The following is a 263,292-nucleotide window of genomic DNA, read 5'->3' as shown; positions in this document are numbered from 1 at the left end:
ACCGCTTCTCTGGTTAGTATTCTACCAAATCGTTTTTTGATAACGGAAAAGTAACTTGGGCGTCCTAATAATTCAGGGATCGTGAAAACCCCATTTGTATATGAGCGGTAATACTAATGGTTGTAAACGTCTGATCTTGATGAAAAGGTGTGGACGTATCCAGCAACTACTTTGTTATTTTTATGGCTTTAACCAATGCTGTTGGTAAGTTTGTAGATTTGTACATATTCGAGTTTTCCTTTCTTTAAACCACTTAAAGGGCATCCACCGATCCCTAGTGTTGCTCCTGCCCAGCGGCGGTCCTGGCCACCCGCAATGCACAAAACTGCAGCATTCACTTCAATGGAGCGGTGTTTCGCTTCTTTGCACGGTGCGTGGCCGGATGCAGGGGAAAATCCAAATGGAATCGGACGTTAGCGGGAAAAAGAAGCTTGTTGCTCGATCTTTGGGCGGATTCTGCCCGAACCTCCCATTGATGTCAATGTGAGGAGGAATCTTCCTGCCATTTGCAGAAATAGTTCCACGGCGGATTTTGCGATGGGACCTGCCATGCAAATCCCGCCGTGTGAACGGACGTGTCCCCACATAGCGTAAATGCTACGGAATTCTGTGCAGAAATTCCGCAGAATTTACAGTAGCAGCAAATCCCATGCCCACGCTGTGGAAAAAAAACAACGCAGCGTAAATGCTGATTAATTGACCTGCGGTGCATAAATTAAAACCGCAGCATGTCAGTTTATGCTGCGTATAAGTTGCTCTTCTATTGCAGATTTTTCCCATCTAATTCAATGGGGACTCAAAACCCACAGCAGAGTCAAGTGTTGCAACTTTTGCGACAGAATCGCAGCGATTCCGCTGTAAAAATCACAAGAAGAAAAAAAAGAAAACCCAGGTTTCCCTGCTTCTTCTCCAGTCCGGCCTCCCAGGAAAACGTTTCATCCCATGTGACCACTGCGGCCAATCATAGGCTGCAGTGGTCACATGGCCTGCAACGTCATCTCAGGAGGCCTGACTACGCACAAAAGAGAGGGAGGGGTAAGTATAAACTTAGTTTAAGGTTTTTTTTCCAGCGCTGCTTTCCGCAGCGGATATTCTGCCCGAAAAAAAGCACCACATTACGGACGGAATATGCTGCGGTTTCCAGGTCGGATACGCTGCGTAGTTTTTACGCAGCATATCAGACTTGTGGGAGCCCGGCCTTAGTGTGCCATCACGCAGCAGATTTTGTTGCAGAACTTTTCAGCGACTGAATATCCATTCCATTTAGAATTTGGCACGTGTGACTACACACAAAATATCTTATTCTGCCCTTTCTGCATTATCTTGGTCTCTGAAGCTGATTTTCCAACGGTGACAAGCCCTATGGGCACTGTACGACTCCATTACCAACTTTCCCACAAGCCTGAATGATCTTTAAATGTCAAATTTATGCGATGTAATGCTATATAACAATGCTGATGTATATGCCCTTCAGGGTTTACAAAGTGACAACGCTATAGCATGGGGTCCATTAATGGTTGTAAACTTCCAAAATCCTGCATCTGAGACTAAGAGGACTCTCAAAGGGCCGAATAGAATATTAAGACTTCACACAACATAGGGACTTATCTTTCCGATTAACTTTTGGATTGTACGGGGAAATGATCCTTAAAGGGCCACTGTCATGATTGGCTGTAATTCCCACAGCATCAAACTTAAAAAGACATGAGGGAGGAGCATTGTGAAGACAGTCCAGCCAGCCAGCCAATCAGCATTGCTGGGATTGTTCTCAACATTCTGAGTGGCTGAGAAGTGCTGATTGGCAGGGCTGTCCTCACAATGCTCCGCCCTCATGTCCTTTTTAGTAGGATGCTGGCACGGTATACAGTCTCTCCTGACGGTGACACTTAAAATTCCTGAAACCAATGAATATCAAAACAGTGTTTGGTAATTATACAATGTTATAAACTGAAAGAAAAGAAGACGGCCGAACAACAAAAGTCCAGAAATTCTATCATTGAAATATTTATACGATGTTCTATATAGACATAAAATATTCAACATGTGCAGTTATACTAATATGGTAGATTATATACAATGCAAAAAGTAAACCGGCTGCCTTTTCCTATGTTGTACGAAAGTGATAAACCAATGCAAGTACTGTGCGTGTAAAATGTACAGATCGCCGTGTAGAATTGTTTAATTTGGGGACGATGGTGTAATAATAAAACTACTTTTTGAAGTGTAAATATGGTTTTAGTAAATAAATTTATGTAAAATTAAGCCGTTTTTTTGTAAACTCATTTTATTTGAACTTTAGAAACTTCTAATGGCGTCCGAGTCCCGTCCGTAATCCGAAGAAAGATTGGACATGTTCTATCTTTCCTTGGATCGGAGACTCGGACCGTTTTTCACGGAAAGTGAATGGGTCAGTGTAGACTATCGGGTGCCACTTGGATACTGTCAATAACCGCCCGAGTGGCACAACGGTCGTGTGCAAGAGACCGAAGGATGGACCAAAAATGACTCCATGACCATGCAGTTCTGGGACTGACCACTGGATGGCAACACCTGAAAGAAACCTCACAAATCCATCTAGAAAAGTGTGCAAAAAAATCTAAAAGGGGTATTCACATCACTGAGTGTTATGGCGTAATTCTAGTTATTCCTTTGCTTCCTTTTAATACTTGACACATTTAGTCATTCACACTATGCATACATTACATAGAAGGCTGAACGAATACTTAATATGGATTGGAAATTATATGGGAACACCAGAATTTAGCAACTTTCTCAGAGACTTATTTAATGGTTTTAAAGTTTTTTTCAAGAAGTGATATTCATGATGTTGTGTTAATCGTGTGCAGGACCAAAAGCATTTGGGTGATCACCCCTCCCCCTTGCGGGTGGGGACATTTTCTCAAGCTTCACATGGCCAGAATACAACCACTTTTTAAGGTCTGTATAACCACAACAACTTCCCCGGAACCACTGTGGTTCTGAACAGAATATAAATCCGGATAGAACCCAATGGTGAACTTAGTTTAGTTCAGAAGGACTGTGGGGCGTACCAGGGGAAAATGCAGGATTTTTCAAGGGGGTTTCCGAATTCATAATTTAAACAAAATTATTTTCACCATGCTCCCGCTACCCTCTGATTTTTAAGCTAAGATTATTGGTCTGCTATTCACCAGCTTAGCCTTTTATATTACAAGATTTAATGTAAGGGCTAGGATAGTGGATATGTGCTGACCACTACTTGTAGCATAAAAACTAGCTCCCGTAGATAGTGCCGCACTCGGTGCCTCCCGTAGATAGCGCCGCACTCGGTGCCTCCCGTAGATAGCGCCGCACTCGGTGCCTCCCGTAGGTAGCGCCGCACTCGGTGCCTCCCGTAGGTAGCGCCGCACTCGGTGCCTCCCGTAGGTAGCGCCGCACTCGGTGCCTCCCGTAGGTAGCGCCGCACTCGGTGCCTCCCGTAGGTAGCGCCGCACTCGGTGCCTCCCGTAGGTAGCGCCGCACTCGGTGCCTCCCGTAGGTAGCGCCGCACTCGGTGCCCTATATAGTACCACAGTGCCCATGCAGATAGTGCCATACGCTTTATCAAGTACTTATCTGTTCCCGTTCAGTCCTTTCCCCCAGTGATGCAGTCTCTTTTGACCAGGAGTGCTCCAGCAGAAGGATTCAGGCAGCGCGATGGCGACATTGCGCTGCCTGCATCACAAGAAAAGCGTTGAATAGCAGGGAAGGTAATTGATAGTTCCCCTGCCTCCCCAGCACTGTCAATTGTATCCACATCCTAAGGCCTTATTCACACGAACGTGTGATTTTAGTGAATGGGGCCTTTCAGACTGTCAGTGATTTTCATGCAGCGTATGTGCGCTGCGTAAAACTCACATGTCCTATACTTGCCCGTGTTTCACGCAGCACGCACCCATTGAGGTCAACAGGGTGCATGCAAATCGCACATGGAAGCACTTCCGGGTGACGCGCGTGATTCGCGCTACAGCTGGTAAAGAAGAGAAGGGAAACCTAAAATCCCCTCTTTCTTTACTGTCGTCACATAAAAAGTGCGTGTCCTAATTATGCCGGCTGCGAAAAAATTATGCAGCCGCGCACCGTATACATATGTCATAATGAACTTTTGCGTGCGCAAAACGGACACGTTCGTGTGAATAAGGCCTAAGGCTGCGGATAAAATTCAGTACAATAATATGTAAGGGCCTCCTGGCACAGGTATCTAAATTGGTTCAACATTCTGTGCGGATTTATTTCTTACTTTACATTATTAGTGGCCAGAGATCTAAGTAAAAGATAACATGCTGACTATCTGCAGCTGCCACTAGAGGGAGCTTACTGGATAATGTTGTACATAGGACTCAATAATATCACAGTATACAGTCCGCTTTCCCTAGTGGTGGCTGCAGGAGGTTGGAATGTTATTAAATGTATGTGAATATAGATAATACATGGGTTTTGGAGTTCTGACCGCTATAATTGTATGTTCAGAAATGAAGCCGCACAGAAAGTTGGACCTTAAAACGACCTGATAATATCAGGTGAACGTTCGGAACGATTATTAATTAACCAAATTATTTTCTGATGTCTATGGTACTAAAAATGACCGTTTCCAACCGATAATCTTCTCCACTGGTGGGGCCACACTTCATTCGTCATAAGTAATCTTCACGTTTACTTTACTTCATAAATACATATGGGACAATCCAATTGATATTCTGTGGAAAAAAAATAGATTTTTTCACTGATGAGCGGTCAACTTTGGAAAAAGAAATCTGAATTCTTGTCGTTTTATAACTAAACCTCTATGGCCAGCTATACATACAGCCCCCCCCCACATAGACCCAATACACTGTACATACTGCCCCCCCCCCCCCCACTGGCTTCCAGTCTCCGCTATAATTCAGCTTTCATCCAGCACAGCACCCCCCTTAGAGATGCTCAGTGCCTGCTGGAGAGAACCAGAGCTTTGCCAACACATACCCATTCAGGTCCACCAATTAACCAGCTAGGGTCCATTTTATGGGTGCAATAAAGGTCCGCTATTTCTACTCTTCAACAAAATCAAGAAGTTGCCCAAGTTCATAGCTGCCATCCAGATCTGTCCTAAGGAGAGGTCAGTAAACGGTAAATCACTCCAAAATATATGACCACCGTCCTGATTCCCCTTGTTTTTTCAATGATACATCGTCACTGTTGGCCTCTGTTCCATCAGGATACCATTGCCCCCGATGGGCAAAAATAACCCAATAGTCTGCCGTTCTATTCTGTATAGTAATAAAAAAAAAATTAAAACCTGATATAAGTGAATGTATATAACGGAGTGTAGAATTCTATACTATTCAATACCTTCATAAATACATATGTTAAGGAGCACCGCCGTGTCTCATGATCTGCCCTTATATCCTATTTGTGACAAACAAAACTCTGCATTACGTCTTTCCTCTGTTATTCCTACTGGAAATGTATGAATACATTGATCACTGTGTCCCTACACAGTCTGAAACTGTCAGCACTTGTTGGACGTCGGACAGCACCCAGATGTTAATTTATTCATACATTTCCAGGAGGAATAACAGAGGAACGACTATGCTGAGTTCTAAGAAAAGATGCTTCAGAATTGCTATTCCAAGAGGAAAATAAGCATTTACTAAAACAGACATGTCAGAAGGGCTGACAAGTCCTCTTTAAGTCATTCAATAGAAACCTATGGGAATGTTATACTCTGTTTTTTGGCAACATGAAGTGTGAACCTAAAGTAATCTTGCGCTGCCTGCCAATAGAAGTCTAAGGAGAGGGGGTAGCAGAAGGACTGAGCAGGGAGACACATACGCTGGCAATACAAGTCTATGAAGAGAGGGAGCAGGGAGAGGAAGACATGCTGCCCATAGAAGTCTAAAGCCCCATACACACGACCGTAAAAATCCTCTGTAATTGTGGACCATAATTATGGTCCGCAATTACGGACCCATTCACTTCTATTGTCCACGGACACCGTCCAATTTATTTACGGGGAAGGTGTCCGGGCCGTAGAAGTGTTCTGCAAAAGATAGAACATGTCCTATCTTTTGCATTTTACGGGCCATACTCCTATATTTTGTCAGCGGCCATTCCCGTAATCGCGGCCCGTGATTACGGGGACAGCCGTGTGCATGGGGCCTAAGGATTGAACGAAATGCAGTTTTTCCCATTTAAATCAATGGGCAGATGTTTGGAGGTGTTCAGCTTCCGGTTTTCAGGCATTTACGCCCTGAAAAAAAATTGTGAAAACACTGTCTGAACATAGCCTTAGTGTTCCTGTCTCATCCAAGTTCTGGATTCTCGGCTACACTGCTGAATACTGCTGTAAAATCTCCATGCTGCTGCAGCAGTATATATATATATATATATATATATATATATTAGAGATCGGAGAGCAGGGTTCTCCCCTTCTCTGTGTGCAGAATATAGAAGACATGATAGCCGTTAGGCTCCACCCACTAGCCCAGAGACAACTGAGAATTAGAGATAAAGCCTGCAGAGGGGAAAACTGCTAAGCAATGCCACATACAAGTCATATAATGGCCAGAAATAGTGTGATTCCTCATGTACACACATACGATAGCTTATTCTGAACTACATTTTAAATCCCTTCTAACTCTGATATTAAGAGTCCAGTGGGTGGTCCTACTCCGTGACTGGCAGCTAATTTTGTATTCATTCATACAGGAATGGCTGACACCACCCACTGGACTCTTTACCCACAGTAAGCAGGGATTTAAATGAATAAATTACACATTATCCTGAATCTTTTCTTACAAAACAATATATTTCCTGATCCCAGAAAATCACTCAAACCATAAAAATAAACCATTTCCTTCCAGGTTTTTTTTTAGGACCCTTTTAAATGGACCCACCAGAATACAGGAGCAGCTAGAGGGGAAAAACAGGTGATTATTTTACCATTACTTTTGACCATTTTGGGAATGATCACATTTAACCATCATCCAAAGACTTCCATATAAAGCTGGCCGCGCACTACAGATTTCACACGACGGTTTTCCGAATGACTTGTCGATCACGGTTGGCCTGTGAAAGTTGATGTTCTGTACAATATAAGTTGGAACGACAAATCGTTAATTGCTCTCGATTTCAGGCCTCATTCAGACGGCTGTAATGGGCCCGCATTTTATCTACAGTATTATAACTGCAGGTCTAATGATCCCTATGTTGCTGTTGGTTCGGTCCATTAGACCGGCCGGTAGGGAAATGCGTCTGTATTATGGACGTCTGAATGAGGCCTGAAACTGTAACGGGGGTTGGGCCTCTGCCTTGATGAGTAACCTGGACTGGGCTACTGATGGGGCGCACATCTGGCATAATGGTGACGCATCTCCAGCGATCTCGTACCCGCCACCGTTCTATAACACGTAACCAGGAGACTTGCATCTCAACTTGTTTTATTTTTTTCCCAAGACACAGAGGTCAATGGTGTACACAAAATGCCATGACATTACCAATGAATGTATATTTGGGAGACCTCAACCGTCCATGACCAGCTTCGCCTCGTTGATTTTCTTCATTAACCCTTTACTGGACAGAGTTAGCTCCGCATGACGACGTTTCAGGTTCTCCAGGGTCTGACTAAGTTCTTCGGTGGCATCTACGTTGTCTTCAAAGTCTCTGAGAAGAACTTTGTTACCGAGCAGCCCACATTTTTGTTTTAGTTTCAGGTTATCCCTCCTCAAACTATCTCTGGCCTGCTTGGTCTTGGTCAATATGTCCCTTTTGTTGCCCACCGTGGCCTCTAACTTCATGAGTTTCTCTTTTTGTTCTTGGTTTTCAGCCTGAACAAACTGCAGCTTCTCCTTGACGTGAGTGAGCACTTGCACCGTGTTAGTGATTTTCTTCCGGAGCTTGAGCAGCTCCTCGTTCCTCTCTTCGATCTTCTCATTGTAGGTCTGATTTTCAATTTTTAGTTGCTCGAAGTCGATGAGATGCAAACCTTCCGCCAACTCGTCTTTGGATCGCAGGGTGGATTCATAGCGATTTATCTGATTTTTCAGCTTGATGTTCTCAAGGCGAACTTGGCTGACGTCCTTCTCCTTGCGCTCTTCCCTGGATTGTAATAATTCTATTTGTTGGGTGAAGGAGGCGGCGGCGTGCTTCCCAGCCCCGCAGTTACCGATGCTGCATAAGGAAATCTTCTTCTTCAGATCTTGGAGAGAAGTCCACTCCTTGTCCACTTTACTTACAATGTCCTGACACTGGGCCCTGAGCTCTTCTATCTGCAGCTGATGTAAAGCCGCTTCTTCCTTGTACTTCCTTCTCATCTCCTCCAGGGTGGTCACGTACTTGAGGTAGCGTCGCTCCTGATCGCTCGCGTGCTTTGAAGTCTCGGTCCGGGTCTCCTCTCCTTTCTTTTTCCGTAAATACTCATAGAGCTTGTGCTGGAGCTGAGCATTTTGCTGCTGGACTTTATCGCGTTCCTGAACCAGGACATGATACTGTTGGAGAAGTTCTTCTCGGATTTGCTCCTCTTCAATGTTCTCCTGCAGTTCGGAGTCTTGGCACGGCTCCGCTTCCTCCTGACCGCCTTCCTGTACTTCTAGAAGAGGTTCAGTATTTTCCTTTAGGTCTAGTGCGGGTTCCTGGTCGGTCTCCTCGGCCATCTCCTGGACATGTTCTTTTGGGGTCACAGCATATTCTTCAGTGTCATGATGGGGTTCTGATAAGTCATCACTTGATGAGTGTCCTGGTTCTTTCCCGTGCTGCTGTGCTGAGCCATTCTCTGTTATAGCAATTTTGTCATCTTCTTCCATTAAACTCCTTGGCTCAATGTCCTCCAATAGCGCAGCACTAGGATCTCCCGCACTCTCCTGACTGACAGAAGTGTCAAGCTCTCTGGTGCCCTCCTGGCTGTTTCCCGCCTCTGTTGCACCATCCTGGCTGGTACCCGGCTCTCTGGCGCCCTCTTGGCTGGTACCCGGCTCTCTGGCGCCCTCTTGGCTGGTACCCGGCTCTCTGGCGCCCTCTTGGCTGGTACCCGGCTCTCTGGCGCCCTCTTGGCTGGTACCCGGCTCTCTGGCGCCCTCCTGGCTGGTACCCGGCTCTCTGGCGCCCTCCTGGCTGCTACCCGGCTGTCTGGCGCCCTCCTGGCTGGTACCCGGCTCTCTGGCGCCCTCCTGGCTGGTACCCGGCTCTCTGGAGCCCTCCTGGTTGGTACCCGGCTCTCTGGCGCCCTCCTGGCTGGTACCTGGCTCTCTGGCGCCCTCTTGGCTGGTACCCGGCTCTCTGGCGCCCTCTTGGCTGGTACCCGGCTCTCTGGCGCCCTCTTGGCTGGTACCCGGCTCTCTGGCGCCCTCTTGGCTGGTACCCGGCTCTCTGGCGCCCTCCTGGCTGGTACCCGGCTCTCTGGCGCCCTCCTGGCTGCTACCCGGCTGTCTGGCGCCCTCCTGGCTGGTACCCGGCTCTCTGGCGCCCTCCTGGCTGGTACCCGGCTCTCTGGAGCCCTCCTGGTTGGTACCCGGCTCTCTGGCGCCCTCCTGGCTGGTACCCGGCTCTCTGGCGCCCTCTTGGCTGGTACCCGGCTCTCTGGCGCCCTCTTGGCTGGTACCCGGCTCTCTGGCGCCCTCTTGGCTGGTACCCGGCTCTCTGGCGCCCTCTTGGCTGGTACCCGGCTCTCTGGCGCCCTCCTGGCTGGTACCCGGCTCTCTGGCGCCCTCCTGGCTGCTACCCGGCTGTCTGGCGCCCTCCTGGCTGGTACCCGGCTCTCTGGCGCCCTCCTGGCTGGTACCCGGCTCTCTGGAGCCCTCCTGGTTGGTACCCGGCTCTCTGGCGCCCTCCTGGCTGGTACCTGGCTCTCTGGCGCCCTCTTGGCTGGTACCTGGTTCTCTGGTGCCCTCTTGGCTGGTAAGTGGCTTTCTGGTGCCATCCTGGCTGGTACCTGACTCTTTGGTGCCCTCTTGACTAGCGCCAGGCTCTCTTATAGGTTCTTGAATGGTAGATGGTTCTGTATCAGCTTTATCTTCGGTACCAGGTAGTCTTTCGCCTCCTTCTCCCATTGACTCACCGCTCTCACTCACGTCTCCCATGTTGGCAGAGCTCATCCTCACTGAACCGCCAGCCTTTCCCCCCGGAGATAGCAGACAGGGTAGCGATGGCTCTGTGAATTCACTGTGTATTTACCTTTCTGCAGGTTTCTATGGAGACGCGTTATGAAAGGCGGAGCCACGGTACAACGCTCTCTTTATTATCAAACGTTCATAGGCTGAGGGTCAGTGACGCCACGAACTCGTAATCCGGCGTCCAATCCCCGGAGCGATGTGAGACCTGAGCCTATTAGAGGCTAAAGGTTTCCAGGCGCATGCGCAGAGTAGTGTGTGCATCGGTGGGCGGTGCCTTAGCGGTTGAACCCAACAACAGCTCGGCGGCCAAGATGGCGGACCTGGGCAAGAAGTACTGCGTCTACTGCCTGGCCGATGTGACAAGCCTGCGTATCCGCTGCACCGAGTGCCAAGACATTGAAATGTGCACGGAGTGTTTCTCGGCGGGGGCAGAGATCGGTAATCACCGTCGGTGGCATGGATACCAGCTGGTGGACGGGGGTCGCTTTACTCTGTGGGGGCCCGAGGCGGAGGGAGGCTGGACGAGCAGGGAAGAGCAGCTGCTGCTCGATGCTATCGAGCAGTTCGGCTTTGGGAATTGGGTAAGTTGTATATACATTGCAGCCTGTAGGGGGAGGTAGGTGTCCAGATACACTACAACTCCCAGCATTCCCTGCTGGATATACAGGTGACTTCCTGCAGCCACCGTTGCCCTGTATAGTCCTGTTTTATGTGCAGCACTATATATTTAAAAAAAAATGTAATTTTAAATTCTTTTGTATTTAACTTTTTATTTATTCTACTTTTCTTTTTATTTCATTGGATACTTTTTTTTTTATATCTTTGTGTTATTATCTGATCAACATTGAAAAACAAACACAAACTAGAATAAGATACAGAAAAGTTGTATTGCCCTTTTATTATACAAATACAATAAGAATTGCAACGAACTATAATGCAAAACGTATCTTTATATCATTACTTTTTTTTACGGTCCATTTTTATTTACTTTATGAATTATAAAGATCAAGCAAGAAAATAGTCATGTGCTTCTATGTGAGAGCTCTGGTTGGTCTTTGATTCGGAGGAGATATCTAAGAAATATTAATTATTAACAAAAAGGGGTAGAAAAATGTTGGCGGTTCTGCAGTCACACCAGAATTTTATACACCCCCCCCCCCCCCACACACACACAATCTTCATAACACCCATTCATTTCAGTGGGGTAGTCCATGCATGATCGCCCCGGTTTTTTTTCCTGCTGAATGTGGCTATTCCCTAGGTCATGATACATTGCAGATAGATCTGATGTCACCATTACAGGTCCCTTTAAGGGATGTCATTCAGTTTTCCCAAGCTTTTCATTGGCAAACCAGCAGTGATACGTCAGACTTGCCTAAGATGACAACCCCCTCCCTCTCCCCGCGGAGCTGTCATGGTGGACATATAGGTTGTTGCTCAGCTTTTTCAGAAAAAAAAAACTATATCTAGCAAGTGGCTGTATAGGATTTAACAACTTTTTGGAAAAGGAGCAGAGCTGCAGTAACCCAGCGCTGCTGCTATAGTGTGACTGGAGCCATCTGCTACCGGCACAACCGCTGCGTATCTTCTGGTGCCCGGGACGGAGTTAGTGATCCTTCTATGTACCATTATATATTCCGGTTTACATGTGAGGAATTCTTAGATTTGCCAAACAGGAGCGGATTATATCACAAGAAACGGAAAAGTTGAACCGTTTTCTTTGTTGGGATCTGCTCATGATTTTGGCGAGAAGTATATGGATCCTACGCTAAAGTATGGCTATGCAATCTTAAAGGGGTTGTCCAAGACCAGACAACTGATGGCATATCCACTGGAAAGATCATCAGTATTTGATTGGTGGGGGTACGACACCCAGACCCCGCACTGATCATCTGCTCCGGCTGCCTCTGGGCACTGGACGTCCATGCCGGAAGCAGTTGGCTCTGGTCACGGAATAGCGGCCGAGCAGAGCTGGAGTTCTGCAACACGGCCGCTATGCTATGTACGGAGCCAACTGCTTCCGGCTCAGGACACTGCATACTGTGCAATGACATCCGGTGCCCGCAGGCAGCCGGTGCAGCTGATCGGTCCGGGTGTCGGACACGCACCGATCTTATACCGATGTCCTATCCGGTGGATATGTCGTCAGTTGTCCGGTAGTGGAAAACCCCTTTAAAGGGGAATGTTCCCTTTAATTAGATCACGTGTCCTAGAGATAGTTGGGATCCTCATCGTGTACAGAACATGAATTGGCCGTGAAAGCCCCGGAAATATCTAACCACTTCCTTCGTGTGGTTGGATATTTCTCCAACTCAGGATCGTCTTCACTGCTTTTCTTCGGAAGCATTAGCAATTCCTACGATACTGTATCATTCCAGCATAAAAAAGTATTGAAATCAAGAAGACCTTCAAAGATTGGTAGAAGGTGACTGTTCCGGGGTGACAGAGGTTGACCTTTATAAGGTGATGTGGTAGAAAAGAACACTCTTGGACACTTTAAAGGGGGTTTTCCGGGAGTTTAGGAAATTGGCCTGACAGTAGGAAATGTGATCAAATAAAAAAAACAATACTACCCTGTTAAATCCGCTGCCACTGCGGTGGTTCCCACCGGTTTGTTTACTTGTACTGCAGTGATAATTTCACGTACATTCACGTAACCCCTGCAGCCAATCACTGGCCTCAGCAGTGATGCTTGCATGTTTAGCACAAGACCAGTGATTGGCTGCATCTGTCACGTGGATGTATGTGACGTCATCACTGCAGGAGAAATAAACAAAGACCAGGAGCGGCGGCGGACTTAAAGAGGCTCTGTCACCAGATTTTGCAAGCCCTATCTGCTATTGCAGCAGATAGGCGCTGCAATGTAGATTACAGTAACGTTTTTATTTTTAAAAAACGAGCATTTTTGGCCAAGTTATGACCATTTTCGTATTTATGCAAATGAGGCTTGCAAAAGTACAACTGGGCGTGTTGAAAAGTAAAAGTCCAAGTGGGCGTGTATTATGTGCGTACATCGGGGCGTGTTTACAACTTTTACTAGCTGGGCTTTCTGATGAGAAGTATCATCCACTTCTCTTCAGAACGCCCAGCTTCTGGCAGTGCAGACACAGCCGTGTTCTCGAGAGATCACGCTGTGACGTCACTCACAGGTCCTGCATCGTGTCGGCACCAGAGGCTACACTTGATTCTGCAGCAGCATCGGCGTTTGCAGGTAAGTAGCTACATCGACTTACCTGCAAACGCCGATGCTGCTGCAGAATCATCTGTAGCCTCTGGTGCCGATGTGTCCCCGCTCGTCTGACACGATGCAGGACCTGTGAGTGACGTCACAGATCTGCACTGCCAGAAGCTGGGCGTTCTGAAGAGAAGTGGATGATACTTCTCATCAGAACGCCCAGCTAGTAAAAGTATTAAACGCCCCGATGTACGCACATAATACACGCCCAGTTGTACTTTTGCAAGCCTCATTTGCATAAATACGAAAATGGTCATAACTTGGCCAAAAATGCTCGTTTTTTAAAAATAAAAACGTTACTGTAATCTACATTGCAGCGCCGATCTGCTGCAATAGCAGATAGGGGTTGCAAAATCTGGTGACAGAGCCTCTTTAACCAATGAGCGTTGTGATTATATTGAAAAAAAACAAAACATTTCTTACCGTCAAGCTAAAAACCTCCTTTAGTGAAACTGCAGAAGAAAATGTAAGTTGCTGCTGGTTACAACCAGTCTGGACTATGGGTTTATTTTTACAAAAAGTCTATGGGGCATACTAAGGTGGCACCATATTGGTGGGCATGCTGCAAATCCACTATGGCACCAAGAATTTTGCTATGTTTTATCTAACTGAAGATAAGGACAATGGCCTGTAGAAGCGAACTCTGTTTTTACATGCGTGGGTTAGGACCTTTTAAAATCTTCCAGCAAGGATGGAGGAAAAAAAAAACACAGACAAAAAGAAAAAATTCAAGTAGTGTGATTTACGATGATTTATCGTATCGGTTGATGTTGCCGTTACCTGTAAAGTGCGTTGTATCAATCAGTCATAGTGGTAGATTTAGAGAGAAAATATTCCACCAAACCACCAGCATGTCGTTCTGGGGTTTGGTGTTCCAAATCTGCCCAGGTAGAAACTGGCCGTTTAGGCAATAGTTAGTAAAAGAACTTCGAAGTTACTGATCTCAGTCCAGGAGCGGCATCCGGTGCATGCGCATTGTGCACCTTAAGCCGAGGACCGTACATTGCACATGTGCCCGATGCGGCTGGACTCACTTCGGTTAGTTGTAAGCTATTTTTACTGACCATTGCCTAAACGGATGATTTAGAGCTTGGCAGGTTTGGAGCGCTATACCCCAGAACTACATGCAGGTGGTTTGGTGGCTTAAAACTTAGTGATAGGTTCCCTTTTAACACCATAGACTTCTTCGTAGCTAGATATGCCATAAAAGTGCCATAAGTGGGGGTGTAGCCACAGGGGCCCCTACTGATTCTGAGAACAGCGATCTTCTTTTTTTTTGAGAATTGGACGCATGAACTTTCCCTCTCTATTAACGTCAATAGGAACTATGGAAATAGCGGAGTGTTCACATTTTTATGGTATAGAAATCTACTCAAAAAGTTAGGTGCTAGTTACAGCACGACCTGAAGACAAAATTATCTCTGTGGTCCTAGCATAGGACATCTCATTTATTGGCTCCTGGCTTGATTCAGTAGTCCGTGTAAAGATGCACATATACTCCATGGCCGAAAGTATGTGGACACCACTTCCTGTTAGCGAAGGCCATTTCAGCAACACCCATTGATATCCGGTGCACGCGTACAACCATATAATGTCCATAGAACAATGTAAATTGTGTAAACCTCTTTTGGTAGGATCCTAAAATGTCCATCTGACTAGTTCCATCATCCACATTATGTTTGTCATCTTCTAAATCACCATTGACGGTCGGACTCTGTTGGTCGGACTCTGTTGGTCGGACTCTGTTGGTCGGACTCTGTTGGTCGGACTCTGTTGGTCGGACTCTGTTGGTCGGACTCTGTTGGTCGGACTCTGTTGGTCGGACTCTGTTGGTCGGACTCTGTTGGTTAGCTATGTATGGTATATGTTATGTGACTTTTTACTTTTGTGTTTTTCAGGAGGATATGGCTGCCCATGTGGGTGCATCCCGGACTCCCCAGGAAGTGATGGAACACTACGTCAGCATGTATATCCATGGAAACCTTGGCAAGGCATGCATACCAGACAGTATTCCCAACAGAGTAACGGACCACACTTGTCCTACAGGTGGTCCTTTGTCTCCCAGCATCACAACCCCATTGCCACCTTTAGACATCACCGTGCAGGAGCAGCAGCAGCTTGGGTACATGCCTCTTCGAGACGACTACGAGATCGAATACGATCAGGATGCTGAAACGCTAATCAGCGGCCTGTCTGTCAATTATGATGATGATGACGTTGAAGTAGAACTTAAAGAATCTTGTGTGGACATGTACGTCCGGAAACTGAAGGAACGGCAACGGAGGAAGAGCATAGCTCGGGACTATAACTTGGTACCTGCATTTTTGGGAAAAGAGAAAAAGGATAAAGAGAAGCCTGCCAAAAGGAAAATCTCGAAAGAGGAGAAGGAATTGCGGTTAAAACTAAGGCCGCTCTATCAGTTTATGTCCAGTAAGGAAATTGAGGACTTTTTTGAGAATATGCACAAAGAACGGATGTTGAGGACGAAGCTTCGAGAACTGCAGCGGTACCGGCGTAATGGCATCACCAAGATGGAAGAGTCGGCAGAGTACGAAGCTGCCCGTCACAAGCGGGAAAAAAGGAAAGAGAATAAAAACACTGCGGGCTCCAAGAGGGGAAGGGAGGATGGTAAAGAGGGAGAATTCGCTGCCATCGAAAACCTCCAAGGTTTTGAGTTGTTATCGGACAGGGAGAAGGTTCTGTGCAGTTCCTTGAACTTAAGCCCCACTCGGTACTTAACTGTCAAAACCATTATCATTAAGGACCACCTCCAGAAAAGACAGGGAATCCCATCAAAGAGCCGTCTTCCCAGTTACTTAGATAAAGTCCTAAAGAAAAGGATTTTAAATTTCTTGACCGAGAGTGGCTGGATATCCCGGGACGCCTCGTGATGGTGTTTTTCCAAGTGTTTTTTTTTATAAAAATATCTATAATATATATAAAAAGACTTATACAGAACTGAGACTGAAGCTTTACTATACTTGTATATATTTTTTAAATACACATTGTTTTATTTGTATGGTGATCTATTTTTCACATAGTGCATTAGAACGAAGGCTGCCATTCTCTTCCCATTTCTAATGAGGCGCCACCTATTAAATTACCTTAATAAGGCATTTAAGGAAAATTAATGTTCTGATAAACATGCCAAGAACTACTTATAGTAGGGTTTAGGTATTTATTACATCATTTCCTTTAAAGGGACCGTCATCGCGGAGTAATAGGGGATGGCAACCAATGGATGGGTATATAGCGGAGGGTTGTGAGGTTCATTCTACGTGGTTACTCACTGGAGCCAAACTCAATATTGCTGCCTAGGTGGCACGCAAGCATGCCGCACAGGGGGGGGGGGGGGCAGCTTGCCTCACCTTTGGGTTGTCCTCATTATGATGTCGCCGTCAATGCTGCATCACGTCCACATTGGTGAGTGGCCTGTGCGTATGTATGTGGCTTTTTCTTCGGAGCGCTTCACAGTCCAGGCCTATATTCCTTGATATATAATAAGATGTCACTGGAAGTGCGGAGAAGAATTAGGTATTGCTGTGTGGTAAATATACGTAAAGAATTCTACACATGATGAATTGTGACTGTTAAAGACCAACTGAAACTTCAGTGTCAATTGTTTTTAGATAAGATTCCGTGATAAGCGTTTCATCAGGTTGGATTTAGTTTTTCATGTAAATTCTGTTCGTAATATTTCCCATACAAGTCTTTTAGCAAGAAGTTATTTGCCACATGGGTGGTTGGTGAAATCTGACTGTTCAGTCCCTAGGCCATGTTCACACACACAAGTAAAAACGGCTGAAATTTACAGATCTGTTTTCAAGGTCTTTGCAGCTGTTTTTCAATTGACCCTACGAAAAACCTCTCCCAAAACGGCTCAAGAAGTGACATGCTTCTTCTTTTTACGTGGCCGATTTTTAAAAAGGCAGCGTAAAAAAATAAATGCCCCATGTGAACTAAACTCTGTTTTTTTTCTATTGATTTCAATGAGCAGGTGTTTGCGTTTTGCAAGGTGTATTTGAGCCATTTATGCCCTGCAGTATGCCTGAAAACACTGCGTGTGAACATACCCTTAAAGTGGTTTTCCCACAAAACACGTTTCCCCTTATCCGACCGCTTGATCCCTAGCAATGAGGAGAATGGGGGACCGAAAGTCCCCCGAAGTGCTCTATGAGAATGGAGTGCTGGTGCGCATGCTCGGCCAGTGTTCTATTAATTTCAGACACTTCCTGGACCGCTGTCTCCGGCAACTCCCCAGAAATTAATGGAGCCCTGGTCGAGCATGCGCACCAGTACTCCATTCTCATGGAGCACTTCGGGGGACTTTCGGTCACCCGTTCTCCTCATCGCCAGTAGTCAGACCCCCAACGATCACACGTGTCCCCTATCCTGTGGATAGGAGATACATGTTTGTGGGAAATTCAACATCTCCTAATAGAGTTCGATGACAACTTAACCGAGAGTTTTTCTTGCCCAGTGGTTGTACGCACATGGTCTTACGATTTTCTTTTCCTATTGGCATTAATATGAGCCACTAAAGAAGCCCTCTGCTAAGTGAAATACGTTATTTTTTATTTTAAGTGGAGGACTAAATGAGCAAAACAGCACAAATTACACCTGATTTATACACAGTCAGTGATGCTCCTTCTTGTGAATACACTTAGTTGATGAACAATTTGTCTTGGGTTGTTGGCAGCAGCACTTTTCCACCATCTTCCAAAAAAGTCTATAGCTGTCATCTAAATATTTGGCCGAACGCGCAAGTTTGTCAATGGGGAGAGGGGAATAAGCAGATCCCAGACTCCTCTGGCAGTGGCATATCTCCCCCAGGACCAAAACATGGCGCATGCTGATATCCAATGTGCCTGATCCTTGTTTGCCCAACATCTGCCATCTGTGGATAGTCCGGAAGCCACCATACACATTGGCGGTCCATCCAGCAAAAAATCATCAAGTTTGACTTTTGTGAATGGCTTTATGCTGGACATGCACTGGCATATTCTATGCCCAGTCTTAAGACTGGTACTGGCATGGGATGGGTATATGGTCCTAAAGACCTGTCATATTGCAGATGAAGACTGGTATACGGTTTCCTTGTTTGTTATTTTCTCCTACCCGTTTAAATACATTTTTCTCTCCCTCCCCAAACTGATGGAATACTAGGGATATGTAAAGTGTGTATGTGTGTGTGTGTGTGTATATATATATATATATATATATACACACAGTGTGCAAGTCATATTTATTTGATTCATTTGTAATTATATGTACGGATTATTTTTTATGTTTTTAGTATGAGTATAGTATTGTTAAATGTCACAAAAAGCTTCAAAGGAAGAGATGATGATCCCATGCTATGCAATGCTCGGTTAGACTGGAATCTTTTTGGATTTCCATTGCCCACAATAGACGACCCGTGTACATCGATAATAAATATCTTAAATGAATATCTATTGAAATGATTGTTGAAGAGTGAATTGTAGCCGGTTTCTACGGCCTTTCTTACACTCTGGAGTCTATTTGAAGGCCGCGGATTTCATGTGTAGAGGACTATGGGTAATTCTGGAGGTAGGACTATTGTCACTGAAGATTTCCGAGATCCTGAAAGATTTGCTGCTGCTAGTACTAGTTGTCCATGTATTTGTAGCTTTCGCTTTGTACCATGATTGCTGAAGGACCAGTTTTTGAGACTGTACTATGCAGACAAGTTGATGAATTATATGGTGCATGTAGATCTATCCAAAAGGTTATAGAGCCAATTTTACCCCTTGAGAAATGACCCCACACAGAAAAAAGTTTTGAGGTCCCCAGTGACCAACTGACATCCCAGGTTTCTGAAACGTTAAACTTGGTGGCCGTGCTTACATTGAAAATGGGTCTCCGGACCCATTCATTCAGGCAGGATATTGATGGGGTTCCCAGTTTTCGGACTACTTATTGTCAATAGGATAACACTTTGGCAGCTTTCAGAGCCGTGTAATACGGGTGTTTTTATGCTCCCGTGTTACCGATGCAACACCCAGGTATCCCGCAGTTTATCAGAACCAGTGTTCGAGCATCATAGGCTTCTAACTTAGGTTCTGATGAACTGCGGGCCATGATACTGGTGCAAAAAAGCGCCCATATTCTACTTGTCTGAAAGCCGCGCTATCACATCTAAAGTGTCATTTTCCTGGGATGGGACCTTTCAAATTAGATTGTTGCTTCGTTAGCTAATTTGATGGCTCGGCTCTCGTGCTCCACCAACCTGGCTTTCAACAAACCCAAGTTATCCTTGTGCTTTTCTACAGTGACGGACTTTGTGTGTGAATTCCACCAAAAACTACAGCCAGGTTTTTATTGGAAGTTTTGCATATTGCCGAAACGCATCTTAATTCCATCAGTTGTACCTTATTGTGTTTTTATCCTATTGTAAGGTATAAGGAGAGGTCAATGTATTCTCTTTGTATAATTCCTCATTTATTTTATTTTTTGAGTATTGCTTATACTGAACTTTTCAGTGCCATTTGGTGAACTATCTAGAGCGTTGTGTTCTGGGCTGTGTCAGGTTCCTCATCTCTTGGCCAGAGTGTAGTGCGGTTACAAAGAGCGTCATTTGCCCTGGAGGACCTGTCCTGCATTACACAGACAACCCATTTCTATGAATGAGCACTGTGTAATGCCTAATGTTCCCTGTGGTGGCGCTGCTGGAAAATTTAACACTTACTGCCAGGTTTCCCCCATAGATTACAGGTGATCGCTGGGAACGCTTTGATTTTCTTATTGTCTGGAGATCCTTTTAATAAGTAAGGGATTGTCCAAAGCTGATGACCCCTTTAAGTTGACCTAGCACCCCCAGTGAGCTTTGAAAGTTAGTCATAATGTAGTGGACATTTATATTCCTACTGGCATGATGCTGATGGAGGATTTTTGCAGTGGGTGAGATAGGACTTCTTTAGTTACTTGGGTAGTTAATAAATGGAATAGACTTGCAATAATCAGATATTTCATACTTATTATATGTATAGTGTTTTTGCTTAATCTAGTAAACGTCTGAAAAATAACCAGGTTTCCATGTTTGTTATCGTTGGGCCCAATGGCGCTGTGAGGGTTATTTCAATCTCTCTTTCCTGGTTGGTTGATTCAGACGTTCTTCTCTTGATGTACATGTATGGCTTACTTTTAAGATGTAAATAGTTTAATGTATTTTGTAAGATAAGGGTTGCGTTTTCAATATTTTTATACTGGGGGTTATAGAAGAGCTGGAGAAAACCACCAATATACAATGCTGTGTCCTTTTTTATATTCATTTTATACATTATCTCACCACTAGGGAACTTGGGAAAGCGCCCTAATGTCTATTTTCATATTTATCGTCTTAAGTAATATATGATCTCGTCTGCCATTGGTTTTCCGGAAGAATAGAAGACTTCTATTTTAAAGGGGTTTGGGGAAATAAAATTTGATCCCCAGGATAGGCCATCAATATCTCATTGGTGGGAATCCAGTATGGAGTTGTGTAAGAAATAAAGGGGAAGCTGCGGCCCCTTAAACAGCCAAGTGTCGGATGCCAACCGATCAGATATTGAGGATAGCCCGTCAATTTTATTTTACCAGCCATTCCAGGCCCCTTCCATAACTATGCACACTTGGCAAGCTAGCCCAGATCTAGCACTGGGTCTTGGCCGTCCTCTTTATCCATATGAATAAACACCAGCCCGCCCTTCGACTGAATCTCCACAAATCCATCTCGTCAAGCTGGTAGATATTTTCGTGTTTCACTTTTTTATGTTCATTGCAGACCGTGAATTACATGTGTCTGAGGTTACGGTTGAGTTTCTCTCATTGTAGCACGTCTCTCTTTTCTAAAATTTTGTGTACATTGGAACGTAAGCCATTTGATTTTCTTGTGCCCCTGTTGGGGTCATTCACATTTCAATGCAACACAAAGAAAATATGGTCTCGTATAGAAGGACTAGTATAGCATTTGTCCATAGCAACCAATCCGATTCCACCTGATTGGTTGCTATAGGCAACTGCTCCACCCCGTTTGCACTATTTTTAATACACAAGGCATTTTTTTTTTATCCTAGACTTACATGGAAGTGACCGTTATTTATCATGTGATGTGTGAGCGCTATTTTTTTTTATCATGCAGGCAGCCAGTATGTGGAATAATATACAACAAGGTGCGTGCCATCCATTTTCTTAACACTGTTGTCAGGGCATCTGGATATTGCTGGGGCTGTGAGAGCAATGCTGCTTGCTTGAAGGATACTCCACTTTTTGAACCACATTTATTTCATTAAATCTACGTTGGAAATTACTTATATTGTACTGATAATGATTTTTCGTCTCCTTTCTTACCTAAATTTACAACTTTACCCACCCGAGAGCAGTGCATGGTGGGAGCTCAGCTGTTAGGTCACATGTCTGAAAACAAGGTGGAGCTAAACCGCTGTCTGTTTCCAAGAGCAACCAGCAGAACCCTGAAAGCAGATTTGTAAACGGGCGGAGAAAGACCTACAATAACGCCATATTGGTGCAAAAATAATACCGCAGATTAGTAGTAAATTTGCTCACCACTTCCTCTAGAGTTTCATTTTAAATAGTATTACAATCTGGTTTGGTCTTTCTGAATAGATTTAGGCCTACCTGGGCTATTCTTACTCACTGCTAAGTCCCTTTCTCCGTTGTAAATGGGCTTTCGGTGGGGACATTAGGACACGGATAATCAGGACTATAAGTATGGCTAAAAAAAACTGACGCTCACCTTGCTACAAGTCACGCGTGTGTTTTGGGCCATAAGGTGGCAGTGTTACTTCAAATGTGAAATGGATACAAGTCTAGTTTGTGATTTGCACATGGGCCACCATCGTATTGGTGGGGTGACCAACACGATTCATTTCTGATCCTGCGCGTTAAAGCAATTTAGGTGTCGTTACAGCCAACGTTTTCCGTTGGCCAATGGCACGGCACATAACGATGGTTCTCTTGGCTACAATGTCACCGTGTGCACCTCCTGATATACTGAAGTTGATTTATCTCCTACATTCTTGCTGTCATTAACTCTTTAGTGAAAGCCCCTTTCCTATGAAGCGAACCTGAAGTCAAACCCCTCACCTAGATCAGATCTTCTCCGGCACGTCTTGCCATCGATGGTTTGTGTGCACATTTCATTATTGTGCTGGTTTTGTATCACTTTGTGCAAACATTAGAATGTTTATCCTTACAATCGGTTTAAGCTGTTTTTGATATTGATCCGTTCTATAGCGAGGATTGTGAAACCTTTCCGTGTGCTGAGCGTCTCCTGTATTGGCTGGACCGCAGAGGTCTAGTGCAGTTCGTCCTCTTCTCTGACACATGATCCTAAGTTATTGTTTTGCAGCGGATATGAATCCCGTGTCTATACACAGTACATTTCCATTTTGTATGATATATTAAATATGTTTCTGTGAAACTTCCTTCTGTGTCATTGCATTTCTGTCTTATATGCTCTGCTTTGTCTCCTAATCATACTTGGAGATTCTTTGGGATTAATTGGATTTCAATACCATTTGACTTAGAGGATCTGTCACTAGTTTATTAATTCCCTATCTCCTAACTAATTTAATAGGCGCTATGATGCTGATAACTACAGTGATTTTGTTTTTCAAAAACATTTATTATTTGAAAAGTTATGGAAATTTTTCTAAATATGCTAATTTGGCTATACTTGCCAAATGGGAGGTTACTCTTTTTCTTATCAATCAATTTCTGTCCAATCAGCGCCATACAGTTCTCCTCAGCCCAGCAACACAGTGTGATCATATACAGTGCATTCGGAAAGTCTTTGAACTCTTACACTTTTTTCATATTTTGCGATGTTGTAGCCTTGTTCTAAAATAAAAAAAGTTTTTCCCCATCATTCTGCATCCAATACCCCATAATAACAAAGCGATAACAGAATTTTTTTAATTTTTGCAAATTTATTAAAAATGAAAAACTCAAATTTCACATGGACATAAGTATTCTGACCCTTTGCTATGACACCTGAAATTTAGCTCTGGGGGCCTCCGATTTCTCTAGATTATCTTTGAAATGTTTATATACATTGATTTGGAGTTTACCTGTGGTAAATTCATTTGATTTGATTGGATGTGATTTGGAAAGGTACACCCCTGTTTATATAAGTTCTCACAGCTGACAATGTAGATCAGAGCAAAAATTAAGCCATGAGGAGGAAAGAACTGCCTGTAGAGCTCAGAGACAGGATTGCGTGGAGGCACAGATCTGGAGAAGGGAACAAAAAACATTGCTGCACTGAAAGTTCCTGTGAGCACAGCGGCCTCCATAATTCTTAAATAAATGAAGTTTGGAACAACCGGGACCAGGACTCTTCCTAGAGTTGGCTGCCCTACCACACTAAGTAATGGGGGGGAGAAGAGCCTTGGTAAGAGCAGTGACCAAGAACCCAATGGTCACTCTGGCTGAGCTCCAAAGATCCTGTGTGCAGATGGAAGAAACTTCCAGAGGGTCAACCATCACTGCAGCACCCCACCAATCGGTTGCTGGAAAGAATCCTCTCGTCCGTAAAAGAGACATGATTGGGGGAAAAAACACTTAAAGGACCCCAGACTGTGAAAAACAAAATTCTGTGGTCTGATGAAACCAAGATTGAACTTTTTGGCCTTAATTCTAAGCATCATGTCTGGAGGAAACCAGGCACTGCTCATCACCTGCCCAATACCATCCCTAATGTGAAGCATGGTGGTGGCAGCATCATGCTGGTTTTTTTTAGCGGTTGGGACAGTGAGACTGTTTAGGGTTGAGGGAAAGATGAATGGAGCAAAGTACAGAGATATTCTTAATGAAAACCTGATCCAGAGTGGTCTAGACCACAGACTGGGCCGAAGGTTCACCTTCCAACAAGACAATGACCCTAAGCACACAGCCAAGACAACACAGGAGCGGCTTAGGGTCAACTCTGTGAATGTCCTTGATTGGCCCAGCCAGAGCCCTGACTTGAACCCAATTGAACATCTCTGGAGAGACCTGAAAATGGCTGTCACCATCCAACCTGTGCAAAACTTGTGGCATCACACCCAAGAAGACCGGAGACTTATCGATGCCAAAGATGCTTCAACCAAGTCCTGAGTAAAGGGTCTGAATACTTACGTCAATGCAAGATTGTTTTTCATTTTCAATAAATTTGCAAAGATTTCTAACATTCTGTTTTCACTTGGTCCTTATGGGGTATTGAGTGCAGAATGATGAGGAAAAATTAGATTTTTTATTTTAGCACAAGGCCTCAATAAAACAAAATGTGAAAAATTGAAAGGGTCTGAAGACTTTCTGAATGTACTGTAGTATACATCTTCCATTCCTGACTGTTTTCAACTGGAGAGACCTCTGGTTGTTTCACAGCTAGAACTGCGATCTTGGTGCCATACGAAAGATTAGAATCTCATTTTTCATATGCCACCAGAATCCACAGCCCGAGATATGGCTATTTGAAGTGATCCCTCTTCCCTCCAGCCTCAATCTCACGCTGTGTGAAGCAGCTGCATGTTGATCGGACAGAGGCTGTGCGGTAAATCCACCTCAGGAGAATCGCTGGTGTTGACACCCACTTGGCTAGTATAGCCTAATTTGCATAATTAGAAAAAAAAAGCTCATAACTTTTAAAATAATAAACTTTTTGGGACACATTTTTCATTAGCATTAATAGTGTGACAGCGTCTATTAGATTAGCTAGGAGCAGGGGCGTTACTAAACTAGTGACCGATCCTGTTTAAGGGTTAACAATCACCTGGCCAACCGCTCTCCCCATCTAAAGACCCTTTTACAAGGGCCAACGATCGAGAAAACTAGCGTTCAGACGAATGCTCGTTCTCGATTATCGACCTGTGTAAACAGGACAACGATCAGCCGATAAACGGGGAAACGCTCGTTCATTGACTGATCGCATCTTTTATGCAGCGATACATTTTATCGTTCTCAGCAGCACATCTCGCTGTGTAAACACGGAGATGTGCTGCTAACATGATGGAAATGTATGGGGACGAACGGTCGTGGTACCGATCACTCGTCTCCATACACAACCAATCGTTGCTCCTTGTGAAAGGAACAAACGAGCGCCGATCAACGAGCTGTGTCATTGAGTGGTGCTCATTTTCACAGCACATATTGGTTGGCGTAAAAGGACCTTTAGGCTATGTTCACACGGAGTATTTTGGGGGAGGAATATCTGCCTCAAAATTCCGTTTGGAACTTTGAGGCAGATTTTCCTCTCCCTGCACGCCGATTTTTGCGCCGTTTTTCGCCCGCGGCCATTGAGCGCCGCGGGCATAAAACAGCGTGAAATACGCTTTCTCTGCCTCCCATTGAAGTCAATGGGAGGTCAGCGGCGGAAGCGCCCGAAGATAGGGCATGTCGCTTCTTTTTCCCGCGAGGCAGTTTTACTGCTCGCGGGAAAAAGACGCCGATGCCTCCCATTGAAATCAATGGGAGGCGTTCTCGGGCCGTTTTTGCCGAGTTTTGCTCTGTGTGAACATCATTAAACATATTAGTTCATGTTGCCCATTTTGTTATCTTGAGCAGGATAAGCATCAAACCAGCACTTGATACCGCTTATCCCAGGGAGCAATAGGATTGGATGAGTTCAAATCTGACCTGTCAGTTTCCCAATAGCAGATGTTGGCTGCTCACCATGAGATTGTTGGAGGATCCCACTAACAAAAATCTTATGTCTATAGCAAGCTTTAAAGAGGAACCCCAGCATATACTGAGGAATTCCCAGTGTAATACATTTTGTAATACATCAATGGGGGTGACTTCGTCATTTTTTTTGGCGCTGATTCCGACGCGGTTTTCCACAACAAAAAACTCTGCGTACATGCTGCATTTCTACAGCAAAATGTGCATGTGCTACATGCGGAATTTGCAGCAGATTTCACCCTTTGTACATTGAAAAGGGTGAAATCCGGAAACAGAATGTGGAATATTTGATAATCCGCTGCATGCTCAGCATTTCCACCATTGTTTTTTGCATTCTGTTTTCACAGCATTCACCGCGCAGTAAAAACGACACATTAACTTTACTCTGCAGGTCATTACGGTTGCGGCGATACCAAATTAGTACAGTTGTTTTTTTTACTGTTTTACTACTTTTGCAAAATAAAAACCCATTTTAAAAATAGATCATTTGCTTTTGTGTCGCCGCATTCCAAGAACTATAACATTGGTTTTTTTCCGTTTACGTAGCGGTTACGAGGGCTTGTTTTTTGCGTGATAACATGTCATTTTCATTGGTACCATTTTGGGCTACATTATACCTTTTTATAGTTTTATTTATTTCGTTTTCGTTTTTTAGGCAGAATAAACCGAAAACAGCAATTCTGGTATTGTTTTTTTTTTAATGTAATGTGATTATTTTATACTTGTGTTGTTTCAAAAGCAGGCATGCCCGTTATGTGTAGTTTTGTTTTTACTTTTTTATAACAAAGCCTTATGTAAGGGAATTTTTTTTTTTATAAACTGTTTTTTTTTTTTTATTCCCAATGTTTTTTAGTTCCACTATGGGACTTCACTATGCGATCATTGCATCACTTTTATAATACACTGCAATACTTCAATAGACTTGGGGGTCTTTGTTAGGCCCTCTGCTGGCACAGAAACCTTTTTGGTACAGCGAGCCTCCTGCCTCTGACACTGTTTAGATGCTGTGGTCAATAGTGACCGTGGCATCTAAGGGGTTAAATAGCCAGGATTGGAGGTTCCTCTGATCCTGGTCTTTAGAGCAGGAGCTCTGCCCGGCACAGGACACTCGTGAAGGGCTAATTTCACAGCACTGTAAAATGGTGGCACTGAGGAATAAGGCCCCTTAGGCTGGGTTCACACGACCTATTTTCAGGCGTATTATGCCTCGATTTACGCCTGAAAATACGGCTCCAATACGTCGGCAAACATCTGCCCATTCATTTGAATGGGTTTGCCGACGACCTGTAATTTACGCATCGTCGTTTGACAGCTGTCAAAAGACGATGCGTAAAATTACAGCCTCGTCAAAAGAAGTGCTGGACACTTCTTGGGACGTTTTTTGAACTGTTTTCTCATAGACTCTATTGAAAACAGCTCCAAAAACGGCGCGAAAAACGCTGCGAAATACGTGAGTTGCTCAAAAAACATCTGAAAATCAGGTGCTGTTTTCCCTTGAAAACAGCTCCGTATTTTCAGAAGTTTTTGGCTCAGCGTGTGAACATACCCTTAGTGATCGCTGTAAATAGGCGTATCGGTGGTCACTAATCGGTTAAGGAATGGTTTAAAAATAACATCCACATAATTTATTATTAACTTTAAGATTTCTAGTGCATAGTATTAACCCCTTCCCGACATTTGTCGTAAGTATACATCATGGAAAGCCAGTGCTTCCCGCAAATTGTTGTATACTTATGACAAATGGATGGCAGCGGCGTCGGTGCCATCATCCCCGGATGTTAGCTGTATGTTACAGCTGACACCCTGCTGTAATGGTGGGGACCGAAGTTAGCGTCGATCCCTGCCATTAACCCCTTGAAGGGAAGGTGTCACGAAAAAAAAAAAATTTTATACAGTATGTTTTTGCTTTTAGTGTGTTATTAAAATACATTTTATTTATGTGTTTTTACTTTTTTCTTTTTTCTGTCTTTTACTTCTCTATGGGCGCTGCCATTTTTTTTCATCTCTGTATGTGTCGATTAACGACACATACAGACATGGAATATGGCACATACATCCCCATAGTGAATGCGAACGGGAGCCGTTCCATTCACTATAGCGTACGCCGTCTGTGTGGGAATGCCACATGCGCCGCTTCCGCACAGTCCAAAAGGAAGGTCTTCGGCCGAGCGACATCCGGCGCCATTTTCATGTGGACTGGAAGCCGCGGCCGGACAGTAAAATTACTACTTCCGGTCGCGGCTTCCGTCCATATGTTCAGAAGCGAGGACTAGGAATGGAGGGAGCGGCGGCGGCAGGAGCAGGTAAGTTATGTTTGTGTATGTTCGTGTTATACTGTGTGATTACCACTGTATCTAAGCCTCCTACACTGTGCATTCGCTCAAAAAATGGCAGCACACAGTGTAGGAGGTTTGAACATTCAACCCCCTCCTTTCTCCTGGCACTAGCCAGGAGAAAGGAGGGGGGATTGTTTGAGCACACTAGAGCGAGTGTGTCTCCTCCAATTTTGCAGCATAAAGCAATGAGGTTGCTTTACCACATGCCAATGCTGCAATTGTGGGAATTGATCCCTCTAGTGACCAGCACATGGAAATGTTATAAATTAGAATCTAATTTATAATATTTTCTGACTTGTAAAAAAATTAGAACAATGTGTAATCCTGTATATACTGTAACAAAAAAAATTTAAAAAAATTCTAGCGACACATTCCCTTTAAATGCAGCAGTCAAAAGCGATCGCTGCACATAAGGTGCTGGCAGCTCATCGGCACCCCAGCAAGGAAATTGCTGGGGTGACGGTGGCTGCAATGGCAACTGGAGGCCTAATAGGAGGGCTGCCGACTGCTGCTATGGCAACCGCAGGCCTAACAACGGCATCCTGCTCTGCCATTACGGAAGCTGATTAGGCGTCCGATATGTAAATAAGCCCCTGAACTGTCAATGGGGCGTTTCTATCTAACTAAATTGAAATTTGGCGTGATGTCTTTGCTCTGACACTGTCCAATCAGCTACGGACAGTATCAGGGCGGCTTGCGCTGTGTTCCCTCCTGCGAGAACACACACTGGCTGGTGGTTCTGCAGAGGGCGCGCTCTCAGTCTATGTGTGTTCTCGCGGGAGGGAACACAGCGCAAGCTGCCCTGACACTCTCTGTAGCTGATTGGACAGTGTCAGAGCAAAGACATCACGCCCCCTTTAAATTTAGACAGAAACGCCCCATTAACAGTTCAGGGGCTTATTTACATATCGGGCACCAAATATAACGGCACCGATATGTAAATAACAGAGGAAGATAGGAACATTATTTCAAGTGAGACAGTGTTTGTGAAGCCCTGACCATTACATGCTGCACATGTATGGGCAGGTGAAAGGTTCTCATGTAATTTATAACGCATGGTGAATGCTGTATAAAAAATAAAAAAAAATAAACTGTGCCCCTGATGTACTCTGCCTGGCCTACATGTACCCCCACATTATAAACTAAAATACCAGTAATACCCCAAACAAAACTACTACCAAGCAAAATCTACGCGCCAAAAGCCAAATGGCGCTGCCTCCCTGAGCCCTACACTGTGCCCGAACAGCTGTTTACTTCCACATATATGGCACCGCCATACCCTGGAGAACCCTTTTAACAATTTTTGTATTGCCGTACTCCAGAGAAGTTGCTTTACATATGTTGGGGGGCTTTTTTTTTTTTTTTTCTTTATTACTTGTGGACATTGTTGTTTTTTTTTTTAGCTACAACTACATCTTATTGGAAAAAATTAAAATTTTTCATTTTTACATCCAATTATAATAAAAATCTATGAAACACCTGTGTGGTCAAAATACTCACTACACCAATAGATGAATTCCTTGTGGGTGTAGTTTCCAAAATTGGTTCTTTTTTGGTGTGTTTCCATCACAAGACCTCTTCAAGCCTCACAAGGTGCCTAAAATATATTCTAATAAAAAGGCCCCAAAATCCACTAGGTGCTCCTTTGCTTCGGAGGCCGGTGCTTCAGTCCATTACCAAACTAGAGCCACATGTGGGATATTTCTAAAAACTGCAGAATCTGGGCAATAGATATGGAGTTGCGTTTCTCGGGTAAAACTTTGTGTTAAAGAAAAATATGGATTAAATATAAATTTCTGCAAAAAAAATAAAAATTTGTACATTTCACCTCCACTTTGCCTTAATTCTTATGAAAGGGTTAAGAAACTTTCTTAAAGCTGTCTTGAATACTTTAAGGGGTGCAGTTTTTAAAATGGGGCAACTTGTGGGGGTTTGTATTGTATGGGCCCCTCAAAGCCACTACACAACTGCACTGGTGCCTAAAAAAAATAGCTTTTTGACATTTCCTTGATAACGTGAGAAATCTCTGTAAAAGTTCTAAGCCTTGTAACGTCCTAGAAAAATAAAAGAATGTTCAAAAAAACGAGTAGACATATGGGAAATGTGAAATAGGAACTATCGTGTGATGTATTACTATTTTTTTTTACAAGCAGATACATTTAAAATTTAGAAAAAGGCTTACTTAATAATAATAAACCGAACCACAATCACAATTCTTTGGTCACTTCACCTCCCAAAAAATGGAATAAAAAGAGATCAAAAGGTCGCATGTACCTAAAAATGGTACTGATCTAAACTACAGTTCGTTACGCAAAAAATAAGTCCTCGCACGGCTTTATTGATTGAAAAATAAAAACGTTCTGGCTCTTAGAATAAGGCAACACAAAAAGTGAATGATTGTTTACAAAACTTATTTTATTGTGCAAACGCCATAAGACATAAAAAAAAAACTATAAACATCTGGTATCGGCGTAATCGTATCGCCCCGCAGAGTAAAGTGAATATGTCATTTATGGCGCACGGTGAACGCTGTAAAAAAAAACGAAAAAAAAAACAATCGTACAATTGCTGTTTTTTAGTCACCACGCCACCTAAAAATAGAATAAAAACTGATCAAAAAGCCGCATGCACCCCAAGAAAACTACAATGGATTCCTCAAGGGGTCTAGTTTCCAAAATGGGGTCACTTTTGGGTGGTTCCCAATGTTTTGGCACCACAAGACCTCTTCAAACCGGACATGGTGCCTAATAAAAAGGAGGGCTCAAAATCCACTAGGTGCTCCTTTGCTTCGGAGGCCGGTGCTTCAGTCCATTACCGCACTAGGGCCACATGTGGGATATTTCTCAAAATTGCAGAATATGGGCAATAAATATTAAGTTGCGTTTCTCTGATAAATCCTTTTGTGTTATAAAAAAATGGTATAAAGTGGATTTTCTGACAAAAAAAAATGTAAATTTCACCTCTACTTTGCTCTAAATTTCTGTGAAACACCTAAAGGGTTCATAAACATTCTACATGCTGTTGTGAATACTTTGAGGGGTCTAGTTTCTAAAATGGGGTATTTGATAGGGGTTTCTAATATATGGGCCCCTCAAAGCAACTTCAGAACTGAACTGGAACCTAAAAAAATAAATAAATGAGGCAATACGTCGCTTCTTACATTATACTGATAATGAGCCGTGCCCACCCCGAGATGACCCCAGTTTTGACCGTTTGTATAAACGGAGACCCCTATTAGACCGTTCCAGTGCCCGGTTTTGCCAAGCATACACCCCGAGAAGTGTATTTCTATTGATGAGTCCCTGGTACATTTTAAAGGGAGGGTTCAATTCCGCGAGTACCTGCCGGGTAAGAGGGCAAGTTATGGCGTGAAGATGTATAAGCTGTGAGAGTGCATCAGGGTATACCTACAGGTTTAGGATATATGAAGGAAAGGCCACCCCCAAACCAGACTGCATCCTGGACTACAATAGGTACATGGGAGGGATGGACTTGTCAGATCAAGTCCTGAAGCCCTACAGCGCCATGCGGTGTGGTATAAGAAGCTGGACGTGCACATCATACAGATGTCATTGTACAATGTGTACGTGCTACGTCGATGTACAGGCCAGACGGGAACTTTCCTGGAATTTCAAGAGGTGATTATCAAGAACCTAATCTTTAGGGACCAAGAAGGGGGACACCCAGTACTTCTGGAAGCGGGGCCACACGCATCGTACCAAGGCAGCAACACTTTCCAGAAGTTCCCCAAACTGGCAAGAAGGGAAAAAGTCAAGAGGTGCAAAGTCTGCTATAAGAGGGCGATAAGGGATGACACAATATATCAATGTGACACGTGTCCCGAATAACCAGAGCTCTGTATGAAAGAGTGTTTTAAAATTTATCATACATCCCTTGGTTTATAATTTACCCCAATTTTACTTACCCTGATGCACTCCACACAGCTTATCCCCCCTCGTCTTTCCCCTCTGAGCCCTGCTGTGTGTCCAGGCACCTGATAACAGCCACATGTAGGGTATTGCCATACCCGGGAGAACCCACATTACAGTTTATGGGGTGTAGGTCTCTGGTCAAAATGCTCACTACACCTCTAGATGAATGCCTTAAGGGTGTAGTTATTAAAACGGGGTCACTTCTTGCGGGTTTCAACTGTACTGGTACCTCAGGGGCTTCTGCATACATGACTTCGCACTAGAAAATCCCCAGTAGGCCAAATGGTGGTCCTTCCCTTCTGAGGCCTCCCATGGGCCCAAACGGCAGTTTATTGCCACAAATGGGGTATTGCTGCACTCAGGAGAAATTGGGCAACAAAATGGAGTATTTTGTTCCCTGTGAAAATAAGAAATTTTGATTAAAAAAAATTACATCTTATTGGAAAAAATTTCATTTTTTTAATGTCACAGCCCAATTGAAATAGGTGCTGTGAAAAAACTGTGTGGTCAAAATGCTAACAACAACCATAAATGAATTCCTTGAGGGGTGTAGTTTCCAAAATGGGGTCACTTTTGGTGGGTTTCCATTGCTTTGATACCTCTGAGGCTCTGCAAATGCGACATGGCACCCGAAAACCAATCCAGCAAAATCTGGACTCCAACAAACATATAGCGCTCCTTTCCTTCTGAGCCCTCCCATGAGCCCAAACAGCAGTTTATCACCACAAATGGGGTATTGCCGCACTAAGGACAAATTGGGAAACAAAATGGGGTATTTTGTTCCCTGTGAAAATAAGAAATTTTGATCACAAATGACATTTTATTGGAAAAAATGACATTTGTTTCATTTCACAGCCCAATTCAAATAGGTCCTGTGAAAAAACTGTGCGGTCAAAATGATAACAAAAACCATAAATGAATTCCTTGAGGGGTGTAGTTTCCAAAATAGGGTCACTATTGGGGGATTCCTACTGTTTTGGCACCTCAACACCTCTTCAAACCTGGCATGCTGCCTAAAATATATTCTAATAAAAAAGAGGCCTCAAAATGCACTAGGTGCTTCTTTGCTTCTAGGGCTTGTGTTTTAGTCCACGAGCGCAGTAGGGCCACATGTGGGACATTTCTAAAAACTGCAGAATCTGGACAATACATATTTAGTAGTGTTTCTCTGGTAAAACCTTCTGTGTTACAGAAAAAAAAAATGAATAAAATTGAAATTCAGCAAGAAAAATGAAATTTGCAAATTTCACCTCCACTTTGCTTTAATTCCTGTGAAATGCCTGAAGGGTTAAAAAACTTTCTAAATGCGGTTTTGAATACTTTGAGGGGTCTAGTTTTTAAAATGGGGTGTTTTATCAGGGTTTCTTATACATAGGCCCCTCAAAGCCACTTCAGAACTCAAGAGGTACCTTAAAAAAAAGGCTTTTGAAATTTTCTTAAAAATATGAGAAATTGCTGTTTATTTTCTAAGCCTTGTAACGTCCAAGAAAAATAAAAGAATGTTCAAAATACGATGCCAATCTAAAGTAGACATATGGGAAATGTGAACTAGTAACTATTTTGGGTGGTATAACCATCTGTTTTACAAGCAGATGCATTTCAATTCTGAAAAATGCAATTTTTTCAACATTTTCTCTAAATTTTGCAATTTTTCACCAATAAACACTGAATATATCGACCAAATTTTACCACGAACATGAAGCCCAATGTGTCACAAGAAAACAATCTCAGAATCGCTTGGGTAGGTTTAAGCATTCCGACGTTATTACCACATAAAGTGAAATATGTCAGATTTGAAAAATGGGCTCTGAGCCTTAAAGAGGCTCTGTCACCAGATTTTGCAACCCCTATCTGCTATTGCATGTGATCGGCGCTGCAATGTAGATTATAGTAAAGTTTTTATTTTTAAAAAACGAGCATTTTTGGCCCAGTTATGACCATTTTTGTATTTATGCAAATGAGGCTTGCAAAAGTACAACTGGGCGTGTTTAAAGTAAAAGTACAACTGGGCGTGTATTATGTGCGTACATCGGGGCGTTTTTACTACTTTTACTAGCTGGGCGTTCTGACGAGAAGTATCATCCACTTCTCTTCACAACGCCCAGCTTCTGGCAGATCACGCTGTGACGTCACTTCCCCAGGTCCTGCATCGTGTTAGACGAGCGAGGACACATCGGCACCAGAGGCTACAGTTGATTCTGCAGCAGCATCAGCGTTCGCAGGTAAGTAGCTACATCGACTTACCTGCAAACGCCGATGCTGCTGCAGAATCATCTGTAGCCTCTGGTGCCGACACGATGCAGGACCTGTGAGTGACGTCACAGCGTGATCTGGCAGAAGCTGGGCGTTCTGAAGAGAAGTGGATGATACTTCTCATCAGAACGCCCAGCTAGTAAAAGAAGTAAACACGCCCCGATGTACGCACATAATACACGCCCAGTTGGACTTTTACTTTTCAACACGCCCAGTTGTACTTTTGCAAGCCTCATTTGCATAAATACAAAAATGGTCATAACTTGGCCAAAAATGCTCGTTTTTTAAAAATAAAAACGTTACTGTAATCTACATTGCAGCGCCGATCTGCTGCAATAGCAGATAGGGGCTGCAAAATCTGGTGACAGAGCCTCTTTAAGGTCAAAACTAGGCTGCGCCCTTAAGGGGTTAAAAAGAAAAAATTCAGAATTGTGAAAAATATTTATTCAGGGTAATCTAGCCCAGAAATAAATGCTGTAAGAGAACACCCCAGCCGGCGTGCAGACCGGACATTATAATAAAATGAAATATTCAGCGAGTGACAATCACCTCTACAGTCCATCAATATCATCCGCTGTCCGATAATAGGAACATGAGATCGGAATGAAATTCTCAGTAATAGAAGCTGTTGGCATCGTCCAGTTCTATTATCTTCTGTGCCATGGATGGGGCATGTGTATATGATAATCTTGAGCTTTACTTCTGAGACATTAACCCATTCCTGTTTAGTTTAAGGGGCTTTAATATTGAAAATAAACAATGGGATTTCTGGAATGAAATAATAAAATCCTCATTCACTAAGTAAATGTACAACATGTATTTAAAACAGACTTATGTCCCTTTAACAACTCCGACTAGAGCAGGCCTCAATGTGCGTTCATGCAGTTTGTACCCTACTTTAGTGACCAAGGCTACTGTGCCAGGCTCCTTGCCCTCCACTGGGGCATGGAATAAGGCTTCATGCTCGTATGGATCGAACTTTGCGCCCGCTGGATTAAGCTTGACTATTCCGTGCTTCTTGAAAACTTTTTGCATCTGGACTTCGGTCATCACTAGACCCTCGTAGAGGCTCTTCAGATGAGGGTTCTCATCCTTGATTTCCTCTTTGGGGACGCTCTGCGTTGCTTTTTCCAAGACGTCTGCCACTTCCAGCAAGTCCTTGCAGAATCCTTGTATTCCTTCAAATATAAGTAAACATAATTACTCTCCACGGCCTGTAACTTAAAGATGTATGACCTGTATTATTTTTTTCTGTACAGGATTATGGCGGCAGCCGTCTTACTTTATAGCAGAGACATGAACAGAAAAATCTCAGTCAACACAAATTATGCATTTTATGGGAGTGTTGTAGGCATGCTCTGTGACCTGTGCAGAGGTCAGTGTGGAAGGAGGGAGAGGAGCGGTATATACATACATACATATATATACCCTGTCATTGTAATCCTGCCTGTGATGATAACGAGATGGCTAACCCTTCCTGTTCTGTAGTGATCACTCTACTATAGTAGCAGTAAGCAGCCTATTATAAATAGTGGTTCCTGTGTTATCTATATATAGAGGTGTTACCTGTCAGTGTAATCCTGCTTGTGAGGATAATGAGATGACTGCGGAGAAGTGATCTCTATAGAACAGGAAGTCTATTGCGGGTTTAGTGGTCAGTGTGAAAACTGCAAGATGTATTATTATATTTTTTTTTTATGAAACTCCATTCACAAGGAGCAACGATTGTTAATGTATAGGGACAAACAATCGTTAAGTCTCATAGTGGGGCTAAAAAATTATTAAGAAAGGTGAAATAAACTAACAACCCAAGAAATAAAGTTAACATTCCTTGCGCGCTTTAAGCAGCGTGCATTTGGATTGTATGTTCATTGGTGAAGGGCAGGCGTCTTGCCCCACTCCTGCAATGAATACGGTGTATCGCATGCACTGAGCAATTTGTATTAGCAGGGGAAGGACTGGTGCATATTAAGAATCTGGCCGGGACTGCACATGCGCGTTCCCCTGATGGGGGGGGGGGGGGGAATCCAACCCCCAGAAACAAAACATCACTAGTAACGTGCTGTATGCTAGGCCAGGACTATTGGCTCCTAGCCTTTGTGATTGGTGTACGGCATGTCACTAGAAGGAGCAGGAAACATGACGTCAGTCAGAGGTCACGTGATGCGCGGCAAGACTGGAGAAACGGCACTTTGGAATAAGTATGTAAATTAAGTTATTGTGGGTGGGGTTAGAGAACCACAGATAAAAGTTTAACTTGGAAAAACCCCCTGAAAGAGGTTTTCCCATGAGAGACATTTAGGACATATCCACAGACTATGTCATAAATTTCCGATAGATGCGGGTCCCACCTCTGGCGCCACTGCCTATCTCTAGAACGGGGCCCCCTAAACCCCGTTGTAGCTTTGTCTGATCTCGGACTCTCTGCCACTTCCTGGTTACATGGTCGGGAGTTACGAAAACAGCCGTTTCCATGACTCTCATAGTAGTGAATGGCAGTTACGGAAACAGCATAGCATGCGAGTTGCGCTGTTTCCGTAACTTGCATTCAGTTCTATGGACCTACGGAAAACAGCGTAGCTCAGCGACCTACTCTGTTTACGTAACTCACGACCATATAACCTTTTTCATGAGAAAACTCCTTCAATCAATAAGTCCCAAGTACTTCAAAAATGGTACCAAAAACATCTCGTCCCGTAAAATACAAAACCCCATATATCTATACATCAATGAAAGAATACAAAAACGATGGCTCCTGAAATGTGGCGATGCAATAACAAATTATTTTTGTTTAAAAGACTTTTCATTGTGCAAAAGCAGTAAAACATAAAAAAAACACCATGGTATCGTTAATGACCCATAGAATTAAGGTAACGTTATTTACGCCGCACGGTGAGCAATGGTGGAACAGCGGATTTTATTTTCAATTTCCCCTACAAAAAAAGAGTCAATAAATTATATGAACTCCAGAATAGCCTAATCGAAAAATACAACTCATCTGAGGGCTTGTTTTTTGCCGGATGTCAAGAGAACATAAAGAGGTAATGGCTCTAATTCCACCATGAAAAAACTAAAAAATATATTTGGTTCTTCAGGCCAAAATAGGACTGGTCATTGAGGGGTTAAAGGCATGACATAATAAATATGTCCTTGGCAGTTAAAGGGGTTTTCTCATCATAGACATTAATGGCGAGTAGACAGAACACGTCAAAACTATCTGATAGGTAAGGGTTGCAGAGGTGGGACCCCCACCAATCAGAAGAGCAGGAATCTCCACTAGGTGGGGCAGCCGCTGGCCCTTGCGTCACGGTGGAGACATAAACGTCTATAGTAGGAAAAAGACTTATTGGCGCTGTTCGCAGAGTTTTTTGCAGGCAGAAGAATCTGCCTAAAAACTCTGTCTGGAATTTTGAGGCAGATTTTGACCTGCCTGCACACGGTTTGCCGCGTTTTTCGGCCATTGAGCGCCACGGGGAAAAAATACAGCGAAAAACGCTTTCTCTGCCTGTCATTGATGTCAAGGGAGGTGAGACGGAAACGCTCGAAAGGCATGTTGATTCTTTTCCTTGCCAGCGTTTATTTCAGCGCATGGGGAAAAAAAACGCCTCCGCCTCCAATTGAAATCAATGGGAGGCGATTTCGGCCGTTTTTTGCCGCGGTTTCCGCCGGAAAAAACTTAGTGCAAATAGGGCCTAATTAGGATGCAGAGAAAAAATAAAAAAAATTAAAAAAAAAGACCAGCAAAACTTTGCAAGACATCTGAATGTAGTTTGTAAACACCCGTGCATATGCTGCAGAAACAACGGCATTCAGATGCATGGTTTTATGGAACAAATCTGCCAGATGTAAACATATCGCTAGGCTGCGTTCACACGTAGCAGAATTGTTGTGGATTTTCCAACCGGATTTGGAGGCGGAAAATCCCCAGCGTATGACAGTAGCAGCAAAGAAGATGAGATTTAAAAACGGTCGGCCACAGATTGTGGAACATTTCCGTTCCTACGGTGAGATCGTGGCTGTGAATTTATGCTGCGGAAGAGTTGCAGGTTTTTGCAGATTTTCTCTATTGAGTTCAATGGGGGGGGGGGTGAAAACAAATGCAGCAGAAATCGTTTGGTCTTGCTCCACCTACGCTGCACGTTCGGGATGTCCTGCTGCCTGTGTATGACGGGCAATGCCAGCACTCACCGTACAATTTTGCATCTTCCATCATTTTCTGACTCCTCTGTCTCAGGTTCTCGGTGTCTGCCAAGGCACGCTTGTATTTATCCTGGAGGGACAGAAAAGCAACCGGATTATTGGATAACTCCACCCTTGATGTCAGAAACGGGGGCAAAAGGGTCAGCAGGACAAAAGCGCCCATACACCACCCACGCTGCTTGCCAATGAGGCAATCTCTAGGCTCGTATGCCAACAGTGATCTGACCTCCCCCTCTAACGTCATCCTGGTCACATGGCAGAATTTACCAATCGTACATCGTCAGTCCTCCAACCAGGAGGCGATAACGGGGAACCCCAATGATCTGCTCTACAATCATGAAGCACCGACACCTGCTGCTCCTGCCACATGTAAATGGATGTGCCATCACAGACATTTGGGGCATAACGCTAAGATGTGCCACCAATGTTGGATTGGCGTGGGTCTGACTGCGGTGACCCCCTGGCAGTGGCTAGAAAAAGAGTGGTAGTGGAGCTAGAAAAGTGCCGTAGCCCTTTGTCTCGTGTTGGCTTTGTTTCGCTCTCTTTGAGCAGACGCATGGTCATCCTTTATGGTCCATGGCATGCTGATTGGTAGTCATACAGATCAGAAAGGCTGAGTTCATACAATGTAGGGGTAGTGCAGCCGCTCTACAGGGCTGGGCAATTAATCCACAAAAAAAAAAAAGGCCAAATTTTAGCACAAATAACCAACGTCGTCTTGCGCATTTTGTTTTTTCCCCCCTGTTTTAACTATCTGCAATGTCAGGACGCAGATACAGTTGAATCCAATGGTAGAGCAGGGAGCGGTAAGGTCCCTGCTCTCCCATTCACTATGTATCGCCAGATGCTTACGACTAGGCAAAGATAGGCGCGAGGCAGTGATGTCACCGCGCCTGTCTGCGCCGAGCCACATAGACCGGAAGAGCAGAGGGGTCTCCTCCACTCGTCGTTGGAACGGGGTTAGGGGATTATGTATTTTATTAGGCACTATTGAGGCTGTGTGGAGGGCAGTTGTGGGGGCATTATACGGTGTGGAGGGCAGTTGTGGGGGCATTATACGGTGTGGAGGGCAGTTGTGGGGGCATTATAACGCGTGGAGGCAGTTGTGGGGGCATTGCACTATGCGGGGGCAATACACTGTGCGGGGGCAATACACTGTGCGGGGGCAATACACTGTGCGGGGGCAGTGTCAGGGGGTATATTATATACAATAGACTCATGGGATAAACAATAATTCAATGCGTAGCAAAAAGGTGCGCGGCCTGAATAATCGTTCATTAATCGTAATCGAGGTCACATGTTCGATTAATCATGATTTTGATTCAGGTTTTAAATTGCCCAGGCCTGCGATGTAACCAGCATAGTGAACATGTTACTGCCATAGAGGGAGAGAGATGAGCAGCTGCCACACACTTGACGCTTATCTCCTTGAAAACTTAGGATCGTTCAGGTTCAAATCCAACATGTCCCCCAACAACGATAACCTCAAGGGTCTTACAGAGCGGTGACTTAGTAACGACACCAGAGATACAGTTTTCTTTATGTTGGGAATAGAGTTATTCTGGATCATCGACATTGATGTAGCGCAGGGGTCAGCAACATTTGGATGTTATTCTAAAGCCTTTGGCAGTCAGGGCATGCTGGGAGTTGTAGTTTCCCCGCAGGTGGAGTGTGGAAGGTTGTTGACCCCGGCTCTAGTGGGTCTATAGTGGTCGGCTTTAGGGCTGGTGACGCTCCTCTCACTCACCGTCACATCTTTCACTTGATCTTCTAACCTCGCCTTCTCTGCAGCCAGCAGTTCTGCGCTCTCTTCTCCCGGCTTCTTGCTCTTCTCCTCCTCACTCTCCTGCCCGGGTTTATTCGGCTGCTGAGCCGCTGTGCACATCAGCTGTGGACATTTCCTAACGTAGAAATTGGAGAATATTAATCATTGCGTGAGCCTTCCACAAACATGGGAGCTTTCAAGTAAACCCGTCGGGTTGTATTAGCCCCCCTAAACCGTCACTGCCGGCTTCCTCCAACTCTGGCGGAGGCGCCGCTACCATAATACCCCCAGGGCACGCGGGGTGCAGCAATGAAGCCTGGCAGAGTACACTGCACTGCACATGCCCGGGTAGCACAAAGCAACGGCACATCCACCAGAGATGGAGGAAGCCGGTAGGGTCGTAGAGCCGCTCGGGGATGTCAATTCGGCCTGGACTGGGTGACTCTTCAGGACAGCGTCACCACCCCCAGGACTCCTCATTGGTAATGATCATACAGCGGGCTGGGTTATACATCGGTTTTCTACATTTTGCGGCATCAGTATATACATAAAGGGGCGTGTTTGGAAACAACGTCAGGTCACGTATTACTGGCGGTTTAGGGGGCTAGAACGACCTGACAGGTGCCCTGTAACATGTATACTTTGTATATATAGCGCACTTACATTGAAGCCCTCTAAACCTCCACAGGACAATGACAGCACACTGTATGATAATAAGGTGGCACTCCGCTCTCAAGATTAAAGGGGCTCTCCCACGAAAATAATCACCTACCTAACCACAGTATAGGTGATAAATGTGCGATCGCTGCGGATCCAGCCTCTAGGACCCCCCCCAGCCATCACGAGAACCAGGGTCCCGTAGTCCCCGTATAAATGGAGCCGTGGACACGCGTGTGGACTACCGGTCTATTAAATCTATATGGGCCTGAGATAGACGAGCCGGACTCTGATAATTGGCGCGCATGCGTCTGCATCGCTACATTCAAACAAGGGCTTAGTTCTGGTGACGGTTGGGGGTCCGGCGGTAGGAATCATACATTTATCCTTTCCTCATACACTACAAGCAGTGATGTCTTTCTTGATGACCGGGATATTACACCATTATTTGTATGGCTAGAGTGAAGGAATGCGCTGCACCGGCCAATGCTGAGCAATGACGCAACGCTGGATAATCACACACAGCAACGTCCAAGGACGAGGGGATCACATGATGGACGGAGGCGGCAGCGAATGACAATAAAGAGGTGACTCGGGACTCCGAATGACAATCAGCGCAGCAGCAAGTCAAAAGTCACATTTCTGCACGACAGCCTGATCTTATGGACATGGACAACTCAGCTCAACATCCGTGCCCGCAGCTCCTGAATAACAAAAAAATTCAAATATATTTTACTAAAAAAAATGATGCGGATGTAGCAGAGCTGAGTTTGTCGTTGACCTTTTTCTTGGATACATCGGGATAACTTACTGACAATCCGGTTGGTTGACCTGCAGTCCTATGTAAGACTAGAGACAACAAATTGCAATGTATGGATGAGCTGTGCCAAATGACAATCAGTTCTGCTACATCGGCATCGGACTTACACGTCTCTATCTTCTGGAGAACTACAATTCCCAGCATGCCTTGGTGCAGGTAAAGCATGCTGTTACCATGACTACCCTGAACTCACTACACTCATGTTTCATCCTTCTTACCGGAGCGGTGCCCTGTGTGTCCGCAGCAATGTGCTCAGGTTATGCCCAAGTATCCGCAGGCCCCCGCACGCCATGTCTGTCCCCTATCAGCACTCACACGTACAAGACAAGCCGTGCTTCAACCTAACCTACTACTTCGTACTCCAGCCAATCAAACGCTCGGATGAGAAGTGAGCGCATGCGCAGTAGAAACAAGGTCATGCAGCCAAACTAGTCAAGGGAGGTTGTAGAGGAGTTGAAATGTCAAATATAAAGTTGAGACTGAGTTGAGTCCGCAGTGATTGGCTTGTGGGGACCGTGGGTGGAGTCTGAGGTGACAACTTGTGTAATACCTTGTAATGTCTGCGCATTGTCGGCTTTTTTATGTTTAGTAGTCATTAGAAATCTGATTCATGGCTTTATGTATCCTACATATATAAGTTGCAGTCCTGTAATCCGGCAACTGATAATCCGAACAATCTGATAATCAGGGACTCACAAAACAGTATGAAAATCTTGAATTTCACCAGACCAGAAGCATAGCTCCCAACTTTCAAGTATCGCAAACAGGGACAAGCCATGCAGCAATTTTTTCCCCTTTTAAGCCGCGCCTCTAACCCCGCCCAACCCCCACACATATACCCACACAGATACCCCCATACAGTATAATGCCCCATAGCTGTCCCCATACAGCATAGTGCCACTATCTCCAGCCAGAGCATCCGCCACGCTGTGGCCGGGGACTCCGCCCGAGTTGGAGCCCCTGAAGTCACTGTCCATATATGGACAGTGATGTTAGGCGCCTTAAGATGTCAGAATCCCGTGCAGGAGCATCGGCAACACTCCTGGAGGAGCCACTGACGTCACTGTCTATTTATGGACAGTGACGTCAAGGGCTTTCCCATGACAGGAGTCCCCGGCCAGAGAGCTTGTGCTGCTCTGACCAGGGACTTCATAATTGAATGCTGGAGCAGGGAGCTGACGGTTCTCTGCTTCAACATTGGATTCAACTGTATCTGAATCCTGAGGACGCAGATACAGTTGAAACCCAGACATACCACCAGTTGCCCAGGACAGCGTGACGTCACCCGGAATCCAGGACAGTCCCGCTGAATCCAGGACGATTGGGAGGTATACAGAATACAAAGGTCTCTTTCATACGTTCTACATCTTGAAATGCCGGCAGTTTAAAATTGTTTCTGCTTTGTTTTTTAGGCCAGGATCGGTCTTTGGTGCAGTTTGTGTTCAGTCTTTTGAGCCAAAGCCAGAAGTGAATCCAAAATGAAGAAAAGTCATTGACTAACGCATCTCCTTTAATTTGTGTCCGCTCCTATTTTTGACCAAAAAAAAAAACTGCACAAAAAGTTTTTGTGATCCATACTATGCGGTCAAATCAAATTTTTTGCTAAGATTTTTTGAAAATCGCAAACAAACCTCTGTGGTTTTGCATTAATCACAGCAAAAACTGCAATATGATTGCACTGTGTGAATAAACTCTTGACCAAAAAAAGTCAAGATGAACGCCAATTATATTTTATAGGAGTTTTCTGGCTTATTCATTGTATAATGAGAAGTTGTGCAAATATACTTTGTACATCAGTACCTCACCATTTTCAAAATCTGTGCTTACAGTCATTGAATGGGAACCTTCAATGTTTACTTTCTGAGGAACTGTACTGGTCATATGATGATCACACTGGTGCGACAAAACTCCTGCGCTCGGGACTGGCAGTTATATTCTCTTACAAAGTGCAGAAGTTATAATGGTACTCCACTAGTACGGCTCCACCTGTGGCTGTTGCTTGTCTAGTGCCCAGTTTTGTTCAGGGTCTACTAAATTTGTTGTGTAATTGGGTAGAATATTTATTAGGGAGTGTGACACTTTTAGGCTGTGTTCACACTTTGTGGTAAGTTTGCGGTTTTTTCTCCACAATTCAAAAGGGAAATTGAGAAGAGGAGACCCCTTCTGATTGCTTCAAAGGAAATCCCTGTGAAGCGATCGAGGGACATACCTTTTATGGAAAGACAGCCCAGGGTCCATTGAAGGACCCCAGGGCTGTCTGACCATATTCCCTGTTAGTGGACTGTCAGTACACAGGCTAATGTACTGGCATATAGATATATGACGGTACATTAAAGGGGTTATCCGGGTCTTTAAAATCGATTGCCTATCATTAGGATAGGCCATCAATAATAGATCGGTAGGGGTCCGACTCAGTGAGGAGAAAACCATGTAAACAATGAAGAGGCAGCGCCACTAGTATGAGCGCTGTAGTCCCTTTAAACAGCTGGTCGGTGGGGGTTCCAAGAGTCAGACCCCCCATGAACTAATATTGATGCTGTATCCTAAGTGTAATGTCTATGGCCGGGGGTCGTCGTTTAGACTTACCCCTTGACGATACCAGCCATGGACATCTCTTTTCATGGCGTCAGCTCCCTCCAGGGAGACGCCGGCACTGTCTTCCGGGTCCTCGGATTGATTCCCGCAGGGCGCCCGCGCACGCGCGTGCACGGCCTTAAAGGGCCAGTACTCGTCCAGCTGTCACCCATCAATTATCAGCCCAAATGGATGCTGGACTATAATAAGGGGCTCTGCCCACTGGTTCCTTGCCTGAGCGTTGTTGTATACCTAAGTTTGTCTTGCAAATTTCTCCCAGTGTTTTCCAGTTCCCAGTATTACCCGTTCCTGCTGCCTTTACCCTGTATCCCGTGCGATCTTATATACAAGTGAAAGTCAAGTCGTGCCTCCCGCTGCATCCGCGGTGACACCTGCTGTGAAAGTCAAGTCCTGCTTCCGCTACTGTCTACATTGCCTCAGGTACCCGTTCCGAACTATAGACATTGTTTTGTACCTTGTTGGCCAGCTGCTACCCCGCTACGCGGTACGGACCAGTGGGTCCACACCCCCCTCCGTGACACTAAGGATAGGCCATCAATTTTAAAAACCTGGATAACCCCTTTAAAGTAAAAAAATTAAAAATCCCCTCCATGGGATCAAAAAAAAGAGAAATTAATATGAAAAAAATAAAAGTTAAATCAGAAAAAACAATATACGCCAATGCACATTTTTTTTAAATTAAATATATCTCCCAAAACATGAAATAATATACACATATTTGATATCTTCACGACCATAACAACCTGAACAATAAGTTTATAGCATCATTTATGATGATTGGTGTATGCTGTAAAAAAAAAAAGAAGCAAAAAAAGAACTTCAGCAGAACCTCTTTTTTTCAGCAATTTTGCCAAAATAATGATTAATGTCAATTAAACGATAATGTAAATGTACCAAAAAAATGACACCTACATAAAGTACAACTTGTCCTGCTACAAACAAAGTCTCATACAGCGATGTAATAAATAAATAAAAACGTCATGAGCAACAGCGTGCAAAGAGGAAAAATCAAGAAATTGTTCTGGTCCGAAAGGCCAAAATTAGCCCGGTCTTTAAGGGGTTAAATGATACATTTAAGGGGAAATTAGTTGTACTTGTTTGTAAACATTATTAAACATATTCTTCTATTTCGGAGTCAATGGCCCTTTAAGTTGTAGACGTGGAGCTGATGTCATATAAGCGTCATGGTGAGGATATTGTATTAGAATGTTGCTCGCTCAGTGTTCTGTACATTGCTTGACTTTCCTTATAGAGAGTGGCAGTGATATTGGTGAGCGCATCAAGTGTTTAGTGATATTGGTGAACGCATGGAGTGTTTTAGACAATTTTTGGGAAGATGAGGGAGGCAGACTTATTTGTCTGTAGCTCAGTAACATCCAGCTCAGATTCTGAAACCTCAGACGTATCTTCCATCTGGAATAGCATGAAGAAGAAGTACAGCCTAGGTGACAACTTCTCTGACTACAGGGACATGGTGGCTAAGAGAGTGCTGGACAGGCTGAACCGCAAACTTCAATTGGGAAACCCTGAAAAACATCCGGCATCTGGTGACTGTGGAAGAAAACTGGGTTGTCCCATCCCTATCACCCCGGAACCCCCTAAATGGCCAAAATAAGTCACAGCACAAGAGGTCACCAAGAATATTTACCGAAGAGATAAGTGTGTGACGGCAGCGGCAAAGACCGTGGACTACCTCAGGAATAAGTCCTATAAGGATAATTCTCTCCAGGTATATCCAGCAAGAACTTTGCCAAAAATAAGGCCTGTGAGTACGGTGCAGTATAAGAATTCCCAGTTACATCCATGGGACCAGCATGATGAGACTCCTGCACCCGAGAAGACATCAGTATTACCACCTATAGGACCACCATCGAGTCATCATGAAATACAAAACCACAAGGCAACCAACAATAAACAACTAAAGGAACTGTCCCAGCCCAAGATGGCGGTTGCTGAGGCCCTGAGCCTACTGGAAGATGCGGACTGGAAAAAATAGATCAGAGGGATTGACACCATCTTGTCCCTGATGTCCTTCCATCGTGAAGCTGCTCTACTAATAATAAGACAACTGAGGACTGCAGTAATGAAGGAAGTGACCAACCTGAGATCTGCAGTGTCCCTAGCAGCTATCAAGTGCCTGGACATGATGTTCTCAACATTGCAGACACACATGGACTGCGACCTCCACCAGACTGTCCGGGTGTTGCTGCAAAAGGCCGGAGAATCCAACACCTTCATCCGAGAAGCAGCGGACAGCGCTCTGTCATCCATGGTGGATAATGTCAGCCCAGGCCACGCTCTGACAGCCCTAATAGAGGGAGGACTCTGCCATAAGAACAGCACAGTGAGATCCACCACAGTCAAACATCTCGCAGGTTTGGTGGACAGAATGGGCCCAGAGTTTTTCCTGTCTGGAAGAAAAGGCATCACAGACAGGGCAATACCAGCTGTAGCCAAATCTGTGCAGGATCGATGCCCAGAAGCCAGGATGTATGGCAGGGAAATCCTGAGCAGTCTAGCTCCACACCCTAGACTGGGCACAATGCTGGCAAAGTATGTGCCCCCTAAAAACTTACCAGCCATAATGCTTCTGCTGAAGAAATGTCCCAACTAATCCCGGACATTATTACATAGAGGAGGACTATTACCAATATAAATCAGAACTTCATGACCAAGAAGAATTCTTCAGTGTTTGGTGGACATATCTACATGTGGAGAAGGGACGCAACCTACAGTGTCCTGTGTCATAACCCAAGGACAGCCCTGGTATTACTGGCGGATCCAGCTGGCAAGGTATGTTGAATACGGGAAGGATTTATGTCTCGTTACATTGTCTTACATCCATTTATATACAGTAATAGTTGTAGTTTTGGAAGAACCCATGTTGGTCACTTTGGCCAGACGTCTATTCAATAAAGATTGGTAATAAAATATAAAACATTGTCTAAATGCTAGTGTACCTGTCTGATCTATGTAACCTGCTCCTCCATCCACAGGTCCAGAAGTATCGTATTCAAAAGGCTTTGAAGCCACACACTGCACCTCCCTTCACAGCCGGAGTCTTCTAGATAACCTGGAGGATATAACAGACGATTGTTCCCTTTGATCTGTCGCTGCCTCTGGGTTAGGGACTGTCCACATCTCGTTTTTTTTCTTCTGTCGGAAATATACGTCGGATATTTATCCTACTGCTTAAAAGGGTTGTCCAGGAATAAATTTTATTTATAATTTTTACTTCATTCTAGATATATAAATAACTTTCTAATATAATATCGATTTACCTCTGGCTTCGTTACTCGGTTCTGATTAGCGGTCACGTGACCGCACCCAGAGTGAATTTTTAATTTCCTGTGACGTTCCGTGTTTTTGCTCAGCCAGCATTTCCGGCACGTCATCAACTACATATACAGGCAGTGGGCCACGCGGATGTTTCATGAGTTCTTCAGAGCTCCGCTTCCTCTGGTCCCGCTGACTGTAAACATAGTTGATGACACGCCGTGTCTCTACACAGCAGGAAGTGCAGGCTGAGCAGAGACTCGGAACATCGTCTCTGCTTGTACACGTCCCCTCCTCCTCCTATTTTGGAGTTCCCGAACTGCCTGCCCGTCTCCTCTCATCGCCCACACCCGGCGGCACCCCCCCCCCCCGATGGTATATATAGTTATTACAGGTGCTATATAAATACTAGGATGATGAGGGTTATATACTGTACTGGAATGATGGGGCCATCATCCCTGAATATAACTCCCTTTGTCCCTGTGTATTACCTCCATCAACACTGTATATAACCCCCATCATCACTGTGTATAACCGCCTTCATCCCTGTATTGAATGTTGGGGGTAATGCACAGGGATAATGGAGTATAAGGACGATGGGTGTTATATACATGGATGATGAGGTAAAACACATATAATGAGGGTTATATAATGGGGTTATACACAGGGATGATGGGGTGATATTCAGGGATGATGAGGTAATACACAGGGTTGATGGGGGTTATATACAGGGATGATGGGGTTATACACAGGGATAATGAGGTAATACACAGGGATGATGGGGGTTACATATAAGTTGTATACAGGTATGATGGAGTTATATCATCCCCGTGTATTACATAATCATGTTTATAACCCCATCATCCGTGTGTATAACCCCAACATCCCTGTGTATTACCCTCATCATCCCTGTATATAACCTCCATCCTCCCTGTGTGATAATTACTGGGTGTGTGTGACTGTGCAGGGAGCCGGGTGACTGTAATTAGAGCAGGGAATGACCTGTGAACATAGTGGGGTGTGGTAGTATACAAACAGCTGAGATGCTGTGGAGGAAGGGGGGATGTAAGCTGTCTCCTCAGATGCAGCAAGGGATCATGGGTATGGTGGGTTACAAGACAGGAAACAGGCAGGACCAGAAGCAAGGGATGTAAACAAACAGAAAGAGGAGCAGTGATGATGGAGATCAAACAGAAACTGGTTAGAAAGTATGTGGGGGGTTTTAGGGAAGGCAAAGCAAGGCTGGGGTACACTTTTTAGAAAATATTTTTTTCCTGGCCAACCCCTTTAACCCCTTCCTTCTTTAGCCACTTTTGACCTTCCTGACAGAGCCTCATTTTTCAAATCTGACATGTTTCAATTTTTGTGGTAATAACTTCGGAAATGCTTTCACCTATCCAAGCAATTCTGAGATTGTTTACTCGTGACACATTGGACTTTATGTTACTGGCAAAATTTGCTCGATACATTCAGTATTTAAATGCGAAAAACACCAAAATTTAGCGAAAAATTGCAAAAATTTGCATTTTTCTAAATTTAAATATATCTGCTTGTAAGACAGGTAGTTATACCACACAATATAGTCACTAATTAACATCCCCCACATGTCTACCTTAGATTGGCATCATTTTTTGAACATCCTTTTATTTTTCTAGGATGTTACGAGGCTTAGAATTTTAGCAGCAATTTCTCAAATTTTCAAGAAAATTTAAAAAGGCTATTTTTACAGGGGCCAGTTCAGTTGTGAAGTGGCTTTTAGGGCCTTATATATTAGAAAACCCCAATAAGTCACCACATTTTAAAAACTCCACCCCTCAAATTATTCAAAACAGCATTTAGAAAGTTTCTTAACTCTTTAGATGTTTCGCAGGAATTAAACCAAACTAGAGGTGAAATTTACAAATTTAATTTTTTGTTGTTGCAGAAATTCATTTTTAATCCATTTTTTTTGTAACACAAAGTTATACCAGAGAAACGCAACTCACTATTTATTGCCAAGATTCTGCAGTTTTAGGAAATATCCCACATGTGGCTCTAGTGTGCTTATGGACTGAAACACAGGCCTCAGAAGTAAAAGAGCACCTAGTGGATTTTGGTTTCAACTGTATTTTTATTGAAAATTTTTCAAAATATACACATGACATTAGGACGCATGGGCAGGCCATACAATCCATTTGACATAGCAGTAAATTCAAACAGACAAAACAAGACACCGGGGAAAAAAACAAAAGGGGAGGGGGGGGGGATAATCAGAGATCAATCTACGGCCTAACCCTGAGATATCGGTAGCCAATACTTATCCCACGGATCCCACACCACTTTAAACCTGTCCAGCGTATTGTCAATAGAGGCCGTCATATTCTCCATAGTGCGAATTTCCCTAATTCTAGTCATTAAGTCGATGTGAGAGGGAGGGGTGATCTGTCTCCATTTCCAAGCTATCAACGTCTTAGCGGCGGTGAGAAAGTGTCGAAAGAGTCGGGCTAGTGGCTTCTCCAAGGACCTAGGAGGGACATTCATGAGATAATGAAGAGGGTCTAGAGGAATATACTGCTGTAACACCGCAAACGCCAAATTCCTCACCTCCAACCAAAACTGTTGGACCAGTGAGCAGCTCCAAAAAATATGGAACAGGTCCCCTCTCTGATCTCTACATCGCCAACAATCCGAAGGAATACCCGGATTGAAGCTATGCAGAAAGGCAGGGGTATGGTACCAAAACATAAGAATTTTGTATTGATTTTCTTTGTATGCAGTGCAGATGGAGGTTTTAGCTGCTTGTGACCAGATAATCTGCCACAATGAGAGAGGGATAGATTTATTCAGCAGGGTCTCCCACTTCAACATATATCTATGCCCAGGCGGAGGGGAATCATCCGGGGACAGCAGTATTGTGTAAATAGCGGCTATAAGCCCCTTAGTGGTGGTGGCATACCGACACAACCTTTCGAAGCTTGTAGGTGTAGTGACCCGCGTGGATCTGAAAGTTTGTTGCATGCAATGTCTGATCTGAAGATAGTGGAAAAATGCAGAAGAGGGGACGTTATGATGTCATTGAAAATATGAGAAGGGGTGAAGCTCTAGCGTGTGGGGATCAACCATGTCGGCCAAATGAAATACTTCAATTCCCGTCCACAATCGGACTATTCGGGAGGTAGTACCGCCTGGAATAGTGGGAGTGTAGAGTACTAAAGTCAAGGGCGGGCAACCAGACGCCAAATGGAAGCGTTTTTTACAGGTTTCCCACACTTCCCTCTGAAATCTCATGGGACCCAGCAGAGATGAAGACGGCATTACCAGCGGGTCGCCCCATAACAAGGAGTTTGGGTGAACCGGAGCCATCCATAGCTTCTCTATTTCGGTCCACTTGTATGCCCGTAGGGACACCCAACAAGGTATGCGGCGGAGATGGGTCGCCCAGTAGTATTTCACCACATCAGGAACTGATAACCCTCCCGCAGATCGACCGGACAATAAAACTGATTTCGGGATTCGATGTCTGCCGGAGTGCCATATGAACCTGAGGATGGAAGACTGCATAGCCCGCAATTCCCTCATAGGTACCGCCACTGGCAGGGTCTCGAAGAAATACAATAATTTAGGGAGCAAGGTCATTTTGACCGCAGCTATGCGCCCAAAAAATGACATGGGAAGAGGATCCCACCTGGCCATTAGTCGACGTAATTCCACAAACAGAGAGGGGAAATTAGCCTTGTAGACCGACGTATAGCAGGGAGTGAGCTGGACTCCCAGGTAAGTCAGGGAGGTTTCCTTTCAGTTGTAGGTGTAGTTTTGTTTGAGGAGCATGAGCTCCCGGTGTGGGACATTGAGAGGGAGCGCTTCTGTTTTAGATGTATTAGTTTTATACCCTGAGAGCTGCCCATAGCTACGGAGAACAGTAGTAAGGGTAGGAAGGGAGGTATGGGGTTTAGTGATAGTCAAGAGGACGTCATCCGCAAACAGGGAGACCTTAAACTCTTTATCTTGTATCTTGACCCCCGCTATATCAATAGATTTCCGTATTTGAGCTGCTAGGGGTTCGATGCAGAGCACAAACAGGAGAGGGGACAGGGGGCACCCCTGACGCGTACCATTCCAGATTTGAAATGGGGGAGAGGTGGAGTGCGGGAGTTTAATTGCCGCTGTTGGGGTGGAGTAAAGACCACGCAGCGCCGTCAAGAAAGGACCCGAGGTTCCGGCGCTGACATGTGAGGAGGGTGCAGAGAACGCTCCGTGCTAGACTGACCAAAAAGAAATCGACTAACACAGCATCCACGACCGAAATCCGGTATTAATTCTTACCTCAGCTCCTGCATCAGTTTGAGGGGAAGAACGGAGCAGCCAGGTGATCAATAAGTCCGGTGATCGGAAGAAACAGACGGAAGCGCAGCATCAGCCCGGCGCTCCCGCGTGACCACTCCCGACATTGCCTGACGGAACAAGACAAAGTCGGAGGCATCTTCCTCGCCATATGTAAAGGTACGGCATCAGGGAACGAACACAAAGAAAAATCCACGCCACACAAGCCAGTGCATAACGGCTTTGTGGAAAGAGGAGGAGACGAGGCACTCACTGGAAAAAAGCCGGGCGCCATTTTGCAGCATGGCCGGGGGCACGATGCAGCGGTCTTAGAGAATAAGGCAGACGGCTGAACAATCGATCAGTGTCGGGGGGAGACAGAAGGAATAGTTGTGACAGCCCCAGTGAAAACACTCTCAACACGGTCAGACAGAGGCAAGCGAGAAGCAGATTATAGCAGGAGCTAAAAGAAGGGAAATCAGTGACCAGCAACAGAAAATAATCATACTGCATATAGACAGTTACGCATAAGCGCTGCTGAAAGAAGCATAGAGAGTGACTGGGGGGAGACAGAAGCCATTTTAGGATACAATCCCGCCTCCCACGAAGCCTCTTTTTGTTATTGTGACCAGGTCAAGAGTTAAAGTGCGCGCAAGTACCTCGGGGAACAAGATGCCGCCAGTAACCCGCAAGGAGAAACAGCCCGCAGGTCATTCCTCCTCAGAGCACGAGGATCAATTATCGGATGATGATGGAATGGGACCAGCTTCTGGCGCGGCAATGACACCAGTGATCGATTATAAAAAGTTGGCCAGGGAAGTGGCTAAGCGTATAACGCCAGATATACAGGACACGCTAGCAAATACGATAGCGGCCTCATTGCAGCAATTTCAAAGTGAGCTCACTCAGCATGGGGCACGGTTGGATGAAGTGGAACAACGTATCTCAATGCTTGAAGACGAAGCCGCAGACACGCACGGGACACTTCAGGAGCTAATGGAGGAGAAGCAGAGGATGGCCCTCAAAATAGACGACTTGGAGAACAGGTCACGGAGAAACAATTTACGCATAGTAGGTCTTCCAGAAAACATACCGGTTGTACATCTGAAACGAATATGCGAGTATGACTTGCCCAAAATGCTGAACATGAGCGGGCCGTGCAAAGTTGAAAGAGCACATCGAGTGGGGCCAGAACGACAACAGCAGCAGCCACAAGTAGGAGCTGGAAAGAGAGCCAGACAAGTCATAGTAAGGTATCTGGACTATTCGGACAAAGAAGCCCTACTACGAGCCTATAAAATGCGGCAGGGACCGGCGAAGCTAAATGGAGTACCAATCATGATATTTGGGGATTATTCAGCTGAGGTGTCCAAAAAGCGCAAACAATTCAGCAAGATATGCACCGCTTTTTATAACAAGGGATTGAAATTCCAGCTCCAATACCCGGCGATATTAAAAGTTACAACACCAAGCGGAACCTTGCAGATCTACACTGATCATCGAGAAGCTGAGGAAGTTTTCAAGGATTTGCTGCAGGAGGACCTATCGCTGAAGGGGACAAGATCAACGTCAGAGAAGGAGACGCCAGCGCAAGCCCAAACCCCGTCAATGAAAAGTCAACCACCAAGGGAAAAAAGAATGGCGCAGACTCCACGAATAGTGAAATAAAACACCTGGACTATAATTTGATGGGACTTTGGAGATTGGCCTGTTTAAGTGAAACGGGTAGAAGATGGGTGAGCATGACAGATGGCCCATCTGAATATTCACAAATATGAAGGATGTCGGGGGTGGGATTGACTCCTGGGGGATGTGATATGTAATTTTGTTATTTGGTCGGAGGATAGGATCTATTTGGTTAGGAAAGCGGGAGAAAGCACTATGTTAGAAAAAAGTGAAGTTTTGAAAGTCATGGGTGCGGGAAGGCAAGGGACCCTTGGGGATAGAAGGGAAAGTTATGGGATTGTTAAAAGTTTTGGTTTTACATCAAAGGACAGAAGATTAATAATAAACAAAGCAGCCACAAGGGAGCTAATTAGTAGTAAAATTACCTACTCAATTTGCTGGTTTTGGTCGATTTTAGGAGTGGGATTAAGAGATTTGCCTGGTCAACATAGCTCAATGTTGTTAATTGTTTTATGAGAATAATAACATGGAACGTTAAAGGATTGCTGTCCCCCCACAAGAGAGCCATGGTATTGAGACATTTGCACTCACTAAAGGTTGATATAGCTCTGCTTCAGGAGACGCATCTGGAAGATAAGGATTTTTTCCGTATGAGAAAGTGGTGGGTAGGAGAAGTCTATGGGTCAGCTGCAGTTAAAAAAAAAAATGGAGTGATGATCCTAATACATAAAAATTTAACATCCACAACACGCTCACAGTATGCAGACACGGAGGGACGCATGATACAGCTCTTATTAGACACACCGGCGGGGGAAATAAGCATATATGACATATACGCTCCCAATTCAAGCAACCGTGCGTTCTTTCAAGAACTGCAAGATAAAATTCTGGCGGACACAAATGTACTGAAAATAGTGGGGGGAGATTTTAACTCGGTAATGGATCCGGCTGAAGACAGGCAACGAAATCCCCTCGCACAATCTCTTGCAACAGACGACATCCTGCCGAACTTTACACAGGCCACAATGCTGGGGGATAGCTGGAGGCATATGAATCCAGATGGTAGAGAGTACACTTACTTTTCGTCACAACATAAATCATGGTCCAGATTGGACTATATTTTTTTGAGCTCACATTTGATACAGAGATTGGAGCAGGTTGACATAAAAAATATGGTCATCTCAGATCATGCTCCAATGAGCATAATGCTGACTGACGCATACCCTAAAGGGGGAGATTTCATTTGGAGATTTCCGACAGTGCTAGCAAATGAGGAAGGATTCCAAGAGCTATTGAGAGGTTGGTGGTTAGAATACGACGGGGACAATGCGGCACACAGAACAGAATATGCATTATACTGGGAAACAGCGAAGGCGGTACTGAGAGGGAGGATCATTGCTTATGCTACATTCAAAAAGAAGCAAACGTTTCAGAAATATAAGGAATACAGTGATGGTCTAAGGGGGGCATATTCCAGCTTTCAGGCAGACCCGAAGCCAGACAAACAGAGACAGTGGGTAGAAGCCAAGAGATTGTTCGAGGAGTGGTTAGACAAAAAAGAGAAATATGGCAGATCAATTTACGAAGCGGAACTTTTTCGGTTTGGAAATAAGGCGGGGAGGCTGCTAGCAGGATTATCAAGGGGTTTTCGGCCTCGCTCACATATCACAAAGTTAAAAGATCATACTGATCAGATGTACACGGATCCTAGGAAAATTAATGACATTTTGAAATCCTATTATCAGACATTATATAAAGAAGGACAGACGACAAACACTACACAAGGAGATCAGTTGCTTGATAGATTAGATATGCCAACTTTGACCACAGATCAATTAGACAGTCTTAATACGCCAATTACTATGGAAGAGCTACAAATGGCAATTAAGGGATTACCAAGAGGTAAAGCTCCAGGACCAGATGGATATCCGGCAGAGTTCTACAAAATAATGATGGAACAAATAACACCAACATTATTATCCTATTTTAACTCGTTGATGCAGGGAACCCACATACCAGCAGCGGCAAATATGGCGTACATAAAGGTATTACCCAAACCAGGAAAAGATCTTTCGCAACCGGGTTCTTACAGACCCATATCACTAATAAACCAGGACCTTAAATTAATATCGAAGATAATGGCAAATAGATTGGCGGTCTTGATGCCTCAGTTGGTGGGACCATCACAAGTGGGTTTTATCAAGGGTAGAGCTGCAGTCACTTACATCAGAAAGGTCCTGGGGGTGATGGATGAGATTAAGACTAGGCCATTGTCAGGCGACCAACCAGCTCTGGTGGTCATAGATGCAGAAAAAGCCTTTGACAATGTTGAATGGCGATGGCTAAACATGGTCCTGGACAAGTTTAATGTACAAGGGAACTTTAGACAGTATCTGAGAGCGCTATATACGGAACCTACTGCAGCAGTCTGTACGCCGGGATTCAGGTCGTCGACATTCGCATTACAGAAGGGTACGCGGCAGGGATGCCCCTTATCGCCGTTGCTATTTGATCTGGCGCTGGAACCCCTTATCAAGATCTTAGAAAGTGATGAGTTATACTCGGGTATACACATAGGGGATAAGGAAGTGAAGTCAGCAGTATTTGCAGATGATATTCTCCTGTTTATGTCAAAACCCGCTCTGCACTTACAGAAGGTCTTTGACCTGATTAGGCACTATGGTTCTTTTGCGGGGCTTAGGATTAATCCGACAAAGTGTGAATTGCTGAGATTATCACAACATAATCATAGGGACAGCATAGAAATTCAAAAAACAGGTATTAAGGTAGCGACATCACACATAACATACCTAGGGATTAAGATAGGGCAAACGGCAGAAACTCTGTATAAACTCAATTACAAACCGCTCTTCCAGAAAATAACTACTGAACTTATTAGATGGGCAAATTTGCCCCTTTCGCTATTTGGTAGATGTCATCTGGTTAAGATGATATCGTTTGCAAGAATGCTGTATCCACTCCAGACATTGCCCATTTTATTGAAACATAAGGATGTGAAGGACTTTAATACTAAAATATCGAAGTTTATTTGGGCAAATAAAAGACCCAGAATCGCAATGGCTAAATTACAAGGCTATCACTGGCAAGGCGGGATAAATATACCACACTTAAGGGGATACAATATAGCCAGCTTGTTTAGACATGTGGCGGACTGGCTGCAGCGTTCTAGTCACTATTCAAATTACGAATTGGATGAGGCACTGGCGGGACCTCATGACCTCGTCTCGTTACTACATACTAGACTAACATCGCTTCCTAGACATGTAAAGGGATCAGTGCTACTGAGAGATACTATAATGTGCTGGAAGGAGGTGAGGAAGAAGATGGGGCTGTAATTTCAGTTATCCAAATACCTACCACTATGGTCACACATAGAATTTCCAGCGGGGCAATCGAGTTCTTTATTCACAGCATGGAAACAAAGGGGAATTGAGACAGTAGGCAGTATACTCCATGCTACGGAGGCCAGATTATATACATTACCGGAATTAGTAGAGAAATTTGGAATTTCCTCGAGCCATTTCCTCCAGTATTTACAAGTTAAATCGTTCTGCACAAAACTGGTAAGGAATTTGGAATCAGAAATTATAGACAATGTATTTGATGAGGTGATTGGAGATGAGACACATAGGACGTCACTGACGATGCTTTACAAAACAATAAGAGATCTGTACATCCGAGTAGCTCCGAGAGACCAGTTTGCATACTGGAGACGCACCCTGAACATGCAAGACATTAAAAGTCCTATTTTGGAGGGCTGGAAGGTAGTGAGGAAATGTGTGGTGAATGAGGTGTGGAGAGAATCACACTTTAAACTAATGCATGCGGCAATATATGCTTTCAATATTCCAGCAACGATAGCTAATACCAGCAGAATACATGCTTGTCCAAAATGTAGTCAATTGAATACTGATTTATACCATGGCATATGGTCATGCCCAGAGATACAAAAATTTTGGAGGAGAGTTTTAGATTATGTACAGCTACTATGGAACAGAGAGATACCAGCAGACCCTATGTTGTTGCTCTTTCACTACAAGGCTGCAGCTAGTGCAGAAGTAACAGAGATTCAGGTGCATATTCCCCCTTTGATGCATATAATATTTCTTGTAGCCAAAAGATGCCTGCTAAAAGGATGGATTGAAAGCAATATCCCCTCACTACACCAGGTAACTCAGCAAATGAGAGTCTGTATGTATTCAGATAAAGTAGAAACGACAAAACATAAGAAACAAAGAACCTCAGGTTTTTTCAAACGGTGGAGGCCATTTATAGAACAGTTGCCTGCAAGAGAGATAGGGGATCTGATGGAGAATTTCAGATATACTTCTTGGTATCTTACAGAAGATATTAAGGGCACTCTGGGAAGTTTGAAAGTGCATTGATGGAAGGAAAGGAATAGAGGAAAGGAGAGGATGAAAGATCAGGGGAAGATAGTGGACAAGGAAGGGGATTAAGTGAGGGCCAAGACAGTAGGGCTATGAGTTCAAAGAGACAGGGATATAATGAAGGTTAAGCTTACCAAGGTACAAGGTCTTTGATGTTCTCAAGAAAGAGAGACAGAGTATAATAAAATGATGTTAACCCAAGGAACGACAAGATCTCAAGTATTGCACTGTGTACGCTCCTGTGTGAGTTGAAGAAGATATCTGTCTGAATGTAAATATAATGTTATGTTTGAATTGTATTATGATTGTTTGAAAACCAATAAAAAATGTTTTTCAAAAAAAAAAAAAAAAAGAAAGGACCCGACATCCCAAATGATTTTAGAGTTTAAAACATAAATGGCCATCCCAAGCGATCAAACGCCTTCTCTGCATCCAGGCTTAGAAGGATCGCTGATTCCTTTTGCTTGTGGAGGGCATCAATGAGATCAAGGGTCCTTCATGTGTTATCTCCCCCTTGTCTAAGAGGCACAAAGCCCACTTGATCTTTATGGATCAAAGATGGGAGCCAAACATTGAGTCTATTTGCAAGAAGAGGAGTGAAAATTTTGAGATCAGAGTTCAAAAGAGCTATGGGTCTGTAATTGGAGCAATCTGCGTGGTCCTTACCCGGTTTAGGGATCAGCGTAATGTGGGAATGCAGAAACGTTTGAGGAATGGGAGAACTCTGCAGGAAGTCGTTAAACAACGAAGCCATCTTTGGAGCCAGGATCTCCGCAAATGTTTTATAATACTCATACATGAAGCCGTCTGGCCCAGGGGCTTTACCACCAGGGAGGTCCTTCAGTATATCAGACAATTCATCTGCAGAGATCGGGGCATTCAAAGAGGAAAGCTCCTCGTCTTTTCAGTCTAGGGAGAGCACAGGAAGAAAGATAGGCTTGAAGCGTTTCCCGCCGGCGGGGTGGGTCGGGTGGTAAGGTAGTCTGTAAATGATATAGGGATTTATAATAGTCGTGGAAGAGTGCGGCAATCGTGTCTGGATGATGCTGGAGGATGCCCGCGTTATCTCTAACCGCCTGTGGAGTACGAGCAGTCGCCTGATCCCGCAATAGCTTGGCCAGAAGCGAATGCGCCTTATTGCCTTTGTCATAATATTTTGTTTTGTGTACAAAAGTGATTTTTCTACCCCCTTCATAGCTAAATCCTTAAGTTGTTCTCTAGCCTCTATCAATTTCCGTAATGTCGGCACCGCCGCTTTAGTCCCCATTTCCCTCTCCAGTTTAGCAATTGTCCAAAGGAGAACCACCCGTTTGGCCCTAGAGTCTCTTTTCAGTCTAGAACCCATAACGATGCATTGCCCCCTCATCACAGCCTTATGCGTCTCCCAGAGAGTGGATATAGAGGGAACCGAACCCTCATTAAGTGCATAAAATTCACGCATGTGCCCGGCCAGGCTATCCCTAAGAGCAGGAGACTTAATCAAGGTTTCGTTTAGGCGCCAATGACATATTCTCGTGGATGGTTTCCCTATTTGCAAAGTCACAGAGACTGGCGCATGATCTGACCAGGAGATGGGGTCTATAACCGCCATTTGAAGCAAACGGAGGGCAGGGACATTACCAAAGAAGTAATCTAAGCGCGTGTGAGTGCTATGCGTATGGGAGAAAAAAGTATAGGACCTATCACTCGGATGATCCACCCGCCACAGGTCATAGAGGTAGTGTTCCCTAATCAGTTGCCTGAAGCGAGTAGAAAGTCCTGCAAGGGTGGGGGACGGAGTAGTGTGTGTAAGAGAAGCCCTGTCCATGGTCGTGGAGAACAGGATATTAAAATCTCCCCCCACCAGCCATGCACCCCTAGGAAGCTTTTGGAGCTTGGAGAGGAGTCTGCGTAGGAATGGAATCTGCGCAGTATTAGGGGAGTAGACGTTACATAAAACAATGGGCTGGCCCAACAAAGTCCCCTCCAAGATAACATACCTGCCCCTCGGATCTAAATGTGAGGTGTGAACCTGTATGGGACAGGCTGCGGCTATCAGAATGGCCACCCCCTCCCTCTTACGACCTGACGAGTCAGAATACACAGCAGGATACTCCCCCCGAGCAAATTGGAAAGATCCGGAGGAATCTAAGTGTGTTTCCTGCAGAAAAGCGACCTCTGCTCCAAGCGATTTCAGCTCCCTGAGAAGCAAGTGTCTCTTCACATTGGAGTTGAGGCCCTTGATATTGAGAGTTACAAATTTAACCATGATCAAATAAGAGCAAAGAAGGATGTGGAAAGTGCGGATGTGTACAGCTCACAGTTACGTCGGGGCCGGTCCCAGTCCGGCCTCAGAGCAAGCAGTGTTCTGTGGTGCCCTTCTACCGTGGAGGTTCGTGGAGGACGCAATGTCATCTCAGTTGTTATCTCGGACGAAAGTAGGAGGGAAAGGAGAGACATTGGGATAGAGACGTACCAGGGAGACAAAACACATATCTGCAGTAAGAAGAAAAATGCATGAGATCAGTGTACTTCAAACAAAAACAGAAAGTACTACCAGGGAGAATACTATACCCTGGGGCGGGTGATATTAAAGCAAGTAAAAGCTGGTAATACAATATTACCCTTTGCAACTCTCTCTAAAAAACAGAGGGAGAACTGCAAAAATATTAGCCCTATCAAAAGAGGAGGTCGGGTCTCAGCAGTCAAAGAACCTGGTACAAAAGTACATATAAATACATAAAGGCCAAAAACAAAAAGGGGGTGATTGAGCCACCCTGCCACAATTTACTTTAACAAAATAAAGGAAAGCAATGTAAAACAAGAAATATATTCCTAAATGCATTTTAGCCTAAAATAGTAAAAAAGACAAAAGTATAATAGGTATGATACCTTTATTGGCTAACCATAAAAGTTCTATATGCGGCTTTCAGAGCACAGAGGCCCCTTCTTCAGGCAGTTTACAAATGAATGACTTAGAAAAAAGCACAACATTTAGATGTTACACAAAGACAATTAGTACATGAGGTGATACATCATTAAGATAAGCCGGGGCAATAAAACTGAGGTTATAGGGGTGATGACTTAGGAGCTAAGGCATCTGGAGTCAGTCTGATGGGGGACGTGACGTGTGTCCATGTAGTGGCTCATAAATCCTGGTGTTAGATTGAGGCCTTGTGTCAATGACTGGAATTTTATCATCATCTTGAATTCCCAAATTTTTCTTTCTCTGTTGTTTTTAAAATGACCCTTCAGAATGAGTACCTTTAAATCTGCCAAACTGTGGTCTGGTCCAGAGAAGTGTTTTCCCACGGGTGTATCCACCTCCTGTTTTATTGTATGTCTGTGAAGATTCATCCTGGTTTGTAGTTTTTGTATTGTTTCTCCAATGTAGATTCCTTTATTGATGCACCTTGTACACAGGATCATGTACACTACATTGGAGGATGTACAGGAGAACGTGCCAGTGATTTTATAGTCCTGCTGCGTGTTTGGTATCTGGATGGTGTTTGATGACCAGATGTTGGTACAGGTCTTGCATTTTCTACTGTTGCAAGGAAAAGTGCCAGTCTCTGTTGGTGGTGAGAGGGCACTTCTGACCAGGAGATTCCTTAGGTTTGGTGGCTGTTTGTAGGCAAGGAGTGGTGACCAGACTCCTTCACATATATCACAGAAGTGCCGTGTAACAGCGCAGCGTCCATCAATTCTGATCAGGTCTCGAGGAACTTCGGCTTGGCGGTCGTCTTGGGGAGAGCCTGCGCTTGTTTCTGACGGATTGCCAAACTGGGGGTGGAGACGAAGGCGGCAAAGGAGTCTCTCAACTCTGCATCTTGGGCGTTGGTATACCAAGGGAGTCACAAAAATGAGGCAAATCCCCCGGGTATCTCATGGTGGCAGAGACGCCATCTCTTCGAGCTGTAAGGGAGAACGGGAACCCCCATCGGTAAATAATATTGTGATCCCGCAAGGTGGCGAGCAGCGGACGAAGCAGGCGCCGTTTCTGCAGCGTAATCCAGGAGAGATCCGGAAATAGCTGAATCGGAACACCATCATACACCAAACTTTTGCGCTTTCTGGCCTTAAGCATAATGTCCTCTTTAGTACGGAAATCTTGGACGCAGCAGATGATATCTCTAGGGTGAGATGTGATAGATTTCGGTTTCAGCGCCCGATGCACTCTGTCAATCGGTATCCAATTAGACGGGGGTGCACCCAAAAGGTCGTTAAAGATAGTCTCTAATACAATGGGAAGGTCTTCTGACCCCGAGGGCTCCGGTATACCCCTTATCCGTATATTGTGGCGGCGTCCCCAGTTATCCAAATCCTCCAGATGCAGTTGCATATCTCTAATGGACGCCAGTAGAGAGGACACCGAGGCTTGTATCACAGAAACATGGCGTCTAGTGGCATCGTTGTCATCTTCCAGGGCCTCCACCCTAGTAGCAATTTGCTGTATATGTTGAGAAACCACCGCCAATTCTGAGTGAAAAGTTGCCTTCATCTCTTGCATCATACTCTTAAAGTCCTCTTTAGTGGGAATTGTGAAAAACATTTCCTCCACATAGGAGGCACATCTGAGGGTAGTGAAGCAGAGTCCTCCAGGTCTGAATATGAGGCATACACAGGGGCCTGAGCATATGGGGTCAAGGATGGTGTGTCCCCCAGGTCATCTCCCCTCCCCGGCTGCTGGATTGTGGACCGTTGAGGCTTAGGTGCTGGCCAAACTTGAAGGGCTGTTTGTGTGGAGGGCTGTGACATTGGTGGGTGAAGCGGCAGAAGTACTGGGTCCCATGGCTGTGAGTGTGCACCACGTGGCATGGCCGCCGTCGTCCCATTCAAAGAGGGACCAGCTCTCTGCTGTTCACAGGACTGGGCAGAGGGCAGTAAGGGGGAGCTGGGAGGGTGTATTCTAGCCGTCTGGCTATTCTGCTTACCCTGCGAGTGGGGAGCTGCACATTCCGCCTGCAAGGAAATCTCTCCTGTCTACCGGCACGAGGCTGATTAAGATGGCCGCCGCTGGAGCTGAGGGAGCGGTGTGGTCTGCCGCCGAAGAAAATAGCCGTCCAACGTTGGTGGAGCAGGAGCGACCTGATGCGACGCTGCAGGGGTAAGTCCAGACCCTTGGGGTCTTCTTTTCCCCATATGTGGGCACCTATTATTGCTGTAGGCTGCGGGTGATGTGTGGCAGGGCACGGTGCTCTGTCCTTATGCGACCGGCGCCATCGACTGCTGGCCACGCCCCCCCCCCCCTAGTGGATTTTGGACACTCCTTTCTATTAGAATATATTTTAGGCACCATGTCAGCATTGAGGAGCTCTTGTGGTCCCAAAACAGTGGAAACCCCACAAAAGTGACCCCATTTGGGAAACTACACCCCTCGAGGAATTTATTTAGGGGTATAGTGAGCATTTTGACCAGGCAGTTTTTTTGCAGAAATTTAAGTAGGCCATGAAAATGAAAATCTACATTCTTTCAAAGAAAATGTAGGTTCAGCTCATTTTTTCTCATTTCCATAAAGACTAAAGGAGAAAAAGCACCACAAAATTTGTAAAGCAATTTCTCACAAGTAAAATAGTACCCCACATGTGGTATTAAGCGGCTGTTTGGCTTTTGGAGCTCAAATTTAGCAGGAATGGTTTGCGGAGGCCATGTCACATTTGCAGAGCCCCTGAGGAGACAAAACAATGAAAATGCCCAAAAAGTTACCCCATTTTGGAAACTACACCCCTTGAAAAATTCATCTACGGGTGTAGTGATCATTTTGCCCCCACAGGTGTTTCATAGAATTTATTAGAATTGGACAGTGAAAATAAAAACAATCCCTTTTCTTCAATAAGATGTAGCTTTAGCTCAAATTTTTTTATTTTCTCAACAAATAAAGGAAAAAAGAACCCAACATTTGTAAAGCATCTTCTCTGGAGTACGGCAATACCCCATATGTGGTCATAAACTGCTGCTTGGGCACACGGCAGGGCTCAGAAGAGAAGGAGCGGCATTTGGCTTTTGGAGCACAGATTTTGCTGGATTGGTTTCTTGACTCCATGTCGCTTTTGCAAAGCCCCTAAGGTACCAGTACAGTGAAAACTACCCAAAAGGGACTCCATTTGTGATACTACACCCTTTGAGGAAATAATCTAGGGGTGTAGTGAGCATTTTGACCCCACAGCTGTTTCATATATTTTATTTGAATTGGGCAGTGAAAATAAAAATTACATTTTTTTACCAATAAGACGTAGCTTTAGTGCAAAATTTTTCATTTTCTCAAAAAATAAAGCAGAAAAAGAACTCCAACATTTGTTAAGAAATTTCTCCTGAGTATGGCAATACCCTATATGTGGTTAGAAACTAATTTTTTGGCACACGGCAGGGCTCAGAAGGGAAGGAGTGCCATTTGGCTTTAGGACTACAGATTTTGCTGGATTGGTTTCTGGTCGTTATGTAGCATTTGCAAAACCCCTGTGGGACCAAAACAGTGGAAACCCCCCAAAAGTGACCCCATTTTGGAAACTACACCCCTCAAGGTATTCACCTAGGGGTGTAGTGAGCATGTTAACCCAGCAGGTGTTTTGCATAAATTAGTGTGCACTCGATATTGCAGAGTAAAAATTTGATTTTTCAATAGATATGCCAATATGTGGTGCCCAGCTTGTGCCACCATAACAAGACCACCCTCTAATTATTATGCTGTGTTTCCCGGTTTTAGGATCACCCTACATGTGACCCTAATCTTTTGCCGCCTGGACATTCGACCAGGCTCAGGAGTGAAAGCGTACCATGTAAAATTGAGGCATAATTTGGCGATTTACAAAGTATTGGTTCACAATTGCAGGGGCTCTGATGTAAAATTATAAAAGAAACCCCTGAGAAGTGACCCCATTTTGGAAACTACACCCCTCAATGCATTTATTAAGGGGTGTAGTGAGCATTTTCACCCTACAGGACTTTTCCATAAATGATTGCGCTGCGGATGGTGCAAAGTAAAAATTTAAATTTTTCCCCAGATATGCTATTTCAGTGGCAAGTATGTCATGCCCAGCTTATGCCACTGGAGACACACATCCCAAAAATTGTTAAAAGGGTTCTCCCTGGCAGTGGCGGATTAAGAAGACCATGGGCTCTGGGCTGTTACCCAAAGAGAAGACCATGGGCCCTTGGGCCCCCCTTCACCACCGCCAACCTGCAAAGCCGTAACTATTGCTAACACTACCTTTTTGCACAAGCATTAACAAATGGGAGTTACGATTCCCCTTTCACAGGGCTGTGTCCCTACATACTGACAGTATCACAATGTGCAGGGACACATCCTCCTGACAAGGGGAATGGTAACACCAATTTTTCTATCAGTCCTGGACTGCACAAAGACGTTATGTGGAATACAAGGATTTCCTATACTAAACATGTCAGGAGAGGGGACAGATTCTCTACAAATGACTCACAGGTGACGACGTCTCAGATGCTAGTAGTTTTTTTTCCTCTTTTCTTCTCCATCCGGTCCAGAACTCATGACGACTTCTCCTGGCCATGACCCATTTCTGCAGCCCTTAAATATAATATCACCATGCACTGCGCCCCTGAATATAATTGTGTCACACACTGTAAAGTAAAGCACCACATACACAGTGCTCCCTGTAGATAGCGCTAACCCCCCCATGTAGACAGCGACACACCCCCCCCTGTAGATAGTGCCACACACACACACACACACACACACACACACCTGTAGAGAGCGCCACAAACACAACACCCTGTAGAGAGCATCACACAGCCCCCTATAGATAGATCCACACAGCACCCTATAGATAGCATCATACAGCCCCCTATAGATAGAGCCACACAGCCCCCTATAGATAGCATCACACAGCCCCCTATAGATTGAGCCACAAAACACTCCCCCTTGTATATAGCGCCACACAATGCTCCCTTCCTTATATAGTGCCACACAGCGCTCCCTTCCTTATATATAGTGCCACACAGCGCTCCCCCCCTTGTATATAGTGCTACACAGCATCGCTACAGTGCAGCCCTGGGATGTCATTTTATCCAATATAACTGCTGCAGTCTGTCACATGGGGTGAAACATCATCCCAGGAGGCCGGCCCGGACGAAGAAACGAATTCTGGGCAAGTATAAGATTTTTATTTTTCCTAAATTGCGTTTTTACATAACATCTGTTATTTGTTGCGGGTTTTACCTCCCCATTGAATTAAATGGGGAAAACCCGAAACAAATGAGCAGCGTTTACGCAAATACAATTGACATGCTGCGGAATAAAAAACCGCACCGCAGGTGTAATGGTGGGGGGGGTAGGGAAACGGACAAGTGAGCCCTAATCTACCCGCCACTCTGTCCCTGCCTACTTGCAACGACCCGCCCTAGGCGACGGGGTACAACTGGGCGGCGGTCCCTGCGCTCAGTAAGTGCATGACAAACACGACAAACAAACAAGGGAATACAAGCAAGGGAAATGGGCAGTTGCTCGCGGAAACACCGTGAGCAACAGAGTAGTGAACGAGCCGAGTCAAGCCAGGAGAGTGCGAGGTACAAAGCGAAAAGCAGAAGAGTAGTCGGTAAGCCGGGGTCTGTATGGAGCAGGATCAAAAAGTAGCAGGAGCTGTAGCTGGGCCAGGAAACCTCAAGGAAAGAATTCACAAGCACAGATGGACAGGAAGAGCAGGCTTAAATAGACCGAGGGCGGGAGCTAGCTGAGTCTGGCCAGGTTGCGATAGGCTCTCCCACTCCTAAGCCTGCCAGCCTGAGTGGAGGAAGCTGGTGTCTGTCTCAGGGATGTACACTCAGGTGTTGACTGATTAATTCTGGGAGTTAACCCCGAAGCAGTGCCTGGCAGATCCTTTACAGTACCCCCCCTTTTATGAGGGGCCACCGGACCCTTTCTAAGTGGACCTGGCTTACTGGGGAAACGCAGGTGGAACCTCCTGACCAATACCCCAGCGTGAACATCCCGGGCGGGTACCCAAGTCCTCTCCTCGGGCCCGTATCCTCTCCAATGGACCAGGTACTGGAGGGAGCCTTGGACCATCTTGCTGTCCACGATCCTGGCCACCTCAAATTCCACCCCCTCAGGGGTGAGGACGGGAACAGGAGGTTTCCTCGAGGGGGCCAAGGACGGGGAGCAGCGTTTCAGGAGGGAGGCATGAAACACGTTGTGTATACGAAAAGACGGGGGTAACTCCAGCCGGAAAGAGACAGGACTGAGGACCTCAATGACCTTATACGGCCCAATAAACCGGGGAGCAAACTTTTTGGACGGAACCTTGAGACGCAAGTTCCTGGATGACAACCACACCAGATCCCCGACCACAAACAGGGGGTTAGCAGAACGTCTTCTATCGGCCTGAGCCTTCTGTATGCTCTGGGACGCCTCTAGGTTCTTCTGAACCTGGGCCCAGACTGTGCACAGATCCCGATGAACGACCTCCACCTCGGGATTGTTGGAACAACCAGGTGAAACGGAGGAGAACCGTGGATTAAACCCAAAATTACAGAAAAAGGGAGAGACCCCTGACGAGTTACTGACCCGGTTATTAAGGGAAAATTCGGCGAGGGGAATGAAAGAAACCCAATCAAATTGACAGTCAGAGACAAAACATCTTAAGTATTGTTCTAGAGACTGATTAGTCCTCTCCGTTTGGCCATTGGTTTCGGGATGGAAAGCAGAGGAGAAGGACAGATCAATCCCCAACTTATTACAGAAGGCTCTCCAAAACAATGAAACAAATTGTACCCCTCTGTCAGAAACAATATTGACGGGGACCCCATGGAGACGCAGGATGTGTTTGATAAACAAGGTAGCCAACGTCTTGGCGTTGGGTAGTTTCTTGAGGGGCACAAAGTGGCACATTTTACTGAAGCGGTCTACCACCACCCACACCACCGACTTGCCTTGGGATGGAGGCAAATCGGTGATAAAATCCATGGAGATATGTGTCCAAGGTCTCTGGGGAATGGGCAACGAACGCAGTAAGCCCGCTGGTCGGGACCTGGGAGTCTTGGACCTGGCACAAACCTCACAGGCGGCGACGTAGGCCTTAACGTCTTTAGGCAAACCAGGCCACCAATAATTTCTGGTAATGAGGTGTTTGGTACCCAGGATGCCTGGATGGCCAGATAGTGCGGAGTCGTGATTTTCCCTAAGTACCCTTAGCCGGAATTGCAGGGGAACAAACAGCTTGTTCTCAGGAAGGTTCCCAGGAGCTGAACCTTGATCAGCAGCAATTTCAGAGACTAAATCGGACTCGATAGAGGAAATGACTATACCTGGAGGCAAAATACAAACAGGATCTTCCTCCGAAGGAGGGCTGGCCATGAAGCTACGCGACAGTGCATCCGCCTTAATATTTTTAGACCCGGCCCTATAGGTAACCAAAAAATTGAATCTGGTAAAAAACAACGCCCATCGAGCTTGTCTCGGGTTTAGCCTCCGGGCAGATTCTAGGAAAACCAGATTCTTGTGGTCGGTAAGGACCGTTACCTGGTGCCTAGCCCCCTCCAGGAAGTGGCGCCACTCTTCAAATGCCCATTTAATGGCTAAAAGTTCGCGGTTGCCAATATCATAGTTACACTCCGTGGGCGAAAACTTCCTAGAAAAGTAAGCACAGGGGCGGAGATGGGTGAGGGAGCTGGTACCCTGGGACAAGACGGCCCCCACTCCCACCTCGGACGCGTCAACCTCCACAATAAATGGCTCCCTTTGGTTGGGCTGAACCAGCACGGGGGCCGAGATAAAGCACTTCTTGAGGGTCTCAAAAGCCTGGACGGCCTCAGGGGGCCAATGGAGGACATCAGCACCCTTGCGAGTGAGGTCCGTAAGAGGCTTAGCGACGACCGAGAAGTTAGCAATAAATCTCCTGTAATAGTTAGCGAACCCCAAAAAACACTGTAGCGCTTTCAGGGAGGCAGGTTGGACCCATTCAGCCACAGCCTGAACCTTGGCAGGGTCCATGCGGAAATCATGAGGAGTGAGGATTTGACCTAAAAATGGTATCTCCTGTACCCCAAATACACATTTTTCGATTTTGGCAAACAGTTTGTTTTCTCGAAGGACCTGGAGCACTTTCCTGACATGCTCTATGTGGGAGGACCAGTCCCTAGAAAACACCAATATGTCATCAAGGTACACTACAAGAAATATCCCCAGGTAATTTCTCAAAATCTCATTTATGAAGTTCTGGAAGACCGCAGGGGCATTGCACAACCCAAAGGGCATGACGAGGTATTCGAAATGGCCTTCGGGCGTGTTAAACGCAGTCTTCCACTCATCCCCCTCTTTGATGCGAATAAGGTTATACGCCCCCCGTAGGTCCAATTTAGAGAACCATTGGGCCCCCTGAACCTGATTAAAGAGATCAGGAATCAAAGGAAGGGGATACTGGTTCCTTACCGTGACCTTATTCAGGCCACGGTAGTCAATGCATGGCCTAAGACCCCCATCCTTCTTCCCTACGAAGAAGAAGCCAGCACCTACCGGAGAAGAAGAGGGACGAATGTAACCCTTGGCCAGGGATTCCTGGATATACTCCCTCATGGCTTCACGTTCGGGACAAGAAAGGTTAAATATCCTACCCTTAGGAAGCTTAGCTCCTGGTACCAATTCGATAGCGCAATCGTATTCTCTATGAGGCGGTAATACTTCGGAGGCCTCTTTAGAGAAAACATCAGCGAAGTCCTGAACAAACTCGGGTAGCGTATTCACCTCCTTAGGGGGAGAAATATAATTAACAGAAAAACATGACGTACAACATTCATTACCCCATTTGGTTAGCTCCCCAGTATTCCAGTCAAACGTAGGATTATGCAACTGCAACCAGGGAAGACCTAGAACCAAATCGTACGATAATCCCTGCATCAATAGTACAGAGCATTGCTCCAAATGCATGGAGCCAACAAGGAGTTCAAAAACAGGGGTATGCTGTGTAAAATAACCATTAGCAAGAGGAGTGGAGTCGATACCCACTACCGGAACAGGTTTAGGCAAATCAATCAGAGGCATAGCGAGAGACATAGCAAATTCCACAGACATGATATTAGTAGAGGACCCTGAATCCACGAAGGCACTGCCGGTAGCAGACCTACCACCAAAAGAGACCTGAAAGGGAAGCAATATCTTAGTACGTTTCATATTTACGGGAAATACCTGTGCGCCCAAGTGACCTCCCCGATGATCACTTAGACGCGGGAGCTCTCTGACAGCATTCTTACGCTTGGGACAGTTGTTTACTTGATGCTTGACATCCCCACAGTAGAAGCAGAGACCATTCTTCCTGCGGAATTCTCTACGTTGTTGAGGGGACACGGAGGCCCCGAGTTGCATAGGTATTTCTGAGTCTTTAGGGGAGAAACGAAGCAACGGGACTTCGGGAGGCATCATGGGGGAGTCGGAGGAAAAAACACATAAACGTTCACGTTGTCGTTCCCTGAGACGTCGGTCAAGTCGTACCACTAAAGCCATAACCTGGTCTAAGGAGTCAGAAGAGGGATAACTAACTAGCAGGTCTTTCAGGGCATTCGACAGACCCAACCTAAACTGGCACCTTAAGGCAGGGTCATTCCACCGAGAAGCTACGCACCACTTCCTAAAGTCAGAGCAATACTCCTCAACAGGTCTCTTACCCTGACGTAAGGTCACCAGCTGACTCTCGGCAAAGGCAGTTCTGTCAGTCTCGTCATAAATAAGTCCGAGGGCAGAAAAGAAACAATCAACGGAGGAAAGTTCAGGGGAGCCAGGAGCCAAGGAGAAGGCCCACTCTTGGGGCCCTTCCTGGAGCCGGGACATAATTATACCCACCCGCTGGCTCTCAGAACCTGAGGAGTGAGGCTTTAAGCGAAAGTAAAGCCTACAACTCTCCCGAAAGGAGAGAAAAGCCCTCCGGTCACCTGAGAACCGGTCGGGCAACTTGAGGTGGGGTTCAAGGGGTGCGGTGAGGGGAACTACCAAGGTAGCATCAGGCTGGTTGACCCTCTGAGCCAGGGCCTGGACCTGTAGGGAGAGACCCTGCATTTGCTGAGCCAGGGTTTCACGGGGTTCCATAATGGTGTCAGGGACCAGGGTAGACTAGGTATACGGCTTGTGAATTTGTAATGGTGGGGGGGGTAGGGAAACGGACAAGTGAGCCCTAATCTACCCGCCACTCTGTCCCTGCCTACTTGCAACGACCCGCCCTAGGCGACGGGGTACAACTGGGCGGCGGTCCCTGCGCTCAGTAAGTGCATGACAAACACGACAAACAAACAAGGGAATACAAGCAAGGGAAATGGGCAGTTGCTCGCGGAAACACCGTGAGCAACAGAGTAGTGAACGAGCCGAGTCAAGCCAGGAGAGTGCGAGGTACAAAGCGAAAAGCAGAAGAGTAGTCGGTAAGCCGGGGTCTGTATGGAGCAGGATCAAAAAGTAGCAGGAGCTGTAGCTGGGCCAGGAAACCTCAAGGAAAGAATTCACAAGCACAGATGGACAGGAAGAGCAGGCTTAAATAGACCGAGGGCGGGAGCTAGCTGAGTCTGGCCAGGTTGCGATAGGCTCTCCCACTCCTAAGCCTGCCAGCCTGAGTGGAGGAAGCTGGTGTCTGTCTCAGGGATGTACACTCAGGTGTTGACTGATTAGTTCTGGGAGTTAACCCCGAAGCAGTGCCTGGCAGATCCTTTACAGCAGGTCAATTTCTGAGCTTTTTTTCCCCACTTATCATTTACGCAGCGTGTGGATGAGAATTGTTCACATCAGAGACATAGTATGCACATTATACACATATAAAGTACACATTGTAAACACATTATACACATATAAAGTACACATTGTAAACACATTATACACATATAAAGTACACATTGTAAACACACATGCACTTACCTTTTATGTAGGATATTTGTGAAGGGCGTTCAGCAGGTTGATGTGGTGGGAGCCTTCACTGCAGCTCTTCTCCTGCTCACAGCACGACACAGAACCCGCCGACAGTTTCCCCTCCCCATGTCCCGACTGCTAGCAGCAGAAGGAGAGGTGTGTAGTGCAGGGAAGGGGGGCTGGAGGGGGAGCTTCTAAAGCAGCACAGGGAGAGATCGCAGCACAGACCACGGCTGCTAAGTAAGAGCGAAGCTCACCTCGCCTCATGACAGGTGCGGTCCTGGCACAGGGGCTGCCTCCGGTGCTAGTGACGCCACAGGGCATGAGGGGGTTCGGGTGGCCATTGGTCCCCTGGGAGCCTTGGGCCCCGGGCGGCCGGCCGAACCGCCCTAATGATGATCCGCCACTGCTCCCTGGTATAGCGATGCCATATATGTGGAAGTAAACTGCTGTTTGGGCATGCTGTAGGGTTCAGAGGGGAGGGAGTGCCATTTGGCTTTTGAAGCGTAAATTTTCCTTGGTAGTAGTTTTGTTTGAGTATTGCTGGTGTTTCCGTTTATAATGTGGGGGTGCATGTAAGCTGGGCAGAGTACATCAGGGGCATAGTCAGGGGGTAAACAATAAAATAATCCATAGATGTGTGTTACGCTGTGAAGCAATCATTTCTGCACAGGCCGGTGTCGCACTGATAAACGGTCTTTACTTATCTCCCTGTTTGGTCCACACTCCGCAGTTTGGGGAATTTTGCTAGGAAGTGTTGTCCTGGTATAATACGGGCACCCTCGCTTCTAACAGATATGTTTGGGCTCCCCCCTTCCTGGTTCCCGAATTTTAGGGTCCCGATAAATCGCCTCTTGGATCTGCACAACTGCATATTTTTTATTTCCTGAATTATTGGAGCCTTAACTATTTTTATTTTTTCATAGACGTAGTGGTATGAGGGCTGTTTTTTTGCGGGACGAGCTGTAGTTATTATTGGTACTATTTTGGGGTACATGCGACTTTTTTATCACTTTTTATGCTACTTTTTGAGAGGCAAGGTGACCAAAAACTGCAATTCTGCCATAGTTTTTTAGGGGGTTTTTATACAGCGTTCACCATGTGTTATAAATTACATGTTACCTTTATTCTGCGGGTCAGTCCAATTCCGGCGATACCTAATTTATAGAACTTTTTTTATGTTTTACAACTTTCTGCACAATAAAATAACTTTTGTAAAAAGAATGTATTTTTTCTGTCGCCAAGTTGTGAGAACCATAACTTTTTAATTTTTTAGTCGATGGAGCTGTATGAGGGCTTGTTTTTTGCAAGACGAGCTATAGTTTTTTATAGGCACCATTTTTGGATACATCCGACTTTTTGATCACTTTTTATTTCAATTTTTGTAGGGCAAAGTGACCAAAAAACAGAAATTCTTGCATTATTTTTTATCTTTTTTTTACGCCGTTCACCACGTGGAATAAATAACATAATATTTTTATAGTTTAGGCCGTTATGGTCGCGGCGATACCAAATATGTATGGTTTATTATTATTTTTCAATAATAAAGGACTTGATAAGGGAAAAAGGGCGATTGTGTTTTATTTTATTACTTAAAACTTTTAGTATATTTTTGAAAACTTTTTTTTTCACTTTTTTTTTTACACTTTACTTTAGTCCCACTAGGGAACTTGAAGGTCCAACTGTCAGATTTTTTTTTTTAATACATTGCACTACCTACGTACTGCAATGTATTAGCTCTGTCAGTCATTCACTGACAGCAAGCCGATTAGGCTTCACCTCCGAGCGGGGCCTAATCGGATTCCGTAATGGCAAACAGGAGGCTATTGTTCGGTCTCCTGGTGTCATAATAGCAGTCGGCAGTCGTGCGATTGCAGGGCACAGCTGCCGATCTGCTAGCAACCACAAAGATGCAGCGATCACATCCAATCGCTGCATCTGAGGGGATAATGGCAGGGATCGGAGCGAGCTCCAGTTCCTGATGTTACAGGAGGATGTCAGCTGTAAGATAAAGCTGATACCCGCCGCTGATGACGCCAGCTCATCTCCTGTGCCGGCGCCAACTTGCCAGCGGCTACGGAAGTTTTCCGTGCTAGGCACACCGGGAGGCCAGTATTAGGCCTCCGGTTGCCATTGCAGCCACCGACACCCCGGCGATTTCATTGCTGGGGTGTCGATGAGCTGCAAACACCTTAAATGTAGCGATCGGTTTTGACGGCTGCATTTAAGGGGTTAATGGCGGGGATCGAAGCTAACTTCGGTCCCCGCCGTTACAGCAGGATGTCAGCTGTCAGATACAGCTGACATCCGGGGATGATGGCACCGACTCAGCTTCTGAGCTGGTGCCAAGCATTTGGCGTAAGTATACAACATTTTTGCGGGAAGCACTGGCTTTCCATGTCGTATACTTACGACAAATGTCGGGAAGAGGTTAAAGCGGCTCTGTCACCACATTATAAGTGCCCTATCTCCTACATAATGGGATCGGCGCTGTAATATGTTTGAACAAGTTATGAACAATTTTAGATTTATGCTAATTAGTTTCTTAATGCCCAACTGGGTGTTTTTTTAAACTTTTGACCAAGTGGGCGTTGTAAAGAGGAGTGTATGACGCTGACCAATCAGCATCATACACTTCTCTCCATTCATGTCCATTTGTACTCGGCCCAGCATGATCACACAAGATCACGATCTGCTGTCCCTTACTCACAAATTAACTTTACTGATGGGTCTTGAGAGTGAATAGACATTGCCTCCAGCCAGGACGCGATGTCTATTCACAATCCCGACACTTTGGTAAAGTTTGTGTGGGACTTAATGACAGCAAGCGTGATCTCGATGTGCTGTGTGAGTAAGTCTTTACCGAAGTGTCGGAAGTGTGAATAGACATCGCGTCCTGGCTGGAGGCGATGTCTATTCACTCTCAAGACACTTCAGTAAAGTTAATGTGGGTGTATGTGACAGCACAGCATGGTCTCGCAAGATCACGCTGTGCTGAGTACAAATGGACATGAATGGAGAGAAGTGTATGACGCGGATTGCGTCAGCGCCCTCATTAGCGGTTAACCGCTCTTCTTTGCGCCGTCACGCCGACTCACCAGTATATAGAAGGTAAGTACATCTAGATTAGAGACATTTTATATGTAAAATTACTTGATGGGTACCTAATCTTCATTTAAACTTGGATGCCTCCTTCAGACTATACCCCACATTGTATTACAACATACTGACTGCATTGACTAATATGACGTTGCTCCAGTACACCTTATAGGTGTTTATACCTCACTCAGACCATGCCTTCTACCATATTGAACTGAAATACCTCAGTAGGATTATTTTGAGATTGCCCCAGACATACAGCATATACCTTAACTCAATATATCCAGAGTTGCTGGCGGACTTTACTCATGTATAGGGAGACTTTGCATTATACCAGATACCTATGTTGAAGATTGCACAGCATATGCAGCAGCGGCAGCTTCCCTTTCCCCATTTCACTCACATATGCACCATACAGGACAGCATTGACTGAGACTTGTGACCGCATAGATCCGTTTCTTCCTGCATTATATGACTATGTCCACCTTGTATATTTGTGTATATATGTATATACTTTACGTCTTGTAATGTTATTTGATCTTTCACATACTCTGCAATTATATGGTAATAACATGTCTATTTATCATGAATTTCTAATTCTTGAGAAAGGTCTGTGCTAGGACAGAAACGTTGCACCCTGTTATGAGAAATTAAAATTTTTATCTGCAAATTTACCCCTATTGGTGTGCGTAATATTTTCTACAATTGATAGTGGGTCATGCACCCTTCTACTTAATCCCCTGGTGCTATCTAAACCTACCTCGTCATACACTTCTCTCCACAACGCCCACCTGGTCAAAAGTTAAAAAACACCCAGTTGGGTATTAAAACTAATTAGCATAAATCTAAAATTGCTCATAACTTGCTTAAAAATGATTGTTTTTCAAAATAAAAACCACTGTTATCTACATTACAGCGCCAATCACATTATGTAGGAGATAGGGCACTTATAATCTGGTGACAGCAATGGGTGGAATTGGGCTGCGCCATCATTTCAAAGAAAGTGACACGGCGGATCTATTGGCCCTTTACGGTGTTCATCTAAACGAGATAGGGATGGACATTTTTCTACTGGATTTGCTCGGCGGGGCTGAGCGTGCTTGGGCACTTTTGAGTGGGAGTGGTCGGGGAACCGATTAGGTATATCGGTCACCCTCCTTGGCAGGGTTTGTAGCTAAGAAGGCAAAACAGCAACCTACATGCCCGCGGTAACAGCGGTTCTTTGCATATCAGGTATGGAAAACAGATAAGCCTTCAAGCAAGTTTAAAATGATGTTGTTAAATAATAAAGCTGTGGCCACTTCCACTTTACCACACAAGGTGTCTTTGGTTTTTATTTACAGATAAGATAAAAGGGTAATAGGCACATGGCTAGTTGGTTTTAAGTTGGTGAAAGTCCTTGCAGTCCAGGTCATCTGATGTGATATGAAGTTCCTTGATGTGGAAGCGAGTGGTGTCATATTTGCTTTTGTGAATATGTCGAGAACGGTAGGTCCTAGAGTGCTGAAACCTTCGGAAACGTGTGATTTACTGATGTGCCAAATTTGTTGCAGATTGGTCCAGTCGTTGGGCTGCGCATAAAGAACATGCAACAGACATCAGAAATTAATATATAGATATAAATATATATTAACCCCCAGAGACATATCCAGGAAGTGGGTAAGTGAGGATTGTGAGTAGCGCCGACCTGTTGAGTTCTACGGAGATATAGATATATATATATATATATCTCTATATCTCCTCTGACGTCATATCATATACCTGTATTAGATCTCTAACATTCTAAATAAAAATCTAAGAAAAACATGAAAAATTAAAACATATCACAGCAGTCAGATGACCAGTACACGGCCGATATGTTGCAATAAAGTGTTTTTTTCAGGTGCCCCTCACTGAGTGTCGCCACACTAACTTCAAAGCTTTGCCAATCACACTATCTCAACAAGTGCCAGCCAAACTGAAAATACAGGGACAGCCACCCAAAGATTTCTGGGTACCTAGAGAAAACGAAACTTTGGGTTACTGCAGCTAGGTTGCTACCCATAGTAGATTTTCTGCCCAGATTTGCGGATGGAAAATCTGCAATGGAATACAGTAGCAGCAAAGTGGATGAGATTTAAAGGAATCCAAATTCTCCTAGCAGAAATTGACCTGCAGAGCAGATTTTTTTAAGTCCGTAGCATGTAAATTTCTGCTGCGTAAACTGCCCGGATTTAGTGTGGATTTTCCCAATGGAATTAAATAGAGAAGAAAAAAAATCTACACCGTGTTTCAAATTATTATGCACATTGGATTTAAGTGTCAAACATTTAATTATTAGTTTTTCAATTAACCCCTTCCCGACATTTGTCGTAAGCATACGTCATGGAAAGCCAGTGCTTCCCGCAAAATGTTGTATACTTGCGACAAATGTTTGCCACCGGCTCAGAAGCGGCGTCGGTGCCATAATCGCCGGATCTCAGCTGTATCCGACAGCTGACATCCGGCTGTAATGGCGGGGACCGAAATTAGCTTCGATCCCCGCCATTAACCCCTTCAATGCATCGTTCAAACGTGATCACTACATTGAAGCTGTTTGCAGCTCATCGGAACCCCAGCAATGAAATTGCCGAGGTTCTGGTGGCTGCAATGGCAACCGGAGGCCTAATACCGGCCTCCCGGTCTGCCTAATACCGGCCTCCCGGTCTGCCTAGCACGGAAGCCGCTCAAGATCTGCCCGGCGGCGGAGCCTGATCGGCTTCCGTAGCCGCCAGCAAGATGGCGCCGGCTCAGGAGCTGATCCGGCGTCATCAGCGGTGGAAGTCAGCTGTATGTTACAGAAGACATCAACCTGTAACTACGTAGATAGTGCAATGTATTAGAATAAAAACAAACTGACAGTTGGACCTTTAACCCCTTGCGTACCTTTGACGTAATAGTACGTCGCTGGCCACTTATGCCAGCGTACCTTCGACGTACTATTACGGCGCAGGAATAAACTGTCACTATGTGAAATCACATAGTGACAGAACAGCGGCGGCAGCTGTCATTGACAGCTAACCGTCTCTGCTACCGGCCTGGGGACCAATTAGCAGTCCCCAATGCCGGCGATTGCTGTGATTGGTCAGTCTCTGAAGACTGACCAATCACAGCCGTCTGTGACGTCGTCTGCAGGAGAAAGCTCCTGTCACTTTCTCTGATCTCCTCATTTCTGTGAGATCCGTGAGGAGATCAGAGAAAGCAGTGTAAAAAAAAAACAAACACTTTTTATTAACCCCTTCCCGAAAATGGGCGTATAGTAACGCCCTGAGAATGAAGCGGGCACAGGAGCTGTGCTCGCTCCATCTTCATCGGATGTCGGCTGTAATATACAGCCGACATCCCACTGCAACTACAGCGATCACTGTCCTCTCCGATCGCTGTAGTTTAACCCCTTAAATGCCGCTGTCAATAGCGACAGCGGCATTTAAGTGATTGATACAGAGGGAGGGGGCTCCCTCTGCACCCCATTGCCCCCCCCGCGAAAAATCGCGGGGTTCTGATGGTTGCAATGGCAACCAGGAAGCCTAGCAACGGCTTCCTGGTTGCCAGGTACGGGACCCTATTAGGTCCTGCCCAAGGCAGGACGTAATAGGCTCAACTGTCAGTTGTAAAGTGACAGTTACAATACACTGCACTACATCAGTACATACAGAAGTAGTGCAGTGTATTGTGCAGGGGATCAGAAGATCAGATCTTCCAGTCCCCTAGTATGTGTAAAATAAAAAGTGAAAAAAAAGTAAAAAAAAAGTTTTCGATAAATAAATAAATACAAGTTTTACGTAATAAAAACAATAATCGCCTTGTTTCCCTGATCAAGCCCTTTATAATTAGAAAAAAAATGAAAAAAAAGACAAAAACTAGACATAATAGGTATCGCCGCGTTCGCATCGGCCTGACCTAAAAAAATATCATATTATTTATCCCGCACGGTGAACACCGTAAAAAAAATACCATAAAAAACAATGGCAGAATTTCCTTTTTTGGTCACGTTGTTTCCAAAAAAATGGAATAAAAAGTGATCAAAAAGTCGCGCGTAGCCAAACATGGTACCAATAAAAACGACAGTGTGTCACGCAAAAAATGTATGTACTCCGCACAGATTACATATGCCCCCACATTATAAACTGAAACACCAGTAAAACACTAAACAAAACTACTACCAAGCAAAATCTGCGCTCCAAAAGCCAAATGGCGCTCCTTCTGGGCCTGGCAGTGTGCCCAAACAGCGGTTTATGACCACATATGGGGTATTACCGTACTCTGGAGAAACGCTTAACAATTTATGGGGCGTATGTCTCCAGTGGTACAAGCTGGGCCCAACGCATTGGGCACTGAAATAGCATATATGTGGAAAATGTCAATTTTCAATCTGCAACATCCACTGTGCACTAATTTCTGCAAAACCTTTGGGGGTCAAAATGCTCACTACACTTCTAGATGAATTCCTTGAGGGGTGTAGTTTCCTAAATGGGGTCACTTCTCGGGAGTTTTCACTGTACTGGTACCTCAGCGCAATGCAACATGGCGTCAAAAACAAATTTTGTAAAATCTCCACTCCAAAAACGAAATTTCACTTTTTCCGTTTAGACTCTTGCCGTATGTCCAAATAGCCGTTTACAACCACATATGGGGTATTTCCGTAATCAGGAGAAATTGTGTAACAAATTTTGGGGTGTCTTTTCTCCTGTATTCCTTGTGGAAATGAAAAATTCTGAGCTAAAGCTACAGGTTATATTTCACGGACCAATTCTAATAAAATCTATAAAACACCTGAGGGCTCAAAATGCTCACTACACCTCTAATTTAATTCTTTCAGGGGTATAGTCTCCAAATTGGGATCACATCTGGGGAATTTCTACTGTACTGGTACTTCAGGGACTCGCGACATGGCCCCCAGAAACCAATTCAGCAAAATCTGAGCTGCAAAATCCAAATGGTGCTCCGTCCCTTCTGAGCCCTGCCATGGGTCCAAACAGCAGTTTATTACCACATATGGGGTATTTCCGTAATCAGGAGAAATTGCTTTACAAATGTTGAGGTGCTTTTTCTCCTTTATTCCTTATAAAAATTAGAAAATTCTGTGTTTTTTCCAAAAAAAAGTCTCTTTTCATCTTCACAGACTAATTCCAATAAATTCAGCAAAAAACCTGTGGGGTCAAAATGATAACTATACCACTAGAAAAATTCCTTGAGGGGTATAGTTTCCAAAATGGGGTCACTTTTGGGGGGATTCCACTGTTTAGGTCCCTCCAGGGCGTTGCAAACGTGACACGGCACTGAAAACCATTCCAGTAAAATCAGAGCTCCAAAATCCAAATGGCGCTCCCTCCCTTCTGAGCCCTGCTGTGGGTCCAAACAGCAGTTTATTACCACATATGGGGTATTTCCGTAATCGCGAGAAATTGCTTTACAAATGTTGGGGTGCTTTCTCTCCTTTATTTCTTGCAAAAATTAGAAATTTTTACGTTTTTCCAGAAAAAAAGTAGATTTTCATTTTCACAGACTAACTCCAGAAAATATAGCAAAATACCTGTGGGGTCAAAATGCTAACTATACCCCTAGATAAATTCCCTGAGGTGTGTAGTTTAAAAAATGGGGGTCACTTTCGGGGGTTTCCACTGTTTTGGCACCACAAGACCTCTTCAAACCTGACATGGTGCCTAAAATATATTCTGAAAAAAGGAGGCCCCAAAATCCAAGAGGTGCTCCTTTGCTTCTGAGGCCTGTGTTTCAGTCCATTAGCGCACTAGGGCCACATGTGGGATATTTCTAAAAACTGCAGAATCTGGGCAATAAATATTGAGTTGCGTTTCTCAGGTAAAACCTTCTGTGGTACAGAAGAAAATGTATTACATATGAATTTTGTAAAAAAAAATGAAATTTGAAAATTTCAGCTCTACTTTCCTTCAATTCCTGTAAAACGCCTAAAGAGTTGAAACACTTTCTGAATGCTGTTTTAGATACTTTGAGGGGTGCAGTTTTCAAAATGGGGTGTTTTATGGGGGTTTCTAATATATAGGGCACTCAAAACCACTTCAGAACTGAACTCGTCCCTGAAAAAAATCGCTTTTTGAAATTTTCTTAAAAATATGAGAAATTGCTGCTAAAGTTCTAAGCCTTGTGAGGTCATAGAAAAATAAAAGAATGTTCAAAAAACGATGCAAACATAAAGTAGACATATGGGATATGTTAATTGGTAACTATTTTGTGTGGTATTACCATCTGTTTTACAAGCAGATACATTTAAAATGGGAAAAATCATAATTTCTTCATATTTTCGCTAAATGTTGGTGTTTTTCACAAATAAGGAATGAATTTATCGACCAAATTTTTGCACTAAACTAAAGTCCAATGTGTCACGAGAAAACAATCTCAGAATCAATTGGATAGGTAAAAGCATTCCGGAGTTATTACCACATAAAGTGATACATGTCAGATTTGAAAAAATGGGTCTGGTCCTCAAGGCCAAAATGAGCTGGGTACTCAAGGGGTTAAGTCCACTAGTGGGACTTGAGAAAAAGTGTAAAAAAAGTATAAAAAAAGTGTAAAAAAAAAAAAAAGTGAAACAAATACGTTTCAAGTAATAAAATAAAACACAATCCCCCTTTTACTCTTATCAAGTCCTTTATTATTGAAAAAATAATAAACCATACGTATTTGGTATCGCCGCGACCGTAACGACCTGAAGTATCAAAATATTGTATTATTTATTGCACGCGGTGAACAGCGTAAAAATAACCCGTAAAAAACGTTACCAGAGTTTCTGTATTTTGGTCACTTTGCCCTACAAATATTGGAATAAAAAGTGATCAAAAAGTCGCTCATATCCAAAAAGTGTACCTATAAAAACTATTGGCTGTGTCCTCCTCTCCAGCGCCTGTTATGTCCTGCTTCGCCCCATTGGTTGTCTGCTCTCACTCCCACCTCCCATCCACGTCACTTCACACTCCTTTAAGAGGAGTAGTTTATTGCCGCGCCGCCATTAGCCCAGTGTACCCCTGAGGACGCTACAAGTTAGCGAAACATGTCGGGGGGGGGGGCTCTAAGTGTTTTTAATTCCTGCCTAACCGAATTTATTGCCCTACTTGAAGTGTGGCTTGCTGCCTCCTGACTGACTGTCAGCCGGCATTTACTCTTGGTTGTTAATACCTTGCTGGCTCCTCCAGCTGGTTACCCTTATTATAACTTCGGTCTTTGGCAGTGATAATTTTAAACTGTTATATGTGGTCTGTTCCTTGCTATACGTAGCTTAATAAAATTTGAAAATAAAAATTTACTCTCTACTAACTTTTGGGTGGTCAGGAAAAAGGGTTCTGTCTGCCTGCAGGCATTCCTTCTATTGACTTTATGTAATGTACCTGCTGACTACCCAGGGTCAAAATTTTTTTTTTTATAAAAACTATAGCTCGTCCCGCAAAGAACAAGCCCTCATAAAGCTCTGTCGACAAAAATTTTTTTTTAAAAGTTATGGTTCTCACAACTTGGCGACAGAAAAACTATTCTTTTTACAAAAGTAATTTTATTGTGAAAAAAGTTGTAAAACATAAAAAAGTTCTATAAATGAGGTATCGTCGGAATTGTACTGACCCGCAGAATAAAGTTAACATGTAATTTATAACGCATGGTGAACGCTGCATAAAAAAAAAAAAAAAAAAAAAAAACTGTGCCAGAATTGCGTTTTTTTGTTTACCTGGCATCCCAAAAAATAGGATAAAAGGTGATCAAAAAGTTGCATGTACCCCAAAATTGTACCGATGATAACTACAGCTCGTCCCGCAACAAACCAGCCCTCATACCACTACGTCTATGAAAAAATAAAATTAGTTAAGGCTCCAATAAGTCAGGAAATATAAAAATATGCAGTTGTGCAGGTCCGAGGGGAACATTTCTTCTGTTTCAAGAGGCGATTTATCAAGGACCTAAAATTAGGGAACCAGGAAGGGGAGAGCCGAAACATACCCGCTGGAAGCGAGGGTGCCCGTATTATACCAGGACAACGCTTTCCCAGCAAAACTTCCACAAACTGCAAATGTGCGGAGTGTGTATCAAAAGGGGGATAATAAAGGACGCCATATATCAGTGCGACACCGGCCTGTGCAGAAAGGATTGCTTCACAGCGTAATACACATCTATGGATTATTTTATTATTTTTTTAATATACCACCTGACTATGCCCCTTATATACATACTCCGCCCGACTTACATCTACCCCCACATTATAAATGAAAACACCAGCAATACTCAAACAAATCTACTACCAAGCAAAATCCGCTCTCCAAAAGCCAAATGGTGCTCCCTCCGCTTTGAACCCTACAGCGTGCCAAAACAGCAGTTTCCTTCCACATATATGGCATCGTCATACCCGGGAGAACCCTTTTAACAATTTTTGGGGTGTGTGTCTCCAGCGTCATAAGCTGGGCATGACATATTTGCCACTGAAATGGCATATCTAGGGAAAAATATACATTTTTAATTTGCACCATCCGCAGTGCAATCATTTATGGAAAAGACCTGTGGGGTGAAAATGCTCACTACACCCCTTAATAAATGCCTTGAGGGGTGCAGTTTCCATAATGGGGTCACCTCTCAGGGGTTTCTATTTATTATTGGACATCTGAGCCTCTGCAGTTGTGAACCAATACTTTGTAAATCGCCAAATTAGGCCTCAATTTGACATGGTACGCTTTCACTCCTGAACCTGGTCGAATGCCCAGGCAAAAGATTAGTGCCCCATGTAGGGTGTTTCTAAAACCAGGAAACCCAGCATAATAATTAGAGAGCTGTCTTGTTATGGTGGCACAAGCCGGGCACCACATATTGGCATATCTATGGAAAAAATCCCATTTTCACTCTGCAACATCGAGTGCACACTAACTTCTACAAACCACCTGCAGGGTTAAAATGCTTACTACACCCCTAGGTAAATGCATTGAGGGGTGTCGTTTCCAAAATGGGGTCACTTCTGGGGGGTTTCCACTGTTTTGGGCCCACAGGCACCCATAAACCAATCCAGCAACATCTGAACTTCAAATGGCGGTCCTTCCCTTCCGAGCCCTGCCGTTTGCCCAAACAGCAGTTTATGACCACATATGGGGTATTGCCGTACTCGGGAGAAATTGCTTTACAAATGTTGGGTTCTTTTTTTCCTTTATTTGTTGAGAAAATGAAAAAAAAATTGCGCTAAAGCTACGTCTTATTGAAGAAAAAGGATTGTTTTTATTTTCACTGCCCAATTCTAATAAATTCTATGAAACATCTGTGGGGTCAAAATGCTTACTGCACCCCTAGATGAATTCCTCAATGGGTGTAGTTTCCAAAATGGGGCCACTTGTGGGGGGTTTCCACTGTTTTGTCCCCTCAGGGGCTTTGTAAATGTGACATGGCCTCCGCATACCATTCCTGCTAAATTTGAGCTCCAAACAGCCGTTTATTACCACATGTGGGGTATTGTTTTACTCGGGACAAATTGCTTTACAGATTTTGCAGTGATTTTTCTCCTTTAGTCCTTGTGGAAATGAGAAAAATAAATTAAATTTAAAAATCGCTAAACCTACATTTTCTTTGAAAAAATGGCGATTTTAATTTTCACGGCCTACTTCCAATAATTTCTGTAAAAAACCTGTGCGGTCAAAATGCTCATTATACCCCTAGAAAATTTCCTTGAGGTGTGTAGTTTCCCAGATGGGGTCACTTTTGGGGGATTTTCACTGTTTTGGCACCGTAAGAGCCCTTCAAACCTGACATGGTGTCTAAAATATATTCTAACAAAAATAAGGGTGAAGGTTTTAAAATGGGGTGACTTTTTGGGGGTTTCTAATATACAAGGCCCGCAAAGCCACTTCACAACTGAACTGGCCCCTGTAAAAATAGTCTTGAAATTTTCTTGAATATGTGAGAAATTGCTCTAAGCCTTGTGATGTCATAGAAAAATAAAAGGATGTTCAAAAAACGATGCCAATCTAAAATAGACATATGGGGGATGTTAGTTAGCAACAATTTTGTGTGGTATAACTGCTTGTCTTACAAGAAGATACCTTTAAATTGAGAAAAATGCAAATTTTTCGCTAAATTTTAGTGTTTTTCACAATTAAATACTTAACATATCGAGCAAATTTTGCCAGTAACTTAAAGTGCAATGTGTCACGAGAAAACAAGCTCAGAATCGCTTGGATAGGTGAAAGCATTCCGACGTTATTACCACATAAAGTGAAACATGTCAGATTTGAAAAATGAGGCTCTGTCAGGAGAGTCAAAAGTAGCTAAAGAGGGAAGGGGTTAAACTCATGGATGGTATTGTGTCTTAGGGCTCTTTGGATCATTGTAATCAATCTCAGACACCTGTGATAATTAGTTTGCCAGGTGTGCCCAATCAAAAGGAAAACTACTTAAGAACGATGTTCCACATTATTAAGCAGGCCACAGGTTTCAAGCAATATGGGAAAGAAAAAGGATCTTTCTGCTGCCGAAAAGCATGAAATAGTGCAATACCTTGGAGAAGGTATGAAAACATTGGATATTTCAAGAAAACTTAAAGCGTGATCATCGTACTGTGAAAAGATTTGTGGCTGATGCAGAGCACAGACGGGTTCGTTCAGATAAAGGCATAATGAGGAAGGTTTCTGCCAGACAAATTAATAGGATTAGGAGAGCAGCTGATAAAATGCCATTGCAAAGCAGCAAACAGGTATTTGAAGCCGCTGGTGCCTCTGGAGTCCTGCAAACCTCAAGGTGTAGGATCCTCCAGAGGTTTGCAAGTGTGCATAAAGCTATTATTCGTCCACCCCTAAACAATGCTCACAAGCAGAAACGGTTGCAGTGGACTCAGAAATACATGAAGACTAATTTTCAAACCGTGTTGTTTACTGATGAGTGCCGTGCAACCCTGGATGGTCCAGATGGGTGGAGTAGTGGATGGTTGGTGAATGGCCACCATGTCCCAACAAGGCTGCAACGTCAGCAAGGAGGTGGTGGAGTCATGTTTTGGGCTGGAATCATGGGGAGAGAGCTGGTAGGCCCCTTTAGGGTCCCGGACGGTGTGAAAATGACCTCTGCAAAGTACGTAGAGTTTATGACTGACCACTTTCTTCCGTGGTACAAAAAGAAGAACCGTGCCTTCCGTAGCAAAATAATCTTCATGCATGACAATGCACCATCTCATGCTGCAAAGAATACCTCTGTGTCATTGGCTGCTATGGGCATAAAAGGAGAGAAACTCATGATGTGGCCCCCATGTTCCCCTGACCTCAACCCTATTTAGAACCTTTTGAGCATCCTCAAGCAAAATATCTATGAGGGTGGGAGGCAGTTCACATCAAAACAGAAGCTCTGGGAGGTTATTCTGACATCCTGCAAAGATATTCAAGCAGAAACTGTCCAAATACTCACAAATTCAATGGATGCAAGAATTGTGAAGGTGATATCAAAGAAGGGGTCCTATGTTAACATGTAAGTTGGCCTGCTAAGTTTTTTTTATTGAAAACTTTTGATTTCCGTAAATATGACCTCCTGATGCTGCAAATTCAACAAATTACCATTTTAGTTCTCTTTACAACCTTTAAAATGTTTTGATCTCTGTTGTGCATAATAATTTGAAACCGTGCATTTTGAGTTTTTTACTTCTAAAAAAATCTGTTATCATTAGGAGATTTGTTCAATAAAATTTGCATTACACTCCAACAGTTGATGGCTTGAAGATTATACCGACTGTCATTTGCATCGACTATTTAGGAAAATCAGCGAAAAATAACATTTGCATAATAATTTGGAACGCGGTGTACAAGCAAATCGTAGTGTTGTGGATTTGGCTGTGGTTTTCCTCTGGTTTTCACAGCAAAAGCCACAAGTCCAAAAAGTTATAATAAGTTTTAAATTAAAACAAATATTTACTCACCTCCCCTTGTCCTCCCATGGCAATGCTCCTCCGGTCTCCAGCAATGACAAGTCGTGCAGCGGACACACATAATGACACGCCATCACAGGAGGCGGGATGTACAGATAACAGCGGGGGACCACGAAAGTGTTGCCACGGGAGGGGGAGTATAGTGGTTTTTTTAAACACACTCGCTGCATAAAACATCCCATCAAAATCCACATGATTTGGCCACTGCAGATGTCAGCGGGCTACGTGTGAACTTAGCCTTAGAATAGCACTCTCATACATCTAACCTACAGGACACAGATGCGAAGAGGAGGAAAGAGATCGCACGCACACACGCGCACACACACACACACGTCAGGAGGTAAACAGTCGCACAGTTGTCTCTATGATCAGGCAGGACGCTTGATGAACGCTCTGCCCAATCACTAAGGAAAATGTCTGAGGGGCCAGGTCCGGTCATTTGGACGGAATGGGTGGCACTAACCAGAAATGTTACCTACACTGCCCCATAAGCATTACCCTTTAAGGGTATATTCAGATGGTGGAGTCCAATCACGTTTTTTGTCAGCGATTACCACAAAGTCAGAGCAAAGTTTTGCAGAAGACGCAGTGTTTTGCCACAACGCTAAAAAAAATACAGCCCAGTATACGTTTTCTTTAACATGGGAGCCTTCGGGTATGTGCACACGATGAGAGATTTTTACGTCTGGACAGACTGTTTTCAGGAGAAAACAGCTGCGTCGTTTCAGACGTAAAAGCTCCTCCTCGCATTATGCGAGGCGTCTTTGACGTTTGTAATCTTGAGCTGTGCTTCATTGACTTCAATGAAGAACGTCTCAAATTTCGTTGCAAAGAAGTGCCCTGCATATAATGTATATAAGTGTCCTGCACTTCTTTGCCGAGGCAGTCCATTTACGCGTCGTCGTTTGACAGCTGTCAAACTACGACGCGTAAATGACAGGTCGTCTGCACAGTACGTCGGCAAACCCATTCAAATGAATGGGCAGATGTTTGCCGACGCATTGTAGCCCTATTTTCAGACGTAAAACGAGGCATAATACGCCTCGTTTACGTCTGAACATAGGTCGTGTGAACCCAGCCTAAGGGTGATTGATCCTACTGTATGACTTCACAGGCCTCTGTCACACATACGTCTGGAGCTTTCCCAACTTGTACCTATGATGGCTCCATGCGGAGGGATCGTGCTGCGAGTTGATATCCAGTGGAAAAAAAACCCAAAAAAAACAAAAAACAATACTCAGCTCCCCCTGGCTCTCTCATGGAAATGCCTCCATGGTCCCCTTCCGATCACTGTACACCTGGCCTCCAGCAATGACGTGTCAACATGGCTGGAGGCCAGGTGTACAGGGACCGGTAGGGAACCATGAAAGGGATGCCATGAAAGCGCCAGAGGAGAGTACGTTTTAAAATAAGTTCAAAATAAAAAACATCTGGACTTGCAGAATTTCCTGCAGATACACAGGTAATCTGCAGCAAATTCCACAGAATTTAGATTTTTTTTTTGTCTTCTCCATTGAATTCAATAGGGAAAATCCACAATGGATCCGTGCAATTTGCGCAGCAGAAATCGTTCAAATCTGATCCATACTGCTGCTACTGGATTCCGCTGCAGATATTCCATCTGCAAATCCAGACTGAAAACCTGCAGCAAATCCACTGTGTGTGAACATAGCCTAAGGGTCCACATTCATTGTCAACACTGGATTTTCCGTAACAGATTTAATTGCGGAAAATCTGCAGCGTAATATAGTAGCAGCAGAATGGATGAGATTTGAACAAATCTCATCCACACGCTGCGTAAAAAATATTCATAAATTTACCTGCGTTGCGGTTTTTTAATCCACAGCATTTCAATTTATACTTCGGAATCGCTGCTTTTCTGTTGCAGGTTTTTCCCATTGAATTCAAGGGGAAGGAAAACCCTGCAAGAAATAGCGGATGGTCACATGGGATGAAACGTCATCCCAGGAGGCCGGACTGCAGAACATCAGGAGGACGCGTTGCCATGACTACGGGTAATTATAGACTTTTTGCTGTTGTTTTCAACAATTTGGTGCGGCTTTTGGGCCGAAATTCCCTGCGGGGACCAGGGCGGATACCCGGTTTACTTTTACACAGCGTATCTGCCCTGTGTGAACGTAGCCCAATAGTCCAAAGTATATGTTATATGTTCATACAGCAAAGTAAAAGACACATGATTAAACAGAAACTTAAAATATTTCAGTTGCCTCTAAATATGAAACAAAATGACATACACCGAAGTCTTATAAGATAAAACTTTATACATTCCAAAATTACAAAACTAAAATACATGGAAAATTCAAATACAGTTATCATCTGAAACAATCACGTAAATGAGCATATACTGTACACGTCGGCACACACTTCATTCTAGTCAATAAATGTTCAGGACTAAGGCCCCGTGCACACCACCACGTTTTTTCATCCGTAATTACGGACCCATTCATTTCTATGGGCTACGGACACCTTTCCGTATTTTTAGGTATGGGTGTCTGTGCTGTAAAAATGATAGACCGTGTTTATAGGGGGCGCGATGGGCCATCGGAAGGGGCCGCCCAATTCTGTCTAACGGTTTAGATGCCGCGGTCACTATTGACCGCAGCATCTAAGTAGTTAAACGGCCAAGATCAGAGCGCGCTCTGTTCCTGCCAGTTAGTGCAGGGTGTCAGCTGTAATACACAGCCGCAGCGTATAACGGGCTCAGCACGTGAGCCTGCTTCATACTTCAACCCCCTCACCAGGATGTGCAGTTATGTCCAGATGCGTGAGTTAAAAAACATAAAATCTTCTTTCAGGTAATAAATGGTAAAAAAAACTTGCTTGAAAAAAACCCTGTACTGCATTAAAATAAAACAATCCTCTGTTCCTGCATAAATATTTGCCAACATGAATAGAAACGGCATACATATCTCCCCCTAGTGGTGGGAACTGGAAGCAGAAATTTTACATTTGTGTGAGGAACAGCAATACATTGCTCTAAACTAAAGAAATGGTGTAGGCTTATCAAGTATATTATAAAAATACTCCAAACTATATATGCTGCTGTATAACAGTAGCCAAAGTTTAATTGCCCCTTCACCTGTGAACAAGAAAAGAAAAGCAAGCAGTACACCAAGATAAGAGTTGAATATTAAAAGGAAGTTAAGACCTCTCATATTGCTTGTTTATCTTGTTTTTGATTCGCTTATAAAAGCAGTTATACATTTTGCTGTGGTTACCGTGATGTCCATTGTAAGATCAATCAGTGATATTATTTCACGAGTGTGAGAACCACTCTTTGTAATAAAAATTAATACAATAGAGGTTGTCACAGCTCCGCCCCTGAGGTCTCCACCAGTAAGCAGTATATGCTTAAAGGAACACTCTGCGCTTGTACAGCCCAGGGCTTTCTTTTAGAAAATCTGTGGTGTTTATTAAATCATATGATTCCGTGTAATATCTGTATTGTGCAGCTGCCAGGGATCGCTCATGAGGAATTCTGGAAAGATCGCCGGCCATCTTGTCTCAAAAGTTCCACTTTGTCTACAGTTTTCACCGTGCATTCTGGATCATGGCATGGACTCTGGATAAATATAATAAATATAGGTTATAAACAGATTGAATTAAATTGCAAGCAATATCACGCAGTGCTGCAAATATGGTATATCTAGAGATTTTATCTGTGCTTAGCCTTTCTACCAGCAGGTGGCAGCAGCTTATTGCCTCTGAATCCACTAACGCTAAAGTGTACTTCCAGTCATATGAGACTCATAGGGAAGTGTCAGAGGTTGTAATCAGTGTGGGCCCAGGGACGTAGCTATACAGGGTGCAAAGGAAGCAGTCAACTCGGGTTCTGAAGCCTGATGGGGCCCAAATTCTCCTATGACACATAAGACACCAGTATTATAAAAAACACATGGTAGGTGTAGAGGCCGTTATACATATTGCTTTGGGGCCAATCAGCTTTAAGTTACATCTCAGTGTGGGCTCCATAAATATTTTTTTTGAAGAACTTCAGAGACGCAAAGATCTCTAAGATGAAGGTGCACAGGACTTGGAGGAGTTCCGGGTGACGGGTGGCGATCCAGTCTCGTGTGCCCCCACCTATGAAAACTAATTTAAAAAAAAAACAAAAAAAAAAACAAAAAAAAAAACTTTAAAAAGGGGTTGTCCACTACCGGACAACTGATGACCTATCCACCGGATAGGTCATCAGTATATGATCTGTGGGGTTCCGACACCCGGTCCCTGCACCGTTAAGCCGCTCCAGCTGCTTCCGGGCACCGGACGTACATGCCGGAAGCAGTTGGCTCCTGCAACGGAATAGCGGTCGAGCTGTTGTACTGCAGCTCTGCTTCTATTCAAGTGAATGCTATGTACGGAGCCAACTGTTTCTGGCTCTGTACATTGCATAATGGGCAAAAACATCCGGTGCCCGCAGGCCACCAGAGCGGCTGATAGGTGTGGGGTTTGGGTGTCGGACCCCCACAGATCATGTACTGATGACCTATCCAGTGGATAGGTCATCAGTTGTCTGGTAGTGGACAACCCCTTTAACAATTCGTAAGTATTGTAGAAAAAAAGCTTTTGACGCTGCTTATCCAGAAGAATGGAGATTGAGGTCAGATCAGCTTTGAAATTATTTTTCCTTATTTATTGGTGTCAGTAACGTCTACGCGTTTTCAACAGGTGAATTGTTTGTACTTGTGCATATGATGTTCTCTGTCTTGGGTAAATGACTAGTACAGCCCCAAATCGCGTAGACATTACGGACCCCAACAAATAAGGAAAAATAATTTAAAAGATGATCTGATCTCGATCTCCGTTGTTCTGGAGAAGCAGCGCTAAAAACTACCACCTCCTTCTTTTTTTCCAAAACAGTAAGAAAATACAGCCCGCCCGCCAGAGGAACCGGTAGGTAGACCAGCAGCAGCATCCATTTCTCAACGCAAGCAAAGGTGCTGTGTTCTGAGCACATCGCCACCAGGTGAGCACCTGTCTTTGAACACGATCTAATATTTTGACACTCAAACTTCCTGCCCCATAAATTATTTTACACTAGAATTTATTGTACTGGGTTTTCATCTGTACATCAACTGTGAATTCTTTCCGGTTAAAAAATTGGGTGCAAAACTAGAGCAATACATTTTAAGGGTCACTTACTTTTTTTGAGCACTATGGGATGTGTCAAGATTCCAGCCTGTTGAACAAAGTGAGAAGGCATGAAGTATAGGCATTGGGATGTATAAGAGGCTCAGCCAGGACAAACATACGGGACGAATATACTATACAATGAGGCAAGGCTGTGTTCAAGCAACGGTCAAAGGAGGGAAGGATCAGACAGACCTGTAAGGTTTGTAATGTAGTCACTTACCAGGTAGGAGCAAGCAAACATAGGAGCAGGGCCGGCCTTTGAGGTGTGCGACCTGTGCAATTACACAGAGCGCATCACTTCAGCAATAGGAAGGGGGCGCTGCGCTGGCTCCCCTCCCTTTGCGTTTCTGAAGCGCCTGGTAAATCTGAGGCTGCATTCCGGTCCAGGCGCTTTTTCTCTGCTCCGCTGCCGGAACTGAAACTGACACGCGATGTGTCATTACAATGCATTGTATGTCAGACTCCGTGTAGTGTCGGGGCCGAAGCAGAGAAGGAGCGCCTAGTGGGGAGTGAAAACCAACCACCGCTCGTTCCCCGGGCCACCAAGGCATTATTTATACTCTGTGGGGACACTTGTGGGACATTATACGGTTTGGGGGCACTAAAGGGGACATTATACTGTGAAGGAGGGCAATAAGGAGCATTATACTGTGTGAGGGCATTAAAGGGGCATTATACTCTGTGGTGGGCACATAAGGGGTATTATACTGTGTGGGGGTGTAGAGGTGGCATTATACTGTGTGTGGGGGTATAAGTGGGTATTACTGTGTGGAGGCAGTAAACGTGGCATTATACTGTATGGGGCAGCTATGTGGGCATTATACTGTGTGAGGGCATTATACTGCGTAGTTCGCTCTAAAGAGGGTATTATACTTTGTGGGGGGCACTATACAGTGTGTGTGGGGGCATAAGGTGGTATTATACTGTGTGTTGGGCAATAAAGAGGGCATTATACTGTGGGGGGCACTACAGGGGCATTATACTGTATGGAGGGGCAATATACAGTGTGGAGGCATTAAAAAGGGCATTATACTGTGTGGGGGCATTATACGTTTTTAAGGGGGATTTCTCTTTATGATGGGGGTGGGGGCGCCAAAAGAAAATTTTGCACAGGACGCCGTCTATCCTAAGGCCAGGCCTGCATAGGAGGGTGCCATAGGCTATGTCTGGTATTGCAGCTTGCCACTATTCAAGTGAATAAGGCGGAGTTGCAATTTCAGGCATAGGCCATGGACAAAAGTGGCGCTATTTCTGAAAAAAATAGCAGATGCTTATTCCCAATCCTGGACAATCCCTTTAAACAAATATCACAAGCAAAGTATAAAACGCAGAATCAAACATTACAGTCCCTTAGTGTTCTTTAACACCTTAATGACCGCCGATACGCCTTTTCATCGCGGCCTAATCAACGACCTGCACGGGTATCCCGTGCAGGCTGGAGCGGGTACTCTGTTGTGGGATGACAGCCGGGCTCCTGCTCCAATGGAAGTTCACTTCGATCACGGCCGTTTAACCCCTCAAATGCCGCGGTCATTAGCGACCGCAGCATTTCAGTTGTTTACAGAGGGAGGGAGCTCCCTCTGTCACCCATCGGCGGCCTGCAAATGCAATTGCGGGTACCATGGCAGCCGGAGGCCTAACAAAGGCCCCCAGATCTACCCTGGCTATATACCTATTAGGCCGTGTCAGTATACCAAAGCATTTACTACCTGTCCGTATAAAACCAAGTATACCAAAGCATTATATCTGCGATCTAAAGATCGCATAGTGAAGTCCCCTAGTGGGACTGAAAAAATAATTAATGTGAAATAAAAATTAATAAAAAAGGTACACATAAAAATGTTTTTTTATTTAGTCAGTGTAAAAATAAAATAAAAACTACGCATATATGGTATCACCGCAATCGTAAATGACCCAAAAAATTAAGTTAGCATATTATTTAAACCGCAAGGTGAACGACGTAAAAAGAAAACGGCAAAAAACAATGGCTATTTTTTCCCATTACCCCCCAAAAAATAATAAAAAGGTTAATCAACACGTCCCATGTACCCCAAAATGGTAGCAATGAAGTCCCGCAAAAAACAAGCCCGCATATGGCGACATTGACAGAAAAATAAAAAAAGTTATGGCTCTTGGAAAGCGGCGATGCAAAATAAAATTTTAGTTCAAGAGTTTTTTTATTGCAAAAGTAGTAAAACAAAAAAAACTACACTTATTTGGTATCGCCGTAAGCGTACCGACCCATAAAATAAAAGGTAGAATGTTATTTACGCCGCACGGTAAACGGCGTAAATGTAAAATGCATAGAACAATGGCTAAATTGCTGGTTTTCTTTATATCCTCCACAAAAAAAGTTTATAAAAGTTAATAAAAAAAATTCTATATACCCCAAAACGGTGCCATTGAAAAATACAACTCAATCCTCAAAAAAACAAGTCCTCATACAGCCATGTCCACATTAAAATAAAATAAAAGTTAAAGCTCTTTGAATGAGACGATGGAAAAAAAAAAAAAATACAAAAAAAAAGTTTCTTGGTCATTAGGGCCCAGAATGCATGCAGGGGACGGGGTTAAAGTGAATCTTTTTTATGTTGCGTTAGGGGCTCAAAATTTGGTACGGATTATTTCTTAATATATCTTTCAAGCAGTTGAAGCTGTGTTTTTCTTGTACAGAGCTTTAAATCCCGTTCATAGACATACTATGACATAGTCTTATATTTAAAAGAGGACATGCTGGCTACCTGCTGTCACCACTAGAGGGAGCTTCGGCACTTACTGCATACAATTATACAATGAGGTCAGTAATAATCCAGTATGCAGTAAACCAACACGCTCCTTTTAAGCGGTGGCTGTCAGCATTTTATATTTTAAAATCTCTATCTCTATGGTGGATTTGGAGCTCTGACCACTTTAAAGATATATTAAGAAATAAATCAGCATCACATTTTTAACATATTAAGCAACAAAGGCATTTGAGGGTTTAAATTCACTTTAAAAATAAGGGTAAAACTAGAATTGACTGAGACTTATATAGAAAATAGGTCAATGTGGAAGTCAGTTTGATGTGTCGCACTCCCCCCTTCCCGAATTTGAGAGCCTATCCAGAGACATTACATTGTTTTGGCAACATCATCCTTGGTTAGTTACATATGGGTGGATTGTACCCATTTTTAACAGTCCGAATCCTGGATCCCCCGCCGCAGTTCTACTAGTCCAAATTTAGATCACCATAGTAATCTATGGTTCTCTGAGTTTTGTTAATTGGTACTGGTGGTGGTCCCGGCATGCAGCTGTAATTTAGAAGCTAAAACACAGTCGTGTTATTCCGGTCTGTAAACAGCCTTGAGGACAATGGGAGGAGGCATGTAAATCGTTCCTTTATCCCCAAAGGCCAACTATGTATCACAAACCACTGATGTAAGTCCCATTCATTGTACACCATATGGACTGAAAAACAGTCCCAGACCATCTTATAAATATTTTGGTTCAAAATCAGGGAATAGGCTCGGCCCCCTATTGATGACGTGGCAGCCCATAATCAGCTGCAACGTACATCATTCCTTGCTGAATTGCGTAACACAGCAGCACTGCGATGTTGGGCACAGCGGGTTTACACAGAGGCAGGACAGTTGTCCTGTCTCGTATAATTGAGGGACTAAAATGCACGGAGAAGCAATGAGTAAGCAAAAGAGATTCATACGTACCGTTGTCTTGGTGACGCGTCCCTCTTGACATCCAGTCCGACCTCCCTGAATGACGCGGCAGTCCATGTGACCGCTGCAGCTTGTGATTGGCTGCAGTGGTCACATGGGATGAAACGTCATCCGGGGAGGCCGGACTGGAGGAAGAAGCAGGTAAGTTAACTTTTAATACTCCCTAATTATTATGCGGGTCGCGCTCCCATATAAAGTCCTATAGACATGTCCTATCTTTTGCGGAACCTTTCTACGGCACGGACACCTTCCTGTAAATATACAGGAAGGTGTCCATGGGCAATAGAAGTGAGTGGGTCCGTAATTACGGACAAATTCTACGGTCGTTTGCATGGGGCCTTACAACACATAATTGGGTATTTAAATAGTGAGCTTTTACTCTATCTATACCGTAAGTCAACCTCCCGAGCAACGCCGGGTATAAAAGCTAGTTATCCCTATACCTCAAAATTTTACAGGTCACTATACCAGAATTTGGACTTTGATACCGATACTTCGTGTAATATTGCGATTTCGATACCAAAACGATACTTTGCCAACAGTAATAAAAAAAAGTTCTTCCATTTTCTGATGTGAGGCGCGAGGTGTGATGATGAATTTAACCTCCATTTGCCTCACATTAATAGTAATTAACCCCATCATGTTTCTCATAATGGGTTAATGTGTGAGGTACATGATGGGGTTAATTACTATTAATGTGAGGAACATGGAGGTTAAATTCATCACACCGCGCGCCTCACAATAAGTGATAGAAAGCAGTTTTTATTTTATTTTTTTACAGCGTACACATCATAAATGATGCAAAAAAATTGTTGTGCAGGTTATTACGGCCGCGCCAATACTGAATGTGTATATTTTATGTAGAGACTTATTTTAATGTTTATTGTAAAAAAAGTTGTATGTGAATTTTTTTAAATTTAATATTACTTTATGTTTTTACTTTATTTTTAAACTTTAATGTACTGGCATATATCTACAGGGTGGGCCATTTATATGGATACACCTAAATAAAATGGGAATGGTTGGTGATATTAACTTCCTGTTTGTGGCACATTAGTATATGGGAGGGGGGAAACTTTTCAAGCTGGGTGTTGACCATGGCGGCCATTTTGTATCCAACTTTAGTTTTTTCAATGGGAAGAGGCTCATGTGACACATCAAACTTATCGCGAATTTCACAAGAAAAACAATGGTGTGCTTAGTTTTAACGTTACTTTATTCTTTCATGAGTTATTTACAAGTTTCTGATATATGGGGTACAAAGATAGTGGGGCCATTCTTCATCAATGGAAATCTCAAGGCCACGGGATATCTGAAATTGCTACATGATGATGTGTTTCCCTCTTTATGCACTGAAGCTGGCACGTTCCCTGAGTTTTTCCAGCAAGATGGTGCACCACCACATTATGGGTGTCAGGTCCGAACATTCCTAGATGAACAGTTTCCTGGAAAGTGGATTGGTCGTCGTGGGCCAGTTGAATGACCCCCTAAGTCTCCCGATCTGACCCCCTTAGACTTTTATCTTTGGGGTCATCTGAAGGCAATTGCCTATGCTGTGAAGATACGAGATGTGCAGCAACTGAAACTACGGATACTGGAAGCCTGTGCTAGCATTTCTTCTGCGGTGTTGCTATCAGTGTGTGAAGAGTGGGAGAAGAGGCTTGCATTGACAATCCAACACAATGGGCAGCACTTTGAACACATTTTATAAGTGGTCAGAAACTTGTAAATAATTCATGAAAGAATAAAGTAACGTTAAAACCAAGCACACCATTGTTTTTCTTGTGAAATTCTCGATAAGTTTGATGTCACATGACCCTCTTCCCATTGAAAAAACTAAAGTTGGATACAAAATGGCCGACTTCAAAATGGCCACCATGGTCAACACCCAGCTTGAAAAGTTTCCCCCCTCCCATATACTAATGTGCCACAAACAGGAAGTTAATATCACCAACCATTCCCATTTTATTTAGGTGTATCCATATAAATGGCCCACCCTGTATATTACGGTACATTAGCCTGTGTACGGATAGTATACAGGCAGTTGTTAGGACATACATAAGTATGCCCTAAACAGAAAATATGGTCAGACAGACCTGGGGTCCTTCAATGGACCCTGGGCTGTCTGCCCATATATGGTAAGTCCCTCAATCGCGTCACAGAGATTCCTGCAACGTGATCCAAGGGGCATCCCCCCATCTCACTTCCTCTTGAATGCTGCAGTCAGCTTTGATCGCGGAATTCAGGGGAAAAATCTTGCTCTCAACCATCATCAATGCAAGATATGGTACCCATGGCTCTTTGGAATTAGCCCTCTTGAACACGACGGATGTGCCACTCGGGCCATTTTTAACGACTGGCACCCGATAGTCTTAACGGACCCATTTACTTTAGCAGGTGAATCGGGTCCATGAAAACGGATTCGCCGAACTGTGGAAAGATAGGACATGTCCTATCTTTCCACGGATCACTGACGGGACTCGGCCGGCGCACACGGTCGTGTACATGAGGCATTAGTCTTGAAGTGTACAGAATACTCTCAACATTAGGCCTTCTTCACAAGAACGTGTCCGTTTTGCACACGCAAAAAACACCGCGTTTTTCTTGCGTTGCAGTTCCGTGTGACATCCGTGTACGGTGCACGTCTTACCGTGTACTTTTTTTTACAAGCGTATGTGACATTTTTTACGTCAGCAAAAATAACTGAAGGAGGGTTTTTTTTTTCTCATTTCTTTAGCAACTGTTGCATGAATCACGGACAGCACACGAATGACGTCCGTGTGCTGTCCGTTTTTTCCACGCACCCATTGAAGTCAATGGGCTTCGTGGTGCGCAAAAACAACCCAAAATAGGACATACATTGAGTTTCACACAACGGACACACGCTGCGTGAAAAACACGTGTGAATAACCCCATTGATTTTGATAGGTCCGTGTGGTGTCCGTGAATAAAATGGACAGCACACAGACGTGAAATACGCTTGTGTGAATAAGGCCTTAGGGTGAGTAGTACTTAAAGTAGTAATAATAGGATCTCACTAGAAGGGCATCACATACGTATAGCATGACAACAGCTTTTCTTCAAAAACTAAAAATCTCTTATACCTTAATTAAACAATCCAATTTGATTTTCTCACATTCAATACTTTTCTTCCATTTTTTGCTTGTTCTTTTTCCTCCATATTCTTCAAATTTTATCACTGAAAATTTTTTGCCTTCAGAACGGATACACAGGTCTGTGCTGGAGTCTACAAAAACAAGACATTAGAAGACGCTATTGTCTACATTGGTAGTGCAAACTAAACGGGACAGTCATCTGAAAATCTAGCACCGCCATTAACATTGAATGCTTAGTGTAGGCGTACATACAATAGAGCAAGTCCCTACAACTCCTGTGGTGCCTGTGACCCTCTCTGGCGCTCCAATCCACCATTACTATGAACAATTTGGACGTGCACAAGGTTCCTCCCATACTAAAGGCGTCACATCATCGCCCTGCATTTATGTCTTACAATGAAAAGTTAGGGGGAAAAGATCAATATGTCCAGAGATGTGACATAAATAAGTCAAAGTGGCTATATTGGACGCCTCTGAAGGACCCAGCATGTTTATAAATTACATGGACAGCCCATTGATTTTATTAGGTCTTGTGTAATGCCCCATTTTCCCTGCGGAGGCGCTGTAAGGTAATTGTACTTATGCCACAGGATTTAGCCACAGATTACAGTTGATCTCTTAAAAAAAAAAAAAAAAGGATTATTCAAACGGAGTATTACCATGTAAGATCCTGGTAGAAGAACTGTGGTTATCAAATATGAATATTCCTTGGATCTACCAGGGTCTCTAGATGGCGGTGAATCAACCGCACTACATTTATCTCATTTCACCATTAAAGTGTACCTGTACTTTCACAAAACTTTTGACATGGTAGAATTTTTGATCGGTGGGGGTCTGAGCTCTAATACCCCCTCCAATCGCTAAAACGAAGCCTCAGAAGCGCTGAAGTGAGCGCTATGCTGCTTAATTTCTGCTTTCCTCAGAGAGCCGAGCGAGCGGTTTACGGACTCAATAGAACGACTATGAGTTCGTACACTGCTCGCCCTGCTTATTTTGAGGAAAGCTGAGCAAAAACGAAGCGGCACAGCGCTCACTGGAGTGCTTCTGCAGCTTCGTTTTAGTGTTCGGTGGGGGGGGGGGGGGGGGTTCGGGGTCTTCATGCTCTGATCCCCACCGATCAAAACTTCTGACGTCAAGTTTTTGGAAAATATAGGTACACTTTAAGCACGTGTCAAACAAATAATAGAAATATCATAGAACGTGAATGGAGTAGAATGTGGGACCATTATGGCTACCGAAAACCTTCGTCAGCTCCGTTGACTGCAGTACTGCATCCACAATCCATACGGACAACTCAACAGACCAACAGACGATTTCAGGTGAAATCAGTCAGGTGAATTTGTGTGAGTTGGATTTTCAAGGATTTTTGTTTCTCAAAGAAGTCCTTTGTGTCAGCATATGGATACTTGGGATGTACAGTATATTAAAGGAGGACCTGTCCGCTCTCTTAACACGTCTGTTTTTAGTAAATACTTGTATTCCCCATGAAATAACAATTCTGGAGCAACTTTTCTTAGAACTCATTGCCATTCCTCTGTTATTCCTCTTATAAATTTATGAACAAATTGACAACTGGGTGTTTCCATTCCCCTTGTCAATGGGGTGTGTCCCTAAACATTCTCAGACTGATTAGACAGCCTCAGACTGTGTATGGCCATACCCTGTTCTCAATTTAATCAAATTTCTAGGAGGAATAACAGAGGAATAGCATAATGCAGAGTTCTAGAAAAAGATGATCCGGACTTGTTATATTATGGGGAATACAAGTATTGACTAAGTCAGATGTCTGGAGAATGGAAAAGTCATCTTTAAATATGCTTATATGGAGCTACGAACCGTCAGCACCCCCCTGCACAGCCAGTCACAATTTCTAGGGGCTCGTGGTTACATACTAATGATAGGAAACCGTATGAATCTTGGAGTCGCATGAATCCATATTAAGCATCCTTACCCTACCAGTAGCTGCTGGCCTATTGAGTTGTGCCAGAGGCGTAGCTAGAGGTTTAGCACAGGGACGGGACACGTCTGAGTGGGCCCCAAAATGCATGTTTACAACTGCAGAGCCACATCTGGCGGGGTCAGACTTATGTAATCAGAATAGTTTGCTTTGTTACTTTGTTTCTGTAAACTTCCATAGACGTGAATGGGTGAAAGGCCTTGTTCACATGGCACGTATTACACACGTTTTTGACACTTGCTTTAAACTTCCCATTGACATCAACCGGAAAACGCATTGTAGTGCATAAGAGGCATTTTTTTTTTATGCTCGTGTGTTTAAAAAACACATCGTATAAAAGCGTCAGGTCAATACTTGGTGCCTAAAACGGGCCTAATTCTCATAGTTAATAGCAGTCTTAATTATGCGATCAAAAACGTGCCAAAAACAACTGTACTTTATAAAGCGTTTTGCAAAACGCTGGCGTTTTTGACGCGTTTACATGTCGTTTTTTTTAGCGCCGTGTGAACAAGGCCCTACTGTTTACGTAACTTTCATTCACAGTATAGTGCCTTCCCACACATTATAATGCCTGCATAGCTGCCCCCTTACAGTTTAATGCCCTCAGAGCTGCCCCCATACAGTATAATGCCCTCAGAGCTGCCTCCATACCTGACCCCTCACAGGATAATGCCCCTATTGCTGCCCCATACAGTATAATGCCCTCATAGTTGCCCCACATAGTAAAATGCCCCTATAGTGCCTCCATATAGTATGATGGCCCTATAGTGAGCCACACAGTATGATGCCCCCACAGCTGCTCCACACACAGCACAATGGCGCTATAGTAACTCCCCATAAAAAATAATGCCCCATAGCTGCCCCACACACAGTGCAATGGCCCTATAGTTACCCCACACAGTATAATACCCCTATAGTTACCACACACAGCATACTGCACCATAGTGCCCCCACACAGTATAATACCCCCATAGTGCCTAATAAAAAAAATATAATCTTGCATCCCCATGACGAGTGAAGGAGATCCCTGTGCTCCTCCTGTCTGCGCGGAGTGTTTCGGCACACGCAGGCGCGATGATGTCACTGCATCACGCCTGTCTGTTCCAAGCAGCTCACGGACGACGTTACACAGCGAATGCTGAAGCAGGGAGCAGACGGCTCCCTGCTCAAGCATTGGATTTAACTGTATCTGGATCCTGAGGATGCAGAAACAGTTGAGACAGGGACATGCCCCTGGGCCCCAGAATCCGAATGGGCCCGGGAGCCTGCCGCCACCTGCCCACTGCTAGCTACGCCTCGGAGTTGTGCTACACAATAAAGCGGGCGCTGCAGGGTGAGCAGTGATTTTGGAGCTCAGTATGAGATATATGCAACTACACATCCTACAGTAATATTTAAAAAGTTAACTATTGAGCAATTTACCATCTATTTCACTAATACAATTGTATATGATAGGAAATCTTTAAGTGATAAACATGGGTGGACACCGAAAATACTTACTTCCGGTCCAATGTGATTTCTCGAAGATCCCGCTCTTGTCACCACACTGCACTTTAAATTTTCTATTGAAAACTTGTTTGGGGTAATCCAGTATTACAGTCGAAGTTTCAGTATCTGGGCAACAAGAAGATGGAATAGCTGTGAATGCATGGGAAAAACAGAAGTGAGGTGTGGATGCATTACAGCTAGAAGGGCCCTAAGCACGCTCCTTTATTCCCTCAGCCAAGTACATAGGGTTATGGCGCTAATGCTTCATTACAGAATCTGTCATAGGAAAACAATCCCTGGGATGTGGGTGCACCAGCTCCAATCCAGAGAGGACACCTCTAGATCTTTATCTGATCTGCCACAGACAAGACTGTTGCAGAGAGTAGTGGGAAGTGATGTCCAGTATCATAGAGCGAGACTAAAAACGTAAAAGTAAAGTCCAATTTTCAACAACAACAATCCTTATCATTGGTAGACTAAAGGGGGTCACCAGGCTAAGATTTTAAAGGCTATTCATGAGACAACCCTTTTATGCTGTGCATTAAAGCATAACCCTAATCCTCTTAACCCCTTTTCATGGCGGTCACTAAGGGGCTTTAGGCTAGGCCTCCGCCTTTTCACGGCGAACCAGTCTAAGTCCGGCACGGGCATCCCGTGCAGGCTGTAGCCGGGGCTCGGCGGTCTCATGACAGCCAGGCTCCTGCTCCAACGGTAGCGATCAAAGTTTACTTAGATAGCGGCCGTTTAACACGTTAAATGCCGCGGCCAATAGCGACCGCGGCATTCGACTTGTTTACAGAGGGACGAAGCTCCCTCTGTCACCCATCGGCGGCCCGCAAATGCAATCGCGGTCCTCTTATGGGGTGTCATGGCAGCCGGGGGCCTGATAAAAGCCCCCAGGTCTGCCCTTGGCATATGCCAGAGGCACGTCCTAATAGATTGCCAAAGCATTATAGCAGCGATCTAAAGATTGCATAGTAAAGTCCCCTAGTGGGACTAATAAATGAAAAAAAAATTAATAAAACTTACAGTAAAAATAAATAAATAAATCAAACCCCTTTTTTCCCCCATAAAAAGCGGTTTTATTTAGTAAAAGTGTAAAAAAATATATAAAAGCACACATATATGGTATCGCCGCGACCATAATGACCCAAACAATAAATTTAATATGCAATTTAAACCGCAAGGTGAACACCGTAAAAAAACAAAAACAGAAATAAAGGCGAAATTGTGGGTTTTTTTTCCATTGCCCCACAAATAAGTCATAATAAAAGTTAAATCAATAAGTCCCATGTACCCCAAAACAGTACCAATCAAAACTACATCTTGTCCCACAAAAAACAAGCCCTCATATCACTACATTGATGTCATTTTTTTTATTTTTCCGACTCTTGGAAAGCGACGATGCAAATAATTTTAGTTCAAATGTGTTTTTATTGTGCAAAAGTCGTAAAACATAAAAAAAGCTCTACGTATGCGGTATTGTCGTAATCGTACCGACCCATAGAATAAAAGTAATGTGTTATTTATGCTGCTCAGTGAACGCCGTGAATTTAAAACGCATAGAACAATGGCGGAATTTCAGGTTTTTTTTTCTATTCCCCCCCAAAAAAAGTTAATAAAAAAAATTATATGCATCCCAAAATGGTGCCATTAAAAAGTACAACTAATCCCGCAAAAAACAAGTCCTCATACAGCCATGTCGACGGAAAAATAAAAAAAAAGTTAGAGCTCTTTGGATGAGACTATAGAAAAACGAAAAAAATAGCTTGGTCATTAGGGCCTAAAATAGGCCGGTCACGAAGAGTTAGAAGTCAGGCACAAACCTTCTGCTGGTTTAGGTTCTTTTATGAAATCCAATCCGCTCTTTCTAAGGGCATCGACGTTGATGTAACCAGCTTTTCTTTTTCCAGATTTCTGCCGTTTTGAGTTCTCTGGAGCTTTCAGATAAGGACAAAAAAGGGAAATGTTATTTGCTTTTATTTGTTAAATATTTCAATGTTATCAGAGAATCAACCTTGGCTTTCACATTTCTGGATTTTGTAAAGTATATATATATATTTTGTTTTAGAAAACCCTATGTCCCCGACTATGGGACACTTAAAACACACTTTAGAAGGAGTTCTTATTGTTGACGGTCAGCGAGCTGGAACCCTGAGGGTAAATGTACAAGGGTCAGATTTTTTGATTCCACACTGGGGAGAAGTGGATATTAAAAAAAAAACAAAAAAAAACCCCCAGAACTATATTCACCTCATGTGGCGCTCCCGTAGCGACATCAGCCAATAGGAATAGGGATGTCTCTGTTGACCCAGCCACCTGGGATGACGAGGTTTGTTTTTTTAATTTCAAAGTAGAAAAGGGTTCATTTTTCTAGATGCATTTCCACAGAAAAAACAAAACCAAAAAAAAAACCGCAATATTTGTTGCAGATTTTTCGCTACCCCATTTAATTAAATGAGAAAAATTTGGCACAAATGCTCGTAAATTCACACGCTGCAGATTTAAATATCCGCACCGCAGGTCAATTTCTGCATGGAAGTTTTCTGTAGCGATGAAACAAATCTCATCCACTTTGCCGCTACTGTAATACGCTGCGGATTGTCTGCCCGTAAATCTGGACGGAAAACCTGCAGCAATTCCGTGTGCTTACTGATCAGTGATTCCCAGGACTAAGGCCCTGCAGTGACTAATGTGCAGTAAAGAATACCTATATAGAACCAGACCTAACGATAAACGTTATAGTAAACGTCCACACATATCAAGGAAAAACAGACAATAAATACCTATAACTGTATGTGAAGACAAATCAAATCTCCCAAAAGGGAAAAATAATGACACCAAGTACAGTAAGTAACTTGCAAAAAATATAAATTCTTACTGTGCTAAGTATATATTTGACTGGTATGGTTGGACTGTGCTAAGTATATATTTGACTGGTATGGTTGGACTGTGCTAAGTATATATTTGACTGGTAAGGTTGGACTGTGCTGTATATATTTGACTAGTATGGTTGGACTGTGCTAAGTATATATTTGACTGGTAAGGTTGGACTGTGCTGTATATATTTGACTAGTATGGTTGGACTGTGCTAAGTATATATTTGACTGGTAAGGTTGGACTGTGCTGTATATATTTGACTAGTATGGTTGGACTGTGCTAAGTATATATTTGACTGGTATGGTTGGACTGTGCTGTATATATTTGACTGGTATGGTTGGACTGTGCTGTATATATTTGACTGTGCTAAGTATATATTTGACTGGTATGGTTGGACTGTGCCGTATATATTTGACTGGTATGGTTGGACTGTGCTGTATATATTTGACTGGTATGGTTGGACTGTGCTGTATATATTTGACTGGTATGGTTGGACTGTGCTAAGTATATATTTGACTGGTATGGTTGGACTGTGCTAAGTATATATTTGACTGGTATGGTTGGACTGTGCTGTATATATTTGACTGTGCTAAGTATATATTTGACTGGTATGGTTGGACTGTGCCGTATATATTTGACTGGTATGGTTGGACTGTGCTGTATATATTTGACTGGTATGGTTGGACTGTGCTGTATATATTTGACTGGTATGGTTGGACTGTGCTAAGTATATATTTGACTGGTATGGTTGGACTGTGCTAAGTATATATTTGACTGGTATGGTTGGACTGTGCTAAGTATATATTTGACTGGTATGGTTGGACTGTGCTGTTAATAATTGGTGGGCTTGTCGGTTTAAGCATTATTGCGTTTTGGCTGTATCCATATTTGGTGGCATTTTTAATATCATCATTTTTGTCTTTTTATAGGGGCCATACGATCTGTATTTATTGGGCTGAATAGAATACCAAGTATCACATATTATATCTCAGAATAATGTTTTTGGTTGGACTCTATTCAACAATAAGTTTTGAACATACTCTAAATTTTGATCATTTTTTAGTTTTTTTCATGGGGTACTTATTTTTATTCGTGTGTTTGTGCACACACTGCACACATATTTATTATACATTATTTATTATCCACTTTATATATCCTTATATACATTTTGTCATCACACTTGTTATGTTGTATATATATATTTTTTTATATTTATATTTTATTTACTCACATTTATGTTTACACATATTCACTCTCAATATATATATATATATATATATATATATATATATATTTTACACGCTTGTTATTTATATACATGCTAACAATAAAATCACATATGTCTTATCATTATATTTTTTGGGGTATATTAGAACATATCACATTGTACATCTGTTACATTATTGTATGTATTATTTATATTAATAAATAGAATTGTATTTTAACTGCGGTCTTGTCACGTGTGTTTCACTTTATTTATTTTGTTTTTTATTTTATCACCACACTGTGCACGTGTGTTCACTCACTTCTCACTATCATTTATTATTTATTATTATTTTTTATGAAATAATATTCTTTCATAAATTGTTTCCCCGGTTTACTATATGTTATATATATTTATTTTTGTATATATATATAAATCAATATATGGTCTTTTTTGTATTGATGGTTTTATGAAATGACAGTATGACACTATGTTTGATGTATTATCAAATTATGTATATATTTTTTCTATATATGTATTATTGTTTATATTTTGAGACATTAGAGTTCCATTGTATATTTATATTCTGTTTCTCACATAAAAAAATCGGATCGTGATACATATGCCCTATACTGGTTCTTGCCATATAAGTTGATCTCGTATTGTCCTTGCCCATACTTAAAATGGCCACTATGGTGTGATACGTCATATATAAGTTATTACATCTGTTGTCTGCGGCGCTTGCGGTCTGATGCGCACGCGCATGCGCGTTTACATTCCTTGAGACGTACACTGGACATTTGCAATGGTGGTGTTTGCTGCTTACCGATCAGCATTCAGGTAACTTTAGACATGCTGATTCACCAATGTAGAACACCTGGTACATTTCAGGTGTTCAGCATTGGGGATTTGAGAATGTCGTGCTGCTATTTGCTATCTCTGAATAAACCTCTCCCACCACTGAGTATAAATACAACGCCGGTCACCTTACTAGTCAGTACCCCTTGAAAAAGCTACCGCGAAACGTGCGTCGGGGCTCTTGCTGTGGAGCTCATTTTTGGCTTGATATGCAATACACGGGTTGGTATGGCTCCTGGGACCTACTCTGATTTTTGGTGATACCCTGGTCTCTATACCACTTTATTTACACTGAGATTTCAGTGTTAGCTACAAGTCTCTCGTGTATACTATTTTTTACAGGGTCTGTATTACATTGTTCTGTTTCAGCATGCTTTTTGGAGACACATTTTGTGGTGTCGGTTATCCTTGTACTGTACATTTATAGCATGACTGTCATAGTGACCCTGTCTGGTATTATTGAATGTTGAATATAGGCCATTCTGAGTAGCCTCATGTTCTCCACATTGTATATTTTAATTGTCTGTGGTTTTTAGGTCCTGATGGCCAACATGTTCTTATGTATATTGTAATAAAGAATTTATATTTTTTGCAAGTTACTTACTGTACTTGGTGTCATTATTTTTCCCTTTTGGGAGATTTGATTTGTCTTCACATACAGTTATAGGTATTTATTATATAATGTGCAGTAAACCCTGTAGAACTGGTCCAAGATTTCCAGAAGATGAAATATCTGACACAATGCTTCTCAGATTTAGGCCCCCTCATGGTAATCAAAGTGGCTTCCAAAAAATTTGTAATGAATTAGTTTTCATACATTTCTCATTGTTGTAGTTTCTGCTAAAGTATCAAATAGAAACAAGGCCGTAACCTAGAACTGGGGCTCCATAGCAAAATTTAGAAATGCGGCTCCACTCCACCGCCATCAGTGAGGTCAAGTGTTGGAAAACGTTTTCTGGTCTTCACTATAAATTTACTGCAATTCACCTCTGGGGCTGAGCAGCCGAGGAAGCCATTTCCACTGAAAGCACCTGCCATGCTACCCTGGTACGTCGCATAGTCCGAGAGCTGCAGCAATCCCGCAGAAGGGAAAAAGTGGCACAAACCCATCAAGTGTGTAACTTTACAAAATAATAGAAAGTTAATATACAGGCGATAGACTTGTGGAAAGGTAAAGAACCAATACCTTCATATGGCTACAGGAATGCCACTATTTCTAGGAAAAGAAACCTGTCAAAAGGATACAACTTAAAGGGAATGTGTTGCCAGAAAAACATGTTTTTGTTTTTTTTAATTAAACATTTAGTGTGTAGGTGATTAAACATTGTTCAAATTTTTTTAATTTTTTTCACGAGTCAGGAAATATTATAAATTAATTTTAATTTATAATATTTCCCATTGCTGGTCACTAGATGGAGCTATTCCCAAAATTGCAGCATTGCAAAATTGGGTAAAAAGCCCTCGGGATAAACGAGGGGTCTGAACGGTCTAACCTCCTACACTGTGTGTCGCCATTTTTTGAGCGAACACACAGTGTAGTAGGTTTACATACAGTAGTAAACGTACACAAACACACATAGAAATCTCTTACCTGCTCCTGCCGCCGCGGCTCCCTCCGGCCCGTCCACTCCGTCTGCTGCCACTGGTCTAAGTGCACAAGTCCGGAAGCCGCGACCGGAAGTAGTAATCTTACTGTCCGGCCGCGACTTCCGGTCCACAGGAAAATGGCGCCGGACGGCGCGCATTTCAAATTGGACTGTGTGGGAGCGGCGCATGCGCAGTTCCCACACAGACGGCGTACATGTTAGTGGATGGAACGGGCCCCGTTCGCAGTCCCTATGGGACTATGGCTGCCGTATTCCATGTCTGTATGTGTCGTTAATAGACACATACAGAAATGGGAAAAAAAATGGCAGCCCCCATAGGGAAGAAAAAGTGTAAAAATAAGAAAAAGTAAAACACAAACACACAAATAAATATAAACGTTTTTAATAAAGCACTAACATCTTTAACATATTAAAAAAAAAATTGTGATGACACTGTTCCTTTAAGGAATAGTAGTAGGAGTCCAGCAACCACAATGTAGGATGATCAATGCCAACTAGTTGGAGTATTGATCAAACAATGGGAGATGCTAAGGATACAGGGCTAGAACCCGGGGGTAAGGAAGAGAAGTATTTATGCCATGGTTCCCAGAGCAATAGAGATTTAGGCAACCGGTGTGTCCGCCGCACGTACATACGTTCCATCATAAAGGAGATATTTACCTGGTTAATAAGTTCAGAATTGGAAATAGTGGCATTAAGTTTCCAAGATTTAGCAATCAACAGACAGGCTGCAATAATGATATGACTAGACGCTGTCCGGGACACGAACGGAATATCTAGTATTTGAAGGAAGCCATAAGGCCTTGGCCGGATCCGGTCGTTTTTTATAGAAATATCTATCAGTGTAACGGGTTCAGTGTCAGCAAGTCAGACCCGCAGGATCGAGTGGTTACCGATCACATCTAGGTTCATAACTTGGATGTGATCGATAACGGGTGGATCCCGCAATGTCAGAGACACGCAGGACCCGCCATCACTAAACCCGTCAGTCCTGCAGACGTGACGGATTCAGATCTTAGCGCACGATACGGCCGCTCTGTATACAGAATACAAAGCAGCTATATCTCAAAAAGTTAAAATAATTTTTAATAAAAAGTATTTTAAAAGTAGCACCAATCACACGGATTTTTAATTAAAAAAAAAAAAAAAAACAATATTTAAAAGGTGTACATAGCCTTTAAGAGGATTAAGGTTATGCTTTAATGCACAGTCTAAAAGTGTTGTCTCATGAAGACACTGTCCATATACCCTATTGGACAAATTAATGTCCCCCCGCTCGGGACCCCCTCTATTAACCCAAGCAGAGAGGCCGCTAACAAAAAGAGGTTCTCACTTAGGTGGACCTGTCCATTTCATACACCCTATTAGAGAATTCTGAGTTATTAGGGGGGGTCCTTTATTCAGGATCTTCATCTGGTAAAAGTGAAGAATGGTTACAAAGAGCGTCTCTCACTCTGGAGGACCCGTCCTGTCCCTTATTACACAGACAACACACTGATATGAATGAGCATTGTGTAATGGAAAATTGAGCACTGACCGCTAGGTTTCTGATCAGACTATAGCTGATCACTGGGGGCCCCAGCAGGGGGACACTTGGTCATTCTCTTATTGTCAAGAGACTTTTCTAACAAGTAGGTTGTCCAAGGCGAACAAGAGAACCCCTTTAAGTGGTATGTAACAATTATTACAGCTTTCTGACAGAGCGCGACCTTCTCAACACAACAGAATGTCTTTTTTGAAGAGTTAGAAGTCAGGCACAAACCTTCTGCTGGTTTAGGTTCTTTTATGAAATCCAATCCTCTCTTTCTAAGGGCATCGACGTTGATGTAACCAGCTTTTCTTTTTCCAGATTTCTGCTGTTTTGAATTCTCTGGAGCTTTCAGATAAGGACAAAAAAGGGAAATGTTATTTGCTTTATATTTCAATGTTATCAGAGAATCAACCTTGGCTTTCACATTTCCGTATTTTGTAAAATATATATATATTTTTTTTAGAAAACCCTATGTCCCCGACTATGGGACACTTAAAACACACTTTAGAAGGAGTTCTTATTGTTGACAGTCAGTGAGCTGGAACCCTGAGGGTAAATGTACAAGGGTCAGATTTTTTGATTCCGCAGGGAATTACAGCCAAAATTCCACAAATCGGGTTTGAAGTCGTTCAGATTTTCATCCGGATTTGCCGCTGGGGAGAAGTGGATATTAAAAGAAAAACAAAAAACAAAAAAACCAGGACTATATTCACCTCATCTGGCGCTCCCGTAGCGGCACATCCCTATTCCTATTGGCTGATCTCTGTTGACCCAGCCACCTGGGATGACGAGACTGTTATTGGCTGCAGCAATCAGATGGGACAAAATGTCATCCCAGGAGGTAGACTCAAGAGAGACCAGCCTGGGGAGCATGGACGTGTCTATACGGGAGCACCAGCGGAGGAGAGGATAGTTTTTTTTTTTTTTTAATTTTAAAGTGGAAAGGGTTTCTTTTTCTAGATGCATTTAATTGCTGCATTTCCACAGAAAAAAAATAAAATAAAAAATGTGCAATATTTGTTGCAGATTTTCGCTACCCCATTCCAGAACATGAAATCTCTGACACAATGCTTCTCCGATTTAGGCCCCCTCATGGTAATCAAAGTTGCTTCCAAAAAATCTGTGATTAATTCGTTTTCATACATTTCTCATTGGTGTAGTTTCTGCTAAAGTATCTAGTAGAAACAAGGCCGTAACCTAGAACTCTGGGGGTCCATAGCAAAATTTAGAAATGAGGCTCCACTCCACCACCATCAGTGAGGTCAAGTGTTGAAAAAACGTTTTCTGGTCTTCACAACTATAACTTACTGCAATTCACCTGCAGCCGAGGAAGCCATTTCCACTGAAAGCACCTGCCATGCACGCTACCCTGGTAATTATGCCCATGAGTGGAAACCTACGAAAGTTACTCGCATATCCATTCCAATCACGGATGCCATTGTCCCCACAATCCCGGTCTACGAGGAATATTAGCCTAGGATATTGGCGATACCTGTACTACACAAACAGAGATTTCCCATTACCGCAACTTTTGTCATGTCCATTAGACATCTACAGTAAGAAGCAGCACATCAGGGTTACCAGCTCTTTGAACCCACCAATCTGGTCTTTCAGAAATATATGATTTACGTATGGAAGAACCCAAAATTAAAGTTGAACCATATTAGAAAAACATGGCTGCTTTCTTCCAGAAACAGTGCCACACCTGTCTATGGGTGGTGTCTGGTATTGTTGCTTAGCTCCATTGCAGTGAATGAGGCTGAGCTGCGATACCACATACAACCTGTGGATGGGTTTTGAATTTGGGGAAAAAGGAAGCCATTATTTTCTAATCCTGTACAACCCCTTTACTTGTAAATCATGTCGTGCACAATACATCATGTACTAACTTTTATGGCCCTAATAAGCAAAAACAGCTGTAGGGATCAATGTGAACAGAGGACATGGTTCACATATAATGGACTCTACGTCCGCCCTGATGAAGCCATCAATACCTATTTGGAATCCACTTTATTACATTTTTCCTCAAAAATAGTAATAGTATGCGGCTATAATAGCAAGATTACAGGATATTAAATATTCTTAGCGACCTGATCACATCAGAGTGAGTGTGTGCAGCTTATAAATGATGTTAAGAATCTGTCATAGGAAAACAATCCCTGGGATGTGGGTGCACTAGCTCCAATCCAGAGAGGACACCTTGTCAGGGATCATTACCATGTATATTGTTTGCAAAAATATTATCCTTACATATATATATATATATATATATATATATATATCAGTATATTTCACAAAGGGATTGGATCTATGGAACACAAAGGAGCCTGCATGAGGGACACGCCTATGGAGACACCGCCCCTGGAATGCAAGAGGAGTGTACAGGTGAACTTACAGCTGAATAGAGCAAATAGGGCTTAAGCACGTCCCACATCTCTAGGGAGGAAACTTTTGTGTTGCTTTGTTCAATAAAAATTTAGTCTTCACTTCCTACTTCACTGAGGGAGGATGTCTACCACCATTTGTCTGTCTGGTACATATCTTCCATGTATACCGTCAGTTTCTAATTTACAGAGGTGGTTATTCGGTGTGGAATAACAGGGAGAAGGAAGTTTGCCCTGACAATTGGTGCCCGAAGCGTGGGGCCATACTCGAGGGGATCTCGGAATCCGGTCAACCGACAATCACAGGGCGAAACAGACGACCCGGGACTGCCCATTGAAGGAGCCTGATCACCTCCACAATAACACGGTAAGTCAGTTGATTTTATAAATCTTTGACTTATCTGTGTTAGTGGACGGTCTTTTGGTAGTCTGTAGAACCCTGGTCGGTTGCCTGGATTAGCTCTCAGGCGACAGGAGCGACATACCCGCTGTGTGGACACGAACCTATAAGAAATTAGTCGCGCCCAACTAACCATCCTCTGGGTAATTAGGGACTAGATAGAAAATATAACCTGTTTTATACAGGGGCACGAAAAGTCGTGAGTAATTTTCCAGCAAGACCTGTGAGCTGCAGACTGGGAGATTGCAATTTATTAAATCTGGCTGGAATATTACAGACTTTGAAATTGTAATATTCCAGCGAGACTTAATGAGTTGCAGACTGAGGAATTGTAATATTTTGGCCAGACCTCGGTGAACCGGTCATTAGAAGGTTGCAGACCAAAAGGTGTTCTATAAATTACGTGAAGAATATAGACGGTTAGAATGGATGGTTTACGGTCCATATTCAAATCATCAGGATCACCCGTACCTGGACGATTCTATCCGTATGATTTGGCGAAGCGAAGGGAAGTTGGAAATAAGAAAGGTATTGTATGTTATATGTATTAGAAACCACAGGACCAGCCGCCGCCCTGTAATGGCAGCATTCCCTCATGTTCGGTGTGTCCTCATTGTGGGCAACAAAACCCCCCTCACAGCTGAGCAATGTGCTTCCTGTGGGAGAGGCTGCCCCCCACCCCCTGATGACGTCACACCTGGCCCAATGAACTCAGTATGAAATGATAGTCTTGTTAATTTTGGCAAAAAAGAGAAAAGATCCAGCGATGTGTGATATAAGTGGGGGAAACTCCGTTTCCACTTTATTGAGGATAATACACCGACAAACAAATCCAGCAGAATGACGGATAACACCAGGAGAATAACGAGGTGGTTGAAATGGCAAGAAATGAAGCCTACGCGTTTCAAGCACTGGCTGTGCTCTTAATCATGGCTAAGACAAATGACCGACTGCAAGGTGAGGAAATAAATGTATCCTGGGAAAATGGGAGGGTGTGCCGAAAACGTAACAACACCCTCATTTATGGTAATTTCAACACCAGGAGACACGTTCAATGAAAAGGTACGTATGAATTGTAACCTAAGTGTATCTGGTATATTGGAGATATTTATGGAGGAAATTCAACTAAAAAATGTGTTAGATACGTACTCTAACACAAATCTCGGGAATATATAATGCAATATATCAATACATTCAATACTTGCAGAACGTCATGAGTCTAAAACGAATGCATTTAAACACAGAAATAAAAATTATTTCATACAAGAAACATAACATAATAAGTGACAAGTGAAAAATGAAAATGCAGAAAAACAGGAATAATGATGAACACGAAAAACAAAAAACAAATGTGCATGCGAACATGTAATAATTAGACCGGGATAGTAAAGTCGGCAGTAAACTGTCGAAAATGATACAAAATTAATACACTAATACAAAAAAATAGATAACCGAATGAAAATAATGGTATATATATGCATTACTATAAGGGGCACCAAACTAGTCATACATAATGAAAACAATCCATGATCAATCAAATTTGAATATAATATGAAAGTGGGTGCCAGAATGGAAAACAGAAATGCATATATAGAACCAAAAATATTTATATATAACTAACACCGGTCTAATGAAAATGAGAAAGAAAAAGGAAAAATATCCATATATAGAGAACTGTATAGATATATTAAATAGTTAATGAAATAGCTATAACCTACATATGAAAAATGTTAAAAAGTGTGAAATATAAAAACGAGCTATCTTGAAAATGAAATGTAAACCCGAAATACGGGTATATAATGGAGCAATATACTATGACATTGGAAAAGTTAAGAAATTGAGAGTACCCAAATAAAGAAAATGAAAAATCAAAAAATACCATCCCACGATTGGGGTTTATTAGATATCAATAATTAGATCTAAATCTGAAGTAGAACACTATTGTAATGGAGTTAACAAGTGTACATTCTCAACCATCTAATGTTTCTAAATGTAATGAAATGAACAATATACTGAGATCAATTAATAATGAAACATCAATTCCTTTCGAAGATTGAGACCCTGGGGAAATCTAGTATTTAAATGGTAAATCCAGAATGCTTCCCGTGTCTGTAGCCTATGTTTAAGATCACCACCCCTGTGGGTTTTAATCATTCTTTCAATGGCATATATTTGAAGAAAATCGATGTTTCTATTATGACAGGTGATAAAATGTCTGCTTACATTAGAAATGTTGACAATGGCCGGATTCCTAATATAACTTAGGTGTTCTAATATCCTGGTCTTAAGTCTCCTTGTAGTACAACCTACATATTTTAACTTACATTGGGAGCATTCCACTATATAGACAACGAAGTCACTATTACAATTGATATATGTTTTTATTGGGAAGCTGGTGGAGTTATGTGAATCTGAAAAAGTTTTAGTGACTTTGCTGAAAGTACAAGTTTTGCACGGGTGGGACCCACATTTATAAAACCCCGTGTAATGAAGCCATGTTGGAGATTTGGTATTAGGTGGCAGATATGAAGGGGAAAGGATATTACCCAGAGTTGGAGCTCGACGGGAGACTATACGATAGCCATTTTTCAGTATGGATTCCAATTTAGGATCATCATACAACATAGGAATGTACCGGTGGACCATATCTCGTATTTCGGAAAATTGATTATTATATTGTAAAATTAACGTCGGTTGGGATGAATTATTAATTTTTGATGGATCTCGACTTCTATTGTGTATAGAAAGTAAATCGTTTCTGTCTTTAGATTTAACAATAGCCTGGGCCCGATCTAAGGTCCATTTTTTGTAACCCCTGTTCCCCAATTTATTACAAATATTGGTTTGTTCCAACAAGAAACCTTGGTTGGTAGTACAGTTTCTTTTTGCCCTAGTAAGTTCACCTACAGGTATTGACGAGATGGTATGTCTGGGATGACTGCTGGTGGCATGGAGAATTGTGTTACCTGAAATAGGTTTATGAAAAGTCTCCGTTTGAATCTTTTTGCCCACCAGCCCTGTTAATGTCAGATCCAAAAAATGGATACTGACCTGATGATGAATATAGGTGAATGACAGATTGAGCAGGTTGGAATTAATAAATTCAAGAAACTTGGGTATGGCAGATACATCACCCTCCCAGATGATCAGGAGGTCGTCGATGTATCTGCCATACCAATGAATGAATTGGGAAAATGGATTGTGGACAGAGAATAGGGTGGTCTCCTCCCACCATGCCATAACCAAATTGGCAATGGAGGGGGAAAACTTCGCACCCATAGAGACTCCTCTGGTTTGAAGGAAATAGTGACCATCGCAATTAAAATAGTTGTGAGTCATCAGAAATGACAAAACCTCAAGCATGAAAGCTTGCAGTTTGTCATCATATGTGCTATATTTCGCTATATGATGTTTTAAAGCTAGACTAGCTATGTGATGGGGTATAGAGGTATAGAGGGCCACCACATCGCAACACAACCAAGAATGGTTGAGATCCCATATTTTATTATCAAAAATGTGTAAGACATCCTTAGTGTCTCTCAAGTGTCCAGGGGTACGCTGTACAAGAGGCTGTAATAAGAAATCAAGCCACTCAGAGAGTTTCTCTGTGAGTGACCCGATACCCGAGACAATAGGACGCATGGGTGGAGGAATGATACCCTTGTGAGTCTTGGGTAATGCATACAATATTGGAATAATTGGGTTCTGAACCAACAGGTAATTGTATTGTTTTTGTGTTATGATGCCATCCTCCAAACCCTCATTGAGTAAATCAGCAAGAAGTTTTTGGAATTTAAAAGTAGGATTGTAATCCAATTTGACATATGTCTCAGTGTCATTCAATAGCTCTGTTAGCTGTTGTACGTACATATTGCGGTCCATTACAGTGACACTACCGCCTTTGTCCGACATGCGGATCACAATATCTCTATTGTCTTTCAGAGATTTAATTGCATCTTTTTGATTGATGGTAAGGTTATATTGTGGTTTCATTTTACGGCTGCGACTAGCAATATTATGTAACTCCCTTTCGATGATGGACTGAAATCTGTCCATCGAATCAGTTCTAGACTGTACAGGGTAATAAGTAGAGTTGGATGTAGGGAATTGAGTCGCCATCGTATCTAAAGGCAATGTATTCTGTTCAGCTAAGTCTACCAGATTTAGTAACGTAACTTGTTCATTAAACATGAATGAACGGTAGATGTTAGTGTCTGATAAGACTATATCTGACGAGTCGGAAATGTTTACTGGGGGTGCTTCAGCATCCCCAAGGAAGTGCCTTTTAATAGTCAGATTACGAATAAACTTATTAATATCTAACAATGTTTGAAAGATATCAAACTCTTTATTAGGGGCAAAATTTAAACCAAGGGCAAGTACTTCTATATGAGTAGGAGACAGAGGAATATGAGACAAATTAATAACATCAATGGTGTCCATTAAAGTCTCTGATTGCGTAGGCGGCGTGGTAGTATGGTGTCCACAGTTCTTATGCTTTCTGCCCCCCCTCCGTCCCCGTTTTTTGGGGGACCACGTTTGGCAGGAAAAGAGTGTCTAAAGGATCCGGAATCTCTTGAAAGATCCGTGTCAGATGTTCCCTCACCACCATCTGTTGTCTCCAACTCGGTGGAACTGAAGCTCACTCTGCGTTGGCTGGTGTGACGATGTCTTGGTTTCCTACGATCTTTAAGAATGGATTTGGATCTGTTGTGAGGATAATCCCTTCTGGTCCAGTTGAACACTTCTCCTCTAGCATAGTCTTCTGTGTCTCTGAGGAATTTACTCTTTTTAGTGTCCATGATAGATTGTTCTAACTGGTCCAGGTGTTTCTGTGTCCTAGCTTCCAAGATAGAAAAATCAGGTGAGCTGGAAAATTTGTTTGTTTCCTCCTTCAATTTGTCAATCTCCAAATTTAATTCAGCCAGCTTGACTTCTTCCTGTTGGGTGATGAGGCTCATAAGTTTCAAAGAGCAATCCGATAAAATATTATTCCATTCCTCTGTAAATTCAGCGCTGTATTTGAAAGTGGGAATTTTGCGTAAACGTAATCCCCGTGGGATCATATTTTTGGAAATATAATTCCTCAATGTAGTCAAATCCCACCAAATACGTGCTTCATGAGCTAGGAGTTTCTCCAATCCTCTAAAGTGACTGTGCAGAGTAGTATCAGAGTCCAAGGTGTAATTAGTATCTCCAAAGACCGCTGCTGCCCTGTCAGCTCTCAATTTATTGTAATCCTGTGTCATGTTATTATCATGCAATGTACAACAAGATAGCCGTGAATAAAAAATCAGAAGATTCCTGATGGCTGTTGCTAAAAACAGTAATTCGTAATGGGAGTCACTTGTTCGTTATATCCCATATTGCCACAATCAAATGAAAAAGGAGAAAACCACCTCGTAGCCAGACTTCAATGAATTCAACAGGATAAACCTGTAGTGTTCCCAAATACTGGCAAGGAACAAGTGCTGGTGTGCACGGAGGTTGAAACCGTATACAAGCAGTAATAGTAACAGGGAAAAAGGGATGGGAGGAAACCTCCAGCTCACCAGCTTCACACTCCTGTGCTCGATATCGCCCGGATCAACCGCGACGGCTCACGGCAAGAAACAATGGCAAAAAAGAGAAAAGATCCAGCGATGTGTGATATAAGTGGGGGAAACTCCGTTTCCACTTTATTGAGGATAATACACCGACAAACAAATCCAGCAGAATGACGGATAACACCAGGAGAATAACGAGGTGGTTGAAATGGCAAGAAATGAAGCCTACGCGTTTCAAGCACTGGCTGTGCTCTTAATCATGGCTAAGACAAATGACCGACTGCAAGGTGAGGAAATAAATGTATCCTGGGAAAATGGGAGGGTGTGCCGAAAACGTAACAACACCCTCATTTATGGTAATTTCAACACCAGGAGACACGTTCAATGAAAAGGTACGTATGAATTGTAACCTAAGTGTATCTGGTATATTGGAGATATTTATGGAGGAAATTCAACTAAAAAATGTGTTAGATACGTACTCTAACACAAATCTCGGGAATATATAATGCAATATATCAATACATTCAATACTTGCAGAACGTCATGAGTCTAAAACGAATGCATTTAAACACAGAAATAAAAATTATTTCATACAAGAAACATAACATAATAAGTGACAAGTGAAAAATGAAAATGCAGAAAAACAGGAATAATGATGAACACGAAAAACAAAAAACAAATGTGCATGCGAACATGTAATAATTAGACCGGGATAGTAAAGTCGGCAGTAAACTGTCGAAAATGATACAAAATTAATACACTAATACTAATTACGTTTTCGGCACACCCTCCCATTTTCCCAGGATACATTTATTTCCTCACCTTGCAGTCGGTCATTTGTCTTAGCCATGATTAAGAGCACAGCCAGTGCTTGAAACGCGTAGGCTTCATTTCTTGCCATTTCAACCACCTCGTTATTCTCCTGGTGTTATCCGTCATTCTGCTGGATTTGTTTGTCGGTGTATTATCCTCAATAAAGTGGAAACGGAGTTTCCCCCACTTATATCACACATCGCTGGATCTTTTCTCTTTTTTGCCATTGTTTCTTGCCGTGAGCCGTCGCGGTTGATCCGGGCGATATCGAGCACAGGAGTGTGAAGCTGGTGAGCTGGAGGTTTCCTCCCATCCCTTTTTCCCTGTTACTATTACTGCTTGTATACGGTTTCAACCTCCGTGCACACCAGCACTTGTTCCTTGCCAGTATTTGGGAACACTACAGGTTTATCCTGTTGAATTCATTGAAGTCTGGCTACGAGGTGGTTTTCTCCTTTTTCATTTGATTGTGGCAATATGGGATATAACGAACAAGTGACTCCCATTACGAATTACTGTTTTTAGCAACAGCCATCAGGAATCTTCTGATTTTTTATTCACGGCTATCTTGTTGTACATTGCATGATAATAACATGACACAGGATTACAATAAATTGAGAGCTGACAGGGCAGCAGCGGTCTTTGGAGATACTAATTACACCTTGGACTCTGATACTACTCTGCACAGTCACTTTAGAGGATTGGAGAAACTCCTAGCTCATGAAGCACGTATTTGGTGGGATTTGACTACATTGAGGAATTATATTTCCAAAAATATGATCCCACGGGGATTACGTTTACGCAAAATTCCCACTTTCAAATACAGCGCTGAATTTACAGAGGAATGGAATAATATTTTATCGGATTGCTCTTTGAAACTTATGAGCCTCATCACCCAACAGGAAGAAGTCAAGCTGGCTGAATTAAATTTGGAGATTGACAAATTGAAGGAGGAAACAAACAAATTTTCCAGCTCACCTGATTTTTCTATCTTGGAAGCTAGGACACAGAAACACCTGGACCAGTTAGAACAATCTATCATGGACACTAAAAAGAGTAAATTCCTCAGAGACACAGAAGACTATGCTAGAGGAGAAGTGTTCAACTGGACCAGAAGGGATTATCCTCACAACAGATCCAAATCCATTCTTAAAGATCGTAGGAAACCAAGACATCGTCACACCAGCCAACGCAGAGTGAGCTTCAGTTCCACCGAGTTGGAGACAACAGATGGTGGTGAGGGAACATCTGACACGGATCTTTCAAGAGATTCCGGATCCTTTAGACACTCTTTTCCTGCCAAACGTGGTCCCCCAAAAAACGGGGACGGAGGGGGGGCAGAAAGCATAAGAACTGTGGACACCATACTACCACGCCGCCTACGCAATCAGAGACTTTAATGGACACCATTGATGTTATTAATTTGTCTCATATTCCTCTGTCTCCTACTCATATAGAAGTACTTGCCCTTGGTTTAAATTTTGCCCCTAATAAAGAGTTTGATATCTTTCAAACATTGTTAGATATTAATAAGTTTATTCGTAATCTGACTATTAAAAGGCACTTCCTTGGGGATGCTGAAGCACCCCCAGTAAACATTTCCGACTCGTCAGATATAGTCTTATCAGACACTAACATCTACCGTTCATTCATGTTTAATGAACAAGTTACGTTACTAAATCTGGTAGACTTAGCTGAACAGAATACATTGCCTTTAGATACGATGGCGACTCAATTCCCTACATCCAACTCTACTTATTACCCTGTACAGTCTAGAACTGATTCGATGGACAGATTTCAGTCCATCATCGAAAGGGAGTTACATAATATTGCTAGTCGCAGCCGTAAAATGAAACCACAATATAACCTTACCATCAATCAAAAAGATGCAATTAAATCTCTGAAAGACAATAGAGATATTGTGATCCGCATGTCGGACAAAGGCGGTAGTGTCACTGTAATGGACCGCAATATGTACGTACAACAGCTAACAGAGCTATTGAATGACACTGAGACATATGTCAAATTGGATTACAATCCTACTTTTAAATTCCAAAAACTTCTTGCTGATTTACTCAATGAGGGTTTGGAGGATGGCATCATAACACAAAAACAATACAATTACCTGTTGGTTCAGAACCCAATTATTCCAATATTGTATGCATTACCCAAGACTCACAAGGGTATCATTCCTCCACCCATGCGTCCTATTGTCTCGGGTATCGGGTCACTCACAGAGAAACTCTCTGAGTGGCTTGATTTCTTATTACAGCCTCTTGTACAGCGTACCCCTGGACACTTGAGAGACACTAAGGATGTCTTACACATTTTTGATAATAAAATATGGGATCTCAACCATTCTTGGTTGTGTTGCGATGTGGTGGCCCTCTATACCTCTATACCCCATCACATAGCTAGTCTAGCTTTAAAACATCATATAGCGAAATATAGCACATATGATGACAAACTGCAAGCTTTCATGCTTGAGGTTTTGTCATTTCTGATGACTCACAACTATTTTAATTGCGATGGTCACTATTTCCTTCAAACCAGAGGAGTCTCTATGGGTGCGAAGTTTTCCCCCTCCATTGCCAATTTGGTTATGGCATGGTGGGAGGAGACCACCCTATTCTCTGTCCACAATCCATTTTCCCAATTCATTCATTGGTATGGCAGATACATCGACGACCTCCTGATCATCTGGGAGGGTGATGTATCTGCCATACCCAAGTTTCTTGAATTTATTAATTCCAACCTGCTCAATCTGTCATTCACCTATATTCATCATCAGGTCAGTATCCATTTTTTGGATCTGACATTAACAGGGCTGGTGGGCAAAAAGATTCAAACGGAGACTTTTCATAAACCTATTTCAGGTAACACAATTCTCCATGCCACCAGCAGTCATCCCAGACATACCATCTCGTCAATACCTGTAGGTGAACTTACTAGGGCAAAAAGAAACTGTACTACCAACCAAGGTTTCTTGTTGGAACAAACCAATATTTGTAATAAATTGGGGAACAGGGGTTACAAAAAATGGACCTTAGATCGGGCCCAGGCTATTGTTAAATCTAAAGACAGAAACGATTTACTTTCTATACACAATAGAAGTCGAGATCCATCAAAAATTAATAATTCATCCCAACCGACGTTAATTTTACAATATAATAATCAATTTTCCGAAATACGAGATATGGTCCACCGGTACATTCCTATGTTGTATGATGATCCTAAATTGGAATCCATACTGAAAAATGGCTATCGTATAGTCTCCCGTCGAGCTCCAACTCTGGGTAATATCCTTTCCCCTTCATATCTGCCACCTAATACCAAATCTCCAACATGGCTTCATTACACGGGGTTTTATAAATGTGGGTCCCACCCGTGCAAAACTTGTACTTTCAGCAAAGTCACTAAAACTTTTTCAGATTCACATAACTCCACCAGCTTCCCAATAAAAACATATATCAATTGTAATAGTGACTTCGTTGTCTATATAGTGGAATGCTCCCAATGTAAGTTAAAATATGTAGGTTGTACTACAAGGAGACTTAAGACCAGGATATTAGAACACCTAAGTTATATTAGGAATCCGGCCATTGTCAACATTTCTAATGTAAGCAGACATTTTATCACCTGTCATAATAGAAACATCGATTTTCTTCAAATATATGCCATTGAAAGAATGATTAAAACCCACAGGGGTGGTGATCTTAAACATAGGCTACAGACACGGGAAGCATTCTGGATTTACCATTTAAATACTAGATTTCCCCAGGGTCTCAATCTTCGAAAGGAATTGATGTTTCATTATTAATTGATCTCAGTATATTGTTCATTTCATTACATTTAGAAACATTAGATGGTTGAGAATGTACACTTGTTAACTCCATTACAATAGTGTTCTACTTCAGATTTAGATCTAATTATTGATATCTAATAAACCCCAATCGTGGGATGGTATTTTTTGATTTTTCATTTTCTTTATTTGGGTACTCTCAATTTCTTAACTTTTCCAATGTCATAGTATATTGCTCCATTATATACCCGTATTTCGGGTTTACATTTCATTTTCAAGATAGCTCGTTTTTATATTTCACACTTTTTAACATTTTTCATATGTAGGTTATAGCTATTTCATTAACTATTTAATATATCTATACAGTTCTCTATATATGGATATTTTTCCTTTTTCTTTCTCATTTTCATTAGACCGGTGTTAGTTATATATAAATATTTTTGGTTCTATATATGCATTTCTGTTTTCCATTCTGGCACCCACTTTCATATTATATTCAAATTTGATTGATCATGGATTGTTTTCATTATGTATGACTAGTTTGGTGCCCCTTATAGTAATGCATATATATACCATTATTTTCATTCGGTTATCTATTTTTTTGTATTAGTGTATTAATTTTGTATCATTTTCGACAGTTTACTGCCGACTTTACTATCCCGGTCTAATTATTACATGTTCGCATGCACATTTGTTTTTTGTTTTTCGTGTTCATCATTATTCCTGTTTTTCTGCATTTTCATTTTTCACTTGTCACTTATTATGTTATGTTTCTTGTATGAAATAATTTTTATTTCTGTGTTTAAATGCATTCGTTTTAGACTCATGACGTTCTGCAAGTATTGAATGTATTGATATATTGCATTATATATTCCCGAGATTTGTGTTAGAGTACGTATCTAACACATTTTTTAGTTGAATTTCCTCCATAAATATCTCCAATATACCAGATACACTTAGGTTACAATTCATACGTACCTTTTCATTGAACGTGTCTCCTGGTGTTGAAATTACCATAAATGAGGGTGTTGTTACGTTTTCGGCACACCCTCCCATTTTCCCAGGATACATTTATTTCCTCACCTTGCAGTCGGTCATTTGTCTTAGCCATGATTAAGAGCACAGCCAGTGCTTGAAACGCGTAGGCTTCATTTCTTGCCATTTCAACCACCTCGTTATTCTCCTGGTGTTATCCGTCATTCTGCTGGATTTGTTTGTCGGTGTATTATCCTCAATAAAGTGGAAACGGAGTTTCCCCCACTTATATCACACATCGCTGGATCTTTTCTCTTTTTTGCCATTGTTTCTTGCCGTGAGCCGTCGCGGTTGATCCGGGCGATATCGAGCACAGGAGTGTGAAGCTGGTGAGCTGGAGGTTTCCTCCCATCCCTTTTTCCCTGTTACTATTACTTCTTGTTAATTTTGTCATTTCCCTCAGTAAAGAGTTGCCAGTAACACATGCTGCAGTGTTTTCTTCTATTCTAGATTCCGTCCATGGGGTGCAAGATGCTGTGCACTGGTGAAAAGACACGTCATCATAATATAGAGATAGTGGCCGACAGATTGGACACGGTTACAGATGTGTGACTCTTGGAGGTTCATTGTATGGGAGAATTTTTGCCGGCATTGAAATTGTTAAGATTGTGAGAATAGAAGCTGTGAGGAGTGAGTGTCTGAGCCCCTCCTGTAGAATTTGATGGAACGTGTGATAGATTGTGTGGGGGAGTGGGGCTGTGTGATGTGTGCAGTGTGACAAGCAGACTGGCGTAAGCTTGTATATAGAGCATGGACTGATGAGACAAGTGATTACAATATTGCACTGATTTTAGATCTATATTGTATGCTCTTATTTTTAACAGCAGTAATGTCTAAAAAAACAAAATTCTTAGTGTTGTGTATGGGGTTAAAATCCTTTTTTTTTTCTGTGTAAATGAAAGTTTCTTATTTTTACGCATGCGCTGTTGTCCTACACTTCACCCAGTGAGGAAAATATTACAGACCGCTGGATATGTCTGAATAAAAAAAAAAAAAAAGTTACGCTGCATATTTATGTGTTATGATGTGATAAGATTTAATGTTGGAATGTTTTGATGTTAATTCAGATGTATTAAACTACAGATATTGTGAGACATGGGGTCTTGAAAATGTATGTGCCCCCACTGTTCCCTATTTTTATATACAGTTTATTGGTTTGCAGTAATTATTACCAGATATTATTTTCCGTTTTATTGAAGAACTAATTACAATTGTTTTGTTTTTACACATGAGGCACGTGCTATAGTGCTGCCTAAATGTTATTTTGGAAAATGTGAGATGTTTTACAGGTAAATGGTTGCAAGTCATTTTAAAGATAAAATGTATTTTTGTCAGGAGAAAGTCATTTTTGTTCCAGGCTGTTGTGTAATACAGGGGGTTAAACTAGTGCCCCCCAGATGGAGTGCCCGACTTTATTATGTTGATGTAGTTTTGAACCCTGCTACATTACTTTCGCAGAGTCCACAAAGGGGGGAATGGTGAAGGAACTGATCAGGTACAATTTTGGTTTGTTTTGAATTAATGAATTTGGTTCCAGGAGATCTACAAAATGTGTAAGGGACCATCCCCCTCCAGCAAATTTACACAAGAGGCCGAGGTCACTCACAGATGAGTCTTTACAGATTTAGTAGGGAAGGAGGTGAAAATTATCTGAACATTGTTAAGATTTTAGTAATTTTTATTTGTTTTTGTATTAATCAAGTATTTACAGAACCTGATAAAGTGAGATCCTCAAAGTGTTCTGGATTATCAGATGAGTGTGGAGAAGTGTATAACATTTGTTTTTATTTTAGAGAATGAAGACGCCACCCCTTTGAAATGTTCTATCTATATGAGACATGGGTTTTTAATGTAAATTTGTCATGTAGAAATACTTAATCATATACAGTATGTACAAGACAGGATACGAGGCACCAGGTAAATTATCTATAAACCACTCTCACCTTCTTGTTCATCTCAAGGAGCAGAGCTGGAGGTGCTCGCTGAGGCTTGTAACCTGGCGAAAGGTAAAACGGCCGACATTTACACTGACTCTAGGTACGCTTTTGGCATCGCCCACAATTATGGGCCCATTGGTAGTAGGAACTTTATTGGATCATCGGGTAAGCCAATTGAGAGAGCAAGAGAAGACAGACCTGACAAGAGTATGTGCAGCCAGGTGTCAGTAAATTGGCTTGTCCCTGGATACAATAATGCGCTACACCCTCCCGCTCCTTACCCCGATCGCAGACACGGAGTGCAAGCATGGACCGCTTCCTTTCAGCGCCGCAAGCCGCTCCCGGAGTCCTGGGTGTCATGGCGCCTGCGGCACAGCTAACAGACACGTGGAGAGCAGAGGATCGCAGGAACGCGGCTATGGCCCCCGGCATGCAGGGGCAGCTGGACAACCCACAGATGCCTGCTTCACTTCTAAGGACCAGCAGTAATGAGGTACCGCCAGTATCCCCTACCGTCCCCCTGTCTGCCCTGCCATCAATCACAGTCCCCATGCCTGGAAGCTCTGAGGGCATCCCCCTTCAACCTGCCCTGCATGCAGACTTACATTTACTCAGGGAACTAATACAAGCTCTCCCTACTAGACAGGACTTAGATTCCCTGGTGACCAGAATTGAACTATCCCACCAACAAGATATCGCGGACCTAAGACACAAGGTAGACAGGGTGGACACCAGGATTACTTCCACTGCCGGCGCGGTCTCCGCCATTGACAGCAGAGTGCTTGTCTTGGAGCAGGCGGCCATTGCTAATAGAACACATATGCAATCCCTTGCACTTCAACTGGATGATCAAGAGAACAGGGGCCGCAGAAATAATATTCGACTGAAGGGCCTCCCGGATTTAGGTCCCAGAGACGACCTCCCTAATAGGATTACCGCCATCTTTAATAAAGTTACCAACAGACCCCTGGAAGCTACATTCCTACTGGACCGCGTGCACAGAGTTTCGAGACCTGGTCCGATCGACCCTTCAAACCCACGGGATGTCGGTTACACTACTACTCGGACAAGGATTTGATAATCAGAGGAGCATGGTCACATGGTCCGATATCGGTTGATGGAGGCAGGGTCGCTGTCTATCCGGATGTCTCGCCGCGGACACTTTACATGAGACGTCTACTACACCCGCTGCTAGAAAAGATCAAAGCGGTTGGAGCCACTTACAGATGGGGGCATCCATTTCACGTGGTCGTCAGAAGAGATGCTTCCTCCTTTATCCTGCGCCATTCCTCGGATTTAGAGGCCTTATTTAGTTTCTTGCAAATTGATCCATTCCCGGTCCCGGACTGGCTGACACTAAATCGGAATGAACCGCCTCAACGTCGGCGCAATCGGCGCCCGAGCCAGCCTTTCAGCAGACCCTCTCTACAGGAATCAATAGGATCTCAGCTAGATCTTTCGCTATGTCTGCCGCCTGAGGCCTGAACCGGTCTCCGGATCTACGATTTGTTATCCCGAAAATATATCGATGGCTTCCTACGGCCATTGGGCTTCCTAAAGTGCCTAGTGGTCCTTCTTGCTTGTTCTTTATTTTTTGCTTAACAGGTTCTTCATACGCCTTCCTGAAGAGAGTCTCTGGAGCAACCCCGCTACGTTTATTCTTTCCCCATGATCGACGGGACTTTCCTGGAAGAAGGGTCGATACGTCCGATCTTTCGCTACTCACAGAACAGTAGATATACCCTTTCCTTTATATTGCTCCCATCCTTCGTGCCCAACTCCCCCAACATGTTGGTATTCCGTAATATGTATTCCCCCCGCCCCTCCCACCTCATCTTTTAGAGCCCGTTGCCGGTCATGCTCAGGCAGACAACCAGGGGGCCGTGTGCTTATTACTATGCTAATGAGACAGTATTTTTGCCTAGGGTCCTATTATATTATAGGTTATGTTGTATGAGCAGTGTAACATTACTCCCATTTATTGTAGTGTTTTTTATGCAGGCTATCGTGTTGCACATACATCTAGGGATTGTTTATCTGTCCGGGCTGATACCACATGTCTTAGCCTTCTCTAAATACTTCATTTACATATCTCAATGGTCTTAAGGAGTGGGCTTCTGGTGATTGTAACGGTTATATGTACTGCGGTATCCCCTGCTCATCTTCTGGCTCATCTTTTGGCGGGTTTCGGATATATCTGGCTGCTCTCCCCTTATACTTGCCTCCCACACTCCTCTTCCTCCTTTCCATCCTTTTTCTCCCCCCTCCCCTCCTTTTATTTACTACAGGTGACGTGGCGGGTAGTTGCATATTGTAGAGCATCCGGGCAGGGTTGCTGTACCGGACGGCAGGAAGCTACGTCAGGTCATGTGGTGCCGGTCGAGGCCTGCTGGCTTACTCACTTTCTAAAATGATTTTGATAATAAAATTGAGCTTGTAGTCCGCCAATAACCTTGCCCTGTTGTCCCTCTGTATCCCGCTCTTAAGACTCTCAGGAAAAGGGATAGTATTGTTTGATGGGCCTTGATGGTTGGGCCTGGTTATATAAGGTGTTCTGGCCTCCCTTGCTCACCTCTTGGAGGGCATTGGACGAAAGTTATATTGTTCATTTAATATGCTGCTCACTGCATGGGGCTCCCCCCCCCGCTTCTCTTTGGTTTTCCTTGTTCCCGTTTTATCGCGAACTTTTTCTCCACAGGTCTTCTTGCCACGTAGGAGTTGGCCTCTGGGCCACCTTTTCTGTATATTTTCTTTTCCTTCTTCCCGATTTTCCACTTCTACCTTTCTCGTCCTCCCTTCCCTACCTTCTACCCACTCCCACCGGGAACATGGCCCGTCACTCCCAGATAGACCTACGGATAGGCTCATTGAATGTCAAGGGCTTACATAGTCCTGGGAAGCGATCCATCCTGCTTAACATGCTGAACGGCAGACAGCTACACGTAGCTTTCCTTCAGGAAACACACTTGAGTGAAGAGAAACCCTTTAAGTTATCCAACTTATGGTTTCCACACGCATATCATAGTTTTTCTCCCGACCCGAAATCCAGAGGGACAAGTATCCTTCTTTCCCGCTCTATTCCATGGGAATATCTGGACGCTCGCAGTGATGAGATGGGGCGAATGCTTTTGGTCAAGGGTAGCATCGATTCACAGATCTATACCTTCGCTTCCTTCTATTTGCCTAATGTGGGTCAGGGTTCAGCACAGATAGGTTTTTTAGACACACTGGAGCACTGGAGGAGTTTGGAGAGGGTACCATTGTCCTAGGGGGTGACTTCAATGTAGCATTGAAACAACCATGGATGTTTCATCGGGTTCATCGTCAATCCCCCACTCCCAACTACGTCGCATTAAACGAGCCCTTCATGATCATAACTTTGTAGATACGTGGCGTCTTTTACATCCAGCAGATAGGGACTTTCTTTTACTCCTCCGTACACATTTATTCCAGACTCGATCTGATATCTATCAAACATCGCGCTCTACCAACGTTACAGGTGGCCGACATTGACTCGATCTTTCTCAGACCATGCCCTTGTCACGATGTCTATGTCATTGCAATCTCAGTTAATATTGCAATCCCAGTGGAAGCTTAATTCCTCACTTCTCAATGACTCCCTCGTCTCATCAGATGTACAACGTACGCTTGATGACTATTTCACCACAAACACATCCACCGACACGAACTCGAGGGTGCTATGGGAGGCACATAAATGCGTCGTTCGCGGCACTCTTATCAAACACGGAGCACGATTGAAAAAAAGAGCGCGCCATGAATATCGTTCGGCTACTGTCGGAGATCAAGGCCCTAGAAATTACACACAAACGTACCCATGAAATAGAATGTCGAACTGCGTTAATTCAGAAACGGGACGAATTACGTACCATATTATTATCCAAAGCTAAAGCCACCCTCTCTAAATGTAAGAGTCATTTTTAGGAGTATGGTAATAAATGCAGCAGATCGCTTGCTAGAGCTCTGCGGATCCAACAAGCGCGCACTTATGTCCCCTTTATTACATCCTCCCCCAGCACACGAGCCAACATGCCTCTGGACATAGCTGCACAGTTCCGCGACTTCTACGCTGCTCTTTACAACGCCGACTCCACCAATCCGGCCACGATGTCAAACGACTTCCGTGCACATATCCAATCCTATATTGCGGACTCGGGATTGCCGCCCCTGGCAGAGGAGGTGCTCACTGCCTTGGAAGAACAGATTATCACGACCGAACTAACTGATGCGCTCAAAAACTCCGCTGCTGGTAAGGCCCCGGGGCCTGACGGTTTCACGTTACCCTACTATAAGAAATTTATCTCCCGCCTTGGACCGCATCTGCTGTCATCCTTGAATTCTCTATCCTCCTCCTCACGCGTTCCACCAGACGCACTCAGGGCCCATATAGCGGTGATTCCCAAACCGGGAAAAGACCCCTCTCAGTGCGCCAGCTACAGGCCAATCTCACTGCTTAACGCAGACATTAAACTCTTCGCCAAGATATTGGCAATGCGCCTGGCCCCCCTGCTTGGTGGGGTAATTCATCTTGATCAGGCGGGGTTCATGTTGGGACGAGAGGCCCGAGACAACACTACAAAAGGCGATCAACCTCATACACAAGTCCCAATTGTCCCGTGTACCACTTATGCTCCTGTCCACTGATGCTGAAAAAGCATTTGACAGAGTCAATTGGACGTACATGGAGGAAACACTTCTCCGACTTGGTCTGGGTCCTCAAATGATGGGTTGGATAATGTCATTGTACTCCTGCCCATCTGCCAGGGTTAGGGTGAACGGTATTCTCTCGGATGATTTTACAATCCATAATGGGACACAACAGGGCTGCCCCTTGTCCCCTTTGATCTTTATCCTTACCCTGGAACCATTCCTAAGACATGTTCGTGCAAATCAGGACAATAAGGGAATAGGAGAGGGATCCCGGGTCGCTAAAGTGGCAGCGTACGCAGACGACCTGTTATTCTTTCTTACTAACCCCTTCGTCTCCCTCCCGAATCTGATGAAGGAGTTTAGTCGCTTTTCCACCCTCTCTAACTTTAAAATAAATTTTTCCAAATCCGAGGCCATGAATGTCTCCCTACCCCCCTCCCTGCTGTCTACACTAGAGCAATCTTTTAGTTTCAAATGGAACCCGGTGGCCCCTAAGTACCTGGGCGTGCGTATTCCAGCGGACCTGAAGGAGCTCTACAATTTAAACTTTCCAGGGTTTCTCGCGGAAGTGAAAGCCGATTGTGCCAGATGGACGGGGGGCACATTTACGTGGATGGGACGCTGCATGATCTTTAAGATGAATATACTACCCCGTCTACTGTACCTCTTCCAAGCCCTTCCTATAGCTGTCCCCCCTTCATTCTTCAAAGCGATTAACACCATTCAAAAGTCCTTTGTATGGAATGGCAAACATCCACGTCTCAGTTGTGTGCTCCTATGCCGCTCCCGGGAGACGGGGGGACTGGCACTTCCTGACATTCGCAAATACTACATTTCAGCCCACCTATCGCGGGTGATGGATTGGTGCAGGCATGCCCCCTTTAAGGCCTGGATAGGCCTTGAGCAAGGATTTTCGGAAATTCCTTTAGAGAAGATTCCGTGGTTGAAACGGGGACTTCTCACGTCCCTTCACCGCCATCCCACGATCAACCTCACGCTTCGTTGTTGTGCTCTTCCTACGGTTCGATCGAGTCTCCTCCCTCTCTGCTCTCCCATGACTCTGATCCTGGGAAACCCCTCCTTTCCCTCTGGGTTGACTGATCCGGTGTTCAAGTCCTGGTCGTCGGCAGGGGTATTTAGGGCAGAGCACTTCTTGAAGAATTCAGAGTGGCTTTCTCTCGCAGAGTTGACACGGATGCCTGACCTCCCCCCTTGGGTTACTGGCGTGTATTCCAACTCCGCCACTTTTACTCTTCATTGCCTTCTCCGGCCCTATTCCACGCCTCTAGATCTCAGCTGGAAGCGGTATATGCCGAAGCTGGACCGGCGCGCCATACTCTGTCCACGATTTACCGTCTTCTACTAAACCCACCGGACCTACCGACGCCTGGGTACATTTCTGAATGGGAGGTCGATCTGGGAATTACATTTACCACAAGTCAATGTTCCCGAATTCTCACCCTAGCTCATAAAACATCAATTAGCTCACGATATCAGGAGGCTTAAACTGCTCTCACGATGGTATAGGACCCCGGTCCGTCTTCATCGCATCTTCCCGACCGTCTCACCTCTTTGTTGGAGATGCGGTTTGGACAATGGTACCCTTCTTCACACTTTCTGGTCTTGCCCACTACTAGCAGAATTTTGGGACGGGGTCAAGAGGGTGATCTTCAAAGTAACTGATACTACCTGTAACATGGACGCGGCCTTCTTCCTCCTCCATCACTGCGACATTCCGGCTAACACATACAAACGCTCTCTGCTTCACTTTTTAGTGATGGCTGCACAACATTGTATCCCCTCTGGGTCTCGAAGGTCAATGACCTTATGAATATGGAGGACCTGACTTCCTCCATTCATGACACACACACTAGGTTCTGCCGCACGTGGGCCCCGTGGATCGTGTTTCAGGACTCGGACTTCTACACTGACATTCTTGGAAGTGTGGACACTGATGGATAACTCGTGGGGCCCTGTTCAAGAGTGGCGGGGGTCTCCTCTGTGGGAGTGACTATTCCTTCCTCCCCTTCTATTTCCTTCTTTACTTTTGCCTAGATCTGTTTTTCTTAAGCATAGTGGGGAAGTTAATGTGTATACTCTAAAGATGACACATAATGCTACCTCGTGGAAGGTTTACAGTGTGAGGTTCAAATTCATACATCTTTATTTCTGTAAGTTGTTATATTTTCCCATATGTACTTGATGTATCTTGTATTCTGTAAATATGTGGCTGTTGCCACGAAAATAAAGAATTAAAAAAAAAAAAAAACAACAATATTCAAAAAGTGTTGTGGGAATATTAAATACGGAGGTTAAATTTTATGTAAAGTTCTGGATCAGCCTTAGCATTGGACTATTGGAGGCATGTGTCAGTATTATGTTTGTGTAGATGATAAATTCTCAGTGCAAGTAGATTCCCATTTGAAAATATTTTTGTTGTGAAAGGAAAATTTTAGAGCAGAGAATTCTGTGCATTGTATAGGTGTATGTATAGATATATATAAGGAGAAGAAGAATCAGTTTGTAGGTATCAGTTTTAGTTACTGCCCAGTGTGAACGTTTAACATAAATCTGTCATTGTTAATGTTTTTCTTCAAATTAATTATCTGATTAAGATGAATTACTGATTATGCGATGAAAAGCTAGTTCTCCACAGGAAGTGTCCAACTGGGAGCGGAAGGCGTGAGAACCAGATTCTAACAGAATGTGGACGGATAAAGGAAGGTAAACCGGTAGCACCCAAGGCACTCTTGATGGCACTTGCATTGATGGTGTATGACCTCACATATGCCCCAAGACAGCAAGGATCGACGTGGTAAGATCTAATTGGTATGTCCCAGGCTTTACAGCTGATGCTGCTAAATTCTGTTAGAGCTGTTTGATTTGCCTACAGAACAGTCCTGGCAGACCGGTGCCAACCTTATCATACCCGCCTCCCACAAAGAGAACAGACCTTGAGAGACCTTCCCAGGTAGAACGAACCAGAGTTGGGGGGAGAAAAATTGGTTTGAGACACTTGTAAGATAAACATGTGGAATCTGTGTATATTTCTGTGAATAGGAGATGTTGCAGGTAATCAGCGGAGATCAAGGTACAAATCCTGCTGGAAATTGTAAACACCAAGTGCAAATACAATGTACCCAGTAATTACACGTCTTCTAGGTGCCCTGTCCAGTGGAGCAGAGAAGTTTTTCTTACATGAAGGTGTTTGTTTGATGTAGTTTAAGGGCCTGCCATTGTTATTGTATGTACTTAGAAAAACGTTTATAGTGTATGCGGATGATGTTATCACCAGATTAGTATTTATTTTAACAATTGACAAGGTTTGGGTCCCAAGCAAGTGCCAGTAAACACTTTTAATATGATGAACTCCATCACGGAGATGCGGCAGGCGCAGCCTGAGCCAGTACAACGCGTTTATCATGAACTGACGGCAGTGTCACAATTCTAAGCATCCGCCCAGATAAGTAACTTACCGGAGGAAGAGGACAGATGCGGAGGGTTTGTGGTAGTCACAATAAAACTCCACTACTCAGTCTACGTGGGATCTCACCCCAGGCTCACAGCATGAGGTGCTGTGTACAGCCCGGTGACGTATACTAAAAGAGACGGTGTCTGACAGATGAGAAGGACCAAACCAAGTCCTGATGACATCAGCAAAGATCAAAGTAAAGACCAAAAGACCTGAGTGAATCAGTCAGCAGTAGCAGAAAACAGAAGAAGGAGGATGATGATGTACAGGACTTGCAATGAACTGATGGGACCCAAAACCTGAGGGTGATAGCATGGGATTGGTGATCGCATTATATTATTAGTTGAGGCCCTATTGTTTATATGGTCTGAGGTTTATAATTATAATGTGTGTAAATATGCCACAGTGCTGCAAATTACGATCTGAGGAGTTTTATGTGGAGGTGTGGGGTGAAGGTCACTGGTTGTTGTCACTCATATGTAAGAAGTACATGGCAGCAATGAGAGCCCGGAGGTTATGTTACCCGGGTGTCTTTAGGTTTGGGGAAGATGCTGCCCATGACCTGTTGTGTCTGCAGGGGTAAAAGTCCCATTAGGACAGTAAGTGACATTGCGACAATTATTACCATTAATAAAAATGTAGACGGGATTAATTATATATATCACAACCAGCAGCGGTTTGTAAACTATACCAAGACAACCATCCGGTATCCTGAGGAGAATAGGGAAAGTTAGGGCCACTCCGAAACCTTGGAAGTCCAGGTACAAAGGGAGCTTACTCATAAGTGGTAGCTCGTCTCAAGCTGGTGAAGAAATTCAAAACCCCTACCTGCCTGGTTCGAGTGGTCAGTAGTAGGTTGATAGGCAAGACTCAGGGATAGAGTAATAATATTTTTAGGGGGGGGGGGACTGTCAGGTATCATTACCATGTATATGGTTTGCAAAAATATTATCCATATATATATATACATATATATATATATATATATATATCTCAGTATATTTCACAAAGAGATTGGATCTATGGAACACAAAGGAGCCTGCATGAGGGACACGCCTATGGAGACACCGTCCCTGGAATGCAAGAGGAGTGTACAGGTGAACTTACAGCTGAATAGAGCAAATAGGGCTTAAGCACGTCACACATCTCTAGGGAGGAAACTTTTGTGTTTCTTTGTTCAATAAAAATTTAGTCTTCACTTCCTACTTCACGGAGGGAGGATGTCTACCACCATTTGTCTGTCTGGTACATATCTTCCATGCATGCCCTCAGTTTCCAGAGGTGGTTATTCGGTGTGGAATAACAGGGAGAAGGAAGTTTGCCCTGACAACCTCTAGATCTTTGTTATCTGATCTGCCACAGACAAGACTGTTGCAGAGAGTAGTGGGAAATGTACAGTATCATAGAGCGAGACTAAAAACGTAAAAGTAAAGTCCAATTTTCAACAATCCTTATGTAATGGCAGGAAGGAGGTGAAGGGAAAGTGAGCCCTAATCTACCCACCGCCCTGTCCCTGCCTACTTGCAACGACCCGCCCTAGGCGACGGGGTACAACTGGGCGGCGGTCCCTACGCTGTCTAAGTGCATGGGAGAACAAACAGGGAACACGCAAGGGAAGGGGCAGTAGCCCACGGAACGCCGCGAGGAAACGGAGCGGTGAAGGAGTTGTCAGGACCAGGATGAAGTGGAGTATACCCAAGTGAGCACGGAGGAGGAAGCAAGCCGGAGGCAAAGCAAAGCGGGTTAAGCAGAACAGCAGCAAGGCAGAAGCAGGCTGGAGCAAGCAGCAGTGGGGCCAGGAATCCAAAAGAATTACAAGCACTGAGGAGGAGAACACAGCAGGTAATAAAGGACAGGGGGCAGAGCTAACTCCAACTGACCAGGCCGCGATAGGCTCTCCCACTCCTGAGCCTGCCACCCTGGTTGGTGGGAGATGGTGTCAGTCGAACAGGTCTGGCCTCAGGTGTGGATTGATTAATCCCAGGAGTATACCTAGACGTAGTACCTGGCAGATCCCTAACACCTTATCATTGGAAGACTAAAGGGTGTCACCAGGCTAATGTTTTAAAGGCTATTCATGAGACAACCCTTTTATGCTGTGCATTAAAGCATAACCCTAATCCTCTTAACCCCTTAGTGACCACCAATACGCCTTTTCACGGTGATCGCGGCCGTTTAACACGTTAAATGCTGTGGTCAATAGCGACCGCGGCATTTAACTTGTTTACAGAGGGAGGGAGCTCCCTCTGTCACCCATCGGCAGCCCGCAAATGCAATCGCAGGCCTCTGATGGGGTGTCATGGCAGCCGGGAGCCTGAAAAAAGCCCCCAGGTCTGCCCCGGGCATATGCCTATTAGCCAGAGGCACGTCCTAATAGATTGCCTGTCAAATTTACATTGACCGGAATAATGCTTTGGTTTACCAAAGCATTATAGCAGCGATCTAAAGATCGCATAGTCAAGTCCCCTAGTGGGACAAAATAAATAATAAATGTAAAATAAAATGTAATAAAAATTACAGTAAAAAAAATAAAATAAAAAAAGAAGGTTTTGTTTAGTAAAAGTGTAAAGATATATAAAAGTACACATATATGGTATCGCCGCGACCATAATGAACCAAACAATAAATTTAATATGCGATTTAAACCGCAAGGTGAACACCGTAAGAAAAAAAAAGTGAAATTGCTATTTTTTTTCATTGCCCCACAAATAAGTCATAATAAAAGTTGCTCAATAAGTCCCATGTACCCAAAACAGTACCAATCAAAACTACATCTTGTCCCACAAAAAACAAGCCCTCATATCACTACATTGATGGAAAAATAAAAAAAATTACGGCTCTTCGAAAGAGACGATGCAAATAATTTTAGTTCAAAAGTGTTTTTATTGTGCAAAAGTCGTAAATCAAAGAAACCTCTACATATGCGGCATTGTTGTAATCGTACCAACCCATAGAATAAAGTTTACGTGTTATTTAGGCCGCACAGTGAACGGCGTGAATTAAAAAAACGCATAGAACAATGGCGGAATTTCAGGGTTTTTTTCTATTCCGCCCAAAAAAAAAAAAAAAGTTAATAAAAAAAACAATATGTATCCCAAAATGATGCCATTAAAAAGTACAACTAATACCGCAAAAAAACAAGTCCTCATACAGCCATGTCGACGGAAAAATAAAAAAAAGTTAGATCTCTTTGAATGAGACTATAGAAAAACGAAAAAAAATTGCTTGGTCATTAGGGCCTAAGATAGGCTGGTCACGAAGGGGTTAAAGGCTATGTACACCTTTTGAAATCGGCTTATTTTTTTCCTCCACATCCAATTTTTATTAATATTTTCAGAAAATACAAAAGTAAAGAATAAAGAAATACATCTCAATGCAGGCCAATGATACAAAAATGAGCACATAATATACATGGACAAGCAAAGTAGTAATAAAGACTAAACATTGCAATAAAGGTCGACAAAAAACCCCCAAATATAAACAAAACATTGTCCATCCAGAACATCGCATACTCCAAGAGCTGAAGGGAAAATGTGGCACAAACCCATCAAGTGTGTAACTTTACAAAATAATAGAAAGGTAATATACAGGCGATAGACTTGTGGAAAGGTAAAGAAGCAATACCTTCATATGGCTACAGGAATGCCACTATTTCTAGGAAAAGAAACCTGTCAAAGGATACAACTTAAGGAATAGTAGTAGGAGTCCAGCAACCACAATGTAGGATGATCAATGCCAACTAGTTGGAGTATTGATCAAACAATGGGAGATGCTAAGGATACAGGGCTAGAACCCGGGGGTAAGGAAGAGAAGTATTTATGCCATGGTTCCCAGAGCAATAGAGTTTTAGGCAACCGGTGTGTCCGCCGCATGTACATACGTTCCATCATAAAGGAGATATTCACCTGGTTAATAAGTTCAGAATTGGAAATAGTGGCATTAAGTTTTCAAGATTTAGCAATCAGACAGGCCGCAATAATGATATGACTAGACGCTGTCCGGGACACTAACGGAATATCTAGTATTTGAAGGAAGAATAAGGCCTTGGCCGGATCCGGTCGTTTTTTATAGAAATGTCTATCAGTGTGACAAGTTCGAGTGGTTACCGATCACATCTAAGTTCATAACTTGGATGTGATCGATAACGGGTGGATCCCGCATGTCAGAGACACGCAGGACCCGCCATCACTAAACCCGTCAGTCCTTCAGAAGTGACGGATTCAGATCTTAGCGCACTATACGACTGCTCTGTATACAGAATACAAAGCAGCTATATCTCAAAAAGTAAAAATAATTTTTAATAAGTATTTTAAAAGTAGCACCAATCACACAGATTTTTATTCAAAAAAACAAACAATATTTAAAAGGTGTACATAGCCTTTAAGAGGATTATGCTTATGCTTTAATGCACAGCCTAAAAAGGGTTGTCTCATGAAGACAAACACTGTCCATATACCCTATTGGGCAAATTAATGTCCCCCCGCTCGGGACCCCCTCTAATAACCCAAGCAGAGAGGCTGCTAACAAAAAGAGGTTCTCACTTTGGTGGACCTGCCCATTTCATACACCCTATTAGAGAATTCTGAGTTATTAGAGGGGGGGGGGGGGGTCTCTATTCAGGATCTTCATCTGGTAAGAGTGAAGAATGGTTACAAAGAGCGTCTCTCACTCTGGAGGACCCGTCCTGTCCCTTATTACACAGACAACACACTGATATGAATGAGCATTGTGTAATGGAAAATTGAGCACTGACCGCTAGGTTTCTGATCAGACTATAGCTGATCACTGGGGGCCCCAGCAGGGGGACACTTGGTCATTCTCTTATTGTCAAGAGACTTTTCTAACAAGTAGGTTGTCCAAGGCGAACAAGAGAACCCCTTTAAGTGGTATGTAACAATTATTACAGCTTTCTGACAGAGCGCGACCTTCTCCACACAACAGAATATATATATATATATATATATATATTATTTTTTTTATTTTTTTTTAAGAGTTAGAAGTCAGGCACAAACCTTCTGCTGGTTTAGGTTCTTTTATGAAATCCAATCCTCTCTTTCTAAGGGCATCGACGTTGATGTAACCAGCTTTTCTTTTTCCAGATTTCTGCTGTTTTGAATTCTCTGGAGCTTTCAGATAAGGACAAAAAAGGGAAATGTTATTTGCTTTATATTTCAATGTTATCAGAGAATCAACCTTGGCTTTCACATTTCCGTATTTTGTAAAGTATATATATATATATATATTTTGTTTTAGAAAACCCTATGTCCCCGACTATGGGACACTTAAAACACACTTTAGAAGGAGTTCTTATTGTTGACGGTCAGCGAGCTGGAACCCTGAGGGTAAATGTACAAGGGTCAGATTTTTTGATTCCACACTGGGGAGAAGTGGATATTAAAAAAAAACCCCCAGAACTATATTCACCTCATCTGGCGCTCCCGTAGCGACATCAGCCAATAGGAATAGGGATGTCTCTGTTGACCCAGCCACCTGGGATGACGAGACTGTTATTGGTTGCAGCAATCAGACGGGACAAAATGTCATCCCAGAAGGTAGACTCAAAAGAGACCAGCCTGGGGAGCATGGACGTGTCGATACGGGAGCACCAGCGGAGGAGAGGATAGTTGTTTTTTTCAATTTTAAAGCAGGAAGGGTTTCTTTTTCTAGATGCATTTAATTGCTGCATTTCCACAGAAAAAAAATAAATAAATAAAAAAATTCGCAATATTTGTTGCAGATTTTTGCTACCCCATTCCAGAACATGAAATCTCTGACACAATGCTTCTCCGATTTAGGCCCCCTCATGGTAATCAAAGTGGCTTCCAAAAAATTTGTGATGAATTAGTTTTCATACATTTCTCATTGTTGTAGTTTCTGCTAAAGTATCAAATAGAAACAAGGCCGTAACCTAGAACTCTGGGGCTTCACAGCAAAATTTAGAAATGCGGCTCCACTCCACCACCATCAGTGAGGTCAAGTGTTGGAAAACGTTTTCTGGTCTTCACTATAAATTTACTGCAATTCACCTCTGGGGCTGAGCAGCCGAGGAAGCCATTTCCACTGAAAGCACCTGCCATGCACGCTACCCTGGTAATCATGCCCATGGGTGGAAACCTACGAAAGTTACTCGCACATCCATTCCAATCATGGCTGCCATTGTCCCCACAATCCCGGTCTACGAGGAATATTAGCCTAGGATATTGGCGATACCTGTACTACACATAAACTGAGATTTCCCATTACCGCAACTTTTGTCGTCCATTAGACGTCTACAGTAAGAAGCATCACATCAGGGCTTCCAGCCCTTTGAACCCACCAATATGGACTTTGTGAAATATATGATTTACGTATGGAGGAACCCAAAATTAAAGTTGTACAATATTAGAAAAACATGGCTGCTTTCTTCCAGAAACAGTGCCACACCTGTCTATGGGTGGTGTCTGGTATTGCGGCTTAGCTCCATTGCAGTGAATGGGGCTGAGCAGCGATACCACATACAACCTGTGGATGGGTTTTGAATTTGGGGAAAAAGGAAGCCATTATTTTCTAATCCTGTACAACCCCTTTACTTGTAAATCATGTCGTGCACAATACATCATGTACTAACTTTTATGGCCCTAATAAGCAAAAACAGCTGTAGGGATCAATGTGAACAGAGGACATGGTTCACATATAATGGACTCTACGTCCGCCCTGATGAAGCCATCAATACCTATTTGGAATCCACTTTATTACATTTTTCCTCAAAAATAGTAATAGTATGCGGCTATAATAGCAATATTACAGGATATTAAATATTCTTAGCGACCTGATCACATCAGAGTGAGTGTGTGCAGCTTATAAATGATCTTAAGAATCTGTCATAGGAAAACATTCCGTGAGATGTGGGTGCACCAGCTCCAATCCAGAGAGGACACCTCTAGATCTTTATCTGATCTGCCACAGACAAGACTGTTGCAGAGAGTAGTGGGAAGTGATGTCCGGTGTCATAGAGCGAGACTAAAAACGTAAAAGTAAAGTCCAATTTTCAACAACAATCCTTATCACTGTTAGACTAAAGGGGGTCACCAGGCTAAGATTTTAAAGGCTATTCATGAGACAACCCTTTTATGCTGTGCATTAAAGCATAACCCTAATCCTCTTAACCCCTTAGTGACCACCAATACGCCTTTTCACAGCGACTCAGTCCAAGTCCGGCACGGGCGTCCCGTGCAGGCTGTAGCCGGGGCTCGGCGGTCTGATGACAGCCAGGCTCCTGCTCCAACGGTAGCGATCGAGGTTTACTCAGATCGCGTCCGTTTAACACGTTAAATGCTGTGGTCAATAGCAACCGCGGCATTTAACTTGTTTACAGAGGGAGGGAGCTCCCTCTGTCACCCATCGGTGGCCCGCAAATGCAATCGCGGGCCTCTGATGGGGTGTCATGGCAGCCGGAGGCCTGATAAAAGCCCCCAGGTCTGCCCCGGGCATATGCCAAAAGGCACGTCCTAATAGATTGCCTGTCAGATTTACACTGACCGGAATAATGATTTGGTTTACCAAAGCATTATAGCAGCGATCTAATGATGGCATAGTAAAGTCCCCTAGTGGGACTAATAAAATAAATAATAAATTTAATAAAAATGACAGTTAAAAAAAAAAAAAAAAAAAAGAAGGTTTTGTTTAGTAAAAGCGTAAAGATATATAAAAGCACACATATATGGTATCGTCGCGACCAGAATGACGCAAACAAATGTAAACCGCAAGGTGAACACCGTAAAACAACCAAAAAGGTGAAATTGCTATTTTTTTTCCATTGCCCCACAAAGAAGTCATAATAAAAATCAATAAGGGGGCGTGGCCTAGCAGCAGATGTAAGCGGACGTGTGTCGCTGGAGCTCCCGCTGTATCCATCCTGAAAGTACAGAATATCCCTGATTTACCTGGTAATACTCACCGAACTGGAGACGGGGAAGCTGGAGGAGACGATACCGCTTAGCAAAGCTGCAATGACCCGATCTAAAAAGCAAAAAACACCGCCGGCGAGTCCAGGGCCGGGAAGCCAAGATGGCGCCGAGGAGAATGACTGCAGGAGCAGGCACATGCGGTCTGAAGCAGCAGACAGGCTGGAGAGATTTGCACGAACTCCTCGTGCACACAGCACTGCAGCAGGCAAGACGCCGGTGGCTAGCAGTGGGAAGGCGGGCAGCCTGGCATCTGGCTCGAGGTATTCCGTGTTGGGGGAGGACACGGTGAGTGAAGAGGAGGAAGAGCTGGGTAGTCAGCGACGGGACAGGCGGGCTGATGAGGATGGTGGCAGAGCGCATCACAGGAGAGACCAGGTGAAAGAGCCGTCCCTCACAGACATACTTGCTGCAGTAAAGCAGAACTCCTCGATTTTATCTATGCTGACTGGGCAGGTGGGAAGCCTGAAGGAAGACATTCTGCTGTTAAGAAATGATTTGCAGAAAGTGGCAGAAAGAACCACAGTTATTGAGGGGAGAGTGTCTGAAGTGGAAGATGTTATACCGGAGCTTAGACGTGATGTACAGTCACATTCTTTGGCGGTGGTTGCCCTGCAGGCCAAGGCGGATGATTTAGAGAACCGGTTACGCAGAAACAACATGCGTTTGGTCGGAGTGCCGGAAAAAGTGGAGGGCAATAACTCAGATGAGTTTTTTGAAAAATGGCTGCTGGAGCAGTTTGGTCGGGAAGAGCTGTCTCCTTTATATGCTGTTGAAAGGGCGCACAGAGTACCTACCAGACCGGGACTGCCAGGGAGACCCCCGAGACCGGTCTTAGTGAAGCGGTTACATTACAAAGATAGAGATAAGATCCTGCGGAAAGCAAGGGAACGGCAGGATATCGCCATTAATGGCGCTAAAATATCCTTCTATCCGGATTTCTCTGCGGAAGTGCAGAAGAAGCGGCTGCAATATTGGGACGTAAAGAAGCGTCTGAGGAATTTGCCCATACCATACTCCATGATGTACCTGGCTAAATTGCGGGTAGTTGCATTTGGGACTGCTTCATTCTTTGAGAACCCCAGAGAAGCTTCCAGATGGCTGGACTGCAATGAGACGCGGCTGCGGAGACCGGCTGGAGCAGAGGATGCGTGAAAGCCCGCCTAGGCGGTGAAGTTTGGAGTCAAGGAGTCTTTTGCGGGACTGTAGTCTATTACATGTTGTTCTGCTATTCTCCTATGTGCGAGCACCCTTGTCTGACACGCGACAGGGTGATATCCTTTTAACAAATTGGCCGTACTTGTTAGCAATGATATTGTGGGATCGTTACCGGGTACCTAATGTATCTGTAAAATCTGCTGATTGTGTGGGATTGTTTAATACATATGAATAGCAGTGGGAGCCACAGTTCACTGGAAGTGGTGAGAAAGTTACATGGTTAAGTTGGAGATGCCATTGGGGCATGTCAAAAGTTCACACTACGGTGTGCTTCTGCTGGATAGGCGAGACAGTACATGTCGCTCTGACCCTTTTCGGAGGGGAGGTTTTGTACCGGGGGGGGGGGGGGGGGGGGGGGGAGGGGAAGAGGGAGGGAACGCACGGCCCAGTATCTCGGTGGTACCAGTTTGGAGTAGCAACGGATTTCTCTATGATATGACGCCTAATGGGGTCGGTTAAATGCTTATCCTGGAATGTCCGGGGAATACGGGAAGCTAGGAAACGTCAGGCAATCTTCAATTGGGTTAAACAACAAAGTGCCTTGATAGTGGGGCTGCAAGAAACGCATCGGACTAGAGAATCTGTGTCCTTATTGCAAAGAGTGAGGATCGCACATGGGTTTCACTTTCATACGACTTATTCTAGGGGGGTGAGTTTGCTGATACATAAGAGCCTTCCCTTTGTCTGTCATTCGTCTTTCTCTGATGAGGAGGGGAGATATGTGGGAGTGCACTGTACTATATATCATTGGGAATGTATTCTAGTAGTGCTGTATATCCCTCCGCCTTATTCTAGCATTGTACTTAAACGAGTTACGGAAAAACTTTCCAGGTGGCCTGAGGTACCGTTAATCTTGATGGTGGATTTTAACGCAGTGATGTCTGAAGGGTTGGATAGATTTCATAGGGGAGGGGGTGGGCAAGGGGGAGACCTGACTGCCTGACTGCCTTTGGAAGATTAATGGTGGAACTGGGCTTGCGAGATATTTGGAGAGATAAACATCCAGGGGTGAGGCAGTTCTCATGTGCATCGTCTACGTTCAACTCTCTTTCACGAATAGATTTGGTAGCATGCTCCGCCTCAGCGGTACCGTATGTGGCGCAAATTGAATATTTACAGAGGGCATTAATCGGATCACTCTCCAATGGCGGTGACACTGGAAGTGGGTGTAAGACCTACCAGGAACCCCAGGAATTGGAAGCTGAATGCGTTCTGGCTGAAATTGATGGATGGCGGGGAAATAAGGGACCCGATCACAGAATATTTTTATGTGTTATGGGACGCCATGAAGGCATGGCTGAGAGGAGTATTCATTCAATATATTAAGCGAATTAAAACGAAGTCTACGCAACTGGGAGAAAGCTTGGAGGATCGAGTGACAGAAACAGAAGGGAGACATGTGGAGGTGGGATCAGAGGAGACACTTAGACACTGGGTTTGAGGCTCAGACGATGTTGAAAAATCACCAACTAGCAATGGCGGATAATAAACGCTTATTCCTTAAACAGAAATATTATGAAGGGGAAACGGCAGGGAGATTACTTGCTAGGATGGCACAGCCACAAGGGAGTAATAAATTTTATTCATGGTCTTCGGGGGGAGGGGGGGCGGGTGGTGACAGACACTGGGCAAATCCTGCAAATATTTAAGCGGTTTTATACTGACCTATACACATCCAAAGTGCATTACGACACTCAGCAACTGGAAGATTACTTAGGAAGCATTACTTTGCCTACATTGGGCCTTGAGGCCCGTGAAAGCTTGGAGGCACCTATTTCCTTGGAGGAGTTGGAACAGGCGGTAAGGGATATGGCAAATGAGAAAGCTCCGGGTCCAGATGGGTTACCAGGGGAGATTTATAAGGAATATGGAACGGAATTAGCGCCACAATATTTAATCACTTTACAGGACAGCTTTGACAGAGGTAAACTGCCGGACTCCCTATATGAGGCAACGATAGTGGTTCTCCCGAAAGAGGGGAAAGATAGTCAATTGCCGGAGTCCTATAGACCGATATCCTTGCTGACGTCGGATGTTAAGATCTTGGCAAAGGTTCTAGCGCTGTGGCTAAATAAGGTGGTTCAGCAGGTGGTGCATGAAGACCAGTCGGGGTTCATGCCCTCCAAATCGACGGCTGTCAACCTCAGGCGGCTGTTTTTAAATCTTCAGGCAATACCGGACGTTCGTGGGGGAAGGGCTGTGCTAACGCTAGATGCCGCGAAAGCGTTCGATTGTGTAGAGTGGAGGTACCTATGGTGGGTAATAGAAAAGATGGGATTCGGCCCTAATTTCGTGAAATGGGTACAGTTGCTGTACGTGGCCCCTACAGCTCGCATACGGGTGAATGGTGCATTGTCCGAAAAGTTTTCGCTGGCCAGGGGTACCCACTGTCACCATTGCTGTTTGCTTTGGCGGTGGAACCACTGGCGTGCCTCATAAGACAGGAGGCGCGCATACGGGGCTTGCAATATGGGGAAATGGAGGAAAAAAATCTTGCTATATGCAGATGATATTTTAATATATATGGCAGACACTGAGAACACTCTGGAAGTAGTAATGGACACGATCACAAGGTTTGGGGTGTTTTCGGGATTAAATATTAACTCGACCAAGTCTGCTCTTATGCCACTTGACCCGGTTAATGTTGTGGACACTGGAGTGGGACTACGGATTCCGATAGTCTCAGAGTTTACGTACCTAGGGGTTAGGGTGACGGCTAGGGTTCAAGACTATATTCTTTGAATGTTTTACCACTGCTGCCCAAGGTGAAACATAAGGTGGACGCCTGGAATAGGCTCCCGCTCTCTGCTCTGGGAAGGACCAATCTAATCAAGATGATCCTTATGCCTCAAGTTTTGTATATTCTTCATAATTCCCCAGTATGGATACCTAAACATTGGTTCAGACGAATGCATAATCTCTTTCGGGATCTGGTCTGGAAAAAAGGGGTTCCGAGGATAAAATTGGAGAAACTGCAATTGCCTAAAGATGAAGGGGGGGGTTGCACTGCCAAACGCCTGGATATATTTCTTAGCCACTCAGAGCCAACAGTTTAAAGGGTGGGAGGACTCAGAGGCATGGGGATCTAGCACACGCTTATTGTCATACATGGGGGGAAGACTCAACCCGCTAGAGGGTTTGGAAGCGCATACCTTTAAGAGACTGGCGAGTGCTAAACCTACATTGCTCCTGATACATAAAGTCTGGTGGCAATGCAAACAGATCTTGGGAGTGGGAATGTGCACCAAATATACTACCTTATGGCACAATCTGGTCCTGGGGGAACTGTACCAATTAGAGGGCATGCAAAAATGGGAGCTGGCAGGGGTTGGGCGATTACAGCACTTGTATGATGATAACGTGCTGAGATCATTTCAGCAGTTGAAAGACCTATTTCAACTGGAGCACAATAGGTTTTATCAATATTTGCAGATCCATCATGCCCTACAGGCGCAGGCGCATGTGGTGGACCTGACGGTATGTGCTCTGGGGGTCCTAGAATATGTGGGACGGGCAGACACGACCAACGGACTGATCTCGATGGCATACAGGAGCTTGTTGTCCAAACACCTGGGAGACCCGATGGCGATGGTAAAAATAAAATGGGAACAGGATATTGGTCCATTGACTGAAGAGGAGTGGGGGGAGATATTAGCGTCCACAGGTTACTTATCACTCAGTCTGGCGCAAAGGAGATCCCAACTCTTTTTGATACACCGAGTATACCACACCCCGTGGGTATTAAAACAGATGGGTATTAGAGCGGATGCTAAATGTCCTAGGTGCACGGATGAGAAGGCGGACATATACCATATGTTTTGGACATGTGAGGCCCTGAGGACCCTATGGGGGGAAATATTGGATCTGATAAAGCAGGTGTATGGTCTGGAACTGGCGGCAGACCCTAAAGTGATGTTGTTGGGAGCGGTGGGGAAATTGGAGAGGGACAGGATGGTGGGTATGGCAATTGCAAAAATTTTATATCAGACAAGGAAATGTATTGCTAAACACTGGCTGGACGCGGAACCACCAGGGACACCAGGGATGAGGGAAATTGTAGGAATGTTGAATCATAATATCCTGATGGAGTATAAGATATTTTCAAAAAGAGGCACGGGGGGAAAATTTGATAAATAATGGAGCGGATGGTTGGCTTGCTATAAGGTGGTATCACCTGGCCTGAGTAGAATACGGGCACGAGTCATCTGAGGAATTGGAGGTGACCGAGGTTGGAGCAAAGAAGGGGTGGAGGAGAAACATGTTAATAGAACGGATTCCTTTTCGGATTGGTATTACAAACAATTGGTAGAGATATGGGTGGGGGGGGATGTTGGGGGTTTTCCGATATGCTGTAATTGTTGTATACGATGTTGAAATACGAATGTAATTGTGTTATCCTCTTGATGTTCGTATCAATAAAATTGGATTGATTAAAAAAAAAAATCAATAAGTCCCATGTACCCCAAAACAGTACCAATCAAAACTACGTCTTGTCCCGCAAAAAACAAGCCCTCATATCACTACATTGACGGAAAAATAAAAAAAATGACGGCTCTTGGAAAGAGACGATGCAAATAATTAGTTCAAAAGTGTTTTTATTGTGCAAAAGTCGTAAAACATAAAAAACCTCTACATATTGTCCTAATCGTACAGACCCATAGAATAAAGTTTACGTGTTATTTACTCCGCACAGTGAACAGCGTGAGTTTAAAACGCATAGAACAATGGCGGAATTTCAGGGTTTTTTTTCTATTCCCCCCAAAAAAAGTTAATAAAAAAAAACGATGTGTATCCCAAAATGGTGCCATTAAAAAGTAAAAACTAATCCCGCAAAAAAAAAAACAAGTACTCATACAGCTATGTCGACGGAAAAATAAAAAAATAGCTTGGTTATTAGGGCCTGAAATAGGCTGGTCACGAAGGGGTTAAAGGCTATGTACACCTTTTGAAATAGATTTTTTTTTTCAACATAAAATTTTTATTTCTATTTTCAGAAAATACAAAAGTAAAGAATAAAGAAATACATCTCAATGGAGGCCAAGGATACAAAAATGAGCACATAATATACATGGACAAGCAAAGTAGTAATAAAGACTAAACACCTCGTCTCACAGTATACAGATTGAGATAGAGCAAAGGAAATTGCAATAAAAGGTCGACAAATAAAACAAATATAAACAAACATTGTCCATCCAGAACATCGCATAGTCCGAGAGCTGCAGCAATCCCGCAGAAGGGAAAATGTGGCACAAACCCATCAAGTGTGTAACTTTACAAAATAATAGAAAGGTAATATACAGGCGATAAGACTTGTGGAAAGGTAAAGAAGCAATACCTTCATATGGCTACAGGAATGCCACTATTTCTAGGAAAAGAAACCTGTCAAAGGATACAACTTAAGGAATAGTAGTAGGAGTCCAGCAACCACAATGTAGGATGATCAATGCCAACTAGTTGGAGTATTGATCAAACAATGGGAGATGCTAAGGATACAGGGCTAGAACCCGGGGGTAAGGAAGAGAAGTATTTATGCCATGGTTCCCAGAGCAATAGAGTTTTAGGCAACCGGTGTGTCCGCCGCATGTACATACGTTCCATCATAAAGGAGATATTCACCTGGTTAAGAAGTTCAGAATTGGAAATAGTGGCATTACGTTTCCAAGATTTAGCAATCAGACAGGCCGCAATAATGATATGACTAGACGCTGTCCGGGACACGAACGGAATATCTAGCATTTAAAGGAAGAATAAGGCCTTGGCCGGATCCGGACGTTTTTGTTTTTTATAGAAATGTCTATCAGTGTAACGGGTTCAGTGTCAGCAAGTCAGACCCGCAGGATCGAGTGGTTACCGATCACATCTAGGTTCATAACTTGGATGTGATCGATAACGGGTGGATCCCGCATGTCCGAGACACGCAGGACCCGTCATCACTAAACCCGTCAGTCCTGCAGACGTGACGGATTCAGATCTTAGCGCACAATACGGCCGCTCTGTATGCAGAATACAAAGCAGCTATATCTCAAAAAGTTAAAATAATTTTTAATAAAAAGTATTTTAAAAGTAGCCCCAATCACACGGATTTTTAACAAAAAAAACAAACCGATAGATTGGCTGCAGGGTTCTAAGTACTATTCCAACTATTCCCTAGAGGCTGGATTGGTATACCCGCTGCAGTTATCGTTATTGCATACTGCTTTTGGTATGCTTCCTGACAACGTGAGACGACGCATATTATTACGGGATACTATAATGGCATGGAAGTCCCTTAGGTCTTCATTTAATCTCCCTCAGCGCCTATCCCCACACATGAATCTATGGGGACACCCGGGTTTCCCACAGGGGAGAGAGAACTCGGATTTTCGGCGTTGGCGCGCTTTGGGCATCACTACACTTAGGCACATTCTACACCCTTCTGAAAATCGTGTAATGAACTTTCAGGAATTAGTAGATACTTTTCATGTCCCTTTGCATCATTATCTGGCTTATTGTCAGCTACGTTCTTTTATACGCTCCCTAAGCCGAGATGTTTCACTGGTGTGTTTGGAAAACCCTATTGATTCCATGATTGGCTCTCCTCCATCTAAAACCTCCTTATCACTTCTTTATAAAACATTTCGGGATCAACAGGGGAGGTCTACAGCAGCACTTTTGTTTAAAGCCTGGAACAGAGAGTTCCCGGTCTCAGAACTATCTCAACAAATTCTGGAAGGGTTGAGAGTGAGAAAAGCGGTAGTAAATGAGCAATGGCGTGAAACACATTTTAAGTTTCTACATCGTGCCATTTATGGTTTCAATATACCCCCGCATCCAAATGCGCCAGACAGATTGGCGGCTTGCCCATGATGTGCCACTCCCAAATCCGATCTTCTCCATGGATTATGGAAGTGTCCCAAACTCGTTCCGTATTGGACCGAGATAGCGCAATTTATAAAGGATACTTGGGAAATCTCAGTTACCTTTGGACCCTCTATCTTTGTTTCATATCTTTCCCGATCTTCCTTGTGTACCACAAGCCCTCCATGTATTTTTGCGGATTGCTAAAAGGTGCCTATTGGCTCAATGGCTTACGCCCCTTATACCTCCACTTACGGATTTAATGTACCAGACGAAGAAGGGTATACATATGGATAAATTAGATATAGAGTGTACATCGGAAGCCAAAGCTTCCAAATTTTTCCAGAAATGGAAGGCCTTTATTTGCAAACACTATCAACAAAGCGAGATTGTGGAATTGATGGCACCGTTTCATTATACGTCCTGGTATTTGACCAGAGCGGTTGCGGGGACGCTAGGTAACTTGGGGCCACAGTGACGGACTATTGCAATGAGAGGGGGTGCACGAAGCTTGAAGATGTAGTTACATATGACTATTAGATCTGATGTCCTATTTTCGTCTATTGGTTGCTACTGGAGATTAATTGAAAACTGATGGGTCCTTGAGCTATGGTGGTGGGGGGGGGGGGGGTTACGTTTGATTGTTTAGTTACTTTGTTCTAAGGTTATTTGTAACAACAAGTATCTTAATGCACATTCGTGATACTGTGAATGTTGTAGATTAATGTATATTCTGTCATTTCCTATGCAATATGTTGCTGTTATTGTACATTTCCTTTTCTCATGTATCGATTTTGATATATTACATTTGGTATTTTGTAATAATGCTTTAAAATTCAATAAAATTTGTTTACAAAAAAACAAAACAATATTTAAAAGGTGTACATAGCCTTTAAGAGGATTATGCTTATGCTTTAATGCACAGTCTAAAAGGGTTGTCTCATGAAGACACTGTCCATATACCCTATTGGGCAAATGAATGTCCCCCCGCTCGGGACCCCCTCTATTAACCCAAGCAGAGAGGCGCTAACAAAAAGAGGTTCTCACTTTGGTGGACCTGCCAATTTCATACACCCTATTAGAGAATTCTGAGTTATTAGAGGGGGGGGGGGGGGGTCCTCTATTCAGGATCTTCATCTGGTAAGAGTGAAGAATGGTTACAAAGAGCGTCTCTCACTCTGGAGGACCCGTCCTGTCCCTTATTACACAGACAACACACTGATATGAATGAGCATTGTGTAATGGAAAATTGAACACTGACCGCTAGGTTTCTGATCAGACTATAGCTGATCACTGGGGGTCCCAGCAGGGGGACACTTGGTCATTCTCTTATTGTCAAGAGACTCTTCTAACAAGTAGGTTGTCCAAGGCGAACAAGAGAACCCCTTTAAGTGGTATGTAACAATTATTACAGCTTTCTGACAGAGCGCGGCCTTCTCAACACAACAGAATGTCTTTTTTGAAGAGTTAGAAGTCAGGCACAAACCTTCTGCTGGTTTAGGTTCTTTTATGAAATCCAATCCTCTCTTTCTAAGGGCATCGACGTTGATGTAACCAGCTTTTCTTTTTCCAGATTTCTGCTGTTTTGAATTCTCTGGAGCTTTCAGATAAGGACAAAAAAGGGAAATGTTATTTGCTTTATATTTCAATGTTATCAGAGAATCAACCTTGGCTTTCACATTTCCGTATTTTGTAAAATATATATATAATTTTTTTTAGAAAACCCTATGTCCCCGACTATGGGACACTTAAAACACACTTTAGAAGGAGTTCTTATTGTTGACAGTCAGTGAGCTGGAACCCTGAGGGTAAATGTACAAGGGTCAGATTTTTTGATTCCGCAGGGAATTACAGCCAAAATTCCACAAATCGGGTTTGAGTTCGTTCAGATTTTCATCCGGATTTGCCACTGGGAAGAAGTGGATATAAGAAAAAAAACGAAAAAAAAAACCAAAACCTGACTATATTCACCTCATGTGGCGCTCCCATAGCGACACATCCCTATTCCCATTGGCTGATCTCGCTTGACCCAGCCACCTGGGATGACGAGACTCTGTTATTGGCTGCAGCAATCAGATGGGACAAAATGTCATCCCAGGAGGTAGACTCAAGAGAGACCAGCCTGGGGAGAATGGACGTGTCTATACGGGCGCACCAGTGGAGGAGAGGATAGTTTCTTCCAGAAACAGTGCCACACCTGTCTATGGGTGGTGTCTGGTATTGCGGCTTAGCTCCATTGCAGTGAATGAGGCTGAGCTGCGATACCACATACAACCTGTAGATCGGTTTTGAATTTTTGGAAAAAGGAAGCCATTATTTTCATACATTTCTCATTGGTGTAGTTTCTGCTCAAGTATCTAGTAGAAACAAGGCCGTAACCTAGAACTCTGGGGGTCCATAGCAAAATTTAGAAATGAGGCTCCACTCCACCACCATCAGTGAGGTCAAGTGTTGAAAAAACGTTTTCTGGTCTTCACAACTATAACTTACTGCAATTCACCTGCAGCCGAGGAAGCCATTTCCACTGAAAGCACCTGCCATGCACGCTACCCTGGTAATTATGCCCATGAGTGGAAACCTACGAAAGTTACTCGCATATCCATTCCAATCACGGATGCCATTGTCCCCACAATCCCGGTCTATGAGGAATATTAGCCTAGGATATTGGCGATACCTGTACTACACATAAACAGAGATTTCCCATTACCGCAACTTTTGTCATGTCCATTAGACATCTACAGTAAGAAGCAGCACATCAGGGTTTCCAGCTCTTTGAACCCGCCAATCTGGTCTTTCAGAAATATATGATTTACGTATGGAAGAACCCAAAATTAAAGTTGAACCATATTAGAAAAACATGGCTGCTTTCTTCCAGAAACAGTGCCACACCTGTCTATGGGTGGTGTCTGGTATTGTTGCTTAGCTCCATTGCAGTGAATGAGGCTGAGCTGCGATACCACATAACCTGTGGATGGGTTTTGAATTTTGGGAAAAAGGAAGCCATTATTTTCTAATCCTGTACAACCCCTTTACTTGTAAATCATGTCGTGCACAATACATCATGTACTAACTTTTATGGCCCTAATAAGCAAAAACAGCTGTAGGGATCAATGTGAACAGAGGACATGGTTCACATATAATGGACTCTACGTCCGCCCTGATGAAGCCATCAATACCTATTTGGAATCCACTTTTACTATTTTTGAGGCAAAATGTAATATAGTATGCGGCTATAATAGCAAGATTACAGGATTTTAAATATTCCTAGCGACCTGATCACATCAGAGTGTGTGCAGCTTATAAATGATGTTAAGCAGCGAGCTTCATTACGGTTTACAGAATACAAACCTTTGTGTTTCTTTCCTCTTTTCTGAACTTCCGATTCAATCAAATCTGGTGGCTCAGAATAACTAATGGGCTGCAATCGGCATTTTCTGACTGTTGCTGGCAAAATGTCGTCTGAATCTGTAGAATACCACAGTGTAGGTCAATATTTTAATTGGCAAATCCTTTAACAAGTGCAGGCTATGACAATATTCAGTTATCGAGATATATATATATATATATATATATATATATATACACACACACACACACACACACAAAAATAATTGTAAAAAGGTATAGATACACAACAATACATAGAATAAATATGTAAATTATTATTACTACTTTTTGGTTTTCATTTCCAGGTTGCTGTACAAATAATAATACAGAAAGGTTAACTACATAAAAAGGAATAAATAAAAAAAACAAAAAACCACAATCAACATAAGCGTTCTGAGTGACAGACTGGAAGGAGAATGGGATCTGCCCTTGGAGGCTTACAATCTGCAAGAGAAAAGGGAAAGATGGGGTTTTCTGGTCCCTATCGAAAGTGTGGATGGTGGGAGAGTCTCTGATGTGTTGGGGGGTAGGGAGTTCCAAAGTATGGGAAATCATTATCCCAAAATCTTGAAGATGATGTTGGGAAGAGCGGACAAGAGGAGTGAAGAAAAGGAGGTTTTGCTAGGACCTAAGCTTACGTGTGGCGAGGTATTGGGAGATTAGGGCAGATATCTATGGAGGGGACAGATCATGGACTGCCTTGTATGTCATTTTCAAATGTATTTGCTGGGCAATGGGTGAAGGGATTGGCAGTAGAGGAATGAGGGTAGAAGTGGATTTACCCGGCAGCAGAATGGACAGTAGATTGGAGGGGTGCAAAATTATTAGAGGGGAGGCCACAGAGGAAGATGTTGCAGTAGTCTAGGCGGGATAAGATTAGGACATGCACAAACACTTTGGTTGACTTGAAGTTGAAGAAAGCGGATTCGAGATAGGTTTTTGAGCTGGATGTAGCAGTAGATATGTAGTCAGATACACAGGGCAGAATCAAAGGTTATCCCAATGCCGCTGACTTGTAAGACTTTGTGGAAAGTGTGGAGCCACAAACTGTAATTGATAGTTCTGGTAGGGCAGTAAATGGGATAGGGGAAAGATGGGGAATTTAATTTTTCATCTATGTTGAGAATTAGTAAGTGGAAGGAGGAGATAGCAGGGAGACACTCTGGATAGCAGAGATAACATCAGGGTTAGAGACGATGGAAACAAATGACAAACCATAAATACATCATTAAAGAGAACCTTCCACCTGCCCATACATGTGCAGCTGAGTGCAGCATGTAGCGTGCAGGGCTGTACAAACCCTGGGGCACTTTACATTTTTCCCTACACACCTCCGTTATTTAGATATCTGTGCCGTTATATTTGGCGCCCGATATTTAAATAACCCCCTGAACGTGTAATGGTAAGGGGGCGTGTTACTCACGAAAGATCACAGTCTTGTTCTGGTCTGCCGAGAGCTGAAGAGTGAGAACGTGCATTCGCACACGCTCCGAGCTGCGCACGCACGCACGCACGCTCTCCTCTCTCCAGCTCTTGCTATAGCACTCTCCGTAGCGGATTGGACAGTGTCACACCAATAGTAACACGCCCCCTTGCCATTACACGCCACATTGACCGTTCAGGGGCTTATTTAAATATCGGGCGCCAAATATAACGGCACTGATCTCTAAATAATGGAGGAGGGTAGGGAAAAATGTAAAGTGCCCCAGGGTTTGTGCAGCCCTGCCCATCACATGCTGCACATGTATGGGCAGGTGAAAGGTTCTATTTAAGAAACCTGAAGATCCCTACAGAGGAAATTCTGGAGAAATAATATTCATATAGTTACTAAGAGCTGAAATCAACTTGACAAGTCTCTGTTGCACATTGGATGCCTTTAGGACTACACCATCTAACTTGGATCAAGACAGTTTGAGCTCACCTGTCAATGATTCGTGGCTTTTTTTGGATAGGTCTACTTAGAACAAGGATTTATCAACCTTATTACGTTGTTGGAATCAAGGCAAAATGTTTCAATTACTGGTCTACTCCCTTTCCAACCTCAAAAGTCTTTTGGCCACAATGACCATATAATTGACTCTTTTTTAACTCTGATGAAGTCACTAGAACTTTTGGAATCCACTTTATTAAATTTTGATTACCCTCAAGAAAGTTATATTATGTTGGTGTAATACTTGTAAGAGTAGATTTTAACAATTCTTAGCAGCTTTATCACATCAAAATAAAATGTTTGCAGCTTATGAATCAGCAGCGACAACATTACAGTTTACAGAACACAAACCTTTGCGTTTCTTTACTCCGTTACAAACTTCCAATTCAAGATCTGGTGGCTCAGAATAACGAATAAGCTGCAATCTGCATTTTCTGACTGGTTTTAGAAGATTGTCGTCCGAATCTGTAGAATATCATAGAGTAGGTAAATATTTCAATTGGTAAACTAAAAATAACATTACTACTACAGACTATTGTCCACATTTACTAAACAGGTGACCCCAGTATTTCTTAGGACATGCAACAAATGTGCAGTAACTTTTGCAGTTAAATTTGTGACTTTTCTTCGTTCGATTTGAAAAGATCCAGGAAAAGTATGAGATAGTTGAAATATTTTTTTTTTTTTTTTAAGTCTATAAAGTGATTTTCTGTCTGTATCTGCCGCATTTATGAAGTAATATGCACTTTTTAATATATGTGGCACAAATCAGTTCAACTGCATCCTCCACTTAGAATTACTAAAATGCCAGTCTTAGTAAACATGGGACCATGACTCTATATTGAGTCAGCCTATCCTGTTCTATGTATTTATAACGGAGGCCACATCATTGTGCTGGATTACTTAACAGATCCCTGCGGTGTCTGACCCTGTTGACTTTCTATGGTTCGCTCTCTCCACACAAACAAATCATGTAGGAATAAGGACCGGGACAGCGGGCATTATATATAGATACACAACCGTTCAGCCATAACATTAAAACCATCTGCCTAATATTGTAGTTCTTCATGCCATTAGATCAGGCCTGACCCATCGAGGCATGGACTCCACAAGATCCCTGTAGGTTCCTGTGGTATCTGGCACTAATACGTTCGCAGCAGATCTTTTAAGTCCTGTAAGTTGCGAGGTTGGACCTCCATGGATCAGACTTGTTTTTCCAGCACATCCCACAGATGCTCGATCAGATTGAGATCTGGGAAATTTTTAGGCCAAGTCAAATCCTTAACTCATTGTCATGTTCCTCAAACCATTTCTGAACATTTTTTTGCAGTGTGGCTGGGTAAATTATTCTGCTGAAAGAGGCCACTGCCATTAGGAAATACTGTTACCATGAAGGGGTGCGCTTGGTCTGCAGCAATGTTTAGGAAGGTGGTACTTGTCAAAGTAACATCCACATGAATGCCAGTACCCAAGTTTTTTCAGCAGAACATTGTCCAGAGCATCACACTGCCTCCGACGGCTATGACCACAGTGCATCCTAGTGCCATCTTTTTCAGGTAGGCTTCGCACATGCACCCGGCCGTCCACATGATGTGAAAGAAAACGTGATTCATCAGACAAGGCACCTTCTTCTATTTCTCCATGGTCCAGTACTGATGCCCCCATGAGGCTCTTTCGGCGTTGGACAGGAGTCTGCATGGGCACCCTGACCGGTCCGTGGCTACACTGCCTAAACACAGCAAGCTGCAATGAACGGTGTGTTCTGACATCTCTCCATCATAGCCAGCTGTAACTTTTTCAGCAATTTGTGCTCAGGTAGCTCTTCTGTGCGACAGACCAGACGGGCGAGCCTTCACTCTCTACGTGCATCAACTGGCCTGTCGACCACGACACCAGTTCACCGGTTGTTCTTCCTTGGACCACTTTTGCTTGGTAGTAACCACTGTATTCTGGAAACACCCCACAAGACCTGGCGTTTAGGAGATCCTCTGACCCAATCGTCTCTATATCATAGCTTGGTCCTTGTCCAAATCCAACACAGCAGATTAACTATTCGGTATCTGTCACGCTTGTTTGCGTCATGAAAAGGAATCAACAGTTGGCAGAAAATGGTCTAAATCTACCTTTTGGCCGTCCAAAATCTCTAGTGTATGGCCTGCTTAAGACTGTTTAGGCTCATGAGAAAACTATGGCCTATTTTAAACTTGGAAATAAGCCTGCTTGGAGTTCTATGTATTGCAGTGGTTTGTTTGAACTGGATTAAGATTATATTACTGTTTAATAGGAAGCTTGTCCACTTGTTTTCCATGAGTTAAAGGCTATGAACACCTTTGAAATCGTGTTTTGGTGCAACTTTCGAAATACCTTTTATTAAAAATTATTTTAACTTTGAGATACAGTTACTTTGTAATCCTGTATACAGAGTAGCTGTATCTAGCGCTAAAACCTAAATCCGTCAGGTCCGCGGGACTGATGGGTTCGGTGCCAGCGGGCCCTGTCGGAAACACGCAGGATTGAGCCGTTACGGATAACATCTAAGGTAATAACTTTGACGTGATCGATTACAGGTGGTTCCTGCGTCTCAGAAAGACGCAGGACCCGCTTTCTCTGAACCAGTCAGGGGCGCAGACCTGACGGATTCATGTTTTGTTATGCAATTTTTGCTTCTAAATGGCCGCACAGACGGACCAGTATCCGAGCTGTGTCTGCTCCTTAGTCCCCATGCACACAACCGTAAAATCGCCGGTAATTACAGGCCATAATTATGGGCCCATTCATTTCTATGGCCGATGGACATCTTCCCGTATGTCTATGGGAGGGTGTCCGTGCCGTAGAAACTGACCGAAAATTTTTATTTTTATGACCGTGCTTCTATACTTTATAATGGGAGCACGGTTCGTAAAAACAGCCGGCTGTCCACGGCCTGACATGTCCGTAATTACGCACACAGTCATGTGCATGAAGCCTAACTGTGCGCTCTGCTCTGTGTCCTAGGCTCGTGCCTCCAGAACAGGAGCCAACATCTTTTTTTCTATATAATCGGATGAACACTTCAGCTCTGCTCTCCCCTCTGGTTCCTCTGTTCCCCTCCTCTGGCCTGATCATACAAAGAATCCAATTCAAAGCCTCACTATAACCTACTAAACCCTTTCCAATTCTGCCACATTTCTTCCTTAATTCACAGATACCATCCCACACGCAACCTCTGCTATACCAGTGACAACCTCCTCTCTACCACCCTAATCACCTCCTCACACTCTTGCGTACAAGATTTCTCTTGTGCCATCCATGGGATTCAAGTCTTTAAAGGCTATGTATGTTTTTTTTTATTTTTTTTACTATAAGGGTCAGTTCACACGTTGTGTAAATTCTGCAGATTTTTCGCAAACACGCGTAGATTCTTCCGGAGGCGATCCATATCATGCACTATTTGCACATTACTATAGAGGCTGTGGGACCCGACCTATGTGGGGATCTTTTTTCTATGGGTAATGTTACCACCAATGTACTTATTTTTAACGATTTTGTCTTTCAATAAAATATTGTCGAATTTTCGCTAATAATGGTTCATGTGTGATTTCTTATATAGCTGCTCATATTCGTATATCACACAGGTCACTTGACTTGCTATATGCATGTATTAGCCCAACTATCTTAGTAGGGGTTATGTTATTTTATTATAACAAATCGCAATTGTTGCGTTTTTTTGCATTGGATTCGCAGCAACTCCACCGCAAAAACCGCAACTCTGAAATCATATATATATATATATATATTTTATAACCCAGGAGTCTGGGTTTCTTCCTCCAGGCCAGCCTCCTGAGAGGACTTTTCATCCCATGAGACCGCTGCAGCCAATCACAGGCTGTAGCGGCGGTCACATGGGATGAAACGTCATCCCAAGAGGTCGGTCTGTATGACGTCAGAGGGCCGGCCTCCTGTGATGACGCTTTATCCCATGTCGCCGCCGCTGCAGCCAATCGCAGGCTGCAGCGGTCTCCTGGAATGACACATCATCCCAGGAGGCCGGACGCAGGATCCAGCTGTTATCAATCACATCTTAGTGCTCGATCCTGTATGTCAGAGACACGAAGGACCCGCTATCACCGAAGCCGTTGATAGCGGGTTGATAGCCGTTGATAGCGTCCCACTGACCTGACGGATTCGGGTTTCAGCGCACAATACAGCTTCTATGTATCCAGAATACATAAAAGCTATATCTGAAAAAAGTTAAGAAATAATTTGATAAAAACAAATTATACAAAAGTTTCACAAAACACTGATACGCTGTTTCAGTAAAAAACAAAAAAAACACATCTTAAAAAAGGTGTACATATCCTTTAAGGCTATAGTGGACTTTACCATCAAACTTGTACCAACTTTGGGCACATAAGCAAAAAGGTTTTATGGGTCCCTTGACAATAAGTAAATCAAAAGCGTCCCTCTGCTCAAACCCCCAGAAATCAGGTGTTGCGTGTTTGGAAACCTAGTAGTAAGTGTTTCCTGCAGCGCCACCACAGGGAAAATTAAGCATTACACAGTGTCCATTCATATCAATGGGTTGCCTGTGTAACGCAGGACAGGACTGGTCCTCCAGAGCAAGTGACGCTCTTTGTAACCACTCTCAACTCTGGCCATGAGATGAGGTTCCCGAAAAAGAGGACCCCCCTCTATAAACCCATAATTCCCTAATAGGGTACTCTAAACTGGACAAACCCTATAAGTTTGATGTAAATTGTAAATATTGATACCCGTGAATGGTTCACTGGAACGCTGTTCAGGTATTTCTCTAATTTCATCTTTTACGATCGCTGTAAACAAAGTATCAGAGATATTAATAGAGAACATTATAATCAAATTAATTGTCAATTTGCCTCTTACAGGAATATCTATCTCTCTCTCTATATATATATATATATATATATATATATATATAGAGATAGACTTTAGACGTGATAGCAAAGACATAGTGGGACATTATATATAAATGAATATCTTTTCATTTGTATATTATATTTATGTATAAATACACGTCATTCACAAATAAGCACTATTATTTCTTTCAGCTACATGAATTTGGAGCTAAAAAGTCAGGAACATCTATTATGAGAAGATCCAGTTCAATGGCAAAAAAAAATAGGTTTCGAAAAGTTAAAAGTGAAATGAAGAGGGAGGAGACCAGCAACAAGACAGATGGAGACAATCACAGACACCATGAATGTCACAGAGAACCCTGATGCCCCAGCAGAAGACAGGGAATCATGGAGAAACACTAGTCAAACCGAGCCAAAGTCAACTAGACCATTTTTGCCATAGAAGGTCTTTATGGCTACAGAGGACTTGACTTTGAGAAATAACAGAGATCTGGCTGCTTTGTAGATACTGATGTGAATGTGAATACCTGAAGAAGGTTCACTGGAGTTCTGCACAGGTATTTCATTAACTTCATCTTTCACAATCACTGTAAAACAGAGTATGAAAAAAGTCAAGCAATAATATCTATAATAAGAAGATCCAATACATTAGAAAACAAGGTTTTTGTACTCACAGTAAATATTGCGTCTATATTTCATTGAAAATATTGGGGAACATAGTACCGTGAATATATGCTTCTGCCACTAGAAGGCGACACTAGGTAGGCAAGAGTCTTGGCTTCGCCCAGGCAGACCATACCCTTCCCACAGACACTGGCTTTTTCAGTTTGTACTAGAGCAGTAGGTAAAAAAAAAGAATACAAACATGTCCATGGTCCCACGAGATAATCAAACAGAACTAGAGGTCCTGGGCCTAGAATAAACAACAAAAGTAAGGGTGCGGGATCTGTGCCCCCCAATGGATTCAACAACAAAAAAAAAATGGATTTTACGGGCAGTACAAAAATCTTGCTTTCTCGTTAATCATTGGGGGACGCAGCACCAAGGAACGTCCTAGCAGTCCAAGAGGGTGCCAAAAAACAAAAGTACAGCCATGCGTGGCCCTTCAGGAACAGAAAATAAAAAAAGAATCAGTGCACCGAAACGGCACCATCACAGCCAGATCGATATGGCCTTCTCTTACCAAATCGAGGCAATGTAAAGCCGGTTCCCTCAGATGAACTTGGGGGGGACGGGACGGGGGACGGACTGAAATGGGGAAGAACAACATCTTCATTGATCTGAAAAGGTAGAAATTACCTTCAGTAGAAAAGACGGAACAGATCGTAACACAATCTTATCCTTCTGGAAAAAAGGTGGCCATGCAGCAAGTTACAAAACCCACATGATGAAGGTGACAGCCACCAGAAAAGCTACTTGCCAGAAAAGGAGACGCAGCAAAAGGTCTCTCAAAGTTTTACAAGGAGTTACCTGAAGAGCTTCGAGAACGAGAACAAAATTAACCCCTTCCCGTTGCAGCTATTTTTCAGAGTTTAATTTTCGTTTCTTCCTCACCACCTTCCTAAAGCCATACCTTTTTTATTATTCCATCGATAAAACTGATTGAGGGCTTGATTTTTGTGTGGCAAGTTGTCCTTTTTCATAGCACCATTTATTGTACCATATAATGTACTGAGAAGTCAAATGTTCGTTTGTAATAATGTGATTGCTTTATCCCTACTCCATTAGCCTCCTTCCATTCTGTAATCCCCTCCCTTTCCTTTGTTTTTCCTGTATTAAAAAACGTAAAAGAATTAAAAAAAAAAAATAAAAAAAAATTACGTACTGAGAAACAAGAAAAAATAATTCTTCGTGGTGTGGAGTGGGCAAAAAACAGCGATTCCTCCATAGTTTTTTGGGGTTTCGTTTTTATAGCGATCACCGTGCAATACAAAACGACATATTAACTTTATTTTGTGAGTCAATTCGATTACGGCGATACCAAATTTATATTGTTTTTTTTAAATGTTTTACTAGTTTTAAAGTCAACAAGTAGCGTAAATACTGAGTATTTGCTGCTACAGATTTCATTGCGGAAAATCTGCAGCGTAATACAGTAGCAGCAAAGTAGAGGAGATTTCAAAAAAATCTAGACGCAGCATTAAAAAAAAAAAAAAAAAAAAAAGCTGAAAGAAAAACAACGTTTAGAAATGCGTTTTTTTAATCTGGTTTTCTGTTGTGGGTTTTCCCCATTGAATTCAATGGGGAGGTAAAACCCGCAACAAAAAGTTGGTGCGATTTTGGAGGTGGAAAATTTGATGCGTTTTTTTCGGCTGTAATTCACTGCGGCATCCATGGTGGATACACGGTGTACTTTTATGCCCTTTGTGAACATGCCCTTACAGCAACAAAAAATTGTTAAAAATAAAAAATTTGAGAGCTAAAAACTTTTTTTTTATTTTTCAGTCGATTAAATGATGTGAGGTGTCATTTTTTTGTGAGTTTGGTCATTATGCCATTTTTTTGTGGGGGATGAGGTGACCAACAAAAAAAGTAATTCTGGCATTTAAGATTTTTTTACATTTATTTTAGTGCGTTCACCGTGCAGGTTAAATGTTATATTGTAATAGCTTGAACTTTTTACAGATGCAGCGATATCAATTGTGTTTTGTCTTTATGTTTTGTTTTTTTACAATGCTGTAGAAGGGGGGCTGACCTGATGAAGACGCCGGTGCGGTGTTGATACGCATAGTCCTTATAAATAAATGGGTTTTTAAACAAATTCTCCACTACTGTATCCTGATGTTAGCAGAGCTTTATTGTGGTTCCAATTTTTTCTATTCCCTTCTTTTACTTTAAGCGATCCCCTTTCCAGTGGATTAGCTTTTGAACCTAGCTGCAGCTGCATCACATATCCATTGCCTGTACCAGTGTTGTGCCTGCTATAGCACAACTGTAATAGGAGAGTTCATACCACCTATTCTGCTCTCTCTATACACCGTGTGACCTGCATCATGTGGCGCCGTGTTTTTTGTTCTCTAGATAATTGCAGAAAGGAGAGGACTCTAGATGTGGAACATCTCAATGGATGGAAATTATTGCTACAGTGGCACAACACCTTGGATTAATGAGGTTTTCAGAGAGCCACCAAGCCATCAGAACCGCAGCTTCAACAGCCACGCTGTTAAATGCATCGGAGATAAAGTGGGGTGAAAATAGCGGACTTTGGGAAAAGAGGTCAGGAAAAAAAACAGAAGACATCATGGCGCATACGCGAGGAGGTATATAAGATCTGTGTACCAGGACCGGCAAGGCCAGTCCAGTGCCACTAGAATTGCGAGCCACCCTTCCTCTAAAGTCTCTTGAGCACTCTGGGCAAGAGTGAAAGTGGAGTGAAGAGATACAGGAGAGAGAACTCTCTCCATGGAGTGACCAGCGCGTAGACTGCGATCGCCTTGGTTTTACGTGCCCTGGCCACATAGCTTGGAACCTTGTGTTTGAAACAGGACGGAAAGAGATCCACATGTGGGTAACCCCACCTCTGGCACAGTTGTTGACATACCCTTGGGGTAAGAGACTATTCTCCTGGATCTAGTCTTTCTCGTCTGAGAAAATCTGCAGCCCAATTGTCCACTCCTTGTATGTAAACCACTGACATCCCTGGAATATGTTGCTCCGCCCCAGTAGGATCGCAGTGGCTTCCAACAGAGCTGCCTATCTCCTGTTGCCGCCCTGGTGGTTCAGAGTTGTCGGTCTAGATCCTAACCGGCCGACCCTGAAGAACAACAGTCTACTGGGAGATGGCTAGGAAGATTGCTCTTAATTCCAACAAGTTGATCTGCAAGAATCTTTTTTCCTGGCCGCCAAATTCCCTGAACTATATGAGGATTGAAAACTGCACCCCACTCGGATAGACTGGCATCCATTTAGATGACCAGCCACTGAACGGGAAGAAAAGACTGACCCATCGAGATGGTCAGAGAGGTCTGCCACCATTACAAATCCTGCTAGACATGAGTGGGCAGGAGAATATATGGTCACTGTATATCATACCACAAGGGATATATTTGTTACCATCTAACCTTGGTTTATGAATTCATTTGCCACATCGGCTGTAATGACGAGGTAAGGAGACAGACAGGTGAGCCCTAATCTACCCGCCACTCAGTCCCTGCCTACTTGCACGACCCGTCCTAGGCGACGGCGTACAACTGGGCGATGGTCCCTACGCTCAATACGTGCATGAGAGACAAACAGACAAGGGTACACAGAAGCTACGGGAAATGGGGCAGTTGCCCACGGAAACACAGTGAGCAACAAGAGTAGTGAACGAGCCGAGTAAAACCAGGAGTGTACGAGGTACCAAACGCAGAGCAGGAGAGTAGTCAGTAAAGCCAGGGTCAATTTGAAGCGAGGTCAATAGTACTAGCAGGAACAGCAGAGCCAGGAAACCAGACAGAATCACAGGCAAGGAAGAGCAGGAAATGAAGGTATAAATAGACAGTGGGCGGGAGCTAGCTCCGTCTGGCCAGGCTGTGATAGGTTCTCCCACTCCTCAGCCTACCAGCCTGAGTGGTAGCAGATGGAGTCACTCTATCAGACCTAGGCGCAGACTGATTAATCACGGGCGTCGACACAGAAGCTGTGTCTGGCAGATCCTTTACATCGGCATAATTAGATTAGGACACTAATGTATCGATATATCTTTGTTTCTAGTGCTTGCGCACTTTACATTGACACCTTTAATGTAGTAAGGTAGATCAACAGTTAGTTATGCCTGTCTGAGTAATTGAATATTTTTCTATTGTTTATATTTGAGAAATTGTTGTTCAGTTATTTCAAAAAAAGTGAGGATCTAATAACCTCACATCTCTATGCTTGCTAGATCACTGTATTTACTTACTCCCCACACCAAGGTAGAGTGTGCAGGAGGCTGCGATACAAAAGATACAGCACATACGCCATCAGACGGCACTCTCGATAAGTCTACCTACTACCAGCCCTACGCGTTTCTTTACTAAAGTATCTCTGCAGTAAATCATCAGGGGCTTGCAGAGTCTGCGTATAATAACTTCTAGCATTCTAGAAGTGTATAATGTACGGAGCACGGAATTGTGTGTAGCATGGATATTTATGCCAGTCGCTGTCAGCGGCAAAAAGCTGCATCTTTTAAAAGGTGGCGTCCCCACCCACTTCTGGAACCACCGTCTGCTACGGCCAATCAGGAGAGACCGCATACAAAATATGTCCTGCCCAGTTGGAAAGGGGGCTTATCCAGATTGGCGAATCACAGACCGGCTGTGAACAGGCCTACCCTCGACGACTTGAGGGATGTAAACACAGGAACTCAATATACACTGTAAAACCGTGCATGATACCCATGTAATTCACCTGCCAGTAAGACACCATTGCTCTATCCTCACCTCCACGTAGGAGAGGATTGGATGGTGTCGGGCCATACATATGGTAGTCTGTAATGCGATAAACACCTATGACCGGAGCTTATCGTAATATACTATTATGGGGGGGGGGGGGCGGGGAGAAGGTTTTGATTTAGTTGGTGTGAGCAGGCTATTGCTAATGATAGATAACCAATGCCTTGGTGGTTTCAAAGTTTTTCATATATGAATTCAATCCTATGTTAAAAATATCTCTCTTTTAACCACACAAAGTAATTAATGCTTAAGAAATGAGGCAAGGGGTGATAACTGAAGCTATATGTACAGAATAACTAGAAAAGTAGGAAAAAAATGCAGCCTAAATACGGGCATCGGCGCCAGGCTGAAGAGGATCAGGAACGGAGTCAAGTGAGTAGGATCTAGGAGACTTTTATTAAGAAGGTCCTCTTAATAAAAGATCTCCTAGATCCTACTCAATGACTCCGTTCCTGATCCTCTTCAGCCTGGCGCCGATGCCCGTATTATGACTGCATTTTTTTCCTACTTTGAGTTATACTTTGTCCCAGGTACGAAGGCATTAACAACTAGGGACTGCAGTGGGTGGCAGCCGGCGACCTACACTTTACCACATCATATTTAGTCTCGGAGGAGCGCCGCCATCCCCTCACCTTTTTGCGGTCCAAATTCATATGCACAGAATGACAGATTTATCAAGGGCTTATATAAAACTAAAAATGACATTGATACCATTGGGATGTAGTGTTTTTAGTTGATAGATCCACCTACATTCCTTTTGAAGGAGTCGTCTATCTAGATTGCCTGCACGGTTAGATGATCTGATCACCTCAATAGCCTGGAATGTAATTTCCTCTTTGTTGTTGTGTATCTCTCCCATATGCCTCGCTAGACAAGTGTCCTCTTCTCTCTTAAGCTTTCCAAAATGACCCAAGATTCTTCTCAGAAATGCCAGAATCGTTTTGAACACATCATTTAGTGGGCAGGTACATGTGGCCATGTATAAAACCCCTAAAGATTGGCAGTTTACAAATTCTCTGTTCTTAAATATTTGCCCTGTCATTGCACTTTGAAAGGTTTTAGTTTTGGTTATATGCTTTACAGGAGCCTCACGTGAATGTTCCGGTTTGTATATCAGGGAGCCAACCCAACAGTGGTGAGCACTCGTTGAGATGACTATGAACCAAATGGTCCTGCAAGTTCCTACCCCGCTTAAAAGGGATTAGTGGATATGTGGTAACTGCTTTGTTCAGGTCTGTATCTGCAGTGAGAATCCCCCAAAACTTATGAAAGATGTTTCTAACCTCCCTATGTCGATTGTCATAGGTTCCCACTATTCTAATCGAAGCTGGTGTCTCTGTATCCATATTTTTTTTTTTGGCACCAATAAGCTTGTTCTATTCTTAGAGCGAGCATTGTGGTGTGCATCCCTCAATACTCTCTCAGGATAGTCTCTTCTCCCAAACCTTTGGCGTAATGGTTTAGACTTCTCCATAAAATCCCCTAAGTCCGAGCAATTTCTCCTCTGAGATATTTTCCCTTTGGGATTCCTCTCTTTAACCTGCCAGGATGAGGATTATCCCATGCTAGAAGGTTATTCGTTGCCGTCGGTTTACAAAATAGGGTTGTTGTTAAGTTCCCCCTTTTCGTCTTAGTGATGGTTATGTCCAGAAAGTTAATTGAGGTCTCATGGATCTCTGAAGTAAAGAACAAGCCCAGTCTGTTAATATTTAGGGTGCTGACAAATTTATTGAAGCGCTCAACGGACTCATCCCTAGTTATCAGTGTGTCATCTATATACCTCGCCCATAAAATTATGCCAATGTGGCAAATTAATTGATAAACCACGGTTAGATGGTAACAAATATATCCCTTGTGGTATGATATGCAGTGAGCATTAGACACACGTCCGAGGGAAAATTAGAAGGAAATCATTACATATTTACAGTGAATTAATTTACAGGAGAATCTATTGCCCAGCGTGTCCTGAGACTTGTCCCAGCGTGAAAGGATTGCCCTCTGGAGGGACCTGAAGTGGAACCGCCACAAAAGTCGACACCATTCTGCCCAACACTCGCATGCAAAAACAGATAGATAAAAAAGGAGTGTCCTGGTGAAGAAGAGCCACCTCGGTTCAAATAGAGGCTACCTTGTCCACCGGAACACAGACCTTTGCTGTTCTGGTGTGGAGTATTACTCCAAACTCTGGGTTGGGACCAACGAGGATTTTTCCTCGTTGATAATCCATCCAAACCTTCTCAGTGTCTAGAGATATCTTGAGACTGAACATTGTTTTCTGTGGAAGGTAGTTTTACCAAGAGGTTGTCCAGGTAAAAGAGGACATCGGTTCCCCTGGCGCAGAGGAGAGCCATGAGTGTCGCAAGGACCTTGATAAAGACATGAGGAGATGTGGTGAGCCCAAAAGGGAAGGAAGTAAACTGGAAATGTAAGGAACCCACTGTGAAACAAAGGAAATGTTGGTGGGTCCTTGCGATGGGGATATGGAGGTATGCATCGCGAATGTTGATGGAATAGAGGAATTCAACCTACTCCAGCGACCGACCTTAAAGGGGTTGTCCAGGCACGGACAACTGATGACCCAGCCACAGGATAGGTCATCAGTATATGATCGGTGTGGGGTCCGGGTATCGGACCCCCACCGATCAGTTGCTACGGATGCCTCCGGGCGCTGAATGTTATGCAGTATTCGGAGCTGGAAGCAGATGGCTCCCTCCACTGCATAGCGGCCGTGCCGCAGAACACAAACTCTGCTCCGATTCACTGCTATTCCATGACCAGAGCCATCTGCTTCTGGCATGGACATCCGGTGCCTGGAGGCAGCTGATCGGTGCAGGGTCTGGGTGTCCAACCCCCACCGATCATATACTGATGCCTGGACAACCTCTTTAAGGATTCCATGCCAAACATGAACAAAGTGGTTCAACATGCTCAAGTCCAGGATTGGACGAAGAGACCCGTCATTCTTGGGAACAGTAAAAAGTTTGATGTAAAAACCTTGAAACCGTTCCACCAGAGGAACTGGGATAAAAGCTTTCCACAGAAGAATGGAACGAACAGCCTGGGAAACAGCAAAAGCTTGATCCTCAGCGCGAAGCAAAGTAGAGAGATGGAATCTTCCAGGAGGAAGCCTTAAAACCCTTCTTGTATCCTGTAGAAACCGCCTCTCAAACTCAAGCGTCGTTCACATGAGCGAGCCATGTCTCCTGAAAGAAAAGAAGTCATCCCCTCATTTGGATATCCGCCGAAGGTATCTTGTTAAAGGGGGGCCATTGGGACCTGGGCTGCATTGAAATGAGCTGCCTCAAAAAGAAACCTTGAAGGATGGATAAGCTGAGAAGCGAGTTAATTTAACTCCTGCTGAAGCACTCCCGATCACGCTCCTGATTCAGTGGCTACCCCCACACTGAACAGGCCCTGCTCACCCCAGCGGATGCAACAGCCGGACGCAGGGGGAAACTGCAGCCACAAAAACTTAGCTTGAAAAGTCAACCTCTTGTCTGGAGGGTCACAGAGAAGCCGCCTCAGCCAGGGAAATAGTAGTGGTCTTTGATAGCTTAACAAGAGGCAGATGCACAGACGATGACACAGACCACAATAAGACCAAATCCTCCCGAAAAGAAAACAAAGAGTCTGCACATTTAGAAACAACAAGACGTCTGTCCGGATGTTTCCACGGCTTGGTTATTAATTTTTCAAATTCGCTATGGTTTGGGAAACATACCTGGTCACGGAGCTGGTGCAGTAATGGTGCTTACGCAAGAGAAGGGGAAATGGGATCTGCATAACATCTGACAACGGTGATTCCTGTTCTGACTCGGAATCAGAAGACACATGTGAGTAAAAAGACTGATCCACATTGGAGGCAACCTGATTATTGAAGACTGCAACAGGATCCCCCTGCAAAGAGCTTGACGAGGAACGAGACCTGACCAAGGCAACCCTACGCCTCTTGTTGGATCTACTGCGAGAAGCAGACTGGATAATAGGATAATATTCAAAGTAAAGTAAGGAGGACCTCTGAGTTAATCTGGGAAGGCAAACGCTCCAAAAACTAAACTATGGACCGTGATAGTCTAGAACTGCCCCCTAGGGCCTGAGTAAAAGACAATGCCACATCCTCAGGGGGGAGCCATCTGTGGGGCCCTGGATAGCAAGCAATGCGGGCACCATGGGGTAGGCTGGCTGTGAATAAACTGTATATCACAACCGCGACAGGTATAAAAAGTAGCCTTTCCCACCTGTATAGGAGTAGGAAAAAGAAAATTACCCCTGGGGAAGCAAAAGAGACAAACAAACAAACAATACAGACAAAAGTCTGGCCTACCAGACCCTTAAGGCTGGGTTCACACGACCTATTTTCAGGCGTAAACGAGGCGTATTATGCCTTGATTTACGCCTGAAAATACGGCTCCAATACGTCGGCAAACATCTGCCCATTAATTTGAATGGGTTTGCCGACGTACTGTGCCGACGACCTGTCATTTACGCGTCGTCGTTTGACAGCTGTCAAAAGACGACACGTAAAATTACAGCCTCGTCAAAAGAAGTGCAGGACACTTCTTTGGACGTTTTTGGAGCTGTTTTCTCATAGACTCCAATGAAAACAGCTCCAAAAACGGACGTAAAAAACGGCGCGAAAACGGCGCGAAAAACGCATCGAAAAATGCGAGTTGCTCAAAAAACGTCTGAAAATCAGAGGCTGTTTTCCCTTGAAAACAGCTCTGTATTTTCAGACGTTTTTGGTCACTACGTGTGAACATACCCTAAAGCTGCAAAAGCCAGGCCGCAGAAATAGACAGAGACTGTAAACAGGCTGAAAACCTGCCTGCAGCGAAGGAAAGAAAATAAATGAAACAAAAAAATAAATAAAATATAGCAGCAGACCTGTGTATTAGGTCACATTTGCCTCCTACAACACTAGCCTACAATTAAATTAGTCAGTGTCTGTGGGAAGGGTATGGTCTGCCTGATCGGAGCCAAGACTCATCTCTACCTAGTGTCGCCTTCTAGTGGCGGGAGCCTTAACCCATGGTACGGTTTCCCCCAATGATCAACGAGAAGAGACAATTACACTTGGATGGGTTGAAGGAAAACTAGGAAGAAATTTTAATAGAAACAAAATGTAGGTCAAAACACATGTGGTTCAATATATTGTAATGTAAAAAGTAAGACACAGGAGGGCTAGACCTGCCCATAATAGCCAAAAACATGGTTTGTGGAGAGAGGGATTTAATAAAGTAATGAGTAGTGAAATAAGTCCATTTACCTTTTCTAACATATGTATACAGATAATATCGAAATACTAAGTCTTTAGGCCCTTTTACACGGGCCAAAGATCGGGCAAACGAGCGGTTATATAAAATCACGTTCCCAATCATTGCCCGGTGTAGACAGGGCAACGATCTGCCGATGAACGAGCAAACGGTCAATCATCGGCTGATCTGCTCTTTTATGCGGCCAATAAAACGGTCGCTGGTTGGCAGAACATCTCGCTGTGTAAACAGGAAGATGTGCTACTGACATGATAGAAATGTATGGAGACGAACAATTGTAGTAACGATTGCTCTTGCCCATACATAACCGATCATTGCTCCTCGTGAAAGGAGAAAATGAGAGCCGATCGGAGAGCTGTCTTGTCGGTCGGCAATTGTTTTCAAGACCCAAATGGAGAGAACACGGAGGTCACATGATATTTCTGTGACTAATATATCAATGGCTCTGTAGGGATGAAAACATTTTTGGACTGTTTTTGAATTCTTGACCTTGCGGGGTTAGATCAGCCTAAACTTTTCACAACTAGTGAAATAACATGGTTTCATATACTTAGCTCTCTTTGCTATGGAAGAAGTGAAATACTTTAGAATGTAAGCTCATGTGAACATATATTTGAAATTTGTAAATTATAATAATGTTTAAAACAATACCTGCAATAGATTTAGTGGGCTCCTGTTCCAGTGTTTTAGCGGTTTCCTCTGCACAGGATACTAAAAACAAAAATTACCAAAATGTTAATGTCAAAGATAACTTAAAAAAATTAAAATATCTTACTCAAAAAAATATTTTGACGGTGGGCGGTGCAGGTCCAGATTCTACAGCGACGTCTTTCGGCGTCGCTGTTGGAAGAGCTTGTCAGCGTTCCAACGAGTGCTCATTCTCTAAGCAGGAGCGGTTACTAATAGCTCTTGTTCTTAGAGAAGCGTGCTGACTACAGCTGGGATCAGAGGAGACTCAGATCCCAGCAGTTTAACGATTTGATTGCCGCAGTCTATGACATGATCAAAAGAGGACTCCCCTCTTTGATCACGTCACTGGAAACCCGGTGACGCAATTGGAGACTGGGGGAACGCGCTGCAGTTAGCCCTGGGGACCGAGAAAGGTACCCTGCGCTGTCTGTTCGGTATGCCTGCAGTTAGGGCATACCATGTGTTGCTGTAACAGCAGCCTGTGTCAAAGTGACACAGAATAATGTATCAGCATACAGGAGTATGCTAATACATTATAAGTAAAAGTTGATAAAAAGTACCAAAAAAAACTAAATAATAAAAAGGTCTAAAAAAAAAAAAAAAAACCCTGCTTTTTTCTATATTCATGCTGCAAAAGTAAAAATAACAACTTACACAGTACATGTTTTATACCCTTAAAGGGGTTGTCCAGGAAAAAAATTTTTTCTAAAAAATGTTCCCCAGCCTTGATTTGCCTTCCCTAATACCCCCTATTAACTCCTTAACGCCGAAGGACGGATATATCCGTCCTCAGCAGCTGCTAGTTCGCGCAGGAGGACGGATATATCCGTCCTGTGATCGCGCGGGTACTGACAGCGTACCCATGCGATCAGCAGCAGGAGCACGGCTGTTATACACAGCCTGTCTCCTGCTGCAACTGCCGGAATCGAAGTGCGCGCCGATTCCGGCAGTTTAACCCATTAAATGCCGCTGTCAATAGTGACAGCGGCATCTAATGTGTTTGACAGAGGGAGGGAGCTCCCTCTGTCACCCGATCGGCGCCCCCGCAAACAAATCGCGGGTCGCCGTCGGGTTTCCATGACAGCCGGGGGTCTAACAAAGACCCCCAGGTCTGTCTTCAGCATCAGCCTGTTAGGCGATGCCGGAGGCATGACCTATTAGATTGCCTGTCAGTTTTACACTGACAGGCAATAATGCTTCGGTATACTAAGTATACCAAAGCATTATATATGCGATCAGCAGATCGCATAGTGAAGTGTCCTGATGGGACTTTAAAAAAAAATGACAATCAGTTAAATAAAGTTTGTGAAAAAAAAATAATAATAATTACAGTCAAAGTCAAATAAAACTACTTTTTTGGCCCAAAAAGTGGTTTTATTTAGTAAAACCGTCAAAACAAAATCACACATACACATATATGGTATCCTCGCGATCGTAACAACTTGACCAATAAAATCAACACATTAATTAAACCGCCGGATGAACGGCGTCCAAAGAAAACGCAAACAACAACGGCAAAATTCTCTTTTCTCCCATTCCCCCCATAAAAATAAAATAAAAGTTCATCTATAAGTCCTATGTACCCCAAAATAGTACTAATGAAAACGACACATTGTCCCGCAAAAATCAAGCCCACGTACGGCCACATCGACGGAAAAATAAAAACGTTACGGCTGTTGGAATGCGGCGATGCAAAAACAAGTAATTTTTTTCTAAAAGGCTTTTTATTGTGCAAACGTAGGAAAACATAAAACCTTTACATATTTGGTATCCCCGTAATAGTGCCGACCCATAGAATAAAGTTAACATGTTATTTACGCTGCATAGTAAACGGCGTAAATTTATAACGTGAAAATTAATGCTGGAATAGCTGCTTATTTTCAATTCTCTCCTAAAATAAAGTTAATAAAAGTTAATCAATATGTTATAAGCATCTAAAAATGGTACAATTACAAAATACAACTCGTCCCGCAAAAAACAAGCCCTTATACGGCGATGTCGACGGAATAAAAAAAAGGTACGACTCTTGGAATGCGACCGTGAAAAAACAAAAAATAATCCTTTGTCATTAACGTGCAAAATGGCCCGGTCATTAACCCCTTCCCCCTGCTGGCATTCTGGGCCCTAATGTCCAAGCCATTTTTTAGATTTTTCCATTGTCACATTCGAAGAGCCGTAACGTTATTATTTTTGCGTCGGCATAGCTGTATAAGGTCTTGTTTTTTGCGGGACGACTTGCAGTTTTTATTGGTACCATTTGAGAGTAGATGCGACTTTTTGATCACTTTCTATCACATTTTTTTTAAGTCAGGATTAACAGAAAACAGCAATTTTTCCATTGTTTTTTATTTTATTTTTTACGGCGTTCACCGTGCGGGTTAAATAACGTAACAGCTTTATAGTCGGGGTCGTTACGGATGCGGCGATACCAAATATGTGTAACTTTTTTGCTTTATTGTAGTTTTTTTTAATAGTAAAGCATTTTGTAAGGGGAAAAGCTGGGTTTTTCATTTTTTTTTTCACTTTTTTTTTTTATTAACTTTATTAAACTTTTTTTACTTTTTTACTAGTCCCACTAGGGGACTTCACTATCCTCCGATCGCTATTATAATACACTGCAATAATTTTGTATTGCAGTGTATTACTGCCTGTCCGTTTAAAACGGACAGGCATCTGCTAGGTCATGCCTGCGGCATGATCTAGCAGGCATTCGCTGCAGGCAGACCTGGGGGTCTTTATTAGACCCCCGGCTGCCATAGAAGACACAGACACTCGGCGATTTTATCGCCGGGTGTCAGTGAGATGAGAGGGAGCTACCTCCCTCTCTCCAAAACCATTCAGATGCGGTGCTCGCTATTGTGCACCGCATCTGAGGGGTTAAACAGGTAAGATCGATACTAATATCGATCTCACCCGGCAGAGCAGGGACGCCCCCAGCCCTCAGCTACCTCTGACAGCTGAGAGCAGGGAGATTTCACGGCTCCCTGCTCTGTTTACTTTATTCTACAGCAGCGACGTAGTTTGGCGGCGCTCTAGAATAAAGCCCACTAATGACCGCCGTAAAAAGGCGTATCGGCGGTCATTAAGGGGTTAAACTTCTAACCAGTTTCTGTTTGATTTCCATGGTCACTGCTGCTTTTTCTGTTTGTTTACATCCCTTGCTGTTTGTTTACATGCCTTGCTGTTTGTTTACATCCCTTGCTGTTTGTTTACATCCCTTGCTGTTTGTTTACATCCCTTACTGGCTGTTTCCTGTCTTGTAACCCACTATACCCATGATCCCCGGCTGCATCTGAGGAGACAGTTGCATCCTCCCCAGTGGCGGACACAGACTGCAAAAGGCCCCTGTGCAGATAATGTGCCAGGGCCCCCCCGCCCCCCCCCCAATACCGACAAAGTTACCTAAACATATATATGCATATAAAAATAAACCTTACTAATAAAAATTATGAAGGAAGATTTATATTGTACATTTTATTACCAGTTTAGAACACAAGTAACACATTTTTTTCCGGGTTAAATTCTTATCTAAACTAAGTCCCTAAATGTGGGCAAAGAAAATGAAAAACCTATACTCACCTCCTCCGGCGCCTCCGTTCCCCCTCCGCAGCCCCTATCCCTTTCTGTGTTTACAAAGCTGCTGTGGTGACGCGCGGTCGATGGCACATGACCGCTGCAGCCAATCAATGCCCTCAACAGCGATTTGCTGTGGAACTACTGTCCTCAGCAGCACACCAATGAGGAGTTATTGGCAGCAGCGGTCACGTGCCATCGGCAGCGCGTCACCAGTGCAGCCTTGTACACTTGTAACACAGACCGAGACAGGAGGATGGGGGCTGCGGCGGGTGAACGGAGGCGAGGGAGGAGGTGAGTATAGTTTTTTTATTTTCTTTGCCCACATTTAGAGACTTAGGTTAAATTGAATCATTGAATATAACACAAAGCACTCATGCAACTGAGATGCAATAATTTAGATGATCTTATCATGCTTAGCTTACTGCACTGTTACCTATCAAGCAGGACTGAATCTCAAGATATCTACAGAGGGGGCTGTATGGCGTTATCTACAGGGGGGACTGTATGGCGCTATCAACAGAGGGGGCTGTATGGCGTTATCTACAGGGGGGACTGTATGGCGCTATCTACAGAGGGGTCTGTATGGCGCTATCTACAGGGGGGTCTGTATGGCGCTATCTACAGGGGGGACTGTATGGCGCTATCTACAGGGGGGACTGTATGGCGCTATCTACAGGGGGGACTGTATGGCGCTATCTACAGGGGGGACTGTATGGCGCTATCTACAGGGGGGACTGTATGGCGCTATCTACAGGGGGGACTGTATGGCGCTATCTACAGAGGGGGCTGTATGGCGTTATCTACAGGGGGGCTGTATGGTGTTATCTACAGGGGGGACTTTATGGCGTTATCTACAGTGGGGTCTGTATGGCGTTATCTACAGGGGTTCTGTATGGCGTTCCCTACAGGGGGGGTCTGTAGGGAAAGTCATACAGCCCCCCCCTGTAGGGAACGCCATACAGACCCCCCTTTAGGGAACGCCATACAGACCCCCCTGTAGGGAACGCTATACAGCCCCCCCTGTAGGGAACGCTATACAGCCCCCCCTGTAGGGAACGCCTTACAGCCCCCCCCTGTAGGGAACGCTATACAGCCCCCCCCCTGTAGGGAACGCCATACACCCCCAATCACTCAAAAAAATGCGACCTACAGTGTGAAAAGACAAAAGACATGTATCCCCTATCCACAGGATAGGGGATACATGTGTGATCGCTGGCATTGATAGGGAGAGCGGGGGACCGAAAGTCCCCCGAAGTTCTCCATCACTCACCTCTGACTTCCGGTGTCTGCGCAGCTCAAGTGTGACCGGCGCTCCATTCATTTCTACGGAGCTGCCGACACAGACCCCGGAAGTCCGAGGTTTGTGATGGAGAACTTCAGGGGACTTTCGGTCCCCCGTTCTCCCTATCAATGCCAGCGATCACACACGTATCCCCTATCCTGTGGATAGGGGATACATGTCTTATGTTTAATGGCAGAGCGGGGAGATACTCCCTGCTCTGCCGTAGTGTTCCGTGGCATCGCGCTGTAGCAGCCATAGCGGCAGCTAGCGGAGATTCCGGCCAAGGTGGGGGCCCGTGCCGGCAGGTGACGCGGGCCCCCTCATGCCGCGGCCCCGTAGCAGCCGCTACGGCTGCTATAGCAGTAGTTACGCCCCTGTGTTAGGGGGAGTTCACACTGAGGTTTTTTTCGCGAAAAACGTCAGAAAGTGCCTCCCATTGAAATCCATGAAATTTTTCCTGCGAGCAGTAAAAACCGCATGCGGGAAAAAGAAGCGCAATGCCCTTTCTTCGGGCGTTTCTGTCTCTGACTTCCCATTGACAACAATGGCAGGCAGAAAATGCGTTTTTTGCTGCGTTTCCCTGCCCACGGCCCGATGGCCGAAAAACGCCACAAAAAAACGCAATGAAAAACGCGGGAAGTGTTCTACCGGCAGGTCAAAATATGCCTCAAAATTCCGGAAGGAATTATGAGGCAGATTTTTCTACATAAAAACTTCTCCCTTCTGACATGAACTTTTTAACTTCATCTACCTGTCCTCTGCAGTCTGCACGTCCTCCACTCGTCCTGTGTCTGTCCTCCGCTCATCCTATGAGTTCTCCGGCAGTCCTGACTGTACTGTCCAGCCGCCCGAAGTCTTACGTCGCACCGCCCCCTGTCCTCTCCCCTGCCTGAGCGCTCCTCCTACCACCAGCATCGCCGTCCTGTCCTATTCATCTGTGCCAGATTGGCAGTGCAGTGTAGCGGCTATCACCGGGCCCGGGCACCCGCCCCCTCCCTCCCGATTGGTAGTGCAGTGTGGCGGCTATCACCGGGCCCCTGCCCCCTCCCTCCCCTCATGCCTAGTGTTGTGATGCTACTAGGCATGAGGGGGCCCGTGCCGCCAGGCCTGGTACATAAAATGTAATGTGCCTGTCAGGGCGACACGGGCCCCCCCATGCCGCGGGCCCCGTAGCAGCTGCTACGGCTGCTACTGTGGTAGTTACGCCACTGAACGGGCCCCCTTCCCACGCGGGGCCCTTGTGCAGCTGCACCGGCTGCACATGCGGTATGTCCGCCCCTGATCCTCCCCCTTCCTCCAAAGCACCTCAGCTATTTGCATACTGCCACGCCCCTCTATGGTCACATGGTCCTTCCCTGCTCTAATTACAGATTACAGGCAGACGCTCCCTCCCTGCACACGGTCTGAGGCTGGATTACACCAGCGTGTGCCTTTTGCTTGCGCAAAAAACACGTCGTTTTGTGCGCGCAAAAGGTACATAACAGCTCCGTGTGTCAGCCCCGTATGATGCGTGTTTGCGTGATTTTCACGCAGCCGCCATCATTATGACACTCCGTTTGTAAACAGAAAAGCACGTGGTGCTTTTCGGTTTTCATTCATACTTTTTACTGCTGTTGCGCGAATCACGCGTGTAGCACGGAAGTGCTTCCGTGTGCTGCGATTGATTTTCACGCACCCAATGACTTCAATGGGTACGTGATGCGTGAACAACACACAAATATCGGACATGTCGTGAGTTTTACGCAGCGGACACACGCTGCGTGAATCTCACAGACAGTCTGCACGCACGGCCCCATAGACTAATATAGGTCCGTGTGAGGCGCGTGAAAATCACGGACGTATTACACGTTCGTCTGAATAAGCCCTTACACAGTAATAATCATCACTATCCTTTGTGCCTCCATCTATCCCTGATCTAAGTACAGGCACCCATCTCCCTCCCCGCCCCTTCCACAGCCTGATAAATGTCAGGGTATGTTCACAGGCAAAACGTCTCAAAATACGGAGCCGTTTTCAAGAGAAAACAGCTCCTGATTTTCAGAAGTTTTTTGTGCAAATCACGATTTTCGCTGCGTTTTTTACGCCCGTTTTTGGAGCTTTTTTCACTACAGTCTATGGAAAACGGCTCCAAACGTCTCAAGAGGTTTCCTGCACTTCTTTTTCGCGGTTGTTTTTTTATGTGTAAAAAAACACATCAAAAAACGCTCCTTCGGAACAGAACGCCGTTTTCCCATTGAAATCAATGGGCAGATGTTTGGAGGCGTTCTGCTTCGGATTTTTCGGGAGTTTACGGCCCGAAAAACGGACGAAAATAGGCCTTGTGAACATGCCCTAAGTCTGCCCACTCCACCTATGTCAGACATCTTGGTACACACAATCCAGTCAGCACATTTACCTCACCTGCTGCTGGATCTGTTCCAATAGATCCTGTATTAGGCCCTGTTCACACTGAGTTTTTTTGCTGGCAGAAAATTCTGCATCAAGATTCTGTCTTGAATTTGGAGGCAGATTTTGACCTGCCTGCACGCCGTTTGCCACGTTTTTTGCCTGCGGCCATTGAGGGAAAAAGAAGCGACATGCCCCATCTTCGGGCGTTTACTCCTCTGACATCTATGGGAGGCAGAAAAAGCGTTTTTTTTTGCAGCGTTTTTGCCCGTTGCGCTCAATGCCCGCGGGCGAAAATCGTGGCAAACGGCGTGGAGGCAGATCAAAATCTGGCTGAAAATTCAAGCGAAATTTTGAGGCAGAATTTTCTGCCTGCAAATAACTGTTAACAGGGCCTTACAGTGAAGCAAACGCCAAACACTACTCTAAACAATGGTAAAACGTTTCTTTTTTTTTACATAACTTACTATAAATGTATGTAAGGCCCCATACACACTAACATGCTTTTGTGGGCGCAATTCCCCCGAAAATCCACGAGAGAATTGCGGCCCCATTCACTACCTTCTATAGATACTGCCACAGCCCCCCTGTAGGTAATGCCACATAGCCCCCCCCTGTAGGTAATGCCACCCTCCGTACTTTCCTGTAGGGGACGGCTCTGGAGAAATCCCTCACTTCACTGTCCATATATGAACAGTGAAGTGAGGTACTTCTCCTGGAACGGAATCCCCGGCCACATCGGCGGGGATTCCGCTTCAGAAGTCCCTGACGTCACGGTCCATATATGGACACAGTGAAGTCAGTGACTGCTCCTGGAGCGGAATCCCCGGCCACATCGGCGGGGATTCCGCTTCAGAAGTCCCTGACGTCACTGTCCATATATGGACACAGTGAAGTCAGTGACTTTTCCTGGAGCGGAATCCCCGGCCAATTCGCCGGTGATTCCGCTTCAGAAGTCACTGTGTCCATATATGGACACAGTGAAGTCCGTGACTTCTCCTGGAGCGGAATCCCCGGCCACATCGGCGGGGATTCCGCTTCATTAGTCCCTGACGTCACTGTCCATATATGGACACAGTGAAGTCTGTGACTTCTCTTGGAGCGGAATCCCCGGCCAATTCGCCGGTGATTCCGCTTCAGAAGTCACTGTGTCCATATATGGACACAGTGAAGTCTGTGACTTCTCCTGGAGCGGAATCCCCAATCCCGGGTTTGGGGATTCCGCTCCTACAGTGAGCAAATAAACACCCTCCTCCTCCTCCACACATGCGCTTCGAACTGTGAGGAGAAGGAGAGAGCGAGCTACGGCAGACACGGCCGTCACAGTGCACACCGACACCACATATTAAGACTTGCGCATGCGCAATGAAACACTGCTGCTGAAGACGCAGCCATATCATTTAACAGAGCATGCGTGGTAGTGTCAACCACGCATGCTCTAAGCAGATGGGGAAAACACGTGGTACAGTTACGTCATTTATGATGTAACCGTACACTGTGAAAACCGGAAACCGCAAGTTAGGCGCGAATTGACGGGTATGCACAGGAAGTGCAAATTTTACATGGACAAGCGGTCACGTGACGGAAGAGGGGATACGACGATACAGCCAGCTAATCAAACGTAAGTACATTACAAAGTTAAATGTTTTTTTATTGTTTAGTTTAATTAAAAGTAATTTTTTACTTCCGGAAAACCCCTTTAAACTGCGCAAAAAGAAATCCCAATGCCTCAAAGAAAACATTTTTCATTTAGCTGGTCACTAAGGCCATTTCAGGTCTGGTCATTAAGAGGTTAAAAAGTGGAATTATTACAAATTGTCACGAATAAGGTTTCTTACATCTATACAATTTAAAAGGTTTTCCTACCAATGTATTCCGGCAGATCAATGTGTGCATGGACACTCTACAAAAGCTGCCCTCCCTGTTGGCAACTCAAAGGCTGCCTGTCTCTGACATTTAAATAGCAGAGGACGGGCACGTACTGTAGTTCTTTTGTAGATACTGTATGTTGTGGTGGCTTTTGCGATTTGTGTCCTTTGGCAATAGATATCCAAGGAAACAGCCTAGGTGGGGGTGAATAATACATAACAGTAAAATTACTTAAAGGGGTCACCAATATCTGATCTGTGGGGGTCTGACTCTCGGCACCCCTGCTGATCAGCTGTTTAAAGGCCCCAAGGTGCACCGATGAGTGCTGCTCCCCCTTCATTGCTTACACAGCTCCGTACTGCACAACGGCGTCACATTCATAGTGGCTGCGCACAGTATTACAGATTCCCCCCCATTCAAGTGAATGGACAAAGCTGTAATACCTGCGGTTAGGCCCTTAGTTTTTAAGCCCTTTAAATTATTATGTTGGTCTCGGGAATATAGCTCTAAAGTGTGCATGTCTCTGCTGCACTGCATTCTGGGACATTGTTTTTTTTTCTACATGAGGTTACTGTATAGTGACTAATCTTCACAGAAATCACGAAAGCAAGCTGCTCTTTATAGACACTGAACAAGAAGGGATTGCCAGGAGATGTGAGGTCAGTAAGTAATGTACTGTAATAACAAAGTTATGCCACTTTATATGTAGATAACAGTTAGAGGAGTTGTAATGCTTATTAGTGGGCTGAAATATACAGGAGGTCTATAAACAAATACCTGTAGAAGGCGGACAGATCTCCATGGTCAATGCGGCATTTACACCTGCAAAATGCAAGAACTGGTTTTAATAAAAACACACAACTTTTCATTTTTATGCCTTTTTATGGTGTTGGTTTTTGCACTGTATGAATTGGTGGCATGGTGGGAACCTGGGAAATATTGTCCCCTTCGTTGCCCGACATTTTTTCTTTGGTGATATAATCGCAACATTTACCTCTAAGGCCCAGAAACATTTTAAAGAATGAACCTTCTATTCTAACTATTCTTACCACTGCAGAAAATGTTCATTTGCTGGTACTGATCAAATTTTAACATACTCCTAATAATAATCTATTCCAGCCAGATTTTGTATGGTCATCTTAAAGAGGCTCTGTCACCAGATTTTGCAACCCCTATCTCCTATTGCAGCAGATCGGCGCTGCAATGTAGATAAGAGTAACGTTTTTATTTTTAAAAAACGAGCATTTTTGGCCAAGTTATGACCATTTTTGTATTTATGCAAATGAGGCTTGCAAAAGTACAACTGGGCGTGTTGAAAAGTAAAAGTCCAACTGGGCGTGTATTATGTGCGTACATCGGGGCGTTTTTACTACTTTTACTAGCTGGGCGTTCTGACGAGAAGTATCATCTAGTTCACTGAAGTAACAATAAAGTAAAAAATACCTTTTAATTAGTAACTAGTTAAAAACAGGGGTAACACACCACTGTGACATAAGCCCCACCGTGATAGTTAAAAAACGTATTAAACAAAAAACACTGAGTCATTGTGATACATCTAACTCGGTGTTTATAACAATATTATGTCTGGAAACAGCATATATCCAGGGCACATCAATAGTACAATCCCAAAATAAAGCACAGGCGTCCGAATAGATCGGGTCTCCTAGTGCTGGGTGTAACACGATATGACTATCCCCAATGCAAACATTCCATAAACAGTACAACGACCCTACGCGTTTCAGGTACTCATCCTCAGGGGTCCGTATAATGGTAACTCTGGCCTTCACACCAGCGATAGAATCCTTTAACAGCAGATATTCTGCTGTGCGTCACGGCAAAGATGCACGTATTGATGTCAACGGCATACTTCATTGCAGGCGCTACGTTACTATAAACGCTAAACTCCACCCCTCGTATTCTAGCGGCAAACATGAACTGACCAATCCCCACACCCTCACGATTAGTGACACCTGCCCATGTGACCCCCCGCCGTCAGCTGACAACCAGGGGTCATCATCGGCCGCATCAAGCCGCACGCGCAGGCGCAGTAGAAGTCAAGGACAATTCGCCCAGACTGCCAAAATAGGAGAAGGTAAGCGCTACACGATAATGGATTGTAAGTAAATCTCGCGGGACAGTTAAACACCGCAAGTAGGCTACCTCACAAAGCAACTAAAAATGTAATTAATCACATGTAGGGTGGAAGGAAATACGATCCCTCATGACATGGGGGACCGAGAGACGATCGCCGTTAAAAAACGGCAGACCAATAGGGCCATCTCAAACCTACATGTGTTAGGCAAAAATGAACTCACCCACCCCCTGGGCAACCCAAGGGAGATAGGTCGTCCATACGGAGTGTTAAATAAAACATGTATAATTAGTCTGCTCATTTAAACCTGCTGGATGTATGCATTCCAGTCTGTGGATCCATTGTGCTTCTTTGCGTAAAATCAGGTTATCCCAATCACCTCCTCTTTTGGGGGGTCTAACAAGTTCAATAGCTTGAAACCTTAAACATGCTGCCTGGCCTTGGTGTTTGGCATGCACATGCTTAGATATTGGGGTGTCCCTATCATGGACAATATCTCCAACATGCTCCCTAATACGGCGACGAAATTGTCGTGCTGTTTTTCCCACATAGTTAAGGGGGCATGGACATGTGATTAGGTAGACCACTCCCGCAGTCTTGCAATTGACATAATCCCGAATAGTGTATTGTTTCTGTGTGGTGACGCTAGTGAAGCTGTTACCTTTAAAAATGAAATCACAGGCTTTACAACTACCACACCTAAAGGTGCCTGGTATTTGTCTGTCCAGCCACGTGCCCCTAGGTGAAATGGGGTCAAAACAGCTGTGCATGACTCTGTCCCTTATATTTTTCCCTCTCCGATAGGTGACAGACGGCCTCTGTGTGATTTGATCTACCAGATCTGTATCAGAACTGAGAATACGCCAATACCTATTCAGTATCTGCATAATATCATTTTGTTTGGAATCATAGGTACCTATGAGTCTTGTGACCTGTTCTTCTTTCCGTTTTTTAGGGACCAGAAGACATTGCCTATCAGCATCCCTTGCTCCCTCATAGGCCTTCCTGATAACCCTCTCGGGGAAACCTCTGTCCTTCAATCTTGTTTTGAGCTCCTTGGCCTGGAACTCAAAATCACCCATAGAACTACAATTCCTACGTACTCTCATAAATTGGCCTTTTGGTATGCCACTTTTGAGGGAATGGGGATGACAGCTATTCCATTGCAGGAAACTATTTGTTGCTGTTTCTTTCCTATGTACCTTAGTGTGGATTGTGCCATCTGATGTTTTTGTGATTTTCAAATCTAAAAAAGACAATTCTTTCTCACTGATCTCACATGTGAATTTAAGTCCTACATCATTCTTGTTGAGGGCTGCTACAAAATTATGGAACTCATCCACTGTAGAGTTCCAGAGGATCAACACGTCATCAATATATCTAATCCATAATCCAACAGATGAAGTCCAATTGACAAATTTGTCCCCAAAGACAATTGTCTCCTCCCACCAGCCAAGAAATAAATTTGCATAGGTGGGAGCAGCAGGACTCCCCATTGCAGTACCACATTTCTGATGGAAAATTTTGTCTTCAAAAATAAATATATTTCTTTCAAGAACAAACTGTAATAACTGCATGACAAACTGGTTATGAGCTACAAACTGGGTACCTCTAGATCCCAAATAGTACTCGACCGCTTTATAGCCACATTTGTGCGGTATGGATGAATACAACGCCTCGACATCCAGACTCGCCAAAATTGTATCTTTCTCCAGGGAAATGCCATCAATCTGTTTCAGGACATCCATTGTGTCACGCACATATGATGTGAGACTCAAAACAAAGGGACGCAACACTTGGTCAACATACGTGCTCACATTTTGAGTTAAATTATTTATGCCTGAAACAATAGGTCTGCCACGTAAAGGAGGATAACCTTTGTGGATTTTGGGCAGGCTATAGAAACACGCCATAACAGGAAATTGTGGGTATAAAAACCCAAATTCCCCTGCACTAATCAAAGATCTGCTCTTTGCATCACTCAAAATGCTCAGCAACTCTTTCTTGAATAATGCCGTGGGGTTATCCTTTAAAATGGTATAGCAGTCATGGTTAAATAAAATGTCCTCACACATCTTCTTATAGCCATCCCTGCTCATGACCACAATGTTCCCACCTTTATCGGATGATTTGAGAACAATATTCTCTTTTTTCTCTAAAGTGGTCAGAGCTAATCGTTCAGACCAAGACAAATTATTATCCATTCCCCTGCTATCCTGACTGAGACTTTTGATCTCATCTCCCACCATCTCCACAAATAAATCCACATTGGTAAAGTCTCCTATAGTTGGCAATTTCCTACTCTTCATTTTAAGGTTGGTGAAGGGACCTATACCTGGAGTGCGTCCAGATTCCTCTAATAGCCCCTCAAGGGCCGAAAGACCTTCCATATCAGACTCCTCTAGGCCTAATTCCATGCATTTTTTTCTATTATGGTGTTTAAAAAATTTTATCCATTTAAGTTTGCGAGCAAATAAATTGAGATCTTTTATCCACGAAAATGAGTCAAATTTAACTGTAGGGACAAAGGAAAGTCCCTTTTCTAATAGTGTAATCTCTGATGCACTCAAATTATATTCAGAAAGGTTAATGATTTGAAGCCTATCCATGTTATTCCCCTTCACTAATCCTTTTGACCCCTCAGCATATAGCGGGAAATGGGAGGATTGTTGGCTAAAAAATTATTGCCACTATTAGAAGAGGCTCTCCCACGGCCTCTATTTCTACTTCTTGCTCCTCCCCTAAATTTGTGTTTCCCACCACTACCGCCAAAGAATGGGCCCACTCTTTCAGAGTCTGTAGTTTCACTCTCTGATGTGGAAGGGTCAGATTCCCTCGGCCCCCTATTGGTCTGTTGATATTGCTGTTGTTGTGTAGTGACAAAATCATACGCTTTTTTCTCCCTAAATTCCTGTAGGTCTCTCTGGAATTGGAAGTGTTTTCGTTCCTTAAGATGATTAGTAAACCTTTCCAAAGTTTGTTGGAGGATTTTGTCCTTTTTTTCAAAACCTGGGGTATCTACCAAGGACTTGGCTGCCTCAATCTCTTTTTTAAGCTCAACACTAATAAAGTCAAACTGGACTTTTTCTTCCTCTACCAAGATCTGCATCAGCCTAAGTGAGCTCCCTGTAATCTCCTGTTCCCACCTTTCTTTAATATTAGCGGTTTTTAATCTTAATGCTGGGACAATGGGGACCCTGAGACCTCTGGGAACTATCTTATTCTTTAAATAGTTTTCCAGACTCTGGATCTCCCACCAACTTCTAGTATAATCTTTGTGCAGTCTATTAAGATTTTTAAAGGTGGATTTGAGAGATGCACCCTGAACTGTATACGTCAGTTCACACTCTGAAAAGACGCTTTTGGCCTCACTCATCCACCCATCCGTGTTTAATTCAGAAAGTGCAAAGGCTGCCATACCTAGATAAACTGAAATTATTAACTGTATGGATTAAATGTAATTTCACTGTCTAGTTTGATAGAAATCTAATTGTGCTCCCACAATATGAGTAAATTATATAGTTCACTGAAGTAACAATAAAGTAAAAAATACCTTTTAATTAGTAACTAGTTAAAAACAGGGGTAACACACCACTGTGACATAAGCCCCACCGTGATAGTTAAAAAACGTATTAAACAAAAAACACTGAGTCATTGTGATACATCTAACTCGGTGTTTATAACAATATTATGTCTGGAAACAGCATATATCCAGGGCACATCAATAGTACAATCCCAAAATAAAGCACAGGCGTCCGAATAGATCGGGTCTCCTAGTGCTGGGTGTAACACGATATGACTATCCCCAATGCAAACATTCCATAAACAGTACAACGACCCTACGCGTTTCAGGTACTCATCCTCAGGGGTCCGTATAATGGTAACTCTGGCCTTCACACCAGCGATAGAATCCTTTAACAGCAGATATTCTGCTGTGCGTCACGGCAAAGATGCACGTATTGATGTCAACGGCATACTTCATTGCAGGCGCTACGTTACTATAAACGCTAAACTCCACCCCTCGTATTCTAGCGGCAAACATGAACTGACCAATCCCCACACCCTCACGATTAGTGACACCTGCCCATGTGACCCCCCGCCGTCAGCTGACAACCAGGGGTCATCATCGGCCGCATCAAGCCGCACGCGCAGGCGCAGTAGAAGTCAAGGACAATTCGCCCAGACTGCCAAAATAGGAGAAGGTAAGCGCTACACGATAATGGATTGTAAGTAAATCTCGCGGGACAGTTAAACACCGCAAGTAGGCTACCTCACAAAGCAACTAAAAATGTAATTAATCACATGTAGGGTGGAAGGAAATACGATCCCTCATGACATGGGGGACCGAGAGACGATCGCCGTTAAAAAATGGCAGACCAATAGGGCCATCTCAAACCTACATGTGTTAGGCAAAAATGAACTCACCCACCCCCTGGGCAACCCAAGGGAGATAGGTCGTCCATACGGAGTGTTAAATAAAACATGTATAATTAGTCTGCTCATTTAAACCTGCTGGATGTATGCATTCCAGTCTGTGGATCCATTGTGCTTCTTTGCGTAAAATCAGGTTATCCCAATCACCTCCTCTTTTGGGGGGTCTAACAAGTTCAATAGCTTGAAACCTTAAACATGCTGCCTGGCCTTGGTGTTTGGCATGCACATGCTTAGATATTGGGGTGTCCCTATCATGGACAATATCTCCAACATGCTCCCTAATACGGCGACGAAATTGTCGTGCTGTTTTTCCCACATAGTTAAGGGGGCATGGACATGTGATTAGGTAGACCACTCCCGCAGTCTTGCAATTGACATAATCCCGAATAGTGTATTGTTTCTGTGTGGTGACGCTAGTGAAGCTGTTACCTTTAAAAATGAAATCACAGGCTTTACAACTACCACACCTAAAGGTGCCTGGTATTTGTCTGTCCAGCCACGTGCCCCTAGGTGAAATGGGGTCAAAACAGCTGTGCATGACTCTGTCCCTTATATTTTTCCCTCTCCGATAGGTGACAGACGGCCTCTGTGTGATTTGATCTACCAGATCTGTATCAGAACTGAGAATACGCCAATACCTATTCAGTATCTGCATAATATCATTTTGTTTGGAATCATAGGTACCTATGAGTCTTGTGACCTGTTCTTCTTTCCGTTTTTTAGGGACCAGAAGACATTGCCTATCAGCATCCCTTGCTCCCTCATAGGCCTTCCTGATAACCCTCTCGGGGAAACCTCTGTCCTTCAATCTTGTTTTGAGCTCCTTGGCCTGGAACTCAAAATCACCCATAGAACTACAATTCCTACGTACTCTCATAAATTGGCCTTTTGGTATGCCACTTTTGAGGGAATGGGGATGACAGCTATTCCATTGCAGGAAACTATTTGTTGCTGTTTCTTTCCTATGTACCTTAGTGTGGATTGTGCCATCTGATGTTTTTGTGATTTTCAAATCTAAAAAAGACAATTCTTTCTCACTGATCTCACATGTGAATTTAAGTCCTACATCATTCTTGTTGAGGGCTGCTACAAAATTATGGAACTCATCCACTGTAGAGTTCCAGAGGATCAACACGTCATCAATATATCTAATCCATAATCCAACAGATGAAGTCCAATTGACAAATTTGTCCCCAAAGACAATTGTCTCCTCCCACCAGCCAAGAAATAAATTTGCATAGGTGGGAGCAGCAGGACTCCCCATTGCAGTACCACATTTCTGATGGAAAATTTTGTCTTCAAAAATAAATATATTTCTTTCAAGAACAAACTGTAATAACTGCATGACAAACTGGTTATGAGCTACAAACTGGGTACCTCTAGATCCCAAATAGTACTCGACCGCTTTATAGCCACATTTGTGCGGTATGGATGAATACAACGCCTCGACATCCAGACTCGCCAAAATTGTATCTTTCTCCAGGGAAATGCCATCAATCTGTTTCAGGACATCCATTGTGTCACGCACATATGATGTGAGACTCAAAACAAAGGGACGCAACACTTGGTCAACATACGTGCTCACATTTTGAGTTAAATTATTTATGCCTGAAACAATAGGTCTGCCACGTAAAGGAGGATAACCTTTGTGGATTTTGGGCAGGCTATAGAAACACGCCATAACAGGAAATTGTGGGTATAAAAACCCAAATTCCCCTGCACTAATCAAAGATCTGCTCTTTGCATCACTCAAAATGCTCAGCAACTCTTTCTTGAATAATGCCGTGGGGTTATCCTTTAAAATGGTATAGCAGTCATGGTTAAATAAAATGTCCTCACACATCTTCTTATAGCCATCCCTGCTCATGACCACAATGTTCCCACCTTTATCGGATGATTTGAGAACAATATTCTCTTTTTTCTCTAAAGTGGTCAGAGCTAATCGTTCAGACCAAGACAAATTATTATCCATTCCCCTGCTATCCTGACTGAGACTTTTGATCTCATCTCCCACCATCTCCACAAATAAATCCACATTGGTAAAGTCTCCTATAGGTGGCAATTTCCTACTCTTCATTTTAAGGTTGGTGAAGGGACCTATACCTGGAGTGCGTCCAGATTCCTCTAATAGCCCCTCAAGGGCCGAAAGACCTTCCATATCAGACTCCTCTAGGCCTAATTCCATGCATTTTTTTCTATTATGGTGTTTAAAATTTTTTATCCATTTAAGTTTGCGAGCAAATAAATTGAGATCTTTTATCCACGAAAATGAGTCAAATTTAACTGTAGGGACAAAGGAAAGTCCCTTTTCTAATAGTGTAATCTCTGATGCACTCAAATTATATTCAGAAAGGTTAATGATTTGAAGCCTATCCATGTTATTCCCCTTCACTAATCCTTTTGACCCCTCAGCATATAGCGGGAAATGGGAGGATTGTTGGCTAAAAAATTATTGCCACTATTAGAAGAGGCTCTCCCACGGCCTCTATTTCTACTTCTTGCTCCTCCCCTAAATTTGTGTTTCCCACCACTACCGCCAAAGAATGGGCCCACTCTTTCAGAGTCTGTAGTTTCACTCTCTGATGTGGAAGGGTCAGATTCCCTCGGCCCCCTATTGGTCTGTTGATATTGCTGTTGTTGTGTAGTGACAAAATCATACGCTTTTTTCTCCCTAAATTCCTGTAGGTCTCTCTGGAATTGGAAGTGTTTTCGTTCCTTAAGATGATTAGTAAACCTTTCCAAAGTTTGTTGGAGGATTTTGTCCTTTTTTTCAAAACCTGGGGTATCTACCAAGGACTTGGCTGCCTCAATCTCTTTTTTAAGCTCAACACTAATAAAGTCAAACTGGACTTTTTCTTCCTCTACCAAGATCTGCATCAGCCTAAGTGAGCTCCCTGTAATCTCCTGTTCCCACCTTTCTTTAATATTAGCGGTTTTTAATCTTAATGCTGGGACAATGGGGACCCTGAGACCTCTGGGAACTATCTTATTCTTTAAATAGTTTTCCAGACTCTGGATCTCCCACCAACTTCTAGTATAATCTTTGTGCAGTCTATTAAGATTTTTAAAGGTGGATTTGAGAGATGCACCCTGAACTGTATACGTCAGTTCACACTCTGAAAAGACGCTTTTGGCCTCACTCATCCACCCATCCGTGTTTAATTCAGAAAGTGCAAAGGCTGCCATACCTAGATAAACTGAAATTATTAACTGTATGGATTAAATGTAATTTCACTGTCTAGTTTGATAGAAATCTAATTGTGCTCCCACAATATGAGTAAATTATATAGTTCACTGAAGTAACAATAAAGTAAAAAATACCTTTTAATTAGTAACTAGTTAAAAACAGGGGTAACACACCACTGTGACATAAGCCCCACCGTGATAGTTAAAAAACGTATTAAACAAAAAACACTGAGTCATTGTGATACATCTAACTCGGTGTTTATAACAATATTATGTCTGGAAACAGCATATATCCAGGGCACATCAATAGTACAATCCCAAAATAAAGCACAGGCGTCCGAATAGATCGGGTCTCCTAGTGCTGGGTGTAACACGATATGACTATCCCCAATGCAAACATTCCATAAACAGTACAACGACCCTACGCGTTTCAGGTACTCATCCTCAGGGGTCCGTATAATGGTAACTCTGGCCTTCACACCAGCGATAGAATCCTTTAACAGCAGATATTCTGCTGTGCGTCACGGCAAAGATGCACGTATTGATGTCAACGGCATACTTCATTGCAGGCGCTACGTTACTATAAACGCTAAACTCCACCCCTCGTATTCTAGCGGCAAACATGAACTGACCAATCCCCACACCCTCACGATTAGTGACACCTGCCCATGTGACCCCCCGCCGTCAGCTGACAACCAGGGGTCATCATCGGCCGCGTCAAGCCGCACGCGCAGGCGCAGTAGAAGTCAAGGACAATTCGCCCAGACTGCCAAAATAGGAGAAGGTAAGCGCTACACGATAATGGATTGTAAGTAAATCTCGCGGGACAGTTAAACACCGCAAGTAGGCTACCTCACAAAGCAACTAAAAATGTAATTAATCACATGTAGGGTGGAAGGAAATACGATCCCTCATGACATGGGGGACCGAGAGACGATCGCCGTTAAAAAACGGCAGACCAATAGGGCCATCTCAAACCTACATGTGTTAGGCAAAAATGAACTCACCCACCCCCTGGGCAACCCAAGGGAGATAGGTCGTCCATACGGAGTGTTAAATAAAACATGTATAATTAGTCTGCTCATTTAAACCTGCTGGATGTATGCATTCCAGTCTGTGGATCCATTGTGCTTCTTTGCGTAAAATCAGGTTATCCCAATCACCTCCTCTTTTGGGGGGTCTAACAAGTTCAATAGCTTGAAACCTTAAACATGCTGCCTGGCCTTGGTGTTTGGCATGCACATGCTTAGATATTGGGGTGTCCCTATCATGGACAATATCTCCAACATGCTCCCTAATACGGCGACGAAATTGTCGTGCTGTTTTTCCCACATAGTTAAGGGGGCATGGACATGTGATTAGGTAGACCACTCCCGCAGTCTTGCAATTGACATAATCCCGAATAGTGTATTGTTTCTGTGTGGTGACGCTAGTGAAGCTGTTACCTTTAAAAATGAAATCACAGGCTTTACAACTACCACACCTAAAGGTGCCTGGTATTTGTCTGTCCAGCCACGTGCCCCTAGGTGAAATGGGGTCAAAACAGCTGTGCATGACTCTGTCCCTTATATTTTTCCCTCTCCGATAGGTGACAGACGGCCTCTGTGTGATTTGATCTACCAGATCTGTATCAGAACTGAGAATACGCCAATACCTATTCAGTATCTGCATAATATCATTTTGTTTGGAATCATAGGTACCTATGAGTCTTGTGACCTGTTCTTCTTTCCGTTTTTTAGGGACCAGAAGACATTGCCTATCAGCATCCCTTGCTCCCTCATAGGCCTTCCTGATAACCCTCTCGGGGAAACCTCTGTCCTTCAATCTTGTTTTGAGCTCCTTGGCCTGGAACTCAAAATCACCCATAGAACTACAATTCCTACGTACTCTCATAAATTGGCCTTTTGGTATGCCACTTTTGAGGGAATGGGGATGACAGCTATTCCATTGCAGGAAACTATTTGTTGCTGTTTCTTTCCTATGTACCTTAGTGTGGATTGTGCCATCTGATGTTTTTGTGATTTTCAAATCTAAAAAAGACAATTCTTTCTCACTGATCTCACATGTGAATTTAAGTCCTACATCATTCTTGTTGAGGGCTGCTACAAAATTATGGAACTCATCCACTGTAGAGTTCCAGAGGATCAACACGTCATCAATATATCTAATCCATAATCCAACAGATGAAGTCCAATTGACAAATTTGTCCCCAAAGACAATTGTCTCCTCCCACCAGCCAAGAAATAAATTTGCATAGGTGGGAGCAGCAGGACTCCCCATTGCAGTACCACATTTCTGATGGAAAATTTTGTCTTCAAAAATAAATATATTTCTTTCAAGAACAAACTGTAATAACTGCATGACAAACTGGTTATGAGCTACAAACTGGGTACCTCTAGATCCCAAATAGTACTCGACCGCTTTATAGCCACATTTGTGCGGTATGGATGAATACAACGCCTCGACATCCAGACTCGCCAAAATTGTATCTTTCTCCAGGGAAATGCCATCAATCTGTTTCAGGACATCCATTGTGTCACGCACATATGATGTGAGACTCAAAACAAAGGGACGCAACACTTGGTCAACATACGTGCTCACATTTTGAGTTAAATTATTTATGCCTGAAACAATAGGTCTGCCACGTAAAGGAGGATAACCTTTGTGGATTTTGGGCAGGCTATAGAAACACGCCATAACAGGAAATTGTGGGTATAAAAACCCAAATTCCCCTGCACTAATCAAAGATCTGCTCTTTGCATCACTCAAAATGCTCAGCAACTCTTTCTTGAATAATGCCGTGGGGTTATCCTTTAAAATGGTATAGCAGTCATGGTTAAATAAAATGTCCTCACACATCTTCTTATAGCCATCCCTGCTCATGACCACAATGTTCCCACCTTTATCGGATGATTTGAGAACAATATTCTCTTTTTTCTCTAAAGTGGTCAGAGCTAATCGTTCAGACCAAGACAAATTATTATCCATTCCCCTGCCAAATTATCATCCACTTCTCTTCAGAACGCCCAGCTTCTGGCAGTGCAGACACAGCCGTGTTCTCAAGAGATCACGCTGTGACGTCACTCACAGGTCCTGCATCGTGTCGGCCACATCGGCACCAGAGGCTACAGTTGATTCTGCAGCAGCATCAGCGTTTGCAGGTAAGTAGCTACATCGATTTACCTGCAGACGCCGATGCTGCTGCAGAATCATCTGTAGCCTCTGGTGCCGATGTGTCCTCGCTCGTCTGACACGATGCAGGACCTGTGAGTGACGTCACAGCGTGATCTCTGGAGAACACGGCTGTGTCTGCACTGCCAGAAGCTGGGCGTTCTGAAGAGAAGTGGATGATACTTCTATACACAACGCCCAGCTAGTAAAAGTAGTAAACACGCCCCGATGTACGCACATAATACACGCCCAGTTGGACTTTTACTTTTCAACACGCCCACTTGTACTTTTGCAAGCCTCATTTGCATAAATACAAAAATGGTCATAACTTGGCCAAAAATGCTCGTTTTTTAAAAATAAAAACGTTACTGTAATCTACATTGCAGCGCCGATCTGCTGCAATAGCAGATAGGGGTTGCAAAATCTGGTGACAGAGCCTCTTTAAAAGATATGTCCGATTTTGCAACTATTTTTGCATTACCCTTATGCATCCAAAATAAAAAATAACGCAAATAGCCTTGTTTTTAAAAAAAATATATCATATCATATGATTTGGTATATACAGCTCCAATCCAGACAACACATGTGTGCCATGGTTACAGTCTACAAACATGCCCTGTGTGTGCGGTCATGTGTTTGGGTCCTTTTACACAGGCCAATATGGGCCGTACGGGTCAGTTCACATGTTCTGTAAATAGTGTTTTTTTTGCCCGGAATTCCCCACGCCGTACAGGGCGGATACGCGGTGTGCTTTTACGTTTGATTTTGATCTGCCTGCATGCCGTTTGCTGCATTTTTCGCCCGCGGCCATTGAGCGTCAAGGGGGAAAAGAAAACACAGCGAAATACGCTTTCTCTGCCTCCCATTGAGGTCAATGGGAGGTCAGTAATGTAAACACCCGAAGATAGGGCATGTTGCTTCTTTTTCCCGCGAGACGTTTTTTCCGCTCGCAGGAAAAAAACGCCTCCACCTCCCATTGAAATCAATAGGAGGCATTTTTGGCCGTTTTTTGCCGCTTTTTCCGAGGGGGGCATCGCGTCAAAAAACTGTGTGTGAACTGGCCCTTAATCTGCCCAATCTATTGTTCCTTTGTGTGGCCTGATCTGCAGTTAGGTGTTACTCTACTCCATCTGCTTCTTGCAGAAGAAGGGGCAGAAAGAAGGTCGTAACTGTAAACCCTAAACGGTACGTTGCTTAATTTTGTTTTTTTAATATGCATCAGAGCAATAAAAAACAAAATTATTGCAGCGTGCAAATGGTTGTACATATCTTAAGATACATTAAACATTTTTTAGTCTCATACGTAACCTACATTGTAAGACAACATGGAGATCAGGGTACAGGTGGAGGTAAAATTCTTGAAACAAATAGGAAAAAAAGGTTTCCATGTCAGTTATATTCTGAATGGGACACAGAGCTTCATATAGCACCTCCTTAGCGGACTTCTTGTCAGCTTGCAGCTTCTGCAGGAAAGCAAATAAATTATTCCATAGCAAGAATTATAGTACAAAAGTTTATGCAGTAAAACATGTAGAAATTAATTGGAAAACAATGCACGTAACTGGGGTATGTCCTTTTAAGAGAGGGTGTAAACCAGGGGTCTCAAAGTCAGCCGAGTAAACCGGCCGCACATAGAAAAAATGGGAAGTTGACGGGCCGCATTACTTTCAAATTTGATACAATACAAAATTATTTTTAATCATTTAGTTATTTGAACTGCTATAACAAGATTACATTACTATAACAATGCAACAACACTACATTACTATAACAATGCAACAACACTACATTACTATAACAATGCAACAACACTACATTACTATAACAATGCAACAACACTACATTACTATAACAATGCAACAACACTACATTACTATAACAATGCAACAACACTACATTACTATAACAATGCAACAACACTACATTACTATAACAATGCAACAACACTACATTACTATAACAATGCAACAACACTACATTACTATAACAATACAACAACACTACATTACTATAACAATACTTCTACATTACTATACTAATACTACATTACTATAACAATACAACAACACTACATTACTATTGCAATACTACATTACTATAACGCTACATTACTATTGCAATACTACATTACTATAACAATACTACATTACTATAACAATACAACATTACTATAACAATACAACATTACTATAACAATACTACAATAATAATCCTGCTACATTACTATTATACTCCATTCCTATAATAATACGCCATTACTATAATAATACTACATTACTAGAATAGTACATTACTATAACAATACTACAGCACTATAATAATACCGTTCGGTTTAAACTTACCGGAAATTTGCAAGTTTACTCTACGTGCTTATTTTAACAATCCAGTTTTTCAGTTTAAGCGTCGTTAAATGCAGTCTGGTTGCTCAGTTGCCAGCGTTTGGCAGACAACAATGTCAAGATTAGGCAGCCCCTTTTTAGATCATGCCACAGAGCCCCCTGTAGATCATGCCACAGAGCCCCCTGTAGATCATGCCACAGAGCCCTCTGTAGATAATGCCACAGAGCCCTCTGTAGATAATGCCACAGAGCCCTGTAGATCATGCCACAGAGCCCTCTGTAGATCATGCCACAGAGCCCTCTGTAGATCATGCCACAGAGCCCTCTGTAGATCATGCCACAGAGCCCTCTGTAGATCATGCCACAGAGCCCTCTGTAGATCATGCCACAGAGCCCTCTGTAGATCATGCCACAGAGCCCTCTGTAGATCATGCCACAGAGCCCTCTGTAGATCATGCCACAGAGCCCTCTGTAGATCATGCCACAGAGCCCTCTGTAGATCATGCCACAGAGCCCTCTGTAGATCATGCCACAGAGCCCTCTGTAGATCATGCCACAGAGCCCTCTGTAGATAATCTACAGAGGGCTCTGTGGCATTATCTACAGAGGGCTCTGTGGCATTATGCCACACACACCCCTTTGAGAGGTTGCCCCAATGGAGCTATCTACAGAGTGGAATCCCCAGCCAAAGCACAGCTGGAGGAGCCCCCGGAGGCACTGTCCATATATGGACAATGACGTCAGGGGATCCCCTTGGACCAGATTCCCCGGCCAGAGCGTTGTCGACGCTCTGGCCGGGGATTCCTCTGCTGGAGGAGCCCCTGAAGTCACTGTCCATGGATTCCACTCCTACAGAGGCCTCAATGGAACTATCTACAGGGAAGGGGGGGGGGGGGTGGAGCGCTGTCAACAGTGTGGGGCGCTATCTACAGGGGGCCGTATGGCAATTGCTCACCTACCATCAACGATCCAGCAGAACAGAAAAGGGACTGCACTCCTTCAGGACATCCTTCGGAACACTCTCCTCCTTCGGCCTGCTCTCTCCTCACACAAGGCAGCTTTGGTGTCCCGCAGGCCGCAAATGACAGCCTCAGGGGCCGAGTGTTTGAGACCCCTGGTGTAAACGAATGGCAAACTAGTGTGGGTGAGGAATGTAGATCGACGTAAATTGCTTAAGGCGGTTTTACATGGGCAGATATTCGCCCTAGTTTACCACCTTTAAACAGTTGACTATACAGCCTGTTGGTTGGCACTCGTTTGCTCCTTTCAAGCAGAGCAATAATGTATTACTACGTTACCACGATCGTTCGTTCCCATGCACTTGCATCATGTCGGCAGCACATCCCCCGTTTACACAGGGAGATGTGCTGCCGACTTGCGACCAGTTAGCTGTTCATCGGCTGATCTTTCCCGGTTTACACATTGAAATAAATGGGAACATGCATTCGCATGAACGCTTGTTTAACCGATCATTGGCCTGTGTAGCAGCCATTGATTTAACCAAGTTTTAATGATATCTTGACTTCAATCTCGGTTTTATACATGAATCCATGAGACAGCTTCAGTGAGGATTAAAAGGGCTTTCACATTAAGGCCACTCCTGTTTAAAGGGGGTTGCCCTCTATGAACTGAAATGGAGAACTGCCAAGTCAAGGCCCTTTTACACGGACTGATTGGTCGACCGAGTGTTCATACGAACGCTCGTTTCCGGTCATTGCCATGTGTAAACATGGCAGCGATTAACCGACGTACGAGCCAATGCTTGTTCATATGTTGATCGCATCTTTAATGCGGCCAGAAAAAGGACGCAAGTCGGCAGCACATCTCCCAGTATAAACAAGGGATACGCTGCCAACAAATTGTAAATGTATGGGGACGGACAATGGTATTAACGATCGTTTGTCCCCAAACATTCCAATCATTGCTCCATGTAAATCGAGCTAACGAGCGCCTAATAACGCAATGTCGATCAGTTCTTGTTTACCGGCCTGCAAATCTGGCTGTGTAAGAGCACCCTAAAGGACCATTTAAACTGGGTGATTATCTCGATCATCTGCTGATCGTATCGTTTTAAAAAATAAGTGAAATATTATTGTTGTTGGCAGCACATCTTGGTGTGTAAACAGGGAGACGCGCTGCTGACATGATAATAATGGATGGGGACGAGCGATTGGAGTAACGACCGCTCGTCCCCATCCATAGCTCCTTGTGACGCGAGCAAATGAGCACCGATCAACGATGTCTCGTTGATCGGCGCTTGCTGCACCGACCGATTGTCAGCTGGTGTAGAAGGCTCTGATGGACCCGGGCCATCTTGTATGGTTGGCCATTTATTTAAAGGGCCTGTATGTAATACTACATTAAAGAGGCTCTGTCACCAGATTTTGCAACCCCTATCTGCTATTGCAGCAGATCGGCGCTGCAATGTAGATTACAGTGACGTTTTTATTTTTAAAAAAACGAGCATTTTTGGCCAAGTTATGACCATTTTCGTATTTATGCAAATGAGGCTTGCAAAAGTACAACTGGGCGTGTTGAAAAGTAAAAGTACAACTGGGCGTGTATTATGTGCGTACATCGGGGCGTGTTTAATACTTTTACTAGCTGGGCGTTCTGATGAGAAGTATCATCCACTTCTCTTCAGAACGCCCAGCTTCTGGCATTGCAGATCTGTGACGTCACTCACAGGTCCTGCATCGTGTCGGCACCAGAGGCTTCAGTTGATTCTGCAGCAGCATCAGCATTTGCAGGTAAGTAGCTACATCGACTTACCTGCAAACGTCGATGCTGCTGCAGAATCATCTGTAGCCTCTGGTGCCGATGTGTCCTCGCTCGTCTGACACGATGCAGGACCTGGGGCAGGAAGTGAGTGACGTCACAGCGTGATCTCTCGAGAACACGGCTGTGTCTGCACTGCCAGAAGCTGGGCGTTGTGAAGAGAAGTGGATGACACTTCTATACACAACGCCCAGCTAGTAAAAGTAGTAAACACGCCCCGATGTACACACATAATACACGCCCAGTTGTACTTTTACTTTTCAACACGCCCAGTTGTACTTTTGGAAGCCTCATTTGCATAAATACGAAAATGGTCATAACTTGGCCAAAAATGCTCGTTTTTAAAAAATAAAAACGTTACTGTAATCTACATTGCAGTGCCTATCTGCTGCAATAGCAGATAGGGGTTGCAAAATCTGGTGACAGAGCCTCTTTAACCTTGCTAATTATCCTAATGAGATAATCCCTTTAAATATAGTGTCATTTAAACAGGTCTCTACTTTCAATAGACCGGTAGTAAGGATAAGGTAAATGGAAAAATAAATGGTGCTCAACGCTAATGTGAACAAGCCCTAAGGGGGCTTCTTTAAATTTTGGCATCTATTAGATAAAACAAACCAATGCATGGAACAGAGGCTGCAATTTATATATTATATACTGTATATTTATTAGGGAGACCCTCTCAGCAGGACGTAAGGGACATGTGATTGCATTCACATCCTAAGTCCTTTTTCGCTTAAGTGATTCTAAAATGGCCACATGATCTCTTTTGGCCAATAAGCTGAGAAAGCTACGTTAGATGAAAGAAGGTGTTGGAAGACTCTGTCTGATGCCCCTGGAACCATTAACAGAGCACAGGCTTTATTTGCAGGGATCAAAGAGTACCCCTGTGTCATGCTCCGCCAACCACTAGCCCTAACAGATTTTAATCAGTTTTGTCTGTAGGGTTCCTTTAAATCTAATTAGTTCTAATGAAGGAGTATCAACTTACCAACAACTGCAAGTGAGGAAGGAGTCCAAGATCATGTAATCCATGTAGAAACGGGAACCGCTCCTTAACAGCTTCACATATATACATTTTATTGTGTTCAAAAACTTCAAGTAGATCAGAGGCAATATTTAACATTGGGTACTGTCCTCCATTAAAATGTCCAACAAACTGCCCACTTGGTTCTGCAGGGAAAGATGCATTGTCGTCATTTAGTTATCAAAGTTGACCTGACTTGACAAATTTGAGCAAATACTCATTCTATCAGATTAAAAGTAACTTTTTTTTATTTATAAGGCTAAGTAACTATTTGCAGCCTTGTTTTTTTTGCCCTTTTTAACCCATCATACCCTTCAATGTCAGGTATATAAAGCACAGGAAGTCATAATACCTTGTAATATATCCTGTAGACCAGGATACAGCTGCAGGTAACACTGCTGGAATATATACTCAAACACTATATTTAATTTCAAGTCCTTCTTCTCAATTAACGACAAAGATTCATATATGACCCGAGAGACCGGCCTTTCATCCGCCTGTAGTTTCTATAAAAGATAACAAGTGTATGGTTTAATAGTTACAATTATTTTTCCAGTGCGGATATGCCCATTAGTTTCAGGCATTCGTGTGATTCCTATTATTGTGAATTGGATGACACCAATCTTACTTGACTAAAAATAATGTATCCTGGCCAGGGACAAAACACAGAACTCATAGGGCCACATAAAAAATAAAAAAAAACACATCTCAAAATACCCCGCCCCCCTCCTTCCCAAAAAGGAAAAACTATGTGTGTTGGTATAATACGGGTGTGCATATTTATTCCAATTATTTGACAGGGACGCATGCGTTATAAGATATACATACAAACAATAGTAAAAGTATATAGTTCTACTGGTCTGTTATGGGCTCCAAAGGACTACTACCTGCGCATCCTCTAGATAGGTACCCAAGTGACTATAATGGGAGAAGCAACATTTTTGTAGATATACGTTATGTTTGTCCACATTCATATGCCCTGTTTAAGGCCTCATGCACACGACCGTATTTTTTCCCACCCGTAAATACGGGTCCGGTGTCACCCGTATTTACGGGCACGTTTTCGCTGCAAAATTGCACTGCACTAATCGGCAGCCCCTTCTCTCTATCAGTGCAGGATAGAGAGAAGGGGCAGCCCTTTCCAAGGTAAAAGTAAAGAAATTCATACTTACCCGGCCGTTGCCTTGGTGACGCGTCCCTCTCGACATCCAGCCCGACATCCCTGGATGACGCGGCAGTCCATGAGACCGCTGCAGCATGTAATTGGCCTGTGATTGGCTGCAGCGGTCACATGGGCTGAAACGTCATCTAGGGGTGTCGGGCCGGATGTCGAGAGGGAAGCGTCACCAAGGCAATGGCCGGGAGACCGGACTGGAGGAAGCAGGAAGTGCTTGGTAAGTATGAACGTCTTTTTATTTATTTTTTTATATACACAAGTTGCTCTATATTCTGATCGGAATTCACTGTCCAGGGTGCTGAAACAGTTACTGACGATCAGTTAACCCTTTCAGCACCCTGGACAGTGACTATCCACGGACGTCGCCTAGCAACGTTGCCGTAATGACGGGTGCACACATGTAGCCACCTGTCATTACGGGAGCCCTATAGACTTCTATGGGCTGCCCGTGCCGTTATTACGGCCTGAAATAGGACATGTTCTATCTTTTTCAACGGCATGGGCACCTTCCCGTAAGAAAACGGGAAGGTACCCGTGGCCAATAGAAGTCTATGAGCCCGTAATAACGGGAGTTTTTACGGTCATGTGCATGAGGCCTAATAGTTTTCAGCTTCAGCAGGAGTCTAATATAAAAGGAAGAATATAATCCAAGTATAGCAATATAAAGTCTCACCAGTGATTCCGATTCAGAGAGAATTGTAAGATCTTGCAATCCATGCAGAAATGGAAACCGATCTGTAATTATTAAACTGATCTGAACTTTTATCTGTGCAAATATCAGCGGGTCTTTGTCTTTATCAGTCGTGCTCTGGATGCCATGCAGGTATTTTTCCTCTTTGTATTCTGTGCAGAAAGTCCCAATAAATTAAATAGCGTTTTATTTTAATAATTGTACATAGTATTTTACTGAACCAATTCCAGATAGGGCATGTTCACACTGCTTATTTTGGGCCGTTTTTCGGGCCGTAAACGGACGAAAAATTGTAAGCAGAACTCCTCCAAACAACTGCCCATTGTTTTTAATGGGAAAAGCGGCGCTCTGTTTTGGTGGGGTGTTTTTTACGCGGTCGTTTTGAAAAAAACGCACACGAAAAAGTAGTGCCTATCATTTCACGAGTCGTTTTTGGAGCCGTTTTTTATTGACTAGAAAAACAGCTCCAATAACTGCCGTGAAATACACTGGTTAATTAAAAAAACTTCTGAAAATGAGTTTGCCGTTGAAAACAGTTCCGTATTTTCAGACGTTTTCGCTAAGCGTGTGAACATACCCTATGGGGATATAAGGAATTCTACTGTTTTCTCAACTACTCATTATCGCCCCCCTACTGTGTAACGTAGGAAGAGCGGGGCAAGGGAAATGACAAACATTCTGAACATATTTCGGGCTCAGGAAAATGGTTATCAGTTTTCATTCTCATTTAAAATAAAAACTAACAAAAACTAAGCTAAATATATTAACCAGTACGAACTATTATAATATTGTCCCTTTGAAATCTCTTCTATTGGTGTTTCAATTATCAGACAATCGGCCTGAATTGGTGCTGCTCAGTGGAGCGAAAATTGGAAATCTTAAACCCCTCTTGAAGTTTTAGCCCCAGACCCCCGTGGACGCCTGTATAAGGGAAACATATCAGGAGGGGATCGCTTACTATTTAAAACTTGGGATCCACTGAGCAGTACCAATGTGGATTGTGATGCTGGGTTTACATGATATTGGCGCTGCATTTTTTTGAGGTAAAACGCGTTTTTAATGTACTTCACCTGTGAAAACTAAGTGACCGATAACCACATTGCAAAAAACGTGGCAATTCGTGGATACCTTGGATAATACCGCAAGGTATGGACTCAGCCTAACAATTATTAATATTAGGGCTTGTGCTCGATCAAGAGTTGATGTATGGACTAGCTATCTGTAGCAGTGAATCCTGTAGTAAATTCAGACGTGTGATCAAGTCGTGGTTTATTTTCGCGACAACTGCAAAAACGCTGCGGTTCTTTCAAAACTGCTGCATTTTGCCACATTTTCGCATCAGTCACAGAAGAAAACCCGCGATTTGATCGCACTGTCCGTAAACACTCATGCTCAGAAAGCACACACTATGTGCGGATGGTGTAGCTCGACATATGGATCATGTTTGTAACACACTTTCAGATTCACATGCAATATAAGGTGTGTATATATTTGTAGAGAAAAGTTGGGTGGATCCAGCGCTGAGGTAATTAAAAAGAAATTTTTTCTAAGTTTTAATTTTTCTTCATTAAAATTGGTTTGGTAGCATATTAATAATGATGTCCTGCAATGCTGGGAATGTTGAATGAAGATGAATAGCCTACGCGTTTCAAACACTGTCTGCGTTCTTAGGGTATGTGCACACACACTAATTACGTCCGTAATTGACGGACGTATTTCGGCCGCAAGTACCGGACCGAACACAGTGCAGGGAGCCGGGCTCCTAGCATCATAGTTATGTACGACGCTAGGAGTCCCTGCCTCTCCGTGGAACTACTGTCCCGTACTGAAAACATGATTACAGTACGGGACAGTTGTCCTGCAGCGAGGCAGGGACTCCTAGCATCGTATATAACTATGATGCTAGGAGCCCGGCTCCCTGCACTGTGTTCGGTCCGGGACTTGCGGTCGAAATACGTCCGTCAATTACGGACGTAATTAGTGTGTGTGCACATACCCTTATTCATGGCTTGAAATGAAATGACTGACTGGAGATGCTGTATTTAAATGCCCATGGTAACACGTGTGATTTTGATTGCATTCCAGGAACATGTGCTGTTGGAGCGCAAACCTGGATTTGTTTCCTCTAACATCCGGTATTCTGGTCTGATCGGTTCCGTGATGGTAAGTATTATGATATTATATTTGAGACTTCTTGTCGTGATTTTTATTGGAATTGTTATTTTTATTGTAGCTTAGTATGTTGGAACAATAGGATTTTATATATTTCTGATAAGTTGGATGTTCTAGGTGGTTTTATTTGAATATTATTTCAGAAGTGTTAGAGATGGCATATAAATCGCATTGAGTCAGATAAGTGTGTATAGTGACTAAGTAAAGAAGGAGAAACTTATTATTGGTGATTAGGAAATTGTGACATTATCGGCTAAAAAGCATATATATCTTTCTTAATGTTTTGATATATACTGCTGTTAAAAATATATTAAATTGGAAATTGAGGTTGTGAATATCTTAGAAACCTTTTTGATTAGGTGGAAAACATGTAATTTTACATGTATCCACCTTTGTTTGGATTCTTTTGTTTGGATTCGATATAACAAATTTTTACATATGTATGTAATTATGTACTACACTTTTTTATAATGATGTATCTATTGTTGACACAAGAATATCGATACTTTCTCTGTTTCCAACTATGACAATGCTGGAAATGTGTCTATTATGCCACTTTTTAGTTGCATGTGTGAATAAGGACTAGTAAGTTGACAGAAAGGCTAATTATAAAGCCTCGTATCGATATTCTTGTGTCAACAATAGATACATCATTATAAAAAAGTGTAGTACATAATTACATACATATGTAAAAATTTGTTATATCGAATCCAAACAAAAGAATCCAAACAAAGGTGGATACATGTAAAATTACATGTTTTCCACCTAATCAAAAAGGTTTCTAAGATATTCACAACCTCAATTTCCAATTTAATATATTTTTAACAGCAGTATATATCAAAACATTAAGAAAGATATATATGCTTTTTAGCCGATAATGTCACAATTTCCTAATCACCAATAATAAGTTTCTCCTTCTTTACTTAGTCACTATACACACTTATCTGACTCAATGCGATTTATATGCCATCTCTAACACTTCTGAAATAATATTCAAATAAAACCACCTAGAACATCCAACATATCAGGAATATATAAAATCCTATTGTTCCAACATACTAAGCTACAATAAAAATAACAATTCCAATAAAAATCACGACAAGAAGTCTCAAATATAATATCATAATACTTACCATCACGGAACCGATCAGACCAGAATACCGGATGTTAGAGGAAACAAATCCAGGTTTGCGCTCCAACAGCACATGTTCCTGGAACGCAATCAAAATCACACATGTTACCATGGGCATTTAAATACAGCATTTCCAGTCAGTCATTTCATTTCAAGCCATGAATAAGAACGCAGACAGCGTTTGAAACGCGTAGGCTATTCATCTTCATTCAACATTCCCAGCATTGCAGGACATTATTAATATGCTACCGAACCAATTTTAATGAAGAAAAATTAAAACTTAGAAAAAGTTTCTTTTTAATTACCTCAGCGCTGGATCCACCCAACTTTTCTCTACAAACAACCAGTTAATCGTGTGCCGTCACGAGGACCCGAGCGCTAGGACTACTGCAAAAAATACAAGTCCAGTCAAAAGGTGAGCTGGAGGCATCTCCCCATTTTCTGTTTGTTTCTATCTATCTATCTATATATTTAGGGATCTGTGAAACGGGAGTGATGTTGTGAAGGGAAAAAAAAAATATAATGAATATTGGGAACGACGGGAATTCCTCTTTAATTTTATAAATGGATAAAACAATCATGGATACTGTAACCTACCTGTAAAAATCGGATTTAGATCTGAATACTTTTCCAGGAAGGATTCTTGAAACAAGAACTTAAAGAAATGTTGTAAACTGATGTTCTTCTCCTCTATCCAGCAGAGGCATTCATAAACCACTCGATGGTCAGTCCTAGTATCTCCTTGCAATTCCTGTGATGAAGACAAATTATTCCCCGTTTAAGGCCCCGTGCACACGGTCATAAATTTGATCTGCAATTACGGACCGTAAATGCGGATCAAAGTATGGATCTATTCATTTCTATTGCCCACGGACACCTTCCCATATAGTTACAGGAAGGTGTCCGGGCCATAGAAAGGCTCCGTAAAAAATAGATTGTCCTATTTTTTGATTTTACGGACCGTGCTCCCATACTTTAGGCCCCTGCACACGACCAAAGCCAAATTCCCGGTCCGTGATTACGGCCGAGGATAGTCACCCGCATTTGCGAGCCGTGCTCCCATGATAAAGTGTGGGAGCACGGTCATGTCCGATTTTTTTTGTGGACCCTTTCTACGGCCTGGACACCTTCCCGTAAATATATGAGAAGGTGACTGTGGGCAATAGAAATGAATGGGTCCGTACTTTGATCCGCAATTACGGTCCATAATTGCGGATCAAAATTACGGCCGTGTGCATGGGGCCTTATAATAGGAGCACAGCCCGCAAATGCGGGCGACTGTCCAAACCGGGATTACGGATATGGCCGTGTACAGGGGCCCTAACTCCAGGAATGGTTCATACTTTTTATTGGCTTATACAGTATATGCTTTATGATTTCTGCATAAGACAACAGAAATAAAAAAAATCAAAGCCACAAAAAAAAAAAATCAAAGTGGTTGCCGCAATCAGCGGTTACTGCTGGGGAAGCAGTAAGTGGCGAGTCACCGCTGCAGCCATTGATTGGCTGCAGAGGTCACAGGTCCCGGTGTAAGGTATTCATCGCTGTAGCTGGAAGTAGAGACCGGTGGGCAGCAGCAGTAAATTAGGTAGAACAGCTTTTTTATTATTTTTGCACACCCTTGTGACATGGTTAAAAATAATTTTAAGACACGACAACTGTGGGCAGGATATTTTAGGTATAGTTTCTGATCTGTGGTGTCTGGCTAGCTCCTCATATTGATTCCTCCATGTCAATTTACTCCACCTTTGTGGTGGAGTCAAGTTGAAATGCTTCTTTTATAAAAAGTTGCAAATGATAAATGTGCCAAGCTTTTACACTCCAGCCAAGCCGGGCCCACTTTACTAGACAAACCTGAAAAATGACCCGGACAGCGCAAAAGTCATTAAAAAAGGCATAAAAGATTGATAAATTTGTCTTTAGACCATTTAAAACAGAAAAATGTCGCAAATTACGCCAGAAAAGCGGCACAAAAAGGATGATAAATGCCCCACTTTGCGTCTGAACTCCATGCGAGCACGTGTTTGAAGTGGTTTAAAATGCCATTGCATAAGATTGGAGAAAATGCCACGTCTGCTCTCTCTCCCTGGCGCACTCATATATTTCATGGTCGCCCGTTCATTTGGAGAAAATCTTTGAAAAAGTCCAGTTAAATGTAAAAAGCCTAATCATTGTGTGATAAAGACTTTTGCAATGTACCAAAATAAATTTTGTGTTTTAATCCATTACTATTTTCAAGATCTCTGCTTGTGATCAGTGAATTGAAACATTGTACATGTTTACAGTTAGAGATGGAAAACCCAGCATAACAATGTACTACTCACAGCTGAGGGTTTGGTTCATTGCAGGAGTTTAGAAAATGCTCCCCAAATGGGACGGGGCCACAGCGACCCAATAAATTATAATTTATGAAAGAAAAATTATAGCGCAAATCTATGCCAGCTCCTAGCTGGCATAGATTTCACTCTATGGAGCGTAGCAAGTTAGAGGTCCCAGCCGGGCCCTATTTCTTGCTCTGCCAGATCAGACTAAGGCCTAATGCACACGAACGTAGCCACGTGCACCGCCGTAATTTTCGGGTCGGCCAGCCGCGGAGGTGCAACCACAAGCCGCCCGCAAATCCACATGGCCGCGTCCATTATTTCCTATGAGCAAAACCTGGGCCATGCACGGACCGTGGAAACCACGGTCGTGTGCATGGGCCAATATAAATGAATGGGGCCCTCAATTCTCCTGTGGATTTCAGGAGAATTGCGGCTGAAAAGGACGTTCGTGTGCGAAAAAAAAAAAAAAAAAAAAAAAGGGATTCTTACCTCACCGCCCCTCTTCTCCCCTCCAGTTCCCCATAAGGCTTACTCACAATGTTGCAGCGGATACAACTTACTGACGTCGGGCAGCGTCACGATGTTACATGTGGCACAGAACGTGGAGTGAGGCATCGCATATAAGGCCTTGACACCGCACTGAGCCGTGGCATGCTGAGGGACCCGGTGGGTAGAAGTGAAGAGGAGCAGTGTGGCGAGTATCCTTCTATTTTTGATGGGAAGGGTAAAATAAACAGAGCACAGAGTGGTCGTTGCGCCCCAATTGTGGTGCACGGGCAGCCAAAAGATGCATCACACTTATTAAGAGACGATTGCTACTTAATAAATGTGTCGCATCTTACTCCAACTAATTGTTGATTAAGACTGGCGGTAGTAGTTTCTCCCTGCCCGTTATACTGTAGATACAGCTCATGTATAGTAAAATGTCATGAAGCTCCACAAATCTGAAGGGTAGGTGGGGGATGGAGCTGCCATATTGGAAAATCTAGGTAATTTCTGGTAATATTGTATTTATAATATATAATATTCAGTAGTAACACATCATCCTTACCAACGCCTCCTCTTCCGTCAGGATACAGGCATCCTTCAGCTTGTTCAGAAAGTCAAAGCTATCCGTTATTGCTAGACAAATTGGGACCTTTGACTTTGAATAAAACCACTGGATGTCCTCCATGATCCACTCGGTCCTGACTCCTGGTGCATTCTGTGAAAAGAACGTTCGTTTAGGAGATGTAGACACAAAACTATAGGACATTTTTCATTAAGGCCATTTGCAGAGTTTCCTCATTTTTAATTTCGGATGCATTGGAAAAATGGTGAAAGGTGGACCTTCCCTTAAAGGCTATTTAAACCTTTAATAATGTACTTTGGTATTTTAACCCCTTCAGGACCCAGCCTGTTTTGGCCTTCAGGACCCAGCCAATTTTTTCAAATCTGACATGTGTTACTTTATGTGGTAATAACGTTGGAATGCTTTTACCTATCCAAGCGATTCTGAGATTGTTTTCTCGTGACATGTTGTACTTTGTTAGTGAAAAAAATGTTGTCGATAATTTGGGTATTTATTGCAAAAATTAGCATTTTTCTAAATTTAAACGTATCTGCTTGTAAAACAGATAGTGATACCACACAAAATAGTTACTAGTTTATATTTCCCATATGTCTACTTTATGTTGGCATCGTTTTTTGAACGTCCTTTTATTTTTGTAGGACCTCACAAGGCTTCGAACTTTAGAAGCAATTTCTCTTATTTAAAAGAAAATTTCAAAAGGCTATTTTTTCAGGGACTAGTTCAGATCTGAAATGGCTTTGAGGGCCTTATATATTAGAAAATCCCCTGAAGTCACCCCATTTTGAAAACTGCACCCCTCAAGGTATTCGAATCAGCATTCACAAAGTGTTTTAACCCTTTAGGCGTTTCACAGGAATTAAGGCAAAGTAGAGGTGAAATGTTCAAATTTTTTTTTTTTTGCCGAAATTCATTTCTAATACATTTTTTTTTGTAACACAGAAGGTTTTACCAGAGAAATGCAACTCAATATTTATTGCCCAGATTCTGCAGTTTTTAGAAATATCCCACATGTGACCCTAGTGTGGTAATGGACTGAAGCACCGGCCTCAGAAGCAAATGAGCACCCAGTGGATTTTGGGCCTCCTTTTTTTTAGAATATATTTTAGGCACCTTGTCAGGTTTGAAGAGGTCTTGTGGTGCCAAAACAGTGGAAACACCCCAAAAGTTACCCCATTTTGGAAACTACACCCCTCAAGAAATTTATCTAGGTGTATAGTTAGCATATTGACCCCACAGGTTTTTCACTAAATTTATCAGAATTAGTCTGTAAAAATTAAAATCTACTTTTTACTGAAAAAACATAGACATTTTTAAAGAAATAATAAGGAAAATGCACCCCAACATATGTAAAGCAATGTCTCCCGATTATGGCAATATCCCATATGTGGTAATAAACTGCTGATTGGGCCCACAGCAAGGCTCAGAAGGGAAGGAGCGCCATTTGAATTTTGGAGCACAGATTTTGCTGGATTGGTTTTCGGTTCCATGTCGCGCTTGCAACGCCCTGGAGGGACGAAAACAGGGGAAACCCCCCAAAAGTGACCCCATTTTAAAAACTACACCTATCAAGGAATTTATCTAGGGGTATAGTTAGCATTTTGACCACACAGGTTTTTCGCTAAATATATTGGAATTAGTCTGTAAAAATGAAAATCTTTGCAGAATTTAGTGGAATTAGGCAGTGAAGATGAAAATCAACTTTTTTTCTGAAAAAGCATAGAAATTTTACATTTTTTCAAGGAATAAAAGAATAAAAGAACCACAACATTTGTAAAGCATTTTCTCCTGATTACGGCAATACCCCATATGTGGTAATAAACTGCTGATTGGACCCATGGCAGCGCTCAGAAGGGAAGTAGCGCCATTTGGATGTTGGAGCACGGATTTTGCTGGATTGTTTTTCGGTGCCGCGTTTGCAACGCCCTGGAGGGACCAAAACAGTGGAAGCCCCCCAAGTTACCCCATTTTGGAAACACCCCTCAAGGAATTTTTCTAGGGGTATAGTGAGCATTTAGACTCCACGGGTCTTTTGCAGAATTTATTAGAATTAGGCGGAGAAAATGAATATCACAATTTTTTTCCACTAAAATGTTGAATTTTCTCAAGGGATAAAGGAGAAATAAACAACCAATTTTTGTAAAGCAATTTCTCCCGGGTACGGAAATACCTCACATGGGGTCATACATTTTTTTCATTAGAAATGAATTAACCATTTCAGGACTGATCAATTTTTTGCTTTTCTATTTTTGTTTTTCACTCCCCGCCTTCCAAGAGCCATAACTTTTTCCGTCACTAGAGCGGTGTCGGGGCTTATTTCTTGCGGGAGGAATTGTAGTTTCTATTGATACCATTTGAAGTGCCATAAACAGTACTGGGAAACTGAAAAAAAAAAATAGGAATATAGGAAGAAAATCTGATTCCATTTTTTGGGGTTTTCGTTTTTACAGCTTTCGCCGTGCGGTAAAAACGAAAACTACAGCGATTTTGGTGTTTTCAATTATTTAAGTTTTTTACGGTGTTCACCGTGCGAGTTAAATAATGGTATATTGTAATAGTTCGGCCTTTTACGGACGTAGCGATATCAATTCTGTTTATTTTTTTACATTACTTTTGAAGAAAAATGGGAAAAGTTTTTTTTTTTTAACTTTAAACTTTTTTCTTTCTCACTACTAATAACTTTAATTCTTCTACACATTTTATTAGTCCCCTTAGGGGACTTGTACCAGCGATCATTGGATCGCTGGTACAATATGCTGCGATACTAATGTATTGCAGTATATTGTTATCTTTAAAGGCTTCTGAAACCGCACGATCGCTGTTCCTGTCCGTTAGTCTCGGGTGTCAGCTGTAATACACAGCTGACACACGCAGCATATGGAGCGGGCTCAGCACGTGAGCCCGCTCCATACATCACCCCCGCACCATGACGTGCTATTAAGTCATAGTGCTCAAAGGGGTTAATGCACAGCGGATGGTGTGAATATTGCAATTTTCCACTGTATGCCATTTTAGTCCATAATATGTTGTGCCCAGTTTGTGCCACTGAAGACAAATACCTCATAAAACGTTAAGCGGGTTCTCCCGGGTATGGTGATGCCATATATGTGGGCGCAAACTGCTGTTTGGAGACGCTGCAGGGCTCAGAAGGGAGGGACGCCATTTTGCCTTTGGAGCGCAGATTTTGCTTGGTAGTTTTTCTGTTTGGGGTTTCGCTGGTATTTCAGTTTATAATGTGGGGGCGTATGTAATCTGTGCGGGGTACATCAGGGTATATGTAATCTGTGCGGAGAACATCAGGGTATAATAAGAGGGTATAAAAATGCGGTAAATAAATAATTATCCATAGATATGTGGCCGATGTCGCACTGATAAATGGTGTCGGATCTTATCCGCTTTTAGAACGCTCTGCACATTTTGCATCGCCATATTCTGAGAGCCAGAACTTCTTTATTTTTTCACCACCGGAGCTGCGTGAGGGCTTATTTGTTGCGGGACAATCTGTACTTTTCATTGGTACCATTTTGGGGTACATGCAATTTTTTTGATCACTTTTTATTAAATTTTTTTTCAAGCCGGTTGACCAAAAACCAGCAATTCTGACAATATTTTTTAGTTTATTTTTTGCGGCGTTCACCGTGCACTATAAATGACCATTATATTTTATTCTGCGGGTCGGTACAATTACGGCGATACCATATGTATATAGGGTTTTTTTATGTTTTGCAGCGTTTGCGCAATAAAATCACTTATTTAGAAAATAATGTATTTTCTGTGTCACCATATTCTGAGAGCCGTAACTTTTTTATTTTTCAGTCAATAAAGCGGTGTAAGGGCTTGTTTTTTGCGGGACGGGTTGTAGTTTTTATCGGTATTATTTTCGGGTACATGCGACTTTTTGATCACTTTTTATTCTCTAGTTTGGGAGGGGTGGTGACCAAAAAAATAGCGATTCTGGTGTACTTTTTTATTGATTTTTTTTGGGGTGTTCGTGTGGGAAAAATAACATTATAGTTTTATAGTTGGGGTCGTTACGAACGCGGTGATACCAGATATGTGTACTTTTTTTTCCTATAATGAAAGACTTATTATAGGAAAAAAATGCAGTGTTTGTTTATATAACGTATAACTTTTATTTTTACACTTTTTTTTTTTAAAACATTTTTATTACTTTTTTCACTTGTCCCACTAGGGAACACTTAGACTTGCAGCTTTGATCGCTGCTAGAGTACATTACACTACACACGTAGTGTAATGTACTCTAACTGTCATTGTGACGTGACTGTCACACTGACAGGAAGCCTCGGAGGACCGGCAGGAGGCTGCTCCTCCGAGGCTTCCGTACATGGCAACCCGGAGGTCATTATCTGACCTCCGGTTGCCGTGACAAGCATCGGTAGCCCCCACAATCACTTCGTGGGGGCTGCCGATGTGCTTCAAACCACTTAAATGCGGCGACGGCAATCCGTCGCCGCATTTATGGGGTTAATTGCCGAAATCAGCGGCGATGGTTGGTCCGCTGACCGGCAAGGCTGGAGTGTCAGCTGTTGGGGACAGCTGACCTCCCGGTTCCCGGACACTGTCCGTTAGGACAGTGTGCGCCGGGAACTACTCCGCAATAGTACGTCTGGATGCGGGAACTAACCCCTCTGCAGGACGTACTATTGCGGAGCAGCGCGGGAAGAGGTTAAACAACTTTTTAATTGTTTTTTAAAAACGTACTTTTTTTTAGATACAGCTTCTATGGATTCTGGATACAATGAAGCTGTATCTGGCGCTCAAACCTGTCAGGTCAGCGGGACTGACTGCTTTGATGACAGCGGGACACACAGGATCCACCTGTTTTCGATCACATCTGAGTTAATGTATTCATAGAAGCTGTATCTCTGGCTGATTCCGTCAGGTCAGCTGGACTGACGGCTTGGCAGAAAACGAATTCTCTGTGTTTCTGACACGCAGGATCCAGCACATTAAGTCTGAACGCTCAGGGCTCCAGGGTAACGTCTGGCTATTAAGGGTGACTCACGGAGCATGCCTGCTGGGGGAAGCGTGTCCTAGTCACCATAAGTACCCCCAGGGCCTGACCTTTCACAGCCACTTAATGGGTGTCGGGAGGCAGCATCAGAGCAAACGCAAGTGTGCTAGGACCACTCCTGGTCATGCGCATGGAGGACGCTGCAAACCCAGGAGAGATGGACTCACCTCACTATTTAACTATGTAAGTCTTTTTAACTATTACACAATGGCGTGCCTCCCCTCAATCAGGACTGGGTACTTTATCCTCTCAACTGCACTGGGTACGTTATGTATATTGGGTTCACTAGGATACCCACTGTCACCAATGAGTGGGCCTTAGGGGGGGGGGGGGATTCACACGAGCGTGTATTTGGTCCGTGCGGGCCGCGTGGTTTTCACGCGGCACGCATGGACCAATACAAGTCTATGGGGCAGTACAGACAGTCCGTGCTTTTTGCGCAGCGTTTGTCAGCTGCGCAAAAAGCGCGACAGGTTCAATAACTCTGCGTATTTCGCGCATCACGCACCCATTGAAGTCAATGGGTGCGTGAAAACCACGCAGGTTGCACGGAAGCACTTCCGTGCGAACCGACTGAAACAGCGCACCAGCTGTCAAAAGGATGAATGTAAACAGAAAAGCACCACGTGCTTTTCTGTTTCCGAACATCCAAACGGAGTGTCTTTGCGATGAGCGAAGCCGGACAAGCGAACCGAACTTCACCGGGTTCGGCCGAACTCGCTTTGGCCGAACCCGGCAAAAAAATTATCGGTACGCGACGTCAGGAGATAGTTTAACTCTTTCAGCACCATGGACAGTGACTTCCGATCCCAATATACATGAACCTGTAGAAAAAAAAAACGAAGTTCTGACTTACCGATAACTCCCGGCGTCTTCCTCCAGTCTGACCTCCCGGGATGACAATTCAGTCCAAGTGACAGCTCCAGCCAATCACAGGCCAAGCACAGGCTGCAGCGGTCACATGGACTGGCGCGTCATCCAGGGAGGTGGGGCCCGATGTCGAGAGGCGCGTCACCAAGGATGCGTCACCAAGGACGCGTCACCAAGGCAACGGCCGGGAAGTTCTCGGTAAGTACGAACTTTTTCTTTTCAACAGGTTTTTCGATATTGTGTTCGGCATTCACTGTCGAGGGTGCTGAAAGAGTTAATGCCGATCAGTTAGCTCTTTCAGCACCTTGGACAGTGACGGGCGTCGACTAGCCTCATCTCTATGATGGCGGCTGCGCGAAAATCACGCAGCCGCGCATCATACACGGATGACATACGCAGCTGTCAAGTGGTTTTTGCGCACGCAAAACGCTGCGTTGTTTGCGCGCGCAAAAACGCAACGTCCGTCTGTATCTCCCCTTAGGCATAATTAAATAACGTATATACTGCGATTAGCTACATGTGTTCCATAATTGATTCTTGTTGGGGTTGGAAACATACAATGTTACAAATTACTATTTATATGCGCACTCATGAGCTTTGCCCGAAAAAGGCAGTGCCAGCCGAGACGTTGCATATTGGACGAGGTTGTATTAAACGCCTTTATTTCACTACTACCTGTATGGATTGAGTGGTGACCAACGGACAAGCCCCAAGGCCAGGTTCCCATATAGCGTAAACTCTGCGGAATTTCCACAACGAAATTTGAAAATCTCATGCCCACGGCGCAAAAATCTCAACTGAGAAAAAAAAAATTATAATTCATACTTATCGATTCTTCCTCCAGTCCGGCCTCCTGGGACAACGTTTCATCCTATGTGACTGCTGCAGCCAATCACGGCTGCAGCATTCACATGGGCTGTAGAGTCATCCAGGAAGGCTGGACGACAAAGGAGGGATGCATCACCATGACAACAGCCTAGGTAAGCACGGTCGTTATTTTTATTTCTACGCTGCTCACGGCAGCGGAAATTCCGTCTGACAATGTGGTGCGGTGTTTTGGACGGAATGTGCTGCGGGTTCCAGGTCAGATACGCTGCGTTGTTTTTACGCATCGTATCTGACCCGTGGGAACCCGGCCTAATGGCATGTTTCCACACACAGGATACGCTGCAGATTCTTAAAAAAAAAAAAGTTAAATCTGTCACAGAATGCATTTTTTGATACGCATATTTCTTCTGAAACGCGTTGCATTTTTTCTGCTGCGGTTTGACTATAGCAACTGTATGTGCACCTGCAGACTTCTAGTGGTTTTTAGGGTATGTTCACATAACTTATTTTCGGGCCGTAAAACCGGAAGCAGAACGCCTCCAAACGGCGTTCTGTTCCGACTGGCCGTCTTTTGAAAAACGGCCACGTAAAAAAAATGCCCGTGAAAAACAAGTGCATGTCACTTCTTGGCGTAAAAAACGCGAGTTGCTAAAAAAGGCTGAAAATCAGGAGCTGTTTTCCCTTGAAAACAGCTCCGTATTTTCAGAAGTTTTTTACTAAGCGTGTGAACATACCCTTACTGTGTTTCCGCTTTACAAAACTCAATTTGCGTATTTTAGTGCGGAAGTTATGCTCCCCGTTGAAGTCTATGGGCCAAAACCGCAGCATCTCCACACAGAATACGCAGCATAAATTGACAGGCAGCGGAATTGAAATTCGCACCGCAGAACACTTTCCACACAACTTTCTGAGTTTTTTTCCGCAGCGCGTGGCTGAGATTTGCTAAATCTCATTCACTTTGCGGCTACTAGAAAAGTTGCAGAATTTCCACACAGAATTCCGTTGCAGAAATTCTGCAGCATTAGGGCTTATTCACACGAACATGTTATACCTCCGTGCTACGCGCGTCGCACGGACCTATGTAAGTGAATGGGGCCGTTCAGACTGTCAGTGAATTTCACGCAGCGTATGTGCGCTGCGTGAAACTCATGACATGTCCTAAATTTGCCCATGTTTCGCGCTGCACGATGGGTGCGTGCAAATTGCGCACGGAAGCACTTTCGGGTGCCGCGCGTGATTCGCGCAACAGCAATAAAAAACAATGAATGAAAACAGAAAAGCACCACGTGCTTTTTTGTTCGTAAACATAAAACCAGTGTCATCATGATGCCGGCTGCGCGAAAACCACGCAGCCGCGCACCATATGCTGATGCCACACTGACTTTTTGCACGCGCAAAACGGACATGTCCGTGTGAATAAGGCCTTAAAGAGGCTCTGTCACCAGATTTTGCAACCCCTATCTTCTATTGCAGCAGATCGGCGCTGCAATGTAGATTACAGTAACGTTTTTATTTAAAAAAAAACAAGCATTTTTGGCCAAGTTATGACCATTTTTGTAGTTATGCAAATGAGGCTTGCAAAAGTCCAAGTGGGTGTGTTTAAAAGTAAAAGTCCAACTGGGCGTGTATTATGTGCGTACATCGGGGCGTGTTTACTACTTTTACTAGCTGGGCGTTCTGACGAGAAGTATCATCCACTTCTCTTCACAACGCCCAGCTTCTGGCAGTGCACAGACACAGCGTGTTCTCGAGAGATCATGCTGTGTCGTCACTCACAGGTTCTGCATCGTGTCGGACACATCGGCACCAGTTGATTCTGCAGCAGCATCAGCGTTTGCAAGTAAGTAGCTACATCGACTTACCTGCAAACGCCGATGCTGCTGCAGAATCATCTGTAGCCTCTGGTGCCGATGTGTCCTCGCTCGTCTGACACGATGCAGGACCTGTGAGTGACGTCACAGCGTGATCTCTCGAGAACACGGCTGTGTCTGCACTGCCAGAAGCTGGGCGTTGTGAAGAGAAGTGGATGATACTTCTCATCAGAACGCCCAGCTAGTAAAAGTAGTAAAAACGCCCCGATGTACGCACATAATACACGCCCACTTGGACTTTTACTTTTAAACACACCCACTTGGACTTTTGCAAGCCTTATTTGCATAAATACAAAAATGGTCATAACTTGGCCAAAAATGCTCGTTTTTTAAAAATAAAAACGTTACTGTAATCTACATTGCAGCGCCGATCTGCTGCAATAGCAGATAGGGGCTGCAAAATCTGGTGACAGAGCCTCTTTAATGTTACGTGGGAACCCAGCCATAAAGAAAAGACTGATGCACCTCCTTTTGTGTTCACTCATGTTTGGTTTAAAAAAACTAAAAAAAAACAACCGACACAAAAACTGCATCAAAACTACGTGTGTGACCCTGGACTAAGAAGCACAACAAAACTGCAATAAAAATACTTATAAAAAAAACAAAAAACAACTTTCGAAAAACTGCCTGTGGAAGCGCAGCCGTCTGGAAACCTGACTGACGTCTTCATACGTCTTTGAAAAACAATTAGACAATCGCACTGCTACTGTTCATACTGGTGGAATAACCTCCCTCAGGGGCAGACTGCGCTTTCCGGACGTACAAGTCTCTTCTAGAAGCTCTTATAAGCGGACTATATTAGCCGGAGTGGCCGGCTATAGCACAGCCTTGTATACACAGCATGCACTTACTTCCAGGAACTCCGGGGCCGTCGTGTGTCTGCAGGAGGAAGTGGAATGCAGCTCTGTGACCTCCGGAACCAGTCTCGGGGAGTTCTTCCTGGGCTGCTCACACAGTCTTTTATTTATCTCGTGGTCTTGTCTCCGCACAGTGAGAACCCGGCTGACACTATGTCTAGGTCTCATTCACACCAGCGTCTATAGACTAGGAAGAGCCTGAATACAGATCTAATGAGAATCAATACAGCCGTACCTCAGAGCAGAGCACAAAGGCGGCTACAGACTGCAGCAAGCCCGGAGCAGGAACAGTGTACGGGCGCTATACTCTCCGAGGCTGGATTCACGCACACTGTTTTTTATGGTGTTTTGTTTTTTTATTGCGGCCAGAGGTTATATTGAAGTATATAGTGAAATATAGAAAACACCACATACAGCTGCGTTTTTGGTTTGCTTTTTGAAGCAATTTTGTGGTCTGTTGTTTTTTCACCAAACACAGCAGTTGGGTATGCATAGTTGTCAACATTTGAATTTTTTTTCCAGGGACACTAAGGCCTAATTCACACTAGGGTGTTCGGTCCGTGTGTCGGCCGCATTTCCCGAACCGACCACAGTGCAGGGAGCCGGGCTCCTAACATCATAGTTATGTACGACGCTAGGAGTCCCTGCCTCTCCGTGGAACTACTGTCCAATACTGAAAACATGATTACAGTACAGGACAGTAGTTCCACGGAGAGGCAGGGACTCCTAGCGTCGTACATAAGTATGATGCTAGGAGCCCGGCTCCCTGCACTGTGTTCGGTCCGGTACTTGCGGCCGAAATACGTCCGTCAATTACGGACGTAAATAGTGTGTGTGCACATACCCTAAGGGTATGTTCACATGGAGAGTTTTCAGGCGTATTTTAGGGCATAAACGCCTACAAACATCTGCCCATTAAAATCAATGGGAAAAACGGCTTTAAGTTCAGACGGTGCATACGCCGCTGTTTTAAAAAGACGCCACATAAAAAGAAGCATGTCACTTCTTGAGCCATTTTTGCAGCTGTTTTTCATTGTGTCATTAGAAAAACATCTAGAAAAAATGCCTAAAAAAAAATTTTCAGCTTCAAAAACAGCTGTAAAATCAGAAGCTCGTTTCTCTAAAAATAGCTCCATAATTTTCAGCCATTTTACTTGTGTGTGTGAACATACCCTTAGGCCTCATGCACACTTCCATCACCGTTTTAGCGGCCGTTTTTGATGGATCCGTGTGTCCGTTTTTGTTTCCGTGTGCACTCCGTTTCCGTTCCGTGTTTCCGTTTAAAAAACGGATGTGAACTTCACTTGAACCTGTCACATGTCCCAGGAAACACCCATAGAAAGGTTACAAGAAGTTTTTGGTGCTGTTTTCTTAGCTTTCAGAGCATAGAGAACAGTTTGAGATTACTCTGCTTGGCTTACTTTGGATTTACGGGTTGTAATTACGATCCGAAATAGCGGGCCCATAGACTTCTGTTAGCCACGGGTACCTTCCCGTTTTCTCACGGGAAGGTGCCCGAGCCGTTAAAAAGCTAGAACATGTTCTATTTTTTTATTTTACGGGCCGTGCGCCTATACTTTATAATGGGAGCACGGCTCGGAAAAACGACCGGCTGCCCGTTGCCGGCCGTGCTCATCTCCTGAAATACTCTGTGCTGCCTTAAACTCTGTGGACAGGTCAGGATCCGGTTTCTTTTAAATGCTGCTGGGGAACCCGCTCGATCCACGATATAAGGCTGCGCTACAGTGCAGCATTTAAAAGAAACAGGATCCTGACCTGTCCACAGAGTTTAAGGCAGCACAGAGTATTTCAGGAGAGGAGTATGTGATTGGCTGCAGAGGCCGCGGCAGCCTGTGATTGGCTGCAGAGGCCGCGGCAGCCTGTGATTGGCTGCAGAGGCCGCGGCAGCCTGTGATTGGCTGCAGAGGCCGCGGCAGCCTGTGATTGGCTGCAGAGGCGGTCACGTGACGAGCGTGACCGCCACTACAGCCTGTGATTGGCTGCAGCGAGCGGTGACATGGATGAAACGTCATCGCTGGAGGCCGGACAGGAGGAATGTAAGTATGAACGTATTTATATATTTTTTTTATTACATTAAAATTTTATTTTCCGCGCGCCGAGCATGGTACTGTCAAGGTTGCTGAAAGAGTTAGTGCAGCCCATTAACTCTATCAGCACCCTGGACAGTACCATGCTCGGCGCACGGAAATTACAGGTTCGGTCAGAACTAGTTCGGTCCGAATCGAACTTTTTCGTGAAATTCGGTGAACTAGCCGAACCGAACTTTTCATAAGTTCGCTCATCTCTACTAGAAATAATACAGAATACAACTGTGCAAGGTCTACGCTACCCTCTGACACACTTGAAACTGCGCAAAGTCTATACCGGTCAGAATTTTGGGATTGCAAAGCACATTTTATAAGACAGCAGGTCAATGCGAAAATAACATTACTGTGGGTGTGTAAAGTTTACCTACTGAGAATTACATACAATGGAACAAAAGGAAAGCATGTCAGAAAACAAGCAGTGCAATGTGTGCATTTACTTACTTATCATGTGACGCTGGGCACTAGTTCCCTTCTGCCATCTGCGTGTCAAAAGCTCCTTGGCAAGCTCCTCCCACGCGGCGTCCTTTTTATAACGGTCGTGGTAGCATTCTGTGTGCGTATCCCACAGTTCTGGGTGATCCTGCACCAATGCTATCATTCTTTCCACATCCATCTTCAGAACTGACTGGCTACTGTAGACGGAGTCTGTGAACTTTGTCCCACCCAGCCGTTGCTATGGCAACGGATCAGTCAAAAACGGACAGCACCCGGAAGCCTTACGTGTGCCATCCGTTTTTTTCACTGACCCATTGACTTCTATGGGCCACACGGTCACTGAATCACTGAGCAAAGTAGGACATGCTCTACTTTGCACGGAACGGAACAACGGATCCGTTTAAATAACGGAAGTGTGCATGGGGCCATTGCAATGAATGGGTTCAGGGTGCTATCAGTGACAAAAACGGATAGCACCCTGAAGGAAAAAACTGAAGTGTGCATGAGGCCTTAGGCCTCGTTCACACAAGAGTTTTTTTGCAGGAGGAAAAATCTGCCTCAAAATTCCGTTTGGGATTTTGAGGCAGATTTTGTCCTTCCTGCACGTCGTTTGCCGCGTTTTCCGCCCACGGCCATCGAGTGCTATGGACAAAGAACTCAGCGAAATACGCTTTCTCTGCCTCCCATTGATGTCAATGGGATGTCAGAGGCGTAAACGTGCGAAGTTAGGACATGTCCCCCCGCTTCCCATTGAAATCAATGGGAGGCATTTTCGGCCGGTTTTTGACGAGTTTTGCGGAGCGGTTTCCGCTCCAAAAAGCTTGTCAAAATACTTGTGTGAACAGGGCCTGAGGGTGTGGCGTCTTTGGTGGGAAACTATCCGCTTCCTGCTCTGACATTCACACCCCCTGAAGCAGAATCCCTGGCCAGAGCGTTGCCGACGCTCTGACCGGGGATTCCGCTCATAAGGACACTGACATCAGGGGCTCCTCCTGCAGCGGAATCCCCGACCGGAGCGTTGCTGAGCCCAGCTACAGAGGGGGCTGTGGGGCACCAGCTACAGAGGGAGCTGTGGGGCACTATCTACAGTGGGGCTATGTGGCAATATCTACAGGAAGCAGTGTGTGGCACTATCTACTGTGGGCAGTGTGGAGCACCATCCACTTGGGGCACTGAGTGTGGCACTATCTATGCTACCAGTACTGCTCAGCAGATATCACCTGCCTGTAAACCGGATAAGCAGGGAGAGATACCGGCCACCATGGTAGTTGTCAGCCAAACCAGTGCAGAAATGTTTATTTGTATGCAGATATTCTGGAAAGACAGCCACGCCCACTAGCCACACACACACCAGATAAGCCACACCCCCATAAGAGGATGCAGATACAATTGAATGTGGCAGTTGCGTGGACACGTCCCGGGACAGTAATTTGCCGGGACAGTCCCGGCAAATTCAGGACTGTTGGCAGCTATGGGTATGGTGTTGTACAAAATAACACAAAATGTAAAACGCCACCAAAATCGGCATAAAACACGCATATTACATTTTAAGAACACTGGCGTGTTTTTTGATGCGGTTTCAATTGCCAGAAAAAAATCTGTGTGAAGACTGTGTGCATATAAATCATGTAGCAGTAGGCGAGAATAAATAAACCTATAACCCCTTCCCGACATTTGACGTATGGGTACGCCATGGAAAGCTAGTGCTTTCTGCATTTTACCAAATCCATACGCCAAATGCTTGGCACCGGCTCAGATGCTGAGCCGGTGCCATCATCGCTGGATGTCAGCGGTATCTCACAGCTGACATCCGGCTGTAATGGCGGGGACCAAAATAAGCTTCGATCCCCGCCATTAACCCCTTAAGTGCAGCGCTCAAACGCGATCGCTGCATTTAAGGTCTTTGCAGCTCATCGGAACTCTAGCAATGAAATTGCCGGGCTTCCGGTGGCTGCAATTGCAACCGAAGGCCTAATACTGGACTCCCGGTCTGCCTAGCACAGAAGCCGGTCAGGACCCGCAAGATGGCGCCGGCTCAGGAGCTGATCCGGCGTCATCAGCGGTGGAAGTCAGCTGTATGTTACAGCTGACATCCACCTGTAACGGCAGGAACCGGAGCCAGCTCCGATCCCTGATATTACCCCTTTGATGCAGCGATCGAAAGCGATCGCTGCATCTTAGCGGTTACTAGCAGATCGCCAGCCCTGACAGGCAATCAGAACTGGCGACTGCTACTATGGCAACAGGAGACACAATGGCCTCCTGCTCTGCCATTATGGAAGCCGATTCGGCCCCGCCGGAAGGCGAAGCCTAATCGGCTTGCTGTCAGTGAATAACTGACAGATCTAATACATTGCACTACGTAGGTAGCGCAATGTATTATAAAGAAAAATCTGACAGTTAGACCTTCAAGTCCCCTAGTGGGACTTGAAAAAAAGTGAAAAATATAAAAGTTTGGAAACATAATAAAAGTTTCAAGTAATAAAACACAATCGCCCTGTTCCCTTATCAAGTCCTTTATTATTGAAAAAAAAAAATAAATCATACGTATTTGGTATCGCCACGACCGTAACGACCTGAGGTATAAAAATATTATATTATTTATTGCACGCGGAGAACAGCGTAAAAAAAAAAGCGTAAAATAACTATACCAGGGTTTCTGTTTTTTGGTCACTTTGCCCTACAAATATTGGAATAAAAGTGATCAAAAAGTTGCACGTATCCAAAAATGGTACCTATAAAAACTATAGCTCGTCTCGCAAAAAACAAGCCCTCACACTGCTCCGTCGACAAAAAAGTTTTAAAAGTAATGGTTCTCACAACTTGGCGACAGAAAAAATACATTCTTTTTACAAAAGTAATTTTTTATTGTGCAAAACGTAAAACATAAAAAAGTTCTATAAATTAGTTATAGCCGGAATCGGACTGACCCTCAGAATAAAGGTAACATGTAATTTATAACGCGTGGTGAACGCTGTATGAAAAAAACTAAAAAACTATGCCAGAATTGCGGTTTTTTGGTTACCTGACCTCCTAAAAAATAGGATAAAAACTGATTAAAAAGTCACATGTACCCCAAAATGGTACCAATAATAACTACAGCTCGTCCCGCAAAAAAAAATCCCTCATACCACTACATCTATGAAAAAATAGAATTAGTTAACCAATAAGTCAGGAAATAAAAAATATGCAGTTGTGCCGACCCGAGAGGAACATTTCTTCTATTTCAAGATGCGATTTATCAAGGCCCTAAAATTAGGGAACCAGGAAGGGGAGGACCCAAACATATCCGCTGGAAGCGACGGTGCCCGTATTATACCAGGACAACACTTCCCATCAAAATTCCCCAAACTGCAAAGGTGCGGAGTGTGGACTAAAAGGGGTATAAGAAAGGACGCCATATATCAGTGCGACACCGGCCTGTGCGGAAAGGATTGCTTCACAGCATAACTCTGCAAAGAACTCTGCAAAGAAATGATAATATCACCAATATTGAATTGACTTTTTTTGCATGGAGCACTACATCTCCTGTACAATAAGGAAGATTTTTTTGTAAACAGTCTTGTCCTGGTGTGCCATTTGTTTTACACACTTTTTAAATATGTTACAAGTAAAAGTTGCATTTTAAAAGAAACTCTAGTCCTATTCCAGTGATTTAATTATATATTCTTGTAGAGTATACAAAAAATCAAGTCCTGCGGTGGAAGGCTTCAAATATACCACTAACACCTTAAACTGAAATACTTGGGATATGGCAGGCTTCATCACAAATACGTCAAATCTAGAAACTTGGTTAAACCAGGCAAAGGAAGTCTTTTCGGAAAAAGAATTTTTACAGAAAAAGTATACACCGTCACTCAAAACGGCATTCAATGAGCTTAATAAATGTTACAAAGAACAAGCAATATCTTGGTGGGAGGTGCAAGCATTTGAAAATTACATAAAATACAGTATAGTCCCCAGGGGACTAAGAATAACACTAATACCAGCTACCAGATTACAAAGTCCAGAATTGATGCGTAGGTGGGAAACGGAAGCAACAACTAGCTCCCTGAAATTCATGCAAATTATACTGGACGAAGAAAAACTTATTCTGGAAACAGCAACAAAAAAACTTGGGAAGGAAATACATCTACAAAACGCATTTGAAAAATTCCAATACAACCTTATAGAAATGAAACATCACCAATTTACCCGGGATTTGCAAGATTTCAGAGAAAATAAGGCATATTGCTTTGAAGAAAGGAAAGGGAAGAATAAACCCGAAACGGACCAATCCTCGTCAGATACGGATTTCACAGAATCTGAACAAAATCTCAATAGTAGGAGTAGAACATCGAGAGGAAGAAATTACTCAAGACAGTTCAGGGGACGGGGCTTCTCTAGAGGGAGGAGCCCACTACAAACATGGGAAACCTCACAAATGAATCCAAGCACCTTACCTTACCAGAATCAAATGATGTATACGAATACAGAGTCTTCATCTTTTTTAGAGAAAGAAGGGCAGAGGACACCCTATCAATTAAGAAACAGAGCAAACAATCCGAGATAAACAAAACTAACCACAGAATTATCAACTTATCCAATAGTTCCCTTTCTGACACAGAAATACAGGTACTTAAAGGGAATGTGTTGCCAGAAAAACATGTTTTTTTTTAAAAAATTAAACATTTAGTGTGTGGGTGATTAAACATTGTTCAAATTTTTTTTATTTTTTTGCACGAGTCCATGTAATATTATAAATTATTTCTAATTTATAATACTACCCATTTTTGGTCACTAGATGGAGCTGTTCCCAAAATTGCAGCATTGCAACATTGGGTTAAAAGCCCTCGCTCTAGTGAGCTCTCAGCATCCCCCCCTCCTTTATCCTGGCTAGTGCCGGGATAAACGAGGGGTTTGAAAGGTTTAACCTCCTACACTGTGTGTCGCCATTTTTTGAGGTAACCCACAGTGTAGTAGGTTTACATACAGTAGTAAACACACACAAACACTAACATACATTGAAATCTCTTACCTGCTCCTGCCGCCGCGGCTCCCTCCGGCCCGTCCGCTCCCTTTGCTGCCGCTGTTCCATGTGCACAAGTCCGGAAGCCGCGACCGGAAGTAGTAATATTACTGTCCGGCCGCGACTTCCGGTCCACAGGAAAATGGCGCCGGACGGCGCCAATTTAGAATAGGACTGTGTGGGAGCGGCGCATGCGCAGTTCCCACACAGACGCCGTACACGGCAGTCAATGGGACGGGAGCCGTTCGCAGTCCCTATGGGACTGTGGCTGCCGTATTCCATGTCTGTGTGTGTCGTTAATCGACACACACAGAAATGGAACAAAAAATGGCAGCCCCCACAGGGAAGAAAAAGTGTAAAAATAAGAAACAGTAAAACACAAACACACAAATGAAAATAAACGTTTTTATTAAAGCACTAACATCTTTAACATATAAAAAAATTATTTGTGATGACACTGTTCCTTTAATAAAGGCCTCTCGTTTGTACCTACAACCACCTATGAGGTTTTCAATTGGGTAAAGGATATCAACTTATTTACGAGGAAACTCAAGTGGCACAAACTATATAAAATAAAGGATAAAAAAGAATGCATGGAACTGGGACTAACATTATCAGAATTACCGCGTGTAAGGAATCTGGCGTCTCTATTATCCCAAAATGAAAAACCAAGGGGCGAGGGTCACTTTACCCAATGCAAACTGAAAAGTAGAAAAATGCCTCCAACAAGTGATGTCTCGATTATAGATGTCTTCCAGGACTTGGTAGTCAAAGACCTAATAGAAATTGAAACCTCGAGAAAACCATCCAACCTTAATAAAAAAGAACATGAAGCACTGTTGTCGCTGGAAAAGGATGAAAATATAGTCATCAAGGCCTCTGATAAGGGGGGGAATACAGTGGTTCTTACAAGAAAAGATTATATGGACATGTGTCAAATCATCCTAAATGACAAGGAGAGTTATGAAATCCTCAAGGAGAATCCTATACAAAAGGATAAAGAGGAACTCTTTAAGATTTTAAACCGTGCAAAAAACAAAAACCTCATTGATTTAAATGAATTCAAACTCATGGCCATTGATAAACCACAGACCCCCACATTCTATGCCCTCCCCAAAATCCACAAGGGGACCACCCCATTAAAGGGGCGACCAATAGTATCAGGGATAGGGGGATTAACACAAAATGTGGGCATCTATATAGACAAGGTCTTGAGAAATTTTGTAGAGGCTTTACCCTCTTATACCAAAGACACCACAAATCTTTTACAAAAAATCAATGAGGTCACGGTGGATGATGATACCATTTTGGCCAGCATTGATGTGGAGGCACTGTACTCCTCAATCCCCCACACAATGGGTCTAAAAGCGGTAGAATATTTCCTGAATACAAGGGGGACCCACCTACAGCGACACAATGCCTTTGTTTTAGATCTATTAAGATTTGTATTGACAAACAATAATTTTCTCTTCAATGGTCGTATCTACCACCAACTCAGGGGCACAGCCATGGGTAACTCATGTGCACCGACATATGCAAACTTGCTCCTGGGTTGGTGGGAGGAAACCATGGTATTTACAGATGAGCGCCAACATCTAAACAGCCCGATCCTGATGTGGGCACGTTTCATAGACGACGTGTTTGTCCTTTGGGGGGGGGGGGACTAGAAAGGGACTTCATTCAATATAGCAAAGAATTGAATGAAAATATTATCGGTTTGAGATTTACATCTGAATCCGACAATCAAAATTTGCCATTTTTGGATGTATATATCTCCAAAAATGACAAAGGAGGACTCATTTCAACTATATACAGAAAACCAACCTCCACAAATAGTCTTTTAAGATGGGAAAGTCACCACCCCATCCCATTGAAACGGGGAATACCAAAAGGACAGTACCTCAGACTAAAACGCAATTGCTCTAATGAACAAGAATTCATAGAACAAGCAAGGGATCTTAAAGCCCGATTCCTTGAAAGGGGGTATCCTTTGAGAACCCTTAAAAAAGCTTATCAGCACGCAATGCAAAAAAAAAGGGAAGAACTCCTTATCCCAAAAAGAAGAGAATTGACTAATCAACCTATACGCCTAATTGGTACTTATGATAGATCAGACCAAAAAATTAAAGGAATACTCAGAAAACACTGGGGTATCCTACAAATGGACCCAGACCTCAAAGAAGTCATATCCCCCTGGGCACAGATCACATATAGACGAGGAAGGAGTATAGGAGACAGAGTCACACATAGTCATTTGAAAAGCTCTAGACCTGACCCATGTTGGTTAGATCGAGGGAAAATGAGTGGGTGCTACAAATGCGGACACTTGTAAGGCTTGCGCGGCTGTACAAAATACCAAAGAATTTAAGAGTTCATACACAGGAAAAAATTATAAAATAAAGGACTTCATCAATTGCAGTTCTAAAAATGTAGTCTATAAAATCACATGCAGTTGTCCCCGGGATTATATAGGTAAAACCACAAGGGAATGGAGAAGGAGGATCCTGGAACATCTAGGTGATATTAAAAATGATAGAGACAAACCGGTGGCTAGACATGTACATTTAAACCATGGGGGGGATGCAAAATGTCTTAAATTCACAGCAATTGAATTAATTCACCCATCAGTTTAGAGGAGGAGATATAGACACAGTAGTTCTCCAAAGGGAATCCAAATGGATATTTAAATTGGATAGCTCTGCACCCCATGGATTAAATGAGAAATTAGACTTCTCTTGTTTCATTTAAAATCTTCAAAGTCTTTCTAACAGTTCATTAAAAATATTTCAATAAATCCGAAAACCCCATAAAATAATTTACACACATCAACGGGCTATTAACAACTTAAATAGTCATCTAATACTTTGTTATTGATCACCTTTGCGAAAAAATATATAAAACTCTTGACACAAGAAATAGTATTTATGCATGAAGTAAAAGATACCATGTTAAAAAACAGATGGTTTACTGCCAAAAATATCTAAATAATAATATATCTAAATAAAAGAACAAAAACCCACTTTAATAGCTCAAATTTGGAATTTATAAACGGGTTTGCAGGGGTTAATGGTATGCAGCTCTCTGTATTTGTTTCCACAGACACTACATCTACACCAGTAGATAAGCCAGACACACCCTCCCCTCTCTCCCAATCTCGGGCAGCACTGGGTCTCATTCACATTGTGAATGCATGCGGTAACGCAAGCTGACTTGCTGTTTGCTGAGGGTGATTCAACTGTCTTTGACAGTTGTTCATGTCCAGCAGCAGCAATCACAGAGGCAGTGGTCCGTGATTGTGATAGAAGGAGCTGGACAACACGGAGTCACTGACAGACACTACCCAATGGGAGGTGCTCTGGATTCCGTTCTGTATTAGCTTCAACTATGGGGCACTCCCCTGGATACTTCACTGGAGGAGTGCACAATGAGGGAGGGAATAACCTGTATAAAGAGCAACAGAAAACACATGTGGGTGAGGACGTCACACGCCGGAACCAGTGTTTACTCCAGCACGAGGAAACAAGTGCTATGAGGAATCTCTGCCACTGCAGAAGATTTAAACTTCAAAACAGCTCCAACTTAATTTGTGCCCCCTGTCAAGGAGGTTATCTGGCCTTATGTCCCCTGAGGAATTCTGGCCATAAGGAAACGCGTCGGGAGAAAGCAATGATTGATTGGCTAAAATCATATAAAAGAAACAAGTGAGGCTTCCCAGTCCCCAGCCATAAGAACGGAACAGGACTTTAACACACTACAGAACGGGTAGGAGGGGTCATTACCCCACAGAGATTTATATTTATCCTCCTGGGAAATAGATCACTCACATGTTTTGCAACAATTTGGAGCATTTTCTTTAACTCTGCAAAGAAATGATAATATCACCAATATTGAATTGACTTTTTTTGCATGGAGCACTACATCTCCTGTACAATAAGGAAGATTTTTTTGTAAACAGTCTTGTCCTGGTGTGCCATTTGTTTTACACACTTTTTAAATATGTTACAAGTAAAAGTTGCATTTTAAACGAAACTCTAGTCCTATTCCAGTGATTTAATTATAAATTCTTGTAGAGTATACAAAATATCAAGTCCTGCGGTGGAAGGCTTCAAATATACCACTAACACCTTTCACAGCGTAACACACATCTATGGATCAGTTTATTGTTTTTTTTACCCCATTATTATACCACCTGACTATGCCCCTGATGTACTCTGCCCAGCTCACATGTACCCCCACATTATAAACGGAAACACCAGCAATACTCAAACAAAACTACTACCAAGCAAAATCTATGCTTCAAAAGCCAAATGGCGCTCCCACCCATCTGAGCCCTACAGTGCGGACAAACAGCAGTTTCCTTCCACATATATGGCATCACCATACCCGGGAGAACACTTTTAACAATTTTTGGGGTGTGTGTCTCCAGTGGCACAAGCTGGGCACGACATATTTGCCACTGAAATGGCATATCTAGGGAAAAATATAAATTTTAAATTTGCACCATCCGCAGCGCATTCATTTATGGAAAAGACCTGTGGGGTGAAATGCTCACTACACCCCTTAATAAATGCCTTGAGGGGTGTAATTCCAAAATGGGGACACTTTCTTTTTATTACTTCACATCTGAGCCTCTGCAGTTGTGAATCAATACTTTGTAAATCACCAAATTAGGCCTCAATTTTACATGGTACTATTTCACTCCTGAGCCTGGTCGAATGTCCAGGCAAAAGATTAGGGCCACATGTAGGGTGTTTCTAAAACCAGAGGCGTAGCTAGGTTCTCCAGCACCCGGGGCAAAGATTCAGTTTGGCGCCCCCCCCAACCTCTTTCCCGACATCTCCTTCCCCCTCGCCGTGTTTGTTTTCTCTACCAATCGACGTGTCATTTCTTTTTATGTAACGCGAGCATAAAATTATTTGTACATTTCACAAGCAATATGGTTCTATACACAACACCAGAACCAAGCTCAGTACATATACACAACACCAGAACCAAGCTCGGTACATATATACAGCCCCAGAACAAATACAGCTCAATTTAGTGCAACCCCTGCCGTATAGGTTTGTACGGCGTAAAACTACAGCTCCCAGCATAGCCCGAACAATGGTAAGGATATGCTGGGAGATGCCGTTTCACAAAAAATAAATCCGATCATAATCATACCACCCATCATCTCGCTGCAGATCATACAGTGACTACAGTGCTGATTAGAGGCAGAGTGAACATTTACATTAAGTGACTCACGGGTGACGTCTCAGATTCTAGTTCTTTTTCTCCATTTGGTCCAGACCTCTATGATGACTTCTCCCGGTCCATTTCTGCAGTTTGCTGCTCAGATGTCTTCAGCTTCTCACTTTTCCAACATTTCTGCACCTATAAATAAATATAAAGTTATCATTATACCACACACTACGCCCCTAAATATAGTAGCGCCAAACACAGCACCTCTAATTATAATAGCACCATACACCGTGTTCCACACACACACTGTGCCCCCTGTAGATAGTGCCTGCCATAGAGCCCCCTGTAGATAGTGCCTGTCATAGAGCCCCCTGTAGATAGTGCCTGCCATAGAGCCCCTGTAGATAGTGCCCCCATATAGACCACCCCTGTATATAGTGTCCCACAAATGACTCCCCGTATAGTGCTCTACAGATAGCCCACCCCTGTAGATATAGCCCACCCCTGTATATAGAGCTCTACAGATAGCCCAACCATGTATGTAGCCCCCCTGTAGATATAGCCCACCCCTGTATATAGTGCTCCACATATAGTCCACCCCTGTATATAGTGTTTCACAGATAGCCCACCCCTGTATATAGCCCCCCCTTGTACATATAGTCCACCCCTGTATATAGTGCTCCACTAGATAGTCCACCCCTGTATATAGTGCTCCACAGATAGCCCACCCCTGTATATACTATATACAAGGGTGGGCTATCTGTGGAGCACTATATACAGGGGTGGACTATATGTACAAGGGGGCTATATACAGGGGAGGGCTTTCTGTGGAGCACTATAGGGGGAGCTATTTGTGGGATACTATATACAGGGGTGGGCTATATCTACAGGGGGACTATATACAGGGGTGGACTATATCTACAGGGGTGGGCTATCTACCGGGGTGGGCTATCTACAGGGGTGGGCTATCTACAGGGGTGGGCTATCTACAGGGGTGGGCTATCTACAGGGGTGGGCTATCTACAGGGGGACCATATCTACAGGGGGACCATATCTACAGGGCTGGGCTATATCTACAGGGCTGGGCTATACACAGGGCTGGGATATACACAGGGGGGCTATATCTACAGAGGGGGGCTATATACAGGGGTCGGCTATACACAGGGGGGCTATATCTACAGGGGTGGGCTATATACAGGGGTGGGCTATATACAGGGGGAATATATCTACAGGGGGCTATATCTACAGGGCTGGGCTATATACAGGGCGACTATATCTACAGGGGGGCTATATACAGGGGTGGGCTATCTATGGAGAACCATATACAGGGGTGGGCTATATCTACAGGGGGCTATATACTATATAGCCCACCCCTGTATATGGTGCTCTATAGACAGCCCACTCCAGGATATAGCCCCCCTGTAGATATAGTCCCCCTGTATATAGCCCCCTGTAGATATAGTCCCCCTGTATATAGCCCAGCAGATATAGTCCCCCTGTATATAGCCCAGCCCTGTAGATATAGTCCCCCTGTATATAGCCCAGCCCTGTAGATATAGTCCCCCTGTATATAGCCCAGCCCTGTAGATATAGTCCCCCTGTATATAGCCCAGCCCTGTAGATATAGTCCCCCTGTAGATAGACACCCCCCGTAGATAAAGTCCCCGTGTAGACAAAGTCCCCCCCGCAGATACAGCCACACTTCTATTACAATTTAAAAAAAAATAAAAAACATTTCAAACTCACCTTATTCCCGCTCCCACGCCGTCCGGCAGCCATGGAGACCTGCTCTCTTCTGCGCAGGTCTCCAGGGGGTTGAACACAGCGTCTATGAAAGGCGCTGATTGGCTGGGCAGGATGACTTTCCCTGTCAGTCAGTCAGCGCCTTTCATCGACGGAAGCGTCACTGGTACAAAAGTTACCAGTCGCTTCATTCGTGAAAAGGCGCTGAATGGCCGGGCACGGAGCGTGCCCGGTCATTCATTGCTTCTAATTGTACCTGTGTCCTTGCGACACAGGTACAATTATAGTGCAGGAGGAGGTGGCGCTGGCGCCCCCCTCTGAACTGCGCCCGGGGCACATGCCCCGCTTGTCCCCCCCTAGCTACGCCCCTGCTAAAACCGGGAAACACCGAATAATAATTAGAGAGCTGTCTGGTTATGGTGGCACAAGCTGGGCACCACATATTGGCATATCGATGGAAAAAATCCCATTTTCACTCTGCAACATCAAGAGCACACTAATTTCTATAAAACACCTGCAGGGTTAACATGCTCACTACACCCCTAGGTGAATGCATTGAGGGGTGTAGTTTCCAAAAAGTGGTCACTTCTGGGGGGTTTCCACTGTTTTGGTCCCACAGGCACCCAGAAACCAATCCAGCAAAATATGCACTCCAAATGGCGCTCCTTCCCTTCTGAGCCCTGCCGTGTGCCCAAACAGCAGTTTATGACCACATATGGGGTATTGCCGTACTCGGGAGAAATTGCTTTACAAATGTTGGGTTCTTTTTCCCTTTGTTTGTTGAGAAAATGAAAAATGTTGAGCTAAAGCTACGTCTTATTGAAGAAAAAGGATTGTTTTTATTTTCACTGCCTAATTCTAATAATTTCTATGAAACACCTGTGGGGTCAAAATGCTCATATACCTCTAGATAATTTCCTCACTCGGTGTAGTTTCCTAAATGGAGTCACTTTTTGGGCGTTTTCATTGTTTTGTCCCCTCAGGGGCTTTGCAAATGCGACATGGCCTCCGCATACCATTCCTTCTAAATGTGATCTCCAAAAGCCAAATAGCGCTCTTTCCCTTCTAAGCCCTGCCGTGTGTCCAAACAGCCGTTTATGACCATATGTGGGGTAGAGTTTTACTCGGGAGAAATTGCTTTATAAATTTTGCGGTGCTTTTTCTCTTTTAGTCCTTGTGGAAATGAGAAAAAATTAGCTAAACCTACATTTTCTTTGAAGAAATTTCGATTTTAATTTTCACGGCCTAATTCCAATAATTTCTGTAAAAAACCTGTGCGGTCAAAATGCTCACTATACCCCTAGATAATTTCCTTGAGGGGTGTAGTTTTCCAAATGGGGTCACTTTTGGGGGATTTCCACTGTTTTGGCACCGCAAGAGCCCTTCAAACCGGAGATTGTGCCTAAAATATATTCTAATAAAAATAAGGCCCCAAAATCGCCTAGATACTCCTTTGCTTCTGAGGCCTGTGTTTTAGTCCAGTAGCACGCTACGGCCACATGTGGGATATTTCCTAAAACTGCAGAACCTGGGAAATAAATATTGAGTTGCATTTCTCTGGTAAAACTTTGTGTTATAAAAAAAAATTGGATTAAAAATTTATTTCTGCAAAAGAATATGACATTTGTAAATTTCACCTCTACTTTGCTTTAATTCCTGTGAAACGTCTAAAGGGTTAAGAAATGTTCAAAATGCTGTTTTGAATACTTTGAGGGGTGAAGTTTTTTAAATGGGGTGACTTTTTGGGGGTTTCTAATATATAAGACCCTCAAAGCCACTTCACAACTGAACTGGCCCCTGTAAAAATCGCCTTTTGACATTTTTTTGAAAATGTGAGAAATTTCTGCTAAAGTTCAAAGCCTTGTAACGTCCTAGAAAAATAAAATGATGTCCAAAAAACGATGCCAATCTAAAGTAGACATATGGGAAATGTTAATTAGCAACAATTTTGTGTGGTATAACTGCCTGTCTTACAAGCAGATACATTAAGATTGAGAAAAATGCTAATTTTTGCAATTTTTCGCTAAATTTTGGTGTTTTTCACAATTAAATACTGAACATATCGAGCAAATTTTTCCAATAACATAAAGTCCAATGTGTCACGAAAAAACAATCTCAGAATTCCTTGGATAGGTAAAAGCATTCCAAAAATTATTACCACATAAATTGAAACATGTCAGATTTGAAAAATGAGGCTCTGCCAGGAAGGTCAAAAGTGGCCAAAGCAGGAAGGGGTTAAATAAATGTACACGACACAATGCTTTATTTATAAAGTGGGATGACTCAGGGGTCGGCCACAGCTTTTATTATTCGCATAACTTATTAACTAAACAAAATAGTTATGTTTCTTTTATTATATAAATTGAGCTTAACTGTATAACATACACATAACATAGGTCATTCGAAAACCGAACCCGCATGCCAGCCTAAAACTGAGGGCATGTGGGTGAGAACCAATACCATTCCCCACCATAAGAAGAATGTGTACCTCCACCTACACGTCTCTCCAACCAACAGACAATCAATCTATCTATCTATCTATCTATCTATCTATCTATCTATCTATCTATCTATCTATCTATCTATCTATCTATCTATCTATCTATCTATCATCTTTCTATCTATCCCATATCTATCCATCCATCCATCCATCTATCTATCTACCGTCCTGAATCCAGCGGGACAGTCCCGGTTTCTCACCGCTGTTCTGCCGTCCCGGGCAGTCTGAAAAATATCCCGCTGAGTTCGGCGGCGCCCCGGACACTACCTGTCGCCAACACTTGTGTCTCCAGGCACATTCTTCTTATAGTGTAGCTAAACGTTTAACAAACTTCTGACGTGTCATAGCGCTTAGCCGCTTCGTGTCTGTTCGGCTTTTTCCGGAAATCAATGTATCGGAGGATGGGCACAATACAAAGTCTATGAGGCCGTACTCTGATACATCGACTTTCCGGAAAAAGCCGAACAGACACGAAGCAGCTGAGCGCTCACATGAGCTGCATCTGTGTCGGAGATTCACAGTGAGCAAGAAAAAACGAAGGGGAAGTAGCGCTCTTACGAGCTGATCGGCAGAGGTCTCAGGAGTCGGACCCCGACCCATCAGCTATTGATGGCCTATCCTGAGAATAGGCCATCAATTTTTAGGGATTGCAAAACCCCTTTAAAGGGGTTTTCCCACAAGCACATGTACCTCCTATCCACAGAATAGGGGGTACATGTGTGATCGCTGGGGGTCTAACCACTGGGACCCTCAGTGATGAGTAGGGGGACTGAAATTTCCCCGAAGTGCTTCATGAGAATGGAGTGCTAGTGCACTTGCTCAACCATTGCTTCATTCACTTTTATGGAGCTGCCGGAGACAGCGGTCCCCTAAGTCCCTAGAAATGAATGGAGCGCTGGCCACTTCGGGGGACTTTCAGTGCCCAGTTCTCATCGCTGGGGGCCCCAGTGGTCGGACCCCCAGCGATCACAAATAGGGAGAGCGCCGGGGACTGCAGGGGGATGGGAAAAGGATGATTAGTGTAATGATAAAATGGCAGGAGCATGGATTGGGCTAGAGGTTTAAGGAGGCGGGGCTATGTGACTATTAATATCCGTGCTCAGGGACAGAACCCCCTCTTAACTCCTGCTGCATCGAGAGTTGTACCCACACTCCATCCCTCTAGTGTCTGTTTTGATTGTGGTTTATGATTTTCTTTGCTAATGGCTTTCTTTGGCGTTTGTTTCGGTTTTTCTTTCTTTCTTTTGCAGATGTCACAGCTGGCGTGTTTTGGCCATGAAGGGCATGTGCAACTACCCTACATGCCCACTGTATGGCAGCGGTTGGTTAGCATAACAGCATTTAAAGAAGAAGAGCGATCATAAGCGATGCCTTCAGGCCAGTCGGTTGTTGTTATTTATATATATTTATGTTAATAAGTAAAGCTGTGGCCACTCCCCCCTTACCATACAAGGTGTCCTGTTTTTTATTTAAGGTATAAAATATAAGGTAGCGACTGGTAAAACTGTGGGTAATGCCGTACCGTCCCTGCAGTCTTCCTCTCTGCGCTGTATGGCTGTAGCATTTGATCAGCCAGGTCCACGCCACCCATGTGTTGGTTATATTCCTGTATACACACAGGCTTAAGGGTTGTGGCATTATGCCCTCTTACTGGAACAGGGGTGCTGCTGTGATCTTTTTTTATTCCTAAATTTGGTCACATCACATTCCCGTTACACAATGACCTGCTATTTTTTGCTATTCATTCTTAACAGTGGTACTGTGTAACATTTTTAGTGTCTTGTGTATAGGGTTAAATTGGAGTCATTCCAGAAAAGTATCGGTCTGAAGAAAAGGAGGGTTATGTGTGTGAGACAGGAGATTGGGAGTAGGAATCTTCCAGCTGACGGCAGGAATAATTTTGTGGCAGATTTTGTGGCGGGACCCACCAAGCAGAATCCGCCTCGTGAACATAGCCTAAGTCCAGCTGTTCATAAGCTACATACATTGGAGATTTCCATTACTCGGAATGACGTAATATGCAGCTAGTTCTCTTATAGCACATACTACTTATTACAGACTTATTACTTCTAACAAGGATAAAACAGAAAAAAGAGGCAAATAAATCTGCTCTGACATAGACATTCTAAATAGTATGGGATGAAAACGCGTCTGGTAAAACAAGTTTTTCCATTATCACCAGTGAAACGCTACGGAGATTAATTTGCATCCTCATTTCACATTATGATTTTGTTTGAAGAAATAATCAACAAGAATGGATCGGACATACAAGAGAAGATCCAAATGTTATTTCAGTATAAAGAAAATAATCTCTGCTGCAGTTTAGCATTTCAATCATCCTCTGCCATCCAAGCAATCGCACAAGAAAGACTCATGAGCTGTGTAATATCTCGCTTCACCACTCTTTGATCATAGTACAGGAGAATTTTGATAGCTTTTTCTGTCGTACATGATAAGGGTAAAACGTGCATAATATAAGCTGTTTGCAATTTCATGTGTCTATTTTGAGTAACTCCACTTATTGCTAGATATCAATAGTAAGGATGGAACTTTCCTCACTAGTATCCAGGGGCAGGGTTATAAGGGGTGCAGAGGTAGCAGTCCCAATTGAGCCATGGTGCCTAAGGGTAATGCCACACAGAGCAGCCCTGACATGCGGCCAACAACCACGCCGGCACCATGTTCGGTGTGGCTGTCAAATACCCTGTTAATGGCCGTGCAATATTGCTGGTAAAACGGCCCTTTACCATCAAAATTGTGCGGCCATAATGGGCTTATTAACTAATGGCCACACGATTTTGCAAATAAAGGGACGTCTGTTTAACCGTGGAAAGCCGAGCAAGCAGTGTTATAGACTCATAGACTTTCTATTGAGCCCTTACACCGCTCCGAGGTTACGAAGGAGGACTATCAGAAACTAAGCAGCACAGCGCTCACCCGAGCGCTACTACTGCTTTGTTTTACCAATTGGTTGGGGTCTCAGTGCTCAGACCCCCACTGTTCAAAACTTCTGACATGTCACTATGACATGTCAAAAGTTTTTAAAATGTTTAGTTACACTTTAAGGCCAGGATCACACATACAATTTTGATGCAGTTTTTGGTGCTGTTTTTTGGGTCAGATATTTGAGTCAAACACAGGAGTAGACACAAAAGAAAGGAGATGCTTCAGTCTTTTCTTTATACCTTCCCTTCCTTTTGGATCCACTTCTGGCTATGGCTCAAAAAACTGAGCCAAAAATTGCACCAAAAACTGCATCAAAACTGTGTGTGTGATCCTGGCCTAAAAAGAAAATACTGCTTCCTAATGTTTATTTCCTTACATGTAAGGCCCTGTTCACACCGAGTATATTGACAAGCTTTTTGGCGCGGAAACCGCTCCGCAAAACTCGTCAAAAACCGGCCTAAAAATTCCTCCCATTGATTTCAATGGGAGTCGGGGGCGGTTTTCTCCCGTGAGCGGTAAAAGCGCCTCGCTTGAGAAAGAAGGGACATGCCCTATCTTCGCGCGTTTACGCTTCTGACCTCTCATTAACATCAATGGGAGGCAGAGAAAGCGTATTTCGTGGAGTTTTTTGCCCGTAGCACTCAAAGGGCACGAGCGAAAAAAGCGGCGAAAATCATGGCACACGACATGCAGGAAGGACAAAATCTGCCTCAAAATTCCGTTTGGGATTTTCCTCCTGCAAAAAACTCTGTGGGAACGAGGTTCAAAGCTGTATTTACACGTGCTGTTTTTAACTGCTGATTTTTTGACACAAGATTTTTTTGTTTCATTTACAATCAATATTTTACTTACATTTTTACCAAAGAAACACATTTAAAATTATGGTAAAACAATCCTAATTCCTGCAGAAATAATGGAACATGAGATTACAGATTTAGGGCTTGTGCACATGGCTGTATTACGTCTCTGTGTTGTAAGAAGCTCATTTGACATTGCTTCTAGATGAGAATATCTCCATTATATGCCACCGAACAAAGCACCATACAGTGGTAAACAGAGTCCCTTCAACTCTGTAGTAAGGAGCCTTCCTGCACATAATGGTGAGGCCTCATGCACACGAGCATAAGGGTTTTTAGGCTGGGTTCACACTACCTATTTTCAGACGTAAACGAGGCGTATTATGCCTCGTTTTACGTCTGAAAATAAGGCTACAATACGTCGGCAAACATCTGCCCATTCATTTGAATGGGTTTGCCGACGTACTGTGCAGACGACCTGTCATTTACGTGTCGTCGTTTGACAGCTGTCAAACGACGACGCGTAAAAATACAGCCTCGTCAAAAGAAGTGCAGGACACTTCTTTGGACGTTTTTGGAGCTGTTTTCTCATAGACTCCAATGAAAACAGCTCCAAAAACGGACGTAAAAAACGCCGCGAAAACGCCCTGAAAAATGCAGCGAAAAACGCGAGTTGCTCAAAAAACGTCTTAAAAGCAGTGGCTGTTTTCCCTTGAAAACAGCTCTGTATTTTCAGACGTTTTTGGTCACTACGTGTGCACATACCCTTACTGTCCGCAAATATGGATCCGCAAATACGGATGTACATGCGTAGGCGTTCGCAAATGTAGAAGCGCACAAAGTCTATGGGCGAGTCCATGCCGCAATTATGGACAAGAATAGGACATGTTCTATATTTTGCGGATCATTCCTACGGCCCGGACACACATCCGTAAATATTCATAGAAATGAATAGGTCCGCAATTTCATCGGTAATGACCTGATCCGTAATTACGGATGAAAATACGGTCATATGCATGAGGCCTTATGTGGTGTTTTTTTGCAGTAATTATTGTAAAAGCATTGAAAAAAATGCCACGGTTCCACAAAGCCACAGCAAAAACGCCACATTGTATTTGTTGCAGTTATTTTTAACCGGGCCCTTTTTTTGCAACAAATTTGCAATAATTGCGCCAAAAAATGGAATACAACCTAAATTTAAATTTTCAATTTCAATTGTGAATATACCCTAAATTTCATGGCTCACTATTATTGTTTGATTACAATTATTTCATGTTGTCACTAGAAATAAGCAAATTTCCCGAAATTTGTTTCGGGTCCAATTTGATCAAATTGGCCATTCGACTCAGGACGAATAAATTTGCTGCCCAATTGCACTAAAAACTTGTGTCTGACTCTTTGAACCCTTATAAGTTCTATAAAGACTAAAAAGACTAAAGTTCTATAAAGACTAAAAAGGGATTTTTAAAAAAATAAAATAAAAAGGACAAGCAGTGTGTTTTGGTGAAACGTATTAGTTTTTATTAAAAAAATATTTTACTTTTTAAGACACAGCTGCTTTGTATTCTGCATACAGAGCAGCTATAACGTTCATTAAGACCTGAATCTCTCAGTCACGCGGTCAGTCCCCCAGAAAGGTTATATGGTCTTGAATTATGTAAACAGCGTAACTCGCTGAGCTACACTATTTCCGTAACTCCAATAGTAGCGAATGACAGTTACAGAAGCAGTGTAGCATACGAGCTACGCTATTTCCGTAAGTACCATTAAGTTCTATGAGACTTATGGAAACAGCGTAGCTCAGCGAGTTACGCTGTTTACGTAACTCAGGACCATATAACGTTTTTCATGGTTCGAAAACACTTAATTCAGCCGCAACACAGAGCGGCTGAACGGGGTTTAGGGGGCCCCGTTCTGGAGATAGGTGCGAGTCCCAGAGCTGGGACCCACATCTATCTGACATTTATGACATCCTGTGGATATGTCATAAATGTCTATCGTGGGAAAACCCCTTTAATGCTTAAATTAAAGTTGTCATTTTTTTATGTTTTTCTTCAACGAAACTACTATCAAATTATTCCCCATCACTCTTGAGTTCCTTTTCTCCATAACATAATTTGTCCAGGATTCATTCAAATTCACAAAAATGACCGATCGGGAGAGATTGCACATACAGTGATTTGATGTACAGAAGTCTAAAATGGATGTGAAGGGAGCCTTTATTTATAGGTTCATGCTTTCACTTAACACACATTAACCAATCAGATTATGGCAAGTACATATAGGCATACACCCAAAAATACTTCCATATAAGGTAATGACTTTCTCCCTAGTATGAATCCTGGTATTTATTAGTTTGGAATGCCAGATGTAATCTTTACCCTATCTTAGATGATAGGGAATACATTCATATAAGAGAAGATTAAAAACATATCTAATACATAGCTCAAACAATATAATGCAGTCATTTTGATAATATTTATATGAATTACAATAACAGTTATTTTATTTATACGAATTACTCTAACACTACCTTCAGCAAAATGTTGGTTCTCCACAGGAGGTGTCCAACTGGGAACAGAAGGCATGCAAACCAGATTCTAATGGAATGTGGAAGGATACAGAAGGTAAACTGGTAGCACCCAAGGCATTCTTGATGGCACTTGCATTATTGGTTTACAGCCTCACATGTGCCTCCCATACGGCAAAGAGCGATTTGGTAAGATCTAATTAGTATCCCCCAGGTTTTACACCTGCTGTTGTTCAATTCTGTTAGAGCTGTTTGATATGCCTACAGAATAGTCCTTGCAGACCGGTGCTAAACTTACCAAAACACCTACCTCCCACAGGCAAAAATGTGCGAACCCATCTTGTCCCCAAGGGATTTGACTTCGTGCTAATCTGGGGAACAGAGTCTAAGGGAACCCCTGGTCTTCAACTATTGTGTGACTTGGGTGTGGTGGCATGGTCGGTGTGTAGTTTGCCAGACAAGAGTAGGCTTTTTCGCTGGCCTTTTTTGGGGCTTTTAGACTATGGGAGTTGGTGTCTCCTAGTTCCGCCAGACCTATTACAAGACGACGTGAATTTGTACGGGGATAGAGTGGAGGTGCTCCTTCGTCGTTCTAAGACTGTTCCGACTTTCTGCCCAGTTTCTTGTTTGCAGGATTTTTTGGCTGGAAGGGATCAATCTGTTCTCCTGCTGCTTCATCACAAGGGGGGGGCTTTTTTATCCCGTTTTCAGTTTGGCGCGGTTTTCAAATGTTTAGCGGCCTGTAATGTGGGTATTGATCGTTACTCGTCTTACTCCTTTCGCATTGGTGCAGCGACTCAGGCGGTTCGATGGGGATTGGACAATAAGGGGGTGCTTCAAATTGGGCGATGGGAAACCGCGAGGTTTTGTTCGTATGTGCGTCCACATATGTTATGATGTGTGTATTTGTACGTGAGTGCTCTGATTTTTTCCTGCCTGATTTGTGTTTATGCTTTACTGAGGTGTGTGTTTGTGTGTATGTATGTGTTTCTTTTCTTTCAGGCCGTTCCCCCTTTTTGGTGTGGATTACGGGGCATTCCTATGTTTACTGGGGTCCCCCCCGTGCGGACGTTCGGCATGATGGGCGGCAGCACCGTATCCCGCGGGAAGACGCTGTTATTCACCGGCTGGGGTTCCGGGGTATGATCTGGAACCAGGTGTTGCCCGAGTTTCAAACTTATGTACAGCTCGATAGGGCACCCGATCTCCTTGTCCTGCATGTAGGGGGAAATTGCTTGGGCTTGCGCCCTTTTCGTGAACTGGTCTGGGATGTAAAGCACGACCTTCTTTGTTTGTGGGCGTTACATCCCCATTTAGTGATAGTATGGTCAAAGATGGTCCCGAGGAAGTGTTGACATCTTGTTAGATCTGTCGGGCGGGTTAACAAGGCCCATATAAAAGCTAACCATGCAATTTCTGGCTTTGGTGGGGGGCATGCATCACGGGATGCACCCCCCCCCAATAGTTGGGAGACGGCTTCTTAGGGTGTTATCCCTTGGAAGGCTGGGTGATATATTAGAGGTCGTCTGGAGAGGTAATCGGTGCCTCCGAGCCGGGTTATGGCTGTGGGTAAGGAATCGGGGTGGGCAGATGACCAAGGTACATGTGGGTAGCTTCAAGGACTTGCCCCTGTCTTTTTCCGTGTTAGGAAAATGTTTTTATGTTATGACCCTGATAGGGTCGTGTTTTCGTTATTTATGGTTGGGATTCCTTCTGGAGTTCTCGTTTTATTGAATATCTTATAAAAGTTAAGAATTATTTTTTATTTTTTTTCGGTACTTGATAAAACGGCTGCTCTGGCCATTAAAATCCAAACCTGTTTCCGGTGTCTATTTTATTTATTGTAATTCACTGAAGTGATATATGAGTAAAACGTATAAATTTTATTTCATAACTCTCTAAAAACAGGGGTATAGTCACCACTGTGAAAAGCCCCACCGTGTACATTAAAAACGTATTAAACACATACTCCAAGTCCTGGCTCGTTTGTGAACCCTCTCTGACTGGGTATACTTGAAAGATGCAAATATGGCATCAACGTCTCAACATTGGTGTATCAGTGGATTAGACCCTAAAACACACCGGAGCCTGCAGTTACCACTCCTAAATCTCCTGGTGCTAAGGTACACAACAGTGCCACTGTCCCCTACGCTATGATCCCTCACTAACCTGACCCTACGCGTTTCTATACATATCATCAGGGGTCTGTAACTTGGTCATTCTGGCTAGGATGCCAGCGATATTGATTCATTAGCAGATATTCTGCTGTACAGCACGGAAGCGTGCACGCATAGATGTCAGACACCCACACAAATCCTCCCCAAACATGCAACTGCACCACACACAACCCCCCCCCCCACTGTGGGGGGGGGGTGTTTTGTGCAGGGTACTTGTGTGATGGTGGGCGTGTGTGTGTGGGGGGGGGGGGTGCATGCAGGGTGTTGTTGGGGGGGGTGTCTGTGGGGGGGGGGGTTGTGTGCAGGGTGCTTGTGGTGGGGTTGAGTGATGGTTTGCATGTGGCATATGTGTGTGTGCGGGAGGGGGGGGGGGTTCGTGCAGGGTGCTTGTGCGGACCTCTATTATTTATTGTGGGGAGAAGACAGAAATCACTGTAGGTGAGTATAAGGGTATGTTCACACGCTTAGCAAAAAACTTCTGAAAATACGGAGCTGTTTTCAAGGGAAAACAGCTCCTGATTTTCAGCCGTTTTGTAATTAACTAGCGTTTTTCATGTCATTTTTTACAGCCGTTTTGGAGCTGTTTTTCTATTGAGTCAATGAAAAACGGCTCAAGAAGTGACACTCACACCTTTTTCGCGGGCATTTTTTAACGCGGACGTTTTTCAAAACGGATGCGTAAAAAAACGCCCTGTCGGAACAGAACAGAATCTCTAGTGACTGGTATAGTGCCAAGGGACTGGCGCAGGGCAAATGTGGTGCCTATTTTCAAAAAGGGCTCTAGTTCTTCCCCGGGTAATTATAGACCTGTAAGCTTAACATCCATCGTGGGGAAAATGTTTGAGGGGCTATTGAGGGACTATATACAGGATTATGTGACAATAAATAGCATTATAAGTGACAGCCAGCACGGTTTTACTAAGGACAGAAGTTGTCAAACCAACCTAATCTGTTTTTATGAAGAGGTGAGCAGAAGTCTAGACAGAGGGGCCGCTGTGGATTTAGTGTTTTTGGACTTTGCAAAGGCATTTGACACTGTCCCCCATAGACGCCTAATGGGTAAATTAAGGACTATAGGTTTAGAAAATATAGTTTGTAATTGGATTGAGAATTGGCTCAAGGACCGTATCCAGGGAGTTGTGGTAAATGATTCCTTCTCTGAATGGTCACCGGTTATAAGTGGTGTACCCCAGGGTTCAGTGCTGGGACCACTATTATTCAACTTATTTATTAATGATATAGAGGATGGGATTAATAGCACGATTTCTATTTTTGCAGATGACACCAAGCTATGTAATATAGTTCAGACTATGGAAGATGTTCATGAATTACAGGCAGATTTAAACAAACTAAGTGTTTGGGCGTCCACTTGGCAGATGAAGTTTAATGTAGATAAATGTAAAGTTATGCATCTGGGTACCAACAACCTGCATGCATCATATGTCCTAGGGGGAGCTACACTGGCGGATTCACTTGTTGAGAAGGATCTGGGTGTACTTGTAAATCATAAACTCAATAACAGCATGCAGTGTCAATCAGCTGCTTCAAAGGCCAGCAGGATATTGTCGTGTATTAAAAGAGGCATGGACTCGCGGGACAGGGATGTAATATTACCACTTTACAAAGCATTAGTGAGGCCTCATCTAGAATATGCAGTCCAGTTCTGGGCTCCAGTTCATAGAAAGGATGCCCTGGAGTTGGAAAAAATACAAAGAAGAGCAACGAAGCTAATAAGGGGCATGGAGAATTTAAGTTATGAGGAAAGATTGAAAGAATTAAACCTATTTAGCCTTGAAAAAAGACGACTAAGGGGGGACATGATTAACTTATATAAATATATTAATGGCACATACAAAAAATATGGTGAAATCCTGTTCCTTGTAAAACCCCCTCAAAAAACAAGGGGGCACTCCCTCCGTCTGGAGAAAAAAAGGTTCAAGCTGCAGAGGCGACAAGGCTTCTTTACAGTAAGAACGGTGAATTTATGGAATAGTCTACCGCAGGAGCTGGTCACAGCAGGGACAGTAGATGGCTTTAAAAAAGGGTTAGATAATTTCCTAGAACAAAAAAATATTAGCTCCTATGTGTAGAAATTTTTCCTTCCCTTTTCCCTTCCCTTGGTTGAACTTGATGGACATGTGTCTTTTTTCAGCCGTACTAACTATGTAACTATGTAACTATGTAACCATTTTCCCATTGAAATCAATGGGCAGATTTTTTAGAGGTGTTCTTCTTCCGATTTTTCAGCCGTTTATGGCCAGAAAAAAGTCTGAAAATAGACCGTGTGAACATACACTAAGTATCTATATTTTTCATATTACTAACTTTATTTTTTATTTTTTTGCAGATTCCGCTGGACCTATTGGACTTTTTTAATAAAATGGTTAACGAGGATTGTGTGGAGGAGTTTTTATTTGAATAAAAATATTTTCTTATGTGTTTTTATTAATACTTTGATAGCATCTTAGTAATGGCAGTTGTCTGTTTGACGACATCCATTACTAAGGCGGGGCTTGGTGTTAGCCAGTAAAAAGCTAGCACTAACCCCCCATTATTACCCCGGTAACCACCGCCACCAGCAGTATCGGGAAGAGCCGGGTACGACCCAGTACCCGACCATCTGTTGTGATGGCCTCAGGCTGCTATAATTAGGCTGAGAAAGGGCCAGAAACCATGATTTTTCCCACCCTGGTAATGCTGGTCTGCTGCTGCTATGTTGTATCTGGCTGGGGTCCCCCCATTTTTTATAGCCAGCCAGATACAACACAGCAGCAGGCGCCTAGCATTACCAGGGTGGGAAAAGTCACGGTTCTCAGGCTCATAATACCAGCCTGCGGCCGTCCCAGTGCTTAACCTTTACAACAGATGGTTGTGTACTTAGGGCCGCCATTAGGGCAGTACTAGTGGTACTCCCGTCATGGGCCCGGCCACATGGCTGAAAAGGGGCCCGTCGGGCTGTCGCCGTCTCCCCCGAACTGTCGCCCCCCCTTACTCTTGCAGGCCCCCCTCACTGGCCCCCCTGCAGACCTGTTGTAACTACCAACATGCAAGATACATGCTGCGGCCTATCTTGGGTAGCCGCTGCAGGCTGTCCCACAACTGGAGTACTCGATTCCCTTCCTCCTCTCGCCAACAAGAAATACAGACAGGCAGTCCCTTCTGACGCTTTTCGCTGTGCAACCTGGCACAAGAGATCCTCAGCCATCTGGAGAATAGGATGTCCACCGAGATGTAAAAATGTAGGGCTCAAGATCTTCCAGCTCCAACCGAAGTGTGTACCTCACGGTGTAGCTGAAGGTAAGAGGGCGTTCTGCCCCAGACCCCTCACTTTTATTACCTTTACCACGCCCCTATTAAAACTTGCAAACCAATCCCCATCCTGGGCATTTTTTGTATACATTAACTCCTTCATAATTAACCCTTGCAGTCCCTGACCATTTCCCTATACGGTTCAGTGTCTACAATAATCGCGGCAAAACCGTGTGATTTGTGCCGCGATTACGTAAATTGCAGAAAAAAAGGATACAAAACATGACAAAATAGTGCTGTTAGGCTATATTCTCACAGTGCAGTCAAATGACTTTTTGCTGCGTTGTTTAACCTGCCTGGTGAATGGCGTAAAAAAATAAAATATAAAACACGCAAATTGCTGGTTTTTGGTCACCTTAGCGCACCAAAAAAAATGAAATAAAAAGTGATCAAAAAGTCTCATTTACCCCAATATGGTATCAGTGGAAACTACGGGCTCACCCCGCAAAAATTAAGCCATCACATCACTAAATTGATGGAAAAATGAAAAAGTTATGGCTCTCAGAATATGGCGACACAAAAGATTTTTTTAATTTAGCAAATATTTTCATTTTTGGTAAAATAGTGGTAAAATATAAAACAAAACATAGAAATTTGTTATCGCCGTAATTGTATCAACCTGTAGAATAAGTTGAATATGACGTTTTTACCGGCTGATGGATGCCGTAAAAACAAAACCTCCAACAAAGTGGCGTAATCGCTGTTTTTTGCCCATTCCACCCCACAAATATTTTTTTTTCAGCTTCCCAGTACATTATACGGTACAATAAATGTTGCTATGAAAAACGACAACTTGTCCCGAAAAAAATAATCCCTCATATGGCTATATAGACGGAAAAAGAAAAAAATAAGAGCTTTTGCAAGGTGGGTAGGAAAAAACAAAAGTGAAAATGCGAAAAATGGCTGAGGGAAGGGGTTAAAGGGAATGTGTCGCGAATTAAACCTTTTTTTTTTTTTTTTACGTAGTTTACATACACTACCGTTCAAAAGTTTGGGGTCACCCAGACAATTTTGTGTTTTCCATGAAAACTCACACTTATATTTATCAAATGAGTTGCAAAATGACTAGAAAATATAGTCAAGACATTGACAAGGTTAGAAATAATGATTTTTATTCGAAATAATAATTTTCTCCTTCAAACTTTGCTTTCGTCTTGGAATGCTCCATTTGCAGCAATTACAGCATTGCAGACCTTTGGCATTCTAGCTGTTAATTTGCTGAGGTAATCGGGAGAAATTTCACCCCATGCTTCCAGAAGCCCCTCCCACAAGTTGGATTGGCTTGATGGGCACTTCTTGCGTACCATACGGTCAAGCTGCTCCCACAACAGCTCTATGGGGTTGAGATCTGGTGACTGCGCTGGCCACTCCATTACAGATAGAATACCAGCTGCCTGCTTCTTCCCTAAATAGTTCTTGCATCATTTGGAGGTGTGCTTTGGGTCATTGTCCTGTTGTAGGATGAAATTGGCTCCAATCAAGCGCTGTCCACAGGGTATGGCATGGTGTTGCAAAATGGAGTGATAGCCTTCCTTATTCAAAATCCCCTTTACCTTGTACAAATCTCCCACTTTACCAGCACCAAAGCAACCCCAGACCATCACATTACCTCCACCATGCTTGACAGATGGCGTCAGGCACTCTTCCAGCATCTTTTCAGTTGTTCTGCGTATCACAAATGTTCTTCTGTGTGATCCAAACACCTCAAACTTCGATTCGTCTGTCCATAACACTTTTTTCCAATCTTCCTCTGTCCAATGTCTGTGTGCTTTTGCCCATATTAATCTTTTCCTTCTATTAGCCAGTCTCAGATATGGATTTTTCTTTGCCACTCTGCCCTGAAGGCCAGCATCCCGGAGTCGCCTCTTCAATGTAGACATTGACACTGGCATTTTGCGGGTACTATTTAATGAAGCCGCCAGTTGAGGACCCGTGAGGTGTCCATTTCTCAAACTAGAGACTCTAATGTACTTGTCTTGTTGCTCAGTTGTGCAGCGGGGCCTCCCACTTCTCTTTCTACTCTGGTTAGAGCCTGTTTGTGCTGTCCTCTGATGGGAGTAGTACACACCGTTGTAGGAAATCTTCTGTTTCTTGGCAATTTCTCGCATGGAATAGCCTTCACTTCTAAGAACAAGAATAGACTGTCGAGTTTCACATGAAAGCTCTCTTTTTCTAGCCATTTTGAGAGTTTAATCGAACCCACAAATGTAATGCTCCAGATTCTCAACTAGCTCAAAGGAAGGACAGTTTTATAGCTCCTCTAAACAGCAAAACTGTTTACAGCAGTGCTAACATAATTGCACAAGGGTTTTCAAGTGTTTTCTAATCATCCATTAGCCTTCTAACACAGTTAGCAAACACAATGTACCATTAGAACACTGGAGTGATGGTTGCTGGAAATGGGCCTCTATACACCTATGTAGATATTGCATTAAAAACCAGACGTTTGCAGCTAGAATAGTCATTTAGCACATTAACAATGTATAGAGTGTATTTCTGATTAATTTAATGTTATCTTCATTGAAAAAAACTGTGCTTTTCTTTCAAAAATAAGGAAATTTCTAAGTGACCCTAAACTTTTGAACGGTAGTGTATTTTTATCATATTTTTTACGTTTTTCGCTGTATTTTTTTTTTCTTCCACATGGTGGAAAGTATTAAAAATTAAATAATAATTTGACATGTTTTCCTATGTTGGCCACCAGAGGAAGCACTTCCCAGAATTACAGCAAGGTGAATAAGGCAAAGCAACCTGACTCACAGCTGCCGTAAATGTGGAAGGGAATCTCACCCCCCCTCCCTATTTTTGGCTACAAGCCAGGAAAAGGTGTCTTCAAATTGCTAAGTATTGTCCGGCTGTCATTTTGAGAGTGATTGTGCAGAGGCTATAGAACACACCAAAAGGCTAAGGGTATGTTCACACGCTTACTAAAAAAACATCTGAAATTACGGAGCTGTTTTCAATGGAAAACAGCTCAGATTTTTCAGCCGTTTTTCGGGCCATAAAAATCGGAAGCAGAACGCCTCCAAACATCTGCCCATTGATTTCAATGGGAAATACGGCGTTCTGTTCCGATGTGGAGTTGCTAAAAAAAAGTCTGAAAATCAGGAGCAGTTTACCCTTGAAAACGGCTCCGTATTTTCAGTCGTTTTTGATTTTGTGTGTGCACATACCCTAAGAATGATGGAAGTAAAGTTATTACGCACGCGTTTTTAAAAAATGCGTTGTGTAAATAAAGAGGTGTTGAGTCAATTCCTTTGCATGTAAAATCTGTCAAATGTTCCTATGGACAATGGGAGTCCTAATTATGCGTCAAAAAGCGCACACAAAATGCGTTAAAAAACCCGCAAAAAAACAGTCAAACGCTTGATTAAGCTTCCCGTTTACATCAATGGGAAAGCGAGCCGTTAGTTTTTTACGCAAGCGTTTTTAAAAAATGCGGGGTGGCGCAGTTGCATGTTTGGGGGGATTTGTGTGTGATGTGGGGTGTGCTCGCCGCTGATTCTTCAAAGAAGCTAATAAGCGGCTATGAAGGATCAGCGGCGCCCCTTGCATACTCACTGCACAAAAATAGGACACAGCTCTGCTGCGCGCACACACAGCTCTGCTGCACGCGCACACACACACAGCTCTCCTGAGCGAGCACACACACACAACTTTGCTGCACCGCACACACAGCAATGCTGCGCTCGCATACACAGCTTTCCTACACGCGCACACACAGCTCTGCTACACGCGCACACACAGCTCTGCTACACGCGTACACACACTCTGCTACACGCGTACACACACAGCGCTGCTACACGCACGCACACAGCGCTGCTACACACAGACACAAACACAGTTACAGCAGGTGTTCGGGGGCGTTGCAAAGGAGAGGGCTGCGGGGAGGTCACAAAAGTCGGGGGTCAGGAGGGGAGTCGCAAGAGATGGGGCCGTGAGAGAGAGGGACAGACAGAGACATACACACCTTACCTGCAGTGCGGCCGGTCTTCATAATGGCGCTGGCTTTCCCCCTACAAACCAGCTTCTCTGCTGGGTCGCTCTGAACTGCACTTGCGCAGTACAGAGCCAGATGGCAGATGCAATAAACGGGAGCCGGTAATTATGTCCATTGTGCTGCCGTATTCCATCTGTGTATGTGTCGTTAAGGGTATGTGCACACACACTAATTACGTCCGTAATTGACGGACGTATTTCGGCCGCAAGTCCCGGACCGAACTCAGTGCAGGGAGCCGGGCTCCTAGCATCATAGTTATGTACGATGCTAGGAGTCCCTGCCTCTCTGCAGGACAACTGTCCCGTACTGTAATCATGTTTTCAGTACGGGACAGTAGTTCCACGGAGAGGCAGGGGCTCCTAGCATCGTACATAACTATGATGCTAGGAGCCCGGCTCCCTGCACTGTGTTCGGTCCGGTACTTGCGGCCGAAATACGTCCGTCAAATACGGACGTAATTAGTGTGTGTGCACATACCCTAAGAGGCACATACACAGATGAAATAAAACATGGCAGCCCCCAGTACAGTCAATATAATATTTTATTAAATAAAAACACATAAATTTATAAAAATAAATAAATCATGAGACTGTCCCTTTAAATCAGCTGTATACCTATTATGTTGCAGAATCGTAACGTATTTCATCCTTTATAATGTGAAGGGTTAATTTAACGTTTATCCCTAGCGAATTCTGTAACGCACACATTGAGGAATTTGGTGCACAAAAGCCGCATCAAAACCGCAGGTAATTCAGCAGGTAAAATCTGCACCTAATAGTGCGTTTTTTGATAAGTTTTTAGTTGCGGTTTTTACATTTTGATGCGGAAATAGGTGCAGGTTTTATGCTGCAGATTTTTTTTTTTTTAAGCTAGTCAGAAACAATACGCAAGCGTAAACGCTAGATAAATTGACATGTACCATATTTTCAAATACGCACCGCAGGTGAATTTTTGTGCAGAAAATGCGACATGTAGATGAGATTTCTTGATCTCATTTACTTTGCTGGTCCTGTATTACACTGTGGATTTACCGCATGAAAATACCCGCGACAAATTTGCACGTAATAAGTATCGTGTGCATTTGGCCTAACAGAGGTTTTTTTTTAACTCACCCTAAGGCCCCGTTCACACATGTTGATATGCCGATGATTCTGCATCCCATGCATATGAGGTTTCCGTAACCCAGTTCACATGCTGCGAAAAATTTTCCACGTGTATTTTTGTCTGCACCATGAAAATAAATCTACCACAGCAATAAGTAGCATGCGACTTATATTACATGGAAAAGCCGAGGATGAGCAACTTTGAATGACAATGGGACTCAGGCCTTGTTCACACAGCTTTTTGCAGGCAGAAACATCTGCCTTGAAATTCCTCCAGGCTTTCTCTGCCTCCCATTGATGTCAATGGGAGGTCAGAGACGGAAATGCCAGAAGAAAGGGCATGTCGCTTCTTTTTCCCGCCAGCGTTTTTTTTCGCTCGCGAGAAAAAAACACCTTCGCCTCCCGTTGAAATCAATAGGATGCGATTTTGGCTGTTTTTTACCGCAGTTTCCAAGGCGGTTTCCGCTGCAAAAATGCGGCAAAAAACTCTGTATAAACAGGGCCTTATTCTCGTGCGAATCTGCTACACGCTTGTGCCACATCTGCGTCAGAAATCAAAGGGATTTTTGCTGTGGTAAAACACATTGAACTTTAATGGCAATGTAAGAACGGAGCATTAGTTCTCCTCACATCCTCACAAGCGCTTCCCCCTCCCTTAAGGCCCCTTCACATCGTGCTGTTGCCCTAAGTTTATCATGTACGTCAGGAAATCTCCTAACATACAGTATAAACAACGTAGACGATAATTCACAGGGCTACATTATGTCCTTTTAGCCTCCGTCGTGTTGGTAGCCGTCGGTAAACCTTATTTTTGAAGGATGGAATAGCGTAGTAGACTTTGCTATTCCATCCTGAGGGATTCCACAAAAAACGTATACTGCTCCTGACATTAGTATGTGGACAGTGACGTCATTTCTATGGCGCCATGCACAATTCCTTTTTATTTGCGGGTTGTTTTGTGTGTGCTTTTTGCAAGTATTTGGGCACGTAGTTAGGCCTCCCACTAACTCTGGGAACATTTGGCGCATTTTATGCACCAAAGAATTGATCCAACGCTTCTTTTTTACGCAACACATTTTTTAAAAATGCACCACGTGCTTTTCTGTTTACAAACATCCAAACGGAGTGTCATAAAGATGTTAGCTGCGTGAAAAGCATGCAGCCGCGCATCCATATGAACAGGGTACACGGAGCTGTCAAGTGCCTTTTGCGCACGCAAAACGCTGCGGTTTTTGCGTGCGCAAAACGCTCACGTTCGTCTGAATCTGGCCTTAGCCTTTTGGTGTGTCCTATAGCTTCTACCAGCTGCATTGTAAAAGCTCTCCCAAAATGGGAACCGGTCACTGCTTAGCAATTTGAAGACACCATTTCCTGGCCTGTAGCCGAAAACAGGGAGGGGGGGGGGTGAGATTCTCTCCCACATTTACAGCAGCTGTGAGTCAGGTTGCTTTCCATTATTCACCTTGCTGGAATTCTGGGAAGTGCTCCCTCTGGTGGCCAACATAGGAAAACATGTCAAATTTTTATTTAATTTTTAATACTTCCCACCATATGGAAGAAAAAAAAAATAGAGCAAAAAAGTCAAAAAAAATATAATAAAAATAAGTAACTTACTTATTAAAAAATATTTTTTTAATACGCGACACATTCCCTTTAACTTCAAGTAAATTGCAAAGTGCCCTCCAAAATCTTGGAGTGAACTGTACTCCTCTATCTGATACAACATGCATAGGAAGTCGGTGGACATTAAAAAAAAAATGTTTGATAAAGAAAGTAGCCAAATTTTTAGCTGAAGGAAGACCAGTAAAGTTTACAATCTTCGAGAAGCAGTCAATAACGATCAAAATAATTGTACAGTCAGAAGAAGTGGGCAGGTCTGTAATAAAATCCATAACTGAGTCCAAATAGAGTCAGGTATTGGCAAAGGATGAAGCAATCCAGCAGGTGGTTTGTGGGAAACTCTATTTTGAGCACACATAGTGCGTGCACCGACAACATCTTTAACCCCTTCGCGACTGCCATACGGCTTTATACGTTCCAACTGCCATTGCTCCGTGCAGTTGTTACGTATATAAATGTTCGCAGCCTGTAACTGGGTTTAATGAGTGCAGTGCTGCTTCAGTGTGAGCAGTGCTGCACTCTCATGTCTGCCGCATCTTCAAGATCCCCGGAATATATCCCCAACTGTAGATAGCGCCACACACAACACCCCCGCGAAACCCCCTGTAGATAGCGCCACCCAAGCTCCGTCTAGGAGCGGAATCCCCGGCCAGTTCTCTGGCCGCGGTTTCCTCTGCTGGAGGGAGCCCCTGATGTCTCAACATCCCCGCTGTAAATAGTGCCACCCCTCCTGTAGATTTGAACCCCGCCCGTTGTAGATAGCATCAAACCCCCCTTCCCCATGTAGATAGCGTCACCTAAACTCCCACTAGCAGCGGAATCTCCGGTGTGAGATTGCTCCAGGGATTCCACTTCTAGAGGAAGCCTCTGATGTCGCTGTCCACCGTCAGGGGCTCTCCCTAGGAGCGGAATCCCTGGCCGACACTCTGACCGGGGATTCCGCTATTGGAGAAGCCCCTGGCGTCATTATTCATATATGGACAGCGACGTTAGGGGCTCTCTCTAGGAGCAGAATCCCCGGCTACTGACCGGGGATTCGGATACTGGAGAATCCCCTGGCGTCACTATCCATATATGGACAGTCAAGAAGTAGAAAAGAGAGGCAGCATCCCAAACAGATATAGTCAGAAAAGTGGATTTATTCTCCCATCAGTGCTGTAAACAGTGCAACGTTTCAGCTGCTCAATGCAGCCTTTGTCAAGCATCAATATACAGGTGAAGCATAGACTTTTATACAACACACCCTTGTGGGTGGGATTACAACAAAAATGAACATGGTGATCAAAAATACATATTATCAAATGGTTTAAGACAAACAACATTGTCATAATAGTAGTTCAAAGTGTTCCAGTAACAAGTGAACAACGGATCAAAGGTACAAGTGGATAAAGTGCAAAAAACATTATATCCCTTGAATGCGGATATCACCTGTAGTCATTAAATATTTAAAATAGGTGTTTAGTATTTAAATGAACCTGGAACTCACCCAGATTAAGAGTGTCCATCAGCGTGGTCATCTAGGTAAATAACAGTATACATCCGGTCATGAAAGCACGTGATCAGTATCCAGTCATGTGAAGGCCAAAACACATCAAAACCGGCAGCATAACACGTTGCCTAAGAAACCATCAAAGTCATGCGGTTCTCAGAGAACACATGACCGTAACGTCATAAACAGTCATCATTATCACCGAGGGAACCCTGTTAAACAAAACAGTGCGTGCGTGCAAGTGTACATAGCATCGCTCAACTGGTAGCTGATGACAACCTAATGTCGTATTATGGGTGAAAATGAAATAGCTGAAAACCGCTTGTAATGTCCATGGCCGCGGACCTCCGGGATTACTCACGCCTTGACGGCCGCAGCCATGGTCTGGTGAGCGCTGGCACGCATCTCTTCCCCAGGAGACGCCAGTGCTCACTTCCGCTCCATTCTGCTGTGTCCCGTAGGGTGCGTGCGCACACTCGCGCCCGGTCTTAAAGGGCCAGTGCACGCACATGTACTATAAGAAGGGCCCTGCCCCTTTGCTCTTTGTCTGAGCATTGTTAGTATTCCTCTGTTAGTCTTGCAAATGGTCCCTTAGTGTTATCCTGTTCCCGTTGTTCCCGTGCCCTGCTACCTGCATACTGTATCCCATGTTGTAGTTTTTTCTGTGCCCGCTATAGTGTTGAAGTTGAGTTCTGCCACTTCTGCTGTGTTACACCTCGTCTGGTGTCATCTGTGTCGTCTGCATCACCTGCCATCAAGATCCCATCTGTGCCTAGCTGTTGCTACTGTCTGGACTATCACAGGTACCTTGTGCTTGGACTATATTTATATTGACTTGGTACACTGTAGTTTGGCCAGCTGCCATCACGCTATGGCGGTGCGGCCCAGTGGGTCCACACACCCACAGATCGTGACACAGCTATTATTAATATAAAGGCGTGCCTGCAAATAGATATACTACAAATAGGCTATGTGGCACTACATTGACTACAAAATTCAAAACCAATAATCACAGGCTGTCAAACTAAATATCTGGTAACCACAAGGTAAATGACATAGAAACGAAAAAAGACAATAATATAGAATAGCAAATAAGGCCACAATGGGAGTCTCAGGGATGGGTGAGCAACCACGTTCATAACTCAAATAGATCGATGTTTATCGATCTATAAAAAAGTAGAAAAATTGTATTAGATACAAAAATATAGACAATACAGATGAAACACAAAAATAGTGACAATGTGTTACCAATATAGAAACCAAAAAAAAAAAAAAATGCTAAATATTAATCGTGTATAAAAATGGTAACGAAAAAGAAAAATAACCTCACTACTACTAAAAGAACCAAGATCTAGAAATATTGAGTAAGAACCACCAGGCCTACAGAGCCAATGGAACCCTAGAACTTAGCTAAATGCTTTCAAGTCATATTCAAAGTTAAGTCCACTAGGTTGAAGAGTATTAAGCTTACTCATCCACTCAATCTCACGCCTTTTCAGCAATTTTTCCTACCCCCACCACGTCTTAATACAGGTACATGATCAACAATCCAGAATCTTAGCTGGTTGACCCTATGTGATAATTCACAAAAATGTCTAGGTATCGACAATTAATTTTTTTTGGTATATATAGTAGATTTATGCGTGTTCAATCTGACCCTGCATTCAGTGGTGGTTTCTCCCATGTAGGGGAGCTTACAAGGACACATCAAGACATAAATTTCAAATTAAGACCTGCATGTGAAATAATGACGAATCTTATATGTCTTACCAGTTGTGGGGTGAGTTAAAACATCCCCCTTACACATCAAGCCACAGTTAGCACAAGCTAGGCATGGATAACAGCCCTTACGAACAATCAATTCATGTGGTTGTCTACCTCCACCCTTAGGGCCAATGTCGTTGCTCACTAATCTATCCTTGGGGTTCAAAGACTTCCTATAAGAAAAAAGAGGCGGTAAATGGAAAGAAGGGATGTCATAAAAATTAGTAAGCATTGGCCAATGTTTCCGTATGACCTGGGCAATTAGTGGGCTGTGTTCATTGAAGGTCGTAACACATGGGATACGTCTCAGTTTAAAATGATCGACTGCCTTCTTGCTAAACCTATCTGAGTCCTTAGCCCTAGCTATTTGTGTTTCAATCAATTTATTTGGATAACCCCTCTTACGAAATTTATGCCCCATGTAATTTAGTCGATCAGTGAAAACTGACTCGCCATCGACAATTCTCTTTAGGCCTGATTCACACGAACGTGTTAAACGTCCGTGGGACGGCCATTGAAACACGGACCTATGTATTTCAATGTGGCCGTTCACACAGCCGTTGTTTCAATGGACCGTGTGAAGGGTCCGTGGGAAAATAGGACATGTCCTATCTTTTCACGCATCACGCATCCCTCCATAGACTCTCATCTATGGGGGATGCGTGACATCGCGCCCCGCAGTGCTGAGCACAGATGCACCTCGGACATGAAAAACTGCAGTTTTTCACATCCGAGATGCGCATCGCTCGTGTGTAACAGGCCTTACTCTTAGCATCTGGCTATATGGTAGAGATCTAACCATATTCCTTGGATGTTGACTGTTATATATAAGCAAATTGTTACGATCTGTAGGCTTGATGAAAAGGTCCATCAACAGGCGGTGTTGTTTAATATAAACTGTAGTGTCCAAAAATTTAATGGACTTACAAGACTTCACCATAGTGAACTTGATGTCACGGTCAGCCGAGTTCAAAAACAAAAAGTTTCAGATGAACTGGTCCAAATGAGGAATATGTCGTCTATGTATCGCCACCACCCCAAAACATTAGAGAAGTAGTGGGACACATAGATGACAGACTCCTCAAAATCGACCATGTATATATTCGTGTAAGATGGGGCCACATTTGACCCCATGGCTGTGCCACTTAGCTGAACATAAAATTGATCTCCAAATAAAAAATAATTACAGCTAAAAATAACCTCTAACCAGACCCAAGGCAAATTCTTTACATTCCAAGGTATAGTCAGTGATATCCAGAGCTCTCTTCACACACTGAAGACCTCCATCATGACTGATAGAGGTGTACAGAGAGACAACGTCAAAGGAGACCAAAAAGGCCCCGTCTGGTATAACCAAATCATGTATTTTATAAAGAAAATCTGCAGTATTCTTGATATGGGATTTTGCTGAAACTGCTAAATCACATGAGGGACTAAACAGAGCATCCCTTCCCGACACGATAGGACGCCCTGGCGGGCGTTGTAGATTTTTATGAATCTTAGGAAGGCAATATAACAATGGAGTGACAGGATGTTTAGGGAGAAGGAAGACATACAGATCTTTATCGATTAAATCTGAGGCATATGCGTTGTCAACTAAAATCTTCAATCTTTTATTAAATACAAATTTAGGATCTCTAGCAACTGCTTTGTAAACCTCAGAGTCACCCAATTGACTTTCAATTTCGCTTACATATAAATGACGGTCCATAACGACGATCACACCCCCTTTATCAGCATGTTTGATAACGAGATCGTTGTTATGGACCAACTGATCATGTGCCAACATATCATTTTTAGTCAGGCTAGGACGTGTAACATGCTTATTTCCTGAAGTAAACCTGGCCTTTAACAGGGATATATCTTTTTTAACAGAGGAAATAAACCCTTCAAGTACATCAGAACTAACAGGTGGAATAAAGTCACTCTTGTAAAATAACCCAAATTTCTTTAGGCTCAATTCACATGGTGAAGATGGAACAGTAGCAGAAGGTTGTGGAGTTTCCAAGAACCAAACCTTGAGCTTAAGAGACCTAAAAAGATAATATAAATCAATGTCCAGTTGACAACCGTGCATTGGGGACACTTGCCAAAAGGAAAGACCTCTTCCTAGAACAGACTATTTAGTGGGAGATAATACACAAGAGGAAATATTTACCACTAACGAATCCATTGTCTCTATTTCCTCAGTACTCCCATGTTCCTGAAGGGCTTTCCACTCCTTGTACATAGATTTTCCACGGTGTCATCTACCGCCTCGTCTTGTCCGTTTTCTTTCTCTTTCACATCCACACCTGTCGTCTTTGAATCTAAAAAATCTGCATTTGAGGCTGAACGTGCTGATTTCTTATTGTTTTTGGCAAACTTCCTATTTCAGTCAGTATTAGGTCTCGCCCCTTTAGATTCTTTGTACTGCCAGTTATATACCTGACCAGAGGCATAATCTTCCTGGTCATGGTGCCATTTGTGTCTTTTGGCTTCTTCTTGGTTCTTGTGTAATTTGACCATCTGTAATGCAACACGGTCTTTATACTGTTATAATTCAGTAGGTTCAAAAATATTAGCTAATTTTTGTTCACATTCATTGAGCTTCATGACCGCCAATCACACTTCTTTCTGCAAATACTCAACATTTAGAAGGATCACATCTAAAGCATGTTTATTGGATAGTCCTTCAAACAGAGAACAAAATTCAGCATTGGTGGAGAAGAGATTAGAGCGTAAATGTGAGTGTAGGCCACATGGGATCATTCTGCATTTATAATACCCTGCCAATTATGATAAATGTAAATTGAGGTTGATCACATTTTTTAACTCATATTCATAATTGCGTTTAGCATCAATCTTTGAAGGGACACTCAGGAATGCAGCGTCACCTAATGTCCCACTCAATATGCGATCTATATCCTCAGTATTGTAAGCAAACTCTTTAGGAGAAGGTATATCAGTCCTGGTGGACTCCATAGTAGAAATAGTATGAAACAAAGGTTTCTTGTTCTACTGTTTTGCCCACACTCTCTTTCTTTTGAATATATGGACAGTGACATCAGGGCTCTCTCTGGAAGCGGAACCCTTGGCTGACATTCTGACCGGGTTTCCACTACTGGAGAAGCCCCTGGCGTCACTATCCATATATGGGCAGTGACATTAGGGGCTCCCTCTAGGAGTGAAATCCCCGGCCGACATTCTGACTGGGGATTCTGCTAGTGGAGAAGCCCCTGGCGTCACTATCCATATATGGACAGTGACATCAGGGACTACTCCTGGAGTGGAATCCACCGGCAACAGCGCCGCCGACGCTCAGGCAGGGATTCCGCTTTTAGAGTTAGCCCCTGACGTCACTGTCCACATATGGTCATAGACATCAGGGGCTCCCTCTAGGAGCAGAATCCCTGGCCAGAGGGATTCCGCTCCTACAGGGAGTTACAGTGCTTCTAAAGGAAGGGGGTGCTTTTTACGGAGGGGTGGGGTGCTGCTATCTACAGGGGAAGTGGCGCTATCTACAGGGGGGTCGCACTATCTGCAGGGGTGGTGGCGTTATCTACAGAGGGGTGGTGATATCTACAGGGGAATGGTGCTATCTTCAGGGGGTGGCACTATCTACAGGGGGTGTGGTGCTGTCTACAGGGGATGCTATATAGCGGCTGTGGCACTATCTACATGGGCACTACCCATAGGGGACACTGTGGTGCTATCTACATGGGCACTGTGTGTGGCACTATGTGGGCAATATCTACAGTAGGAACTGTGGCACTATGTGGGCACTGTGGCACTATTTACAGTCGGCACTATCTGTGGGCAATGTGGCACTATCTACAATGGTATTGCATCACTATCTACCTGGGCACTGTGGTGTTTTCAGGTGGCTGGGACAAAAAAAACCCTAACGAATAAAATTCATCTATTTTTTTTAACATCCATGAAAAACGGATGGCAAATGGCGGTGAAAAACGGTCAGTCGGCCGGGAAATGGATTCAAATTTAGAGACACATTGATGGAAAACAGCCATGAAAAACTGACATTTGATCCGTTGTTAGCTGCCCTTTTTTTACCACTGTCGTGTGTATATAGCCCTCTTCACTCTCCCCTCACAGCGATCCAGGGTGATGGAGAGAGAAGACGACTACCGTATTTTTCGGACTATAAGACGCATCTGAATATAAGACACACCAAGGTTTTAGACAACAGAAAATAATTCTGTTTCACCACATTCTGAGAGCCATACTGTATATTTTTGAATATTTTTTTTCATCGATTGAGTGGTGTGAGGGATTATTTTTTGTGGGACGAGCTGTAGTTTTATTGGCACCATTTTTTGGTACATACGATTTTTTTGATCACTTTTTTTATTTCATTTTTCTTCATTTTCAAGTGCTAAGGTGACCAAAAACTATTTTGATGTTTTAAATTTTTAAACTCACTGTGCAAGTTAAATAATGGCATATTGTAATAGATCAGGACTTTTATGGATGCAGCGATACCAAATTATTTTATTTTTTACATTGTTCTTGGGGAAAAATGGGAAAAGGTGTTTTTTTTTTGGAACTTTTAATATTTTTTTTTTTTACACTCTTGAAAATGTATCTAACATTTATTTTTCACACACTTTATTAGTTCCCCTAGGGGACTTGAGCCAGCGGCCACTTGGTTGCATGTGGAGTTGCTGAAACAGCGTAACTCGCTGAGCTACGCTGTTTCCCTAACTCCCATAGTAGTGATTGGCAGTTACGGAAGCAGGGTAGCATGCGAGCTACGCTGTTTCCGTAACTACGGTTCAGTTCTATAGGAGTTACGGAAACAGCGTAGCTCAGTGGGTTACGCTGTTTCAGTAACTCCACATGTAATCAAGGGGCTGGGAGAGCACAGAAAGCTAGAATGGGGTTTAGGGGGCCTCGTTCTAGAGATAGGTGTGGGTCCCAGAGGTGGGACCCGCATCTATCTGACATTTATGACATATCCTGTGGATATGTCAAAAATGTCCTTCATAGAAACACCATTTTAAATGCTGCGGTCGATATTGACCACAGCATTTAACCAGTTAAAGGGGTTTGCCATAAAACACATGTAGCCCCTATCCACAGGATAGGGGCTACATGTGAGATCGCTGGGGGTCCGACCACTGGGACCTCCAGCGATAAGGAGAACAGGGGACTGAAAATCACCCAAAGCGCTACATGAGAAGCCTGGACTTCCGTGTTCTGTGTCCAGCTTATCTGTTTCGCAGCTCCATAGAGATCAATGGAGAGCCGCTCGCGCATGCGCAGAAGAATCCCATTGATCTCTATGAAGCTGCCGGACACAGAACGCGGAAGTCAAAGCTTCTCATGCAGCGCTCTTGGTGACTTTCGGTCCCCGTTCTCCTTATCGATCACACATGTATCCCCTATCCTGTGGATAGGGGATACATGTGTTTTATGGCACAACCCCTTTTAATGGCCAGGAGACCTGCAGTGTATGGAGCGGGCTCAGCACGTGAGCCCACTCCATGCATTACTCCCCCGCGCCATGATGTGCCAGCACGTCATGGGTCGGGAAGAGGCTAAGTAATGAAGCGGTCAGGGGGCACGGCGATGCTGGGTCCCTTGACTGCGGACTATAAGATGAAGGGACTTTTAAGCAAGATTTATTCTTGCTAAAAACTGCGTCTTATAGTCTGAAAAATACGGTAATTGTTACAGAGCTGTACAGTGTAATATAATATAGATAAATATATATAAAAATTACCAAAAAGTTTTTTTTTTCACATTTTTAGGGATTTGTCTGCTCATAATAAAAATTTAAAACATGGAATTAATTAAACTAATCTAGAAAATGAAAGCCTCATAAGTCTTGAAAAAAAATAAAGTAAAAATAGTTGTGATATTAAAAGCGGTTACAAAGATATTATTGTTTAAAGAAGTGCATATCAGAAATGGAAAATTGGACCTGGATACAGGGGCATCAATGACCCTTGGTCATGAAAGGGTTAATGTCCCGGGACAGACAAGGCTACCGCTTATGACGAGACATAAAATCAAGGGTTTTCTGGAGGTCATGATGTCCAGAGAACTTGGAGAAATGAACCCAATGGAGAACCTGTTTACCTAGACCAGGCGTAAAAAAAAGTAATTCTGGGAGACATGTTGAGAATTTCCGCAGGTGCCACTGATAAAATACGACTGGGATCAATGATAAATTTAGGTTCAGGATCTTGGACTTCAGGGTTAAAAGAACAAGATAATGCGTCAGTTTTCACGTTTTTGTCAGCTGGA

The 263,292-nt window shown here is 43.5% G+C and overlaps 4 protein-coding genes across 9 annotated transcripts; 1 reads left to right on the top strand and 3 right to left on the bottom strand.

The window, feature by feature from the left end:
* Nucleotides 1-7,419: 7,419 nt before the first annotated feature.
* Nucleotides 7,420-10,605, bottom strand: CFAP184 (cilia and flagella associated protein 184). The gene has a single exon (XM_075857737.1). The coding sequence runs from the start codon at nt 10,083-10,085 to the stop codon at nt 7,518-7,520; it is 2,568 nt and encodes an 855-aa protein (XP_075713852.1). The 5' UTR covers nt 10,086-10,605; the 3' UTR covers nt 7,420-7,517.
* TADA2B (transcriptional adaptor 2B) lies at nt 10,348-17,483 on the top strand. The gene is made up of 2 exons (XM_075857750.1): nt 10,348-10,684; nt 15,237-17,483. Exons 1-2 carry the CDS (start codon nt 10,415-10,417, stop codon nt 16,227-16,229), a joined length of 1,263 nt encoding a protein of 420 aa, XP_075713865.1. The 5' UTR covers nt 10,348-10,414; the 3' UTR covers nt 16,230-17,483.
* A 17,486-nt stretch (nt 17,484-34,969) lies between these two features.
* On the bottom strand, nt 34,970-42,356 carry GRPEL1 (GrpE like 1, mitochondrial). Its single transcript, XM_075849013.1, has 4 exons — nt 42,201-42,356; nt 40,488-40,641; nt 38,729-38,810; nt 34,970-35,718 (listed from the first exon to the last, which is right to left on the bottom strand). The coding sequence occupies exons 1-4, from the start codon at nt 42,272-42,274 to the stop codon at nt 35,372-35,374; spliced, it is 657 nt and encodes a 218-aa protein (XP_075705128.1). The 5' UTR covers nt 42,275-42,356; the 3' UTR covers nt 34,970-35,371.
* Nucleotides 42,357-89,296: 46,940 nt separating this feature from the next.
* On the bottom strand, nt 89,297-218,513 carry LOC142749535 (uncharacterized). 6 transcript variants are annotated; one of them, XM_075857673.1, is made up of 21 exons: nt 218,325-218,513; nt 208,852-209,004; nt 206,074-206,227; nt 202,155-202,324; nt 200,657-200,810; nt 200,269-200,450; nt 195,473-195,623; nt 182,055-182,099; nt 172,127-172,186; nt 161,316-161,375; nt 160,666-160,725; nt 156,266-156,379; nt 153,946-154,062; nt 152,084-152,197; nt 139,612-139,725; nt 110,774-110,887; nt 104,289-104,402; nt 102,475-102,612; nt 99,006-99,148; nt 92,198-92,234; nt 89,297-90,617 (listed from the first exon to the last, which is right to left on the bottom strand). In XM_075857673.1, exons 1-21 carry the CDS (start codon nt 218,496-218,498, stop codon nt 90,604-90,606), a joined length of 2,382 nt encoding a protein of 793 aa, XP_075713788.1. In that variant the 5' UTR covers nt 218,499-218,513; the 3' UTR covers nt 89,297-90,603. The 6 variants fall into 6 exon arrangements, with proteins under 6 accessions (XP_075713788.1, XP_075713798.1, XP_075713809.1 ...); XM_075857683.1 differs by having other exon boundaries at nt 99,038-99,148; XM_075857694.1 differs by having other exon boundaries at nt 102,475-102,588.
* Between the last annotated feature and the right edge of the window lie 44,779 nt (nt 218,514-263,292).

Source organism: Rhinoderma darwinii, chromosome 1, assembly GCF_050947455.1.
Source record: "Rhinoderma darwinii isolate aRhiDar2 chromosome 1, aRhiDar2.hap1, whole genome shotgun sequence".
In the NCBI taxonomy this organism is placed as follows: Eukaryota; Metazoa; Chordata; class Amphibia; order Anura; family Rhinodermatidae; genus Rhinoderma; species Rhinoderma darwinii.
The sequence above is the reverse complement of the archived record's forward strand: the minus strand, read 5'-3'. Positions and strand labels throughout refer to the sequence as shown.

Bases quoted from the DNA above. Each gene is read 5' to 3' on its own strand.
- LOC142749535 (XM_075857673.1), bottom strand. From the start codon at position 218,498: ATGAGACCTAGACATAGTGTCAGCCGGGTTCTCACTGTGCGGAGACAA. The intron at 200,811-202,154 runs GTGAGACTTTAT...TATCTTTTATAG, and splicing joins TCTCTGAATCGGAATCACTG to AAACTACAGGCGGATGAAAG. The intron at 152,198-153,945 runs GTTTGTATTCTG...CTTATCTGAAAG, and splicing joins AAGAGGAAAGAAACACAAAG to CTCCAGAGAATTCAAAACAG.
- CFAP184 (XM_075857737.1), bottom strand. From the start codon at position 10,085: ATGAGCTCTGCCAACATGGGAGACGTGAGTGAGAGCGGTGAGTCAATG.
- TADA2B (XM_075857750.1), top strand. From the start codon at position 10,415: ATGGCGGACCTGGGCAAGAAGTACTGCGTCTACTGCCTGGCCGATGTG. The intron at 10,685-15,236 runs GTAAGTTGTATA...TGTGTTTTTCAG, and splicing joins AGTTCGGCTTTGGGAATTGG to GAGGATATGGCTGCCCATGT.
- GRPEL1 (XM_075849013.1), bottom strand. From the start codon at position 42,274: ATGGCGTGCGGGGGCCTGCGGATACTTGGGCATAACCTGAGCACATTG. The intron at 38,811-40,487 runs GTGAGTGAGAGG...CTGTCCCTCCAG, and splicing joins ATCAAGTGAAAGATGTGACG to GATAAATACAAGCGTGCCTT. The intron at 35,719-38,728 runs GTGAGTGCTGGC...TTATATTTGAAG, and splicing joins GGAAGATGCAAAATTGTACG to GAATACAAGGATTCTGCAAG.